This window comes from Oryctolagus cuniculus, chromosome 7 (genome assembly GCF_051225735.1).
Source record: "Oryctolagus cuniculus isolate XC-2025 breed Fujian yellow rabbit chromosome 7, ASM5122573v1, whole genome shotgun sequence".
NCBI lineage: Eukaryota > Metazoa > Chordata > Mammalia > Lagomorpha > Leporidae > Oryctolagus > Oryctolagus cuniculus.
This window is the reverse complement of record NC_142873.1, coordinates 113184435-113434526: the sequence shown is the minus strand read 5'-3', so window position 1 is coordinate 113434526 and position 250092 is coordinate 113184435. Positions and strand designations below refer to the sequence as shown.

Here is a 250092-nt window from a genome sequence, read left to right as displayed (position 1 = left end):
AAATGACAGCTCAGGGACAAGGAGACTTTTCAAGCAAATGCTTTAAGACAGTGTTTTAGTTTGCCGGCACTAGCCAATGTTAATTAAATTATATAAACAATGACTCATGGTATAAATACAGCACATAGAGGCTTGAAAGAAAGAAAGACAGTGCAATAACTTTAAAACAATTTATTGTTTCAAAGGAAAATAAAAGGCAGCTTTTATTCTTTGGGCTTTATGTTTATCTTCGTAAATATTCAGTTGTTGTCAACATGCATTGTCTCTGAAAGTCTTGTTTCTAAGATTAGCAGAGGAAGAGAATAGACATTTCTTTATTCTGGATTAGAGATACATTTCCTTTCAAAGGGAGAAAAATAAACTCTTTTAGAAGTCGCAGCACTATGTATCAAGCCCTTATCCATTCCTGAAGTGGGAAACCAATCCCAGCAGATGGGTTTATAACCTAATATTAGTGTCAGTGCCAATATTCATCCAATACACATTATTGTTAAATGTAACCACCAATGTTTTTTTAAATAGATATCACTCTTTTCTGATGCGTGTTTGGGGAGTTTTAGAGCGTTATCAATTGTTGACATTTTTATACATAAGGCGAATAACAATCTCAGAGTCAGTGGCATATAAATATAAAAAAAAGTGTGGGATCATTATCTCCCATCCATTGTTCATCTTCTCTACTATGAGGGAAAATATCTTATAGGCTACCATGCCCTTTAATTTGTTTTAATGTGAACAGTTTATCAGCTTCTTCAAAATTCAGAGTTTTAGAATGCTGAACAAATATCTATTAAAAGGAAAGAAGCTTACCCTCTACTGATTTCCATTTGTCTTTTTGCCATACTTAGTTGAATTATGGGAAAAATTAATGCTGCACACACCTTTCGTGACCTTTATGATATGAACATATCCTGGAAATTTGGAGAATTTGGGTAAAGTACCTCGCAAGCTCCTTGAGATCAGAGACCACATTTTATTCATCTTGGAAGTCCAAGAGTGCCTGAAACCTACTCCACGTGTCCTCAGGGGGAATGGCAGCTATAGCAGCTTCCGTGGCTTGAACTTCAGCAGGGCTCCAAGCACATGAAGGAGTGATGAAGACAGTGCTTACAAGGGTGTAATTTTTGAGGACCCAAGAAACTTAGAAAGACCACATTCTGAAGGAAGAGAAATTAAGGACCTTGTTTTAGAGAAAGCATAGTGGGTCGGGGGGAGAGAGAGACTGACTTGACTCATACCACTATGAAGGCTGAGACACCCCACAATCTGTTATCTGATGACTGGAGACCTGGAAAATCTTGTAAGCCAGAACCACATTAGTTGGGGAAAAATTGATGTCTCATCTCCAAAAGCCAGGCGAAATGCAAAGTCAGCCTCCTTTTCCCTTGTTGTTCTAGTAACATTCTCAATGGCCTGAAAATAGATATACCTCCCCACACTCAGAAATAATGTTTAACAAGATATATTGGCATCCCGTTGCCCCAACCAGTGACATAAAGTAAGTAATCACAGGCCTACCCTTTGTGAACTTGGTACCTATGTGCATCTCCTTGAATGGTATTTAATCTCTAAATAATGACAACAAAAAAATCTTAATTCTGCCTAACATGATGTAATTATCCTGCATACAACTGAAACCACAGTAATCCTGTTCTCAGAAGGAGAAGTAAAGTCATTGTGTGACGTTAACTTTTCTACTTGAAATCCAATAACCTAAATACTGTGAATTCAGAGTACTTAGATGCCATGACAGAAAGTCAATATTATCTTCTGTGACATGATACGAGGATAATAGAGGGATGAAAACAAGCATATTTGACACACACACAAATATATGCATAACAAACTAAGGAGGAAATTCTTATGGGTATCTATGGTCCTTGAGGCTGGCATATGTAACTTCCTTCTTTTAACACCCATTCTTACTTCTTTTGCCTTCAACAAGCACCACAGTTAGTCATGATTCTTTGTCTGGTGGGGTGACCCAAATTTTCACTCCTGAGGGTCTGGATCATTTGTAGTCCTGTCTGGATGGAGTTGTTGTAGTTTTCCATCAACCTTAATCACAGGGCATGGTAATACCAAAGGAAACCCTATGGAATCTTTTGTGTTCCAGATATATTCCTTTTTTCTCCATTGTGTGACTTTCCCTTGGTTGTAAAGATAAATTCCCTTCTTTGACTGAGAATTTAGAGGCATGAGAAGCTCAGAGAGGCCAGGGGCAATCTTAACTTGAGTTCAGTGGGATGCTGGTTATGTCTCTTGGTGAAAACATTCCTATTTTTGGAACTAAGACGTCTAGGCCAGAAGAGCACACATTCACAGAAACAGGAAGCAAAAATTTGCTAGGGACTTACTATGTGTCACTGTGAGTGGGGACTATTCTTACTTAAACCATTTATTCCTGGACTACTGAATCCTGCCTTTGTGAGATACAGCACTATATACTGGACGATGATTCTGAGCATTTACAGCCTATTCCGTCTTTTAGAGAAATTTGCCCCATCACTGCAGCTAGCTGGAACCCTAACTGAGTCTTCAAAAGGAAATTCCACCAATCTCTCAAAGAAGCTGTTTCATGATGATGGTTAAAATCATTAGACCGGTAAGTATGAGGCCACTGCCATACTTCTTTTGCTGTGAAATGAGTTCCTCAGACAGAGAAATGTATGGAATACATGGTGGTGGATAAGATATCCAGCAAATCCATGGATGGTATTTTTGGCAGTATTGTGTGCAGTAAGGAAAATCCATACCTAGGGTAGCTATTTTAATAAGGAAAAAGTGCTGTCTATTTTATTATGGAAATGGACCATTGTAATCAATCTACCAATAGGTAGCTACATGATCACTCTGGGGCATGATGCCATGTCAGGGGCACAATGTTCATTTGGTTGGCAGAATGATCACTCAACTGCGACCATAGTCAAATCATCCTTGGTAAACAGAACTCCATGTTCCTGAGTACAAGCATAACCTCCATATTTGCCCCAGGGCTCATTGGTAAATGACAAGGATGGTCATGGAAAGAGGTTGATTGCTATCTTTAGAATAGTTAATTCAATCTTATTGATTAAAATCCTCTGCTTAGGTGACCCTTGGGTTGAGCGCTCACAGGAGAGTATACATTGAGAAAGCGAGAAAAATATTTATTACAATTGTTGGCTCAAGTGATTATGGGTGATGAGAATCCTACAGTCAGTTCTTTTCAAGCTGAAGATCTAGATTGTGGTTTGAATGCCTGAGAATTGGAGTAAAATCTGCCTGATTCTGATAGCTTCAGAACTAGAAGTGCTGAGGGCAAAAGGGATTGAAGCCTTACATATCCAGAAAACAAACTCAAACTTTTTATGCCTTTTGTTCCAAGATTTATTTATTTATTCAAAAGTCAGAGTTACACAGAGAGTGGAGAGGCAGAGAGAGAGAGAGGTCTTCCATCTGATGGTTCACTCCTCAATTGAGTGCAATGGCTGGAGCCAGGAACTTCTTCTGGGTCTCCCATACGGGTGCAGGGGCTCAAGGACTTGGGTCATCTTCTACTGCTTTCCCAGGCTGTAGCAAAGAACGGGATCAGAAGTGGAGCAGCCGGGTCTTGAACCTGCACCCATAAGGGATACTGGCACTTCAGGCCAGGGCGTTAACCTGCTGCACCACAGCTCCAGCCCCTCTTCTGCCTTTTTTGTTCCTGATATCCTAAATGGCTTGGTTGATGTCCACCCACATTAGGGGGAGCATCTGCTTTACTTGGTCCACCAATTCAAATCCCAATCTCTTTTGGAAGCACTGTTACAGATACATACAGAAATAATGTCTAACCAGATATTTGGGCATCATGTGGTCTACTTATGTGCTAATTTACACATAAAATTAACTATCAAATTGGGTTGATGCATAGCATTTGATAAAAATAATGATTAAGTTTAATTTCACATCTTTCATTCAGACTTTCCATGGATCCAATCTGTGTAAGTTCATTACTGAATCTCATTTTTTTAGAATTGCAATAAAATATTGAGCAATAAACAACTAAATGCAGACAAAAATAATTATAGAGTAGTAGGTGAGCAGCAATTGCCGCAGTGAGAGGAAATCATATCATTGGATGTTCTGAAAGGTAGAGAGTTTGATGTAAAATTCAGTTTGTCAGCAAACTTAGCATGATAATCAGTGGGTAGAGCCAGCAGTGGGAGCACTTTTGTAGATGGTAACAGATTGCTTGCTGGTGTAACAAACATTAAATATCAAATTTGGGCAATGTTCTTGATTAAACAAAGTGTTGATCAGCTCACTAGGGGCATGACATATGGAAACCATTGCCTCACTCTATCTCTATCAGCTCCTCCGCTGCCTTAAGGAGAACAGTATCTGAAAGGTCAGCCTTACCACTTTTTCTTATTGTGCTAGCATTGTTAAACAAAGGAAATGCCATGAATTGGTGTATCCAGATTTTAGATCTCAGATTTTGCTACTTATATTTTGAAGCTCTATTATTCAATGCATATACATTAAGGCTATTGTGTGCTTGTGATGAGTGGACAGCACATCTATAACTATTAAATGTTCTTTATTTCTGGTAATATTCCTTGTCCTAAAACAACATTTCTAATAATTACATAGCTATTTCAGATTTCTTGGGATTATTGCATGTTATGTCTTGTACATCTAATCTATTTCTGTATATTTAACATGAGTCTCTTAAATATATACATATATAGGCTTGCATTATTATGCATTATTGTGGCCTCTGCCTTTTAATTAAAGGTTTTATGTTATTTACATTTATTGTAAGGGTTGGTAACATTTCATTTCAGTTGATCTTCTTGCTATTTAATTTATTTTTGTTTCATTTATTTTTGTTACTTTTTTCCAAGCAAAATTTATTAAATCTTCTTGTATTTTTTATGTGTACAATGTACATTTCCTATCTCCTTCCTGGCTGTTTTGATTTTCCTTAATCGCCGCTTTTCAACAATTTAATTATGATATGTCTTGATGTGATTTGTCTCTCCTAATTTGTTGTGCGTGTATGTGTGGTGGTTTTAAAAATATTACTGCATGCAACTGTGACTTTGATTATTTTACCAGCCTCTTTTTGTGCTTCATTTTTGATAAGTTCTATTGTCATGTTTCTAAGTTCACTGCTGTTTTCTTTTGCAATGTATACTCTGTTGTTAATCTCATCCCTGAGGTTGTTTTTTTAATTTTTTAAAAGATTTTATTTATATACTTGAGAGGTAGTGTTATAGACACAGAGAGGGAGAAACAGAGAGAGAAGTCTTCTATTCACCCATTCACTCCTCAGTTGGTCACAATGGCTGGAACCAGGCCAATCTGAAGCCAGGAGGTTTTTCTGGGTCTCCCATGTGGGTGCACGGACCCAAACATTTGTGCCATCTTCCACTGGCTTTTCTAGGCCATTAGCAGAGAGATGGATCTGAAGAGAGGCAGCTGGGACACGAACTGGTGCCCATATGGAATATTGGCACTGCAGGTGGAGGGTTAGCCTACTAAGCCACAGTGCTGGCTCCAAGGTTTTTGTTTTTAAATTCAGACTGCAGTATTTAATGGTAGAGTTCTCTATATATTCAATCTCTATATTATGTCAGGTTCAAGTTTTCTTTTAAAAACTATTTAAAATTATCAAGTTCTCTTTTAAATATATGGCCCTATTTATAATAACTGTTTCAAAGATTTATGTATTTATTTGACAGACAGAACAAGAGATGGAGAGACAGACAGACACACGCACACACACGCACACACACACACAGATCTTCTACTCAATGTTTCACTTCCAGATGGCTGCAATTGCTGAGCCTGTGTTAGGCCAAAATCAGGAGTCCCTGACTCCACCAAGATTTTTCACATAGGTAGTAGGGGTTGCAGTACTTGGACCACCATCTGCTGCATTCCCAGGTGCAGTAACAGGAATCTGGATCAGAAGCAGGGTAGCATATAGAATACTGGTGTCACAAGCAGCAGTTTAACCAGCTGCACCACAACCTTAGCCCCAGTAATTGATTGTTTTAAAGTCCCCATTTGGCAGTTTCATCAGTTCTTAACGTTTCCAGGTCTGTCTCAATTGGTTTTTTCCCCTCTGTGTTGTTAGGCAGCTTCCCCTACTTCTTTACATGCTCTGTAATTTTTCATTAAATGTGGAATTTGATTACATAACATTGTTCAATGTGTGTTATGTTTTTATCCTTTAGAGATTGCTGAATTTGGTTTCAGTAGGTGATTAAGTTCCCTTAGATTAACTTGATTCTTTTGATGCCTATTTTAACGACGACCTAAATTAACCTTTATTCTAGGACTAGTTTGGATTTACCACATAGGCATGGCCTCTCTGGAATTCAACGAGGCTCCATCACTTTTGGGTGGGTGGAACCTGAAAATATCCCAGCCCTGTGAGAGGTCTGAAAACTACTTGCCTTGCATCCTTGTGGTGATTGTCCCTTGTATGACAGATGTCCTCTTTTGGTCTCATGGATCTCACACTATTCAGGAGGGTGCCATACTGATTTCTTGAGCTTTCTCTGGCATTACTCCTTCCTTTCTATTATTTTACCTTGATAATTACACATTTTAGTACAGAATTTTAAAAATATTTTATAATTAATTTATAAAACAAAAATTATGAATTAATTATATGGGTTTTCATATAATCTTCACCCAGTTGGCCCAGTGAGTTAACGCCCTGGCCTGCAGTGCCAGCATCCCATATGGGCGCTGGTTCAAGTCCTGGCTGCTCCACTTCCAATCCAGTTCTCTTCTATGATCTGGGAGGGCAGTAGAAGATGGCCCAAGTCCTTGGGCCCCTTACCCGCGTGGGAGACCTAGAGAAAGCTCCTGGCTCCTGGCTTCGGACTGGTGCAATTCCGGCCATTGCAGCCATCTGGGGAGTGAACCAGCAGATGGAAGTGTCTCTGCCTCTCTGTAACTTTGTCATTCAAATAAATGAAATAAATCCTTTAAAAAAAAAGCTCCGATTATCTCTTATTAGTATGTTTGTCAGTTAATGAGCAACACCTCATTCCCTTATTTTGTTTTTCAGACTCCTTCGATCCCTTCCAACTCTCCCAGCATCTAACAATCATCGACATTCTGTGGTCCAATTGAGGGCTTTTTTTGTTTGTTTGCTTTGGAAAATTGTCCCCCACAAGTAAAAGAGAACAGGCAATGTTTCTCTTTCTGCATCTGGTTTTCACTCAGTTATGATGTCTTCCATACATTTTGCTACAAATGAGAGGATTTTATTCTTTTATAAGGAACAGTAATCAATCACATATATATACCAAATTTTCTTTATCCATTAATCTGCTAATGGATTCCTTGGTTGATTCCCTATCTTGGCTATAGTGAATAGTGCTGCAGTAACATGGTGTATCAGGTATGTCTTTGATAAAATGAGCTTATGTTTTTTGGGTATTGTACCAGTAGTTCAATTGCTAAATCATATGGTGGTTCCATTTATAGTTTTTAAAGAAATCTCCATAGTGTTTTCCACAATAGCAGAGCTAATTTTTATTTCACCAACAGTGTACATGAGTTTCCCTTTCTGCCCATCATCACCAGCATTTCTAACACTTTATTTTTTGATCATAGATATCCAAACAAGGGTATGCTGTATCTCATTGTGGATTTGATTTGCATTTCTGTGATGGCTGGTGATATTGAGCACTTTTTCACATATTTCTTATCAATTTATATTTCTTCCTTTGAGAAATGTCTATTCAGGTTCTTTGCCCACTTTTTAAAAATGAGATTGCTTTTTGTTGTTATTGTTGCTCAGCTTTTAAATATATTTTGGATATTAATCCTTGGTCAAATGAGTAGCTTACACATATTTTCACACATCCCATCATATGTCTCAAGTATCTTGATTGTTTCCTTTGCTGTGCAGAAGTTTCTGAGTTTGATATAATTTGCTTTTGATCTCTGTACTTTGGGGTCTTTCACATAAAGTCATCACTTACAGCCATGTCTTGAAGTGTTTCCCCTATGTTTTCTTCTAGCTGTTTTGTAGTTTCTGATTTGATATTTAGCTCTTCTGTGCATCTTTTTCTTTTTTTTTTTTTTTGAAGATTTGTATTTATTTGTTTGAAAGGCAGAGTCACAGAAAGACAGAGGCAGAGAGAGAGAGAGAGAGAGAATGAAAGAGAGAGAGAGAGAGAGAAGTCTTCCATCTGCTGGTTCACTCCCCAAACAGCCACAATGGTTCCAGCTGTGCCAATCCTAAGCCAGGAGCCAGGAGATTCCTCCAGGTCTCCCATGTGGGTGCAGGGGCCCAAGGACTTGGACCATTTTCCACTGCTTCACCAGGCCATAGCAGAGAGCCGGATTAGAAGTGGAACAGCTGGGACTCATATCGGTGCTCATATGGGATGCCGGCACCACAGGCAGCAGCTTTAACCACTAAGCCAAAATAGCCCCCCGCCTTTTTTTTTTTTTTTTTACAGGCAGAGTGGATAGTGAGAGAGAGAGAGACAGAGAGAAAGGTCTTCCTTTTGCCGTTGGTTCACACTCCAGTGGCCGCCACGGCCAGTGCGCTGCAGCCAGCTCACCGCGCTGATCCGATGGCAGGAGCCAGGTGCTTCTCCTGGTCTCCCATGCGGTGCAGGGCCCAAGCACTTGGGCCATCCTCCACTGCCTTCCCGGGCCACAGCAGAGAGCTGGCCTGGAAGAGGGGCAACCGGGACAGAATCCGGTGCCCCGACCGGGACTAGAACCCGGTGTGCCGGCACCACTAGGTGGAGGATTAGCCTATTGAGCCGCAGCGCTGGCCTTCTATGCATCTTAAATTGATTTTTGTATATGGCAAGAGTTGCAGGTCTACTTTCCTTCTTCTACATATATATGCTCAGTTTTGCCAGCACCATTTATTGAAAAAATCGTGCTTTCTCTAATGTATGTTCTTGGCACTTTTGACAAAAATCAGTTGGCTGTACATTAACTGGATCAATTTCTGGATTCGCTATTCTGTTCCGTTGATCTAAGTTCCAGTTTGTATGCCAGATTCATGCTGTTTTAGTTACTGTAGCTTTGTAGTATTCTTTGAAATCAGGTGTTGTGATGCTTACTGTTTGATTTATTTTGTTCATGATCACTTTGGCTATTCTGGGTCTTTTGTGATTCAATGTGAATTTTAGGATAATTTTTATAATTATGTAAAGAATGTCGACGGTATTTTGCTAGACATTGCATTTAATGTATAGAACGCTTTAGATAATATAGACAATTTAATACTAATAGTTCTTCTAATTCATAAGCAATGGATATCTTTCCATTTTTGCTGTCTATGATGATTTCCTTCATCAATGTTTGATAATATTTGTTGTAAATGTCTTTTACTTCTAAGGTTAAATTTGTTTTTAAATATTTGATTTTTTGTGGTTATTGTGAATGGTGTTTCTTGATTTCTTTTTCAGGGAGACCATTATTGGTATATAAAAATACAGCTGCTTTTCTATATTGGTTTTGTTTGCTGTGACTTTGCTAAATTGGTTTATCAGTTCTAACAGGTTTGTGTGTATGTGTGTGTGTGTGGAGAGTTAAGGTTTTTCCAAGTACAGCATCACATCATCTATAAACATAGATATTTTCAATTTTGTATTTCTCATTTCAGTGCAATTTATTTCTTTATATTCCCCAACTGTTCTTGCTAATTCTTCCAATGATATTTTGAACAAGAATGATAAAGTGGATACACTTGTCTTGTTTCATATCTGAGGAGAAATGCTTTCAGGTTTTTTTTCCTTTTCAGTATGATATTGGCTCTTGTGTTGTCATATATAGTCTTTGTAATTTTGAGATTCTATCTATCTATATATCCAATTTTTTGAGATTTTTATCATGAAGAGAATTTGAATCTTATCAAATGCATTCTATGCATCTGTTGAGATGATTATATTTTTGTTCGTTTTGTTGTGATTTATGAAGTTTGTTGATTTGCAAATGTTGAGCCTCCTTTTCATCTTGAGATAAATCTCACTTTTTATGATGTATGATATTTTTTATTTCATGATAAACTCATTTTGCTAATATTTTACAGAGAATTTTTGCATTTATGTTCATCAAAGATACTGGTCTGTGGTTTTCTTTGTGTGGTTTCTTTGTTGGGTTTTGGTATTGGAGTGATGTTGGCCTCGTAGAAAGAGTTTGGCAGAGTTCCATCCTGTTCAATATTTTGGAATAGTTTGCAAATTATTCAGGGTAGTTACTCTTATAATGTTTTACAGAATTCAGCAATAAAGACATCATTTCCTGGATTTTTCTTTGATGGGAGACATTTAATTACTGCTTCAATCTCATTACTTATTGTCGGTCTATTTAATTTTGCATATCTTCTTGATTTAATCTTGGCAAATTATATGTATGCAGGGATTTATTTCTTTCTTCAAGGTCTTCCAGTTCCTTAGTATATGGTTAAACATAGTAGTTTTTATTATCCTTTGTATTTCTCTGGTATTAGTTATAATGCCTTCTTTTTTCAGTTCTAGCTTCATTCACTTGAGTTTTTAATCTTTGTTATTCTGGTCAAAATATTGTGTATTCATTTATCTTTTCACAAAAAAGGTTTTGTACTGTGTTGATCTATTGTATCATTATATTTAGTTTCAATTGCATTTATTTCTGTTGTGATTCTCATGATTTCTTGCCTCCTACTAATTTTGGGTTTGGTTTGTTTTTGTTTTTCTAACTCTTTGAGCTACATGATTAGAGTGTTTGAAATCTTTTTTTTTAAATGTAAGTACTTATCCCTATAAATTTCCCTCTTAATAAATTCTACATTTTTTGTATTCTATCAGTTTTTACATGTGGTGTATTCATTTTCATTTGTTTCAAGATTTTTAAAAAATTCCTTTCTAATTTCTCCAAATTGTTTAATTTCCATTGATTGGTACATTTTCTATTGTTCTTGTTTTGATTTCTAGTTAAATCCCTTGTGGTCTGAGAAGATATGTGTTATGATGTCAATCTTTGTAAACAGAATGTTACTTGATCTAGGGCCTAATGTATTATCTATCCTAGAAACTGTTCCATGTGCTGATGAGAAAAATGTGTACTATCTAACTGTTGGTGAAATGCTTAGTAAATGGATTTTAGGTCCATTTGCTCAATATTATGGTTATCTCTGATTACCTTTGTTTATATATCGTCTGGATGATCTGTTCATCAATGACAGTGAAGTCCCCCACATTTATTGTACTGTTGTCTCTCTCTTTAGTTCTAATAATACTTCCTGTATCAGCTTATCTGGCCTTAGTTGGGTGCACATATATTTACATTTTTTTTGTCTTCTCGCTAATTCAATTCTTTCATCAATATATATTGCTGTTTGTTTTCATTTTTACAGTTTTTCATTTATTCTTTCTTTTCAACTTTTATTTAATAAATATAAATTTTCAAAGTACAACTTTTGAATTATAGCAGCTTTTCCCCTCATAACCTCCCTCCCATCTGCAACCATCACATCTCCCACTCCCTCTCCCATCCCATTCTTCATCACGATTCATTTTCAATTATCTTTATATACAGAAGATCAACTTAGAATATGCTAAGATTTCAACAGACTACATCTACAAAGATACACAAAGTATAGAGTACTGTTTCAGTAGTAGTTTTACCATTAATTCTCATAGTACAACATATTAAGGGCAGAGGTCCTACATGGAGGGTAAGTGCACAGTGACTCCTGTTGTTAACAATTGTCACTCTTTTTTGTGACGTCAGTAATCACCTGAGGCTCTTGTCATGAGCTGCCAAGGCTCTGGAAGCCTCTTGAGTTCACCAGCTCTGAAATTATTTAGACAAGGCCATATTCAAAGCGGAAGTTCTTTCCTCCCTTTGGAGAAAGATATTGCCTTCTTTGATGGCCCGTTCTTTCCGCTGGGATCTCACTCACAGAGATCTTTCATTTAGGTCATTTTTTTTCCAGCCATGTCTTGGCTTTCCATGCCTGTGAAACTCTCATGGGCTTTTTAGCCATATCCGAATGGCTTAAGGGCTGACTCTGAGGTCAGAGTCCTTTTTAGGGCTTTTACCATTCTATGAGTCTGTTGTGTATCCTGCAGAATCATTCTCTCCTTTTTAATTCTTTTTTTTTAACTTTTATTTAAGAAATATAAATTTCCAAAGTACAGCTAATGGATTACAATGGCTTTTTCTCCCACATAACTTCTCTCCTGCCCGCAACCCTCCCCTCTCCTACTCCCTCTCCCATTCCATTCACAAGATTCTATGAGCCTGCTGTGTATCCCACTTTCTATGTTGGATCATTCTCTTTCTTTTTTATTCTATCAGTTAGTATTTGCAGACACTAGTCTTATTTATGTGATCCCTTTAACTCTTAGTCCTATCATTATGATCAATTGTGAACAGAAATTGATCGCTTGGACTAGTGAGATGGCATTGGTACATGCAACCTTGATGGGATTGGATTGACATCCTCTGGCACGTTTCTAACTCTATCATTTGGGGCAAGACCAACTGAGCATGTCCCAAATTGCATATCTCCTCCCTTTCTTATTCCCACTCTTATATTTAACAGAGATCACTTTTCAGTTAAATTTCAACACCCAAGAATAAATGTGTGTTAATTACAGAGTTCAACCAATAGTATTAAGTAGAACAAAAAAAAATACTAACAGGGATAAAGTATTAAGTTGTTCATCAACAGTCAGGACAAAGGCTGATCAAGTCACCATTTCTCATAGTGTCCATTTCACTTCAACAGTTTTCCTTTTTGGTGCTCAGTTAGTTGTCACTGATCAGGGAGAACATATGATATTTGTCCCGTTGGGACTGGCTTATTTCACTAAGCATGATGTTTGCTAGATTCCTCCATTTTGTTGCAAATGACCAGGTTTCATTGTTTTTTTTTCACTGCTGTATAGTATTCTATAGAGTACATGTCCCAAAATTTCTTTATCCAGTCTACTGTTGACGGGCATTTAAGTTGATCAGTTTTTCATTTAAATTTTGTTTTATATAAGATGAGTATAGCTACTCCTGTTCATTTTGGTTTACATTTACATGGCATATCTGTTTCCAGCCCTTCACTTTCAGTCTATGTGTACCTTAACCTGTGCAATGAGTTTCTTGTAGGCAGCACGTAATTGGAAATCTTGTTTATATCCATATGGCTAGCCTGTATCTTGTGACTGGAGAATTTAATCTATTCAGATTCAAGGTTAGCATTGTTAGATTAAGATTATCTACTGATGGTCTGATTACTGGTTGTTGGTTGTATCTGCTGTATTCAGCATGTGTTACCATGATGTTTACTTCCTTCAGCATTTCATGGAAGACTTGTCTGGTGGTTATTAATTCTCTAATTTGTTCTTTGTCTGGAAAATACTTTACTTTTCTTTCTCTTCAAAAGAATAACTTCAGAGAAATAATATTTTTTGAAAGTTTTTTTTCAAGAACTTGAATATTCCATTTCATTTAATTCTCTTCTTGTTTGTAGGGTTTCTGCTGTAGGCCAGCTGTTAGGCTAACTAGTTTTCCTTTATATGCATCTTGACACATTTCTCTTTTTTTCTTTTAGATTCTCTCCTTTTTCCTAATTTTTATCAATTTGACTATAGTATGCCTTGGAGAATGTCTTTCTTGGTTGAGTCTTGTGGGGAGCTTTGAGCTTCCTGTATCTGGATGTCATCATCTGTTTCATGACTTGGGGAGTTTTCAAATATTATTCCAGTCAATAGGTGCTCAATACCTTTCTTCTTCTCTCCTCCTTCAAGTTTCTCTATAACATAATTCTTTGTTCACTTAATGGTATCCCATAAGTCACAAAGGAAATTGCCATTCTTTTTGATTCTTTTCTCTTTACATTTGTTTGCCTGAGCTATTTCCCCCAGATCAGAAATTCTTTGAACTGCTGGTCTATCCTGCTGTTAAATCTCTCAAGTGCATTTTTTGTTACATTGATGGAAATTTTCAGCTCTAAAATTTGGTCTTTTTAATGCTTCCTTTTTGTTGAATTTATTTTTAAATACATATTTATTTTATTTGAAAGGCACAGTTACAGAGAAATCTGAAGAGACACATAGCAAAGGATCTTCCATCTGCTGGTTTACTCCCCAAATGGCCACAATGGCCAGAGCTGGGCCGTGCTGAAGCTAGGAACCACAAGCTTCTTCCAGGTCTCCCATGTGGGTACATGGTTCCAAGGATGTGGTGGGGCATCTTCTGCTGCTTTCCCAGGTGTGTTAGCATGGAGTTGGATTGGAAGTGGAGCAGCAAGGAATCGAACTGGTGCCTATATGGGGTGCCAGCATTGCAGTTGGTGGCTTAACCCACTAAACCACAGTGCTGGCCCCTTTTTGAATTTCTGTTTCATGTCATCTTTTGTTTTCCTGATATCCTTGAACTGTCTATCTATATTCTCTTGCATGTCATTGAGTTTATTAAGATAATTATTTTGATTGATTTTTCAGGCATTTAATAAAGTTCCTTCAATGAGGATCTATTTCTGGAGAACTATAGTGTTTTTTTTTTGGAAGTATCATGCTTCCTTGCTTCCTCATGTTTGCTGATTCCCTACCTTTATATCTTCGCATCTGGAATAAAAATGCCTTTATAAAATTAGAGTAGGTTACATTGTAAAAGGTTTTTTTGGTTTAGATTTAATGTGAAATGTCGTTTGGGTAGTTGATTTGGCTTTGGCTGTAGCTGTGCCCAGAAATGTAACTTCTTCATGACTTCTTCAGCAGCGAACAGTGTCTGCAGTGTCAACATATGTCACAGTTGTGTAGTCTGCAGCACGTTGTAGAGGTAGTAGTGTGGCTTTGAAGTGGACATGCGCTTCTCAGAGTGTGTGTCTTTAGTCCTCAGAGAATTGAGTACCAATCACACTGGACCTGTTGATAGCTGCAGTCATATTTCTGGTGCTGTGGGACAAAGTGCTGTTGCCTTGTTCCACCATGCAAGTTTGAGTTGTGCTGGAGCTTATGGAATCAAACATTTTGGCCTTTGGACTACATGATGTGGATAGGATCTTCCACAAATTCTCTTGTGTGGGTGTGACTAAGACCGGGGCTTATAGCACCAAGAGTCAAAGGCATGGCTCTGGGACATGGTAAGGAGATCTTGCTCCAGTTCCACGGTGTGAGTAAAGGCTTCACTGAGGATCGTGCATTGGTAGATGAGGGTCTGGAGCATAGAATGCAGGTAGGCTCTTCGCTAGGTCCTAGGGTATGTTTCAGTGACTCTCTCCCCAGCAAGGCGGTGTCTCCTGGCAGGAGAGCTGGTTAAGGAGTGGTGGGTGGAGGCAGAGGGTGGTGTACTTTGTTTCTCTCTACTGGGCTTCAGAGCCTGCAGTTTTTACAACTCACTGCTTTCTTGCCAGAGTTTTTCCTTCGATCAGTCTCCTCAGTGCTAACACCTTGTATATAAGAGTCTTTTCCTGGAAAGATGTCATCCCCCAGCCAAGGAGTCAGGAAAGAAGTGGTGGGCACTGGCAGCAGGCAGTGGTAGCAGCATGCTTGTTTTTTGTCTCTCTTTGCTGGTTTTTGCAGTGTCTGTACTATTTGCAGTTCTCATCACTTCTTTATTGAAGTGTTCCTTCAGTCAGTTTCCTCAGTTCTATAGAACCCTTTCCTTGGCAAAATAGTGTACCCTTGCCAGGTCTAATATGGATGCAAAAAAATCAAAATATTATACAAGTGCATCCAATAATTTATGAAAATGATTGTGTACCACAAATTATTAATCATAAATATGCTAGGCAAGTTTCACATCTAAAAAGCCAATTAATTTAATCCATCACATCAATAATGTAAGAAAAGGAAAAACACGTGATCATATCAATAGTTGCAGAAAAAGAATTTGGCAAAATTCAACACTACTGCATAATAAAAACTCTCAATAGGCTGGTGCCACGCTCACTAGGCTAATCCTCGACCTGTGGCACTGGTACCCCAGGTTCTAGTCCCAGTTGGGACACCCGTTCTGTTCCGGTTGCTCCTCTTCCAGTCCAGCTCTCAGCTGTGGCCTGGGAAGGCAGTGGAGGATGGCCCAAGTCCTTGAGCCCTGCATCCACATGGGAGAGCAGGAGGAAGCACCTGGCTCCCGGCTTCAGATCAGCGCAGCGCACCAGCCGTGGCGGCTATTTGGGGGGTGAACCAACAGAAGGAAGACCTTTCTCTCTGTCTCTCTCTCTCACTGTCTAACTGCCTTTAAAAAAAAAACTCTCAGCTGACTTGCCCCAAATGGTAGAGTTAGAAACATACCAGGGGCAATGCCATCTCACTATTCCAAGTGATCAATTTCAGTTCACAATTGATCATAATGAAAGGACTAAGAGTCAAAGGGAGCACATAAACAAGTCTAGTACCTGCTAACACTAACCGATAGAATAAATAAAGGGGAGAGTGATCCAACATGGGAAGTGAGATACTCAGCAGACTCATAGAATGGCAGATGTCCTAAATAGCACTCTGGCCTCAGAATCAGCCCTAAAGGCATTCCGATCTGGCTGAAAAGCCCATGAGAGTATTTCAGGCATGGAAAGCCAAGACACTCTGGCAAAAGATCTCTGTGAGTGAGATCCCAGTGGAAAGAACAGGTCTTCAAAGAAGGAGGTACCTTTCTCTGAAGGGAAGAGGGAACTTTACTTTGACTATGACCTTGTCTAAACAAGATAAGAATCGGAGAACTCAGAGGGCTTCCATAGCCTTGGAAACTCATGACTGGAGCATAGGGAGATTACTGATGCCATAAACAGGAGTGTCAATTGGTAAAGTCAACAACAGGAGTCGCTGTGCACTTACTCCTCATGTAGGATCTCTGTCCTTAATGTGCTATGCATTGAGATTTAATGCTATAACGAGTACTCAAACAATATATTTCACTTTGTGTTTCTATGGGGGTGCAAACTGTTGAAATCTTTACTTAATGCACACTAAACTGATCCTCTGTAAAAAAAAAAAAAAAAAAAGAAATTATCAACTCCCAACTTGACTCTCACTGGGATTAAACATGACAATAGGTCTGATCTGATTTCATCATCATTTAAAGAAGATCATCTATTATTTTTCACTTTATGTTTCTGTGTGGGAGCAAACTGTTGAAATCCTTACTTAATGTATACTAAGCTGATCTTCTGTATATTAAGATAATCGAAAATGAATCTTGATGTGAATGGAAGGGGAGAGGGAGTGGGAAAGGGGAGGGTTGTGAGTGGGAGGGACGGTATGGGGGGGAAGCCATTGTAATCCATAAATCGTACTTTGGAAATTTATATTCATTAAATAAAAGTTAAAAAAAAAGAAAAAAACTCTCAATAAACTAGGAATAGCAGAATCTTCTTCACGTTTATAAAAATAAATACAAAATGCCTATAATGAACACTTGACTAACCTCAAGGCTTTCCCACTCAGTCAAGAACAAAACAACTATGTTCCCTTGCACCACTGCTTCTAAACATTACACTAGAGGTCCCAGATCTTGCAATGATACAAGAAAAATAAATACAGGCTATACAGATTGAGAAGGAAGAAATAAACCACATTCACAGCTGACATGATAATCTATGCAGAAAATCCAAAAGAATTTACAAAGAATCCTGTGGCTAATAAGCAATTATAGAAAGATTTCAGGTTATAAGGGTAATAAAAAATTCAGTTGTTTTTCTACATGCCTGCAATGAGCTCTGTAAGTTGAAATTGAATACACAGCACCACTTATATTAACATGAAAAAAGAAATATTTAGATAAATGTATAACATTTATGCACAAGGTCTACAATGGAACAGCACAAAGTTCTAATTAATGGGATCACTGAAGAACTAAGTAAATGGATATTCCGTATTCATAGATAGGAAGAGTCGATATTGTCAAGATGTCAGTTCTATCCAATTTGATTTAAAGATTCAGTGTAATTTCAATCAAGTTCCCAGGAAGCTCTTTTATAGATAATGTCAATTTGATTTCAAAATTTATTTTACTTTTTTATTTGAAAGGCAGAGTGACAGAAACAAGCAGATGCAGAAAGACAAAGAGAGCTTCCATCTTGAGGTTCACTCTCCAAATGGCTACAATAGCATGGGGTGGATCAGGCTAAGGCCAGGATCCTGGAACTCCCTTTGGATCTTCTACAGGGTGGCAGGGGCCCAAATACTTGAGCCATCCTCCACTGCTTTCCCAGGCACATTATTGGGAAGCTGGATAAGAAGTGGAACAGCAAGGACTTGAACTGGTGCTCCAATATGGGATGCCTACATTGTAGGCATCTGCTTAACCTGCTGACCACAATACCATCACTGAGCCAGATGATTTTATAGATTATATGGGGATGCAAAAGACCCAGAATAACCAACAGATATTGAAGTGGAGGAATAAAGTTGGAGTACAGGCTCTATTCAACTACAAGGCATATTATAGGCCTCCGCTGGCTTAATAGGCTAATCCTCCACCTGTGGCGCCAGCGCAAGGGGTTCTAGTCCTGGTCAGGGCGCCGGATTCTGTCCCGGTTGCCCTTCTTCCAGACCAGCTCTCTGCTGTGGCCCGGGAAGGCAGTGGAGGATGGCCCATGTGCTTGGGCCCTGCACCCCGTGGGAGACCAGGAGAAGCACCTGGCTCCTGCCTTCGGATCAGCACGTTGCGCCAGCCACAGCGCGCTGGCCGTGGCAGCCATTGGAGGGTGAACCAACGGCAAAGGAAGACCTTTCTCTCTGTCTCTCTCTCTCACTGTCCACTCTGCCTGTCAAAAAAAAATAAATAAATAAAAAAAAAGAAAGAAAAGAAAAAAAGACATATTATAAATTATGGTCATCAAAAGAGTGAGATATTAATGAAAATATCAGGCAAATAGATCAACAGAACAGAAAACAGAACCCAAAATAGACCTGCATAAATACAGTCAATGACTCTTTGGCTGAGGAGCAAAGGCAATACAGTGGAGAAAAAAAAGTTTTTCGACAAATGGATCTGAAACAACTGAACATGTAAAGAAATGATTCCAGCACACATTGCAGATCTTTCACAAAATTTCACTCAAAAATGCATTCCAGAGCTCAAGTAAAATGAAAATTATAAACTATCAGAAGATAACAAGAAGGTAATCAAGATGCCCTTGGATCTGGTGATGACTTTTCAGCTGCAACACTGCTTTGGTTTCACTGTGTCCCCAAAAAGGATGAATTGGAGCTTCAGTCCCTCGGTAACAGTGTTAAGAACTGGGCCCTTCAAGCGGTAATTAGGCCATGAGGAGTCTGCCCTCATGAATGGATTAATGCATTATCAGGGGAGAAGTTTCCTTATAAAAGAACAGTCTTGAGTTCCTTTTGATGTCTCTCTCACCTTTTTTGATATATTCTAATGCATTGTGTTATGATACAGCAAAAAGACTCACAGATTCTGACACCTTGGTCTTGCATCCTAGCCTCTAGAAATCTGAGGAAATAAACATAAAATTACTCGTTCTCAGGTATTCTGTTAGAGCACCACAAAACAAACTAACAGAGAGAGTGAAACAACAGCCCATGAAAGAAATAATTGATAAAGTAGACTCCATTATGAAAACAATTCTGCTCTGCAAGTGGTACTATCAATAATAAAAAGTCGGGACTGGCATTGTGGCACAGCAGGTTAAACTACTGCCTGCAACACTAGCATCCCAAATGGGTGCCCATTCAAGTCCTCGCTGCTCCATTTCCAATCCAGTTCCCTGCTAACATGCTTGGAAAATCCATGAAGACTGGGTCCCTGCTATCCATGTAGGAGACCCAGAGTTCCATGTTCCTGACTTTGGCCTGGTCCAGCCTGGCCATTGTAGCCATTCTTGAAGTAAACCAATGGGTGGAAGATTTCTCTCTCTCTCTGTCTCTCTTTTGCTTCCGCTCTATATTTCTTTCTGTCTCTATAACTCTGCCTTTCAAATAAATACAATAAAAAATAATAGCAAAAAGAATAATGACAAGTTACATATGGGGGGGGAAATATTTGCAAAAAATATTAAAGTATTATATTTAAATTACATAAAATTTATATGTTGTATGTATAACAACTCCTTAAAGTGGAACAATTAGAACACAAATGATCTGATTAGAAAATGGAAAGAAGACCTTAACAGTCACCTCACAAAGCAGATATTCAGATGGCAAATAAGCAAATAAAAAGATGTACCACATAATAAATTTTCAGGGAGTACAAATTAAAATGACAACAAGATATCATTTCACTCCTATTAGAATGGCCACAATTCAGGACACTGTGAACACCAATCTTGGAGAGGATGTGGAGTAAACAGGGTAAGTTATAGCCAAATGTTACAGCCACTATTGAAGCAGTTTGACAGGTTTTTTTTTTTTCTTGACAATACTAGACTAGTTTTTTTAAAAAAGATTATTTATTTGAAAGGCAGAGTTACCAAGAGGCAGAGGCAGAGGCAGAGAGAGAGAAAGAGAGAGAGAGAGAGAGAGAGAGAGGTGTTCTATCTGCTGGTTCACTCCCCAAATGCCCACAACAGCTGGAGCTGGCCCAATTTGAAGCCAGGAGCCAGGAGATTCCTCTAAGTCTCCCATGTGGGTGCAGGGGCCCAAGGACTTGGGCCATCTTCTACTGCTTTCCGAGGCCATAGCAGAGAGCTGGATCAGAAGTGGAGCAGCCTGGACTCAAACCAGTGACCAAATGGGATGCCGGCACTGTAGGCGGTGGCTTTACCTGTTACACCACAGTGAGGGCCCCACTAAACATACTCTTACCATATACCATAGCAGTTTCATTCCTTGGTATTTTCTCAAAGACATTGAAAGTTTATTTCCACACAAACACTTGCATATGGATAGTTAAGGCAACTTTACTTGTAATTGTCACAATTGGAAGCAAGTAAGACGTCCTTCAGTGGATGGATAAATAAACTGTGGTACATGTAAACAATGGAATATAATTATTCAGTACTGAAAGAAATGAACTTTGAAGCCATGAAAAGATATGGAAGAAACGTGATGCTTATTGTTAAATGAAAGATGCCAAGCTAAAAGGACTTTGTAAAGCTTGATTTTAACTATATGGCATTCTGGAAAGTAAAACTAGAGAGAATAAAATGACCAGTGGTTTCCAGGAATTGTGAGGAGGGAAGAAGAGCAAAGATTTACAGCAGTGAAACTACTCTCTCTGATACCTTGATGGTGGATACATTTCATTATTAATACATCTATCCAAACTTATAGAATGGACAACACCGAGAATGAACCATAATGTAAATTTGTACTCTGGGTGATAATGATGTGTCATTGTAGGTTCACCAGTTGTAGCAAATGCGGTGGTGTTGATAATACAGGCAGCTATGAGTGTGAGGTGGGAAGCATATGAGAAATCTCTGTACTTTCCTGTTTTTCTGAACTTTCCTGTTTTGTTGTGTGGCTAAAACTTCTCTAGAAAATAAAATCTATAAAATAGTGAATGTAGCTTATTCCATGCACTTTTTTTATTTTTTATTTTTTGACAGGCAGAGTGGACAATGAGAGACAGAGAGAGAGAGAAAGGTCTTCCTTTGCCGTTGGTTCACCCCCCAATGGCCGCTGCAGCCAGTAAACTGCGCTGATCTAAAGCTAGGAGCCAGGTACTTATCCTGGTCTCCCAGGTGCGTGCAGGGCCCAAGGACTTGGGCCATCCTCCACTGCAATCCCGGGCCACAGCAGAGAGCTGGCCTGGAAGAGGGGCAACCGGGACAGAACCGGTGCCCCGACTGGGACTAGAACCCGGGGTGCCTGGGCCGCAGGCAGATGATTAGCCTATTGAGCCATGGCGCCAGCCTTATTCCATGCACTTTTGACATTTCTATTATGTATGCTATGTTTAAAAGCTATGCAAACTAAAATAAGTTCTTGAACATTGCTAAGACTTATTTTCCTTAGTTATATCATAGATATAATGATACTAAGAGTATTACTGTTTATATATTTAATTATATATGTGTATATATATATATGTAGAATTTTTTTAAAGAATACAACTTCATGCATTTAATATATACAGATTTGGGTACGGGGTGATCTTCCTTGCTTACCTCCCTCCTACCCATACTCCTGTCTTTCTTCATCCTCATCCTTTCATTCCCATTCTTATTTTTTACAGTGATCAATTTTCAGTCAATTTTTCTATTCATTTTACACAAAAATATACTCAAAATGGATCAGAGACTGAAATATATGACATGATATCATCAAATTACTATACATCTTTATAAAACCTGTTCATTAGGAGTAAGTGCACAGTGACTCCTGTTGTTGACTTTACCAATTGACACTCCTGTCTATGGCATCAGTAATCTCCCTATGCTCCAGTCATGAGTTTCCAAGGCTATGGAAGCCCTCTGAGTTCTCTGACTCTTATCTTGTTTAGACAAGGTCATAGTCAAAGTGGAGGTTCTCTCCTCCCTTCAGAGAAAGGTACCTCCTTCTTTGAAGACCTGTTCTTTCCACTGGGATCTCACTCGCAGAGATCTTTTGCCAGAGTGTCTTGGCTTTCCATGCCTGAAATACTCTCATGAGCTTTTCAGCCAGCTCCGAATGCCTTTAGGGCTGATTCTGAGGCCAGAGTGCTATTTAGGACATCTGCCATTCTATGAGTCTGCTGAGTATCTCACTTCCCATGTTGGATCACTCTCCCCATTATTTACTCCATCGGTTAGTGTTAGCAGGTACTAGACTTGTTTATGTGCTCCCTTTGACTCCCAGTCCCTCCATCATGACCAACTGTGAACTGAAACTGATCACCTGGAACATGTAGGATCTCTATCCTTAATGTGCTGTACATTGAGATTTAATGCTATAACGAGTACTCAAACAATATATTTCACTTTGTGTTTCTATGGGGGTGCAAACTGTTGAAATCCTTACTTAATGCATACTTAATGCATACTAAACTTACTTAATGCATACTAAACTGATCCTCTGTAAAAAAAAAAAAAAAAAAGAAATTATCAATTCCCAACCTGACTCTCACTGCGATTAAACATGACAATAGGTCTGCTCTGATTTCATCATCATTTAAAAAAAATCATCTATTATTTTTCACTTTATGTTTCTGTGTGGGAGCAAACTGTTGAAATCCATACTTGATGTATACTAAGCTGATCTTCTGTATATTAAGATAATCAAAAATGAATCTTGATGTGAATGGAAGGGGAGAGGGAGTGGGAAAGGGGAGGGTTGTGGGTGGGAGGGACGGTATGGAGGGGAAGCCATTGTAATCCATAAGTCGTACTTTGGAAATTTATATGCATTAAATAAAAGTTAAAAAAAAATCAGAAAACACTGAAAAAAAAAAAAAAAACCCTGTTCATTAGAAGAAGACTGGTAAGTAATTTTATCATATAATTAAAAGTCTTAGAAAATTTTGTTTAAAGAGACAGAATTCTATGGTTAGTTTTATAGCTGTCACCTGTCCACTGTAAAATAATCTTCCCTCTCCTATAAGTCAAACAACCAACTAGATTAAAGATAAAAGCAGGGGGCCGGCACTGTGGTGCAATAGGTTAATCATCCGCTTGCGGCGCCAGCATCCCATATAGGCGCCAGTTCTAGTCCTGGCTGTTCTCTTCCAATCCAGCTCTCTGCTATGGCCTGGGAAAGCAGTAGAAGATGGCCCAAGTGTTTGGGCCCCTGCACCCGCGTGGGAGACTGGGAAGAAGCGCCTGTCTCCTGGCTTCAGATTGGTACAGCTCTGGCCATTGTGGCCATCTGGGGAGTGAACCAATGGAAGGAAGACCTCTCTTTCTGTCTCTCCCTCTCGCTGTCTGTAACTCTACCTCTCAAATTAAATAAATAAATAAAATCTTAAAAAAAAGATAAAAGCAATAATATCTTATTATATTTTACTTATTCAACCATATCTCCAAAGGACACACTAGTGTTCCCTTTCTGCCAACATTTATTTGACTGCTCAGGCCCATTATAAATTTATCTAGCACTTTTTACAAACCACAAAGAATTAAGTTACAAATACAGGATCACTTAAGTTTCTTCTACCTCTGGCTCCTAGCCACCACTATACACCTTTATCTCACATGAATTGAGAATGCTATTCCAATTCCAAAGGCAAACTGTATGTGTAATTCTTTTTCTTCATTAATATGCAAATCCCAATGAACCAGCCAACCCACATTTTAAATACCATTGCAAAACTTCCAGAGTAACTGACTGCCACACCCTGTTAAGTGGGCTTGCAAAAATCAAACCCAATAAGAGTAGGGGGCATGAGAAAAAGCCTGAGAAAGGATTCAGCTGTGAGGAAGACATCAGTTCAATTTACTATGTAAATAATCCAAAAGTCTTTGAACTGTCTGGAATCTTACAGATCAGCTAGTTGTATAGTTTTCAAACTGTGCTTCAAGCACAGGAGGGGTGGAAATGGGACAGTGGGAAAAGCAGACTAAATTGGCAGAATAAAGAGTCTTCTTTTTCATGCAAAATAGCCTTGATGTTCTATTTTGGCTTTATATTAGTACATTAAAATAATAATGTCATTACTTACCAAAATTTTGATCAATAATGAACCAGCCAAATAACTTCATTTTCCAAGATATAGAATGACACCCAAAAAATGACCTGGTGCACATTTACACAGCCAGTTAGTGGCATTACTATAACTCAAATTCAAGTTCATGTCTCATGGGTTTCTGTTTCGTACAAAGAAACTGTATGTGTCTAAAAGTCACTTCCCAATTGTTGCTTATTTGTTTTTCCTGCTTTGCTCAAAATCATGTACTGGGTGCTAAGAAACAAAAATGAGATTATTGTCACATGGGAAAATCAGATCAGCAAACCCATGATAACACTACAGTGTTAGAAAGACCTGGAAGTACGCATGTGGTGCCCCAGAAGGAGGAAAGGGGATCCAGGTATCCGCCTGGGGGTGAGAGTGCAGGTGACAGCAGAGCAGAATCTTGGAGGATATTTAAATATGTGACAAAAAAGAGGGGTTTCCTTCCTGGATGTGGAACAACATTTGCAAAGATACTGCAGTGAAAGAAGGAATGTGTTCTACAAATGGCAAGCAGATTGATGTATAGGAAAGTAGGCTACAAGGGAGGAAGTTTCATGAGGGGTCAGGGGAGCGAGGCAACTAGAGGCCAGGTCACAGATGCCTAGGAAAGGCCCAGAGAAGCCAGGAGGGAGCCTCAAACCCCATCAGTGTGCTATTCAGCCCCTCTAGACTCCAGAGTGAAGGCCAGCCTTTGCTTTCGTCACATGATCTGACCACTCATCCCCTAAGGAATACACTGTGTTTCCAAGCCATTGTCTAACTAATTATCTGCAACATTTCCTCTGCTGTGCCATCCATAAGGTGGCATTTCTCAAGTTGACATCTTATGACAACTAATTAGTGATCTAGGGAAAGAGACCTAAGAAAAGTATGTAAGTCAGGTACTGGTTTCTATGTGTTCTCTCTACTCAACCTGTAAAATTATTCCAAGGAACAGAAAAAAATCAAGGCATTGTCTTGAGGATGTTGCAGGCAGTGGACACCCCAGCTAGACTTATTCCATACTGTTCCCTCTGTGCATGAAAGAATTCAAAGTGGAGGAATAAAGGTGTACAAGAAAACAGGATTTATTTGAAGCAAATGAAGGGGCCGGTGCTGTGGGGTGGTGGGTTAAAGCCTGGGTCTGCAGTGCTGGCATCCCATTTGGGCACCAGTTTGCATCCTGGCTGTTCCACTTCCAATCCAGCCCTCTGCTATGGCCTGGGAAAGCAGTAGAAGATGGCCCAAGTCCTTGGGCCCTTGCACCCATATGGGAGACCCAGAAGAAGTTCCTGGCTTCAGATGGGCTCAGCTCCAGCTGTTGCAGCCATCTGGGAGTAAACCAGCAAATGGAAGACCTTTCTCTCTCTCTCTCTGCCTCTGCTTCTCTGTAGTTACTCTGCCTTTCAAATAAATAAAATAAATGTGGCTGTGGAGCTGACTTAACTGATACATTAAACCTAACAGGCCCAGGGAAGCAGTTGAATGAATGCTAGAGACCAGTATCATTGAAGGTACAGCACTATAATTTAGTAATAACTGTTTGACTTGGGCAGGCAGCAGAGGGAAGCGACACATGCATTATGGAATTTGAATCATCTGCCTTAAAAAATAAGACTAATTAGCTGTTCACTGTCACATAAAACTTAAGCAGCACAGACCTCAGGATTGTAAAAAAATCAAATAAATTTCATTTAAAACCAGGGGAAAATAATGGAAGCTATTTGTAGGGCTCTTAGAGTGCTTTTCATCAGACCAGTCTAGCAGGACTGTCAAGATCATATCTCGAATCTTGTTAATGTGAACATGTATCATTCAAACCTCATCACTACATGAGCTAATTGAAATGAAGCAATAGGAACATTTAGGCTAGACTTGGGGCTTAAGACTTGTCTATTCAGTGAAGTTTAAAATAACTCTTCAGACTCCCTTACTCCAATTAGAGCAAAAAATCTTTGTGTTGGAAGGAATCTAAAGGTGTCGGCTAGCTCAATCTGCCACCCATACAGAAACCTCACTATAATACTCCTCAGTGTTCTTTTCCAGAATTTTCTTGAGTACTTTTGCCAACACACAACTCACAGATCGTAAGTTTCTGTCAGTTCTAATTGTTAGAAAGATTTTTTTTTCTGTGTGTTTACATGAAATGTCTTCCTTTTGACTTGGGGCCCTTTATTTTAGTTTTGATTCTGGAGCACAAAACACTGCTCCTTCCACGTAAGTGCCCTTTGGTTGCCTGAAGTCATGTCTCCTATCTGCCTTGGATCCTCTCTATGTTAAACATCACAGTTTCCTTTAATGCACTCCATTATATATATACAAGTTAATCTTCTACTTATCTGATGGTTATTATAATTCAGTTTGTCAGTGTTTTTTCTTAAAAATGGTCACATAATGGAATACATTTTTGATATATTATCTCATACATAATTGCAAACACACAAACACACACATTCAGTTTTTCTTTTTTCTCTTTTTTAGTTTTTCCTTTCTTTTATATTTAGTTCATATATTGACCTATTGGAGTATCCACATTTGTAAATAGATTAAGAACACAACTCTTAGGTGACAATTATGGTGCTAACACTAGATAAAAATCTTTAAAAAACAATACAGAATTCTTCTGAGTCAACAACCTTGTGAGCAGAAGGCAAACACATAAACATACATCAATGTAAAAAAATAAGAAGGGTCTGATCCGGGTGCTTAGATGTTCTATTTGATACTTTCCCTCTTTTTTTATAGAAGGATTTCTAATGTGATTTTCTTCTCAGCACTGTTGTAATCATGTCACAGACATTTTCATATGTTTTGTTTTCATTTTTATTCAGCTCATTATATTTTTGCTACCTTTTCTACCACCTGTTTAACCCATGATTATTTAGAAATGTGCTGTTTAGGTATCAAGTATTTGAGGATTTTTCTGTTATCAGTCTGTTAGTGTTTTTAACTTGATTATACTGTGGTCAGAGAACAAACTGTTTCACTTAAATTTCTTTAAATTTGCTTAGGTTCCATTTCTGACCCAGGATATGGTTTACTTTGCTTCATATTCTATGGATATTTGCAAAGAACATGTATTCTACTATTTTGGGGTTGAGTATTTTGTCTATTTTTATTACATCCTATTGGTTGTTGATGTTGAGTTCTATATTGCTAATTCTCTTTCAACTTGGTCAAACAATTGCTGAGAGAAGAGTGTTGGAGTCCCTATTACAACTATGCATTTTTCTCTATTTTCAATTCTATCAGTTTTGTTTTATATAAAACTACTACATATCTCTGCTTGTTTGGTGCATTCAAATTTAGCTTTACCCTGTCTTCTAGGTGAATTGATCCTTTTTATCAAAATGTAATATTTTAGCTTATCCCTAATAAATTCCTTTGCTTTAAAGTCTGCTTTATCTGAAAATAACACATCCATTCCTGTTTTCTTTATGTTCACAAGAACATCTTTTTCCATCCTATGATTTTCCAAGCCACCTAAGTGGCTAAATTTGAAGTAAATTCCTTAGACATGTATAATGAAATGATTTTTAAACCCACAATCTGCAATCTTTGTCTTTCAGTTATGTGCTTTAGCCATTTACATTTAATTATTGATGTAATCAGATTTTTAGCCTGCCATTTTATTTTCCATTTATTGTCTTTGTTCTTGGTTATTTTTTTCACAACTTCCTAGAGTTACTTGAACTTTTCTTAGAATTCTATCTTATTGATTTTGATAACTTTTTAGTACAAAATTTGTATATGTTTTTAAGCTATTACAATAAATGTGTCACATACAGACACATCAACATTTAATGCTGATATTTTATATGTTCAAGCTGAGGGTAAGACAACTTCGCTCCTTTTATATTTCTTAATCTTAGTGATTAAATAATTATTTGAAGTCTTTCCTCATATACTTTTCAAACTATATTGTTTTACATATATATGTATGTATGTCAGATATAGTTAAGAAAACTCAACAGAAGAAAGAAAGTATATTTACTTATGATATTTTTACTCTTTAAGGCGTTCATACTGCCTTCCAGATATTCCTCATTTTATCATTTCTTTTTCTGTTTATAGAACTGCTGAAGATAGTTTGTGAGCATAGGTCTGCTGGCAACAAGTTTCTTAATTTTCTTCTGAGAATGCACTAATTTCCACTCCTGAAATTTGGTGGTTCTTTTAAGCATTTGGAAAAATATATATATATATATATATATATTAAAGATTTGTTTATTTATTTGAAAGTCAGAGTTTCATAGAGAGAGGAGAGGCAGAGAGAGAGAGAGAGAGAGAGAGAGAGAGGTCTTCCATCCGATGGTTCACTCCCCAGTTGACTTCAATGGTTGGAGCTGCGCTGATCTGAAGCCAGGAGCCAGGAGCTTCTTCCGGGTCTCTCACGTGGGTGCAGGGGCCCAAGGACTTGGGCCATCATCTACTGCTTTCCCAGGCCATAGCAGAGAGTTGAATCGGAAATGGAGCAGCCAGGGCCTGAACCGGCGCCCATATGGGATGCCGGTGCTTCAGGCCAGGGCGTTAACCCACTGTGCCACAGCGCCAGCCTTGGAAAAAATATATGATGCTACTTTTTTTCTGGAATCGGTGACTTCCCAGGAAAAAACCAGCATAATTCAAGCCATTTTTTTCTCTCTCTAATTTTCTCTCCCCCTGCTTTAAACTTTTATCCTTTGCTTTTAGTTTTCAGAAGTTTGAATATGAGATGTCATGAATTTCTTTGAGTTTTTCCCATTTTCTCTTTACTCAGTTTCTTGAATCTGCAGATTTATGCCCCTGTCAAATTTAGGAAAATTTCTGCCATTATTTCTTTAAGTTCTAGTCCTACCTTCTTACTTCACTTCTTTGAGACATTGATTAAACAATTATTGTATTTTTTTGTTTTAGAACTCACTCCAGTTCTTCAGGCTCTGGTTTTGTTTTTCTCTGTTAAGATTAACTAATTTATGTCATTATATGTTCAAATTCACTGATTCTTTTTCTGCTTCCGCCCTTATGATTTTGACTCTATCCATTGAGTTTTGAAATTACAGAAAATTTAGAAAGACTAAACAGTCGTGGGGCTGGTGATGTGGTGTGGCAGGTAAAGCTGCCATCTGCAACCCAGCATCCTATATGGGCACTGGTTCGTGTTGTGGCTGCTCCACTTCTAATATGGTGCCCTGCAAATGGTCTGGGAGAAAGCAACAGGTGATAGCCCAATTGCTTGTGCCCCTGCCAACCACGTAGGAGACCCAACGAAGCTCCTAGCTCCTGCCTTCAGCCTGGCTCAGGCTGGAACTTCGTGGCCACTTTTGGAGTAAACCAGTGGATGGAAGACCTCTCTCTCTCTGTCTCTCTCTTTCTCTCTAACTCTTTCACATAAATAGAAATAAACTCTTCAAAAAGAAAAGAAAGGACTCAATATTAGGAGACATATCCCATGATCCTAGACTAAGCATATCCAAATTGTTATCATCTCAGCAGTTAATACAATGTAATATTAATTATAATCCCAAAAGCCTTTTGACAAGAAGATGCTAAAATGTACTTGGAACTGTCTACAATCTAGAATAGCTGAAACAAGTTTGAAAATAACTAAATTAGAAGGCTTATGCTACCTGATTTCAAGACTTTCATTAAAAACTACAGAAACCTCCCTTACTCCTACCTTCCTCCTTTCTTATTTTTCTTTTACTTTTGACAATGAAATACTTTCAGTTTATAATCACAGGTATGCCCTCCATTGGGTAGAGAATTCAACAAGTGGTAAATAGAAAAGCTACTGTTCTTCAAGAGTGTACAAAAGGGCCATAAACATTAATAAAATCTCAAAATGTCAATTTCGGATTACTTAAACACCCTACCAAACCTCAATGTATTCCATTCATACATTTTAATCCTCATGCAAATTGTGTATTACTAATTATTCTAGATTTATACTGCATCAACATCATGTTAGAACAACTCAAGTTTCTTAAAAAATCTCTCAATATTGTTTTGACTATTATTGATCATTTTGTCTTGTTATTAATTTAAAGATAGATTTATCAAGTTCTGTAAGAAATTTAATGGAGAATTATCTTTAGAATTTTATTAAATTTATAAACAAATTGAAGAGAATTGGTGTCATTACAATATTGACTCACAATCCACAGACATGCTTTGCAGTATTAGCTTTTTTATCTTTATGTTTACAAAGGCCCTGTAAATATTTGGTAAATTTATAGTTATATGCCGTCATTTTTTCCTACAATTACAAGTGGTGTTTTTGGTGTCCCTGTGATCTGATTTGGCAATAAAAGTTTACTAGCTTCATTAAAAAAAGCTACAGTAATCAGGACACCATAGTAATAGAAACTAATATCAATCAATGTAATGCAAAATAGAGTCCAGAAATAAAATTATACATAGATACATGAATACATGCACACAAACACACACACACTCAGAGAGCCAGTCAATATTAACAAGGGCATATACGATCAATAGAGTTTAACAAGGCAATGTGAAAGGGAAGTGAAAGTAATTTCAGTAAGCATTCTTGAAATCACCGGTTCTCAAAAAATGACCAAGATCTTTACCTCATACTATATTCAGAACTTAATTCAGAATTTATCATATACATCAATACAAAAGGCAAAAACTATAAACTTGCTGAAAGAAGAGATACAAAAAAAATCTTTGTGACTTTGAAACAGGTAAAATTCCTTAGATAAGATGAAAAAATACAATTTATATTCTCTTGGGTACAAGGTGGGGAGAGGTACAACCTTGTGTGTGTCTGACAGCTATCGCCAATAGTAGACTGAATAAAATTAAATTGGAATATTTGATTGACAAGCTGACAAGTTACTTGGGGTGTTTACACTGAATTCATTATTTTTGTGGAGATTTAGGTCTGATTTAAAGATTTGTCATAAGAAAAACCTGAGAAATGAAAATCTAAGTCAAACATTAACTCCAAGAAAAAATTTTAATTTACACATTATAGAAAACATAATTTTAATAGTATCTGAATTGTGATGGTATGGTCCTATAAATACTAACAATTCATTTGAATCTCTTCAAGATTCTGCATTTTAGGAGAATGCAAATAGAAAAAGAATGATGGATGAGACAGATTGTAAAAGGTAAAACATGATCTTCAGTAGTAGAAAATCAATAAATAGTTTCCAAGTTAGAAACAATAAAGAAAAAGCAAATAAGAGGTCAAATACCAAAATGAAGAAACTGTCGAAACAATTTACAGGTAAGCGGTAAGTTAATCTTTTTTTTTTTTTTTTGACAGGCAGAGTGGACAGTGAGAGAGAGAGACAGATAGAAAGGTCTTCCTTTTGCCATTGGTTCACCCTCCAGTGGCCGCCACGGCCGGCGCGCTGCGGCGGGCGCACCACGCTGATCAGATGGCAGGAGCCAGGTACTTTTCCTGATTTCCCATGGGGTGCAGGGCCCAAGTACTTGGGCCATCCTCCACTGCACTCCCTGGCCACAGCAGAGAGCTGGCCTGGAAGAGGGGCAACCGGGACAGAATCCGGTGCCCCGACTGGGACTAGAACCCGGTGTGCCGGCGCCGCAAGGCGGAGGATTAGCCTATTGAGCCACGGCGCCGGCAAGAGATAGTTCTTACACTGATAGCAAAAAGCAGTACACTTTTTTTTTTTAGATTTTATTTTATTTGAAAGGCAGAGGCAGACATACACACACAGAGATAGAGAGAGAGAGAGAGAGAGGTCTTCCATCCACTGGTTCACTCCCCAGATGGCCACAACAGCTGGAGGTGCAAGGATCCGAAGCCAGGAGCCAGGAGCTTCTTCCAGGTCTCCCACATGAGTGCAGAGGCCCAAGCACTTGGGCCATCTTCTACTGCTTTCTGAGGCCATAGCAGAGAGCTTGATTGGAAGTGGAGCAGCCAGGACTAAAACCAACGCCCATATGGAATGCCTGCACTGAAGGCGGTGGTTTTGCCCGCTATGCCACAGAGCTGACCCTAAAATAGTACACTTTTAAAATGGAAAGAAAGTTGGGTAAGAAAAGAGAAGAAAGAGAAATTAGAGTAAGTTGCTTCATTGTGCTGATAATGAACATAACCTTGAACGATAATTGAAGTAAAACTAGATGAATATTGTACAAATGGATATTTATTGCTTGGAATAAAAATTGCAGTGACAATGTCTTAGAGTTGTAAAAGAATCTCAAATGATTTAGACAAAAATGAAGGCATTTTTCAGATGATTTTGTATGTGTCACTATTGATAATTTTGTGTTTAATAAGACATTAGCATGTAAGTGCAGGTATAGACAGTAATCACAGCAGCTTACATTTATTTGGCACTTACTATATGCCAGGCAGTTGTCTTAAGCACTTAAAATAAAAATTAAGTCCCACCTAACCCTAGGAGGTAGTACATATAATCATAAATTTATCTAAGGTCAGAATTATTAAGAGACAGCACTTAATTCAGACAGTCCATGACTATCAAGTAGAACAAAGCCATATTTCTGATGTAGCATATTATTTTGCACGGCATATCATAATAAATATGATTAACCAAATTAATACATAAAATTCTGGAAGACATTTGATAGTTTCATTTCTTTCATTACACATTTATATATTCAAGTAATTTAAAACATTTTAGATGCTGAATGTAGATATTCTTATTATTGGGAAAATCAAAAATATTTTATTACATTCCTAAATTATGTGTGTCACAATGATAGGTGTCCTACATTTTTTCTCTGATATGTTCCTAGTATTCATCACAGTGGATGTCACATGATATGTTGCAGGATACTTGAATATGTTCATTGAAAAATAGAATTAAAAGTCAATACATATTTTTCTGAAAACTTTGAAGACCCCTTGTGTTGAATATTTATAAAATAAATGAATGAAAAATTATCCACTATGTGAATGCAGTGACATATAAGGGAATTCTATGTGGTATTTAAATCATTTCCATTTTGTTTTATGCTATCATAAATCATGACTGAATGACGATACTTATATGCATATGTATAATTAACTTATTATTTGTTTGTGATCCACCTTTTTTTTTTGCTTCAAAAACTCTTTATAAGGAATACAAACTTCGTGCACTTCATAAGTACAACTTTAAAAACATAGTGATTCGTCCCACCATACCCACACTCCCACTTGGCCTCATCCTCCTTCTCCTACTCCCATTCTTATTTTTTACTAAGATATGACCAATTGTTATATGTGAAATTCTTGGATAAAATGGTGTGCACATTGCCAGACTGCCTTTTGTAGTTATTATGAATTTATCTTTCCATACATAGCCTCTGTATGTGTAAAGGCAAGATAAACTGTGTAAATTGATAGGACCAAATCTCAATGACTTAACAAAAGGGAAATTTATTTCTTCTTCATATAAAATTTTTTCAGTGGTGAATTTCATGGTGAGAATCCATGCATGAATTCATGCAGTCATTGATAGGCAGGTTGATAGGGTCTACCAACTTCAGCATACAGCTCCCCAAGTCTCCCTGAGCTTATGAATCCAGCAAGCATTTGGGGACGGGAAAGAGTGGATGTATTTGGAGATGATTATATAGGTGGGAGGAGAAGGGACGAAAGGAAGGAAAGGCTGGAAGGTGTAGGCCTGGCCTAGAAGTGGCATTGTTCACTTGTGGCATATGTTATTATCCAGAATTTAATGCCATCGCAATATCTCTCTGCAGATGGAGAAACATAGCCCAACTGTTTACCTGGGAAGAAAGAATCATCTGTAGTGACAGCTAGTTGCAATCTGCCAGTGTGTGAGTGTGCCCACCCTGTGCCTTGCCAAAACAGAATAGAAGCAATCATTTAAACTTTTACTAATGTGAGAGTGTAATACAGTTTATCTTGTTTCAAGTTATGGTTTTAAATATCTCTGAGACTGAACAATTTTTCTGTATTTGGGTCTTTGTATATCAACTTTTGCAGACACCTCTTAATGTGGTTTTTTCTATATTTCTATTGGACATATGACTCATTTCTCCCTTTGAATTCAAACTTAAATTAGTCTGATTCCAAAGGCCATTCCTTTTAGAATTATGATGATACAAAGACATTGAATACTTATTTCCAGTCCCTAATGACCTTGAGTATTTTTTGCTGAAAACCTGAACTCTACAAATAAAAAATTGCAGATCTTGACCATCAGTGGTTGAACCATAGACAAGACAGCAAAGTTGAATGTTGAGTGCAGAGAGTACATTCAAAAGAAATCAGAAAGTTCAAAGTTAAATAAAAATTGGGTACAGAAATAAGGGAAGAGGTCGTGGACATAGTTGGTAACAAAATGAAATAAATTCAGAAGAAAAATGAGAAGAGTTCTGGACAATAATAAATTAGGCTGATTCGTCTTTGTTGTTTTTATTGGCAGAGTAACATAATTTGTGAACTTAATTATATACATATTTAAAGTTATGCTGCATAAAACAGTAGTATAATTTAAATATATTGCTTTTAATGCTTATTACAATTGTTTAATAAATAAAATATAATAAAGTAAAATAAAATTGTTTAATACAATAAAATTTTATTAGGACTCTTTACATGTATATTTGAACTGATGTCTTTATAATTGTAAGGTCTTTTTTCTCTTTTCCTAATTTTCTTTCTTTTTTCATTTTTTAAAAATTTATTTATTTGACAGGTAGAGTTGTAGACAGAGAGAGAGAGACAGAGAGAAAGGTCTTCCTTCTGTTGGTTCACTCCCTTAATGGCCTCCACGGCTGGCACTGTGCTGATACAAAGCCAGGTGCTTCTTCCTGGTCTCCCATGCGGGTACAGGGGACCAAGCGCTTGGGCCATCCTCCACTCCCCTCCCGGGCCACAGCAGAGAGCTGGACTGGAAGAGGAGCAACTGGGAGTAGAACCCGGTGCCCATATGGGATTCTGGTGCCGCAGTCAGAGGATTAACCAAGCGAGCCATGACGCCGGCCCCCCTAATTTTTCTTTAAATAAGCACATGTTTTAATATTCTAAGCACACCCTGTCATAACACTTTCATATCAATTATGGTTTAGAAGTTTTACACATTCTTTCCACTCTTTTAGTTGTTTTCAGTAAACAGGTACATTTAGAATTCAAAGGCTAAATTATTTCTTTTCCTCCTTTAAGCATCTGTCAAGTTTATATTTGGGTGCATATAAGAGGAAACCCCAAATAGCAGTAGTTTAAACAATGTAAGAGTTTATACAGAAAAAAAGATTTAAGAAATGGATGTTATAAGGCGAATGTGGCAAATTCAAGGTTATTGGATACCCAGAACATGTTCTATCTTCTTAGGGTGTGATTTCCACCTTTAAGATCAGTGTTATGCAACATGGTTGAACTTGATGTATTACACCCACATTCCATGAACAAGGAGGAGAAAGTAAAGGCAAAAGCAATTTTCCACCTAGCTGTATCACATTTTCTCAAGGAACCTTGATGAATATCTCACACGCAATATTTACTTCTCATTGATAAGAAATGAATGCATAAGTGTTATTCAATTGCTGCTAGAAGCATCCTGGAAACATGAAACTTTAGATACGTTGTCAGCCTCAATATATTTTTTATCATATGAAAAGGGAAAAATTGATATGAAGTAGGGAACTAGTGATTTCTACTGCTGTATTCTCCCAAATAAGAGGAGGAAGTCAGGTTTATTATCTGTCTATTAAAATGTTCCTCTCTGGGCCGGCGCCGCGGCTCACTTGGCTAATCCTCCGCCTGTGGCGCCGGAAACCCCAAGTTCTAGTCCTGGTTGGGGCGCCACATTCTGGCCTGGTTGCTCCTCTTCCAGTCCAGCTCTCTGCTGTGGCCTGGGAAGGCAGAGGAGGATGGCCCAAGTGCTTGGGCCCTGCACCCACATGGGAGACCAGGAGGAAGCACCTGGCTCCTGGCTTCGGATCTGCACAGCATGCTGGCCATAGCGGCCATTGTGGGGGTGAACCAATGGAAGGAAGACCTTCCTCTCTGTCTCTCTCTCTCACTGTCTAGCTATGCCTGTCGGAAAAAAAATGTACTTCCCACAAATTTATAGGTTGAAATCCTAATCCCTAGTATGACTATATTTGTAATGATGCCTTATGAAAATTAATTCTGTGTATCAATCCAACAGGATCATAAGATGCCCTTTAAAGGGATAGTTAAGATAATCTTTTTAAATAAGTTCATAAATGTGATATTTCAAATTTTACATTACTGCTGTCCTTACAAGAAAAGGAAGAGTTTTCAGGGAGGCACACTCTCGCACAAAGGAATGTGTGAGGATACAGCAAGAAGGTGACAGTCTGTAAGAGAAGGAGAACCCACATTTGCTGACATCTTGATGTTGGCGGTTAGTGAGAAAATAAAAGTCTACTTTTTGAAAACACCCATTCTAGGTAGGAGTCTGGCACAGCACTTAAGGCTCTGCTTGAGAGGCCTGGAACCACATCGGAATTGGCATTTCTGCTCCTGATTTCAGGTCCCTTATAATGTTCACCCTGAGAAGCTACAGCTGATGGCTCAAATAATGGTTCACTGACCTGGACTGAGTTCTGGGATCCTGGCTTTGATCTTGCATAGCCTCAGCTAGTGGGCATAATGAAAGTGCACCAGTGGATGGAAGATCTTTCTTGGTCTATCTCTGTGTCTCTCTCTGCCTTTCAAATAAATAAATAAATTTAAACCCAAATAATAAATAAATAAGAAAATATTTTTCCAAGCGAGGCCTAGCAGAGCAATATAATTAGGTATAGAATTCTGTACATTTGTTGTTTGTTTTCATCAGTTAATTATTTTTCTTCTAGCATCAGCTATTACTGTTTAAGAATCTTGTTACTTTGTAGACCACCTGTCATTTAGAATTTAGTAGAATCTTTTCTCTTTTTTCCTTGATATTTTGTTTTGAAACATATATCTAGATGAAGATTCATATATTTCTTAAATTATTAAATACCCTCAGCCACTAACCATTCATCTATTCCTTTTCTCCCTTTTTCTTTATTTCTGTTTCTGGAATTCCTTAATAATTAATCTATGTTATAATTTCTTTTTCTTCCCTCCATGTTTCTTCAAATCTCCTTCATATTTTCTACATTTCTATTATATGTGATGGTGTCTAGATACTTTTCTCAGATATATTTTAAGATTGATCGTTTCAACTGTGTAATCAACAATTTAACAAATTTTACATTTCAATTACTTTATTTTTCATTTATAGAATTTTAATTTTGTTTTTCTGTCTATTTTATGCTTCCATTTCCATAAAGCATTGCTTTATTCTTGTCTTAAGGACTTAGATCACTGTTTGCTAAAAACTTGCAGCTATAAAATAGTCTTAAATTTAGAAAAAAGTTACCAAATGAGTTCAAAGAATTCCTCTATACCCCTAAATCATTCTTCCCTATGGATAACACATTTCATTCTTAGTATACTTGAATATAATTGAATTATTTGCTTTAAGATCCCTCTTTTCATTGAGAATTTGCTACTTTTTCTCCATCTGTGTCTGTCTGTCTTTCTTTCTTTCTTTCTTTCTTTCTTTCTTTCTTTCTTTCTTTCTTTCACAGGCAGAGGGGACAGTGAGAGAAAGAGACAGAGAGAAAGGTCTTCCTTTGCCGTTGGTTCACCCTCCAATGGCAGCCACGGCTAGTGCGCTGCAGCCGGCGCATGGCGCTGATCCGATGGCAGGAGCCAGGTACTTATCCTGGTCTCCCATGGGGTGCAGGGCCCAAGGACCTGGGCCATCCTCCACTGCACTCCCGGGCCACAGCAGAGAGCTGGCCTGGAAGAGGGGCAACGGGGACAGAATCCGGCGCCCCAACCGGGACTAGAACCTGGGGTGCCGGTGCCGCAAGGCGGAGGATTAGCCTAGTGAGCCGCAGTGCCGGCCCTGTGTCTTTATTTCTTTCTATAGCTATTCCTTTGTAGGCATTAGCTTTGGATTCTTTCTACAAGTCATTCTTGAATTTTCCATCAGCAATGCTGTTCCATTCAGCCTACAAGTTCTAGTTCTTCAAGATGTCCTCAGGGATCCATTTTTTCTTCTGGTGTATCCTCTCTGGGTAAACATGCATTCATGATTGAGACAAACATAGATTCAAAACTACAGAAACCAGAAGGATGCCTTCCTTTCACATTAAAATAAAATGGGACCCACAGCACGAGACCATATTCTGATTTAACCACTGTAGGAAGATTAGAAATATCTGGGTCTCTTGACTAGGGATACATGTGAAAACAATACTAGATTTTCTAATTTCTGTGGTTCAGTTGCAAACAACAGATATTACTATCAACTAATTTAAACAAAAATGATTCAATAATCAAAGTAAGAGCTTAGAACATTGTTGAGGGGGCAGACCTACTGGAATGAGTCTCTGGAACCACCATGACATTGTCTTTCCATGAGAACTGCTATCTCCTCTATTACCCAGAAACTAGAACAACTGGAAACCAGAAGGTCAACTGCTGGTTGTAGGATCTCAAGTATTTATTTTGACCAGGCCTCTGAGAGCTGTTGTCACAAATGTTGACTCCCAAAACATAGGGCCTAAGCCATGATCTGCAAATTCAAAAGCTGCAGCCTGTTGACTTCTAAGTCACACTGTCTGCTTGTCCCATACCTTGGAATAAGAGAGATTCAGGTTGCAGTGCAAATTTTCTTATACAAATATACCAGCTATATACAGATAGCTGTATCAGTTAATATTTTTAAGTCTCTGTTTCTTCATTTGTAAAATGTTCATGATAACAGTGCATAGGTTTATTCTGAAAATAAATGACCTCCTAAGAATAGTGATGATATGGAATTGATCCACCCCAAATACTAATTACCAAATACTAATTACTAATTTGTTTCTACATTTAGCTTGCTGTGTGACCTTGACTCAGTCAGGCTACATGTGCTTATACTAATTTATAATAATATATGAATGTTGTATTATTTATATTAATTTTTCTATAAAATACAATTGGTTGTAATTTTCTTGCTCTCCCTAGAACACTTTCGTGAGAATCTGGTAACTTGTTGTGTATAAAACATACAGAGAACAGTGGATTGTTGAGCAATATATTTCTTTCATAGGTTGATTGAGCTGTTATGTTAGATTTAAACAACCAGTTCATCGGAAGATATAGTCAAGTCCTGTACAAAATCACTTCCTATTTGCTTTTCTTATGCTGACAATGTATAAAAGTCAGTCAATATTGTTAATGAACATATGCATCTATGTATATTTGCATTTAGAATGACACATGATAAAATAGTTAGAAAATGATATCTATGAGTGAGGAAGGCTTAAAGGAACACAGATTATTCAGCCTGTAAAGATGATTTATGATGGGTCTTCAAGCATAGAGACAGGCTTTGCTTTAAGAAAACTTAATATCTGAACGTTGGTATTTACAAAATCCAAATGAAGGGATAATCAATCACTCTACTAGAGGATTCCTCTCACCCCTCAAATAGGTTCTCTTTTACACAGGGAATATCCCAAATAGGAATCAATTGAATTTAAAAATTTAATTTGCCCATAACATTTCATTAAAAGGAGATCCATCTGTCTAAATGTCTCTTATAGCAAGAATGCTCACCATCTGTTTTCTAATCCTTATGGGGCAGCTCACAAGAGATTGCATTCTAAAATGTGGATTTAAGTTGACCTAAGATAGAATTTCATATCCAGGTAGGCTTGTTAATCACAGCACTGGTTAGTGAGGCAAACTGTGGACATTATCGTACGTTTTTAAAACAAGATGGCCTTCTCTGTGTTCTCCAGGAATGTGGATGGGGGAGGGCTTGTCTTAACACTGAATTTGATAAGGAGACCTCTAAGCCCCTGCAGTCCCTAAGAGGCCTAGGCTTTATCACAGTGCACACAGTATTCACAGCTATTTGTGAAAATCATTAGGACAGATCTTGTTATATGGAATACACTCACAACTTGAAATTATGTGTAGAATATAGAGTAAATTTAGAGGCAATGGAAGGGTTGGAAGATATCTCTACAGCAGTGTCTTTTCTGAAATCCAAGACCCTTGTTTTGCCAAATTGGGTAGGAATCTTGCAGGGAATACAATTTCTTGTAAAGACTTCCCTCTTGATTTCCACAATTTCCTGTCTTCATGTTTAGTACATCCCAACATACATACAGAAGTACAGAGACAAAAGAGTAGGTTTCTTTAAAGAATATTTTATGAATCATTAATATTAATAATTCAAATTTGACTCTGTTATTTTGTGATTCGGCTTAATGATGAAACAGTATGTTTAAGAAAATTGACTATTTCTGGGGCTGGCACTGTGGCATAGTGCGCTATGCCTCTGCCTGCAGCACCAGCATCCCATATGGGCACTGGTTCTAGTCCTGGCTGCTCCTCCTTCAATCCAACTCTCTGATATGGCCCAGAAAAGCAGTGGAAGATGGCCCAGGTGGTTGGGTCCTTGCACTTGCTTGAAGCCTCAGAAAAAGTTTCTGGCTCCTGGCTTTGGATTGGCCCAGCTCCCGCCATTGCAGCCATTTGGGGAGTGAACCAGAGGATGGAAAACCTTTCTCTCTGTCTCTTCCTCTCACTGTCTGTGACTCTACCTTTCAAATAAATAAAATAAAAATCCTCTTTTTTTTTTAAAGAAACTTGGTTGGTTGTTCCCAAAAGCCACGTCCTTGGCACTATATCCTGGTCTCTAGTAGGATGCTGGTAAGTATTCATCAACTAGCTCTCAGAGAGGAAAAAATTATTAAAGCCCTGATTATAGTTGTTATCCATTTCTATGGTGTAAATTCTTCTAATGTGGACAATTTCAAAGTTCTGCTAGGATGACAGGAAAGGCAGAACTGTGAAGCGTTGTAGGTATTTGGTCTCATGACCAAGCCCTAGCACATAACTGCACCTTCTCTATGACCCTGGCCACTCTCATTACTGAATGCAGACACACATATACCTTATCTTTTCCAATTCATCCTTCGGTCTCCAGTTCTTCTATATAGGTGCTGTTTTCCATTCTCTTTTCATTTCTTTCTTTCACACTACTCTTATAACAATGCCTGGCAGTTATCCAGTGCTTGACTGATCTCTATTAAAGTGATCAGTTTGAGGGCAGACATTTTTATTTTTTAATCTCAGAAATGTAAGGTTTTTATTTTTTTAATTGGTTTAATTTCAAGCGTATTTTTAAAACCATAAATGAAGTTCTATAGCCCAAAGTTGAAATATGTTTTTAAAAAATTTTATTTTATTGGAGAGACAAAGAGAGATAGAAATCTCCCACCCCACCTGCTGATTCACTCCCCCAAAGGCTTACAACAGCTAGCGCTGCATAAGGCTGAGGCCGTAAGCCAGGAACTCAATCTGGAACCCCCAAGTGGGTGACAGGGATGGAAATACTCGAGCCGTCACCTGTTGCCTCCGAAGCAGGGTATACATTAACAAAAAGCTGGAACCTGGAACAGGGACTCCAACCCAGGCACTCTGATGTGAAATTTGGGCCTCCCAAGTGATGTATTAATCACTCAAATTGGAAAAACTGCCACAAATTGGGGGCAGACATTTGATTTGTCAGTTAAGATGCCTGCATTCCACAGTAGAGTGCTTGGGTTTGATTCCCTATGCCAAGTTCTAATTCCTGTTTACTGCCTGTGCAGACCCTGAGAGGCAGCACATCATGGTTATGTGGTTGGGTCCCTGCCCCCAACAGAGGAGGTCCTGCCTCCAGCACCAGCGTTGCAGACATTTGGGTAGTGAACCAGAGGAGAATTCTCTCTCTGTGTTTCTCTTCCTCTGTCTTTGTCTCTTTTTCTACATCTCTTTGTTTCTCAAATAGACAGACATTTTAAAAAACCCTGAAAAGTAACTCATGTGGTCTAAAGGCCTGGATGGCTGTCCGAAAGATTCCAGATGTTGTTAGACTCTCAGGGCATGAGTGCTACCATGGGTGAGGGAGAGAAATCCATTAATGACTAAGATTGAGGTAGTATGGATGCAGATTAAATGATTCTACAGAAACTTAAAATACGATATGATTTATATTCCAGATTCCTTAGTACACTAGTAATATAGCAATGGTGGGGGCATCAGGTAGACTACAGCATACACAGGCTTATTTTGTCTTTTTGCTTCAAATGAGCCTTTATTTACTGGTTTAACTGTGACCTTAAGAACATATAGCCACCAGGTTATAATTCCCACTTTTAAGAACTAAAGGATATATTCCCTTTTCCTTTTTTTTTTTTTTTTAACTTTTATTTAATGCATATAAATTTCCAAAGTACGACTTATGGATTACAATGGATTTCCCCCCGTACCGTCCCTCCCACCCACAACCCTCCCCTTTCCCACTCCCTCTCCCCTTCCATTCACATCAAGATTCATTTTCGATTATCTTAATATACAGAAGATCAGCTTAGTATACATTAAGTATGGATTTCAACAGTTTGCTCCCACACAGAAACATAAAGTGAAAAATAATAGATGATTTTTTTAAATGATGATGAAATCAGAGCAGACCTATTGTCATGTTTAATCCCAGTGAGAGTCAAGTTGGGAATTGATAATTTCTTTCTTTTTTTTTTTTTTTACAGAGGATCAGTTTAGTATGCATTAAGTAAGGATTTCAACAGTTTGCACCCCCATAGAAACACAAAGTGAAATATATTGTTTGAGTACTCGTTATAGCATTAAATCTCAATGTACAGCACATTAAGGATAGAGATCCTACATGAGGAGTAAGTGCACAGTGACTCCTGTTGTTGACTTTACCAATTGACACTCCTGTCTATGGCATCAGTAATCTCCCTATGCTCCAGTCATGAGTTTCCAAGGCTATGGAAGCCCTCTGAGTTCTCCGATTCTTATCTTGTTTAGACAAGGTTATAGTCAAAGTGGAGGTTCTCTCCTCCCTTCAGAGAAAGGTACCTCCTTCTTTGATGGCCTGTTCTTTCCACTGGGATCTCACTCGCAGAGATCTTTTGCCAGAGTGTCTTGGCTTTCCATGCCTGAAATACTCTCATGAGCTTTTCAGCCAGCTCCGAATGCCTTTAGGGCTGATTCTGAGGCCAGAGTGCTATTTAGGACATCTGCCATTCTATGAGTCTGCTGAGATTCTCACTTCCCATGTTGGATCACTCTCCCCTTTATTTACTCCATCAGTTAGCGTTAGCAGGTACTAGACTTGTCTATGTGCTCCCTTTGACTCCCAGTCCCTTCACCATGACCAACTGTGAACTGAAACTGATCACCTGGAACAGTGAGATGGCATTGGTACATGCCACCTCGATGGGATTGAATTGGAATCCCCTGGTATGCTTCCAACTCCACCACTTGGGGCAAGTCAGCCTGAGCATGTCCCAAATTATACATCTCTTCCCTCTCCCTTTCCCACCACCATGTTCAACAGGGATCACATTTCAGTTAATTTTCAACACTTAAGAATAACTGTGCATCAATTACAGATCTAAACCAGTCATATTAAGTAGAACAGATAAAAAAAACTACTAAGAGGGATAATGTATTTAGTTGTTCATTAACAGTCAGGGCTATGCTGATCAAGCCACCATTTCCCATAGTGTCCACCTCACTCCAACAGGTTTCCCTCTTGGTGTTCAGTCAGTCGTCACCGATCAGGGAGAACATATGGTATTTGTCCCTTTGGGACTGGCTTATTTCACTCAGCATGATGTGTTCCAGATTCCTCCATTTTGTTGCAAATGACTGGATTTCGTTGTTTCTTACTGCGGTATAGTATTCTAAAGAGTACATATCCCATAATTTCTTTATCCAGTCTATCGTTGATGGGCATTTAGGTTGGTTCCAGGTCTTAGCTATTGTGAATTGAGCTGCAATAAACATTAGGGTGCAGACCTCTTTTTTGTTTGACAATTTAAATTCCTTTGGGTAAATTCCAAGGAGTGGGATGGCTGGGTCGAACGGTAGGGTTATCTTCAGGTTTCTGAGGAATCTCCAGACTGACTTCCATAGTGGCTTGACCAGTTTGCATTCCCACCAACAGTGGGTTAGTGTCCCTTTTACCCCACATCCTCACCAGCATCTGTTGTTGGTAGATTTCTGCATGTGAGCCATTCTAACCGGGGTGAGGTGAAACCTCATTGTGGTTTTGATTTGCATTTCCCTGATTGCTAATGACCTTGAACATTTTTTCATGTGCCTGTTGGCCATTTGGATTTCCTCTTTTGAAAAATGTCTATTGAGGTCCTTGGCCCATCTCTTAAGTGGGTTGTTGGTTTTGTTTTTGTGGAGTTTCTTGATCTCTTTGTAGATTCTGGTTATTAACCCTTTGTCTGTTGCATAGTTTGCAAATATTTTTTCCCATTCTGTCGGTTGTCTTTTCACTCTCCTCACTCTTTCTTTTGCAGTACAGAAACTTCTCAATTTGATGCAATCCCAATAGTTGATTTTGGCTTTGACTGCCTGTGCCTCCCGGGTCTTTTCCAGAAATTCTTTGCCTGTGCCAATATCTTGAAGGGTTTCTCCAATGTTCTCTAGTAACTTGATGGTGTCAGGTCGTAGATTTAGGTCTTTAATCCATGTTGAGTGGATTTTTGTGTAAGGTGTAATGTAGGGGTCTTGCTTCATGATTCTGCATGTCGAAATCCAATTTTCCCAGCACCATTTATTGAATAGACTGTCCTTGCTCCAGGAATTAGTTTTAGATCCTTGATCAAATATAAGTTGGCTGTAGATGTTTGGGTTGATTTCTGGTGTTTCAATTCTGTTCCATTGGTCTATCCATCTGTTTCTGTACCAGTACCATGCTGTTTTAATTACAACTGCCCTGTAGTATGTCCTGAAATCTGGTATTGTGATGCCTCCGGCTTTGTTTTTGTTGTACAAGATTGCTTTAGCTATTCGAGGTCTCTTGTGCCTCCATATAAATTTCAGCACCATTTTTTCCAGATCTGAGAAGAAGGTCTTCGGTATCTTGATTGGTATTGCATTGAATCTGTAAATTGCTTTTGGGAGAATGGACATTTTGATGATATTGATTCTTCCAATCCATGAGCATGGAAGATTTTTCCATTTCTTGGTATCCTCTTCTATTTCTTTCTTTAAGGTTTTGTAATTTTCATCATAGAGATCTTTAACGTCTTTGGTTAAGTTTATTCCAAGGTATTTGATTGTTTTTGTTGCTATTGTGAATGGGATTGATCTTAGAAGTTCTTCCTCAGCCATGGCATTGTCTGTGTATACAAAGGCTGCTGATTTTTGTGCATTGATTTTATACCCTGCTACTTTGCCAAACTCTTCTATGAGTTCCAATAGTCTCTTAGTAGAGTTCTTTGGGTCCTCTAAATAAAGAATCATGTCATCTGCAAAGAGGGATAGTTTGAGCTCTTCCTTCCCAATTTGTATCCCTTTAATTTCTTTTTCTTGCCTAATAGCTCTGGCTAGAACCTCCAGAACTGTATTGAATAGCAGTGGTGAGAGTGGGCATCCCTGTCTGGTTCCAGATCTCAGTGGAAATGCTTCCAACTTTTCCCCATTCAATAGGATGTTGGCTGTGGGTTTTTCATAGATTGCTTTGATTGTATTGAGGAATGTTCCTTCCAAACCCAGTTTGCTTAGAGTTTTCATCATGAACGGGTGTTGTATTTTATCAAATGCTTTCTCGGCATCTATTGAGATAATCATATGGTTTTTCTTCTGCAGTCTATTAATGTGGTGTATCACATTGATTGTCTTGCGCACATTAAACCATCCCTGCATACCAGGGATGAATCCCACTTGGTCTGGGTGGATGATCTTTCTGATGTGTTGTTGCATTCTATTGGCGAGAATTTTATTGAGGATTTTTGCATCTATGTTCATCAGGGATATTGGTCTGTAATTCTCTTTCAGTGCTGCATCTTTTTCCGGCTTAGGAATTAAGGTGATGCTGGCTTCATAGAAAGAATTTGGGAGGACTCCCTCTTCTTCGATTGTTCTGAATAGTTTGAGAAGAATTGGAGTTAGTTCTTCTTTAAACGTCTGGTAGAATTCAGCAGTGAATCCATCTGGTCCTGGGCTTTTCTTTGTTGGGAGGGCCTTTATTACTGTTTCAATTTCTGTCTCAGTTATGGGTCTGTTTAGGTTTTCGATGTCTTCCTGGTTCAATTTAGGCAGGTTGCATGTGTCCAGGAATCTATCCATTTCTGATAGGTTTCCCTGTTTGCTGGCATACAAGTCCTTGTAGTAATTTCTGATGATTCTTTTTATTTCTGTGGTGTCTGTTGTTACATTTCCTTTTTCATCTCTGATTTTATTGATTTGGGTCTTTTCTCTTCTTTTTTTAGTTAGTTGGGCCAATGGGGTGTCAATTTTGTTTATTTTTTCAAAAAACCAGCTCCTCGTTTGGCTGATTTTTTGGAATGTTTTTCTTGATTCAATCCTGTTGATTTCTTCTCTGATTTTAATTATTTCTCTTCTCCTACTAGATTTGGGTCTGGTTTGCTGCAGGTTTTCTAGATCCTTGAGGTGAATTGAAAGGTCATCTATTTGGTGTCTTTCCAATTTCTTGATGTAGGCACCTATTGATATAAACTTTCCTCTTAACACTGCTTTTGCTGTGTCCCATAAGTTTTGGTATGTTGTGCTGTTATCCTCATTTACTTCCAGAAAGTTTTTGATTTCTCTTTTGATTTCTTCTATGACCCATTGTTCATTCAGGAGCATGTTGTTCAATCTCCATGTGTTTGCGTATGCTCTAGGGATTCCTGAGTTGGTAATTTCCAACTTCATTCCTTTATGGTCTGAGAAGCTGCATGGTATGATTCTAATTCTTTTGAATTTGCTGAGACTCGCTTTATGGCCTAGTATGTGGTCAATCCTAGAGAAGCTTCCATGTACTGCTGAGAAGAATGTAAAATCTTTAGCTGTAGGATTGAAAGTTCTGTATATATCTGTTAGATCCATTTGGGCTATAGTGTCATTCAAATCTACTGTCTCCTTGTTGATCTTCTGTCCTGTTGATCTGTCTATTTCTGAGAGTGGAGTATTGAAGTCCCCCAGTACTACTGTATTGGGGTCTAAGTCTTCCTTTAAGTCCGTTAATAAATCTTTTAGATAAACTGGTGCCCTGTAGTTAGGTGCATATACATTGATAATTGTTATATCTTCCTGTTGAATTGATCCCTTAATCATGATATAGTGTCCCTCTTTGTCTCTCTTAACAGTTTTTGTGGTAAAGTTTATGTTGTCCGATATTAAGATGGCTACGCCCGCTCTTTTTTCATTTCTGTTGGCATGGTATATCTTTTTCCAGCCTTTCACTTTCAGTCTGTATGGATCTTTGTTGGAAAGATGTGTTTCTTGTAAGCAGCAAATAGATGGGTTTTGTTCCTTAACCCAATCAGCCAATCGGTGTCTTTTAACTGGACAGTTCAGGCCATTCACGTTCAAAGTGACTAATGATAAGTGGTAACTTTGCCCTGCCATTTGCCAAAGACAAGTTCTAATATATGCTTTGAATTCCCTGTGATCTTTTGCTGTGAGGTTTCCTTCCTTGGTTTCCTTCCTTTACCTTCTTTCATATTGATGACCGTGTTTCTGTGTTTCTGTGTGTAACACATCTTTAAGCATCTTTTGCAGGGCTGGACGAGTGGAGACAAATTCTTTCAATTTCTGTTTGCAATGAAAAGTCTTTATTTCACCTTCATTCACAAATGATAGCTTTGCAGGATATAATATTCTGGGCTGGCAGTTGTTCTCTCTTAGTACCTGGGCTATATCTCGCCATTCCCTCCTAGCTTTTAGAGTTTCTGATGAGAAGTCAGCTGTGAGTCTGATTGGAGATCCTCTGAGAGTAATCTGACGTTTCTCTCTTGCACATTTTAGGATCTTTTCTTTATGTTTCACTGTGGAGAGTTTAATTACAACGTGTCGTGGTGAGGATCTCTTTTGGTCGGTTTATTAGGGGTTCTGTGGGCTTCCTGTACTAGGATTTCTCTGTCCTTCTCCAAACCTGGGAAATTTTCTGCTAATATCTCACTAAAAAGGCCTTCTAATCCTTTCTCCCTCTCCATGCCTTCAGGAACTCCTAGAACCCGAATGTTGGGTTTTTTAATAGTATCCTGAAGATTCCCGACAATATGTTTCAGATTTCTAATTTCCTCTTCTTTTCTTTGGTCTGACTGTATCCTTTCCTGTTCTCTGTCTTCTAAGTCCGATATTCTCTCTTCTGCTTCACCCATTCTGTTTGTAAGGCTCTCTATTGTGTTTTTCATTTGATCTATTGAATTCTTCACTTCAGTCACTATCACAGTTTCCTGTTGTACTAGTTGTTTCGTTTCATTTTGATTCCTCCTTAATATTTCATTTTCACGAGAGAGATTTTCTATCTTGTCCATTAAGGATTTGTGTAGTTCCAGAATTTGTTTTTGAGAACTTCTTAATGTTCTTATCAATTTTTTGAGATCTGCTTCTTGCATTTCTTCTATGTCATCATCTTCATAATCTTGAATTGGGGTGTCTTTTTCATTTGAGGGCGTCATGGTGACTTCCTTGTTTTTATTACCTCGGTTTTTGCGTTTGTTATTTGGCATATTGGAGATATTTGGTTTCTTCACTGTGGTGCTTTTTCTTGTTATACTATGACTCTAGATTAAGTGGACTATCTGTTTTTGATGGAGCCTTAGGGCTTGAGATGGGTGTGGCCTGAGAGCTCTGTTTGGTGTGCCAAAGGTGACACTCCCAGGTTAGGCGTGGTAAATCTCTCTCTCTTTTTTTTTTGATTCAAAAGGGAAGTAATTCCGCACAGCTGAACGAAGTTGGAGGTAGTTAGCAGGCAAATGATATACCCACAGGAGCCAGAGATCGGAAGCTCTTTCCCAAGATCCCCACAGGGAATCTGTTCGGCCCTCAGAGTGGGCTCAAATTCTCCTTCAGCCTCCCACTGGGTTGCCAAAGTTACAGAATTGTAGCGTCTCTGGAGAGTGCTCACGTGAATTCCGTGAGTTCTCTCCCCCACCGTCTCTTTTTTCACAGTCTCAGTTCAGTAGCACCACAAATTTACTAGCTCCTAATCTCCTGTTAATTCGCCCCACCCAGAGTCGGGTTTTTCTGCTAGGCTCAGGGCCGGTGCAGACCTGAGGTCGCTCTGCTTATGACGTATGTCCAAGATGGCGCCTGCTCTTTGTCTTGCTCGCCCTTGAGAGGTGAGCGGAGAGAGAGAAACCCGTGTCCGTACTAGTCACCCTTTTTTCTCTCTCTCTCTCTCTTCCAGTTAGCCTTGTGAACTTCCCCCCCCGGGGGTCGTTCCCTCTAGTCTCCTCTCTCCACTTGCCTGCCGGTGTCTCGGGCTATTGAGGTTCGGCTCACCTCGCGTTCCAGCGCTGGTGTGTTGAGTCTGCCGCTGATGTCCCGAACTGTGGGCTCCCACGCTCTCCACGCAGGTCCGCTGTGAGTCACGCGTTCCGGAAGAGTTTCTTCTGCTGTTTCCTCCCCTACTCTTCCTTGAACCTGCAGTATCTCCACTTTTATTAAACTATCTCTCCCCAGACTATCAGTGTGCTCCCTTTTCCTTAAAAAGTCTCATTCCTGTCTGAATTTCCTTATCCACAAAGAAAAGCAAACACAAAAGCACAGAATTGTGTGAAAGTGTCAAGCAAGGGTAGAGGGATGGAGGACATTGGTATTTATTCTGAACCAACTCTAAACCTGACACTTGAAATGCAAATCCAAAAAGGATTCTGACCTGTGGCTATGCGTTATTAGACCCATGCATGAAAAACTGGAGGCACAGAACGAGAAATTTCTATCAGAGCCACTTGCCTAGTAGGTGGTAGTGATCAATTTCTTGCAGAGGCTGGTGGATATATTCTTCCCACACAGCAAGAAAAATGGAAGCAAAAATTAAAAGAAGAAAACACTCCACTGTGCATTAGAGAGTCTGAAACTCTAGGAGAAGGCTGAGTGGGATGCCCTCTGCAAGGAAACGAGGGAGGTTTGCATTCATTGAACTTCACTCACTGTTCTAGAATCTCATAGGATGCCATTTCTGATGGATTCAACACACATGGGTCTAATAGTCCTTTCAATCTCTTGTGCACCAAGTCTTCAAAAATGGGGTTACAAATTTCTTCTGCAAAATGTGAGTGCATGCACTTATGTGTAATGTTAACAAGGGAGATAACATTCAGTTTGCCTCAGGCATTTAATCCTAAACAGACTTAGTCCTACTTGGAAACCAATTCAAATGCAGTAAAATCTATCTAAACATGCTTTTAAAAACACAGTGCAATAGTCTACTGAAAACAATTTGAAAAAATTAAGAAAACCTACAAGTAGGAAAGTAGTAATCCTCTTTGTCAAGCAATTTCAATAACTCTAAAAGAGCAGACAGCTCTCAACTCAATAGGCCCATACATATAATGGTGAACCCTTCCCAAGTGACTAAGAAATGTGCACGTAAAAGAATTTTATGCAATTATGTTCAGGGAGTATTAAACCTTAATTAATGTATTGGTGATTTCAATAATAAAATGCTCAGTGTTGTCTAAGAACAAATGGAAAGCATTAAACCAATGGTTAGATTTATGACTGAATAAATCAGGCATGTTGTCAAATTCATCAGAGAAATCTCTCCACCTATATGTGTCCTTGGTTCTAGAAGGCTCCGTCTCAGAACGCCAGACGTTTTGTCAATGACGCTCTGCACTCATGAATTGTGACTATTGCAACACATTTAAATTATGGATGGGGCACTTTCTGGTGAGCTGGGTGCCTGTAAAGTGACCGGAGGTACAGAATCCCCTGGTTTGCCTAATCTACTCACATGTGTACATCTGTGCATGTGTTTCAAGGGACTGAGACTGGAGGTGGGGTGAGAATACAGAGGCTGGGGATGCTGAGGTTAGTGGAGGAGAGAAGCAGCTGCATTGAAACAGAAGAAAAAACAGAGCTCCTCCCTCCCCCCCAAAAAAGATTTTTTTTCTTGTGAATATATTTAACGTGTTAAACAGATTCTGGCAATTTCCTGATGGCTTCAAAAGAAGCACAAGCCGAGTTTTTCACAGAGAGTATTCCAGGCTCTGAATACTGTACCTCGTGTATTGAATCACATCTGCTACAGAGAGGAAGCAATGAATAATTAACTCGGCCTCCACATTACTGCCATAGATTACACTCATCTTGACTGCTGGACTGCCTTGCACAACATAAACCACTTAGAAAACTCGGTTACTCTCTTTCCGTTTAAATTTGTCTTGCTATCACTTACCGCTTAAAAGGGTAAATCTTTCTCTAGTTTTAATTAAAGCATTTAAAATAATTTACATTGAAATCATATGTGCTTGGGTCTGTCAGAATTGATGCTTTAATAACATGCCATCCCTTTCTCCATTGCCCTGAAATCTGTTAAAATTACCACTAATCTAATTGGGAACAAAGTTGTCAAATGCATGCAGCTCTGACAGTTTGTCTTTCTGCAAACTGCCGACAGATTGCAAGTTACGCATGTGTTGAGCAGATGGGTAAGTTAAAAGGAACACCAAAAAAAAAAAAAGCAATTTATTAAATCACCTGGAACCAGCAGCTCTGGTCCAAAAATAGTGAGAATGAAATATAGCAGGAGTAGGGCGTGCTGGCACTAGAATATACCAGAAGGTACCGGTTACAAAACAAGATAAACATTTGGAGATGCCTCAGCTGTGTTACAGAATAATGAGGAGTTATTTAACCCGATATAGATTACCAGCCAAAATTAATTTAGGGTGCAGCTTTTTTGGAAAATGGTTTGCAAAGTGATTGCTTTAACCCTTGCTTTTCTGTCTTCTCCTTATCACAGGCAGACAGGCATGTTTTACTCTTTCTCTTATTCTCATCAAGGCACATTCACATACATATTTCACAAACAACATGTTAGCCTACATACACACATAAACTCACATTCATTTACATATGAACACATGTACATCTCTGTACCTACATACTAACTTGAATCCACACATACACACTGATGGATGTATACTTATACAATCTTGTATATGAGATATAATTGCATACTTCAAAAAGTTCATGGAAAATAGGGTTAAAATCTGATGCAAAAAAAGTTAGAAATTCATGCATAGTTATTTCACAATATAAATTTTTAAACAATGATTTGAAGGTCCCTCATATGCATGAATTTCATTACTTTACACCAAAATAAGCTTGTCTTTTTTTTTTTTTTTTTTTTTTTTTGACAGGCAGAGTTAGACAGTGAGAGAGAGAGACAGAGAGAAAAGTCTTCCTTTTTCCATTGGTTCACTCCCTCAAGTGGCAGCTACAGCCGGCGCGTTGCGGCCGGCGCACTGCACAGATCCGAAGCCAGGAGCCAGGTGCTTCCTCCTGGTCTCCCATGCGGGTGCAGGGCCCAAGGACCTGGGGCATCCTCCACTGCACTCCTGGGCCACAGCAGAGAGCTGGACTGGAAGAGTAGCAACCGGGACAGAATTCGGAGCCCCAACCAGGACTAGAACACGGGGTGATGGCGCCACAGGTGGAGGATTAGCCTAGTGAGCATGGGCTCCCGCCAGCCTCTCTTTTAATTCCATTTTCTACAAGCTCTTTGAAATATCCTCACATATGTATGTACATGCACCCTAGTCTGTATCTCATCTATCTATAGCTACCTGTGTATGATTATATCCACGAGAGAGTGCTTGTTTCCACGAACAGGGCACCCAGTCTGTATCCGCTGTTACCCTAACTGCTTTCATGTGTTCCAGGGGGAAATCATCCAGGCAGGAGGCGAGGAAGCACTGAGATGAGCACCAGAAATGAGAAACGTGGGGACAGCACAGCTACTTAGTATGACCAGAAATTTCAAGGGTGTTCTTTGCAGACTTAAGCGAAATAATCCAGTCAGCCCTAAGAGCCCAAAAGAGGACACACTTTTTTGTCTTTTTAAAATTAACACAAAGAGAACACATTTCATGTATTTCATAGGTACAGTTCTAAGATAACCAGAGTTCTCTCCACGTCCTTTCCCCTCCCTCAATCCCTGTTCTTCCTTCTTTCCTTTTTTTTTTGATTTTTGCAAGGACATGCTTTCAACCTACTGTATAATCACAGGCCTAATTTGTGGTGCAGTGCATTAAGCTGCCACCAGCAGCTCCAGCATCCTATATGGGTGCCGGTTCGTATTGCAGCTGCTCCACTTCTGATCCAGCTTGCTGCTAATACACCTGGGAAGGCAGTAGAAGATGGCCCCAGTCCTTGGGCCCTGCACTCATGTAGGAGAGCCAAAAGAAGCTCCTGATTACCACCAGGCCCAGCCCTTGTTGTTGTCACCATTTCAGGAGTGAACCAGCAAATGGAAGATCTCTGTGTCTCTGCTCTCTCTCTCAATAATTGCCTTTGAGATAAATACATAAATATTTAAAAAATTGCATCAGCAGACACTAAGTAAATTATGTTTTCTAATGTGCATAAGCCTCACTCAATAGGTTGAGAGATGACATTTTTACTTGTATTTGTCTCATTTAGATAATCTGAGCCTGCACGAAATCATCAATTCAGTTTTTAAATGGCAATGCATCTAAAATAAAGATGTAATCTGCTTCTACTAGGAAATCTTGACAAGCCCGGAGGCCCAGGAAATTAACTCTCTTTTGTTTCTGGAACAAGCCAATACAATTACTTCAAAGAATTGCTCCTGTTGGAAATTTAGGTAATCATTAGTGAGCAGCCAAGAAAGGAGAGGGTGCCCATGTCCTATTGAGCAGTGCAGTGGAATTCAGATATGGAAATTGGTGGTCTTCTTGGCTCCTTGTCTTACCACTTATCCTGTTGTTCTGAGAACATCATCCACTCCCATAGTTTTGGTTACCATTCTGATGGTTAGCAAGTCTGTTTCCAGGCCTGGTTGATCTCACTTGCGATCAGAGTCTTATATCCACACACCTGTGACAAATCAACACTCTAATATTCCTTGGATCTCTCAAACTCCAGGGATGCAAAATGGAGCTCCTCTACTCTTCCACAGAGTCATTTCTTGTCCTTAATTCACTATGCTAGATGTCCAGATCATGCGATACTTTATTATCTGAGCTGGAAATACGGGAATGAGTCTTAAGTCACCTGTTTTAGCCACGAGCCATAGCCAGCCAGCAATGTTGGCATTCAAATATTCCCATAAATGTATCCTTTAGGTTCTGTGTCTAATAGATTATGTCTAGTAAATGCTTTTTTCATCCCTTTCATGAATGCAAACTTAGGTCTTCCTTTTTGGAGTTCCATGTCTCTTCTGAGTCACTGGACACATGGTTGCTAAGGTGACTTGTCTGAAATTCAAATCACACTGTGCCCCTTTCAAGCTCCCTGTGCTGGACATTATCTGCTGACCCCAGCAGAGCTGCTGTCTACCTCCCTTTATCGCCACTGGAAACACCGGTTTCCGTGAACTGAACTTGCCAGGCCACAGATGGGCAGTGGCTGCATTCTTCCTTTGAAAGCCAAATTTTCTTCACCTACAGCTTCAACTGGAGTTTTCTCTATGGTCTGCTAAGTACTGCCTCTCTTTGCTCTTGAAAGCCTAGGGTGGTGCTGTCTCCCCTCTGTGGCTAACTGGGATACATTCCCTGGCCTTGTTCCTTTCCTTTTAACCTGATCCATACCTTTGTAAACAATTCCTTCATTAAGCTTTCATCACCGCCTTCTTTGTAGAACACATCTCATTTCTCCTCGGATCCCAACTGATCCATCCCCCACTTGCAATAAGATGAAAATATTGAATTTATCACATGACAGACAACCCTGTTTAAAATCTCACTCTCAGCTTGGCCCTTGCCCTCACTAGCTAATATATTTAGGCTCCCCATACTGCCTTACACCTCTCCTTCATGCCCTTCACATGAAATGTCCCCTCAGTCCCCAGTCCCTACCCCACTCTCACCTCCATACGCGCTCAGGCTCTCACTTTTCCCTGAAAGATGCAACTCAGACTTCTTTTTTCCAGAAAGTCTTCCTCGAGCCATTGAAGTCCCTATATCCAGTGATGGCCAAAATGTTTTGTAGTGGTGGGTGCTGTGGTGCAGCAAGTTACGGTGCCACCTGAGATGCTGGCATCCCATAGCTGAGTGTGACGACTCTGATTTTGATACAGTTTCCAGTTAACTCACCCAGGAGGCAGCAGATGATAGCTTAAGCACTTGCTTCCTGTCACCTGTGTGGGAGACCCTAATGGAGTTTCTGCTTCCTGGCTTTGGCCTGACACAATCCTGACTATTGCAGGCACTTGAGAAGTGAACCACAGGATGGATTACTTTTCTCTCTCTCTCTCTCTTCCCTTTCCTAATATCAAATAAATAAATCTTTTAAAGTATTTTGTAGACTCACAACAAATATTGTTAAAAGCTCAGGAAAATTGCTCAGGGCCGGCGCTGTGGCTCACTTGGTTAATCCTCCACCTGTGGTGCCGGCATCCCATATGGGCGCCAAGTTCTAGTCTCGGTTGCTCCTCTTCCAGTCTAGCTATCTGCTGTGGGCCTGGAGGGCAGTGGAGGATGGCCCAGGTGCTTGGGCCCCTGCACTTGCATGGGAGACCAGAAAGAAGCACCTGGCTTCTGGCTTCAGATCGGTGCAGTGCGAGCCGTAGCGGCCATTTGGGGAGTGGGCCAGCGGAGGGAGGGCCTTTCTCTCTGTCTCTGTCTCTCACTGTCTATAACTCTACCTGTCAAATAAATTTAAAAAAAAAGCTCCTGTTTTTTGTATGTTGATTTAAAAAAAAAAAAGGAAAATTGCTCAGTAAGGACCTTGATCCTGTAAATTAATTTTCAAATGCTTCTTCCTTCCTTCCTTTCTTTCTCCTTTTCTTTCTCCTTTTCTTTCCTGCCCTCCCTCGTTCCCTCCTCTTTCCTTTCATCTTCTCCCTCTGGTTTTGTTTCTTTGCCACACAGTTTATTGGTGATCTCATTTAACCCTGACAATTACTTTATAAGGCAACTACTTTTTCATGTGCATTTGTTATTATGTCCATTTTTAAACTGAAGGCAGTGATACCTAAGTTATATGGAAGAGAAGGAACCAGATTTCAATGGTAATAGTTTTACATCTAGAGTCTGGATGCTTAGCAATCATATTAAAGGCAGGATTTTGTTACATCTAAAAGTTATGTATTACAGCATATGTGAGAATAAATATATATAATCTTCATATATAAATAGAATCAATTATATAAGGTATTTATCAAAAGTAAAAAGCCACTCTGTATGCTTTCCAAAGATTTATTTATTTATTTATTTGAAAGGTAGAATTATGGACAGTGAGAGGGAGAGACACAGAAAAATGTCTTCCATGTGCTGGTTCACTCCCCAAATGGCTGCAATGGCTAGAGTTGGGCTGATCTGAAGCCAGGAACCAGGAGCTTTTTCCAGGTCTCCCATGTGGGTGCAGGGGCCCAAGGACTTGGGAAATCTACTGCTTTCTCAGGCCATACCAGAGAGCTGGATCAGAAGTAGAGCAACTGGACTAGAACCAGTGCCCATATGGGATCCAGGCGCTGCAGGTGGATGATTAACCTACTGCACCACAGCGCTGGCCACTGATATGTTTTTTCATATATCAAATTAAATATAAATTCTTCTTGCAAGCTAGGGTTAAATTCAGGAGCCCTTGTTCTGGTCTTCAAAAAAGCACAATAATAATCCTTCAAATGTTCCTTTTTCAAGATGTCAATTCCTCATACACAATTTAGGAGTAAAAGAAATACTATAATCCTGAAATAAATATTAGAGGTTATCAGAAGTAGTACCTACATATACTTCAACAAAACTCAAAATATTTTGAGCAGTATGTCCAAGCCGGGAAGCTTTATTTGTCCATGAACAAAAAGACAAACTCACAGTCAGGAAGACAAATATTCTGAGACCCCTGCTGGGGAAAGATCTTCCACCACTGTGAAAATCATCATCATCAACTGAGCAGATAATTTTTGAGAGAACTCACAGTGTGCAGTGAAGAAGGCAAGGACCAGCCGGCGCCGCGGCTCACTAGGCTAATCCTCCGCCTTGCGGCGCCGGCACACGGGGTTCTAGTCCCGGTCGGGGCGCCGGATTCTGTCCCCGTTGCCCCTCTTCCAGGCCAGCTCTCTGCTGTGGCCCGGGAGTGCAGTGGAGGATGGCCCAAGTGCTTGGGCTCTGCACCCGCATGCGAGACTGGGAGAAGTACCTGGCTCCTGCCATCGGATCAGCGCCATGCGCCGGCTGCAGCGCACTAGCCGTGGCGGCCATTGGAGGGTGAACCAACAGCAAAGGAAGACCTTTCTCTCTGTCTCTCTCTCTCACTGTCCACTCTGCCTGTCAAAAAAAAAAAAAAAAAAAAGGGGGGGGGGCAAGGACCTAAGGACCTTCCCATTAAGTCAGATTTGTGATTCGGATTCGGATTCTAAATACGTTGTTAGGTGACATGGTCTTGCACTGTAATCTACTGATGGCTCAACTCCCAAATCATAGGAGTGCTAATATAAAGTGAAATGCAATACACAGTTGTAAGGTTTTATTATGCTTATCCATTATCCATTAGGGTATTATGCAGTTAAAAGTCTATGTCAAAGCCATTTCCTTAGTCATGTGTCCACTTACACATGGAATTCCCACTGGCTCCTAAGTAAAGGATAAATCAGTATCACCTTTAAAAAAGGCTACACATCTGGAGAATAAGAGTTTGGCCCAGCAGTTAAGATGCCCATGTCCCTCTTTGGAGTACTGAGATTCAGTTCCCAGTTCTAGTTCCTTACTCTAGCTTCCTGCCAATGCAGATCCAGGAAAGCAGTGAAGCCAAGTGGTTGGATTCCTTGCCAGCAGGTGGGTTCCTGTCTTTCATTTTAAATTCTGACCCAACTTCAGTCCCCCAGCCATTGTGAGCACTTGGGGAGTGGACCAGTAGATGGAACTATATTTACTCTCTCTTATTGTATGTGTGTGTGTCCCTGCCTCTCCAATAAATAAAGACATAAATAAATAAGTACATAATTTAAAACTCCACAAATCTGTAATTCACACCAGAAATTTGTAATTTAGTGATTCCAGATAGGTACTAGTTTCTATATACTGGAAGATCTCTAGATGAATCTCATATCCATCCATCTGTTATGTAGATGGGCCACGTCATGTGCAGTAACAAAAACAAATACACCAACATTTCAATGGCTTCCCATAACAAAAGTGTATTTCATGCTCACGCCATATGGCAAGCATAGGTTATCAGGAGAAGGACTCATCCTGGCCACTCACAGATTCCCCCTGACATATGCTTCACCTGATTATATGTCGTATAGGGACCACAGTAGCAGTGGGAAGAGCATGGGGCAAATCACGCACTGAATCTTAGAGCTTCTGTCTGGAAATACTGCTTCTCATATTCCATTGGCCAAAGGTAGTCATGTGACCACATTTAACTTCAAAGAAGAGAGGTGGTTAATCTCACCATCTGCCTGGAATAGAGGAGACCTGGAAATATTTGTGAAAAACACCAGTGGTTGCCAAAATGTCTGATTAAGAACCATGAGTGCAGTCTCTGTAGCTTACAAAGAGGGAGAGAAATCACAGAGAAATTAAGTGAATTTCCAAAATCACAGCTAATTAGAAGACCATAAATTAATGTAATGATTTCCTGTCTGTACAACTAGTTTCTCAAAGAATTCTAGCTAATTTAACCTATTTCTTCTGCTACACATTCTTCTTTGTATCCTTTTATCAGAAATTTTTAAAATTAGAAAAATGTCTTCTCTTAACAATAACTTAGCATTTGTGATTTATTTGATGGCAGTTTTAAATAAGATGTTTTTAACCCCACTTAGAAACAGTCTTCTTTCATGATTTATTACAACTTTCTTCCCTGGTTAATTAAACTCATTTCTTAGGAAATGACTCATGGCTAATCACACTAAGAATAAAATTAGTTATATTGCCCTCTTTGTTATAAAATGAGTGTAAATAACTTTTAAGGCAATTTTTCTAAAATCAGAAAAGCATGTAATAGTCGCCCAATTTAGCAACATTATGTAAAATAGCAGACTCAGGGAGTAGTAAATCCAGATGCTGTCCTATTATTGCATGAAACAAGGCAGAAATTTATGTTCTTTCATTATTAAAACAAGCTCTGTCAGTTGAATTTCTTTTTGGAAATATTGTATTTTGGAGGGTTAAAGTATCATTAAAAAATTCCTAGACTAAAACCTGTTGTACAGTTTCTTTGCCCACAGGAGAGATATAAAACCATTACATTTAAGTATCATAATAGCTAGCATATGCTATTTCTTAGAAATGACACCACCATCTGGATTAAGGTCTACTGATGATTTCATACAATACTCCTGCTTTCTTCGGGTAGAGAGAGGCCAAACTGTTCTGACTTTAGCTACTCTGTTGTAGTCGTGAAAAATAATAAAAGGTCACTTACATTTGACCTACTTATGGGAGACCACATACTGCTTTATTAATAAATTATATAATTATCATAGTAGTTGGGAATGCAGAAGGCAAGCCAGATGCCCGTATTAAGGACATGAGTTGGTGGGATTGGCATGGTGGCACAGCATGTTAAAACAGCCACTTGACTGCTGACATCCCCTATCAGAGTGCCAGTTTGAGTCTTGGTTGCTGGACTTCTGATCTTGCTGCCTGCTAATGCACCTGGGAAGGCAGGGAAAGATGCTTCAAATGCTTGGGACGCTGCCACATGTGAGAGACCCAGGTGAATTTCTTGGCTTCCAGGCTTTCAGTCTGGCCCAGACCTGGCTGTTGCAGCCACTTGAAGAGTGAACCACCATCTCTCATCTTAATCCTGTCTGTTGTTCGACCTTGCAAATAAATCTGAGAGAGAAAAAGAGAGAGGGAGAACAAGAGAGAAAATGTTGAAGTCAAACCTATTTCCCAATATTATTCATTCCAACCAAGATCAAGAGATGTTCCTGGTTTCTAGGAGTGCAGTTCTACAATGGAAAACTTGCTTGCCTAGCATTTAAAATCTGACTCTCCTGTTTGCTGTGTAAATTTGGTATGTGACTGAATTCTTTTGGACCTCAATTTCCTCAACTATAAAATGAGAATAATTTTATGTATGCACTTTTGTTGAGAAACTTAAGAATTGTGACCGTAAAATCTCTAGTAAACTACATCGTTCACATACTAATAGTCTAGAAAATCATAATCATTGTTATTAATTTTTCTTCTTTCTATGAATTTCTTGCAACCAGGGCACAGAGAAACAAAGTAAGAGATTTTAAGCAAGGATTTGCTCTGGATGTTGAAGACATCAAATTGAAAATATGAGTATGTAAATATGATAAAAATACAAGGAGTATGCAGATATGAAAAGTATTAAAATATAAGTAAGTAAAGACTATACTGTACACTAAATACCTATTCCTCAATAGCTTTCTAATATGATAGAATCATTAGATAATAAAAATATTCTTCTATGTATATGACAGCAGCTATTGGTTTATTTTCATATAAGCCATCCTCTAGGCTGGCTAATTTTAGAGGTCATTTCGTGGCCTCTCTCTGATAACAACCAGTTTCATCTCTCTGAGTCACTGAAGCCATTACATGTATGCATATGTGGGGGGTGGGGAGTTGTGGTGGGGAACCGGCAGAGTTCACCTGACTGCTTCCTCCCTGGCCCCTTGGCTATTGTCATGCACACAGCAAACCCTCTGGGCCAATCCATCTGACTGGCTGTGCAGGGAATGGGGCAGCCTGGATAATTGATGGGCTCAATCTGACCAGGCACAGGTGGCACGGAGACGGCATACAGCAGCTTCTCGGGTTTGCCAGTGCCATCTGTTGCCATAAGAACATCTGTCGTCAAGGTCACCCTGTCACCCTCTGTTAAAGTTACAGGTTTGGTGAGTAGGATAATGTCACCTAAAAAGAAGGGGTATATCTGTTGGGGGCTGGCGGGAAGAAAACGGAAGATCAAGACACACAAAGGCAGTAGGAAATATCCCTTTTTTAAGATATGAAGGATGAATAATAAATTGGGTAAGAAAAATTAGAAAAAAGAAAGTGCACATGATTTTAAAGGAGAACTTCCTTGTAAAAGGTTGCCAAAAGATTATTGTCCTTGCACTCTCTAGCTAAAACATTAGCTGATTTTATAGAGTAAAAGCATTTTTCCAGAGGCATGACACACATTTGAAAAAGAAATATGATATGCAATTACAGTAGGATTTACTTGTAAGGGCATGCACTTTCCTTTCTGCTTGCTAACTTTAAAAAACAATTTTTGATATAAGTATAAGTACGTGTGATTGAGCATCTCTCTGTGTATACGTATGCATGCGCACCCGTGTGTATTCACAGCATGTTCAGGGAGGGAGCAGGATGGAAGGGGGCGTTGCATTTATCAAAGTATTTAACTGGCATTTGAGCTTTGCTCTGCTGCCAGAGAGAATGACCCATTTGTTAATAAAGAACAATTAAGTTAATAGACTCAAATGAGCTGATGGACAAAGTACTGTAATGAAGCAAATGCAATATTGGATTTTTAAGCAGTATTACGTGGCTGGACTTCCAGCAGTATCAGTTCATCTTTTTCTGTTTGTTGATGACGCTTTTTAAAGCAATTTTACCCAGTGGCAAAGAAACATCATTCCCATCTGTTTAGGAAGCACAGCTTTACTTATTGGACCAATATTGCTGTCACTGTGGGTTTTCAGGGACTTAATGATAATCATTGAATGGTGAGAGGAGGGGGGTATAATCTGCTGGATTTTATAAAACACGCTCACATCTGTCCCATCAAACCTAAAGGATAGTAGATGAGGACAATATGGTTTCTCAGCAGAAGGGAGGGTTGAGGAAGAAGTAGACAAAAGAGCAGATGAACACTCTTGGTTATTCTTTGTACCTGTAGTGTGCTCACCAAACATGCTGTGGAGCATTGAAATGGGGCTCTAGGACAGAATCAAAATTTTTATGGCCAACTGCAATTTTAGGGTTAGTGAACAAGTGGCCGATATATAGAATTCAGTTTGTTTCCTGACTCTGTTGTTTCATGTTTTAATAGTAAAAATGGAATGACTATTACGCAGTAAGAGTAGTTCCACCTGTATTTTTCCCTTTGGTTTGTGCCACCGGTGGGTTGTCTTTTGATCCTCCATTTCAAATCTGGTAAGACAGATGATATGGGTGTAGGTCAAAATTTAACTCAATCAAGAGGGGAATAAACATTGATTTCTGTGCTCTGGATTTCAAAATTATATAGTAACATAAACTGGAATATATATATATATATTCCAAATATATAATTTATTCCAAATAATATATTCCAAATAGAACAAAAGATTATTTTTAATGCTTAGCTTAAACATTGATTTCTGTGCTCTGGACTTCAAAATTATATGGTAATATAAACAGGAATATATATATTCCTAATATATATATATTTATATATAGTCCAAATATATAATTTATTCCAAATAATATATTCCAAATAGAACAAAAGATTATTTTAAGTGCTTAGCTTCATATGGTTCATGAAAATTAATTTTCCTTTTTTTTAAAGATTTATTTATTTATTTGAAAGTCAGAGTTACGCAGAGAGAGAAGGAGAGACAGAGACAGAGAGAGAGGTCTTCCATCCGCTGGTTCACTCCCTAGATGGCTGCGACGGCCAGAGCTGTGCCGATCCAAAGCCGGGAGTCAGGAGCGTCTTCCAGGTGCAGGGGCCCAAGGGCTTGGGGCATCTTCTACTGCTATCCCAGGCCATAGCAGAGAGAGCTGCATCGGAAATGGAGCAACCGGTCTCAAACCAGTGCCCATGTGGGATGCTGGCACTGCAGGCGACAGCTTTACCCACTACATCATAGCACCGGCCCCCTAATTTTCCTTTTAAGTCAAGTCTTTTTGGTGCCAATCATCACATTAATATCATCACTTGATTTCAAGGTAACTTTCCTAAATTATGAATCAGTTGATAAACAACTAGACTTGGACTTCTCACTGGACTGTGCGGTTCTAGGAAAACCACTTCATATCTCAGGGAAATTCACACTGCCCATGGAAATATGGATCTCCTCATTGTGATAAATTCATATATGGGTCTTTCTCTTTTGAATCCATAAAAGCAAGTCATCTTCCTAACTTCCTCATTTGATCCTGATGTTTTAACCCTATCTTGTCTTGCCATCTTTATGCCATAGTTCTCTCCTGTAATTTCTTTAGTTGTCTCTGATTCCTCCACTTCTCTCATTCTTAGCAATTCCTTTTAAAGGTTTTGCCTCTTGGTAATGTAACACAGTGGGGGAAACTTACTAAGTGAGTTGGCCACTCACTGAATGAGTGCTTTTAGAGACTTTTTTTTTAAAGATTTATTTATTTATTTGAAAGGTAGAGTTACAGAAAGGCAGAATCAGAGAGAAAAAGAGAAAGAAGTCTTCCATCTACTGGTTCATTCTCCAGATGGCCACAACAGCTGGAGCTATGCCGAGCCGAAGCCAGGAGCCAGGAACTTTTTCCCAGTCTCTCATGCAGGTGCCAGGGCCCAAGGACTTGGGCCATCTTCTACTACTTTGCCAGGCCATAGCAGAGATCTGGACCACAAATGGAGCAGTCAGGACTTGAATCAGTGCCCATATGGGATGCTGGTGCCACAAGCGGAGGCTTCACCTACTATCTCACAGTGCCAGCCCCAGGGAAAATTCTTAACCTTCCCAAACCTTGTATTTTTGTCTTTAAGATGGAATTTAAAATGATAACCATTGCATGGAATACTTCAGGATAAAAGGACTGATATGATGGCTGCCATATCAAGTGACAAATCAATGATAGATATTAATATCAGTCAATAGCTTAAACTATATTCAAAGCTCAATGCCAGTATTTCTTGGACGTTAATATTACCAATTACTGGCTTACCTCTGGAATCTCATTTCATGTAATTCTTTCCCCAGAATGAGAGCTGGGCTAAATTTGGTTCACTTATCCATTGCAGTAGATTTAAGTAAGCACCTATTCTCATCCAAAGCCTGGAAAATGTGTGCGTATGTGGGGTGTGTGTGTGTGTGTGTGTGTGTGTATGTGGGGTGCTTCTCAGTCTCTACTTGAAGTACCCAAAGGAACATGCATCATCATGAAAGAGCAAGAACACAAAAACAACGACACCTTCCCAGAATGGGACCATCAAAGAAGGCAGTACCTTTCTCTGAAGGGAGGAGTGAACTTCCACTTTGACTATGGCTTTGTCTAAATTAGATCAGAGCTGGTGAACTCAAGAGGCTTCCATAGCCTTAGCAGCTCATGACAAGATCCTCGTGTGATTACTGATGTCATAAATAAGAGTGTCAATTGTTAAATCAACAACGTGAGTCACTGTGCACCTGCTCCCATGTCCTTAATGTGTTGTACTGTGCGAATTAACGGTAAAACTACTACCCAAAAAGTACTTTATACTTTGTGTGTCTGTGTTTGTGCAGTCTGTTGAAATCTTTACTTAGTATATACTAAGTTGATCTTCTGTATGTAAAGATAATTGAAAATGAATTGTGATGAAGAATTGGATGGGAGAGGGAGTGGTAGATGGGATGGCTGCGGGTGGGAGGGAGGTTATGAGGGGAAAAGCTGCTATAATTCAAAAGTTGTACTTTGGAAATCTATATTTATTAAATAAAAGTTGAAAAAAAAAGAAAAACAGAAAAAAAGACACTTTCCCAACCAGAGCTGCCTTCCCTTCACTGTTTTGCTTCTGGTGATAGATAGAATATCTGAGATACTGTCCTGTAGCTAGTACATTTGAAACCTGCTGGATTTGATGGTCCCCAAGATCCCACTCAACATTCATAGTCTAGATTATGACTGATCGAAATACACAATAATTTATCAAAGGAAGCAATAGAATCAAAACGCAATTTGTTATTTTCTTTGATGAGTCCATGAGTTCTTTATGAACACAGGAGTTTGGAAATGCCAGAGCAGAGAACTTGAGGCTGTGCTTGGCTTTGTTTTTTCCTAGAGCCAACAGCTTCAGACTGTGTATGTCTTTGGATATTCCAGTCAGTCACATTTTTGCTTCTCTTTTGCAGGCTGTCTTGCCTCTGGATTTGCTGCCTTTAATGTGCTATGAAACAAGATACTAAATAATGAAACCCGTTAGCTGTATGAGCATATTGGGAGTAATAAAGCTATGAGTGAGGACATCGGGTTCTATCCTTAGTAAAACACCTGCGTGGATTTTATCAATTGGCTGCTCAGTGATTTGACTTAACAGGCTCATTTTGTTTGGATCTGGGTCTTGTTCTTTACAGAGAGGATGAGCAGAAAATGTTTAATGCCAATTTGGAGTAGAAGATCCCCAAGTCTGCAGCATTTGCTGATTTTCAATGTGTAAATAATCCCCCCATGGCTTATTTCAAACTTATATTGTGTTGTCATTGAGAAAAGATTTTGTTGAACATGGACTTGGACAAGATGAACACAAACTGGCCCATGCCAGCACATTAGTTGGAGTCACTGTCCGCTAAGAGACTCATGTAAATCAACCCACTATTCTGTTATCATTGGCATTCACTGAAATACCTTGTCAGAAACATGTGACCTCAGGCAAAATGAGCGATTCTTAAGTGTTCATTCTTTTTTCTACAGGTATTTGCCTCTTTTTAAACATGTATTGATCAAGCTTATGTATGTATCAGATATCACACTGGACACTTGATTTGATTCACTTCATTCAATCCTTAGAATGACCCCTTCCAATAGGACCTTGGATTAGCCACATTTTAAAAATGAAGAAACTAAGTTTACAAATGGTTAAGTAACTTACCCAATGTATTGAACAAATAGCTGAACCCCGGGGAGGTCTGGATCAAAGCCTCACATTCATAACCACTGTGAACCAACTTGTAAACAACATAGCACATTTGACTTGTGGCTATATTCTAACAAGTAAACATGTGGATATCTAGTTGGTGGTTATCCTAACAGACATGATTTTAGCATGTAACTTTTAATGATCATATCAGTATGATCCATAAAGAGGTTATATATAAATTTATTTTTATAGAAAAGGAAAAAAGAAGTAAAATTGAAAAATTTTATACATTGTATTTTGATCTTTTCAATTGTCTCCTCTTTTCATAGTTCCTCCTCAATTTTTTGTTGAAAATTTGAACTGTCAATTGATATGTGACTTACATATTCTGCTCGGCCTAAGCCAACAACTGGGAAAAATAAAACAAAAGAGCAAATGCAAGTCTGGTTATTTTCATCAATATCTGTTAATTAAAAAACACTGTAATAGAATGCTGGTTTACAAATAATATACCAATGGCCATCAGATAGCTACATAATTTAAGCAACTAAAAATGAAATGTCACATTATAGAGGGTTTCTAATTTAATTGAGTTTAAAGTAGTCCAAAGTCAATCATGTATACTTCTCTGAATGGATTATACTTAAAATTACCTCCCAGAAAATAAAAACAAAACCTACACTCAGAAGGGTGGTCAGGCCTTTCTAGAGATGAGACTGTTTTCCCCGATGACCTATTTCAATATGAATCCTTTGGGGTAGAACAATGAGATTTAACAGTGCTTCTGTTATCAGTGGATATAGATGAGTTTCAGTTGATACTTAATGCCTCCATTCCCTTTAAATGTGGTTCAGCAAAATGCTTAATTTTGTTGAATGCAACTCTTTTTCCTGGCAGTGATTCTCGATGAGCTAGATATCAAAGAAACTTAAGCAAAATTTGGGTTAGACTGGATCTTATCTTCATGTACCACAGCCTTTTCAAAGGAAATGAAGCCTCTCTCTCTCTCTCTCTCTCCCCTCTGTGTGTGAGTGTGTGTGTGTGTGTGTATGTGTGTGTGTGTGTGTGTGTGTTCACTGGAATAAGCTTTGCCAAAATGGTAGAACTCTAACCTCAGAACCACATACCAGTTAGCACGGTCTACAGAAGTTCAGGTGGTGAGGGAACACACCTTCTTCCTCTCGTCCCACCTCCTCCCAGACCCAATTAAAAACAAATAACCCTATAATCTGCTTCTGGTAGTCTCGAGCTAATTAGGCTTTGACAAGAACATAAGCAAAGCTCAATTGCAGAAAATTAACACACACATTTCTCTACATGTACATAGGGGAAAGGGAAAAATAAAGCCACATGCAAAAATCCTTCCAAATACTCAGCCAGACTTCATTCGAATCCACATACTTCACGTCACATTAACTCACCCAGCCTGACACCCAGAGCTACACCCTCCAGCTGACTGGCAAGGTTAGGCGTTAGTTTTTTAATAACCTTCTTATACATATAGACCTACATATCTCGGATCTATGAAGTACACAGATAATTATTTAGGATTAATGGATCATCCAAAGTGCCAGTTGGCACGTTCTTGAGTAAAAAGTGTAACAAATGCAGCTGTTTACTAATAAATAAAGCCTCAGCTGTAAGAGAAATAAATTAGATGCATTTAATTGGTAGGCTGCAAACCTCCCCTCTTTATTACAATGCGGCTTCTTGTTATTTGATGATGTCAGGGTAGATGGCAGACTGACAGAGTGTTTATGAATCACAGTTTGCAGATGGCACTCTTGGTTTTCGGCAGCTATGAGCACAAGTAGCATGAGGCCTCAATAGCAGATTTTGCCAAAGACGACCCCCTGAGAATTAGCTGTCTCCATTTCTCTTGTGCCAATCTCTCCCTGGCAGAATCCTACTTCACAAACCCACCTTCAATAAATTGTGGCTGCCTGGCAGGGAATCAAAGAGAGCTCACACCCAGAGAATGCCTTCCTCTCCTCTCCTCTCCTCTCTGTCACTGCTAGGGAGGCCTGTGTGCTGATTCTCACAACACGCAGTCCACAATCTCTTAGAAAGGAAAGATGACCAAGGGTCAGGCAGGACAGAAACCCTCCCCCTTCGCACTCACTTGGCTCCCTATGCCCATACTCCCTGCGGCTGACAAGAGTGATTTGCCATCTCTCAAAACACAGCATAAGGTCCTTGCACTTGGGATTTAGAGCTCCTCTAACTAATGACAGCTTTGTCATCATACAGCTGGGGATGGGGTGTGGAGGAGTCCTGGGAGCCCAGGGAGAAAAGGCTTTGCAGCCTCTGTACTTGCTACATTCCCCTGGTCACAATTCACTTTTGTGGTGGGGAGCAGCATGCAGGAGACATGCAGTCATGATTGTCAACAAATGTGTCCAATGTTGTCATGGGGTAAGTTCACCATGGAATTTTATTCTAATAGGCTGTTTTGATTCTAAAAATCGCAAATGGAAGTCCCTTTGCAGAGAACAAATTGTATTCTGAACACATAATGGTAATTATAAAATTAATGGTAACACTGGTGATAATATTGATATCTGCAGCTACCCTGTAAGTGTTACTATGAGACAGGTCCTACTCACTTCCTACAGATAATAGATGTTCTCTCATGGTACTTTAAAACCCATCATCGCCTCCTTCTTTTGTTGTCCTTGACCTACCTTGCATTTTTAGTCACCTGAGCACTGGCCACACATCTAGGAGAGTACCCAGAGAATTCCTGAGTTTATTGCTCCTTACTTCCACTTTTCCTACTTTGTCTGATGGGAACCTAATGAGTGAGAGGTGATGTCTCCAGGTGTTTTAGGAAGCTTGAACTACAATGGCTTCTGGAGGTCAAGCTTCAGTAGGTAGTAAAAGTACACACAACAATGAATTGTGTGTTGGTTGGTGTCAAAAACAGCTGTGAAAACTTAAGGTGGGAAAGGAATAAAATTTAAGATGAGAACTCTTTTCAAATATATATTTGTTTAAAAGGAGCAGAATGTCATTTCTGTTATACAAAATATGTGGACCTTCTTCCAAATACTTAGAATAACTAAACCAAAATAATTTGAGCAAGAACAAAGATGAAATGCTTACATTTTTTTAAATTTTAAACACATTATTAATTTCTTTGAAAGAATTACAGAAAGTTTGGGAGAGAGCTCTTCCATCCACTGGTTTAACCTCAAACAGCTGCAATGGTTGTGGCTGGGTCATTGGTCCTCTGTCATTGCTGAGGTGGCCTGTATGCTGATTCTCACAATAAGCTATCTACAATCTCTTATAAGGGAGAAGATGATCAAGGATCATCTCCACTCAAGTCTCCCATGTAGGTGGCAGAGGCCCAAGCAGTTGGACCATCTTCTGCTGCTTTCCCAGGTGAGTCAGCAGGGAGCTGAATCGGAAGTGGAGTAGCCAGATCTCTAACAGGCACTCATATGGGGTGCTGGTGTCACAGGCATCAGCTAAACCCACTGCACTACGAGGCTGGTCCCCATACTTTCCAATTATAAAATGTACTTTAAAGCTACAGAATTAGAGGTAGTGTAGGACTGGAGTGTGGTTAGACATATAAATCACCGGGACAGATTTAAAGTTCAGAATTATATGCTCACATTTAGAGTTAATTAACTTTTGACAAAGATGAAAAGGTGATTCTGTAGTGTTTTCAGCAAATGATACTGAATCCCTTGGATTTCCACACTCAAAGGACAAATTTAGTAGCCTACCTCATTCAATATAAAAATTAAGGCAAAATATGCCATTAACCTAAAATGCAAGAGCTGACTCCCATAAAACTTCTAGAAGTAAACATAGGAAAAATAGAGTAGAGTGATGCCAGAGGGACAAAGTTTCCCGAGGAGATAAAGTGAACAGGAAGCAAATTGAAATGAGCTTATGCACATATCTGGGGAAGAGTTTTCTAGGATAAGATTGGCAGAAGCCCCTAGATGAGAGCAAAATAACCATTTTCAAGGAGCAAGAAAACCAGTATGGTTTGTTCCATTTTGAAAGTGGACTAATCAAAATTCTCCTAGGACAAACAAGGGTTACCTGCTTTTTTTAAAAAAAAAAAATCGATATGTTGCACATGTTCAAAAGTTATCATTCCTGACCTTAAAGGAATAGATTGAAAGAATGAAGTATTTAACTGCAGATTAAGAGAAAACATTTCAAATATTATATTTGGCAAGGCTCTTTTAATTGGATTATGATGAGTTCCTTCAGCAAAACAATCAAAAGAAAAATATTGTTTCAAAAATGGGCAATATATTTAAATAGACACATCACAGGTAGGAATATATGATTGACAAAAGGTCATAAAAGATGCTGAAATCATTAGGGAAATGCAAATTAAATTCACATTGAAATGTCATTACAGATCCACTCAAATGACCCAATCTAAGCAAAAGACAAAACTAACTAGAGAAATTGGAACTTCTATGGATTGCTCTTGATTGTAAAATGATGTAAAGACTACAGAGGAAAAAAATGGTGATGTTTTATAAAGTTAAATATACACTATTACTTGTCCAAATAATTCTACTTCTAAGCAGTTTCTAAAATTAAAAAAATTAAATCAAAACATCTTGCAAACATTCACTTGTACACAAATGACAGTTCATAATAACATCAAGTTAAAATATGCCAAATATCTTCAGGCAAATAAATTGTGGTGTACTCATATACTGGAATATTACTCAGCAATGAAAGGAATAGATTATGGAACCATGCAAGAGCATAAATGATTTTCTAAAATAATAATTCTTCAAAATATTTTGCTGATCAGATGAATCTAGAGTCAGTACATGGTGATTCCATTTCTGTTAAATTCAGAATAAATAAAACTAATTTATAGGAAGAAAATTTAGGACTGTGGTTGCCTAGGGCTGTTGATGGGAGAATTGACTCAAGAGCATCTTGAGGGCTCTAACTAGAATATGTAAATATTCTGTATCTTGATAGGGAAGTAGTTGCAGAGACCTCACATTTTTCAATGTTTATAAACTTGTACTCTTAAAACAATTTACTGTATTTAAACTGTACATCAATAATGTTGATTGAAAGTAAAATTTTAAATTACATACACTGAAATAAAAGGTGGTAAACCTTGAATAAATACAAATCTTTAAAAACTTACTCCTAAAACAGCAATTATCTTAGTCATTTCAAGCTGCTATAACAGAACACCAAAATCTGAGTGTGTTCCCCAAAGTTCCTGTTTTATAAAGTTAATCCCCATTGCAACAGTATTGAGAGGTGGTTCCTTTAAGAGGTGGAGCTTGCAGCAATGTAAATAAGACATGCTGGTGCTGCCCATGAAACAGTAATGTGGTTTTCATGGGATCCTGGTTGATTCTTGTGATTTTTAACGAAGACCGAAACTTGCTCTCATCCCCCTCTCCATTGCTGCTTGCATCACTGTGAGATGACTCCCTCTCTCACAGGCTCTCCCCATATGTCATCTGCTCCCTCTCACACAGGCTCTCTCTGTGATGTCATCCGCACACTCTCACACAGGCTCTCCCATTGTGATGTCATCTGCTCCCTCTTTCACAGGCTCTCCCATTGTGATGTCATCCGCACACTCTCACACAGGCTCTCCCATTGTGATCTCATTTGCTCCCTCTCTCACAGGCTCTCCCTGTGATGTCACCTGGGGATATCTTTAAGGATATCTCAGAAAGCATTTAATAAAATTTAAGGGGCAGATGTTGTGTCATAGTGTGTAAAGCTGCTTTCTACAATGCTGGCATCCCATATGGGCATTATTTTGTGTCTGAGTTGTTCTACTTCCTTTTTTTTTTTCTTTTGTTTTATTTCTTACACATAGAGTTATAAACAGTGAGAGAGAATGACAGAGAAAAAGGTCTTCTTTCCGTTGTTTCATTCCCCAAATATGCGTCAGGGCTGGGTCTGTGCTGATCTGAAGCCAGGAGCCAGGTGCCTCTTCCCTGTCTCCCATGCGGGTGCAGGGGCCCAAGCTCTCAGGCCATCCTACACTTCCCTCCCAGGCCACAGCAGAGAGCTGGACTGGAAGAGGAGCATCTGGGACTAGAACCTGGTGCCCACATGAGATTCCAGCGCTGCAGGTGGAGGACAAACCAAGGGAGCCACGGCGCCGGCCCCCAGTTGCTCTACTTCTGATCCAGCTCGCTGCTAATGGCCCAAGGAAAAACAGCAAAAATAGCCCAGGCTCTCCCATTGTGATGTCATCTGCTCCCTCTCTCACAGGCTCTCCTGTGATGTCATCTGCTCCCTCTCTCACAGGCTCTCCTGTGATGTCATCTGCTCCCTGTCTCACAGGCTCTCCTGTGATGTCATCTGCTCCCTCTCTCACAGGCTCTCCCCGTGATGTCATCTGCTCTACCTCTCTCATGGCTACCCATGTGGGAGACCTGGAAGAAGCTACTGGCTCCAGGACCTCAGCCTGGACAAGCCCTAGCTGTTGTGTCCATCTAGGGAGTGAACCAGTGAATGGAAGATCTCTCTCTCCCTGTGTGTGTGTGTGTGTGTGTGTCTCCCTATCTATGTAACTCTGACTTTCAGACAAATAAATATTTTACAAAATAAAATTTAACACAATCTTAATAAATTATCAGCATGCTTTGCCTTTCATCCTTGAAATAATGTAATAAAACAAAAAAGTATAAAAAATCATAAGTAAGGGATGTGATTTTTACCAGTTGTAGATAATATTATTTATACATCAAAATTTATGACAGTCAACTGAAAATCTGAATTAATAAGGACTTCTGTAAGTTAGTTAGTCAATGGTTAATATATCAAGATCATAGCTTTCTTATAACTAATAAAACATTTTGAAATAATTTAGAGTTAGGCATTTGGTGCAAAAGTTGAGATGCTGCTTGGGATACCTGTATCCCATATCAGAGGCCTGGGTTTGAATCCCGACTCTGCTCCCAATTCTTGCTTCCTGCTAATGTGCATTCTGGGAGGTGGCTGGTAATGGCCAAAATACTTTAGATTCTCCCACCTATATGTGAGAGCTGAGTTGAGTTCCTGGCTCTTGGTTTTCCTTTTTCCAGCTATTGTGAGCATTTGGGTGATGAACCAGCAGATGAGAGCTCTCTGTCTGTGTCTCTGTGTGTGTCTCACTCTCTCTGCCTGTAGAATAAGCAAAATAAATAAAAATTTAGATTAAGAGATTACTTTAAAATCTACAATATTCACGAAATCTAAAATATCTAGGAATCAACCCGGCAAAAAAAAATGTGAGCACCAGCTGAAACAAATTACAAAATTTTAATAATTCTGTTGTTCGAGTAGAGCTGAATAAATGGAGAGGCATTTATCCAATTTTGTATAGCTATTTATTAATGAATGAATTAATCAAACTCTCATTGTTTACATTTCACTTGAAAGAATATTAGACAAAATACCAGGAAAAAATTTTAAAGTGAAGTTAAATTAAGATTCACTACCAGATTTAGTATACAGAGGATACTTGAGAAAGTTAATAGAAAATAGAATGAAGATAAATTTATTTTGGTGCAAAAAAATTGAAATACATATATAATCGTTTATACTCTGCATTTTCCACAAACTTTTTCAAGATTCCATGTATGCATGGATTTCAAAAAAGTTTACAATAAATATAATGTCCTGTTATATTTTATATAAAATATAAAAGGCTTCACTCCATTTTCCATGAACTTTTTGTAGTACTCTTGTGAATTTAGGCAGATGTTAATAGTTATCTGATGAAAACAAATTTTCTCTTCCTTTGACTAAGGTTCCCTCTGCCTTCCTCAAAGCAATGTGCTAAGATAATAAAGCACATTTCCCAACCTGGCTTGTCATTCAGAATGGCCGTAGATCACTGTTCATACTAAAATCACTGTCAGGACTTCTGGGGAAGCACCAGAAAGAAGACACACTCAGCTCTTACACATATTATCCATTCTTTGCCTTCCTGCTTATTCTTGCCTGGAACAAAATGTGATGCTGGGAGCGAAACAGTAATTTTGGAATCATAAAGTAATGACATGAGGATGAAACCACACTCAGAATAGTTGAGCAGAACATGTTAAGTTTGTTCCTAATGTCAGTGCAGGCTAAAGCGTCTGTGGCTAACTTTCGGCTTCCTGTTACATGAGCATGTGAGCTGCTTAATTCAATAAGCTACTATTGTTACTTTTCTTTGTTCCATTACATAGAGAGGAATACAATCTCTGACAAAATGTTAAAAAGCTGCAGTAACTAAAATACTATGCATTGTGATATTAATGCTAGGATGGACAAATACATTAATGGACAGTCCAGAATATGCATTTGTAAATATATTTCCACCTATCTATAGACATTTATCATGCATCATCTATGTATATATGTATGTATGTATGTATGTATGTATCTATATGTCTATCTAAATAATCTATTTATCAGGTATCTTCTGTCTTTCTAGTACTTTTCTATAAAGTAGGCATTTACTATCAGCATCATGCATAGGGCAGCTCATTTAAAATAGTCAGTAGAAGAAGGAAGATTTCATCAGGACTGATCTGACCATCTTTGGAAGCATTCTCTATCCTGATAGCAAACTCCTTTCCACCTGCACAGCCCCACCGTGGTCCCCATGCCTTTCATGTCAAAGAACTTCCTTAGCACATAGCCCTCCATAACTTAATCTTCTCTTCCCAGTTTTCATCACTAACTGCCCCTGTGAGTCTTTGTCCTCCCTTGCCTGGCCTCAAGCTGGGGCCACACAATCCCTAACACTCAGGCCTTTAATAATTGGTAAATTCTTGCTGCTGGATTCCTTAATTCAAAAGTCAACTTTCTTGATAGTGTTCAGTATTTTCTCCTCTTCATCTTTTCTGCTATCCATTTATGTTGATTGATTAGGTCAAAAAGACCAAGCTTTTCATTTAGTTCTTCTTAACACCCTTGTCATTTAAGTCCATTAGTATTTGAATAGTGGATTTTAAAATATTATATTAAATTTTATTGCTTTTTGACAAAGGCAGTTCAAGAATAATTTCTGAATATCTTATGGAAACCATAAAATTCCAGAGCTACAAGGGCCCTTAGAGATCATCTGTTATTACCTTTCATTTTAAAGATGGAGAAACTACAGCCTGGAGAGAGGAGTGATTTTCCCGTTGTTGCACATCTCATTAGTAAAGGTGCTAAAGATAAAACTGGCGAACTTTCTTGATTTCCATCTTAATCTCCAGATGTCCAGATTTTCTTCCTTGTTACTGGAGGGGTCACCCTTATTTGTTTATCTTTGTACCTTTAGGATATCCCTGCTCTTGCTCATCAGGAGATGGGAAGCTTAAGAATAATTCCAGTTTCGCTTTCCACCATTTAACTTGCTCTTACCAGGATAAAAGGAATGATCTCTCTAATTGGAGAGGTGTCAAGAACCAGCCATCTCTGTTAGTGGCAACATCTTTGCCATAGCACATAAGCAGTTAGTTCATCTCTCCCACATTTTTTTGGACACCTGGTCACACACAAGCCAGGTTCCTGTGATTCTAGTCTGCATACTAGAGAAGCAGCCAGCAGAGATCACTTTATCCTTCATCACTGTCAGCTATAAACAGGTCAGAAATCCAATCTCCTGTGGGTTCAGTATGCAGGTAGGAGGCCTCACCACACTCTTCAATTCAACTTCATTGATAATAAAACTAATGCTATCTATTAACCCCTATTTTACTTCTTGCACTTTTTCTTTTTAATTATATATATATATATATATATAGAGAGAGAGAGAGAGAGAGAGAGAGATGGGGGCCGATGCTTTTTTTTTTTTTTTTTTTTTTTGACAGGCAGAGAGAGAGAGAGACAGAGAGAAAGGTCTTCCTTTTCTATTGATTCACCCCCCAAATTGCCGCTACAGCCGGCACACTGCGCGGATCCGAATCCTGGAGCCAGGTACTTCTTCCTGTTCTCCCGTGTGGGTGCAGGGGCCAAGGACCTGGGTCATCCTCCACTGCACTCCCAGGCCACAGCAGAGAGCTTTACTGGAAGTAGAGCAATTGGGACAGAATCTGGCACCCCAACTGGGACTAGAACGCGGGGTGCTGGCGCCACAGGCCGCTTGCACTTTTTCATAAAAGACTAACTGTCTGGAAAGGAGGAAAAGTGATATGCTAGGTGTATCCTAGCTAACATTCAATTCCATGTTTTGCGTACCTATTACATATTAGGCATAGGGTAAGATAGGGCAAGGTGCCAATCAGGGGAATTCAGGAGTACTACCCTAAGTTGGATGACCTGGTCAGTTATAACAGCATCCTTAAACTCAAATAAGGAGCTATGATTCTGCTACTTTAAATGCTTCTGTGGCTTCCCACATCCTGCAGTAGTGTTTTGAAATAGGTCTGAAAACCCAAAGGGTATATGTACTCATTGAAGAAAAGAAAATATTATAATATTTGTTTCTACTGATGTTTATAATATGCTTTCTACTTTATTTTTTGACATATTTTCCAATTGATCAATAGAGCAAAAACATGAAAATTTGTATATTACTAAATGATCATATATTGGGAAAGGACACTTAAAAATATTGATTCACTAGGGTAGTGATAAAACAAAAGTTTGTAGACCACTGGTATTGAATTTCAATTCTGTGTGAAATGTTAGCCTATTTCTTATCAGATACATGCTCCACACTCATCCTCTTGTCTTTCCAGTCCTTATCCTTGCAATCATTCTTTCAGTAAGTGTTTGTTACAGGCATTTCTGGGTGACTGACAGCAAAACAGCCATTCTCATGCAGCTGGTTAGGCTAGGATCATATCCAAATACATGAAGATGACTTCAATTCTCAGCTTTTTGGCTTCTAAGAAAGGAAGGGAGAACATGGACAAGAGCAGGCTCCTGGTAGCACATGACCCAGCTTCTGTCTGTCTTTGGCACTTTGTCCATGAAAGATTTTCTTTCCAAACCAACACATCCCCCTGTGACTTCACATCAAGAGTCACTCTTCTCCAGAGCAATAACAAGGTTCCTGATGCTCTCATGGCTGTCAATTTTGTAACCAAAGACACATGGGAAAGGCAAATGGATCATGGAAAACATGTGCTGTTATTTTCTTGGCTGTGGACAATAGATGAGTGAGGTTCTGCGATGTTTCCTTGTCAGCTTGTGAGCTTGATCCATAGTGATGAAACTAGCAAATAAATAATAGTGAGCATTCACATAAGAGTGTGCAGAGAGAGAAAAGCTCTTAAAAAAGGGAAATCCAGCTGTATCTTATTTTGTTCATTACATACATCTTAGATTCAAGTGCATTTATTTATTTATTAGGTTCCTATTGTACTATATGCATGTGTACAGACAGAAGTTATGTGTAGTCCCCAGGGACATGGTATTTTACAGAAACTTTATTTCAGTGAGTTATTGTGAAAACTTGGATACAGCATCTCATTGCACTGTAAGAATAATAAATAGTCCAATGTGGCTACAGGAAAGGGGACAAGAGGACAGTGGCAAGAGATAAGATCCAAAAAGGTGGTTAATTAGAGAAGAACCATTGTACTTACAGCTTCTTAGTCCAGGCCATGGAAGAGCCCGGGAAAGTTACTGAGCAGGAGGGGAATGACTTGACTTTTGTACCTAAATGAGCATTCTAGTTGGGAGTAGAGAATAGGCCTTGGGAAATGGAGAGTAGAAACAAGCAGATAAGACAGGAAGAAATGAAACATCACACCAGTACCCCATTAATATGTATGTAATTATTATTTATTAATGTAAAATTAAATGTAAAAATAAATTTAATTTGAAGTTAAGAACCTATTGCTTCTTTAAAGGAAAGAGATATTGATTTGGACTACATGATGGAATTAGAGCTAGATGATAATAAGTGGCAGTATTCAGAATACATCCTGAAGGTCAAGACTAAAGAATTTGTCAATATACTATATACAGAGTGTGAGAGTAAAGAGAATTGAATAACTGCGAAGTTTTGAATGTCGAAGTATAGTAAGCTAGGGAACAGTGTGTGGAAGGAGTGAATGTGGCTTGAAGTAGTGAATCAAGATTTCTCTCTCAACTTCTTAAATAGGAGTTCTTATTAGCTATCTCAGGGGATATTGAGTAGGAAGCTAAATTTTTAAGTCTATAATTTATTCTGAGCCAAAGACAAAAATTTTTGCAGGTAGCTTCATCTATTTCACGTGGTAGAAGTGGATGATGTCACCTAGGAAATAAATGCAAGTAGAGATGAGAAACCCTGAAAGAGGGACTCATCCCTGGGGAAGCCCAATAACTCACTAACCACAATAATATTGACCCCAGATAATTCAATTTATCCTTCAGTGGGGCACTTGCTATGGCATATTAAGCATTCTCAAATGTGTAAGGCCTGTGCCCTCATGGAAGAGAGGTGTATGATAAAGAACATTGCCATGAGCATGAATCTTGTCCCTTCATCTGACTGGTTGTATGTCCTTTAACAAATTACTGAATATTTCTGAATTTTAGTTTTCTGTCTTACAAATGGAGTCCTATCCATTTTATGAGAATTAAACTACATCTTAAGTATATGACACTGCATAAATTCCAGCTTCTTTCTCTTCAAAGAATGCTCATTCAGGGAACTTTCTCTCCTCACCTACACATTGTCCAGTCTAGACAACTCAAATATCTTATCTGTACAATAAAGGAACAATAGTCTCCATTTTATTGGGTAGTTATGGGAATTAACTTAGATAGTATCTATATAATTATACAATTTTGATTTAAGCAAAAAGCAGAGGAGAAAACTGAGATATTTTCTTCCATGGAAAGGAGATGGGTCCATGTCAAGCCCGGAACATACGTGGGTGACAATGATGACCAAGACATCAGGATAAGCACAGAGAGTGTGATGAGGATTTGGTGGGCACATGGTTAATGGTTCTAAGAGACCTTTAACTATATTTCATACCAAATTGTGAGTTATGGGAAGTATTCTTCTTATTTATAAGTAAATGGATAAAGAAAAAAAGCTTCTAACTAACTTGGTACATATTTTCTAAACCATTTATTTTTACCCCTAAACGTTAGGAATTTTTTTCTTTCAAGAAGTGGATAAAATGCCCTTGCTGAGTTGGGAAAAATCTCAAAATCAAGCAGCCAGATCCTTCCTTTTGCCCTGAGAAGGTCTGAGGAAGAAAATAGGTCAGCATAAACTATAGCAGTATTTTCAACCTGACAAATTGGTCTCTTTGTGTTCTTTGGCTGGACTCAATAGAAATTTAAGAACAGTGTTCAAATGAAGGCAGTAACAATCTTCCCATGTCCAGTTTGGGACTTGGCTTGGTTTTTTATTGTATTTAAAGAGTGACATTGGCATAGCAAGACATATTTGGAATTTGATTGACTCAGATAGGAAATGGCTGGAAACCATAATACATATGAATGGTGGAGGAAATTGAAAAGAGGGCTAAAATCCAAATTAAAAAGGGGGATAAAAACCAAGGACTACTTCTTTCTACATATTACAAAAATGTCATGTGTAGGAAGGAGGGGACTGTGTCAATAGGTCTCTACATAGGCAGTTGTGGGGTGCAAGGAAATTTGAGGAGGTAGATTTGGGCTCATAACAAAGAAAAACACTGAGGGAGCTGCTCTGCAGTGTTTCTACAAGTCAGAAGAGAGTTCTGATTGATATTCAATATGCTTCTTATATTTCTCTGCATTCCTAGCTTTTTACCCAAGGAGTTATAATTTATGTTATAATCTGAGAATAAAATAAATATAACATACAGGTAAGATAGAACTACCATGTATTCAGAATATATGATATTTCCAGTATTTGATGTACATTAATGGATAAACCAGTAAGAGAGTTAATTGTCATGACAAATGTTTCTTTCCAATCGCTGCCTCAGATTACCAAACTGAATTTTCTTTTATCATGTTTTTATTGGAGAGACAGATACACCATCTTCCATACACTAGTTCACTCCCCCAATGTCCACAATAGCCAGAGCTGGGCCAGGTCAAAACCAGTAGCTAGGAACTCAGTCCAGTTTTCCCAAACAGGTGACAGGGATGCCACCAACTGAGCCATCACCTGATGCCTCCCTGGATGTACATTAGCAGCAAACAGAGATGGGATTTTTTAAAAATAATTTGATTTAAAGTATGCATATTTCATGTAATTTATGTATACAGATTTAGGAACATATTGACACTTCCCAGATTTGAAACCAGGCACTCTAATATGGGATATGGATATTCAAAGCTACATCTTAACCACTGTGCCTTAATCTGCCCCTCATTTTTTTAAAAAAAGATTTATTTATTTATATTTATTTATTTATTTAAAAGTCAGAGTTACAGAGAGAGAGAGGGAGAGAGAGAGGCAGAGAGAGAGGCAGAGAGTGAGGTCTTCAATAGGCTGGTTCACTCCCCAGTTGGTGCAATGGCTGGAGCTGCACTGAACCAAAGGCAGGAGCCAGGAGCTTCTGCCGGGTCTCACATGTGGGTGCAGGGGCCCAATGACTTGGCCATTTTCTACTGCTTTCCCAGGCCATAGCAGAGAGCTGGATCTGAAATGGAGCAGCAGGGACTCAAACCAGCACCCATATGGAAGGCTGACACTGCAGGTGGTGGCCTTACCTGTTACACCACAACATCAGGCCCCTGCCCCTGATTTTTATTGCTTTTTGTTAACTTTTGAAGTGACTGCTGTGACATTCTGGTCACTTTAAGTTATTAAACATCTATTTTAGTATATCATTAAAATTTAAATTTATTTGCCACTCCCTCCTCCTCCTAAGTTCAGATGTGACCCATGGCTCTAGGGCAATACAGGCCTGTGTGGGTGGGGTGTGCTCCATACTTGCACACTTTCGCTTCTCATGCTTCTCTCTCTCCTTGTTTCTCCACCTTCATGAGAGGTTTTATCTTCTTTTGGGTGTTACTGCTCCTCCTCAGGTCTTTGTGATGGTGTTCAAACCCAGATTTTTCATAGAATTCATCTGTAATGCTTTAATGCTTTTGCTGTTTTATGATTGGGATATTCCATTCCTAACCTTGTGTTTTCCACCATGAAATATGGTCCTAGCAATAGCATCAGCAATGCACCTCATCCAGTGGCAGCCAGGGTCCCCATGCCCATGTAGAATTGCTCATTTAAGTCACATTGGCAAGATGACTCCATCCAAGTCACTCTCAGAAGTCTCTTGATCCACACCAAGGTATGGGCATGAACTTGTTCAAAATCTTTTAATGTCTCCCTTAAATCATCTTTTTTCCTTACTTGAAGAGGCACTGGATGCACACATGCACACACACACACACAACAACAACAACAACAGATACTGCATAAGCTGTTGTCTAGCAAGGAAATGAGATGCAAATCTCTCCTTCTTGAAAGCACTAGAATTATTTAGCACTGGTCCTCCTGGGGCCTCACTCATTGACTCTAGGGTGAGTGAAGAAAAACAACAGTTTTCATGACTTGCCCTCCAGCATTTTTCTTCTTAAATCCTGGGGATATGAGTAGCTTGCTGACCATAAATGTAGTGAAGATGTCTTTGCACTTCTTACTGAACCCTGAGAGAGGTTCAATTGTGGGTAGTTCTTTGGTTGATTTTGCTTTATACCATTTTTAGATTCCAACTCTTCAGTTTTATGACAACAGGAAAAAAAATGTCACTTTCTGTCATGGTCTCTTTTAAACCTCATGAGAAAATTCTGAAGAAATTGTAAAGAAATATTATTGTCACGTTATTGACAGAAACTTTGAGAGTCCAAGAGGCTAAGAAAGTATCTAATGTCACTCATACTTAGGGGAAAAGCTAAGGGGTGAATCCAGGCATGGCTGATTTCAAAGGTTATCCTTTATGCCTAGACCAATGGCAGCCACCTATGTAGCAGAGTTTTAGAGCATAGCCATGCTAGAAGCATAGTTTTTTTTTTTTCATAGTTAGTCATCTTCTCTAAAACAGATTACTCCTTTTCAAATTGAGGAAAAATATAGTACACATATTCAATATCTTCTAAATGTTCATGAAAAGTGTGCATTATGAAAAATCATGTGTGGATTTCAAAACTATTACACCAAAATAAACTTTTCTTAATTCCATTTTTTGTGAAATTTTGTATTGTCATTGTCAATATAAGTGTAGTCCTCAGAAGACTATTGGGAGCACTCAATGTGATAATAAATCAAAAATGCTTAGTTTGAAGCGTATACTTGACAAAAGTGCTTAATAACTGTTAGTGATTGTACCATGCAAAAGAACCCTATGTATATACTCCATTTGTACCAACCTAAAGTAGAGTTTATAGGGGAAAAACTTATAAATGAAGGGGGAGGTAAATGCAAAGCCCTTATCACACCAAAAGTTGACTCAGCAGACATCACTACCAGAGGTTCCACAAAAAGTATTCTAATATTCTAATAACCCCCTTGATATTCTTCCAATGTAAAGGGAAGAGAGACAAAGATCATCAGAGTGACTTCCTGCCTATAACGGGAGAACCCTTATAATTCAGCCTCTGATATGGAACTATTTCTGTAGAGTTCAAGAATGCAGAGGTGCCTCTTGCTAAGCTACTAACAAGAATAAAGAAATGAGCTTCCACAGCCTTTCCAGAGCTGTCTTTCCTTGACAATGATAACTAGTGCTGAAGTGTTGTTAAGAGTAGTAACGATGCACATGGTAATGACCATGATAATAAACAGAGTGGATTAGATCCAGAGATATTCACAAATAATGAGCTCCCTGTGCCCTGGAAAAGGCTCAATTGAAGACTGGGTGGCCATCTTTCAGCCATATGAGAATGAATTCCAGAGGGGTTAAAGGTTGAAGAGATGTCTTATAAGTCTCAATTCAATTCTGAATTTCCCTTAGTCTGTGACTGACCTGAATTGGTTGCATGAATCCAAGCCTTCTTTCTTGGCTTACACTGTGCCACGTTATTTTCATTTTCAGCTAGCAATGTGTCCCATCCTCAAGGGTGTCCAGTCTGTCTGCACCACTGAATGATAGTGCTGACAAAGAAGAAAAACAGAGCTCATTCTCTGAGCCAAACATACATTTGCTTTTCCCTTCCCCAAATATGCAGACAGTTTATTTAGAGAGTCCAACGTCTCAGCTTTTGTTATATATTATTCCTAGTAGACATGTGTGTTCCTATCCATAAGACTGCTTTGTGGGGGAACTTTGAGATTATTTCCTCATTTTTCTGGATCTTGTTTAATACAGATGCATGCCAGATTTTTGATAGCACAGCATAATCTCATCAGAACAATCAATTCCTCTGTCCCAGAACCAATGGGCAATCATCCTTGCCTAACAGAAGTGCTTGTTGGAAACCTCTAGATTTCCCTATCATTATTTGTAACCAAAAGAAATACTATTAGGGCAGAACCACATAGCTTCATTTCTTTGGATGTACAAAGACATTTCAGGTTGGTTTAGCATAAACCGCTGGTGAACAGCTACACCAGTGAAAGTTAATGTCCTGTACCTTAGCCCAGATGAATAAATCCATTTCTCTATTGGCACCATGAAGACTTTCCATTTTTTGAACATTTAAGTTAGTTTTTATGCATTGGAAGATTTTTTTTCAGCCAAGACCACCTGATTTCTGAAACAGTTTTTTTAGTGCTCTCAGTAAAATATAAATGGCAAAGATGGAAAATTAAAATAACAAAAAGAAAAAAGAGAGAAAGCCAACCAACTCCTTTGAATTTAAATTCATTTCTTTATGGACAAATTTTCCTCAGACACACACACAAGCATACACACACAAAGTCAAGAAGTTGGGGACTTGGATTTTTTTTTCTTTTTAAAATATCACTTTCTTTCAATTTGTTTTTATATTGGTAGATGATGTGAGACTCATTACATTTTACAGGCATGAACAAAATCTTACAATTTCTTACTAATATTATGCAATGACATAATGCCATTTGTAGAGGTGTCACATAAAGCAATTGACTTTTACTGGCTTCTGGTGGCAGGCTTTGCCATTTTATATTCTGTTTTATGTAAGCATTCTCCATATTTATCGACCTCACAGGATTTCTCAAGTTGCTTAATTATGGTAGGAAGAAGGTACCTCTGTGACCTGACCCAAGAGCCTAGTAAAGCTCTTTTTAAAAAGGGAGTGCAAGATGTGGGAAGGTAAATTCAGCTAACGTTTAGTGCATGAGCACTATGAGCTGAATGCTGAATGGAGAGATAAAAGAAAGGGAATTTACGATATCCCTGAGACTTCCTTGATAACACCCTGCTAGATATGTTTATTTTTCTAATTTCACAGATGAGAAAACTGAGACCTAGTTGTTACACTCAAGGTCATAGTAGCTATTAAGTAAATACTGGGACACTTGCTCAGGTTTGATTTTTAAATCCATGATAAAGAATAGCAAATAACAAAAGTACAATCACCGTGGTGTATCAGTCTCTGAGGTAAGCACTCTCAAAATGGGGAAGTTCTCATTTTGAGAATTCCTATCCAGTAAAAGAAGGCTCAGGAAGATCTACAAATTGATTAAAAAACATGTCACATTTTGTTGATCCCCATGACTCTATTAATTCAGTTCTAAAGTTTAATTAAAAGATTTCTGGATCACACCAAGGAAATGAGACTATACTTTGCAGAACATTGTTTTTAAATGATGTGCAAAAAGGTGAGATTTCACTGCAGCTTCCTGAATTCTGGTATTCCATTTACATCTTATTGAGTTTGTCCTCTGGGGAACCTGTCTATTTTCTTTTCACCTAATACTGTCACCTCCACGTCTGGATCGATAAGGAATTCTTAAGAAAAAGTGAAACGTACAGCAGGGGTATTTGCAGGAGAAGGGATCCAAGTCATACTGAATAATAGAAAATGTTCTCTCAGACTTAAGAGACTTCCTAATCAAGTACTTACATTTATTCCAGAGGAACTTGAGTCTCTGAAAGGGGAAATGAGCATTTATTTGAAACTTTGGATTATAATCTTTCCTAATCCATCTCTGTCAGTTGGGACAAGCACTTGGCCATGGGGGGAAAACACTGATGGTCATGTTGCTACCTGCCTCTTCTTTGGAACGACCACAGTCCCTTAGCAACCTGGACTTCACACCTGGCATCGCTGACCTCAAAGGTGTCCAGGTTTTGTGTGTTCTCAGTGAAATAGAAATGGTGAGGAAGAAAAAAATAATAGGAAAGAAAAAAGAGAGAAAGCCAACCAACCATACTGAAAGTCATCTAAATCCAAACTGAAGCAAAAATATTCACAGAAACTGACTGTGTGAGAGGAAGATTGTAGATGACTGCAGGCCAAGGGAGTCTCTGCTGAGAGCTTCAGGAAGGAAAGAGGAAAGGTGGCTGTGATGTCGAGGGAGAGGTACAGGTGGGAGGGTTTGGGCATGGATTCCTGTAGCTGGGAAGCAGAGGAGCAACTTTCATTATGAGATAGGGAACAAGCAGTAGAAATTCAGAACAAGCTATCCTTGAGTGTGCATATCCACCAGCTATATAACCTGACTGTTGACATTAATAGACATTGGTTAATCCCAGTCAATGTGAATTGATGAGACAGAGAGAGCAAGGCTGTTCTCCTTGATGGACATGGGGAAATGAAGGAAGAATCCAGCCATCTAGCTAGTCAATATGGAACAAACAGAACTGTTTGTGACAGACATTTTGACATCTTCTATATTGGAGTACCTGGGCTGAAGTTCCAGTTTCAGCTCCTGATTCTAGCTTCCTACTGATGAAGACCCTGGGAGGTAGCAGTGATGGCAAGCAGTTAGATTCTTGCCATCCTCATGGGAGGCTTGGATTGAGTTCCCAGCTCCCAGCTTTGGCCCAGTGCAGCACCAATGGTTGTAGGCATTTGGGGGAGTAAATCAGTAGTTAGGTGTGCTCTCCCTCCCTTTCGCTTTGTTTACATTTCAAATAATAATAATAATAATTCAAATAGATTCTAATTTTCCTGCAAAGGATACATCAATGGCATACCAACACAACCACACAAGATATGGGCTTAACTCTCTTTTTTCCTTCTTCTCTACTGTGAGCAACTAGTAGGGAGCTATATTATTCCCTGTGCTTTCTCAGCCAGCAATTAGAATTTCTCATGTACAGCAGACACTTGGAAAAAGTTTGTTGAATGAGTGAGCCAATATGTGAAGTAATTTGTCCAAATTAACACAGTGAATTTAATGACCTGACTAGGATCCAAAGCCAGGACTCCAGATCCAAGTCCAGTGGTTCTTCCAAACATTTTCTAGCTTTTCATAAGCACAGAAGGATAGATAAATAAAACAAAGTACCCAGCTTCTCTGATTGATGGCGGGGTTACATGGAGCACAATTTAAAATGTATTTTTCTATTCTAAGCACTGATTCTGCCCAAGGAACAAAGCAACTCCTTTAAATCAGTAACTCTGGCTTCCAGGAAGTGTAACTTCTTGAGCACAGAGTATCTTTATTCAATTTACATTGACCAAGCACAGACTGCATTATAATATTGAAGAAAAAGAGTGCTTATGACTCTGAGGCTGATCATCGGAGTTTTTCTCTATGCATGCAATGGTTGTTGCTTCACAAGCAGGGCAGTGGTCAGAACTAAGTATCTCCTATATCCGCCACGAGAAGCAAACTTCCCCTGGTGTTCTAGCAATGCCAGCTAATCATAAAGTTTGATTCTTAGAGAAGGAAGAGACAGTAAAGTACATCTACTACTTTGGTATTCAACTGAAGGTGATATTTTTCTCTCCAGTCATCATTAGGCTAACTCTGGTGATCTTTTTTTTTTTTTTTATGAAATAGTTGAGAGGCAGAGAGAAAAAGAGAGAAGCAAAGAGATCTCCCATCTGCTAGTTCACTCCACAAATTCTCACAATGGTGGGGGCTGGGCCAGGCTGAAGTCAGGATTTCAGAATTCAGTCCAGGTTTACCACATGGGCAGCAGGGGACCAACTATTTAAGCTGTCACCTGCTATCTCCCAGAGTCTGTATTAGCAGGAAATGGCAATAAGTACTGGAGCTGGGATATGGAGCCAGGTCTCTATCTCAAGTTCATTTATATGGGATGCAAGCATTTTCATAGGTGTTTTAACTGCCAGATCAATCATCCACTCCTTGAAAAATTTTTGATTAACAGTATGTCTTAATTTGAAATATTATAACAAATTTCCATAGACTGAGTGGCTTAAATAACAAAAAAATACTTTTCAATTTTGGAGAAGTCAGCATGATTGGGTTCTGGGAAGGGCCTTCCTCCTGGTTTGCAGATGCCAATCTTCTTGCTGTATTTTCACACAGCAGAGAGTAGAGAGAGAGGAAGCAGGATCTCTGCTATCTCTTCTTTGGACACTAATCCCATCACCAGGGCTTCACCCTATGTGGCCCAACTATTTCCTAAATGTCCTATTTCCCAACCCCCATCACACTGAAGATGAGTTTCAACATGTGTATTTTGGGAGACACAAACATTCAGTCCATATAGCTCAGAGGCTATTCATGGCACTTAAAGGGTAGACCAGGGATACTGCTCCATATCTCACCATTTACAGAAAAAGTCCTTTCATCAACAGAATATATCCAACCCAAAATGTCAGTGTTGTTGCTACTATTCATCCCTGATCTAACCCAGGCAGTGCCCAAAGTAGAATTATTCTTATGTGGCTCTAATGAGGAATTTTTCAGCCTCTGATTGGATGTGACCAGAGAGGTGGCTACACTGAATCACAGGCAACCCAGTTTACTACTGGACAAATGCTGGCTAGAATGCTAGCTCTTGGTGCCCCTAGAATACTAAATCCATGTTACCACATTATTTCATGATTATTTGCTGTGTGTATCTCATCCATGAAAAAATAAGGGACTGAGACTAGTTCATGTTCGCCTTTGCGTTGTCAACTTCCATGTAATACCTCCAATGAGAAAAATAAATTACTTAGTAATGATTCAGTGAACAAACAAATGAAAGATTAGAGGTCTTCAATTACAAGTTACACCCTGTTTCAACACTGGAAATCTCGTGCATATATTTCTTATGTTTTACCCAGTGGAAATTTTCTCTTGGATTAGAGGCAAAAGAGAGAGGCCATTGGGTGCATTAGGCTCCACCTTGCCCTTTGTCTTGAGACTGTCCTTGTGAGTTTGGGAAACTACACATCCTCTTACTTTGCACTTTTCCTTCGTTGCAAGTAAAATTTCCTATAAAAATGCCAACACTGGGGGCAAATGGAAAATATTTTATAATCAACAAGTTTAATTTGCTGAGTGCTTTGAAGTAAAATCATTGAAGTGAGTTGGGCTGGCCAATTCCCAAACTCCAATGCCAAACTAAGAAACAATTTCTCAATCTTGCTTTATGTGGCAATGAGCCATTGGACCACTGAGCTTGGACCAATATTGAAGGAAGAATAGAGAATGGAAACCAAATTTCCTGTGGAGGTGAGAAGGCAAGAGTAACTGACCACACTTTTTAAGTTTCAGCTTAAAAGCCTGTAATAATCATGTAATTCATATTTTTAAAACCTTATATAGGCTAACACATCTGTCCCATCAATTTTAAAGATTTATTTATTTGGAAAGCAGAGAGAAAGAGAGAGAGAGAGAGAGAGAGAGAGAGAGAGAGAGAGAGAAAGAGCCAGAAGAGAGACATTTTATCAGCAGATTCATTTCTCAAATGGTTGTGGCAGCTGAGTCCAGGATCAGGGAACTCCATCCTAGTCTCCCACTTGGGTCCTAGAGTCCCAAGTATTTGGACCATCCTCCACTGGCTTCCCAGCTGCATTAGTAGGAAGCTGGATCAGAATCAGAATAGTTAGGACTCAGAATGGCACTCCACTGTTGGATGCTGGTGTCCCAGGTAGCAACTTAACACACAATGCCACAATGCCAGCCTCTGTGCCATCTTTTGGAAAGAAAAAGTGAAACAGTTTGTTACACTAGAATACACTAATATAGCATGAAGTATAATGCAATCTTGGCGTGATATTTTGAGATACACCTATCTTCAATGAAACTTCACATTCATGATGAGGTGCTTAGAACTATATTTCTTAACCATTATTTCACTTAATATTTGTAAACAAAATTAGTAAAAAAATTAACATGATCACATACACATTATCTCATGTTACAATTCATTCTTTCCCTTTTCCTGGAATCTTCTTCCACTCTCATTCTTTTTTAAATATAGAATTTGAAAATTTTATTACATCTCTTATTTTGTTGCAGGGCTGTTTCTTCCTATATAAAAGAACACCAGCAAATGCAGTACATTGCGAAATTAAGATAGCCTTGTTCTTCTTCAAACTTGTTCTTCTTTGACTGCAAGCAATAGCTCCTGTCTTCATTTTCCACATTCTCATAACCAGTTACTTCTCAGTCTTGTAAACAGGTATTCATACGTCCTCTTCCCGATAACCAGAGAGGGGACCATGTTTTATTCTCTATTTCCTGCATGTCTTCACTTCTACGGAAACAAACTACAACAACTTAACTCATAATTGGAGAATACTGGGAAACTTCTTTCCAAATGTTTCCAAGAGACCTTGATCATATTTATTTGTTGTTTCTTGATTAATCAGCTTTTATTTATTTGACATATTATTATTGAGATTCTAGTATGAGTAGGCCCTATCTTTTTGTTATATAATTAATACAAAAAGTGCAGAAAAGGACTGAAATATGTGGAGTACCAACATTATGTCCAGAACTATGCTGGCATTTGATAGTCAGTGTCATTTCATCCTTTTGCACCCTGTGAAGACTGTTGATTATGTTTTGTACATCAGGAAACTAGGTTCTTACATTTAAATTACCTTCTCAAGGCCATGCAAGGTGATCCTTATATTTTATGGAAAGTTTTAACCTAATTGAGACAATATAATAAGTTCATACCTACACATAATATGTTTTTGACAAAGAGCTATTTCTCATGTATCAAAGCCTTAACCTAGTCGAAAGAACAGAAATTTTGCATCCTGGCCCATTAGTAGTGTGCCCATAAATGCTGGATAACATTTGTCTTTTAGATTGTTTGTTTTCCCCTCTATATCCCTTCTCCCTCTCCTACTCCATCCCTGTGCTTCTGCCTAGGTTCTGTGAGGCTGATCTCCAAGAACTGCATCTTTTAGGCTCTCATATTGTCTTCCTTCTGGTTGGGCATAGGGATTGGGAAGCATCAGAGGGAGGGAAATAATTCAAGGCATTTCTTCACTTTCTCCCACTCATTTAATGCTAAGCTAGGACTTGGGAACTCTCTGTCCTTGATAGCTGGGTGAGGGAATGCATGTCTCTTACAGATAGAGCATTTTTCAGGTTCCTTTTCTTTTTCTTTTTTTTTTTTTTTTCTGGACTAGGAGTGGCTTTATATATTTATTTGTTCACATAAAAGGAGTAGATTTTATGTACTTCATATATACAGTTTTATGCACATAATGTTACTTCCCTCCTCCCTCCTCATCCTTGTCTTATTTTTCTTTGAAATTTTGCAATGGCATACTTTAAATTTACTTTATAATCACAAACTTAATCTTACGCTAAATAAGGTATTCAACATGCAATAAGCAGAAAGACCACTGTTCCTTAGGAGTGTAGACCATCATGTTCTTCTAACAACTTCCTCTCCTTTTCCCTTCAGGCATATGAGTGGTAATGCACTTCTTTTATAATCAGAAAGCCCCAGGGATTCTACTATCACTTCCCACAACTCTACACAGAGTATCTTCATTCAAGTCTCTTGAAATAGCCCTTTGAGTGCACCATTTCTCTTGGTACAAGGACTGAAACACTTGGTGTAGTTCCTTTTACCTGTCTGAGCCTCAACTGTCTCAGCTGTTTTAATAGGGATAGCAAAATGGAACTCAGGGGAACTTTGTAAGAATGTCATATTGATAGGCCGGCGCCGCGGCTCACTAGGCTAATCCTCCGCCTAGTGGCGCCGGCACACCAGGTTCTAGTCCCGGTTGGGGCTCCGGATTCTGTCCCGGTTGCCCCTCTTCCAGGCCAGCTCTCTGCTGTGGCCAGGGAGTGCAGTGGAGGATGGCCTAGGTGCTTCCGCCCTGCACCCCATGGGAGACCAGGAAAAGCACCTGGCTCCTGGCTCCTGCCATTGGGTCAGCGCGGTGCGCCGGCCGCAGCGTGCTGGCCGCGGCGGCCATTGGAGGGTGAACCAATGGCAAAGGAAGACCTTTCTCTTTGTCTCTCTCTCTCACTGTCCACTCTGCCTGTCAAAAAAAAAAAAAAAGAATGTCATATTGACAGTACTTCATAAACATGAAAGTACTGCCAAAGATTTGTAATCCAACACTGCTTTTTCAGTTCTATTAGAGTTTGTGCTCTCACTTACTGAATGTCTAGTAAGGATCTATCAGGAGTCAAATTCTATGCTAAATGATGAGGGGACTCATCTGAGCAAAGATTTAGACAAGAAAGACTTCTTTTGGCTAAGTGAGGGATAAGAGATCTTAATAGAAAAATACATATGGACTGACCCTTAAAGAATAGTAGGTGAAGTGGGGAAGGTGAGGATACAAATTATTAAGGGAAGAAAACATGTAAAGTGATGTTCAGAGCAGGGAGAGAAAAAGACATATTCAATGTGAGTGACATTTCGTGGGAGATTGGACTGGGTATTCAGGGATTTTCAAGGACTTTGTAAAGAGTAATTATGTCCTCTAGAAGCTTGCGTGAATGAGGGGGATAAATTCCAATATATCTTAATATCTTTATTCTACTGTGGCATCTGTTCTGTGAAAAGCTCTGCTTTTAAAAATAAGTGATCCAGTGGGACTGGGACGTCTTCACAACATGATTCAATTGATTGTCCTAATGGATTTTGCTGCAGATTGGATATCAAAATGACCAAGAAAGGATTTTATTGTCAATAGCTTATTTAGAATAACTGGAAAACATTATGCTGAGTGAAATAAGCCAATCCCAAAGGGACAAATACCACTTGTTCTCCCTGATAGGTAACAACTAACTGATCACCAAAAAGGAAACCTGTTAAAGTGAAATGAACACTATGAGAAACGGTGACTTGATCAGCCCTCGCCCTGACTGTTGATGAACAACTTAATATGTTATCCCTCTTAGTATTTTTTTTGTTTTTTCTACTTAATACTTTTGGTTGAATACTGTAATCAATACACAATTATTCTTAAGTGCTGAAACTTGACTGAAAAGTGATCGCTGTTAAATATAAGAGTGGGAGTAAGAGAGGGAAGAGATGTGCAATTCGGGACATGCTCAAGCTGACTTACCTCAAACGGTAGAGTTAGAAACATACCAGGAGATTCCAATTCAATCCCATCAAGGTGGCATGTACCATTGCCATCTCACTAGTCCAAGTGATCAATTTCTGTTCACAATTGATCATAATGATAGGACTAAGAACCAAAGGGATCACATAAACAAGAATAGTGTCTGCAAATACTAGCTGATAGAATAAAAAAGGGAGAGAATGATCCAACATGGGAAGTGAGATACACAGCAGACCCATAGAATGGCAGATGTCCTAAACAGCACTCTGGCCTCATAAACAGCCCTTAAGGCATGCGGATCCGGCTGAAAAGCCCATGAGAGTATTTCAGGCGTGGAAAGCCAAGACACTCTGGGGAAAAAAAAAACCTAAATGAAAGATCTCCTTGAGTGAGATCCCAGTGGAAAGAATGGGTCATCAAAGAAGGAGGTACCTTTCTCTGAAGGGAGGAGAGAACTTCCACTTTGACCATGGCCTTGTCTAAATATGATCAGAGTTGGTGAACTCAGGGGGCTTCCATAGCCTTGGCAGCTCATGACAAGAGCCTAGGGTGATTACTGATGCCATAAACAAGAGTGTCAATTTGTTAAGTCAACAACAGGAGTCACTGTGCACTTACTCCTCATGTAGGATCTCTGTCCTTAGTGTGCTGTACATTGTGATTTAATGCTATAACTAGTACTCAAACAGTATTTTTCACTTTACGTTCCTGTGTGGGAGCAAACTGTTGAAATCTTTACTTAATGTATGCTAAACTGATCTTCTGTATATAAAGAGAATCGAAAATGAATCTTGATGTGAATGGAAGGGGAGAGGGAGCGGGAAAGGGGAGGGTTGCGGGTGGGAGGGACATTATGGGGGGGAAGCCATTGTAATCCATAAGCTGTACTTTGGAAATTTATATACATTAAATAAAAGTTAAAAAAATAATAAAAAAAGAATAACTGGTACTTTTCTCAACAAACATTTCTTGAACTTCAATGTGATATGCTCTTGCAACTCATGGGCAGAAAATATAAAACTACACCATTCATTTATGTGAGTTCTTTTGCTATTTCCTGATACTTGCTTATCTGACCCATTATAGGGCCTGGAACACACTTGCTAGGTACACAATATAAGTATGTAATGTTCCATTTGACTAAACAAACAAAAATGTGTAACTTAGGATAGTATCTGCAGCAGAATTCCCCAATCATCACTCTTTGTGATAATAAAAATATTTCATATTGCTGTCCAACATGGGAGCCACTAGCTACATGTGACTATGCAGAATTTGAAACAAAAAAATTGAGTAAGAGACTGTATTTTAAATTATATTTAACACATTTAATACAAATATAAATTTAAGTAGCTACATTTTGTTAGTGGCTACTATGTTGGACAGCACAGGTCCAGAAATATGTGTTCCATAGGTAGTAGATCCAGATAAAAACCATTCATTCTGGCTCCACAATATTCCACAGGTGATGAAGTACTTTTCCACACAGCCTAATTACTACAATATTTGAGCTGTCATTTGGAGTGAGGCTCTAGCCACTCCCAAGAATTTCTACCCTGTTGTTCCACTTTTAAAGTACTGTTTAATTCATGTTTATTTACTTCTGTCCTAAAATGGGGAAATGAGAGTAGAAGGAGACGATTTTCCAGATGCAACCATGGTGATTTATTGAATGTGTTTTTACCTACTGTGCTTAAAATAGCTCAGCTTTAATTTAGTAGCACCTGTAGTCATTTTAACTAATTAGAAAAAGGCTTGGCTGGCCTGTGAGTGTGCTGAGAGATAGCTGCTGTGTGAGTAGCCAAATGACCAACCTGCCAGGAATTTCTCAACAGATCAGTAAGCATGAAGACTTCTTTTATTGTTGAAAAATCATGTTCATATATGCAAGACAGAATATATGGACAATTCAAGCTGTGTAATTACAGAGTCAAGGAAGACTTCCTAATTAAGCATCATATTATGCAACTTCAAATTACACGTGTTCCAGGGGTCAGAGTCCACAATACCGTAATGTAAGCCTAGGAAAATCTAGGGAAAGGCAAATACATAACCCACTTTACTAACCAGAGTGAAAGTTAATAAAAAAAAAGTCAGCATTGCCTGCATCTTTACTATCTTCCTTTCTTTAAAGTCAGCATCCCACTTAACTAACCATATAACACTACTGCTGCCCATGATATGGCCTGGGTCCCTTGTGATGTCTGTACTCCTTTTAGATCAAATATTCTTCTCTCTCAGCACTCCATGCAACAGCCATCACACAACTGCCCTCATACAATATCACTCTGCTCCCAGAAGGTAGCTGTCCATCCCACTGCTGACTTCCTCTAGCCATCCATCTCTGGGATTCTTCACCATGTAAATTCTTTCCATTACACAGGGCCAGCTCATTCCATGGAGTTTCTGTAACAGAGCCCATATGCCCCAGCAATACTGTTCCTCTCTTCACATTTCTTTTCCCAAAATACACAGATGACTCAGGGAGAATGGTGCCAAGAAAGTTCTGCATGAGAGAATGTGCAAATGAGATCTGTAGTGTAATTGCAGCCATAGCTTTCTCAAACAGTGAGGCCCATTCTATCACAGTCCTTCTTAGTGTGATTTTTCTCTCAGGAGAGTTAATTTCTTCTCCTTGATCTCTGGCCTCTCCATGAAGCTCCTTATCTCTAGACTTGTATTTATTATGTTTACTTTTGTGAGACCCTTGAGCACATGCACATAAATATGTGGTTGGATGTCTGTTGTGTGTTGTGTTCTCTCCAAGTGTGGTCTTTCTAGAGAATTCATGTTAGCCCATGTATGGCTCATGGAGCAGAAGAGTAAAATGGGGTATATTTGAACATCTTTGTTGTAAGGAGAACAGTAAGAAAATCATTGTCATTAAGGAAGTCCTTATTTGGGCTGAGGTCGGAATGGGAGTGGCATAGGATCCTTTATGGTCTCCATTGTACTTTTTCTTTTCCTTTTAAAAATTATTTATTATTTATTTTGAAAGAACTACAGAGAAAGAGAGATGGAGAGACAGACAGATCTTCTATCCACTGGTTCATTTCCCAGATGGCCACAATAGCCAGTGCTGGGCCAGGCTAAAGCCAAGAGCCAGGAGTTTCATCTAGGTCTTCCACATGGGTGGCAGGGGCCAAAACACTTGGACTATAATCCATTGCTTTTTCCAGGACATTAGCAGGGTCATTAGAAGGGAATTGGATCATAAGTGGAACAACTGGGACACAAATCAGCACCCACACGGAATGCTGGTATCATAGATGGTGGCTTTACCTACTATGCCACAATTCTAACCCTTCTTTTTTCCCCCTTTTTAAAAAGAGATTTATGTACTTATTTGAAAGGCAGAGTGAAAGAGAGAGGGAGAAAAAAAGGGAGATTTTCCATCAACTTGTTCACTTTCCAAATGGCTTTCATGGCTGGAACTGGGACAAGCTGAAGCCAGGAGCCTGGAACTCCATTCAGGTGACAGGGACCAAATTCTTGGGCCATCTTCTGTTACTTTTTGCAGGCACTGCAGCAGAGAGCTGGAACCAGTGCTCCCATATGGGATGCTGGCATCCCAAGCTATGGCTTAATCTACTGCACCATAACACCACACCTTCCTCCCATTACAGTTTTTCATAAACAAAAGACCATGAGTTAAGATGTCTCCAGGGCTTACTGAGAAAATTAATCTTAAATGCTACCACACCTGCCCAGTTGGGAAACTTTGAATTAGGGAGCGTGCAACCAATTCAAACCTGTCATTTAGTATCAGATCTGAATAAGGCCATGTTAGCTTCTCAAATCTATATTTCCACAGTGATATGTTCTTAAAATGAATGGAAAGTAGTAATCATATCTTCTGCCTCAGTTCACCTCTAGTAACTAATTTTGTGTCTGATATGTAATAAATTCTAGGGGAAAGTTTGATAAATTATGAGTCAAATAGTGGATATTATTACATATATGAGTTATATTCACACCAATTATTTGTAGGATAAGATAAGACAGTGCAAACCAAGAATTTTATGGTTCAACACTCATCCCATAATCTTTAGGGGTATCCCCAGATAGTACTCCCCCTCAAGTTCTTAATTAATAAGTCAGTAGATGGGTGCCAAAATATAGTGGCTAACATCTTTATTATTTTTTCTTTAATTCGACAGATAGAGTTAGACAGTGAGAGAGAGACAAAGAGAAAGGTCTTCCTTCTGTTCGTTCGTTCACCCCCGAAATGGCCGCTGCGGCTGGTGCGCAGCCAGGAAGCCGAAGCCAGGAGCCAGGGGCTTCCTCCTGGTCTCCCATGCGAGTGCAGGAGTCCAAGCACTTGGGCCATCCTCCACTGCTGTCCCAGGCCACAGCAGAGAGCTGGACTGGAAAAGAGCCACCAGGACTAGAACCCGGCACCCATATGGGATGCTGGAGCAGCAGGCAGAGAATTAATCAAGTGAGCCACGACGCTGGCCCCTACCATCTTTATTTTGATATGACTAAGTGAGAGGATATAGATTTTATGTGGGATAGTAAACCTCTAATATTGATCCAGATTTTAAATTCACCCATTGAGCTACAGTTATGTCCAGATATCCACAGGCCTCAAATGGAGTGACCTCCCACAAATTTATGTCATGTAGGAGTGAGCAGGGGAACATGTATGCTTCCTAAAAGTTACACACCCTAAGAGAAAAGTGGAGGAGCTGCACTGGACCTGTCTGTTATTCCTAGATGTGCCTATCACATATACAAATATGTCATTCTACTTCCCCTCAGTCATAGTTTGTAAAGAGGGGGACAAGTTCAGGAGGATTTGAGAAATTGGGCCAATCAATATACTTACTATCAATATATTTAATAAAATAAATTTTAATGAATGAAGAAAAGGTAATTAGAAAGACTCCACTAGAAAAAAAAGTATGTATCACTTTGAAAAACTTTGGAATTACTAGGTATCACTCTGAGAATACTGTTTTATGTGTGGATGAAAATCTTATCAAAGGATTCTCAGAAAATTTGCCTTTAGAGATTTATTTTATTTATTTGAAAGGCAGAGTTACAGAGAAAGTTGTGTGGAGAGGGGTGGGGAGATAGAAACTGCTGGTTCACTCCCCAAATGGCTGCAATGGCCAGGGCTGGGCCAAACCAAAGCCAAGAGCCAGGAGTTTCTTCTCGGACTCCCACGTGGGTGCAGGGCCAAAGCACTTGGGCCATCTTCCAGTGGTTCCCCAGATGCATGAGTAGGGAACTGTATCAGAAAAGGAGCAGTAGGATCTCAAATTGGTGCCCATATGGGATGCCCATGTTGCAGGCAGTGGCTTTACCTACTATGCCACAACTCTGAACCCTAAATTTCCATTTTTAACACCTCTGTTAAGATCCAAGTCTTTGCCTTATGTCATCTCTATGCAATTGTACCAAGCGGTACCCAAATAATTTTAAATTTAAAAGTTCCCAATGAGGTACCCTGCTACTACAAGAATAGTGACAACATGGGGCTAACATTTATCAGCGTTTCCTGTGCCACGCATGTGCTACATGCTGAACATATTGCCTTATTTGGCCCTCAAAATACCCTATGCATTAGATCTCAGTATTCTCATTTTGTAACTAGGGAAAACAAGGTTAAGTAACATATCAAAACTCAAAGCTGAAAGTCCCAAATTCGGGATTTGACCCCAGATTGACTGACTATAAACTCTGTATTCTTTTGAGTAAGCCAAAGTAAACACATCTGTAAATATTATGGGACTGGATTATGGGAACCCCAGGACCTGTCTGCCTTTCCATGTTTCTATGACCTGACAGTGTGAAAAGCTCCTGCTAGTTAAATGCTACCCCAGATCATCGTTTTCCTTTTCTCCTTTTTTCATTTCTTCTCCATTTGAGAGCTCCAATGGACTAATTGGAAAGAACTTGCATAAATACAGTAAAAGTCATTATGAGGTTATCCAAAGGACAACATGGGGGAGACAGGGTGTGCTACAAGTGGGAAGCTGTGGCAAACTTGAATTTCAACCTGACTGGACCTGTTCAGGGCTTAGCAGAGGCATTGTATATTTGGGCATTGTGACATAGGTTTTACTTTAAATTATAAGATACAGTAAAGGTTTTAACTTAAAATGGGAGATAAATATTCCATGAATATATTCTTACATCTCAAGTTTTGAAAGATTAATCTCAGAAGAATTATGGAGAATTCTCATATATATCAACATAGGAAATACTTCAGACAGCTCTGAAAAAATATATATCTATTTTGCCAATTTTACTGTGCTGGCAATTTAATTGTGCTGGAAAGTGCCCTGGGCTTTGAAAATAGAAATTTGGATCTTAGATAGGCATTGGTTAAATCACTGCTTGGGACACGGTGCAGAGTGCCTGGTTCTGAGTCTCACTTCTGCTTCTGGTTCCAGGCACCCTCTGTGCACCCTGGCAGGCAGCAGTGATGGCCCAAGGTGGTCCCTGCAGCCCATGTGGGAGACCTGGACTGAGTTCCAGGTTCCTGATTTTGGCCTGGCCCAGGCCTGGCTTTTGCTGGCGTTTGGGGGAGTCAATCAGAAAATATAAGATCTTTCTGTCTCTCTCTCTCTGCCTTTCAAACAAAATTTAAAAAAAAAATAAAATAAAAAATTAGCACTGTGTTTTTCTTTTATTTTTTAAAGGTAAGCTGGGAACCTAGAGTTTCACTTGGGTCTCCCACTTGGGTGATAGGAGTACTTGAGCCATCTTCCACTGTCTTCCCAGGCATATTAGCAGGGAGCTGGTTATGAAACAGAACAGCTGGGACTTGAACCAGTACCCTGATATGGGATGCCAATGTTGCATATGGTGGTTTAGCTTGCTATGGTACAATGCCAGCCCACAAAACAAAATTTAATAAAAATAAACAAAAATACCTGGATCTGAGTGGATGATGTTGTGTGAATGTGTGTGTGTTTGTGTGTGTGTAAACTTAAAGTGGGTGATCAAGGGAGTTAGTATATATTAAAGTGTCTATTTCAGTGACTAGCCTTTGGCTGTTTTTAATTAATAATAGATCATATTTAAATCACTGGAGGTATAGCATCAATTTTCTTCAGAATTCCAGATTATTTACTTGGCAATTACTCTAATATTATCAAAAACTGAATTTCCATTTCACTCATTCCCTTTACTATATTTTGGTGCCTACAGGACACGAGGAACTGGGTTAGGATCTGTGTATGTGTGAATGGGGAGATTAAAGGAATGTTTTCAGATTGCTTAGTAATATTTCAGTTTGCCTATGATTGAATGGAGGATATAATAAAATACTTTAGATAATTACAAAGCAACGTGAAATAATGTAAGGCAGAAGAAATCCTCCACAAAAAATTTCTAACCTGAAAAATAAGCCTAAATCTAACCAGATTGCTAAATGGGATCCTTTTTGGCAAATCAGTAACTTTCTACTTTTGGACAAATCGATTTGCTCTGATATGTGACTTTGATTATATAAATTTAAGGTATTTTTCTATAGTATTGAAATAACACACTGGACTAGGAAAGGAGAGAACTGACTTTTAGGTCTGGGTTTGTCATTTAGCAGTTGCCTGATTGGGCCAGACAGGACACATCTGTGAATCTCAGTTTTCCCATCAATGAAACAGATATCTTTAAATTATAGGGTGTGGGTGTCTGTGTGAATTAAATAAAAGGGTTTTTAATTTATGTAAAATAAAAAAAATTAAATGATTAGTTCCAGGTGGTCAATAGTAATATTATGGTTTAATAATTGTTTGAAGGACATGAAAAATCCAGAAGTTTGCTCTTAAGTTGGCAGTGAGTTGAATGGACATTAACTCTTTAATTCCCAAGGTTTCAGTTTTGCAGATATTTCAACAAGATATTTCAACAAGACAATATTCAAAGTTACTATAAGTGCTATTCTTATTGTTCAGTTGAAATCTTTATAGGTATCCTATATACAAGATGATGGGGCATAATGGGTTAAATTAATTTTATGAAGCATTATTTAAAGCCAAATGAAGACTTGCTTCTTCTTTTGTTATATTTATTTATTTATTTATTTAATTTATTTTGACAGGCAGAGTGGACAGTGAGAGAGAGAGAGACAAAGGTCTTCCTTTGCCATTGGTTCACCCTCCAATGCCGCCGTGGCCGGCGCACTGCGGCCAGCGCACCGCACTGATCCGATGGCAGGAGCCAGGTACTTATCCTGGTCTCCCATGTGGTGCAGGGCCCAAGTGCTTGGGCCATCCTCCACTGCACTCCCTGGCCACAGCAAAGAGCTGGCCTGGAAGAGGGGCAACTGGGACAGAATCCGACGCCCCAACCAGGACTAGAACCCGGTGTGCCGGCGCCGCAAAGTGGAGGATTAGCCTAGTGAGCCGCAGCGCCGGCCTTGCTTCTTCTTTTGAATCCAGTGAAATTTCAAGGCTTGGATGGCTATACAAGACAAGCGTATTGACACCCTGCCTCCAGTAAGCATAGCTCTCTGACTGGAATCCTTTCTCCTACTGACTTGAGATAAAATCTCAAGATCCTATTTTTACCACTTTTGCTTCAAATATTCACTACTAATCCATCAGAGTTACCCCTCAAGTTGAAACTTATTTACAAGTCCAGATTCAGAACTGGACTCTGACACATTCTCTCTTGGCCATAGCTTCTAATGCAACTGTATTCTTTCTTTTTTTTTAAAATTAATCACTGTGGGACTGGCACTGCACAATATCTGATAAAGCCACTGCCTGTGATGCCAGCACCCCATAGTGGTACCGGTTCGAGTCCTTGCTGCTCCACCTCTGATCCAATTCCCTGCTAATGACCTGGGAAAAGTAGTGGAATGTGACCCAGGTGCTTCGGCCCCTGCCACCAACATGGGAGACCCAGATGAAGCTTCTGGCTACTGGCTTTGCTCTGGTTCACTCTTGGCCATTTCTGCCACTTGGGGAGTGAACCAGAGGATGGAAGGCTTCTCTCTCTCTCTTTTCTCTCTCTGTCTTTCCCTCTCTCTTTCTCTCTGTAACTCCACCTTACAAATAAATAAACAAATCTTTAAAAAATAAACACTGCTTGTATTGTTGCATTCAGCTAGAGGAGATATCGGAATGAGAGAATTTCCCATATTAATTCTGAACCCACTCAGAAATTTGTGCAGTTAAATGCATACTATGATTAAAGTACTATGTCCTTAGAAGAGCCGAGCTGCATTCACAAACTTCCTTATCTCCTTGTGAGTTTTCATGTGACTACTTAAAGTATTATGCCTAATACCTATCTAATATACAGGGGTAAAAGCCACTCTTAATATCATATGATTGAAACTATCTGCATACATATATTATGTATGAATATGTATTTCTATATTATATATAGTTTATAAAATTTATATATTGGCTTTGTGGATTTGTGTATATATAAATATGCATACAAATATACAAGGATATATATATATATATATGTATATACGTACCTACATATAACACACACAAACTCACACAAATGTCACATTTATTTATGGGTATTTCACAATGCTGATGCTACTGTAATTATATTATTTTTCTTTCAGTTTCTATTATTCATGGCTAGTGCATTATTTGACTCAGTATGTCAAAATAAGATACTGCATACTGGGTGCTGTCAACAATAAAAATTTATTTTCTCACAGTACTGCAAGTTAATGTCCAAGAAGAAGGTACCAAGCAGTGTTACTGTCTGGTGAGATCTTTCTTTCTGCCTTCAAGTGGCCACCTTCATGTTATGTCCTCACATGGCCTCTTCTCTCTGTGTTCTCATAGAAAGAGCAGGAGAGAATGATTTCTCTGATATCACTTGCATTTTTTTAAGGGCAATAGTTTTATTAGATTAAGGCCTTATCTTATGTCCTGACTTAATCAACCCCTAGAGGCCCTATCTCTAAATGTAGTCACATTGAAGGTTATAGCTTCAACACATGACTTTTTAGGAGAAACAGGCATCCTCAGCTAATATAGAAAATATATAACTTTTTAAAAGTTTATTTACTTATTTTCATCTAGGCAAAGCAACAGAGAGAAAGAAAGAGAGAGAGAGAGACAGAGACAGAGAGACAGAGAGAGGGAGAAATATCCTTCATCTGCTGGTTCACTCCTCAAATGCCCATGTCAGGTTCTCTCATGTGAGTGGCAGGAACCCACGCAATTCAACCATTATCTGCTGTCTCACAGAGTGCATTAACAGGAAGAAATATTAGAAGCAGAGGAGTCAGAACTTGAACTGGCACTTTGATATGGCATACAGGCATCCTGTGTGATTTAACACACTGCACCACAACACCCACATTATAAATCTAACAGTTCAAAAAAGGTGAGTTTACTTATTTGAAAAGCAGAGACAGAAACAAACTTAGACACAGAGAGATTTCTTATCTGCTCTTTCACTCCTCAAATGCATACAACAGGCAGGTAAATAAAAATGCTGACAATGGACCAGGCTGAAATAAGGAGCTTGGATGCAGTCCAGGTTCCCAACATAGATAATGGGGCCCCAAGTACTTGAGCCATTACCTGCTACCTCCCATGGTATGCATTAGTAGGAAGCCAGAATGGGAAATAGAGCCAGGACTCAAACCCAGGGACTCCAACATGGGTTGCAGGCATACCAAGGAACAACTTCTTTTTTTAATTAATTAATTTATTTGAAACTCAGAGTCACAGAGAGGCAAAGGCAGATGATGAGAGAGAGAGAGAGAGAGAGAGAGAGAGAGACCTTCCATACTCTGTTTTACTCCCTAAATGGCTGCAATGGACGTAGCTGGGCAGATACGAAGCCAGGAGCCTGAAGCTTCTTCCAGGTCTCCCACATGGGGGCAGGGGCCCAAGGACTTGGGCCATCTTCGCTGCTTTCCCAGGCCACATTAGCAGGGATCTGGTTCACAAGTGGAGCAGACAGGACTTGAACCTGTGCCCATATGGGTGCTGGCACTACAGGCAGTGGCTTTACCCCCTTTGCCACATCACTGGGCCCCTTAAGCAACAACTTAACTGTCCCAGTTTCACTTCTTTCAGTGCAATTTGAGTGGTTTTTGGTTTTATCTGGCCTTCTTGCATTGGTTGTTCCTCCATATGATGCTGAAGTGGTGAAAATGGACATCCTTATTTTGTTCCTGAATTTTAGGAGAAAGACTTTAGTAGTTCCCCACAAAATGCAATACTAGCAGTAAGGTTTTCATAAATAGTCTTACCATGTTGCTGACAGTTTTTATATTGCATGACTTTTGAATTTTAGCAAGTGTTTTTTTCTGTATATGCTGAGATGACCATATAGGTTTCCATTTTGTTCCAATAATAACATGAATTAAATTGATATTTCCATGTTAAATCAACTTACATCCCTGTGATAAGTTCTACATGATTGAGAGATTATCTTCTTTATATATTGATGGAATATGTTTAATTAAATTCTGTTAAAGATTATGAGAGATATTTTTTCATTTTCTTGTAATGCCTTTGTTTTAAGCATCTGGATAACGTTTTCTTCATAGCTTGAGTTAGGAAGCTTTCTACAACTTCAGATTTCTAGAGACATTTATAACAAATTGATTAATTGGGACCTGGTGTTGTGGTATAGTGGCTAAAGCTGCCTATAATATGTCAAGATCACATATGTGTTCTGGTTCATGTCCTGGATGCTCCACTTCCAGCCTAATGGCCTAGGCAAAGAAATGAAAGATGTCCCAAGTGTTTGTTCTCTTCCTACGAATGTGGTAGACCTGGATTAGGCACCTGGCTTTGGCCTGGCACAGCCCTGGCCAATGCAGCCATCTTGGGAGTAAACCAGCAGATAGAAGATCTGTCTCTGTCTCTGTCTCTGTCTCTCTCTCTGTGTATGTGTGTGTGTGTGTCTCCCTCTTTCTGTAATTCTACCTTTCAATAAATAAATACATCTTTAAAAAAATCAGGTGATATTATTTGTCCTTTAAATGGTTGATAACACTAGTGAGGCCATTTGGGATATTATATTCTCTTCAGCAGATCTCAGTAGATAGAGTAATTCAAGCTATCTATTTTTCCTTGAGTGACTTTTGGTAGCTGTGTCTTTCAAATAATTTTTCAACACAACTAAATTTTAAAATTCATTGAAAAAATGTTCATAAAATTCCCTTTTGAATACTGTAGGCTCTATGGAGTTGTTTCTTCTTTAATTTTTTTGATATTGGCAATTATTTATATGATCTCTTTTATCTCTAATTAGCCAGGTAAAGTTTTGTCAGTTTTTTTGAAATGTCATTGACGTAATTTTGGGTTTTTTTTTTCCCATTATTTTCACTTTTATTGTTTATGTTCATCTTTATTATTACCTGTCTTCTGTTTAATTGCCTTTCATTTTTCTTTTTAAATATTTATTTGTTTCAAAGCAGTTACAGAGCAAGAGAAGGATAGACAGAGAGAGAGGTCTTTCATCTGCTGGCTCACTCCCAAAATATCCACAATGACCAGAGCTGGTCCGGTTTGAAGCCAGGAGAAAGGAGCTTCTTCTGGGTCTTAGACCTAAGTGCAGGAACCAAGGACTTGGGCATCTGCTGCTCCTTTCTCAAGCACATTAGCAGGGAGCTGGTTCAGAAGTGGAGCAGTCAGGACTACAACTGTCGCCCATATGGGATGCCAGCACTACAGGCCATGACCTAACCCACTGGACCATAGCACTGGCCCCTATTTTTCTATTTTAAAATAAATATTACAGATTTTTTTCTAGTATGAAGCACTCTGCTATAAATTTTCCTCTTAGCAATGCTTTAGCTAAGCACACTTGGATGTTCTTTTTTCATTTTTGTCCAATTAAAATATTTTCCAAATATGTTGTGCTTTACTTTTCAGATGATATATTATTTAAAGGTTGTTTATCTTTAATATTTGAGGAAGCATTCAGATATTGTTCTGTTATTTTAAGAGAATTCTATTGCAGTAAAAACCAGGCCTGATATGATTTTAATCCCTTCAGTTTATGATAATTTGTTTTATTAACCAGCAAATGACCTGAATGAAAATTCTGCATTCCTCTGAAATATGTATACTGTTGTTTGATTAAGTATTCAATAAATATCAATAAAGTCAAGCTGGCTGATGATTTTTTTTTTTGGACAGGCAGAGTTAGACAGTGAGAGAGAGAGAGAGACAGAGAGAAAGGTCTTCCTTTTTCTGTTGGTTCACTCTCCAAATGGCCGCTGCAGCCAGCGTGCTGCGCCGATCCGAAGCCAGGAGCCAGGTGCCTCCTCATGGTCTCCCATGCAGGTACAGGGCCCAAGCACTTGGGCCATCCTCCACTGCCTTCCCGGGCCACAGCAGAGTGCTGGACTGGAAGAGGAGCAACCGGGACAGAATCTGGTGCCCCAACTGGGACTAGAACCCGGGGTGCCTGCGCCGCAGGCGGATGATTAGCCAAGTGAGCCGCGGTGCCGGCAATGATGTTGAAGTCTCCTATGTTCTTACTGGATTTTGTTTATTTGTTTTATCAGCTATTTATAGAAGACTGTTGAACTCTCTAACAATAAGCATAGGATGGTCTATTTCACCTTTCTATCAGTTTGACCTCATCTTGAATTTCTGTTATGATGCATACAAATATAGGACTGTGTTCTCTCTACTAATGTATCATTTTATTGATATGATATATCATTCGTTAGCATTAATTTCTTGATCATATTTACCACTTAATGGGCTCAAGTCAATAATTTATTACTTTTAATGGAAGCATAGAATCATGATCAGCCTTCTTCAATTACTAGAGAAGAAATCCTACAGTTAGGTCAAAGAGTTTTAAGCATGAAAGCATAGACATTTCAGAGGATAGAAGAATTATTGTTTCTTTCTAAATTTCACTTCATGTCTCTGGAGCATAATTTTGTCATTTGTGATTTGAGGAAATTATCTTAGAATGCAGACCCTTTCCTGCTGAAGAAAGTTTTGTGGAACCACTTTTTCAACAGGGTGCTGTTAAAGCTTTCCACTAGAATGTCTTCCCATGGCATTGAGACTTGGTCTCTGTTCATCATGGAATGGTCAGCACTTCGCAGAATTCCTGGCACAGGGTAAGTGTTCACTATTTGATGGATGAATGGCATGGAATCTCTGCACTTTAGGGAGGCCTGCGAGTCCTTTTACAACTGACTTTAGGCTCTCTTAGCTATCACGCCTGCGTTGTGAATCTGATTAAGCCATACGGTCAGAAAGAATTGGAATAAGTTGTCTATTATAGAATCTTCGAAGGCAGAGCCTTAATCAACAATGGTTTGAAGAACAGCACGCCAAGAAAACACAGAACAAAGACATGATGTTAGGCACTTATTTTAAAGACACATTTAGAAAAATGTCAATGTTGGATCAGTGCAGTGAAGTGCACATGGAATATGCTAGGGATCCAAAAATAAAGGAAAATATTAGTGTAGACTGTAGTTGTCATGTGGAAATGACCGATAATGTCCTTTGACGTTGGTTGTGGGCAACACAATCTATTGAAGATTCAATCTATTGAAGATTCAATAAACTTGATCCATCCACTCTAAAGTCTTAACAATCTAGCCTTGGAGACCCCACAGTTGAATCATGAAGTGCTTCTTGTCATTTCTTTAGCAAAATACACATTCATGTTTTAGCTTGCTATCCCTTTGTCTGGAATAAAGTCTGTCCTCCCTGACCAACTAGCTGAGTGAGATCTGTTTTTTTTTTTTTTTAATTTTTCAGGCAAATTATAACCTTGTGAAAATTTCCCCATCCTTTCCAAGAAAAAAAAACATACTTTCTGTATTCTCTGGTTTCCAAATCCTTTGTATTTGGCACTATTATAGCAATTATCTTCTATTACAATTGTTACATACCATATCCTAAATATACTGTAACTATTTTTGAATAGAAAACTTATCTTTATACATCACAGTTTCTATTCTCTCTGAGTCTCCAGTATCCATAGTAATGTCAACTTTATAAATCAATAAATATTTTCTCATGGTTGATTAAGTGAACATTAAATAATCATAAAATACCCTTCCAACTCAAGCACTGCTGAGTCTATGGCATTGTTGAGTATTTTGTTCTTTTTTTTATAATTGTTCTCTGCATGAGCTCTATCTCTTTTTTTATTTATCTATTTGAAAGTGAGAGCTACACAGAGAAAGGAGAGGCAGAGAGAGAGAAAAAGAGAAAGAGAGAGAGAGGGGGAAAGAGAGAGAGAGAGAGGTCGTCCATCCACTGATTCACTCCCCAATTGGCCGCAATGGCTGGAGTTGCGCTAATCCGAAGCCAGGAGCCTGGAGCCTCCTCTGGATCCCCCACATTGGTGCAGGGGCCCAAGGACTTGAGCCATCCTCCACTGCTTTCCTGGGCCACAGCAGAGAGCTAGATTGCAAGTGGAGCAGCCAGGGTCGAATTGGTACACATATGGGATGCTGGCACCACAGGCCAGGGTGTTAACCCACTGCACCACTGCTCTGGCCCCTCTGCTCTTCATTTATTTCATGACTATCCTGGAACTCAGAAATTTTTTCTTTCAACAAAAAATTTGGTGAGGGTGACTGGCACAGTGGTTGTGACACTGCTTAGATCAGCTTTACCCTATATGAGAGTGCCCGGGTTCAAATCCCAGCTCTCCTTCCATTTCCAGCTTTCTGCTAATGTGCACCGTGGGGAGCAGCTGGTGATGGCTCAAGTGCTTGGGCCCCTAAAACCCACATAGGACATCCAGACTGAGTTCCTGGCTCCTACCTTTGGCCTGGTTCAGCCTCAGCTCTTGTAGGCATTTGGGAGATAAACCTATGGATAGAAGACTTCTGTCTCTCTCTTTCTTCTGAATAAGTAAAAATCATATTTTTAAAAATTGTATAAGAGGTATACAATGAACCTAGTGAAAAGCTATTTTTCTCCAGGTTGCAATATCCGAATTAGCAATCCACTGAAAAACAAACCAAGAGGTCAATAAACTTGAGAAAATTCAATTTCAGAGATAATTAGAAAAATGTAAAAGAAATGAATAATTGGAAACCTCTTCTCTTCCATTAAATTGACAAGAATTAAAAAATAGTTGGATTGTGGCTGGTGCTGTGGTATAGCTGGTAACGCTGCCACCTGCAGTTCCAGCATCCCATATAGGTGGTGGTTCGAGTCCTGGCTGCTCTGCTTCTGAACCAGCTCTCTGCTGTGGCCTGGGAAAGCAGCAGAGGATGGCCCAAGTCCTTGGGCCCCTGTACCTATGTGGAAGACCTGAAAAAAGCTTCTAGCTTAGGATTGGTGCAGCTCTGGCTGTTGTGGCCATCTGGGGAATGAACCATTAGATGGAAAACCTCTCTCTCTCTCTGCCTCTGCCTCTCTGTAACTCCACCTTTCAAATAAATAAATAAAATCTTAAAAAAAAAGAGTTGGAGCAGGTGTTGTGGTACAGTTGGTAATCTAAGTCTCATTATCAGAGAGCTGATTTGAGTTCCAGTTTCAATGCTTCCAATCCACCTCCCTACTGATGCATCTGGGAAGCAGCAGGTGATGACTCAAGTCTCTCTCTCTCTCTCTCTCTCTCCATTTGCCCATGTCTCTGTCACTCTGCCTTTCATATAATCAAATTAATTTTTAAAACAGAGTTATAATAACCAGTGCTGGTGGAGAACACGTGGGAAAAACATTCTGGTACTTTTGTTACACAATTTTGAAATGTAATTAATAATATCTATGCAATACAATTTATATACATCTTTTTTTATTTATTTATTTGAAAGACAGAGTTACCGAGAGAGGTAGAGACAGAGAGAGGTTTTCCATCCGCTGATTCACTCCCTAGTGATGGCCGCAAGGGCTGGAGCTGGGCCAATCTGAACCCAGGAGCCCGGAGCTTCCTCCAGGTCTCCCACGTGGGTGTAGGGGCCAGGGACCTGGGCCATCCTCCATTGCTTTCCCAGGCTACAGCAGAGAGCTGGATCAGAAGTGGAGCAGCCAGGACTAGATCCTGCCCTCATGTGGGATGCTTGCGCTTCAGGCCAGAGCGTTAACCCATTGAGCCACAGTGCTGGCCCCAATTTATATACATCTTCCATTTAATACAATTTCATAATAATGTACATAATGATCTTTTCAGTATTAATCTTGTTGTAAAACAACATTGGAAAAGTAATAATGGAATGGTTAGTAAAGGCATATAAAAGGTTAATGGACAAATATATAGTAACATCTTTATTTGACAAAAATACAAAGTTTAAAGACTACTGTTGGTCTAAGACTCCTTACTCAAGTATGTGGAAAGACAATATTCCATTGACCTTCGATTTTCTGGGGTTGAAGGTGAGGGTGCAAAGCTGAAAAGGTTAAGACAAAGAAAAAAGGAGGAAATGGCAGAAGAGTATGGAGTAAGGCCTTGCATTAGAGTAACCAAAACCCCAGAAAATTCTATCATGTCTATGATATTGTAACACTGCATAATAGCAAGCATTAGAAAGTACAGTGGAGAAATGATAGCATTGATCTGAGAATGGCATGTTGCTGTGCATAACTTTCTCATTTTTGTTGTTTTATATATCCATAAAATATATGAAAGTAAATAATGCAGATTAAATAATCAGATTATTTGGGGAAAAACTATTGACCTGTTATAAACCTACCTGTTAGCGTACATTATTTTTCTTTTTGGAAAATCAACAAAGTGAGAAAGGAAAAATACACACACAGAAGCACACACTCACACACACATACGTCTTATTGAAAAGTATAAACTTTAGCCTTTATCATAGAGAAAGGTGCCCTCAATTTTGGGTACTACTCTTCTGCCAATATCTCTCCATACCTATATCTCCAAATGATCTCCCATTCCCAAGTTGAAAACATTTTCTCTCTTCATCTTCATAATCTTCACACATAGCAATATCATAAACTTAGCAGGCATTCACCAAATATAAGTGGGTTGAAAGAAAAAAATGGAATTGAATGAATATCACTCAGAGAATCTAAATAAAAAAGATTTTTGAAAAGCAAAATACTTATGACTCAACACATACAGTCATTTATTGTCTCAAAATGAAATAATACATTAGGTTTTATTTTCTATTTTAGGAAGAACTGGAAAACCCAAAATGTATGTGTGTGTATTCATGTGTGTATGTATGTATGTATGTATGTATGCTCTTGTGTGTAGGTCTCAATGTAATACAAACTGCCTGGATAAATACACTTGCACTGAATAAATTTCATATAGAGTATTGCAATCTAGGACTGCCAAATAGTAGCAATATCTTTCCAACAAAATAATGGTGCTTGGAGTAGGCATTTGATCCAGTGTTAGGATGGAACAATTGCCTCTGATATCAGAGTACCTGGATTTGAGTTTTGTCTCTTTCAGCCTCCTTCTAATCTGTACCCTGGGAGGCAACAGACAACAGCTCAAGTGTTTGGGTCCTTACCACTTACATGGGAGACCTGAACTGAGTTCCTATCTCCTAGCTGTGGCCTTGCTCAAATTCAGCAGAGGATGGGGATGGGACCTCTCTCTCTCTTTCCTCACCCTTTCTATCTGTATGTCAAATAAAATACACAAATAAATACATCTATTAATTAAAACTAAAACAAAGAAGTAGTGGCAAAGATCACAAAATATAGTTGACCTATTTATGTTCTGGCCTTTAAGAATAGTAACCAACATATAATCCACCCATATTTAATCTGGTCCTTCCAGAATTGGAAATATCCTCTAGACTGTCTTTTTTTCCAGTGTAACAAGAAATGTGCATGATTTGCTCTGCTTGCTATCCCTCCACCATCCCCGCCCTCAGCACTGTGCATCCCAGCCCTTCTCTCAGCTGGCAAGCACAGGCCCCAGATGCCAGACTGTGGAAGATATTTATCTGCTACATCTGGTTCCTTAGCAGATTCGACAGGCCTCTGTGCTGGCAGCTTCAGAAATGCCTTTGGGCTTGTCACATGCTGAAAACTCCCTACTGGCTGTCGGAATTGGCAACTGTGCTTTGGCTCAATGAAAAGATGGGAGAAACACTCTTTTGTCCACCTACTGATAACCTCTCATGTAAGTGATCAGCGGCTTCAGATAGGAAAAGCCTGTGCCTGAAGGGTGGCTGGATTTGGAGCTGAATTCCTTTCTCTTGATACAAATGCACAAATAACACACGGCTGAGTTTTGTTTCCTTGGCCAGAGAGGAAATCCCCAGCAGTTTGGACCTCAGCATGTCTATTCTGAAATTAAATTCAGAAAGCATCAGCATTTTATAGTTAGAAGGAAAATTAGGAGTCAGCTAATCCATCTCCTTAATTTATCTGACGAAGAAACTCAAGCTCTGAAAGGGAAAAGGATTTGGCCAAAGCATGCAGTAAGTAGGACAAAGAAGGGATCCACCCTGGGTGATTGCTAAGAGTAAGTACGAAAGCAAATTGGACAGGAAATTGTGCTTATGGACAGAAAAACTGTGGATAGTGAGCCGTTGGAAACTGTGTGGAGGCGGTAGCATGGTGTGCTTCTGTAGACAGAGCGATCCCTGTTGCGAAGCTGGTGCTGCCACATTTAAGCCTAAGTGACCTTGAGTTACTTAACCTCTAGGCCAGAGTTCCTACATCAGAAAAGAGAGAGAGAGAAAGGGAACAGGGATTATAGCTCCTAATTTACTTGCTTGTTTTTGAGAGTTAAATGAGATAATGTGCAAAGCACCTACCAAGGAACTCTTTTCTTTCTTTTTTTTTTCAATTAATAATTATCAAGAGCTTGCCATGTGATGGACACTATGCTAAACACTTGATAAATAGTGATGATCATTAATTTCGAGATGAAATCAGTAAATGAGGGCAGACTTGTAAAAGTAGGAGAAGAAGGTGAATTTTCCAAGTGGTTTCCTGTTGAGAGGCATGCAGGCAGCCAGTGAGAGTGATCTTACACATATACACAAGTGCATCTATTGCTACAGCATTTGTTCTCTCAGCTGCAGTGAGCTCTGGTTTCCAGCAGGGGACATCCACAGCTCAGACAAGGGAAATTGGGGCCAGCTCAGCTTTAAAGATGATGAATGAAAATGATAAAGCACCCAGATAGGAGCCTGAAACTGGCCTGTTATAGCAGTCATTCGACAAAGACAAAAGTTCTGAAAGGGATGACCCCACAAACGTTTTGGGCTCTGAGTTCATAGGAATTCCAACTTCTATTAATCCTTTATTTGCATTATAGGATCGGACAAAGTTTTACTCATGCAAGTGGGGCATAATTCCTGCTGGGACAGATAAGAGAAAACAAGGCTTTATGACTCACAACTTACACAGGTCATCCTGGAAAACAGGTTGTGAGAAAGACCACAGGGTTTGGGATATGTATTGGCTGGGGTCTGGATCCCAAGGTTTAAATATGATCTGCTCAGTGGTGTGCTGATAAATATTTAATAACTAGCTCTCTAGGGGAAAATGTGTACATGTATAAATGTGCATAAATTGCAGGACAAACAATATATACTTCACAAATCATAATAAAGATGTAATAATATTTATTATAATTTCCATATAGCCAATTGAATCTCAATGTATACTTTAGTTGATTTTTGCTGAGCCCTTGTATTCATAGCTAACCTATTATGGCAGTTCAACAATTGGACACAACTGGACTACAACTAAGTGCTTGATCATGATCTGGATCAAGAAAGGAGTCACTACTCACATCATTGATCAATAAATGCGATTGTGATGTGAATGTTGCCTGATTTTCATTTATGATTACCGGGAGTACAAAACTGAAACTACAATGCTGCTCATTAAAACTTCATTTGCTAATGATATGTGCCAAGTCTTTGCTGATCCTCTAATACTGTTTGATTACCAAAAAAAATTCCCTCTATTATTTGTATATTTTATAATATAATTGTCACAGACATAGTACAACCTTCACTGATCAATTCTAATATAAGAAAACCAACAAAATAATAAATCACATTCTAATTTATAATATTTACCAGTTTTCATTGTATAAATATTCCCAACATGGATGATTTCAAACTTGTTGTCACTTAAAACAGTATTGTAAAGCAATGCACACTAGCATGCTATTATACAGTGTTTCTGCCATTCATCTGTAGTGGATCTAACTAATGTCCATTACAAGAGCATAAACAACAATAAAATATAGTAAGGTGATTAGGAGGTAATGGATTTTAAATGTTTATATTTTGGTTCATAGAATCATAGAATAATGCCTATCTTGTGCATTCTTTTTAAAGATTAGTCTACTTTGCATGCTGTTCAATACATGGTTACACCCAACAGATAATAATCCTAATTATAAAGGAGGGAGAAAACCAAGAAAAAGATAGGCACTTCAAAGAGTAATATGTCTAAAAAATTACTAAACAATCATAATATGTAAATACCATGTTCAAGTCTTTCTATGGATTAAATCCTCCAATCCTCACAGCACTTACAAAGGTATATATTATTTCCACCAGTAAGAATCTTGGGGCCAGTGCTGTGATATAGTGGGTAAAGCTGCCTCCTGGAGTGCCAGAATCCCATATGGGCACCGGTTCTAGACCTGGCTGCTTCACTTCCAATCCAGCTCTGCTATGGCCTGGGAAAGCAGTAGTAGATGGCCCAAATCCTTGGGCCCCTTCATCCACATGGGAGACCCAGAAGAAACTTCTGGCTCCTGGCTTTGGATCGGCGCAGCACCAGCCATTGCAGCCATCTGGAGAGTGAACCAGTAGCTAGAAGACCTCTCTCTCTCTCTTTCTGGCTCTACTTCCCTGTGTAACTCTGATTTTCAAATAAATAAATGAATCTTAAAAAAAATAAAAAAAGGAATCTAAGAGATGAGAATTTGAGGCTCAGAGAAGTTAAGTGGCTTGTGCAAGTTCACCCAGGTATCAAATAGCTGGGCTGAAGTTAAAAAACAGTCTGGCTTTAAGAAGTATGCAATAAAAAAGGCAATGAAAATGAACCAAACATAGTCCGAAAAGAAAAATGATCATAGTGATTGGTCTGGGAGGAAGCCTGAACTTGAAATCAAAATCTAGCCTTGGCCGTGCTGTGTGGATTTGAGCAAATTGTTTCACTTTTCAAAGTCTGCTACACAAAGGAGGCTGAATTTCTTGCAGAATATGAAATACCCCCCATTCCATTTTAAAGCTAAGATGCTAGAGGCAGGTCAGATTGCTAAAGAAAATGATGTAACTTAGCACTACCATTTTGGTTTCTAGCAATACCACAACTAACAATGGCTAATCTGATGGACTAATATTTGGAATTACCTACTGTATCCAATTCTTACTCTACTTCCTGTATTTCTCATCCCAGGTGTAGTTCTCAGATCAGAACAAGAATACAAAGAGGTCAAATTCTTTGTTGTTCAGGTTAGAGATCTGTGGCCTGTTTGTCCTCAGACTTTCTGAAAATTCCACAGTCAAGGAGACAGGCAGGCAGAAGTAGATTCTGCAAGGGGCAAATACTGAATTTCTGGGAGTAAATATTCCATGGCTGCTGATGCTGAGGAGCAGCACAAAGTCATGGGAAGGTTTTGTGGGATGGCCTTTTCTGTTTGAGAGCACATTGACCTCATTTGGAAGATGAATTGCCTCCTCTCAGCATGACATGATGAACGTGGCCTGCTGATGTCTACATCATTGTCTGTTTTCCAGCAACATGTCAGCTTTCCTGTTTGTCCATTGCATTGAGACAAACTTTTCGATCAGTTTAAAATGTTCCAAAGTACTTACAGGGCTCCAGCATCTATTGTGGGGACTGGAATATAGAAGGATGAGCCTGGATTGGATGGAGCAGATTAGTCAGTAGCAACTTAAACTGTGATAGCAGCCAAGATGTTGCTGTGGACTCGTTCTGAGAGGAGGAGCGTGGTGGGGGCAAGAGGCTTGGAGTCATCACACAGACCCCAGGAGTTGGGTGAAAGTGGACCAGAAGTGAGCAGCCCGCAGACTTGTTTATTTCAGTTGGTACAACAGCTTAAATAGCCAAGGCAGCCAATCCGGTCAAGGGGTGGTTTATGCCCTAACCCATGACAGCCTGTTGCCAGGCAGTATCCGAAGTCATCCAATCACAGCCTGTTGCCAGGCAGGCTTGGTTGCCAGGTGGGTTTCGAAGCCATTCCTGAGTAACTGATGCTCGCTTGCCAGCGGCCACCTTGGCATGGCCTTCTCATTCTACCACATTTCCGCCTTTTCTTTCATTTTTGAGCAACAGGAGGCATTATTCTTGGCCATACCTTTGTTGACCCCATTTCCATGTGGTCTCCATACGTGGCTGTGTCTGTCTTAGGTTGTCCCCCAGGGGATCTTACCCGTCATTGACTAACCAGCACTCAAAATGGGAGACCACAGGAGTGCTTGCTCAGATAGGGGTAGGAATGAGGAACAATAGTAATCAGGAATGGCATGACTGCACACAGGCTACGGGCCGTTTGAGTGGCTGACCAGAGCTAGTGGGGTATAAAACAGTAACGGATGTGGCTATGGGCCATTTCTCAGGGTAGGATGATAGGGCAGGTGGGTCTGCTAACAAGGCAGGCTCTCAGTCTTGTTCAGCTGGTTCTGCTTGACTGTCAGTTGCAGGCTTGTTGTTTCTGGCTAGTACCCAAATGGGCTGTCTTGCATTTTCTGGAAAGACACAAGCATATCCTCAACCCTTGGTTAGCAGATGGTGTGGCCTCTTCCATTCTCCTGTCAGGGGGTCTGGGATGGAAAGGATCCCCAGTGTTTATAAGCTGGGCTGATCTCTTGGGAATCAAAAGTAAGAAAATTGATAGTGAAAAGGACCTCAGTCAAAGAAAGCTGTGGGTCTAGGGGAATGTGATTTGTTTTTCTGTCTTTGTAAGAGATCTTTAATTGTCCTACGAGTTCTTTCAATGATTGCCTGTCCCTGTGGGTTGTATGGGATACCTGTGGCAGACTGTATGTTCCAGGATTTCAGGAAGGAATTAAATTCCTGTGATGTATTGCTGGCCTGTTATCAATCTTTATGGTCCAGGGGACACCAAGGACCAGCATGGCTGACTTAACTGCCTTTATCACATTACTAGCCTTTTCTCCAGATTGGGCTGTCGCAAATACAGCCTTTGAATAAATATCTACAACCCCATGGACAAACTTAAATTTACCAAAGGAGTTAATGTGGGTGACGTCCACTTGCCAGAGCTTATTAGGAGCAAGGCCTCGCGGGTTCACTCCTGCTTGTTGCAGTGGGCCTAACAGGGCGAGGGGTGCACAATTCTTGCAAGAGTGCCCTAGGTGTTTGCATTGGCTCATTGTTAGCTCTGGGAAAAGCAATTTTATGTTGCTTGCTGACATAGGAAATTTTTGGTGTAGAATATGGGTTTGTCCTAGGTGTGGAATGGAAGCCGTGTTGCAGGAGATAAGACGATCAACCTTTTTGTTGCCTTGGAAAATAAAGCCAGTTAACCCAGTATGTGATCTTATGTGTGAGATATACCATGGGTGTTTTCTGTTCTCAGTTAGCTCTTTAAGTGTTGTGAACATCTGGTCAATTGGCTTATTGCTCAGGTTAAAGACTGCAAAAGGGATCGTCTTTGCTACCTGTACTGAATATTTGCTGTCTGAAAATATATTTACCGGCCCATCCTTGCTAAGGAGTAGAACCTTGACTATTGCCCTTATTTCTCCCAACTGTACTGATCCCCCATGGGGTTCTACATGGATCTTATCTTTTACTGTGGAGGATTTGATCACTATTTCAAACAGTGACTTGTTGGCGTCTGTAAATGCACACGGTGCCATGGGTATAGGTTGATTAGCAGGGAAAGAATGTTTTGGATGTCTATTTCTAAGGTTTGTAATGTCTGGAGTAGCCAGTCTGCTGGCAGGTGATTGTCAATCTGTCCTGGGAAAATTATCATTAAAGTTTGATAGAGTGTGCTATTCTGCATCAATGTGTACAGTTCTAACTGTGATAGTGGTAGTCTGGCTCTGTGTTAAGTATCTTATTGGCATAATATCTTAATTTAAGTCCCATAATAGGATGGCATCTACTTTGTTAACTATTTTATGACACTTGCTCCAGGCTATGTGCACCCAAAAAAGTGTTCCCATCTTTTTTATGATTTTGTTACTGTTTGGAATAGTGATCAAATAGTTATTTGTTGCCAAATAACTCCTAAGGGGGCCTTGAGGGTAGATATGGTTATGGCAAATAGAGGCACCTGAGGGTCATATCTAAAGGTTTTTAAATTTGACAACTGGGTGTTGGTCTTTTCTATAGTGGATCTGGCTACCGGTGTCAATGTGATTTTTGAAGAAGGGCTGTTCCCCTTAGTAAATCAAATAGCGGTCTAAGCTCTGCAGGTGTTAGGGGAAGGAAGGGCTTCGGTCAATTGACTTGGCTGCATAGTAGCTGAAGTTCATTAAGTGAATATTTATGCTTGGGTTTGAGCCCATTGAAGATATATGGGAGGAGATTTGATAACCCAAGAATTGAAAGGGAGGAAAACCTTGTACCTTTTCTGTGTCAATAGACAAAACCAGGAGTTGTAAATTTCTTACTGTCTCACTTAGACAGGCCTTCAGAGTTGCCACATTCTCATGAGCAAGTAAGATATCATCCACATAATGTATGACCAAGCACTGATCTTTAAGTGTGCTAGTCTCATGAGAAACATATCTTTGGAAAATGGCAGGGCTGTTTTTCATGACTTGTGGGAGTACTGTTCACTGAAATCTTTTTGTGGGGAGCTGGAAATTGGGCTCCCATACTGTAAAGGTAAAGCAGGTCTTATCCTCCTCCGTGATGGGAATGGAAAAGAAGCAATCTGTGATATCAATGGTAACTATGTGGTATCTGTTAGGAATGGCCTCTGGATGGGGAATGCCAGCCTGGAATGTTCCCACCTTTTTGTTGTTGTTGTTTTCGTTTTTGACAGGTAGACAATGAGAGAGAGAGAGACAGAGAGAAAGGTTTTCCTTTTCCATTGGTTCACCCCGCAAGTGGCCTCTATGGCTGGTGCGTTGTGGCCAGCACGCTGTGCTGATCTGAAGCCAGGAGCTAGGTGCTTTCTCCTGGTCTCCCATGCAAATGCAGGGCCCAAGGACCTGGGCCATCCTCCACTGCACTCCGGGGCCACAACAGAGAGCTGGACTGGAAGAGGAGCAACCGGGACAGAATCCGATACCCCAACCGGGACTAGAACCTGGGGTGCCAGTGCCACAGGCGGAGGATTAGCCTAGTGAGCCAGGGCGCCGGCCTGTTCCCATCTTTTTTATGATTTTGTTAATGGCTCTCAAATCCTGTAGTAGCCTATATTTTCCCTGTTTCTTTGGTATCACAACAATGGGTGTGTTGTGAGGGCTAGTAGAGGGCTCTATGTGTCCTTTTTCCAATTGTTCCTGTACCAATTCTCTAAGGATGCCATGTTTGGGTTGTAACATTGGCCACTGCTCTACCCAGATGCTTACTGTTTTTTCCCATTCAATGGGGATTGGGTCTGGCTTTCGTATGAGGTGAGCAGTGGCCTCTAGGATTGGGGGTGAATCTTACTTGTAGGCTCTCCATTAAAGCTGCTGGCTTGTGGAGATTCGTGATCCATAGTAAAGACTGCTTGCAGTTGTGAGAGCACATCTCTCCCCCATAAGGTCATGGAAACCTCAGCAATTAGTGGAAAGATGGTTCCCATATCTCCATTGTCATCTCACCACATTACAGGCGTGAAGACCTGATCAGCCAATTTTAATCCTCCAATGCCTTGGAGGTCAGACCCAGGCACCGTCTTCCAATGTTGCATTTTTATTGTATCCTTAGCTTTTAAGACAGTGGCATCTGCCCCCATAGCAATTAAACCCACAAAGGCAATGTCATCAAAACATAGGGTCAATTTTGGCCTCAGATTGAAGATAGGCATCAACCGGTTAATGTTGGTAGGACTTCCTCTTACTTGCTGGGCTGAGGGCCACCCCGCTGAGAGTTTAAAGGCTTGGTCTTGCAATCTTTTGCCCAATGAAAGCCTTTTTTTACATCTGGGACACTGAATTTTGGGCTTGCCCCATCTTTCAGTGTTTTGGCAGTTTTGTTGTGGGTGTCCTGTTTCCTGACATCCCCATAAACCAGAAGATCATTAGACTTCCTTGTGTTCAGTTTGTTAATGGCTACAGTTAGGGCTTGTATGGGTGTATCAGCAGGATTTATCTCCTTTGTAGCTACTATCCATTTAGAAATGTCTTCATTACAGACTGGGGCAATTGCAGCTTTTGCCTCTTTGGTAGCACCTTCCCAAGCTAATTGTTTGACCAAATTGTCATTATCAGGGCCAAGCAGTAATCTTTTCTCTACTGCCTCCAAGACTCTGGCAAGGAAATTGGGGAACCATTCGCCTAGGCATTGAACTAGGTTTCAAAAGAGTTGACTATACTTAGGACGATTTATATTTTTTAAGGCTCTAAGTGCCAAATCTTTGACCTGATCAAAATACGCAACTACTCCAATGCGAGCCTGTTCATGAGGATATATGTAGGTGCCATGGCTTGTAAGCATATCAAAGTTTACTGCCATTCCATAGGCAGCATTATTCCTTGCCACAGTTTCAGCCTCTTCCTCATAGGATGCTTTCTGTGTAAGAACTGTGGTCTCTGCCGGCGCCAAGGCTCACTTGGCTAATCCTCTGCCTGTGGTGCCAGCTCCCCTGGTTCTAGTTCCTGTTGGGGTGCAGGATTCTGTCCCAGTTGCTCCTCTTGCAGTCCAGCTTTCTGCTGTGGTCCTGGAAGGCAGTGGAGGATGGCCCAGGTGCTTGGGCCCTGCATTTGCATGGGAGACTGGGAGGAAGCACCTGGCTCCTGGCTTCGGATGGATGCAGCACACTGGCCACAGCATGCTGGCTGTAGTGGCCATTTGGGGAGTGAACCAATGGAAAAGGAAGACCTTTCTCTCTGTCTCTCTCTCTCATTGTCTAAAAAAAAAAAAAAAAAAAAAGAACTGTGGTCTTGACAAACATTCTTTGAGCAGTGTAACCCAGTCAAGTGAGTCTGAAGGTTCGATGTCCACTGTATGAGCACCTGTTCAAAGTAGGGAGAGTCAGGGCCTGACTCTTGAGAAACCTTTTTTAGCATAGTAAGGTCATTTATGAGCATTGGAATCCAGGGCCTGAATTCTGCATTTGCTCCTACATTAACGGCAAACATGTGGGTGGGATGGGGACTAGTGGCTGCCCTGAGAGCCTAGGGTGCCCAAGGACTGCCAGAAATGTGGAGATCCTCATTGGGTGTGGATGGGATGACCTCGCACTGGTATTTGTCTTGAGGTTGTCTAAGTTCATCCCACGGATATTTGGGGGGGTGGCTGACTAGGCATTGCTAAAAGGTTTGCTGTCATGTCATTTTCACTGTCGGAGCTCTCTCTCCCTAAATCAACTCTTACCTGTGAGGCAGAGACCTGGAGTGACAGGCTCTTATCACTCACAGATTCATTGTGTTTCGTAATCTGTGTGCGCTTCTGAGAAGGGGGTATCTTTCCTATGTTTGAGCACTTAAGAGTGACACGCCACGCCAATGCTAGCCAAAGGAAAGACACCCACAGCACTGCAGCCGTAACAAAACAAATTCCAAGCACCTCAGCGGCTGTTGGCATTCTGCAGGGGGTTCCCTACATTAGATGAACAGAGAGTGGTGTATCAGATCATAAGCATGTCCTGTGCTTAGTGGGAGATTTCCTTGATGTGTTAGGTCAAGGCCATATGCCCACACAGTGTTTCTGGAGTGTCACCTATCTCAAGTGAGGGAAGATGACTTGGTTCTGGATTCTGGGATGATCAGTTCCTTATGTGAATTTGCCAGGTGAAGTGAAAGTAAAAGGAGGAGCTGAGAAGTGGTGTTATACTTCTGGGCAGTGTGTACAAACCTGGGGTCACTTCGACGGAGGACAAGGACAAGGACAAGGAAAGGGGCACAGGAGGGGGTCCTGTGCGCACCCTCACAGAACCAATCAGCACACACTGAGGGGCCTACTTGCCGAAATCAAGGGGGATCTCACCAAGTCCGTCATGCTCTCTCTCCGCCACACTGGGTGGCAGATGTTGCTGTGGATTCGTTCTGTGAGGCGAAGTGTGGTTGGGGCAAGAGGCAAGGAGTCACGACACAGACACTGGGAGTCAGGTGAAAGCGGGCCAGAGGCGAGCAGCCCTCAGACTCATTTATTTCAGTTGGTGTAGCAGCTTATATAGCTGAGGCAGCCAATCTGGTCAACGGGTGGTTTATGCTGTAACCAATCACTGCCTGTTACCAGGCAGGCTCCTTTGCCAGGCGGGTTCTGAAGCCATTTCCTGAGGAACTGATGCTCACTTGCCAGTGCCATCTTGGTACTGCCTTCTCATTCTACCACATTCAATTGTACTTTGTTAATAAATGGTGAAATTATCTCTGTCTCTCTCTCTCTCACTGTCCACTCTGCCTGTCAAAAATAAATTTTAACTGAAAAATGATCCCTGTTAGGAATTTGGAAAACATTATGTTGAGTGAAATAAGCCAATCCCAAAGGGACAAATACCACTTGTTCTCCCTGATAGGTGACAACTAACTGAGCACCAAAAAGGAAACCTGTTAAAGTGAAATGAACACTATGAGAAACAGTGACTTGATCAGCCCTCGCCCTGACTGTTGATGAACAACTTAATATGTTATCCCTCTTAGTATTTTTTTTGTTTGTTCTACTTAATACTTTTGGTTGAATACTGTAATCAATACACAATTCTTCTTAAGTGCTGAAACTTAACTGAAAAGTGATCGCTGTTAAATGTAAGAGTGGGAATAAGAGAGGGAAGAGATGTGCAATTCAGGACATGCTCAAGCTGACTTACCTCAAACGGTAGAGTTAGAAACATACCAGGGGATTCCAATTCAATCCCATCAAGGTGGCATGTACCAATGCCATCTCACTAGTCCAAGTGATCAATTTCTGTTCACAATTGATCATAATGATAGGACTAAGAACCAAAGGGATCACATAAATAAGACTAGTGTCTGCAAATACTAGCTGATAGAATCAAAAAGGGAGAGAATGATCCAACATGGGAAGTGAGATACACAGCAGACCCATAGAATGGCAGATGTCCTAAACAGCACTCTGGCCTCAGAATCAGCCCTTAAGGCATGCGGATCCGGCTGAAATGCCCATGAGAGTATATCAGGCATGGAAAGCCAAGACACTCTGGAAAAAAAAAAAAAAAAACAAACTAAATGAAAGATCTCCACGAGTTAGATCCCAGTGGAAAGAATGGGTCATCAAAGGAGGTACCTTTCTCTGAAGGGAGGAGAGAACTTCCACTTTGACCATGGCCTTGTCTAAATATGATCAGAGTCAGTGAACTCAGGGGGCTTCCATAGCCTTGGCAGCTCGTGACAAGAGCCTAGGGTGATTACTGATGCCATAAACAAGAGTGTCAATTTGTTAAGTCAACAACAGGAGTCACTGTGCACTTACTCCTCATGTAGGATCTTTGTCCTTAGTGTGCTGTACATTGAGATTTAATGCTATAAAGAGTACTCAAACAGTATATTTCACTTTGTGTTTCTATGGGGGTGCAAACTGTTGAAATCTTTACTTAATGTATACTAAACTGATCTTCTGAAAAAAAAAAAAAGAAAAGAAAAAGAAAGAAAGAAATTATCAATTCCCAACTTGACTCTCACTGGGATTAAACATGACAATAGGTCTGATCTGATTTCATCATCATTTAAAAAATCATCTATTATTTTTCACTTTATGTTTCTGTGTGGGAGCAAACTGTTGAAATCTTTACTTAATGTATACTAAACTGATCTTCTGTATATTAAGAGAATCGAAAATGAATCTTGATGTGAATGGAAGGGGAGAGGGAGTGGGAAAGGGGAGGGTTGCGAGTGGGAGGGACGTTTTGGGGGGGAAGCCATTGTAATCCATAAGCTGTACTTTAGAAATTTATATTCATTAAATAAAAGTTTAAAAAAAATTAAATAAATAAATAAATGGAGAAATTAAAACCCAGAGAAAATGTGAGTTGCCCAAGAATGATTGGTTAGATTCAAAGAATGTCCAACATCCCAAGTATAAGAATCCCACTCACATATTCATTTTCCTACATTCTATTAACTGGATAATTTGATGTTGGTTAAGTTGGTACAATTAATACTCAAGTTTGTCAGCTGAAATATTATAGGATTTCTTTTTTTTAACCCCAGAATTTTCAGACAAGGATTTTGAAAACTGATGTAGAAAGCTACCTGAAAACAAGGATAAAAAACTTCAGAGAAAGTTTCCAGTCTTCCTGCCAAGAGCATGTGTGGGTGGTTTGAGGATGAGATTTCAATTGTGAGCACATAGGGCTTGTGCAGATTCACGTGTGTGTGTGTGTGTGTGTGTGTATACACCTTGGATTATTCAGAAATAATAATTCAGAAATAATGGTGCTTAGCTCTTCCATTCTCTCAGCCTAGTGGAAAATATTTTGAGAGAGATAAAAGGCTCCAGTTATTAGGCTTTCATGCTCAATAAGCAGGAGCCTCCATCCAAATTTTAAATTATAATATGTCTATTATGAATATAAACTCTTGTTCTTAGATTTGCAGATACACTTGAGTTTGTTTACCATCTTTATCTTTCAAAAAAGACTGATGTTAACTCTTCTGGAAAGAGGATAAAAAGTGTTATGTGAAATTACTTACAAGGACAGGCCCATGAAAAAAAACAGTTTCACCAAATTTCTTGCAGCTCAATATTTATAACCATGCCAAGTAATTATCTTCTATTTGTAAAGATGCTAGCTGAAGGCCTGTGTAGCAGAATGTGGCATTGAAGAGAGCTTGGGATTTGTCTGGTGTTGGGAGACCAGACAGCATATCTCATTCAGCTCAGTCACTTATTCAGCTATATTAAACCTTGAATCTGATGTTTCCATCCTTTGATGGAAATTCATACTTGAATGAAAACAATAATAATAATAGCTAACATTTACTGAGTGCCTTCTTGTCTTTAGTGTTATGGTACATTTTATTTAATCCCCATTCGAAGACTGTGAAATCATTACTATTGTCAGTATTTTAAAGGTGAAAAAAAAATTGAAATTTAAAGGGTTTAAGCCATTTACCCTATGTCACACATATTATGCTTCAAAATGGGGCCTTTCTCTGTAGATTGCCGTCAACTAGTATTCCCATGTTTTGATACTAATCTTGAAAGTCAGCCTACAGCCTCTAAGCACCATGTAGAAATATGCTGAAAAATATGGCCTATATGCATTAAAATGGGAAACTTGGAATTAACTACCTGTGTGGCTTAGACAATTAGGTTAAATATTTGAATATTAAACTCCTTATATGCAGAATATTTAATGAAATCTGTCTCACAAATCTGAATGATCAAATGAGAAAATAGTTAAATGCTTAGGTTGTAAATGTTTTGTAATGTATAACTCCCTTTCACAGTCCAAGTATCAAATATACTGTTTGGGTATATTTCTTTTTATTCCATTTCAAATAAAACTAGAGAAAAAATGATATTTGCAAGCTAAGGCCATTTTCTCCATCTCCTTTTCACCTCCCCTTGTGCCCTCTCCGGAACATACAGAACTCTCCATGACCTGCTTCCAAGACCTTCACCTAGACTTTTTACTTGCCATGTACAGCATTTTAGACTTTCTCTAAAAAAGAAATGCTGCAGAAGAAAGGCATTTTGATTATGGAAAAATAATATTCAGGACAATAGTCTTGAAAATAAAAAAATATCATTTCCCTCATTAACCAACTAAGAATTTTGGGGTTTTCCAAACAAGAATGGAGAACAGAAAAGGATAGATGGACTAACAAGTATGAGGAAAAAATGTAACAGATACAGATAAAAATGTAACAGATACAGATAAAGCCAAATTTCAGAGGTAGAGTGTTAAGGATGAAACATAACCAGTGAGAAATTTCCAGTTTGGGAAAGGTAGAAGGACTTCTTCCCATTCAAGATGATGGGGTGGGCTAAACAGTTGCTTTGATTGTATATAAAGATAATTGAAAATGAATTGTGATGAAGAATGGGATGGGAGAGGAACTGGGAGATGGGATGGTTGCAGGTGGGAGGGAGGTTATGGGGGAAAAAGCTGCTATAATTCAAAAGGTGTACTTTGGAAATTTATATTTATTAAATAAAAGTTGAAAAAAATCCAAACTGAAAACACTTAGATTAAAATGCAAAATTTGCAAAGGAGCAATCTCATTAAAAGAAAGCAAAGTGAAACAAAGCATTTCAGCAAGATTTTTAAAGGTAAAAAATTTAAGAGAAGTTTGGTGAATATAGCAAATAGAGATAGTTCTGCTCATAATATTGTCATCAGAGACCATAAATTAAAGTGTGTAACTGGACTGGTCAGGCAACCACCAATGAGAGCTCTACTTCCTGAAGTATGGCCCTTTTGGTTGGGTTTGGATTGTTGATGGGGTTCTGGCCAAGAGAATGCAGGCAGAAGTGATGTTTGCCACTTCTCATCCTAGCTCTGAAGAATCATGAGCAAGTCACTTTGTCTTTCTTGCCAACTTTCTGAGTGCAGAATGTCTTCCAAGAGGTGCCAAGGGGGTCCTGAGAATAGTGGAGCCACAAGATGGAAGGAGAATGGATCCAGTGACTGAGAGAAGAGCTATAGGTTTGGTTTGGATTGTGAGGTGAACAAGCTCTAATTTTCATTTTCTTAAGTCACTGAGATTTTGAAAATAGCTGGCATTAAGTATGATTTCAAAATGCAGGGGTTGTCTATCCAGATAGGCTCTGCCTAGAACACAGGGGAGGCTGGGGGTGAGAGGCACGGCTGAGGATGGATGCAGTTAACGTCTTCACACAGCAGAAGGAAGCATGATGGTGCAGTAAGATAACTGTGCTCTCCCTGTCCCCCTCTTCTCTGGGAGAGCCCAGATAGCCACACTTCCACCTGTTGAAATGCCAGAGTGCAGTCCTCCAAGAAAATGGAGCAAAATATTTGGAGAAAGCTTTGTGTCTTACTAGCTGAGTATAAAGCTTTCCTTGCTGAGGTGTTTGCTGTTGTTGAAAGGCAGAGTGGGCTCCACAGGCCAAAGCAAGCGCCACATCATTTGAGAGAGAAGCTGTCCACCTGAAACCCCCAGCTGCCTCACAGAGAATGGTAGATTCTTAAGCTCTACTCAGTGTACAAATCTAATCAAGCAGATGTAGGTGAGAACCCCAAAAGAAACCCATACATGTTGTTTAGAACTTTAAGTTTAAATGTCAGTGGATAATGAGTGACCAAAAGCTAATAATCAACAAAACAGAAAAGGCCCATCAGAATGAATAATGTGCTTAGTAGCATATCCATGTGAGTTTAAGATGATTATCCTTTACTTATCTTTGATTTAACAATATGTAATGAATACTTACTATGTGTCAGGTTGTTCTAGATGGTGGCATTGATGAAAAAGATAGATGTGTACCGGTCCTTATGGAGCTGACTTTTCAATAGGTCAGGTAAAACAAACAAGCAAACAAAGCATTCAAATGTAAAAAAAAAATTATCATTTTCAATATTCATAAGTTCTCCCCCAAAATAAAATAGGATAATTGTCCAAGATTTGTGAATGGGGGCTACTTAGATTAGGTGGTGATGGAAATGTTTCTGATTAGATGATGGTTAAGATGGGAGTGTAATGATGAAAAGGAAACAGCCTTGGGATACTGGATTTTGGGAGAGAGGCCAAGTAGTATGAAGTTCAGAGAGCAAAGATGTTGATATGCTCAGGAATTAGAAAGACAATCTCTGCACTGGAGATATGATAAGGGAGCATAAGTTTGAAGAAAGATGTCCCTTGGGGGCCTACTTCCAAGACTGCAGCATGGTGTCTGCCTTGTCTTATTGGAGAAAGTAAAATAAAACAAACATTGGTCCCTGATTTACCATCAGAACATCTTGGATCCAAAAGTGTGAAGAGTCCTCAAGAAATATCTGATTTAATCTACTCAATGTACAGAGGAAGCTGAGGACCAGGAAGGGACGAGGAATCACCTGCAGTCATCTGGCCTGTTAGGAGCAGAACAAACTAGAACCTAAGACCTTGGGCAGAGTGTAGGGGTCCTCCTGCGTCCCACACTCCTCTGTGTGGATACTCTGCATTGTGTCAAAGGCAAGTGCAGGAGAGTTTCTTGCAGCAGTAGGTAAGTCTGCAGCAGAAATTCTCCAGCTCTGGTTCTTAGACTGACTAATTACCCAAAGAACTGGATTAACAACCAGATACATCCTCCTTAAAGAGATGCTGATTCAGAGGCTTAGACACTCTTATGATCAGTTATGTTAATGTAACAATGCTGGTGGACAGAGTCCTGATCTTGTAGTCAGGGAAACAGATCCTTATTCCAGCTCCCGAAGTTACCAACCTTGTGTGACAACACCAATAAATCTCGTTTCCTCTTCTAAATAACAGCAATAACATGTATGTCATGGTACTGATAGTAGAGCTATCATCCTCCAATACCACTTAATTTTGATAAAGAGAGTTTAATAACTAATAGTGATAACTGTGATAAACGTTTGTGTACAGTATATAAGATGCTTTTTGTTTGATCCTAACTTTTTCTCTTTATTCAGAGGAACAAAGCAGACTCCTTTCCTAGTGTAAATACCGTGGTTTCTTCTGCACTTTCTAGTCCCTTGCTGTCACATTGATCTGCCTCTCCATTCATAAGACTTTATCAGCTAATTAGATTATTTTTCACATAAAACTTATGCTTCAGAAGTGCCATTTGTCAGTGATGAAAGCAGTTAAAAGTACTGTTCAGACGGAGAGATGTAACATGCAGTTATTTCTTTATATTATACTTAAAAAGGTTCAAAATAGAACCTCAGGAAACACAAATCTTATGTTTACAGTTTATGTTTTAGGAGAGAACTTTGCTCCCCTTAATGGGAAATTATCCTAGAATGTGCTTTTCTGCTTGCCCTCCCCTGCCCTTTCCCAGATTTCCCTCAGGATATATGAAATATTGCCTAATAGCTAAAGGTCTCTTCATTGTTTCATAGATTCTAGCAAAACTCCAAGCTGCTAAGAGTGGTACAAAGTTGTGCTGATCAATCTGGTTCCATTATCCAAACAAAGTGAAAGGGGCAAAACTGTTAACCTGGCTTTAAATTTTGGAAGAATCTTTTTTTAAAGATTTTTTTATAAGAATCATAATCTAAGGCAAAAATAAACAGTTTCCATTAACTATAACACCTGCAATCATATGACTACAGCTGCCTATAGACTGCTTCCAAAAGAAACCAGAGGCTGAGTCTGGGCTTAGCACTGAAGAGGACCCTGACTAAAGAGAATTTCCTACCATGGACCCTGTAGGAGAGAGTGCGCTTGTGATATGTCAAAGACTTGTGGGAAGAGGGCTGAGCTAGACAGAAGTTCTGTTCTTTAGGGCCTCAAAAGTCTTGATTCTTGATTTGGTTCTAACAAATTTTAAGCTTGTGGCCTTGGACAAAATAATGTATCTCTTGATTTCCAAAATGAACTATTTGGTGCCTTGCATGTTGTAAATGAATGGACAATGTAAGTTATGCTATAAAAGTAATTGAAGACATAATAAACAAGATTGCTATTTCACTTACACTTGGTTATCACTGGTGAAACTGATTTTTTTCCTTATAAATCATTCTTTATTTGACCTCTAAGGCTTGGTCTTTCACATATACATATTAGGACAAGTGTGAAGCATGCTCTGGTTTTTGTTCTGTACCACAATGTCCATCCTTATTAGTTGGGACCCAGACTGCTGCAGCTAAAATTGTTCAAATTCCCTCTTTTAGTAACTCAAAACTTTTCGTGCCGTCTGACCAAAGTTACATCAGATATATCTCTTGTGCATAATATATTCAACCTTTCCATTTCCATTTAAGAAAAAAAATGCTAATATAATTATAGTATAGAAAATTTTGTTTTTTTGTGCATCTAAATAAATTTAAATCTTACATTTTAGACATAAGTATAAAACACTGCTAAACCTGACAATAAGCAAGAATCATTGAATTCACTTGCTAATATTCCTTACTTCTGAGTTCACTGATACCGATTCCACCCATTTTCCCTGTGACTATAGACATGAAACTAACTTAGCCTGCTTGTTTTTGAGCTTTCCAAATATATGGAACTTTCTAAAGATGGGTCAAAGAAATTGCAATTCCCCAAATATCTGGGTGACGCTACTTTGCATGATGTCAAGTGACTCCTATCCCACTTTTCATTAACATACACCCATATATTCCTTCCCCCATCTAATGGGCTAAAAATCAATATCTATCCCAAGGTTCAGGATAGAGAGAATAATTGTTACAACAATTTCCTTGTTTAAAAGCTCCTGCAGAAATTGACATTAAAAATATACCCAGTGTGTGGCTGCTATTCTCTGTGGACTGTAACTCACTCTCAAGTCAATTAGTATGAGACCAGGAGGAAAAAGGGTCATCTTAAATCATTCAGCTACAGGCTTTAACTGGTGTTAAGAGCACTAAATTCACCCAGAACAAGGCAGCATTTCCGATGGGCACAAAAGTGAGAGTTAACACCCACCTAGTTCCACCCAAATAGTTGAGGCTGAATATTAAGGCATCCTTTTTATGGCTTTTTCACTCTCTTTTCATTTTTTGTCCTTGCTCATTTATTATGCATTATTCCTGTGCTTGATCATAATGTCACTGGGGGTCCTCCGGAGCATACCATATCAATGTGGATGCTGTCTGCTTTCCAGAGTTCCTTAATGGCTGGCGGAGTCTACTTGGTTGCAACTTTTCCTTTCAAGTTGGGCCACCATGTGTGTAGCATTAATTTCTCTGGCTGCATGTAATTCATTCAGGGACTCACACCAGCTGAGAACCACATATGGGAGTCCAGATTTACAGAGCTTTTTTATTTTGTGCCTTGCCAGCCTAGAGGAAACAATTTTCTATTTGAATTTTGAGTGGATGCCCTCATACAGTCCACTAGAGATGGCTGATTAAGTAGCCACATTCAAAAGAGACCCATCCGGCTGTGGGCTGAGCTGCTCACTAATCCTCCACAGCCTCTGTGTCCTGGCTTGAAGCATCGCTCTCATGGCTCTTTGTCCACTCCCGTTCAGGCTTCAGCTGTTGTCATCCTGGTATCATTGGCCCAGCTTGAGGGCACACTTTTGTATTCTGCACAGAAGTTTTCTTTCCTCCAATCTTCCCAACTCTACCTTCTAACTGTGCTACCTGGCAAATAATTCTCTCCTTTTGAGTTTCAGTTTTTTTCACCTGTGAAATGAAAAGTTGGATTAAATGAGGACCTTGTCTAAAATTCTTTGATTTCAAAAAGAAGCCAAGACCACACTCCAATCTTGTGGAACACAGTTCCTCCCCCAGGAGTTTTGAATGGCAAAAAAAAAAATGGAGTCCAGAGAACAAAAAGAATCTCAGAGCTGGAGCTGGTCATCGTTGATATTTGGTTACCCCCTATCTCTGGCTCCCTAATAATCTGCTTTCACCTCAGCTTAGAACTCTGACATTCTTCTCTTTATCATAATTCATTGCTAAAAGAAGAAAAGATGAGGATTGTTTTTGAAGGACATGGGCAACATCTGGAACAGAATGCCTTGCCAAAGATCTCCACACAGAAAGGTCTTTTGCAATCCTCAGTACAAGGTATGCAGCTTTATACAGATTTTATATTTCTGCAATTAAAATCTGATCTTCCTTTCTATGCTGTATTTCTATCGCGGCTACTCAAAAAGCTTTATTTATTCTCTCTTGTCTCAACTTTCTTTGTTTCCCTTGAAAATAAGATATATCTGCAAGTTCATAAATTTGTGATGGATTTGGAATGGGGGCAACTCTTTTTATTAAAGATATTCACATTTGTCATCCATCATGAGTGCAGGGGAGTAAAAAAATGTAAAATTGTGATACAGAAGATTGTGATGTCTCTGGTCTAAAATTAAGGAACTAATTGGGCAAATGTGACCATGTTGAACAGCATGGGTAAGGGGTGCAATTAAAGAAATAATAAGCTAGAGAGGTGCTTGAGAAGTAGAACATGGCCATCAAATTGCAAGGGGTGGAGGAATTAGCAGTAAATCAAGAGCTCTGGATCATGTAAAATGGGGACAATAGATAGCTCAAGCAAGTTCCCAGCTTCACAGCAAAAGCAAGACTCACTTCAATTAAGCAAGGTAAGAATTGTGAGTGCAGACACACCCTATTTTGCTTAAGATTCTAATTGAGATCTACATCCTAGCTCCAAAGCTGCTGCTTTAAAGTCCTCATGTAGGTTAAAATAATTCATTAGACTTCTGTTAGTCATTGACCTACAAATGCATTTACATGGTCATTGTTCCTGGTCCACTTAACTTAATCATTTGGTGGTGTCTCTATGCTTCAGAAAATTGCACCTACTGGGTTATGACTTTCACCATCTCTTAAGGAAGACACTTTTTGCTGCATAACTGTAAATCTTTAAAGTATAGGATTGATACATATTGACACCTGCATATAACTGTGAAAACATGACAACAATAAAGATATTGAAGATACCCTTACCTTCTGAAGTTTCCTTATGTCCCTTGGGAATCCTTCTCTCCTGTCCTTCCCCAACCTCACCGCCAGTAATCTCTAATCACTTCTTTTCACTATCAATTAGTTTCTATTTTCTACAAGCTTTTAGAAATGGAATCCTATAATAAATATTCCTTTTTTTGGTCTGGATCTTTTTAGCATAATTATTTTGAGTATCATCCACTTATTATACAGATTAATAGTTTCTTCATTTTTATTGATGAGTAGTGTTTCATTGTATAGATGTGAATTGAAATTTGATTACCCTTATGCCTATCATTGGACATTTATGTTGTTTTTAGCTTGCAGCAATTATAAAAAATAACAATGAATATTTGTGTATGAAGCTTTATATGGATACATATTTCTTTTCCTTTTGAACTAATATCTAGGAATAAAAAGGATGATAAGATGGTGGGTCTAAGATTGCCTTTTAGAAACCTCCAGAATAATTGTCCTAAGTAGTTATACAACTTAACATTCCCAATAGTAGCGTATGAGAATTCTCATCTATCTATGTCTTTATCAGCTCCTGTTTATTGCCTTTCTTTTCTTTCCTAAAGAATGGCTTTAATCATTTTAAGTATACGATGATGAAAACTTTGCTTTAATTAAATATGCATACCAATGGAAGGAAGGGGGAAATAGGGTGAAGAACAGTGCCACCGCCACCACCGCTTCTGTGCTCCTGGCCTGCAAAGGAGCTGTGAGTTCAGGAACCAGATGGCACTGTGAATTCTGTAGTGAGACGGTGGTGGCACCACTGCTGGAGGGAAGGTGATGGTGGATGCAGACTCAGCATCAATGGAATTATCCAATGGCTGTTGGAATTGAGAGTTGCCAAGCGTGGTAAGAATATTCAGATACAGAAGAATGAAATCACAAGACTGTGCCTAAAGTGTTGAGAGCTCTTTCTCCATTAGCCTATCCTACTAGACCTTGAAGCACCACTCAACGTATGTGGGGACATCCATGGACAATACTATGATTTGTTTTCACTTTTTGAGTATGGTGGTTTCCTGTTAGAAAACAGCTACCTGTTTCTTGGGGACTACGAAGACAGAGAAAAGCAGTCATTGGAAATGAGCTGCCTCTTGCCGGCAGATGAAATATCCCAGGACTTTTTTTCTTCTCAAATGAAAGAGTTAATGTGCCAGCATCAATAGGATTTATGGATGTAAAAAGATAACAGTATTAAACCTGGGACACTTTTACAGACTGTTTTAACTATTGAAGGATAGCAGCCATTGTGGAGGAGAAAAATCTGCCGTCATGGAAGTTTATCGGCAGCTCTTCAATCTATGTAGTATATTATACAAACTATGCAACCAACTGATGTTGGTCTTTTTGTGATCGTTTGCGGTCTGACCCACATAAAGATGTCTTAGGCTGGGGTGAAAATGACAGAGTGTCCTTCACATTGGGTGCAGAAGTGGTTGCAAAGTTTCTCGGTAAGCATGATTTGACTCTTGTATGTAGAGGTCATCAGGTGGTTAATGATGGATATGAGTTTTTTCAAAGAGGCAGTGGGTCACTCTGTTCTCTGCACCAAACTATTGCAGATATTTTGACAATGCAAGTGCCATGATTAGTGTGGAAGAAACACTAATGTGTTCCTTTCGATTTTAAAATCTTCAGAGAAAAACAAGACCAATGTCACAAAACCTATAACTCCTCAGAGGAGTGTGATCACAAAGCAAGCAATGAAACAGGTGTCATTTTGACACTGCGTAGTCAGAACTTGTAACATAGAGTATATATAACCTTCATTTTAAAAGATGTAATGTGGGCCGACACTGTGGCTCACTAGGCTAATCCTCTGCCTGCAGCACCGGCACCCCGGGTTCTAGTCCTGGTTGGGGCGCCAGATTCTGACCTGGTTGCCCCTCTTCCAGTCCAGCTCTGTGCTGTGGCCCGGGAGTGCAGTGGAGGATGGCCCAAGTGCTTGGGTCCCTGCACCCGCATGGGAGACCAGGAGGAAGCACCTGGCTCCTGGCCTCGGATCTGCATAGCACACCGGCCATACCGGCCATTTGGGAGGTGAACCAATGGAAAAAGGAAAACCTTTCTCTCTCTCTCTCTCTCTCTCACTGTCCACTCTGCCTGTAAAAAAAAAAAAAAAAGAAAAAAAAAGCTGTAATGTGTATAGTTAGCTTGCCCAGCTAGATTTGTGTTTGTGGGGGCCCCTCCTTCTATTTGCTTTCTTTCTTACTTGTTGAGGGCCTATTACTCATAAATGACAGAGTGACCGGGTCCATAGGATTTCTTGACAATGCTGGTAAGTAGGGAGAATCAGTTCTGCAAACTGGAAAAGCAGATCTTCCTGCTGGGAACACAGGGAAAAAGAAAAAAAAAAAAAAAAGAACATGGAACTAGGGGCAGAATTTGAGCCCTTGGTCTGAAAAGCCAAATTTCTATGATACATTTGATTTTCAGAACAGCTGTGATAGGAAAAAGGCAAATGCTCTTAAACATATCACCTAGAATCAATGTGAATCCATAGTGAGGAAAAATTTATAATAATTCAGTTACAAACCTTGGTGCTTATATATATATATCCTATGTGCTTTAAAGCTCACCATAAGCTTATGACACTAAGGTTTTTATTTAATTGTTCATATAGACAGGGAAACAGAGGGTGAGCAAGCTTAAAGTACTTGCCCTTAAGTTTCCATTGCTGGTAAGGAGATGTATAAGTACATTAATAACTCAAATTTATACTTCTAGAATATTATTATGTGTTACAGATTTGGGATTTGTAATCCAGGTTACTTTATATTTCCATATACACATCAGCTTCATTTTTCTATGTATACAATAAAATTGATAAACATTGACGTGATGATAAAGCACCTACCCAATTCCTATTAAACAGGACACGTCACAGACCCAAGAGAGGGGAATGTGGTTGACAACACACCAGATCCACCTCAATAGGCTTTCTCCAGTTTCCTCCTGTCTGGTAGATTCTGTTTTCTTTCAGAGACATTGAAAATGACATGGACTTCCTTTCCCAGAATTTATTGAGCTGAAGCATGGCATGTTACCCAATTGACCATGGGATCCAAATAAAAAATATGCTGGGGCTTCTGGAAAATATATTCCTCCTCACTAATATTAAAAAAAAGTAGCACAAGAAGGAAAGACCCTCCTATTAGCTGGATGTGGCTGTCTCTGTAAGCTGTGTCTGCAAGCCCATGCAAAAAAGTCACCATCACAGGAGGCAGCTGGAGCAAAAATGGTACAAAGCACAACAAGGAGAATTTTTGAGTTATAGAAATTTCTAACCTTGAAACTGCCCTAATATAAATGGGACCCTCACAATATGAGATATGTTTTTAATACCATTTAGCCCTTTTTTAGTTTGACTTACTGTTCCATGTTCTAAAGCATCTTAATGGATTTGAGTCAAAAACTAGAGGCCAAACACCAGAGTATGCATCTTCAAATATGTGATCCCATTTTATCTGGAAGATATGGTGATGGGATAATTGTCACTATGTTCATTTTTAAGACCAGGAAATAGAAGCTCAGAGAGGTTAGGTGACCCTCCCAACTTTAGATAGATAACAAGTGGAGGAAAGTCAAATCAAAGACTCCTTGAATCTAAAAGTCCACACACTTTTTTTTGCACTGTGAAGACTCATTGGAACGACTGTGTTACAAATGCAAATTTAATTAGAAGATATAGTTAGTTAATTAATTATGAAGACAGCAACATGCTGGTTATTTTATTAAGGTGACACAGTTCAACTATATATATTCATATATTTTGATATCAGGTCTTATCACAGATATATTAAAATATTAAAGACATCTAGGTAATCCCTTTCTGTCAGATATGGTTTTAAAAATATATAGATGGCTGGCGCCTTGGCTCACTAGGCTAATCCTCTGCCTGTGGCGCCAGCACCCTGGGTTCTAGTCCTGGTTGGGGCGCCGGATTCTGTCCTGCTTGCTCCTCTTCCAGTCCAGCTCTCTGCTGTGACCCGGGAGGGCAGTGGAGGATGGCCCAAGTGCTTGGGCCCTGCATTTGCAAGGGAGACCAGGAGGAAGCACCTGGTTTCTGGCTTCGGATCAGCGCAGCACGCCGGCTGTAGCGGTCATTTGGGGGGTGAACCAATGAAAAAGGAAGACCTTTCTCTCTCTCTCTCTCTCTCTCACTGTCTAACTCTGCCTGTCCTATATATATATATATATATTATATATATTATATTGTATATTATATATATTATATTATATATATAATATTATATATTATATATATATATCTTAAGTCCCTGCTACATGTCAAACACAAAGCCAGATTCTGTGATCAACAAAACTTGAGACACAAGGAAGTAGAAGACACTCTTACCTACCGTATTTGAATTGGATATAGTAATAATAATACACGACAAATGCTTGAGTAACACTATTGTATTAAACATTATTACAAAGGGTCTCATGGTTCTGTGTATTCACATTATATCTAAAAGTTCAAAACCCTTATCACACTAACACTTTGTGTTTCTGAGTAGCAGGAGGAAGGTTATGGTAGAGATCAGCTCTTAGAATGGAAGTAGGGGAACCACTGAATGGATTAGCTAGAAGGATGCCCCCAGGTATTGGTTGAAATCATTCCTGATGGCAACTGTGTATCTCTTCCCAGGGGGTTTCACCCCAGGATCCTGGGACTAGATGAAATCGAAGTAGCAGACCCTGATATCCACAAGTCTGATTGAAACTTCATGAAAACAGATTCACAATGAAATGAATAGGAAAAGAAACCAGCATGTGGTAACCTAATTCTTCCCAATATAGCAGGTTCTTGGTAGAAAATAACAAAACAAATAAATCTTAAAAGCAAATTTTCCTTCCAAACCAACCAATTCAAAACAGCGATGTGTATCAGACCGAAGAATACTCTCCCCCAATGGAAGTTGTAAAAATCCCCTCCACCTGAAACATTTAAGAGTAGCCTGGTTAAAATAATTGGAAATTTGCTCCAGGGAACAATCCGTTAGTAGCCAAGGATGTACAAGATGAATTGATAGGTCCTTAAAGTCCTACTTTCTATAGCACAACTTTGTGAGGATTAGGTTTGTGCTGTTGCCTTCTTTAAAAAATTGTTGTTAGTTTTGTTTTCTTCAAGGCACTGCTACTCGCTGTATATTAATACAGAAAGTATTTTCTAGAATGAAAATTGCTCTCTTCAGGGTCAGAGAACTACACTGCTCTGCTCTCTTGCCAATCACCAGAGTCTGTGTAGGGTGGGGTGAGGATTCCATACATCTTCACCAAGTCTCCTTGAGAAGCCTTTAAATGAAGGAGATAGGGCTGACTGGCTCCAGTCATTAATTCATAGAACTGGCCAGATGCGTCTGGCTTATCTGTATCCTGATACAACTTTTTTCACCAACTGGAGGGAAACATGTTTGTGGGTAGCACATGGCCTTGTCCCTGATATTCAGGGGGTTTGGAATAATGCCTACTATAGGACTTTTAAAAACTAATTGCAAACATTTCCTTCTGGAAAATAAGATTGAAATTCAGGATCAGCCCAACAATCAGGAACCTCTAGGAGAAGCCTGGGGAATCCCTCAACAGCAAAAGTCAGGATAACTGATTCTGTAGACTCTAATGTTGCAGAGAAAGATAAAAGGTCCTGGAAAATATTCCCCTAAAAGTAACTTTAGTTTTCATTAGCTGGTAATTTGGCTCTTTTGCTTTCTACACATCATTTCCTCTTCTTCACTTTGCCATTTATTCCCTCTCCCATGTTTATATTTATTGAGCAGCACTTCATTGAATTAATCATGCCCCAGACTCAGTGCCTGACTCAGAGAATGCCAAGACAGTGCTATGCTGGGAATGTTTGTGTCCCCTCAAAATCCATAGGTTGATTCTTAACCCTGAGGTGATGGTGTGAGAAAGAGAAGCTTTTGGAAAATTATTAGGTCCTAAGAGCTGCACCCTCATGAAAGTGACTAGTGCTCCTATGCAAAACACCCCAGAGGGCTGCCTTTCCCTTTCTACCATGTGAGGACAGAGGGATAACACACTGTGGGGGAAATTCCTCAGTAAACACCAATTCTACTGGTGCCTTCATCTTGGAATTCTCAGCTTCAAGAATTATCAGAAATAAATGCTTACTAAATAACATTTTTAAAAAACTTTATTTATTTGAAAGGGAGAGAGGAGGAGGCCGGAAAAGAGAAAGATTTTCTATCCACTGGTTCACCCCACAAATACACACAACAGCCAGGTCTAGGAATCTGAAACTCCATCTGGGTCTCCCACATGGCTAACAAGAAACCAAGCATTTGGGCCATCATACACTGCATCACAGGCACATTACCAGGAAGCTGGATCAGCAGCTCAGAGCAGCTGGGACTCAAACCAGGCACTCAGAAATGGGATTCAGGTGTTCTACGAGCAGCTTACCCTATTGCACCACAATGCCTGCACCAAATATTTATCATTTATAAGGCATTTAATTTGTTGTCTTTCATCTAGCAATCAGAACAAAGACATATAGATAGAATACATTCTCTGTCCCCAGGAAAATCTTTGATATTTATGCTTCTTAGTTATTGTACCAGAAGATCCCCACACCTTATGGAAGAGAGAAGGTGTTTGTTTGCTTGTTTTTTTGCTTCAGGCCTTAGTTTGGAGATGAGCAGTTCAGAGTTGTTGGGGAATCTGCCTCACAAAATTATGCAGAAATGCAGATTGCTTTTCTAACTATGATTTGTCATTCCCTGGGGATTTTTTCTTTCTCATGATAGTTCAAGGTGACTACATTGACAACACTGGAAGGCAGACAATCTCCTTTTAAGGGGAAGATGCTTAAGCTATATACATCCCAGCTCCTATACTGGGAAATAAAATCTCTTTAATGATAGGTTACGTGACTTATCATAGACAAAATACACACACACACACACACACATGGTGGGAGAGAAAGAGGGAGGGAAGGAGGAAGGGAGAGAGAAAGAGAGAGAGAGAGAGAGCGAGAGAGAGAGAGAGATACTCTTCCCAATTGTAAAGTGGGAAAAAAAATGAATGCTGGAGATGGTTTCTTCATTTGTAAGCATGAAGTTGAAGGAACACTCCAAGGTCCTTTTCACCTTTGTTTTATGTGTGTCAGTTTCTCTTTCCACATCCTTACCTCTGACTCTGATTTTCACAATTTAAATGGAATAAGTGAACTTGAATTTTCCTACAAACAATGAGCTGTGCTTCGTTCCCCTTGTTATTATTATTTTACTTTTTTTAATTTTACTTTTAAAAACAGAAAACCAAGATTTGTTGCTTAGCCTTTATAAATTGTAGAATGTGTCTTCATCATTTCCCTTGATCTCAGCCTTCTTCATCTTAGCAGATGAACTGGCTGATCCCATGAATCATTTCAGAGAATGTTCTTTAAGGTAAAGCAAATTAAGGAGTTTTAAAAGTAATTAGATACTACTACCTTGTCTTGCTTATTATATAAGCAAGTAGAGCTGTATGACATACAGAAGAGCCAAAAAAGAATGTAATAGTGGAGATGAGTTGAGTTGAAATGTGCAGTGGAGTACAATGGACACTTCGATTGATGAAAAATGTCAGAGATAACTCTGGAAGAGGAAAATAAAACTCATCCAAAAGAAATCTATTGTGATTGCTCCAAAAGATTTAGAGAAACATTAAATTTTATATCAACTCATTCTACATTTCATATATAATTTCTTTTAAAATTTTGTGACAAAAGAATAAATTTTTTTCTTCTACTTCTTTACTAAAACTTTATTGAGATATAACTCACACGTTATAAAACTCAAGTTTTTTAAGTAAAAATTCAGTATTACCTATATATCTGCAGAGTTGTACAGCCATCACGACTATTTAATTTCAGAACATTATCATACCCCTCAGGAGAAATCCAAAACCCAGTAGTAATCACTGCACACCATTTCTCTCCAATTTGTAGACCTTAGCCCTTTCTTTTATCTTTAATATTTATTTATTTATTTGAAAGGCAATCTTGCAAAGAGGCACAGGCAGAGAGAGAGAGAGAGCGAGAGAGAGAGAGAGAGAAGTCTTCCAACCGCTGGTTCACTTCCCAGTTGGCAGCAATGGACAGAGCTGTGCTGATCTGAAGCGAGGAGCCAGGAGCTTCTTCTAGGTCTCCAAAGTGGGAGCAGGGGCCCAAGCACACGGGCCACCTTGTACTGCTTTTCCAGGCCATAGCAGAGAGCTGTATTGGAAGTGGAGCAGCTGGGAATCAAACCAGTGCCTATATGGGATTCTGGCACTGCAAGTGGCAGGTTTACCTGCTTCACCACAGTACCAGCCCCAAGCCACTTTCTTTCTCCATAAATTTGCTTATTCGGTACAATTGATACAAATGATAGTGTACACTGAGTCCACAAAATGTTGATGGGAAATGTATTTCATGAAAAAGTGTTCATGGAGTTCAAAAATTTTAGACCAAATCCAATTTAAATCTTTTTTTTTTTTTAAGATTTATTTATTTATTTGAAAGTCAGAGTTACACAGAGAGAGGAGAGAAGAGGCAGAAAGAGAGAGGTCTTCCATCTGCTGGTTCACTCCCCAGTTGGCCACAGCTGCCAGAGCTGTGCTGATCCGAAGCCAGGAGCCAGGAGCTTTCTCTGGGTCGTCCCATGCAGGTACAGGGACCCAAGGACTTGGGCCATCTTTTACTGCTTTCCCAGGCCATAGCAGAGAGTTGGATCAGAAGTGGAGCAGCCAGATCTTGAACCAGCTAGCACTGTAAGTGGCGGTTTTACCAGCTACACCACAGCACTGGTCCCCGCCATCATAAAAATGATGAGCTATATTCATAAATGCTAATTCAGCAATATACAGGTAGGTAAGAAAGTGTGCAAATTAGTGAATCATATACTTTTATATATGTGTGTCATTTTCTCAGCTTAAGAAAATGAGAATCAATTTGTAGTGTGGGTTACTATAATCTATGGATCTGTTGTTATACTGTTTTTTTTTTTAAACTTTTATTTAATGAATATAAATTTCCAAAGTACGACTTATGGATTACAATGGCTTCCCCCCCATACCGTCCCTCCCACCCACAACCCTCCCCTTTCCCACTCCCTCTCCCCTTCCATTCACATCAAGATTCATTTTCGATTATCTTAATATACAGAAGATCAGCTTAGTATACATTAAGTATGGATTTCAACAGTTTGCTCCCACACAGAAACATAAAGTGAAAAATAATAGATGATTTTTTTTAAATGATGATGAAATCAGAGCAGACCTATTGTCATGTTTAATCCCAGTGAGAGTCAAGTTGGGAATTGATAATTTCTTTTTTTTTTTTTTTTTACAGAGGATCAGTTTAGTATGCATTAAGTAAGGATTTCAACAGTTTGCACCCCTATAGAAACACAAAGTGAAATATATTGTTTGAGTACTCGTTATAGCATTAAATCTCAATGCACAGCACATTAAGGACAGAGATCCTACATGAGGAGTAAGTGCACAGTGACTCCTGTTGTTGACTTTACCAATTGACACTCCTGTCTATGGCATCAGTAATCTCCATATGCTCCAGTCATGAGTTTCCAAGGCTATGGAAGCCCTCTGAGTTCTCCGACTCTTATCTTGTTTAGACAAGGTCATAGTCAAAGTGGAGGTTCTCTCCTCCCTTCAGAGAAAGGTACCTCCTTCTTTGAAGACCTGTTCTTTCCACTGGGATCTCACTCACAGAGATCTTTTGCCAGAGTGTCTTGGCTTTCCATGCCTGAAATACTCTCATGGGCTTTTCAGCCAGATCCGAATGCCTTTAGGGCTGATTCTGAGGCCAGAGTGCTATTTAGGACATCTGCCATTCTATGAGTCTGCTGAGTATCTCACTTCCCATGTTGGATCACTCTCCCCTTTATTTACTCCATCAGTTAGCGTTAGCAGGTACTAGACTTGTCTATGTGCTCCCTTTGACTCCCAGTCCCTCCACCATGTCCAACTGTGAACTGAAATTGATCACCTGGAACAGTGAGATGGCATTGGTACATGCCACCTCGATGGGATTGAATTGGAATCCCCTGGTATGCTTCCAACTCCACCACTTGGGGCAAGTCAGCCTGAGCATGTCCCAAATTATACATCTCTTCCCTCTCCCATTCCCACTCCCATGCAATTTAAATCTTTTAATTCACTTTTATTTGAAAGGCAGAGTTTATAGAGAGGTAGAGGGAGAGAGAGAGAGAGAGAGAGGCAGAGACAGAGAGAGACAGAGATATCCTCTATCCACTGGTTCACTTCTAAAATGGCCAAAACAGACAGGAGCCTGGAACTCCTGGTTCTCCCATATCAGTGGTAGGAACCCAAATACTTGGACCATCTTTCATTGCTTTTCCCTGCACATTCAAAGGGGGCTGGGTCAGATGCAGAGCAGGTGGGACTTGAACCAGCCCTCAGGTGGAATTCCAGTCTCAGGTGGCTTATTCTGCTGTGCCATAACCCTAGCCCCTTAGTTTTATTTTGTTTCCTCTTTTTTGTAAATTTCAAATATTTTACTTACCACAGGTTTTCTTCTTTTTCCAGTTTTTAAAAATTTCACTTCGTTTAGCCGGCGCCACGGCTCACTAGGCTAATCCTCCGCCTAGCGGCGCCGGCACACAGGGTTCTAGTCCCGGTCGGGGCGCCGGATTCTGTCCCGGTTGCCCCTCTTCCAGGCCAGCCCTCTGCTGTGGCCAGGGAGTGCAGTGGAGGATGGCCCAGGTGCTTGGGCCCTGCACCCCATGGGAGACCAGGAGAAGCACCTGGCTCCTGGCTTTGGATCAGCGCGGTGCGCCGGCCGCAGCAGCCATTGGAGGGTGAACCAACGGCAAAGGAAGACCTTTCTCTCTGTCTCTCTCTCTCACTGTCCACTCTGCCGGTCAAAAAAAAAATTCACTTCATTTTTAAAAAGTTCAATATAGTCTGTACATACTATTTTAAGACTACAGTGATATTTTCTTCCTCCCTCTTTCTTTCTCCCATACTTCCTTCTTTCGTTCTTTCATGCGTTCCTTCCTTCCTTTCCTCCATTCTTCCTTCCTTTCCTTCTTTAGTTTTTGAGAGACTATATTTTAAATTTACATTACAGTTAAAGGCTTAATGTTTCACCAAGTAATTTTAACAAGTAGAAAGCAATAAAAGTTTAGTTTAGTGGGAATATAAGCAATAATTGTATGGAAAGATGACTATTTCATCCATATACCGTAAATTTTGAAGAAACCACAAATCATTAAACACTATAGCAGTATAACACTTTTAACCATTGATTTTACAAAGTAATAAAACAAAGATTTATAAAATTCTATTTGCAACAGTACTGAAATATACACAGACATCTTTATTTTTCAATTTTTTTCAAATTTTAGCCCTCACATATAATGGAGAACATGCGGTATTTGTCTTCTGTGTCCAGCTTATGGCACTTAACATTATGTACCCCAACTGCATCCATTTTGAAGCTCATTGTAGAATTTCATTCTTTTTTATTATAACTGACTAATACATCATTGTGTTTATAAGCCACATTTTCTTTGTCCATTTGTCTGATTATGAACACTTGTCTTATCCCATATTTAGGCTACTATGAGCAGTGATGTTATAAACATGGTGGTCCAGGTATCTCTTTGCTACAGCCTGTTCACGTCTTCTGGGTATACACCAAGTAGTGGGACTGATGCATTATAAGGCAAGTCTATTTCTAGTTTTTAAGAAATCTCCATAGTGCTTTCCACAGTGGCTGCACTAATTTACATTACTACCAACAGTGTGTAAGTGTTCCCCTTTCTCCACATCTTCACCAATGTTTGTTGCTTTCTGTGCTTTGAACTTCAGTCATTTTGACAGTGGTGAGATGATACATCCTTGTGATTTTGATTTGCATTTCTGTGATGGCTAGTGATGTTGATCATTTTTTCATATATTTGTTGGCTCTTCATATTTACTCTTTTAAGAACTGTCTATAGAATTTCTTTACCTATTTCTCAACTATATTGATTGGGTTTTTTCATTGTTGTTGAGTTTTTTAGTTGCTGCTATACCTGGGGTATTGATCCTTTGTCTGATGGGTGGTTTACAAATATTTCTTTTTCCATTCTGTTGGATGTCACTTCACTCTGTTCATCATTTCTTTTGCTGTGTGAAAGCTTCTGAGTTTGATATAGTCCTATTTGTTCAGTTTTACTTTTGTTACCTGTGCTTTGAGCATCTTGTTCAAGATGTCATATGCTACACTAATGTCTTGGAGTGTTTCCCCTACATTTTCTTCAAGCAACTTCATAATCTCAGGTTTTAAATTTAGGTCTTTGATCCATCTTGAGTTGATTTTTGTATAGGGTAAGAGGTATGGATCTAGTTTAATTCTTCTATAGCTTGTTTTTCCAGCATCATTCTTGAAGAGATTATCATTACTCCAGTGTATGGTTTGAACACTTTTGTCAAAAATCAATTAACTGTATGAACACTGATTAATTTCTGGGCTCTCTACTCTGTTCTTTTGATCTATATGTTGGTTTTTATGCCAGTAGCATGATGTTTTAATTGCAATAGCTTTGTAATATGCTTTGAAGTCTTTTATTGTGATGGCTCCTGCTTGAATATTTTTTCCTTCGAGATCCTTTTGGCTATTCAGGGTTTTCGTGATTCCATATGAATGTTTTTCTAATTCTGTGAAGAATATCATTGGTATTTTGTTAGGGATTACATTGTAATTGTAGATTGCTTTAGATAGTATAGACACTTTAATGATACTATGTCTTTCAATCCATTAGCAAGGAATGCTTTACTATTTGTGTGTGTGTAGGTCTTCAATGTTGTATAATTTTTGTTGAAGACATATTAATTTCTTTGATTAATTTTTTCCTAAATATTTGCTTTTGTTTTTGTGGCTGTTGTGAATAGGATTTCTTCCTTGATTTATCTTTCAATGAGTTCATTATTAGCAAATAATGAAGATGCTGGTTTTTGAATGCTTATTTTGTAACCTGCAACTTAACTGAACTAACTGAATTGATTTATCAGTTCTAGTATTCTTTTGGTGGAGTGTTTAGGTTTTTCCATGTACAGTATTGCATCACCTGCAAATATGGATATTTTCACTTCATCTTTTTCAATTTTGATCCCATTGCTTTTATTTCTGCTCCCTAATTGCTCTTGTTAAACCTCCAGTACTACATTGCATAAAAGTAGAAAACCTTATCTTATTCCGGATCTGAGGGGAAATGTTTTCAGGTTTTCCCATTCAGCATATCAGCTGTTGGTTTGTCATATACAGCCTTTGTAAGTTTGTGGCATATTAATTCTATACCTAATTTGTGAATGGTTTTATCATGAAGAGTTGTTGGTTGAATCTTATCAACTACTTTCTCTGCAACACAATATGGTTTTTATGCTTCATTTTGTTCATGTGCTTCATGAAATTTATTGATTAACAAACATGAAACCACCCTTGCATCTCTGGGATAAATCCCATTTGATTGTGATGTATCATATTTTTGGTGTGATTTTAGATTTGAATTGCTAGTATTTTGTTGAGAATCTTTGTATCTATGTTCATTAAGTTGATAGGTCTGTAGTTTTCTTTTCATGTCGTGCCTTTGGTTTCAGTATCAAAGTGAGGATGGTCTCATAAAAACAGCTTCGTAGAGTTCCATCCTGGTCAATATTTTGGAAGTTTGCAAAGTATTGGATTTAATTTTTCTTTAATTGTTTCATAGAATCTAGTAATAAAGCCATCAGGTCCTGGATTTTTCCTTTATGTAAAACTTAAATTTCTTCAATCTAATTACATTATGAGTCTTATTAGATGCCTTTATCTTCTTGATTTAATCTTGTTAGGTTATAGGTATTCAGAAAGTTATCCCTTTTTTTTTGAGGTTTTCCAAATTATTAGCACATGCTTTTAATAGTTTTTTATAATCCTTTGTATTTCTGTGGTTTCAGTTGTAATATCTCCTTTTTGATTTCTAATTTAATTTGTTTATAGTTTTTTTGTGAGTCTCTATAGAGGTTTATATCTTTTATTTATACTCTCAAAAAATTAGCTTTTGTTTTCTTGATTTTTGTAAATTTTTGGTTTCTATTTCATGTATATCTGTTGTGACCCTTATTATTTCTTGCTGCCTGCTGATTTAGATCTTTGTCTTTTCTTATTTTTCAACACCTTCAAGATACATCCTTAGATTTTTAATTTGAGACATTTTTCTTTTTTAATGTAAGCCCTTAAAGCTGTAATCGTCCCTTTTAATACTGTTTTTTTCTGTATTCCTCAGGTTTATTTTTAAGATCTATTTATTTATTTGAAAGTCAGAGTTACATAAAAAGAAGGAGAGGCAGAGAGAGAGAGAGAGAGAGAGAGAGAGAGAGAAAGGTCTTCCATCCCCACTTGGCACAATGAACAGAACTGTACCAATCAGAACCCAGGGACCAGAAGCTTCTTCCTGGTGTCCCATGCTGGTGCAGGGAACCATGGACTTGGGCCAAATTCTGGGCCAACTTCTACTGCTCTCCCAGGCCATACCAGAGAGCTGGATTGGAAGTGGAGCAGCTTGGACTAGAACCAATATGCAAATGGGATGCCGGCACTGCAGGTGGTAGCTTTACCTACTATGCCACAGATTTTTTTTTTTTTTTTTTTTTGACAGGCAGAGTGGACAGTGAGAGAGAGAGAGAGAGAGAGAGGTCTTCCTTTTGCCGTTGGTTCACCCTCCAATGGCCGCTGTGGCTGGCGCGCTGCGGCCGGCACACCGCGCCTATCCGAAGGCAGGAGCCAGGAGCCAGGTGCTTGTCCTGCTCTCCCATGGGGTGCAGGGCCCAAGCACTTGAGCCATCCTTCACTGCACTCCCTGGCCACAGCAGAGAGCTGGCCTGGAGGATGGGCAACCGGGACAGAATCTGGTGCCCCGACCGGGACTAGAACCCGGTGTACCGGCGCCGCTAGGTGGAGGGTTAGCCTATTGAGCCATGGCGCCGGCTGCCACAGATTTTTATAATGAAAAATTACAAAGTATTAAAAGAAAAAAAATAAAAGAAGACACCGAAAAGTGGAAAAAAATCTTCTGTATTCATGAATTGGAAGAATTAATATCATCAAAATGTCCGTGCTACCCATGGCAACTTACAGATCCAATGCTATCCCAATCAAAATACCAATGAACACTCTGGCAAAAAGATCTCTGTGAGTGAGATCCCAGTGGAAAGAACAGGTCTTCAAAGAGGGAGGTGCCTTTCTCTGAAGGGAGGAGAGAACCTCCACTTTGACTATGACCGTGTCTAAACAAGATAAGAGTCGGAGAACTCAAGGGGCTTCCATAGCCTTGGAAACTCATGACTGGTGCATAGGGAGATTACTGATGCCATAAACAGGAGTGTCAATTTGTAAAGTCAACAACAGGAGTCACTGTGCACTTACTCCTCATGTAGGATCTCTGTCCTTAATGTGCTGTACACTGAGGCTTAATGCTATAACGAGTACTCAAACAGTATATTTCACTTTGTGTTTCTATGGGGGTGCAAACGATTGAAATCTTTACTTAATGTACACTAAACTGATCTTCTGTAAAAAAAAAAAAAAAAAAGAAATTATCAATTCCCAACTTGACTCTCACTGGGATTAAACATGACAATAGGTCTGATCTGATTTCATCATGATTTAAAAAAAAATCATCTATTATTTTTCACTTTATGTTTCTGTGTGGAAGCAAACTGTTGAAATCCTTACTTAAGGTATACTAAGCTGATCTTCTGTATATTAAGATAATCGAAAATGAATCTTGATGTGAATGGAAGGGGAGAGGGAGTGGGAAAGGGGAGGGTTGTGGGTGGGAGGGACGGTATTGGGGGGAAGCCATTGTAACCCATGAGTTGTACTTTGGAAATTTATATTCATTAAATAAAAGATAAAAAAAATACCAATGATAATCTTCTTGGATATAGGAAGAATGAAACTGAAATTCATATGGAAGCACAAGAAAACCTGAATAGCTAAAACAATCTAAACTACAAAACAAGAGTCAGAAGCATCACAATACCGGATATAAAGACATAGTACAGGGCAGTTATATTCAAAACAGCTTGATTGTGGCACACAAATAGACATGTAGACCAACAGAATATAACTGAAATCCCAGAAATTAATCTACACAGCTACAACCTACTAATTTTTGACAAAGGACCCGAAATCAATTTCTGGAGAAAGGACAATCTACTCAACAAATAGTTGTGAGCAAATTGGACCTCAGCATGTGGAAATAAGAATCAAGAACTTTACCTTACATCTTATACAAAAAAATATCAACACAAAATGGGTTAAGGATCTAAATCTACAACCTTATACTATCAAATTATTAGAATTGGACATTGAGGAAACTCTGCAAGACATTGGCATGGGGAAGGTTTTCTTAGGAAGGACACCAGAAGCACAGGCAATCAAAACCAGAATAGACACATGGGATTACATCAAGCTAAGAAGTTTCATCCCTGCAAAGGAAATGCTCAACAAAGTGAAAAGGCAACCAAAAAAAAAAAAAATGGGAGAAAATATTTGTTAACTATGCAAATATTAAAGGATTAATATCGAGTATCTATAGAGAGCTTAAGAAAGACAGCAGCAGCAACAACAACAACAACAAAAAATCCAGTTAAGAAATAGGCAAAGGACATGAACAGGCAATTTTCAGAGGATGAAATACAAATGGCCAACAGACACATAAAAAAAAATACTCAGGATCGCTAGCCAACAGGGAAAGTCACATAAAAACCACAGTGAGGTTTCACCTTGCCCCAGTTAGAAGTGCTATTGTCAAATAAAAAAAAATAAATTCTGGTGAGGATGTGGGGGAAAAGGTACCCTAATCCACTGTTTGTGGGAATGTAAGCTTGTACAACCATTATAGTAGATAATATGGAGATTTCTCAGAGACCTGAAAGTAGATCTGCCTGGGAATTTACCCAAATGAAAGAGTTATTTGTGCCCCCATGTTTATTGCAGCTCAATTCACAAAAAAATTCAATTTAGTTGTCCATCAACTGATGACTGGATAACGAAAACACACACACATATATATATATATACACACACACATTATGGAATACAACTCAGCCATAAAATGAATGAAATCCTTTCACAGAAAAATGGATGCAGCTAAAACCATTATGTTATTCAAACAATCCAGTCTCAAAAAGACAAATATCATGTTTTTTCCAAAATGTGGTAGTTAATACTAAATTCCACAAAATGTATATGAATGAAATGGTCATTTTTGGATATGATTGTCATGATTAGCCCTTGTTTATACTCTCGTGGAACTGTGGTCTTCCTACTTTTTATTTGTTGAATATCATGATTAGTTATGAATTAAAACCATAAATATACAGTGGGTCAAAATTATGTCCTTGCAAATACTGATGAAGAGAGAGGAGGGAGAAAGGAGGTCCGGGAACGGAGTAAGGGAGTGAGGGAAGTGTGGTTGTATTCTTGGAACTGTACCTATGGAATGCATCACATCTTTTTTCTTTATATTAATACATTTTTAAAAGAAGAAACTGGACAGATGATAAGTAATGACACATTATTACTTTAGCACTATAAATCAACTAGATTGAATTGGAATATAAAAAATTCTCTATCCCATAAAGTTATAATAAGCATTAGTCTCAAGTGCTCATGGGACATTATCCATAATACACAATTTGGAAAATCATTAGATATGAATAAAATGAGACCACAGCATATCAAATCTTACAGGAATCAGTGGAAGCAACGCCAAGGAAGAAGTTTCTTTTTATAAATGTTTACATTAAAAAAAAAAAAAAACAGGGCCAGGTATTTGATTTAGTGGTTAAGTCGCTGAGTAAAATATCCATGACCCATACTGTAGTACCTGGATTTGCTTCTTGGCTCTGATGCGTGCATTCCAGCTTCCTGACAGTGGGGACCACAGGCAGGAGGAGGTGATAGCTCAAGTAATTGGACACCTGACACCCATGTTGGAGATCTGGGTTGATTTTCCAGATACTAGTCCTACCCTTGCTTAGCTCCTGCTGTTTTAAACATTCAAGAGTGAGTCAGCAGATGGGAGCTCTGTTTCTCTTTCTCATTCTCTGCCTATCAAATAAAGATCATCAGAATTGACAAGCTTTTACTTATACTGTTTAAAACTGTATATATGAAATGAATGAAATTTGTTCCATTTTTATAAAGAAAAAAGAGAGAAGTTCCAAATTAGTAAAGCAATAATTGAAGCCAAGTACATTATTGCTTACCCCTCAGTAACATAAAGGATTATAAGAGCATAATCTAAGGCACTGTATGCCAACAATTTGAATACCCTAAATGAAATGGAAAATTTTCTAGAAACACAAAATTTGTCATATTCCATCAAAAGGAAATATAAAATCTGAATGTTGATAACTCATAAGATTGAATTAGTAATGGAAATCTTCCATGAATATCATGCCCTGATGTTGGTAATTTCACTGCTGAATTCTATGAAACATTCAAACACTTAAAGTAGGGCTAACACCAGTCCTTCTCTCTCCTCTCTCTCTCTCTTTCCCTCTCTCTCTCTCTCTCTCTCTCTCATTTCCTCCTTCTCTCTATCTCCCTCTCTTTACCTTGCTGTACCATTGCACGCAGTTGAGTGAAATCTTGGGACGTGAATTTCTGCACAAGAGGGGACTAGTATATATGAAAATCACAGTGACTATTATACTTAACCAGGTAATACTGAAAGCTTTTCCTTTAAGGTCAGGAATTATTCAAACATGAAACATTCACTATGTCTATTCAGCATGTTGCTAGAAGCTCTAGTCAGGGAAATTAGGTAGAAAAGGATTTTGTAGCTATCAAATTGTAAAAAAAGAGTAAAATTATATTTTTATAAATTTTTAATAAAAATTTAATAAAAAATCTTATATTTTTAGAACCCTGTGAAGTTCACATCAAAGCTACTATAATTAATAAGTTAATTCAGTAAGGAAGCAGAATAAAATGTCAACAAACAAAAATCATACACATATTTCTACACTAATAATGAGCAATCTGAAAAGGAAATTAGAAAAACAATTTTGTTTACAATAGCATTAAAATAAAAAAAAATCCTAGGAATTAACTTACAAGGTGGTTAAAGGCTTGTATACTAAAACCTAAAAAAAGTATTGTTGTAAGAAATTAAATAAAATGCAAATAAATAGAAAGCCATTTCATATCTGTTAACTAAAAGGCAATATTTTATGTGGCCATACTATACAAAACAATCTAGAAATTCAGTGAAATTCCAATCAAAATCACAATATTTATTTATTTTTGCAGAAGAAGAAAAATCTATCCTAAAATTCACATGAAATAGCAATGAACATTAAATAGGCAAAAAAATCTTTAATAAAACAAATAAGACTAGAGGAATAACTCTTCCTGATTTCAAAATTTGTTACAAATCTTTAAAATTCAAAGTATAGTTGCATTGGCATAAAGGTATAATACACACCAAATGAATAATAAATATAGCTCAGAAATAAACCCTCACATTTCAGTCAAGTGATTTTTGACAAGGTGTCAAAATTATGCATTGGATAATGGACAATATTTTCAACAAATTATGCTGCTTAGCCTAAATATCATTATGCTCTTAAATCTGTATATGTGAAATACCTGAAATTTGTTCACCTTATATAAATAAATAATTGATGGGCCGGCGCCGTGGCTCAATAGGCTAATCCTCTGCCTTGCGGCGCTGGCACGCCGGGTTCTAGTCCCGGTCGGGGTGCCGGATTCTGTCCCAGTTGCCCCTCTTCCAGGCCAGCTCTCTGCTGTGGCCAGGGAGTGCAGTGGAGGATGGCCCAAGTACTTGGGCCCTGCACCCGCATGGGAGACCAGGAGAAGCACCTGGCTCCTGCCTTCGGATCAGCGCAATGCGCCAGCCGCAGCATACCGGCCGCGGCGGCCATTGGAGGGTGAACCAACGGCAAAAAAGGAAGACCTTTCTCTCTGTCTCTCTCTCTCTCACTGTCCACTCTGCCTGTAAAAAAAAAAAATAAATAAAATTGATAAATGTTATAGTCCTTATAGAAAATTTGACATTGCCTCAAAAAAATAAAAATAGCTAACCATACGTCCCATCAATTATATTTCTGGATATATACCCAAAAGAATTAAATCCCAGGAATCAAACATAAATTTGAATTTACATTCATGGCAATGTTATTCACAATAGCTAAAATGTGAAAGCAACCCAAGTGTCCATAAACAGATGAATGTATGGGCAAAATGTAGTGTAGACATAAAATGGAATGCTATTCAGTTTTAAAAAGGAAAATTTGGCATATGTTGCATATGGACTAAAGTTGATGGTATGCCAGTCCCAAAATCTGAGCATAAAAAAGACAATGCAGTATGATTAGAGTTACATTAAGTAACTAGGATAGTCAAAGTCATGCTTTGGCTTTTCAAATGTGCAATCTAGGGAAGTTACTTTACAGAGGGTAGAATGGTGGTTTCCAGGGATTTGGCTGGGGAGGAGGGAAAAGGACCTCATTATTTAATATATATAGCATTTCAATTCTGCAATATGTAAAGAGTTCTGGAAATAGATAGCAATGATGGTTGCACAACAATAGGAATGCATCCCTGAACTGTACACTTAAAATAGTTAAGATAGTAAATTTCATGTAATGTGTATTTTAATGAAAATTTTTAAATGGGAAAAATATGTACTGTATTATTAAATGAAATACTAGTTGACATCTTTCAGGAATGCCTCCTCACTAGTTTCCCATCAGCCTGCTTCTTTCCAATTTGGAGGCATTTAGTGTGAACTTCAAGTGTTCTGTTTGCTAAACTCTTTCTTTGGTACAGCTGATGTTGGGGTAGATAAGGTACTGCACCATTTAGACTCCTGTACTACTGAATCTTTTATACCTATGCTTTGACCTCACATTTGAATTTTAGTTTAACTTTCTTATCCTTCTTACTGCTGGATGTTGCTACTGCTGTTGCTAATTTCTTTGACTATTTTAAAATTGCTTCTTCTTTGCATGGTTATTATTTTAAATTCAATTCATCAGCTCTTCTGGGAAGAAAAATTCCTGATGTAGTTTTATGCTACCTTCTTAACCAAGAAATGTCTCTTAATATTAATATTAAAATGCTTTCATTAAAATAAATCCATAATCCTCTTTACTTCCTTCCTTGTGTATCTTAAAGACATATATATATATATATATATATATATATGAGTAGTATGAGTGTTTGTTACTAAATAAATCATTATATAAGCATTAAATCAGCTCAAAAATATTGCATTAAAATGGTTTGGTCCATGCTTTGGTTTTTCAAATATGCAATACTTGAAAACAGAATTTTTACTCAAATTCATTTTTAAAAAATACCTGTTTTACTCCTCTCCTATATTTTTGAGAGCATCAGGTGAGATACTGTAAATGGAGCTGCTTTGTAGATTCTCAAACATTGTTGATTGCAGGAATTGTGATGACGGTAAGATGATGATGATGAATGTGATGATGGATTGTTTTCCAGTAAAAAAGAAATAAAAAAGCTTATGGGATAGCATCAAATTGTCCCTTGATGATCTGCCTTTTGGACATTTATGGTGACAGTTATGATTTCACAGATTTCCAGAGGGAAATCTTCAGGGTTGAGGGCGTTCCTCTCATCAGCACAGTAGAAATGCCTTGGTACAAATATTAGAAAGTAATGCAAACACCAAGTTGCCTGCACTTGCAAAAAGGAAAGCCACAGTTCAGATTCAATTAAATTATTCTCTGTCATATGCAATTACCAAATGCAGTCAGATCATTCATTATAGAGAGAAGAAAAATGCAGCATCGCTGTGTTATTTTTAGTGGTAGTGGAACAGTTGAATACAAAGCTCCAAATTACTTTTCTCCTAGTTTTTACTCCTGAGTTGATTTTCACAGAAGAAAATAAATGGTGCTCTATTCCTGATAGAATTTTATATTTTCCTCAAGTTTCTGGGCTAGTGCAGGATCACGATTCTACACATCTTCCATGACATCCCAGCATGACTACTTTTCTCATAGCATTGTCTAGAAAACTCTGTAAAGTATTGAAGACAATTTGCCTGGAAAATGAAACTAGCTTTTTATAAAATTGTTTAAAAATCAAAGAGCTGTGGATAAGTGTCAACTTTCTGATACAGGAGACAAAATTTTCCACTTATGCTTCTGAGTACCAATTCACAAATCCTCCACTAACTGAGTGGCTTCAGAAAACTGGAGTTTCCACATCTACATAATGGAAATATAGTAGGACCCACATAAAGTTACTGTGAATATTCATGTGTTAAAAGGATAGTAATGAGATTGTGATAACAGTGTTTAGACTTTATTAAATTTTACAATCCATTCATTATTAAAAATGTTTTTTTGAGTGACTTCTGTATGTCAAGTATGAGATTATATCTTGAGGAAGTGGACATCATCCCCCTTCTCAGTCTCCTATCACCACATCCAATATATGTCAGTTCTAATCTTATGTATTTTGAGATTCTAGTCCTCTCATTTTAGTTATTCCAACCTCTTATTCTTTATATTGTTATATTCTTTCCAGAGACTGTGAAATGGCCTTTTTGACTCTGGTCTGACTCTCCTGTACACTCTCCACTGATGCAGAAGATCATGCTAAAACTTAAGTCTCATTCTGTTTCTCTCCTACTGGTATTTCAGTGGATCTACCTCATCTAGGTTAAAACATGAGCTCTGAGGATCATATCTCTATATTTCCAAGACCTAACGATTGTCTTGCTCTTGTCTTGTTTTAGAGCACATGTCTTATACTGTCAGTGCTACTGAAATACTTACACCTTTTGAAATGTACTGTGTACCCTATTCCCTTGGGTTTATGAGGCCTAACCTTCCTGCCTGGAAAACCCTTTCTTGAATACAATATATCTTCAGACTAGGGCAGCTTTCTCTCCTGTGTGATCCGTGTATCAGCTACCTCCACTGTGAACATTTGTGTTGGTTCTGTTTTGTTTTCAGCTACCCCCATGTTTTGCAAGTAATTTCAAGTCTGTAACTCTCCTTGACACAGAAAAGTTGACAATTAAAGTTTTGAAAAAAATTAATGAGTAAGTAAATAAATAAATAAAAATATAATTTTGCCCATCCAGAATTTATAATATTGTTTGCATTATCTATATACAATATATTAGCATTAAGTACATTAAGGCACTAATGTTAAATGTAAAAAAGAAAACAAAGAGAGAATGCTTTTTTTAAAAGCTAGTCTTAGCAATTGAAAATCTGGGACAAAAATTAGCAAGTGTCTGATTTCATATCATAATATCTGACACTTTGCTCCTCTCAACTCTCCCATTAGAACCCATTTCATTTCCTCATCTTTTCTGGTTGGCTTGTGAATCACAATTCTTGGAATGTAACAGCATGATATGCTTGCTGTTACTCCCAAGGGAATTAATTGTGCTTGAGACCTCAAATTATACAATTCTATTGGACAAGTGTCACTAACAAGAATATTTAATTCAAATGTGAAGCTTCTCTGTCTCTATATTATTAACAATGTTACGTGGTTATCCTGATGCCATGAAGATATCACTAAAGACAGATCAATGTGTAATACAGAAATAAATGTATAGAAATATGCATGATTTAAATGGTTTTATTTGTCTAAAGAGTAATTGGTCTAAAATAAAATAATGCTTAGATAATTTTGGTAAGATTTTTAGCTCCCTGCCAAATTGTTCATAAATTCTTACTAGAATGAATTACTCATTACACTACTTTCAATCAACTACACAGCTCTATTCTTTTCCAAATGTTTGATGCCTTTTTTTCCTAACCCTAATCTTTCAAAAAAAGAAAAGTTTGAGGTCTTATTAGGTCAAGTGTGGCTCACATATATCTTAATAATAACTATCTAAATTTACATTAGGACTCAACATGCTACAAAGTCCTTTAACCTTAAACCTCCCTTGATTTTCACAGGGGCAGACACCTTGTCTCATCAGATTGGGAAGTCTTAATGGATAGAAAAAACTTAATGGCTGAAGTGTTTTATCAAACTGGTTGCAATAATCCATTTATTATGTAGCATCAAAAGGATATTTTCTATCAGTTACTCTACCATTTTCTTAGTCTATGCCTCTGAAATCTTACACATAAAAGAATATGTATCCTAAAAGTGTTTGTCTGATGAATGTCTGTCTCTTCTGACTCCATTTAACAAGTCTGGGGTGGTATAATTTATCTTAATAAAAACTTTGGATTACTAGGTGTATATCAGCAACAAGTTATGTAATCTTTGCTAAGGCTCAGTTCTTCCATTTGCAAAATGAGTATGTAAATGCTATAAAGAATGAAGTTTTAATTTTAAAGATTTAATAAAATGACTCAGTGAAATGCTAAGCACAGAGATAACTAGGATTAAGAAAAATAAAAGAATATGGCAAGCGCAAAGAAAAAGAGTGCTGACTGGTGTTCGCTTTAAAGAAATAGGTTGATTTTAATCATTTCAGCTAATTTGCAATTTACTTATAATTAATTGTGTAAATAAAAAGCAGACACTTGCATTTACATTTACATCTCAAAATTAAAAAGGTGGGTATATACAAGGAGACAGTCTAGTGATTACACAGTTTGTAACTTCATCTCCAAAAAGGCTGCCTATTGACCTGGGAGCCCAATAATAAAAAACAAACAAACAAACAAACAAACCTGTGTGTCAAGAGATCCAAAGGCAAGTACATGGGCATCCTGTGTCACTAGCAAACTGAAAACAGTATATGTAAAGAGTCTTGAATACAGCAGTCATTCTAACTACCATCTCTGACCTTCTTTCTTGGTTTGTTCTGTCTGTAGATTTGCATTTAGATATCAAAATAGTATTGTTTGATCCACAAAATAGATCATAAGCCTAACTCAGGAGTAGGTGCAATTGGACTGATTGGTGAAGGGATTCAATGCAAAGTGGAGTTTTCACTTAAAATAGTGCATGTTGATAGACTAAGTCAGTTAGTTTCACATGTGGAATAGTCTGAAGCTTTGACAGTGCACTGAAAAACAAATGCAAAAGTCCACTCTTTTGTTTTAAATGTCAAATTGAATTGTTTAGACAGATAAAGTGTTTACATTACCCAGAGAGCAGCCCTGGCTGTGAAGCTTCTATTAGTTGCATTAGATGACATCAGACTTCCAAGTCTTGGTTTAATATGCATCTAAGTCCAGTGGCTTTGAAGGACAGACAAGTGTTGTGATTAAAAATGTGTGTTTTTCAATACACAAATACTTTATTCCTAATCTTGGGGATGCAAGCTTTTAAAACTTGTTTATTCATCCATATATTAAGTATATTTCTAGAGTGATTGCTTTGTGTTAAACTCTATAGTAGACCTTGTGCTCCAAAGATGAAGATAGTCTTTGCCCTGAAGGATTCCAAAGTCTTTTCATGGTGTCAACTTATAGACATATAAATGGAGTACAAGGAAGTGAGTTCAATGATTAAAACATGTTTACATGTTTTGAAAATAAAAGGAATAAATTCTTGGTTCATCCCCTGAGAGTTAGAGGTTTCAGAACTAAATTTTATAAAATTTTTATTCATTTACTTGTTTTATTATTATTATTGAAAGGAGAGAAGGAGAGAGAGAGAGAGAGAGAGAGAGAGAGAGAGAGAGAGAGAGAGAAACTTCTCATCCACTGGCTCACTCTCCAAATGCCTGCAATAAGGAAAAGGCCATCCCAAAGCTAGTAGCTGGAAACTTACTTCAAGTATCCCATATAGGTGGCAGGGATCCAAGTATTTGCCTGTTGCCTGCCAGTGTGTACATTACAGGAAGGTGAAATCCAGAGTGGAGTGAGAACTTAAACCCATGCCCCCAACATGGGATGCAGTTGTCCCAAGCAATGTCTTAAATGTTATGCTGAATGCCTGTCCCCTGCTAGGTGATATAATCTGAATGAATTTAATGATTTATTAGATGTTAGAAATGAAAACAAGACAGTAATGTGTGTGACTATCTGTAACTATAGTAACCACTCACTTGTGTAATTGCTTATTCTATGCCTTTTTGTTCTAGTAGGCCAGGAGCTTCTTGGGAATAGAAATTGGATCCACTCATCTCTTGTATATTTGCATCTTGTACAGTTTCCAGCACATTTGGATGCTCAATGAATGTTTGTTGTGTTAACAAATAATAGAAAATGAAGAACTATTTGATGGTTTAATGAAAGAAAGTTGATAAAATGAATAATAGATATGGAATAGGTAGAGGTGTGTGTGTGTGTGTATGTGTGTGTGTGAGAGAGAGAGAGAGAGAGAGAGAGAGAAAGAGAGAGAGAGAAATCAGAGGGAGGACCAACTTGGAAATCTCTGAAATTTGCTGGCTAATGAATAGGTATTTTTTACATAGGTAAGTGCCTTATTGATTGAGTCGGCTGGATTGTTCAATTAATCTTTTATATTTGAACAGAAATAACCTCTTTAGCACATTGCTAGAAGCTATTTACAACTATATTGCATTAGGCTCCTACTCCATTGAAAAAATATGGCAATAAATATGAGTTCCAGAGGTTTGTACGTGCATTTTAATACTGTTTAGGAAAGACCTAGGTTACTTAGGAAAAGGGAAAAAAGAGATATTCTCCCCAAAGATGTGAGGAATAATAAGTTGAAAAGTAGAATAACTCTCAGGACTAATTACTTAAAAGTGAATGTTAACCTGAGTTCTACCCAGGTTAATCTAAATAAATATAGAGATATTTGAGGATGCAGTAACCTGGAAAATAGTACCAACTATGTTGGTAGACCTTAATTTAGAAAAAGTTTGGCTACAAAACATGTGAACTAAGTTTGAAGTTAAGATAATGTAAGTTTTATCAGTAGTGCTAATTCCACTCTAATGGCAGTGGCTTTAATTAATTTTGATGTCTGCCACAGGTGTGGGAGATACACCGAAAAAGAGCTCAAGAAACTCAACAACAACAAAACAATCTAGGTAAGAAATGGGCAAAAGACTTGAACAGACATTTATCAAAAGAGGAAATTAAAATGGCCAACAGCACATGATAACATGCTCAGCATCTCTAGCAATCAAGGAAATACAAATCAAAACCACAATGAGGTTTTACCTTGCCCCAGTTAGAATGGCTTTCACAAAGAATTCAACAAACAATAAATACTGGCAAGGATATGGTCAAAAAGGTATCCTAATCCATTGTTGGTGGAAATGTAAACAGGTTCAAGCACTGTGGAAGAAAGTACGGTGATACCTCAGAAACCTGAAAATAAATCTGCCTTATGACCCAGCCATCTGACTCTTGGGAATTTATCCAAGGGAAATGAATTTAGCATATGACACAGTTATCTGTACCCCCATGCTCACTGTAGCTCAATTCACAATAGCTAAGATATAAAATCAGCCCAGATGTACACCATTTGCTGACTGGATAAAGAAATTATGGTATATAAATACTATGGAATACTATGCAGCCATAAAAATAATGTGATCCAGTCTTTTGCAACAAAATGGATGCAACTCGAAATTGTTACACTTAGTGAAATCAGGCAGTCCCAAAAAGACAGATAATTTATGTTTTCCTTGCTCCATGGTAAATAATAGAGTACCTAAAATCTAATGAATTGGGTGAAATTGGCACTTTGACATTCAATGATCATTTACATCCCTTGTCTCTACTGTTCAGGAACAGTGTTTTGTTCTTTTTTCTTCTTACCATTTGTTGAACTCTTTTCTTAGTGTAGAGTCAATCTTATATGAATATAAAGTAAACTGAAAATAGATCTTTCTGAAAATTAGGAGTGGGAACAGAACAGGGAGGAGGAAGAAAGCTGGGAACATGGGCAGGAGGGAGGGTAGAGTAGGAAGTATCACTATGTTCTTAAACCTGTATACATGAAACACATGAAATTTGTATATCTTAAATAATTTTTTAAAAAACACAAAAATGAAAGTACTCAGGCCAGATATTTGCCATTAATGTTCCAGACAAAAGCCACACAAATATGGAGAATAATAAAATGAATTATTAAAGCTCAAGAAAGATGTCTGCCTTGTGGATGTCTGGCAAAGGGAGAAACTCTACTCTTAAAATACAGATTTCATCTTTGAAAACCTCTGGTCATTAGAAAGTCAATTTTTTTTGACAGGCAGAGTGGACAGTGAGAGAGAGAGAGACAGAGAGAAAGGTCTTCCTTTGCTGTTGGTTCACCCTCCAGTGGCCGCTGCGGCTGGCGCACCGCGCCGATCCGATGGCAGGAGCCAGGTACTTATCCTGGTCTCCCATGCAAATGCAGGGCCCAAGCACTTGGGCCATCCTCCACTGCACTCCCTGGCCACAGCAGAGAGCTGGCCTGGAAGAGGGGCAACCGGGACAGAATCCGGCGCCCCAACCGGGACTAGAACCTGGTGTGCCGGTGCCGCAAGGCGGAGGATTAGCCTAGTGAGCCGCGGCGCTGGCGTTAGAAAGTCATCTTTAAAATTAGAGTGGAAGCCTGCTACCTTAACCTCTGTCATCTGTCTTAAGTTCTACATTTCAGGATGATATAGAATAAGCTTTATCATTAAGATAAAAGAGTATTCACAAGAATATATCTAAAGATAACTAAATTGTATGATACTTCCCTCTTTATAAAAACAAAAGATAATTAATCAATATAATGCTATGCTGACTATGAGTTGCCATATAGTCATCATTCCTTTTTTCTAGTTTGCCAACATTAATACTTTCTGGGAAAAAATGCATTCCTATTTCCTGAAATGCCAATTTAAGACAATTTTGGGAATTCCCTCAGTTGTGAATTTAAAGGGTTTATGCCGATTTACAAACACTTGTGTGAAATTTACTCTGTTTATTATTAAGCTTACTTCTTAATTTTTAAATTGATTTTATTTATTTTAGAGGGAGGAGGAAAGGGAGAGTAAGAGAGAAAGAGAGAGGGGGAGGGATAAATGAATCTTACCCACTGGTTTATTCCTCAAATGCCTGGGAGCTGGAATCTGAATCCAGGTCTCCCACATAGGTAGCAGGGGTCTACCAGTTGAAACATTACCTGCTGCCTTCCTGAAGCTGGAATCAGGAGCAGAATTTAGACTTGAATGAAAGCACTCTGATACGATATGCAGGCATCCAAATGGTGGTTTAACTGCTGCACCAAATCCCGAGTCTTTGGCTAAGTTCTTATGGAAATGTGCATAGTTACCGTTGCTTTCTTGAAGCTTTTCCTGTATCACCAAAAAGCATCATCTACTCTTCCCCGACCTGCTGCATTCTATAGCATCTCACAACTAATGCATTCCTAAACCACAAGACCTTAGGGCTTTAACCAGGAAAAGCTCTTGAAGAACTGTCATATTCCTATTTATTCTTTTTTTTTTTTTATTTGACAGATAGAGTTAGACAGTGAGAGAGAGAGACAGAGAGAAAAGTCTTCCTTCCATTGGTTCACCCTCCAAATGGCAGTTACAGCTAGAGCTACGCCGATCCAAAGCCAGGAGCCAGGTGCTTCCTCCTGGTCTCCCATGTGGGTGAAGCAAAGAGCTGGACTGGAAGAGGAGCAACTGCGACTAGAACCCAGCGTCCATATGGGATGACGGCACCGCAGGCGGAGGAATAACCAAGTGAGCCACGGCGCCGCCCCCTCCTATGTACTCTTATTAAGTTGATCCAAGTATATACCTCATTCCCTTCTCCCACTCACTTTCCTTTGATTTATAATTCCTCTTTAAAGCCACAATAAACAGAGCTTTTGATAACATGGTAACCATGTGTATTTTTTTAACTTTTATTTAGCAAATATAAATTTCCAAAGTATAGCTTATGGATTATAATGGCTTTTTCCACCCTATAACTTCCCTCCCGAACAAACCTCTCCCATCTCTCGCTCCCTCTCCCATTCCATTCACAACAAGATTCATTTCCAATTCTCTTTATATACAGAAGATTGATTTAGTATATATTAAGTACAGATTTCAACAGTTTGCACCCACACAGAACATAAAGTGTAAAATACTGTTTGAATACTAGTTATAGCATTAATTCACATTGAACAACACATTAAGGAAAGAGATCCTACATGAGGAGTAAGTGCACAGTGACTCCTGTTGTTGACTTAACAAATTGACACTCTTGTTTATGGTGTCAGTAATCACCCTAGGCTCTTGTCATGAGTTGCCAAGGCTATAGAAGCCTTTTGAGTTTGCTGACTTTGATCTTACTTAGACAAGGTCATAGTCAAAGTGGAGGTTCACTCCTCCCTTCAGAGAAAGGTACCTCCTTCTTTGATGACCCGTTCTTTCTACTGGGATCTCACTTGCAGAGATCTTTCATTTAGGTTTTTTTTTTTTGTTTGTTTGTTTGTTTGTTTTTTTTTGCCAGAGTGTCTTGGCTTTCCATGCCAGAAATACTCTCATGGACTCTTCAGCCAGATCTGAATGACTTAAGGGCTGATTCTGAGGCCAGAGTGCTATTTAGGACATCCGCCATTCTATGAGTCTGCTGTGTATCTTCCTTCCCATGTTGGATTGTTCTCTCCCTTTTTTATTATATCAGTTAGTATTAGCAGACATTAGTCTTGTTTATGTGATCCCTTTGATTCTTAGACCTATCATTTTGATCAATTATGAACTGAAATTGATCACTTTGACTAGTGAGATGGCATTGGTACATGCCACCTTGATGGAATTGAAGTGGAATTCCCTGTCACATTTTTAACTCTACCATTTGGGGCCAGTCAGCTTGAGCATGTCGCAAATTGTACATTTATTAAGAGGTAGCCATGATTTTGTAATGTGTCCCAACTCTCTTGACTATTCTTGATTGACCTGTGGTGGCCACCTCACCCAGAAAGAAAAGTAATCTATAGGCTTCACTAGTGTGTAGTGAATATACATAGTATATACATAGAATACATGGTATGAAAATTATGCTGGGGGAGAATATTGTGGAACAGCAATTAAGCTGCCACTCGGGATTCCCACATCACTCATCAGAGTGCTGGTTGGAGTCCTGGCTACCCTACCTCCAATACAGCTTCTTGATAATATGCTGAAAGGCAGTATTTTATTGCCAACGTACCTGAGTTCCTGCAACCTATATGGAACACCCAGATGCAGTTTTTGGCACTTGGTGTTGTTCTGGCTCAGCTCTGGCTATTGAAAGCATTTAGGGAGTGAAAGAGTGGATGAAAGATTTCTCTCTATCTCTCTCTCCATCCTTCCCTCACTCTCTTTCCTTCTCTCCCCCTCTCTTTTCTGTCTCCCATCATATCTCTCCTTTTCTTTCTGTCCCTCCACATTTCAATTTAAAAAAAAATCTCTTCCAAAAGAGAATGAGAATTTCAATGACTGAAAGACTTGTTTGGGAATTTTAACTGCAGATTTAAGAATTGTTCAGTTGATTCTAGTAGAAAGAGAATAAGGAGATGCATTATGAAAAGTGGGCAGACAAAACTAATTGATAATTGAATCATGTATGGCAGAGAGCACCAAAGTCAGAGTGGATTGGTGTAGGATTCTCAATGGAGAATTAAGGGGCCAGTTTTGTTATCAAAGGTGTCATATGGCTATTGAAGTTATTGTTTTGTCTTAAAGATGGTTCAGTTTTTATGATTTTCAGACATGTGTCTGATATTCCTGTATCTATATTCTATTTACTTACTCTAAAATGTATCTACTTGCACATCACATTTTAAAACAAGTGAATAAATCTATTTCACATTCAACCACAAAAATTTATCTGAGGCACATTGAATAATGCCCATGTATGGCAAACATGAGGAGTAACTCATCTAGCAGCATATTATGGAATTCCAGTAATAGAAGATTCACACATGAAGCATTATGTCCTAAAGACTGACAGTGACAAATAACTGTGTCCAGATAAGAGCAATAAAAACTGATCCATCTCATATAAAGACTATCTGGAGACTTTTGACATGATACACTTAAGAAAATAAAAAAGCTTAGTAGTGATGACAGCTGACTTCAAATATGTGAAGAGCAAATATGAAAGAGGGATCTCAGATTTGTTCTATGGGAACAAAAGGAGCAGAAATAAAATGAGTGTGTGGAGGCACATGGAGATGGATTTTGCTTAAGCATTAGTATTGTGACACTTAACCCCTTTTCAACATTAAGACCTACCTCAATACCCCAACAAGTTTCCCCAAAAAGCAATGGTCTGGATGCTGGATTTAGTACATTTCAAATCTGTAGAAGAGATCTAAAGAGATCATATTTCTACTTCTCTCCCACAGAAGAGAGTTTATTTCTGCCCAAGAGAGTGTGATTGAGGTAAATGATAAGGTTACTTCCAACCACCAACCCATATCAAGTGTGTCTTGTTTTTAAAAATAAAAATTGACTTTAGAAAGCATTTGCACTTTTTTTTCTTTTTTTTTTAAATTTTATTTAGTAAATATAAATTTCCATAGTACAGTTTATGGATTACAATGGCTTCCCCCCCATAACTTCCCTCCCACTTGCACCCCTCCCATCTCCTGCTCCCTCTCCCATTCCATTCACATCAAGATTCATTTCCAATTCTCTTTATATACAGAAGATTGATTTAGTATATATTAAGTACAGATTTCAACAGTTTGCACCCACACAGAACATAAAGTGTAAAATACTGTTTGAGTACTAGTTATAGCATTAATTCACATTGGACAACACATTAAGGACAGAGATCCCACATGAGGAGTAAGTGCATAGTGACTTCTGTTGTTGACTTAACAAATTGACACTCTTGTTTATGGCATCAGTAATCTCCCTAGGCTCTAGTCATGAGTTGCCAAGGCTATAGAAGCCTTTTGAGTTCGCTGACTTCGATCTTACTCTGACAGGGTCATAGTCAAAGTGGAGGTTCACTCCTCCCTTCAGAGAAAGGTACCTCCTTCTTTGATGACCCGTTCTTTCCATTGAGATCTCACTCGCAGAGATCTTTCATTTAGTTTTTTTATATTTTTTTATTTTATTTATTTATTTATTTTTTGCCAGAGTGTCTTGGCTTTCCATGCCTAAAATATCCTCATGGGCACCTTGACCTTAACTTAGATATTCTAATATTTGAAGAGCTGTGAAAATTAAAAATATATGTGAAAATCATAGACTTGGTGAGAAATCATTTTGTGTCAGTGAATCATTTTATTTAGGTGATATTAGGTTTTCTTACCAGCTGTTGGTTTCCAACTTTTCTGGCCCAATCACCACTTTCATCTACCTTAGCTTTAAAAGTGGAAATGCATTTGACAAAATACAACATCCTTTCATGATGAAAGCTCGAAGCAAATTGGGAAGGCACATTCCTCAATACAATCAAAGCAGTTTATGAAAAACCCATGGCCAACTTCCTATGGAAAAAGGAAAAGTTGAAAGCATTTCAACTGAGATCCAGAACCAGAAAAGGAAGCCCACTCTCACCATTGCTATTCAATATAGTCCTGCAAGTTTTAGCCAGAGACATTAGGTAAGAATATAAATCAAAGGGATTCAAATCAGGAAGGAGTAAGTCAAATTATCCCTATGTACTATGAAAATTAACTATAAAACTTGTTCTCAGTTTTTTTTTTTTTAATTTTTGTGTGTTTGCGGGTGTGCATTGTTGATTTTTTTACTTAGTATAGAGTTGGTCTTCTGTTTATAAAGTTAATTAAAAAAAGAATCTTAACAGAGAATTGGAATGGGAATGGGAGAGGGAGTAGGAAGTGGGATGCAGGGCAGGGAAGAACCATTATATGCTCAAAGTTGTACTTATGAAATGTGTACTCATTAAATACATGAGGAAGACCTCCATCTCCTTCTCTTTCTGTGTAACTCTGACTTTCTAATAAATAGATAAATCTTTAAAAAACAAAGTTTCAGCAATAGCCATTAGGAAAGAAAAAAAATCTAATGGATGCAAATTGGAAATGAAGAAGTCAAATTATTCCTATTTGCAGATGATTTGATCCTATATACAGTGGAACTGAAAAACTCCCCTTAGAGACTATTGGAACTCGTAAAAGAGCTCAGTAAAATGGCAAAATATAAAATTAACACACAAAAATCAGTAGCCTTTGTATATACAGACAATGCAATGACTGAGAAAGAACTTCTAAGATCAATTAGATTCACAATACCTAGAGAAAAAAATCAAATATCTTGGAATACATTTAGCTAAGGAGGTTCAAGTTCTCTGTGACAAAAATTAAAAAAACATTAAATAAAGAAATAGAAGACACAAATAAATGGAAAAATCTTCCATGTTCATGGAATGGAAAAATTAAAATCATCAAAATGTCCATACTACTGAAAGTAATTTACAGATTTAATGTGATCCAAATGAATATACCAATGACATTCTTCTGAGATATAGTAAGATGATACTAAAATTTATATAGAAACACAAGATTCCCCAAATAGCTAAGGCAATCTTATACAACAAAAACAAACCCAGAGGCATCACAATACCAGATTTGAAGAAATTCTACAGTATAGCTGTAATTACAAAAGCCAGATACTGCCACAAAATAGATATGTAGACCAATGGAACAGAATAGGAACTCCAGAAATAAATATGGAACCAACTAAACTTTGACACAGGAGGTAAAATCAATCCCTGGAGAAAGGAAGGTCTCTTCAATAAATGGTTCTAGGAAAACTGGATCCACAGGTGCAGAATTATGAAACAAGACCCCTACTTTACCCCTCATACAAAAATCAATTCAAAATTGGTCAAGGATCAAATTTATGAAATGATATCATCAATTACTAGAAGAGAACATTGGGGAAACTCTAAAAGACATTCGCATACGCAGAGACTTCTTGGAAAAGACCCCAGAAACCTAGGCAATAAAAGCAAAATAGACAAATGGGATTACATCAAATTAAGAAGATTCTGCACAACAAAGGAAACATTCCACAAAGTGAAGAGGTAACCAACAGAATGGGAGAAGTTATTTGCAAACTATGAAGCCTATAAAACATTAATATTTAGAACTTATAAAGAGTTTAAGAAATTTAACTAACACAAAACAAAAAATCCAGTTAATAAATGGGCAAAGGACTTGAACAGGCATTTTATTTTCATTTTTTAAAGGTTTAGTTTATTTGATTTGAAAGGCAGAGTTTCAGAGAGAGAGAGAGAAAGAGAGAGAGAGAGAGAGAGAGAGAGAGAGAGAGAAATCTTCCATTAGTGGGTTCACTTGGGTATAATGGCCACTCTGAAGCCAGGAGCTTGATTCTGGTCTCCCATGTCTGTGCAGGGGCTTAAGTATGTTGGCTCTCTTCTGCTGTTTTCCCAGGCCATTAGCAGAGAGAAGGATTATGGAAGTGGAACAGCCAGGACTCAAACTGGTGCTTATATGAGATGCTGGCACTGCAGGTGAAAGCTTTACCTTCTATACCACAGTGCCAGATAGGAACAGGCATTTATCAAAAGAGGAAATTCAAAGCCAACACACACATGATAAAGTACCCAGGATTACTAGCTTCAGGGAAATTCAAATCAAAACCATAATGAGGTTTCACCTCACCCCAGTTAGAATTGCAAGCATCACAAAATAAAAAAAGGCAATAAATGCTGGTGAGGATGTGGGGGAAAAGGTACCCTAATCTATTGTTGGTGGGAATGTGAACTAGTATAGCCATTGTGGAAGACAGTATGGAGATACCTCACGAAGCTGAAAATAGATCCATTATATGACCCACCAATCCCATTCCTTGGAATTTTCCCAAATGAAATAAAATCTGTATATGAAGAGTTATCAGTAACCCATGTTAACTCCAGCTCAATTCACAATAGCTAAGATACGGAGTCAACTCAGATGTCCATCAACTGGTAACTTGATAAACAAATCATGGTATATACACATTATGGAATGCTAATCAGTAATTTAAAAAAATGAAATCCTATCTTTTGCAACAAAATGAATGCAACTACAAACTATTGTTTTTAGTGAAATAAAAAAGTCCCCAAAAGACAAATACCCCATAGGCTTTTCCCAATCTGTGGTAACTAATAGAGTACTGAAAATATAATGTATAGGAATGAAATTGACATTTTGAGGTTCAATAATTGTCATATCTCTTGTCTACCGTGGAGGAACCATGTTTTTTTGTTATCTATTTTGGTGACACTCATTAGATGCTTGCTAGACACTAAAGCTGAACAAAGCTAAGACATGATTTGAGTAGATAAAATGACACGAAATTTCGCTCATAATTGTTGGTAGAAAAGTCTTCTTAATCACATAATTCCAGACTGTTCTAAGTAAGTACAGGAGTGAAGAAGTAATATTTCTAGGTCCTAGGGTCCCTTGTTATGAATGAATACAGTCCCCACAGAGATCATGACTGTATAGGGAATTTACCAAGTTATTTGGATAGAGCACTACACCTCCTCAAGTGCGGGCTGGCTAATCTCAATATTTATCCATGAAGTAATTTTTAAATAACTTTCAAAGTCAGACACCTTTTAACGTAGAGGAAAAGCATTAGAATGAACTTGAGAAGTTTATGTCTTTATCCTAGGTCTGCTACAGATAAACAGTGTGAACTTGGTCATATTACTGAACCTCATTACAAATCAGCTTCCTAAAGTAGAAAAATTAGTACATTGCATCACTGAAACTCTATGGCTTCTCAGTGCTGTGATTGTCTGACTACCTGATTTGGGGTTGAGTCCTCAGACTGATTTTAACAGCTTGAAACAGGTGTTTAATATTTTTGATCTTCCATGCCTTTGTGAGAATAACAAATCTTACTATCCTAAATAAAGGGACAGAACACTTTATCTCTGGCATTCTCTATTTCACATTGTGTCAGAAAGGAATGGCAGTGGCAGACTAGCATTAATAAACAGCAGTTTGGGCTTGCATGCAGAGTAGTAGGTGACGTAGCTTGGAGTTGTTGCCGGAGAGAAAAGGGTAGTTGCTGATGTTATTGGATATTTTCTTTGCTCCCAGCACAGTTTTAAGACCTCTAGTATAGTAAATCATCTAATCCTCAAATGTCTGTATTAGTACTTTTATCATGATGTGGATGAGGAAATGGGGATGCATAGGTTACATAGCGGCAAACTGGCAGAACTGAGGTTCAAACTCTGACTATTTCTAGACCTTTTTGTTAACCACTAGAATCAACTTTTATCCCTAAAATACATGGGACATTCATCTGGAATATTGCTCTTTGTCCCCTGGATGTTTATGTGCCAGAAGCTTGGTCCTTAGTGCAATGTTGTTGAGATGGAACAATCTTTAAAAGGCAGGGCCTAGTGGACAGTGACTAGATAACAGGGACTCCACTTTCATAAATGGATTCGTGTTGGATTCCTGAAGTGGATTTTGTCTTTCAGGAGTGAGTTCATTTTCCCAAGACTTTGTAGTTATAAAGCAAGCTTACCCCGCATACTTGGCCTCTTATGCATGCACCTGGTTGTTGTTCTACTTTTCTGCAGTCTTGTGAAACAGCCAGGGGGCCACTGCAAGAAAACCATAGGCAAAATCTCATTTCCCCATACATCAATCAGCTTTAGATCTTTTGTTACAGGAGCAGAAAACTATAGGATGAAGACAGGGACTTACAGCTTGTTTTTTCCTGTAAATAATGGTTGACATTTGGGAGCTTTATTTAAGAGACTTAATAAAGGTAAATATATCTTTATTGTTTACTAGCATTCCTGTTTTGTAAAAAAAAAATAAGAAATTTATTTACCTCATGGAAGACTTACAGGTAACATGAGCTCAGCAATTCATAGCTGACAATACATGAAAGTAATAATCTTTCCCAGAGCACAGAAAACATAGAAAGTCCCAGTCAATAATATAAATATACTCACATCATCATTAATTTCTCAGCCAATATGTTTTGTAAATCAAAATGTCTTTCATGTCTAAGCTTCCTTGTATTAGAAATATTGCAGAAGATCACAAGGTCTGCAGATTTCAGGACTGAAATGTCAAAATTTGATTTCTTTACTGCTTGGTGTTCAAACCATTTTCGTTATGCCTCTGTCTCAAAGGCACCTATTAGCAGAGGCAATTTGAAGGAGAGGTGATTAACTTGATGTATTAGGTGTACTTATCCCCAACTCCACAAGTGGTGGTGATATGGCAAAAAATTGGTGGGAGCTAAGAAGGTGGCATGTACCAATGCCATCTCACTAGTCCCAGTGATCAATTTCTGTTCACAATTGATAGTAATGATAGGACCAAGAACCAAAGGGAGCACATAAACAAGACTAGTGTCTGCAAATACTAGCTGATAGAATAAAAAAGGGAGAGAATGATCCAACATGGGAAGTGAGATACACAGCAGACCCATAGAATGGCAGATGTCCTAAACAGCACTCTGGTCTCAGAATCAGCCCTTAAGGCACATGGATCTGGCTGAAAAGCCCATGAGAGTATAACAGGCATGGAAAGCCAAAACACTCTGGCAAAAAAAAAAAAAACAAAACAAAACAAAAACAAAAACAAACCCAAAAACAAACCCTACATGAAAGATCTCCGCAAGTGAGATCCCAGTGAAAAGAACAGGTCATCAAAGAAGCAGAGAAGCAGGTACCTTTCTCTGAAGAGAGGAGAGAACTTCCACTTTGACTATGACCTTGTCTAAATATGATCAGAGTTGGTGAACTCAAAAGGCTTCCATAGCCTTGGCAACTCATGACAAGAGCCTAGGGTGATTACTAATGCCATAAACAAGAGTGTCAATTTGTTAAGTCAACAACAGAAGTTACTGTGCACTTACTCCTCATGTAGGATCTCTGTCCTTAATGTGCTGTACAGTGTGATTTAATGCTATAACTAGTACTCAAACAGTATTTTTCACTTTATGTTTCTATGTGGGTGCAAACTGTTGAAATCTTTACTTAATATATGCTAAACTGATCTTCTGTATATAAAGAGAATTGAAAATGAATCTTGATGTGAATGGAAGGGGAGAGGGAGAGGGAAAGGGGAGGGTTGCGGGTGGGAGGGAAGTTATGGGGCTGAAGCCATTGTAATCCATAAGCTGTACTTTGGAAATTTATATTCATTAAATAAAAGTTAAAAAAAAAAATTGGTGGGAGCTAGCTAAGACCTCAACTTAAATCCCAGTACCACCATTCCTTCACTGTGTTCGTACCTGAGTCAGTGCAAAACATTTTGGGAGATCATTCTCACACATACCCCTTTCATTCCTCCAGCCTTTACTTTAAACAAAGGTTGATCAAGTGGAGACTCATGAAACCGTATGATCTTGAATTGAGAGGAAAGCAGAGTTGTGTTTTCTCCTGGCCAGTCATAGATGGATGTGCTATAACTTGTCAACAATATAAGAGAAGACACCACCGTTTTGAAAGAAGGGGTTGTTTTGGGAGAGTTGATGGTTTGATCTGGTGTAGCTGAGTCTAAGACCTTGCTTGGAGGTAGTGACAGATAAGGGCCTAGCATATGAACAGTGACAATTTTCTCTAAAGCAGCATTTTGTTGCCTGCAACTGATCTTGACCATGGGCTCATTAGAGACATACTGGTTTAGAAAAGCAGGCAGTTCTCCCTCAATTAAAGTAGATTTCCAAACCTTAAGCCAGAGTATAACAGAAAAGTTTCACAATGAGTTTAGCAGGATTATGGGTGATTTAGGTTTCCTTGATTATCTGGTCTGTCTCCAAAAATGATTTTAGTGAACATTACATATTTCTTAAGACACTCATGAACTAAAATTCCTGGTTTCAGTAACAATCATACTTAACCTAAGCAATGCTGTCTCAAGCCCCGATACACTTTCTGACACATAATATATACTTGATAAAAACTTACCAATGATCAAGAGAATAAATGTTCTTGGTTTCCCAGTTTATAAATAAGACAGATTGGAGTGAAAAAGGCTGCATGTGAAAAGGTTGTTTGAGAGTAACTTGCCTGTATCTTTTCTCATTTTCTCATTTTGCTTTCCATGTCAAGTGGCTCACCAAGCCTTCAAATTATTGTTTGCTAAATTTTTCTCATTTTCTCCTAAAATCTCGACCTCATAATTGCTTATGTAATCTTCTTGACGTGTTTTCTTTCACTCATGCCTCTGTCCCTCTATATCCACCCTGCCCAGAGCTGCCACAGTGATCTCATTAAGCCACTCTGCCAGTGTCAAATCATTCTGTGGTTTCCAAAAAGGAAGACAGGATCTTATATTTGTATCTGGAGTCTTTGGTGTATCCAAATGCAAAGAAGTCAGCCATTCACAAAAGGTTGCCTCTTGTAAGTGGCCTCAATGCGACAGGGCCACCCTATGTTATTGGCTGACCCCTACTCACTGTCATAGGGAAGGGAGCATCCCTTCCCATACCCCTACACCTTCCCATACCCCATTTTCTCATCATTGTGTAGCTGGACCCAAGCTCTCTCCAACTGAGATTATGGTCTTACTAACTGACAGGAAAACTCAAATGTCATTTCCAGTTTCTCTAAGAAGCACTGCATAAAACATAGAGCTGAGGTGACTGATTCTACTTTACATTTGCTTCTAGAAAAAAAGATATGATCTGAGTTTTAAACGTTGATGGCCCCATAAGCCCTCAAATTCATTTACCTAGGTATTTTTCCCTTCAATTTTTCTAACCTGTTACTATCATGGGGGAAATTTAATCCATATGTTTCTGGCTCATTTACACTTAACTCATCAAAATGTTGCACTGTAAGAGTGATTCGATGTCAAAAAAGCCTTGTGGGCCTCATTTATACATGTCTTTTCTTTGAACCAGGAAGTTAAGGTTTGCCAGAAAAAGCAGAACTCAACCCTGTAAAGGCTCCTTCTTTTTCTAAAGTGAAACTTTAGAACTTCTTACCATGTGAGAACTTCTAAACCCCAAACACCAGGGTTTTATTTCTTAGACAGCAGTGTGCCCTCTAATCCTTTTTCCTTTCTCTGCTTACCCACTGCCAGACAGTGTGCCGCCATTCTTAAAGAAATGCTTGAGAAAGAGAGAGTTAACTGAGGAAATGGGAGTAGAGCAGGGGCCAAGAAGTAGTGACATGCAAGTAATTGACTACGGAAGACTCTATGTCATTCAAGATAAACACATTTTCTTCCGAGTTACTGAGCTAATGTGAATGAATGTACCCTAGCCGACTTACCCTGAAGACATCAATTCAGTCTGTTGTATTTGAGATATTTTTTGCTAGTAACCCTAGATCACTGCTGTTTAATGAAATAGTAATGACAGAAATGTTCTGTAACTGTGCCATCGATACAGCAGGCAAATGAGTCTGCAGAGCACTCTAAATGTGACTACTGTGATTGAAAAAAAACTGGATTTTTAACCATTAATGTAAATGTAAATTTAAATAGATACATTTGACTGGTGGCTACCATACTAGATGAATCAACTTTGGACTCAATAGAGATGAAATGGTCCTAGAATCCTCTGTCTTTCAACCAACTCTGAAAGATATATGAGTTCTTTATGATGCAGCATGAAGAAATTATAAATTAAAAGGTTAGCTACTAATAAGACTTTCTTAATAAGGATAGGAAAAATTCAATTGAATAAAATTATATTAAAATCCAATAGCAGAAAACAATTCAAGCTTTCAGCTGTCTTCACATAATAATAAGATATTCTGTTAGAAGATATTCCTGTTGTATGAAAAACAGTTAGACCTCTGTGGTTTTATGATTAGAGTGGTTCAACTTAAAGGAAAATACTGTTCTTTGGGAGTATCACCCATAGATCACCTAAATTGTAGTTTGATAGTTCCTTCTTTTAATCATTTTTGGTGCATTGGTGAGACAGATATGAAACACTACTAGACACATGAACTTTGCTTACAGATATAATGGCCTTTGCTTTTCCTAATGGACAGTTTTGAGATGTTCTTCCAAGTGCTTGAAGGTAGCTGAAAGGTTCATGACCATTTCTATTAGCTAAGAAAATGCCATACCTTAAGGATGGTTAAAGATCTGTACTATGAAGCTTCAATCTACAAAACAACTGAAAACCAAAAAGAGAAAGAGTAAAGAGTGAAAAAAACCATTGGTTGATTTCAAATAAGGATGATTTTCTTAGAGGCTTAGAAATACAAAAGAATTGGAGTAGTCCCTGTCCTTGGCACTGATTGGTGCAGGAAAATGTCTTCTTTCCTAGAGGAAGGAGGAGAGCCTTGCTTTTTTGTTTTCCTCCCCAAGGTGAAAAATTTCAGGCTGAATGACAATTAGCACTAATCTGGCAGTTTATAAATTGTGACATAGCCTCACTAGTCAAGCTGTGAATGTATATTGTTTGCACTTAATCCTTAACTGTATTAACGTTCAGCTTACTAAACTGGCTGCCTCCAGTACAGGCAGGTTATAACGCCTGTTGTGCCTCAATAAAAAGGTTACCTGAAAAAAAAATTAGGAATACTAATATGGATAGTGACTAGAGTAAGAACTAAAAAATAAATACCTATATTTTCAAACTCAAACTTTCATTACATCAATCACTAATTATCATGAAATGTGGAGGCAATCCATTCTCCCACAGGGAACTTCTCACACTCAACTTTAAATATTAGCCTGCTCTTCTCTCTGCACATTGTAATTCCAGCCAACTTGTGAAAAATTTGCTGACTTTTTTTTGGCCAGTAAGTATTTGGAAAAAGCTCAAAATTGTTCATTAGGAAAAGCAAAGGCTATTTGAGCAATAGTTTGTGATGCTAAAGAAAAAATACAATTATCCCTGAGTCACTGGGGCTCATGAGTCACTTACTCCTGACTATCTTCTAATTAATTAACTAGTTAATTAATTAGCCTTTGAGCTCCTATCTTATGCAAGACATATGATGAGGACAGCTTTTGTCAAATATCTTCAGACTTTATTATACTTTCATCTACCTATTAATTGAACAGCGACTTTGAGCCTTGTGTTCTGCTATGCTGAGCTGAAGAAATACATACTCAAGTATTACTTTGGGACTTGATCATTAGTCTCACTAGATTAGAAACCTAGACTATTCACCGTCAGTGTTCCACATGGTTATGTCAAAGAGCTTAACTAGGCATCTTTTTTCATGTATGCTTGGGAAATCTTTCCTTTTTTTCACAACAGTTCAGTTTTCATTCCTTTCTCAGTCAGCAATGGCCATGGAGGTCAGTTGCACACAAGGCTGAGCTGTGCTACCTCATTTTCCCCCTGAGTGTCACTATTATCGAGGCGATGAATGAAAAAAATGCTTCAAAGAGGTCATCTTTTGGACTATAGATGTACTTTGCTGCACATCTTCCAAAAGGCATTTCTGCATAGCACTGTTAAGTGATGGAAGCTTTTTGAAATGACAGAGTAAATGAGAGTGAAGACTTCCGTTAGACCTTCACTTTTGTTGTTGCTGTTCCCATTTTGTCCATTGCTCTGGTACTAGATTTTAAATTTTCAGGTCACATCTGCAATTGAGAAGATGACTTGCATTCATTAAATGCTAACTGTGGCATATAATATTTAAGTGTTCTACCTGGCTTGAATTTTTTTACAAATATTTATTTATTTACATGAAAAAGGGAAGGAAAGAGGGAGGGAAGGGAAGAGAGAGAGAAATAGAGAGAAATTTTCCATCTGCTGGTTCATTTCCAAAATGGCTGTAATAGCCAAGTTTGGGTCAGGATGAAGTCAGAAGCCAAAACCTCCATCCTCGTATTCCATATAAGTGTCAGGGATGCAAGCATTTGGGCCATCTTCTGCTGCCTCCCCAGGCACATTAGCAGGAAGCTGGATCAGAAATGGAGTAGCCAGGACTTGAACTTGCACAGCAGCCCCCTATATTCACTTTTAAATCAGCTCTCACAAACTTCAAACAAAGTAGGTATGTTCTATTGTTTCCATTTTGAAAAAGTTAGTAAGGTAAGTTGGCCCAAATTCCCACAGCAAGTAATTAAATAAGTCAAAGAATAACCATTCTTCTCATCTTGCTGTATTCTAAACTCATGCTTTCAGTCTCCCCTCTATACTGCTACAACTTGGGTTTGATACAAAGTTCTATTAGAAAATAATTAAGGTAACATACTTTTTCAGATAGTATGTCTAGAGAAGTCATTAACAAGAAACATATTTAAGAGAAAAATACACAAGTCATAACAAAATACAATAAAAATTTGTTAAAATCTCAATATATAAATATTATTGGAAATTGTGAGATGATCTTTACACAAATCTCACCTTTTTATAATGTTGAAATAGAGACATGCATTGAGGATACATGTACTATTAGTAATTATCTTAAAAGAATGAAGCTATTGAGAAAGTGACTCAAAGTGTCTAATAAAACTATAGAAATAATTGAAATGTACTGAATTTTTACTATGTGCTCTGTATCACATTTTGTCACACAAATGCACAAAGAATGCATCCCTTAAGGACAGGCATTTAGTTTGGCGTTAGTTGGAATCAAACCCCGTTCTGTCTAGCTATGGGAACTGGCTCTCAACATTCTATTGCACCACCTGGAGAATGTGAGTGAAGAATTTTGTAGGAGGTCAAGAATTAGAGTAATAGGAGCATTGTTGAATTGAGAACCTAAATATTTTATTCTCTAACTAATAGCTAAATCGGCATTTCAACCATCATTTGGAAGTAGTCTCTTCCTGTAAGGATTTCTTAACAAAATTCATCACCTAACTGAAACCCCAAATCACTACTCCCAGAAGGAAAAAGAATAAAAAATATGCAGCTATAGAGTGAGTTCCTGACTCAGCAAAGAATAAATACCTGCTTGACAGAACCTTAACTTCTTTACAGCAGCAGAACATGACACTGAAAAAGAAAAGAAACTTAAGGGGAGTAGGAGAAACTACAACCTGATTTAGCATCACCATTTGTATTCCTTGTAAAGATTTCAGAGGCTGGGACACCCATCAGAAGGGCCAAGGGTCTTCATCATCTATGGCTTGAAGTTTAATGCTGTTGCCAAGAAACAACTTGCACCAGTAACCATTACCTACACAACTCTGAAGCAAAGTGTGTACTGAAGTGCATTCATCCAGTCAGCAGGACCATAATTTTGTGAGAAGCAGTTAGCATTGGCAGGTGAGCCATAATATATCTGACCTTCAATTGTGAATAAAACAGCAGGTGGAAAAACCACTGGACAATATATATCTGCCACCAGGTTGCTCATAAAATACAGCACACTTCCCTGGGCAATCACAGATGGATAAAACAGTGTGCTGTTTAGATCATTCCAGAGCCTCTGGGTTAGGCTAAAATGAAAAGCTTTGGTTATCTTCCCACTCAAAAAAGGTTTGCTCCTTGGACATCCTGACAGATCAGCATCTGTTTTAATGCCACAGCTGCAGTCCAACGTCTGAAACTACTGACTGCCCTGAAAAATCGAAGGTAGCTTTCAATAGAAACAGCTTCTCCAAAGCCCCAGATGAAATGGTCCAAGTTTAATGATCCAAAGAGAGACTGATTTGTTTCTTACTATTTCAAAGGCAAAAAGAGCTTTTACAACTTGTGGTTTTGCTCCCTCATTCATCAAAGCTACACATCTCTGTGCCAGAGTTCATAATTTGTAAAGATAGACCTCATTTCTTCAATAAAATGTTGTTGGCCATGTACTCTGTGCAGGTGCTGAGGATTCAAAGAAAAGTAAGACTACACATATTTAGTCATTTAAAGGCTCACAAGCAAGAAAATGAATGTTTGAGTTAGAGGTTTTTCAGTCTGCACAGCATATTGGAGGGCCTAAAAGGAGTAGTAAGTTCTTCCTTTGGGTAGGGAAGGCGAAATGTTCACAGACGGCCTTCTCTGTGAAATGCTGTGCAATGTATGTGGGATCAAGCAGAAGAGTGAGACGTGAAAGTCATTCCAGCAGAGGAAGCTATGCGAACAAGGACAGACACGTAGCACATTAGAAGCGCTGTCAGCAGTTGCTAGTGCCTGTGACCTGAAGGGAGGGGAGATAATGCTGGGGTCAGATCATGGAGAGGTTGAACTAATGAGTGTAAACTCTGATTCACAGGGGAACTAAATGAAATTTCAGATAACAAGCATCATGCTGGGGGATTACACTGTCCTCTGTCTGAGTTCAGAGCAGAGAAACTGTATTTTGAACAACATCCTCCCCACTAGCAACAACAGCTAATGCCCATGCTGCAGGCTTTGAAGAATTTTCACAAGAAAGAAACATGATCCGACTTAAGCTTTAGAAAGATCATTCTAGGAATATACCAGAATATGAAGTTTAATGGGTAAATACTGGTGCCTAGGAGAACTTATAATCATATTGCCATGTTTTAGAGACAAAAAAAAACTTGTGCTAAGAGATGATAAATAGTCTTCTAAACCTATATAGTCCATAACAGAGGCAGAACTTGAAACCAGACCTTTATGATTCAAAAACCTTGGCTCTTCCATTGATATCACCATATCCCATACCCCATATAGTTACATACCACCATATCCCACTGCTGCAAGTGTGTGCTTTCAGAGAGCTAAGTATTAAGGAAAGGGGTTGGGAGCAAAGAAAATAAACTCTGGCCAATGGAAGTTCTCCAGATAAGAAGCACAGGCTGCTCCACATCACAGACAAGTTAAACTTAGTTAAACTTAGGTGATTTTGCTGATTATAATACAATCCCCATCCCTCCTATTATTCTAGTGCAACATAATTAAAACTCAATTAATTGGCATCACATTCCAGCAGAAAACTAGAAAAGTGTTAGCATAATACTTTATGTGCATTGTCCTCTTTAGGATGCACATGATGTAAAGAATGAATCAAGCAAACAATGACTACTGATAGAAATCACTAATAATTTAGCTGTTCAAATCAGTAAGACTCAATTTGCATGATCTCAAGTAACTATCACAATTTTATAACATATATAGTATTAAATTTATTTCTGTACTCAAGAAAGAAAACAAAGCCCAGAATGATTTAGCAACTCGTCTAGACAACAAACCAACAGTTGAAAGCAACCTTGTCTTACCTAATTCTAAATCCCCTTTCTCTCCATTTTCTCACCATCATTTCATTTTCCAACATCAGTCACAGGCCACTACCTCTGTAGCCTGGTCTCCCTGCCTCTGTGGAAAGTGTCATGGATACAGCAGGGCCAGTAGATTGAACCTCTATTCACTTTCTTCCCTATATCATGATTTGAAATCCACCAAGGGCAAGAGTGTAAACTAGGTCCTCCAGAAAGCAGACTCTGGGACAGACAGAAGGTATAGGAAGGTTATTAGAGAGTGCTTGGGACATCACATGTGCAGAAATGAAAAGAATATTTGACAGAGTGGGTAGCTAAGGTAGACATAGTAAGAGCAAGGGCTTTACCAAACCTATGGGGAATGCTGACACTTGGATGGTCTGTGTTGTTCCAAGTCGGGGTGATACATCCCCTCTCCCATCAACCCTTTATTGGATACAGGCTGACCCTGTGAAGTGGCATGGTCTCAACTAAGACAGCTCTCCTCAGCAACAGAAGAAGGTCGACAGCATATGGGAGAAGATCTTCTGTCCTGCAGGCAGTCTGGCAGGCTCAGCACACTGTCCACAAGGTATATGTCTCTCTTGCTCTGTTACAGTGGGAACTTCTTCAGCTGGGGAGGGGATTTCAATTCTTTAGGACAGAGAAGTGTCATCCAGTGACGGCACATTGCCCATATGACAGAAGCTGAAGGACTGAAGGAAATGGAATGAACAAGACATTTTTATGTTTTACATATGAGCATAAATATGAGAAACAATTTAAGTATCTACTTAATGATCACAAAAATTTCCAGGTACTCATCCTCATTCATAAACACGAATACAAACAGGAAGTCTATAGCACTTTGGCTATCTGATGGCAGGTGGGGTGGACAGAGAGTAATGTTATGCTGTATATCACTGATGGTGTGTCACTGCTTTCAAAGTCATTTCCATTGCTAAGTTCTCTGAACTGATGGGTAGAAGAATCCCCAAAGTAGTCCCTTCCTTGGAACTCATAGACATAGGCCACATCACACCATAGTTATTGGATTAGGTGGATTGATGGTAAGAGGAGATGCAAATACACAGAATACAAGGCATATGCAATGAAGAGCATGTGCAATGACACTGTAGCCCAGCTGCAAGAACCATAGCAATAGGGCACAAGAGTCATTATTGAGGGTTTTAACATAAGAGTGGAGGCCTGCCCACAAGGGAAGTCAGAGCAGCAAGCAATATGCACCAAATTTTTAGAATTTAAGGCTATTGAATCTCTTTGCCACTTTATTGATCACTCAGTGACTATTCATATTAAGTCCTAGACTACTTTTATCTAATGTTATCTGAGCCTTTACGTTTGTCACACCTTGAGTTAGTTTTTTTGTTGGTTTATTTTAATTTTCTATTAATATGAGCAATAAAGAATGGGCAGTACCATATACTACCTGTAATATATAACATATATATTCCTAAGGGAGGAAGTTGTGAGGGATATGACCATAGCAACTAATTATGTAAATGATTCCATTGGCAAGATTTACCTTCATTATAAATCCAGTGAGTAAGCTCTGCTTTCCTTGGGTGAGCCAGTAATTTCTATGCTCATAATTTTAACTTCCCCAAAGTCAGTGAATTCTTATAAATCATTCTCTTTTACCAACTGTGTTTAATTCCTTCATTCAACAATGTTAATGGAACACCTATTTTGACTAATTCTGGGGAATGACACAATGAACTAAATCAGAAAACTGTTAGAGAGTTTTATTCTAGTGAATTCTTAGCCTAAGCAGAATAGGAATAAGGTAAAAAACCAGTTATTTTTCATCATGAGTGTGGTTAAGAAGGACACAAGGACATATGTTTACTACTGTTATTGAACATTATGGTCTCATTGAAGTGAGAGAATTGAAATCATTGGATTTTCCATTCCTAGCACCCAACAGAGTCATGTACCCAGAAGTTATTTAACAAATACTTGTTGAATGAATGACTGGCCCAGAGGGATAATTGCATATTTTTGTCATTTAGCATGACTGCCTCTGCTTCCAAACAACATACCAATTTTCAAGAGATCTTTTTTAAAGGAGGATTTGGTTAGTATATGGAATTTCTGTAGGGAAATATATGAAGTTATTTCAGATAAGGGCCTACCTTTCCCTGAAGGCCTTTCTAGCCAGGGCCTTCCACAACCCAGTGACTCTATTTTCAAACAAATGTAGAAGACCTCTTGGGTATGGAGCACATATTCAGAATCTAGTCAAAACCTTCAAAACACAAGTATTTGAAGGCTCTACTGATCGTCTGGTATATGTCATGCATGGTGCTGGGCAGTGAGCAATCCACAACAGTTTGCTCTTGGAGACCTCATAAAGTAGTGAAAGAGAAATAATCATGAAGACTAACATGAGTACTTTGCATCTGTACTTGCACTAAATCTCTAAGAACTGTATAAAACAGATGATATTATCTATACCATGTTATTGATGAATAAACACAAGTAGATTGGACAATTTACTAAAAGTCACACACAATTGTTTTTAACAGCAGCATTACAACATGTGGACTTCCAACATCATAAGACTTCTAATCAACACCGCTGACCATCTGTAGATATATTCGGACACATGATTTAAAGGGTCATTATGGCCAACTTGTCAAGAACCATACCTCCTGGGTTCAAGTCTTGTCTTGGCTCTTTAACAACATGCTTAATCTGTGTCTGTTTTTTATCCATAAACATGGATAATACTAGAATGAACTTCAGAGAATTGTTAAGGATCCTGCATGCTAAATGAGATGTTCAATGTATACACAGATGTTCACATAGTGTTAAATAAATGTCATTATTTCAAAGATTTTTCATTCCTCTACAGCTGTTTTTGTTGATAGCCCTTTATTCAGGAGTGAAAAAGCAGAAAAGAAAAGATCATTTCTCTCCTGCACGTTCATGGGACTGAACTTGGAAAGTAGCATCAGACCAGGCCATCCTCATTCATGGAAGCAGTCAGGGAAGAGAGGAAATTGAGTGCCATCCCTACTATTTGTGCTGTCAGCCTGGCTTTCCAATCTGGAAACAATGTAAAAACAGACCTTCCCCCAAAATCCTCTCCTCCTGTGGTTTTTTTTCTCTCAGTGATGTGGCTGCAAAGAGCGGAAAGCACACTCAGGGCAGATACACACTCTCAGAGGAAAGGTCAAGGTTTTTAATCATGTCACCAGCTCAAATGCTTTTACAGAAAACAAGAGAACATTCAGTTCACATGAGGGCTTTTCAGTTCCCAGAAACCTCCTACCAATTTTAAAGAATTCTAATTTAGCTAATTTTTAGAGTATTGCATAAGAATGCTTTTTAAAAATTCTAGGTCTTTGTTTCTTGGTGTAATATACTGTTTTCACTCCTCTGTGAGACTGCGCAATAAAAAGAAACCACCTAAAGTAGGTACCAGGAAAACAAATGGACAGACTTGTTTCAGGAAGCTGAATGAAGACTTTTAAGTATAGGCAGAAATTACAGAATTGTTAGAACCCTCAGACTAAATAAATTAAAGTACACTTCATATTGAATTACCTGACCAAAAAAATGTATGAATGCATGCTGTGCACATGCAAAGCACATATTTGTGTGTCAACATACATGTGAGCTCCTGTGTTATGTTTATGTGTATCTGTGCAATCATGAGCATGTGTACAGTTGGATCTCTACACTGGAGGCAGACTTGGTCAGAAAGTCCTCTGTTTATCTGGAGAAAGGAGACAAGCCAAATCACGCAGTAGTTCTTGTGAGTAATGAGGTCATCAGAGAATCTGGACTGGTGAATTACATGGACTCTCTTGGGCTCATAATCATTTCTGCTATCTTTTATTAGATAATTACTAGATTATCTTCATTGTATGCAGATCATTTTAAGCCCTTTCTAAATTGCTATTAGAGGAATATTAACTTTCCCATTTTACAGATGAGGGAAATGACTCTCAGGATGACTGATGCCAGAATTTGAACCTACAATTCAATGGCTTCAAAGCTTTACTCTTTCTACAAAACCCCACTGCTGAGGGCAGTCCCTGTATCTTTATCAACTACATCACTTACAGTCCCTGGAATCTGTTCTGGCAATGGTCATTCATAGGTTTAATATGTGGGAGAGAAAACATATTTTTTTTAAAAATTAAATGTGCTATATCTGATAAAACAGCAGCTAAATACTTACAGGTGGACACAAAAATCAAACATGCTTTGTAAAGTCAGCAGTTTTCATGAAAGCTGTTATAATAAACCTATGATCTACAACTTGCCTTGAGCACTACCTTCCAATTACCCAGTATGGTATTTCTATCTATTTTTTTAAAAATATATCTTCACTAGTCCCTCTCTTCTAACCAAGGTGCTCAATAAATATTTGTTGAATGAATGCTGAATGAAGATAGAAAAAATAATTCAAGGGTCATGGAATAGTCTCATGAGTTTTATAGTTTCATTTCATTGATTTTTCTGAAAAACACCCTCATAAAGATGACATAAATGGCACTGGATTCAAATGAATTAGATTTGATATTCCATGAAGAAACAAAACCATGAACTCCAGGATATTATAATTTGTGTTTTCTAAATGAGATCTCAAGAATAGGTCTCACTGCATGCTATATTAGTTAGGGTAATTCTAGCTGCTGTAATTAACACATGCTGGACTTTTATTCCTCATTGTATAAGATTTTAGTGCTACTGCTCCTTTTTGGCCTGCAATTTTTACCTATGTGGAAATTCAGGGATGTTGTTACTACCATCTGGTAACTCTGGCATCCCAAGGAATGTAGAACCAGCTAAGATTGAAAAGAAAAATATACATTTTCTTCCTCAAAACCCTGGCCCACATTGATCTACATCCCTTATATTCACACTCCATTAAAGAGTTCATAGCCAGTTCATGACGAGTTCACATAAGGGAAACTGCAGAACACATTCCCTGGGAGTATCACCTCCCAGCTACAACTCCACACTATTAAGGGGGAAAGACTACTTCCTGGTAGACCCTGCCAGTCGTACCTTCCCTAGATGTTCTTGGACGTCCAGTGTGGGGGAGGAGGAATTTATCATCTATTACAGATACTTTATTCGATTCTTTTCATGCTATATTTAATCTTCCCCCAAAGCTGTGTGAAGTATTATCTCATCAGAGAAAGAATTGAGCCTCAAAGAAGGGATGTGATGAGTCCAAGATGATGTACCTGTTTGGTGACAAAACATGAAATTAAATCTGGCACGGGTTCCAGAGTCTGTCCTCTACCTGCTGAACCAAAAGTAGGGATCACATTACCAGTGATTTGCAATGTTCATTGAAAGAATCTGAGCAGTAGCTGAACTGATGTTTTGCATCATTGCGTTGAACTAAGCTGTAAACGGTGTTATGCAGTTTCTCCCCAATTAGAGGGTGAGAAGTGAAGGAGGATGTTGAAAGTATTTTTAGACAAAATAATTTTATCTGCTCATCTAACTTAAATGGGTTAATCTTGTGCTCTCCAATGTATTCAAAGAAAATCTTGAACAATAACATTATGGAAATGATTGGAACTCAACTAGATTTCAGAACAAACAAAATAAAGGATACAAATGCTTTTTAGAGTATCTCTCTGTGTCTCTCTCTACACATCCACACCCACATACAAGCACACAAGTTCACGGAAAAGTGAATTAAAAGACAAATTTATTTTGGTGAAAAATTTTTGGAAATCCATGCATAACTTCTTCATATTACAAATTTTCCATGAACTTCCAAAACATCCTCAAATACACGGATTTCAAAAAATTTTCTTGTACCAAATAAGCTTATCATTTAATTCCATTGTTCATGAATTTTTTTAGTAGCCTCATATATGTTGCCTTTTACTTTTTTGTTTAATTATTTATTTAGTAGAGCCAGTAGGCCTTTGACTATAATGTATTTTTTAAAAATGTTATCTCAAAATAAGAAAAAAAGAAAAGAAAATGGTATAGTGCTTACATATTGCATACCCACATCCTTCTATACATTTTAAATTATCACTAGGTTACTTAGAGTACTTAATGCCAGCTATATGATCTCTCAATAGCTGTTATATTATAACATTTAAGGAATCAAAAATGAAAAATTATAAAATACAAAAAATTAGAGTATACAATTTAAAAGAAATCATTTTATTTCCAACTCTACCAATTGGGGCAAGTCAGCCCGAGCATAACCCAAATTATACATCTCTTCCCTCTCTTATTCCCACTTTTATGTTTAACAGGGTTCACATTTCAGTTAATTTTCAACACTTAAGAATAACTGTGTGATAATTACAGAATTAAACCAGTCATATTAAGTAGAACAGACAAAAAAAAAATACTATGAGGGATAATATATTAAGTTGTCCATTAGCAGTCAGGGCTATGCTGATCAAGTCACCATTTCCCATAGTGTCCAAGTGATCAATTTCAGTTCACAATTGATCATAATGAAAGGACTAAGAGTCAAAGGGAGCACATAAACAAGTCTAGTATCTGCTAACACTAACCGATAGAATAAATAAAGGGGAGAGTGATCCAACATGGGAAGCGAGATACTCAGCAGACTCATAGAATGGCGGATGTCCTAAATAGCACTCTGGCCTCAGAATCAGCCCTAAAGGCACTCGGATCTGGCTGAAAAGCCCATGAGAGTATTTCAGGCATGGAAAGCCAAGGCACTCTGGCAAAAAGATCTCTGTGAGTGAGATCCCAGTGGAAAGAACAGGTCTTCAAAGAGGGAGGTGCCTTTCTCTGAAGGGAGGAGAGAACCTCCACTTTGACTATGACCTTGTCTAAACAAGATAAGAGTCGGAGAACTCAAGGGGCTTCCATAGCCTTGGAAACTCATGACTGGTGCATAGGGAGATTATTGATGCCATAAACAGGAGTGTCAATTTGTAAAGTCAACAACAGGAGTCACTGTGCACTTACTCCTCATGTAGGATCTCTGTCCTTAATGTGCTGTACACTGAGGCTTAATGCTATAACGAGTACTCAAACAGTATATTTCACTTTGTGTTTCTATGGGGGTGCAAACGATTGAAATCTTTACTTAATGTACACTAAACTGATCTTCTGTTAAAAAAAAAAAAAAAAGAAATTATCAATTCCCAACTTGACTCTCACTGGGATTAAACATGACAATAGGTCTGATCTGATTTCATCATGATTTAAAAAAAAATCATCTATTATTTTTCACTTTATGTTTCTGTGTGGGAACAAACTGTTGAAATCCTTACTTAAGGTATACTAAGCTGATCTTCTGTATATTAAGATAATCGAAAATGAATCTTGATGTGAATGGAAGGGGAGAGGGAGTGGGAAAGGGGAGGGTTGTGGGTGGGAGGGACGGTATGGGGGGGAAAGCCATTGTAACCCATGAGTCGTACTTTGGAAATTTATATTCATTAAATAAAAGATAAAAAAAAAAAGGGGGGGGAGATGGGATACAAAGAAAAAAAAAAAAAGAAATCATTTTATTTGTTTAAAAGGCTGAGAAACACAGACAAGCAAACAGACAAAGCTTCCAGAGCCTGGTTCACTCCTCGAATGTCCTCAATAACTAGGGCTTGGCTGAAGTCAGAGTCAGGAGCTCAATCCAGGTGAGTGGTGGGGACTAAACTTCTTAGGCCATTCCCTACCATCTCCCAGAGTGTGCATTAGCATTGGAAAAACAGTGGAACTTTAGCCTGGGAACTCTGACAAGGGACACAGGCATCCATTGTGGTGTCTTAAGTACTGTGCCAAATGCCTGCCCTTCAGATATATTATTTTGATTTTTCCCCAAGTGTGGATTTTAGTCATTTCTACTAAATAACAACTTCCTCTTATGATTCCATTTATAAGAAATGTCTAAAATAGGCCAAACCATAGAGACAGAGTGTAGGTTAGTGGTTTCCAGAGGCTAGGAGAAAGGGGTAAATGAAATGGGCTATAAGGTTTAATTTTGGGGTGATGAAAATATTCAAAAATTACTGGTGATAGTTGTGCAACTCTGAATGTAATAAAAAAAAAACACTGACTTGTCTCTTGAAAATGGTGGATTTTACAACACTTCAATTATATCTCAATAAAACTACTATTGAATAAGAGGATGGTTTCCTTCTTATGTAAAATCAATGGTTTCTAGAAAATTCCAAGTGTCATACATTGTGGCTTTCACCACCAGAGGCTGAGTCTCCTCAGACCCAGTTTTAACTAGTAAAGCAAAACACATCTAAATGCAGAAAAAATTATTACTTTTGTCCCCTAGGACTAGGCAAGGGGGTATTATCACATTATAATATAATATAAAATATGGGATCGTTTCAGATGTGCGTGTGTGTGCACCTGTCCGTGTGTGAACACTTTCAAAGGCACCTAATATCCTAAACCAAAGCTTTGAACACCTACAAATCAGCAAAATATGGAAGCTGCAAGAGCATCGGGCTTAGACAAATTAAATTTGTAATGCTACAAATAATGAAGTCTACAGAAATCCACGCATATAAGGAATCTTCAAACAGTTTATGAAAAATATGTATTATGAAAAAACTATGCATGAATTTCTAAAATGTATTTATCTATTTGAAAGGTTGAGCAATGGGGAGAGACAGAGACACACAGAGAGTTTTTTTTTTTATAATTTTTTTTAACTTTTATTTAATGAACATAAATTTCCAAAGTACAGCTTATGGATTACAATGGCTTCCCCCCCATAAGGTCCCTCCAACCCGCAACCCTCCCCTTTCCCACTCCCTCTCCCCTTCCATTCACATCAAGATTCATTTTCGATTCTCTTTATATATAGAAGATCAGTTTAGCATACATTAAGTAAAGATTTCAACAGTTTGCTCCCACACAGAAACATAAAGTGAAAAATACTGTTTGAGTACTAGTTATAGCATTAAATCTCAATGTACATACAGCACACTAAGGACAAAGATCCTACATGAGGAGTAAGTACACAGTGACTCCTGTTGTTGACTTAACAAATTGACACTCTTGTTTATGGCATCAGTAATCATCCTAGGCTCTTGTCATGAGCTGCCAAGGTTATGGAAGCCCCCTGAGTTCACTGACTCTGATCATTTTTAGACAAGGCCATGGTCAAAGTGGAAGTTCTCTCCTCCCTTCAGAGAAAGGTACCTCCTTCTTTGATGACCCATTCTTCTTTCCACTGGGATCTCACTCACGGAGATCTTTCATTTAGTTTTTTTTTTTTTTTTTTTTTTTTTTTTTTTTTTTTCCTCCCCAGAGTGTCTTGGCTTTCCATGCCTGAAATACTCTCATGGGCATTTCAGCCGGATCTGCATGCCTTAAGGGCTGATTCTGAGGCCAGAGTGCTGTTAGGACATTTGCCATTCTATGGGTCTGCTGTGTATCTCACTTCCCATGTTGGATCATTCTCTCCCTTTTTTATTCTATCAGCTAGTATTTGCAGACACTAGTCTTGTTTATGTGCTCCCTTTGGTTCTTAGTCCTATCATTACGATCGATTGTGAACAGAAATTGATCACTTGGACTAGTGAGATGGCATTGGTACATGCCACCTCGATGGGATTGAATTGGAATCCCCTGGTATGTTTCTAACTCTATCGTTTGAGGTAAGTCAGCTTGAGCATGTCCTGAATTGCACATCTCTTCCCTCTCTTATTCCCACTCTTATATTTAACAGTGATCACTTTTCAGTTAAGTTTCAGCACTTAAGAAGAATTGTGTATTGATTACAGTATTCAACCAAAAGTATTAAGTAGAACAAACCAAAAAAATACTAAAAGGGATAACATATTAAGCTGCTCGTCAACAGTCAGGGTGAGGGCTGATCAAGTCACCGTTTCTCATAGTGTTCATTTCACTTTAAGAGGTTTCCTTTTTGGTGCTCAGTTAGTTGTCACCTATCAAGGAGAACAAGTGGTTCTACCTGCTGATTTAGTCCCAAATGACTGCATCTGTTGTACCTGGCCCAGGCTGAACCAGAAGTCAGAAATTCCACCCTGGTCTTCCACATAGGTAGCAAGGGCCAGGTACTTGTGCCATATTCCACTGCCTTCCCAGGCAAGTTTGTGGGGAGCTGGATTAAAAGTGGAGCAGTCGTGGCTCCAACTGGCACTCAGCTAAACGATGGAAGTATGGCAAGCACTGACATACCCTGGTGCAGCACAGCACTGGTGCTGAAGAAACCATATAAATTTCAAAATGTCTTATGCCCAAATAAATCTACATTTTAATTCCATTTTTCACAAGCTTGTTAAGTATCAAGAACATTGAATATCCACATCTCTTGCACCATATTTAACATATCAGTAGACCTCAAAGCCCACCCTCCATTGTTGTGAATCACTATAACAGTATTCTAGCCTCTAGCATTTCATTTGACAACTGGTGGATGTTCAAGAACTATATTTTGAGCATAAAAATAAAAAAGAATTGCACAAGAAACAAGACCTAGCATTCAGTAAGTAACAGCACAAGAATATTTTGTAAGTATAAATAATTCAGTTATGGTGAAGTACATAAATTAGCTAGGGCAGGAAACTTACTTTCATTTTTTAAAAGCGAGAGAAAATGATAGAAATATTAAATGTCTTGCATAAAGAAATATGTTAAGGAAATCATATAGCTGAAATCAGCCAGGAAATGTTCCTTCTGATTTCTAATTTAGTGTTTTTTCTGTTTTATTTCTCAAAAAGGTTTTTTAAAGCAAAAAATAGAAGCCCTCATGGCCTTTGCCTCTCTCTTCTGGTTTCTCCATCTTAAGAGTTTCTGGGGCCAGCGCCGCTGCTCACTAGGATAATCCTCCACCTTGTGGCACCGGCACACCGGGTTCTAGTCCTGGTCGGGGCCCCGGATTCTGTCCCGGTTGCCCCTCTTCCAGGCCAGCTCTCTGCTGTGGCCAGGAAGTGCAGTGGAGGATGGCCCAAGTACTTGGGCCCTGCACCCCATGGGAGACCAGGATAAGTACCTGGCTCCTGCCAGTGGATCAGTGTGGTGCGCCGACTACAGCGGCCATTGGAGGGTGAACCAACGGTAAAGGAAGACCTTTCTCTCTGTCTCTCTCTCTCTCACTTTCCACTCTGCCTGGCCAAAAAAAAAAAAAAAAAGAGAGAGAGTTTCTGGAACATCCTAGGTAAGGATTGGTATTCCTTGGACAAAACCTTATGGCTTTTGGGGAAAAAAGCTACCCTGGATTCTTGCTGGCCTTTATATTGTTGCTATGACTTGATCATGGTACAGAGCTAATCAGGATAGGCCAAGACCTAGAACTCATTCCCCCTGCCTAACACAATGACAGACATTATCAGCTGCAGATAACATGCATATAACTAACTGCAATCTTTTCTTTTGTAAGAACTGAAGAGGAAATAGGCCCATTTCAAGCACAGTGATTCAATTTTTACTTCTGCTTTATGATGGGTAAAAATACCTATAGCTGTAGTGATCTTGTAACAATTTGTTTTAATTGTGGGAGACCAGGATAGGTTTACTAGTTTTCAGAATCAGCCTGAACTAGACCAGGCTGTTGTGACCATTTGAGGAGTGAACCAGCAGGTGGTAGATCTCTCTCTCTCTCTCTCTCCTGCAACCCTTCCCTCTGTTACTCTGCCTTTCAAATAAATAACTTTTAAAAATCTCCAGCCATTGACCCAAAGCACTAACACTTTGGAAAATTTTTATACTCTTGGCAGTCCTGGACATTTTTTTTTTTTTGACAGGCAGAGTGAACAGTGAGAGAGAGAGACAGAGAGAAAGGTCTTCCTTTACCGTTGGTTCACCCTCCAATGGCCGCTGCAGCCAGTGCACCGTGCTGATCCGAAGCCAGGAGCCAGGTGCCTCTCCTGGTCTCCCATGGGGTGCAGGGCCCAAGTACTTGGGCCATCCTCCACTGCACTACCGGGCCACAGCAGAGAGCTGGACTGGAAGAGGAGCAAGCGGGACAGAATCCGGCACCCCGACTGGGACTAGAACCCGGTGTGCCGGTGCCTCAGGCGGAGGATTAGCCTATTGAGCCGCAGCGCCGGCCTAAGTCATGGGCATCTTAATGTTGGCATTTTTCAAAGTGAAAAATTTCATTAAAATTCTCAGAGAAATTGAGAACAAAATCATCACCAGGTTATTCATAACTACTGTCTCCTTTTAACCATGAAGAACTGAAAAGCATTAGAAATATGTCTGCATTTTGCTGTCACTTGAAGAAAGGTATTAAAATCTTTACAGTCACTACTATGCAGCTAGTATCTCTTTCTTTGAATGAAAAATATATAATTGATGTAATAGTTGTATATATATATATGGATATAGTGTGACATTTTAACACTTACATTCATTGTAGAATGAGTAACTGATATATAAATCACTCTTAACATTTACCATTTATTTGTTTTGGGAACATTCAAAATCCTTTCTAGTAGCTATTTTGAAATATATAATTAATTATTGGGGCCAGCACTGTGGCCTAGCGAGTAAAGCCACCGCCTATAGTGCCATCATCACAGTGGGCACTGCTTAAAGTCCCAGCTGCTCTACTTCTGATCCAGCTCTCTGCTGTGGCCTGGGAAAGCAGTGGAAGATGGTCCAAGTCCTTGGGCCCCTGCACCCATGTGGGAGACCCAGAAGAATCTCCTGGCTCCTGGCTTTGAATCGCCACAGCTCTGGCCATTGCAGTCATTTGGGGACTGAACCAGCAGATGTAGGACCTCTCTCTCTCTCTCTCTCTCTCTCAATAAATTCTTTAAAAAATAATAAATTTTTGTCAACCAAAGTTATCTTAATGTGCTGGAGAGTGTTAGATGCCATTCTTCCTATCCAACAGCACCCCTGTAGATATTAACCATTCTCTTCCATCTGTCTTTCCTTTCTAGATTCTGTCACCACTATTCTGTTCTACTGCTATTCCAACACAAGTGCATCATTTAATCTGCATTTCAACGTAAGATGAATAATTATACTTATTTTACCAATGTGAAACTTGGGCTCATAGAACATAAAGGGCTTTCACAACCTTGTATGTCCAAAAGGTTAGAGCCCAGGGAAATCTCTATTTATTCTGCAGTTCCAACTTTCCAGTGTTTTCCTAGTAGTGAACTTTATTAACAGCAAAAATTCATCTAATTGCTTGCCCTATATCATTCATTCACTATTTAATCAAACATTGTCTTACTTCCTGCCTACACCATAGAGAGAGACAACTTTTTAAAAATTAAATGCATCATGCAATGAAAGAATTCTTCTTATATGAATCCATTACTACATGCTATCAGAGATGTTGGGTTTTTGGCCCAGTAGTTAGGCTGTTGCTTGAGACATCTGCATCCCCTATTCAGAGTGTTGGTTCAAGTCTAGGCTGCCCAACTTCTGATACAGCTACCTCTAATGCAACCTGAGAGGTAGATATCGTGGGCATTTGGGGAGTGGATAAATGGATGGAAAATCTCTCTCTTTCTCTCATTCTCTCTCTCTCTCCCTCTCCCTGCCCACCCTGCCTTCAAGCAGATGAAAATAAATATTTTTTTAAAAAAGGAAATCCTAGGGAAAACATGTATCCAACCTATTTCCTCTGCAAAAGTCATGCTGGGGTGGGCATTTCGAACAGCAGTTGGGATGCCACTTGGGATGTCTACACCCCATATTGGAGCTTGGATTTGGGTCCTGGCTCTGCTTCTGATTCCAGCTTCCTGCTGATGTGCATTCCGAGCAGCAGCAAGTGCAGGCTCAAGTGTTTGTGTCACTACCACCCTCATGAAAGACTCAGATTCTCAGATTGAATTTTCTGTTCTTGGTTTGGGCCTGGTCCAGCCCCAGCTGATGTGAGCATTTGGGGGGAGTGAATTGGCAGATGTGGAATTTCTCTCTCCTCCTCTCCAGATCTCTAAGTGAGTCTCTCTGGGTTTGTACATTTCAAATAAATTTAAATAATGAACAAATAAATAAGTCATAACAGAATATTGATTCTGATCAACTCTGTATTATCATTTGTGACAAAACAAATTTGACATAGTCCTTGATTTAAAGACACCTCAGCTGTCTAATGGATTTTTAAAAGACTCACATTTTCTTAATGATAGCATCTGGTAGCTTACTGCCAAATTGAACTTAAATGCTATCTTCATTCTTCTCCTTAGCCCACCAACCATCACTCAGTCGTTTAACTGTGGATAACAACAGCAAGTGCCTTTGCTGAAGTTTTCTAGGTACCTGTCATTGTTCCAAATGCTTAAATGTATTAACTCATGGAATCTCCACAAGAAGTCCCTGGGGAAAGTACTTTTGTTATCTCCATTTCAGAGACAATTCCATCTTACAGGCTGGTACCAAAGATCAGATGTTGGCAGAAATGGAAGTTCTAAACCACTGTACTCCTCTGCCCTTTGTATGTTTATTGATATGTCCTCTGCATCAGGCACAGTGCTAGCGTACAGGGAAACTGCCCTGAGAAGGACGCACATGTACTTATTATCCCCCAAAGAAGATGGAGAATCTTTGAAAAATCTCCTTCAATTTGGCAAGTGTGATGAGAAAGGAACTGTGATGTAGAATACAGGCATACACTGAGGAGCAAGTTGTTGTCAACAAAGACCTAGGCAAGGACATGTGAGTATTATGTAAATTGCACGACAGCCTGTACACAATGATATAAGAGTGCAGGAAGAAAAGAAATCAGAGAGTTTTTAGGCTCATCCCTGGGGCCAGGCTGTGCAGGGCCAGTTCTAGCTATGAAGAACAGGGTGACACACTTTCCAAATGGTAGGGCAGGACTTCATTTCAGCATTGCCATGGAAAACGGTGTTGTGAGGTGGGGAATAAAAGGTGAGGGGTAGGGGCTTGTGGAGGAGACAAGCCTGTAGTTGCAGAAATGAAAGAATGGAGCTAGAGAACAGGAGGCAGAAGATAATAGGCAATGGGTGAACAGAGTTAAACTATAGTAGAAAGAGCAGGTGCTTTGCCATTAAAATTGCTAATGCCAGTGTCTGCTGGCCTGTTTCTTGTGTGCATCCCCAAATAGGGCTTCTTTACAGCACTGGGGAAAACATAGCGAAAGTGACAATGAGACTTTCACAGAGGTTAGTTTGGATGTTCTTTTACTCCAATATTTTGCTTTAAGTGAAGCCACCATCTCTCTCCAATTTCATTGCTATTTCTTAATAACAATAATTTAATATTTTTTAAGCACGAGCTTTTTAAAAATTTTTAAAGATTTATTTTATTTTAAATACAGAGTTACACAGAGAAAGAGAGATAGAAAGAGAGAGAGAGAGAAAGATCTTCCATTCACTGGTTCACTCCCCAGATGGCCGCAACTGCTGGAGCTGTGCCAATCCGAAGCCAGGAGCCAGGAACATCTTCTGAGTCTCCCACACAGGTGCAGGGGTCCAAGGACTTGGGCCATCTTCCACTGCTTTCTCAGGCCATAGCATAGAGCTGGATTGGGGAGGCGCAGCAGGGACTAGACCTGGTGCCCATTTGGGATACCAGCGCTTCAGGCCAGGGCTTTAACCTGCTACACCACAGTGCTGGACCCCATAAATTTTTAAAGATTTATTTATTTGTTTGAAAGTGATAGAAAGAGTGAGAGAGAGACAGACTTTCTAACTGCTGGTTCACTCCCAGATGGCCACAATGGCCAAGGAACCAGGATCTTCTACCGGATCTCCCACGTGGGTAGCAGGGGATCAAACACTGGGCCATCTTCCACTGCTTTTTCCAGGACACTAACGGAGAGCTGGAACAGAAGTGGAGCAGCTGGGACACAAACCGGCATCCATATGGGATGCCAGCCCTGCAGGTGATGGCTTTATAGCTGTGACCCAATGCCAGTCCCAAAATAATTCAATCTTACAGCCACAAAATAGAAGAGTTGGAAGAGAGCATGTGACCTAATTCCTCTAGTTTATAAATGCTGAAAATTGACAGCCAAAAGTTCTGCACAAAACCAGAAATACTGAAATACGATGTGGGAAGAAAATAAAAATATGTTATTTTTATGGACTGAAATATGTCCCCTAAACCCTAATAACTCAGAAATGACTGTATTTGGACATAGGCCATTTCAAAAAGTGAATGGGTTAAAACTAGACCTATGGTTGGGCTACAATCCAGTTTGACAGGTGTTCTTCTACGGAGAAGATGTTTACAAGAGGAGAATCCAGGATGGGGTGCACAGGGGAGAGAACACAGAAGAGCAGCATCTATGAGTCCAGGTTAGCGACCTTAGCCAGCACCTTCCAGCCTCCAGGATTGCGAGAAAAGAAGCACCTGATGTTTCAGCCACCCAGTCTGTAGTACTTCCATATGGCAGCCCAGAAAACTAACACAAACCCACACCATTTTATGATCATGCCCAAATGTATCCTTTATCTCTCTCTCCCCCACTTTAAGAAGCACTTCCGTGTATGTTTCTGTATTTGAACTTTATTGTTTTTTGTTATAAAAGCAGAGCAACTGAGGCTCTGAGTTCATAAATTACTCACAAATACTCCTAGAAATAAGTTGGCTAGAATTTGAAAACAAATTTTCTCATTTCAAGCCTGACAGCTTCTAAATGTGTGTGGGGCAGCACAAGTACTTGTATGTGCTGAATGAATGGCATAAACCTGAGAAACAAAGGAGGAATGAATAGCAAATTGATGAGAAAAGTGAACAAAAAATCAATAAATAAAATATAATAATAACTATAGAATGCAAGTGAAATAATACCAAAATTCCAAAGCTCATTAATCATAAACATTGGCAATCTTATTTTGATTGCCAGGGCTGGCTGACTTTGTCTTCTAGGCCCAACTGCTTGTCTTTAAAGCCAGTTATAAAGAGTATATTCCAATACCAACGTATTCTTGCTCCTCCCAGATTTCTGTGACTTATTTGGACCACTGTGAAACAGAACCACTGTGAAATATGGTGACCCTGACACTTTGAAAATGTGGTTCTTGCTGGAGTCCACATCTGAGATGGTGTTGGTGTCTGTTTGATAATTAGAAAGATCTAGTTCTTCAGGAGGCCTATTGGCCTTCCCTCTTTTGGAAAGAAGGTGGCAGTGTATGTGTGCCAGGGAATGTGCTTCTCATTGCAGATGCCAAGACAGCCACACGCTAGGTCATTTCCTGTGGCTCCATCATTAATGCTTCTAACTGTGAATATGGCGCTTGCCTCCTGTATGTAAATCCACGATGAAAAAGACCATATGCTGTTACACATCAACATAAATTTCCCAAACAAATGTTCATATCCTTGCAGACACAAGACTTCTGTTCCCGCATCCACAGTAGGCAAATAATATTTTTATGCAGGCATACGGTAATAAGACCTAGTTACCTTCAAATTCTTACACTTGTAGCTCACTGCCAACTGTTTCCTGTTCCACCACCAACAGGTGCCAGAACATAAACCATTTGGGTGAAGAGACATGCACCTAAAATACTGGGAGCTGGTAATCTCAGAAAGCAACTCTTGTTTAGGAGAAAGAACAGATTCTCATAAATATCCCAGCTCTTTAATGATATGCTGGAAAGGTTGTGAAAGAAGACCCCTGTTGTGGTGAATTATGGAAGGCAGAAAATAGCTTCAGACACAGTTTATTGCTCAGCTCTGTCTCAAGTTAGACCTAACCGAAGCACATGCAGGCCAATTTGGCCAAATCTGGAACATAATATTGAAATCATATATTTTGTGGCCCCCAGATTGTTCCATGAATTTAAGGGAGAGGGATGGGGGGGGGGGACAGAAGCAATATGGTAGAGCTAAAAAAGAATTGCTTGACCTTAAAAGCCATGGTTCTAGTTATTTACCAGTCACAGCAGCCTTGAGTAAGTCATAATCTCCTAGATCGCCAGTTTTCTCTTGCTTAGTCCATAAGTGGTAATAGTTCTTCTATTTGTTTCATAAATCCTAAATACTTTCTCGTTCATGTTAACATCTCATCTTAGAAACAAAGAGAACCAAGTTATTTTATAACTAACTGTTTCTCATAATCATCCTAACCACATGATATTTGATGAGTGTTTGAGGATCAAGAACTCCTACAGTGAAGATGCAAGGTACGTTTTTGGTTCTAAGTACCTCTATAGACATGGAAATGTCCTGGAAGGATTCTATCTGAGATGTGGATTGACAGAAATGAGTGAATGATTTTTTAATAGAATGTCCTTTTACATATGCTGTACTGTTATGAGCAAACTATCAGTCATAATGTAACTAAGAAAATTGTTTGTACCTGAGTTTAGGGAATAGGAAGGCAGAGGCTGCAAGGTAGTTCTGTTTGATAGGCTCAAGTAATGAGAAAGAAGAGAATTACTCCTGGTAATTCCTGAAGTTTTGTTTCCTTAAACTCATTGATCTTAATACTTAAGCCCAAGTCAACCCCCAGGAGACTGAATATTTCAGAGGCAAAGGTTGACATGTGAGCAAGACAATAATATTCTTTTTTTTTTTTTTGACAGGCAGAGTTTGACAGTGAGAGAGAACAAGAACGAGAGAGAGAGAGAGAGAGAGAGAGAGAGAGAGAGAGAGAGAAAGGTCTTCCTTTTCCATTGGTTCACCCCCTAAGTGGCCACTACAGCCAGTGTGCTGTGGCCAGCGCGCTGCGCCAATCCGAAGCTAGGAGCCAGGTGCTTCCTCCTGGTCTCCCATGTGGGTGCAGGGCCAAAGCACCTGGGCCATCCCCCACTGCACTCCTGGGCCACAGCAGAGAGCTGGACTGGAAGAGGAGCAACAAGGACAGAATCCTGCGCCCCAACCGGGACTAGAACCTGGGGTGCCGGCACCGCAGGTGGAGGATTAGCCTAGTGAGCCGCGGCACCAGCCCAACAATAATATTCTTAAAGCACTTTCTCCACCAAGGACAACCTCTGCTCCAGGGATGTTGGAAATGCAGGTCTTATCCCCAGAAGCAGGACTGGCCATTATGGTTTTCCTCCAGTGGATATCATTCTGCTGATAGTCTATGTGAACAGAACTCTCCACCCCTAGTCTGTATAGCACACGCTGAGGCTCTCTGACCAGAAGGATCACAGATGTGGAGCAGTAAGTACCGCAGTTATGCTGATTCAGGGCTGGACGTTTATTCTCCCTCCTGAATCAAACCAGGTACAATGTGTTGTCCCATGCAGTGCACCTGAGGTTATGCAATGCGCCGAATGACAGCAGAAGAATACCTAATTAATGCATTGCCTGTAATACAGAGGCCTCCAATTAGAACAATATGAATCGATCTTTAAACTCTGAGGGTGAAAGGAAATGGCCAAATTTAAATTGGCATTTTAATCAGTGTTCAAAAGAATTCAAGTCAAAATGTTTCCTAACTACTTTTCTGTTCAGTCGCAGCAAAAACAGAGCTCAATCAACTTGGGCTGAATCATTGTTTCTTCAGTAGCTCCAGTTTCCAAAGCTTTGAAGTTGTGTCATGTGTCCCCAAGTTTCTCATGGGTTTCACCTGTCAGATTGAAAGCATTAATAAGCACTAGCAGTCCCTACACAGGTGTGCCAAGCATAATGATGCTGACAGAACCAGGTACACAGTACATTTTAGAACCATATTATTTCAACAGCTAGACCATGGCAGAGATTTGGTTTTATTACATTGAAGACAGGAAACTGCAAGTAGCTCATGGAGTGGGGATTGGTGGGGGTAAGGGTTGAAAAAGAAGGGAGAGAAACACACAGAGAGTATTATTTTTATAAGACTGAAACAAAACAAAAACTGCTTTTAACATGTGGATTTAAACTTACTAGGAAGTGATGTCTTACGTAATACCAAAATGGTTTATAAATTGTGAAACTGGAAATTTTGGTAGAATTATATTTTTTGTGCTATAATATGTATATTTACATATACATGTACATATTTTATGTTTGTATGCATGCATATGTGAGGATATATATTAGGGCAGATTTCACCTGAGTTACATCAGAAGAGAATGGAGAAGCAAACAACCTATTGATTCACAATACATGTGTATCCTATTTTTTTTTTTTGCTTTCAAACTTTTATTTAATGAATATAAATTTCCAAAGTACAGCTTATGGATTACAATGTCTTCCCCCCCATAACGTCCCTCCCACCCGCAACCCTCCCCTTTCCCACTCCCTCTCCCCTTCCATTCACCTCAAGATTCATTTTCGATTCTCTTTATATACAGAAGATCAGTTTAGCATACATTAAGTAAAGATTTCAACAGTTTGCTCCCACACAGAAACATAAAGTGAAAAATACTGTTTGAGTACTAGTTATAGCATTAAATCTCAATGTACAGCACACTAAAGACAGAGATCCTACATGAGGAGTAAGTGCACAGTGACTCCTGTTGTTGACTTAACAAATTGACACTTTTGTTTATGGCCTCAGTAATCACCCTAGGCTCTTGTCATGAGCTGCCAAGGCTATGGAAGCCCCCTGAGTTCACCGACTGATCATATTTAGACAAGGCCATGGTCAAAGTGGAAGTTCTCTCCTCCCTTCAGAGAAAGGCACCTCCTTCTTTGATGACCCATTCTTTCCACTGGGATCTCACTCCTGGAGATCTTTCATTTAGGTTTTTTTTTTTTTTTTTCCCCAGAGTGTTTTGGCTTTCCATGCCTGAAATACTCTCATGGGCTTTTCAGCCGGATCCGCATGCCTTAAGGGATGATTCTGAGGCCAGAGTGCTGTTTAGGACATCTGCCATTCTATGGGTCTACTGTGTATGCTGCGTATCTCACTTCCCATGTTGGATCATTCTCTCCCTTTTTGATTCTATTAGCTAGTATTTGCAGACACTATTGTTTCTGTGCTCCCTTTGGTTCTTAGTCCTATCATTACGATCAATTGTGAACAGAAATTGATCACTGGGACTAGTGAGATGGCATTGGTACATGCCACCTCGATGGGATTGAATTCAAATCCCCTGGTATGTTTCTAACTCTACCGTTTGAGGTAAGTCAGCTTGAGCATGTCCCGAATTGCACATCTCTTCCCTCTCTTATTCCCACTCTTACATTTAACAGTGATCACTTTTCAGTTAAGTTTGAGCACTTAAGAAGAATTGTGTATTGATTACAATATTCAACCAAAGGTATTAAGTAGAAGAAACCAAAAAAAAATACTAAGAGGGTTAACATATCAAGATGCTCATCAACAGTCAGGGTGAGAGCTGATCAAGTCACCGTTTCTCATAGTGTTCATTTCACTTTAACAGGTTTCCTTTTTGGTGCTCAGTTAGTTGTCACCTATCAAGGAGAACAAGTGGTATTTGTCCCTTTGGGATTGGCTTATTACACTCAGCATAATGTTTTCCAAATTCCTAACAGGGATCACTTTTCAGTTAAAATTTAAACACCTAAGAATAATTGTGTGTTAATTAGAGAGTTCAACAAATGGTACTAGAACAAAAAAAATACTAAAATGGATAAAGTATTACATTGTACATCAACCGTCAGGACAAGAGCTGATCAAGTCACTGTTTCTCACTAGGCTAATCCTCCACCTTGCGGTGCCGGCACACTGGGTTCTAGTCCTGGTCGGGGCACGGGATTCTGTCCCAGTTGCCTCTCTTCCAGGCCAGCTCTCTGCTGTGGCTAGGGAGTGCAGTGGAGGATGGCCCAAGTCCTTGGGCCCTGCATCCCATGGGAGACTAGGAGAAGCACTTGGCTCCTGCCATCGGATCAGCGCGGTGCGCCGGCCGTGGCGGCCATTGGAGGGTGAACCAACGGCAAAGGAAGACCTTTCTCTCTGTCTCTCTCTCTCTCTCTCTCTCTCACTGTCCACTCTGCCTGTCAAAAAAAAAAATACAACTATACAGGAGTCAAAACCAACGAAACCCAGTCATTTGCAACAAGATGGAGGAGTTTGGAAAACATCATGCTGATTGAATTGAGCCAGTCCCAAAGGGACAAATATCATATGTTCTCCCTGATCGGCGACTACTAACTGAGCACCAAGGGGGAAACTTGTTGAAATGAAATGGACACTATGAGAAACAGTGACTTGATCAGCTCTTGTCCTGACGGTAGAATTATATTTTAGACAACTCAAAAGCAGATTCCCTGGCTGATGGTTTCTTTCAAAATGCACAGTGCTTAGAAAAGTGTCACCACACACAGTAGATGCCCTTACATTTAAAAAAAATTTTTTATTCATTTTAAAGGCGGAGAAACAAGGAGAGAGTGAGAGAGACAGAAAGAGAGAAAGTGATTTCTCATCTGCTAGTTCATTCTCCAAATGCTTATGATATCTTGACTAGGTCAGGCCAAATCCAGGAACCTGGAACTCACTCCAGGTCTCTCACATAAGTGGCAGGAACCCAAGCAACTGAGCCATCACCTGCTGCCTCCAAGGGCACACATGAGTCAGAAGCTGGCATCTGGAGCAGAGCTGGGACTCAAACCAGGCATTCCAATTGTGGACATGGGCAACCAAGTGACATCTTAACCAATTATCTTAGCTGTGCCCAATGGCTGCCCTGATTCTTTTTAAATACCACTGCAAAAACCTTGTATAAGAAGGACGGTGCCGGCACCCCGGGTTCTAGCCCTCGTTGGGGCGCCGGTTCTGTCCCGGTTGCTCCTCTTCCAGTCCAGCTCTCTGCTGTGGCCCAGTAGTGCAGTGGAGGATGGCCCAAGTACTTGGGCCCTGCACCCCATGGGAGACCAGGAGAGGCACCTGGCTCCTGGCTTCGGATCGGTGCAGCACGCTGGCGGTAGCGGCCATTTGTGGGGTGAACCAATGGAAGGAAGACCTTTCCTTCTGTCTCTCTCTCTCTCTCACTGTCTAATTCTATCTGTCAAAAATAAATAAATAAATAAATAAGAATGTGTCGCATCTCAACAGCTTCCTCATGCCCTTAGGAGCACATTCAAAGTCTTTAATGTGCTTATGATTTGGCCATTTCAAACCCTTCCAGGTGGGAATCTGGAACATGATTAGTGTCTATGTAGGCTTTCACTGTTCCTACTCTTCATATACTGTGCTCACCACTAGGCCTTGCCATCTGACCCCAAAATATCATTACATGTCAGGCATGTTAACAATTTCCTACATGTATTATTCTGCTTAAACTTGGTGCTTAGTCTCCCTTTACCAATGAGTAAACAAACTCTGAGATGAAGGCAGCAAGCTCAGATCACACAGCTGGTAAGGAAAGATGTGAGAGTTTGAACTCAAAGTCTCAATGACTTGAAAGCTGAGTCTACTAACCAGTGTGCCACCTGGCATCGGACTTCAGTTTCTGGGGTTTGCCACCAAAATCTCTGTACTTTCTAAAATGTCAGTATGCCTCTCAGTTCATACAGCATACATGGTAATTATGCTTAGTTCCATAGTGCTTCACTGTGTAGAATGAAGAGGGGCCACATAGAGAGTCCTGGTACTGTACTGGAGGGAACACATAAGCAGAAAACACTGCGACTCTAGAATACCTGATAGTAATTTTAGTAAGGGACAAGAAGATACCTGAAATTCATTAGTCTTGCAATAATATGAAGATAAATTGGAGTACTGTCAAATGGGATCACAAACGTTCTTCTAGCAAAGTATGTTTTGTTTTCTAGTAATATAGATTTAAAATCTCCCAAACTTTTCTGGTAACCTGACAGTCAGAAAACAGTTCACGTAAATGTACACATGTGTACGTGTGTGCACCTGCAGCTTACCTTTTAAGAAAAGGAGTTTGGTGGGAGGGGGAAAATAATGAAATGCCTGTTATCTCACCTTTCCACTTTGTGTCCCATCTCCCAGCTTCTCTCTTCCCTTTTCAAATTCTAATGCAAGTGCATCCCACAGGAGGCTAGGTAAAGGCCAATATATGCAACCATGAAAAACATATAGAAGAAAATGTACCACCTCTAACTGCTAATCAGTGTAATACATGATGTTCTACTTTAGATCCTTCAGTGAGGAGTCATTTGGGTCAGTCTACACATTGGCTGGAGAGTGTATTATTTCTGCCAAATCATCCAGTTGAGATGGGAACACTAATTTATTTGAGCAGACATGTGTCTATGTAGCTTTAACAAAATAGCCATATGCTTCTCTAGTGAATAACACAACAAAGAAAACACAATTAATGCCAGAACCTACCCTAGAACTTTTGACAAGGACATGCAGCATGTTCCTTGACTTTATCTCGTAAGGCCATTTCATTTGTTCCATAGACCTTCTAGACCAATCTGGTCCACACATAATGTCCTAATCCAGTGTGAGTTCTGTGGAGCTTTATCTTAGCTGTCGGATTTCTTCCTCCCTCTCATGAATTTTGACTGGAGGTTGCAGAATACAGTCCTAATTCCTTGTGCATGGAGTCCCCTCCCCTTATCAAGACTATGTGTGTTCGGGGAGGGGAGCCTCTTCTGGGATCACGGCAAAGTGGGGGCCAGGTATTGTAGAATTCCTTGGGCCAAACCCTGTCTGACACTGCAGAATGACTGCCTCCCTCATCTTCTGACAACAATGGTTTCAGCAAGCTTTTCATCTTTTTCACTCACGGGATAAAAGAAGTTGTCCTGCTTTAGTTTGCACTACCCTAATTATGTGTGTGTGGTTGACCATCCATGCAAAGATTTTAAAGCCATTTAGAATTATTTTTGAATTTTTTTCTCAAAAGTACAGAGTCATGTCGTTTGATCATTGTCCAGAATTGGCTTGTTCTGTTTCTATCTGTAAGAGTATGCTATGAATAGAGTAATTAGTGTTTTGTCCCAGGTGTTGAAAAAAATTCCTCAGTTAATAATTTCCTTTTAACTTTGTTTGTGATGCTTATTTCTAAGTACAATTTTTTTTATCTATATAGGCTGATTCACCACCATTTTAAATCATCAGAGTATCACAATTAAAATAGCTTTCCTCTCTCTAAGATTACTAGTTGTACTGAATAATCTAAGATTACAAATAAGAGTGTTCCTCAGAGGGTCATCTTGTGTGTGAGTGTGTGTGTGTATGTATGTAATTATATATGTATTTATCTAGAATCCCTTTTAGTAAAGTGAAATGCAGTTTTTTTTAAAAGATTTATTTTATTCATTTGAAAGACAGTTACAGAGAGAGGTAGAGATAGAAAGAGAGGTATTCCATCTGATGGTTCACTCCCCAGATGGCCACAATGGCCAGAGCTGTGCCCATCCAAAGCAAGGAGCCCGGAGCTTCTTCTGGGTCTCCCACACGGGTGCAGGGGCCCAAGTACTTGGACCATCTTCCACTGCTATCCCAGGCCATAGCATAGAGCTGGATTGGAAGAGGAGCAGCTGGGACTAGAACTGATGCCCATATGGATGCCAGCACTTCAGGCCAGGATTTTAATCTGCTGTGCCACAGTGCCAGCCCCAATATGAAGTTTTAAATGTGCATTTCTCCAAAATTTTTTGTTGTTCCTGTTTGGGATTGTCGTCCTTATCAAATGAAAATACTTGCATAGTCAGGTATTTAGAGCCTTTCTGGATTCTCTATAGTTTTTAATTATTTTCTTGTTGTTCCAAATTAAAAAATTATTAAGCCTTTACCTCTAATAAGATTTTTTAAAATCACCTCTGTGTTATTCTGCAGTTTATTTATATTACATAAGTACAGTCAAAATTTATGTTAAAAATATAAGATCTCCTAGGCCTTCCTCTTATTAATGTTCAGGCCCCCATCATTATTCCTGTAGAGGGGAAGAGTACCATATCTAGCAAATATTCTTCTTCCTTAGAGTTTTCCTAGTAACATGCATTTACCAGATTTCTTAACAGTTTTTTTTTTTTTTTGTGCATGATCAGTGCTTAATCTTTGTTTTCAATTTTAACATGTTTTTCCTGTTATACTGGTTATGTGCATGGGGAGGGTCTTTGTGATAACCAGGATGGAGGTGGAGGGCTCCAGGCTTTATAGCATTTTTCTGCTTAGAATTCTGACTAGGGACATTTTGAGCAATTTATTCTCTTTAACGAAATAGTTAAATGTGAAACAAACTCACCATATATTACATACATTAGTACATTGAGATATAAAATAGTGTTTTATTTTACTCTATGCATATTATTACATATGTTTATATATTATATTTGTATTTTTATTTTATTTGTATCATTTTATTATATTCATATGAATCACATTATATATGGACCAAGCTTCAGAGTTATTCATTTATAAAGAATATATTTATTCAATAAAACATGACTGGGTGCTCTTGAAATATTTCCCAGAAAATATTGCTCTTTTTTCTAAGATTTACTTTATTTATTTGAAAGGCAGAGTAACAGTGAGAGAGAGGGAGATAGAGAGAGGTTGTCTATCTGTTGGTTCACTCCCCAAATGGCCACAGCGGGCTGTGTGCCATACTGATGCCAGGAGCCAGGAGATTCTTCCAGTATCCCCCTAGGGTACAGGGGCCTAAGGACCTTGACCACCCTCTGTTGCTTTCTCAGGCACACTAGCAGGGAGCTGGACAAAAAGTGGTGCAACCAGGACTTGAACCAGTGCCCATATGGGATGCTGGCATTGCAGGCAGCAGCTTAACCTGTTGTACCACAACACCAGGCCCAAAATATTACTCTTTAATCCAAGGAATATCCAAGCCCAGATTCTTAAAAAGAACACCTGCTGCCCTGAGAGGTGCTGGTGCCATAGAATGACACAAACACATTGATACTCATTGTCTCTACTTTGCCTTGGCATCCTGCAATCCAGTGTTTCAGTCACAACATCATTCCTTGTAGGAGTCAATTCACTGTACCAGTGAATATATCAAAATGCCTTTGGTTCCCGTTTATTTGGATTGGCCTTACATGCTACTGGAACCAAGAACATGCTGCATGTGGCAGTCACCAATTCACTTACTGGCTTAAAGGGAAGTATGGTCAAACATCTCCCATGCCAGAATCTGGGGTTGGGAGAGAGGAGGACCTGAGGGAGAAGGCAGGTTAACTGGGGTCCCAGAGTTGCTGAAAGTGCTCTCTGAGTTTGCTGGCAGTTCACTGGAAGGTGCATGGATAGCTGCTTGTTTAATTGTTGTAAATATTGTTTTGAAGTTATTTAATCTTTACCAAACAAAATTAAAAATAAATCCCTGCACCAGGTGCTTATCTCAGAGAGAAATAGTGATACTGCTGCTTGGGCAAATGCTTTCTGAATTATTAAAACAGAATGGAAATAGAGACAGATTAGTATCTATCACTGTTCTTTACCATTTTATAACTGGAAGATCCACATGTGCAATGATTTCCACCAGGTACAGAGAACAGAGCACGGTAAGAGGATGGAAACTGCTAGCTGACACCCATAAAACAGAAGAGGAGAACTGGGGGAAAAGCAGCAAGCAAGAAAGAAGGCTGTGCATGTGGCAGCAGAGCCACGTGGAAGTCCTGAAGGGTGACCAGCTGTTGCATCTCTGAGGTTTGACAGAAAAGATGGAGGAAGCGAGTCAGTTGACAGGAAGCTGTCGCACAGGGCTGGGAGAGGGATGTGACAGTGACATCCTCTGGGCTGGAGTGGGGAGCAGTCTACTATACTGGGAAAGAGCCCCAGGCAGATGCGGCACTTGAAGCAGTCCCCGGCGCTGCGCAGGCTGTCTGTGTACAGAGAGCGGGAATTGGCAGCAGGAGCAAGCATTTGGCAGAGTCAAGGCGGCTTCTTTTTCTGGCTCTGCCGCTCTCCCACCTTACCATCTTCAGTAACTGGCTGGAGGCGGAAGAGCTGAACTCTCGGCAGTTTGTTTCTTTCTCCTCTAAGAAGGGGTGAAGAGAGAGCTGACGTGTGCCTGGCCCTGTCAGAGGAGCAGAGAGCTGCGTAGTTTCCAGATGGGCCCATTCCACAAGCCATGTCAGCATCTGCGTGTGGATAGGTGCAGAAGCCAAAATCAGGGTCTGGGTCCTCCCCAAGTCTTCCCAAAATTCCTGCTGCGGGTATTCACAAGGGAGTGAAAAGCGGCGCCACATTGGAAGCCCACATGTTCATGTAACTGCTAACGCTGCAGAAATTAGAGTAGAATTTTGTTCGAGTTGGAGTTTGAGGCAACTCTGGCAGCCATGCTAAAAGAGAATGAAAATACTTCTTTGCCATTGCTCTTCCCTCCTGCACTCACATGACTGAGGTCCGGGAACCTGTGCAAAGGTGTCAGCAGATAGGGGCAGGGCTTGCTGGGAATGCTCACCTGGAACATTGGCCAAGCATCCACCTTTCTGATGGGTTCCAGGTCCACACTGGGACGCGGCTGAGTACTCGGCCCTCTGCTAGTTCACATGTTCCATGCCTTCTGCATCCTGGTGCTCCTCACAGGGTCCAGGAAAGCAACGGGAGCATGGCAGACACCAAACAAGTTGCTAAGACTCCTACACAAGCAGAGCACAAGGACGCTGTCCCCCCGCATATTTGCCAAGTCCCACTGTGTACCACTTGGAAAGGCACTTTATACACATGCTGTCACCCAGCCTGCACAATGCACCTGAGATTGACAGATTGTTTTCTGCATTTTACAGAAAAGGAGATGGAGAGGAGTCCCTCACCCCCAATAACTCGTTGAGCTAGGAATTGGATTCTTTTTAATCTATCAGATTTCAAAGTTCATGCTCGCTCCACGGACTCATGGTCTCTAACCTTATGGAGCATGAACTTAGTACAGGTGTTTTACATATACCTAATTTAATCTTTACAGCTACTTTGAAAGAAATGTGCTTGTAATATCCTTATTTAATTAGAAAGACAATGGGGACGAGGGGTAATCTTTTTAAAAGTAAGTTTCTTACAGAGGCAAAGACAATTACTTAAGAAGAATGCACTTACTGAAGTGCTACACTGTGGCAGCCAAGGTTTTAGCTACTTGAGCAAGCAGGTACACCTGCACTCTCAGAACGACTTTTTAAAATAGGTGCAATTATTATTTTCACTTCTAAAATAAGGAAAGAGTAGTACTAAAAGGTTAAGTTATTTATTGGACATCATCCAGCCAGTGTAGAGTAGGGCTGGAAATAAAACATGTACAGCTGGGCTCCAGTAGCCCAAATCCAAACCACTGTGCCATACCTTTATGTGTGCCAAATAGTTCCAAATGAAGGAGTAATACATGATGATTATGTTTCAGAAAGAGAACTGAATCAATTCATACTCCTTCTGCATTGATACTACTTCCTTCGATCCTTCTCTGTACAATGGCAGGATAACTGAGAGAGGAAAGGTGAGTCAGGCCCATGAACATGACCATTTGTATCCATTTCTTCCCAGATGGTTTGTCTAAGACCATCATGGCAGTTATAATTCTAAATGATGGAATGAAAGGGAAAATCTCTTGGGGGGATCTCTGGGAAACGACTCTGAGCTTGCAAGGAAAAGGTACTCTTTTCGTTTATATGTGATCGATCTGAATGTGGTAGGTGCTACTGCAGTGGGTATCTTGTCACCAGCCTGAGAGGATGATTGGAAAAAATCTAGATCCTGATGGCATCACTGTGCAGCTGAAATCACTAACTCAAGAACCAGCCTTGGTGCAGTACTTCTTTTATGGGAACAACAATCATCTTTATTGTCTAAGCTATTCTGAGAAAGACCTCCTGACTGAAACAGAGTCCATTCTCAACTAGAGTCTGGAAAGATCAACAAAACTTTAGAAAGAGGATCAGCTGTAATGTGTAGGGAGCCCTCTGCCTCAGGCGGTAGCTACCTCCCTCTCCTGCAAGTGCAGAAGCAGGGACTTGGTTACCACCTGCAAAGGGAATGTGTTAATCAATACAGGAAGTGGAACTAAAGTGTCTTCAAGCTTTCTGACAACTCTAAGTCATCATTCTTGCATAAGCAGCACAAAGTCAATTTACAAATTTTAGTAAGTTAGAAGCATCAGAAGGAAGTATCTTACCCATGTTTAGAAATTAACAAGACATGTGTCATATGTCATAACTTCTTAAGAAGATAATTTTATATTCCTATACTGACAGATAACCTCTGACTTCCTACTCTGATAAGTCACTGAAGTATCCTATTAAACTAATCTGGGAGCATCAGGATTTATTGGGTCAATTAGCTTTCTTTCCTCCCAGTGCCTCCATCATAACCCTCCATTAAAATCCTTTGTTTACATGAATGTTGTTTTCTAATCCTTTCTTTTTTTTTCTAGTTGGCAAAGCAGAGCCAAACTCCAGACACTTTTCCTCCGCCAACTTAAGCATCATTCTAGCTTTTGCATGTGAACACGTGCACACATACACAAAAGGTTACTATCTAGAATAATACTAGATTGCTTTCTATTCTAGAATAATAGCCTCAGGTCTGAAAGGGCACATAAATTTGGCCTTATCTCATCACATATCTGATATTCAGATCATCCTATAGCCTCCAAACATGGGGACACCTATTTAATTATCTGGGAGACTAGCCTATTTTGAGATTTCTATGACTATGCGAAAGTGTCCCCCAGTAAAGCAAAAATCTATAGTTCTGTTTCTTCACTTCATTGCTACTAGTTCTTTTATCTGTAAGACCATATAGAAGATCACATTGTTCACATGACAGCCTTGAGAAGGATAAAAAAAGTAAGAGAAGCTCTTTTCTGTCTTAACTATTCAGTCATTCCAGCAGAATATTACCAGTCTCTTCAAGCACATCTCAGAGTATATTACTTGGAAAATTTTCATTTTTATGATCATAGCCTACTTTATATCAACACCCCTCAGAAAGTATAGTGTCTAAGGTTGAATGTGAAGACTGTATAGCACTCAATTTCTTGATATTTGGGACAAATTTTGTGTTAGTATTTGCAGGATTGGGAGGCAAAGCCTTTCTAATCAGCTGACTGACTGCAATTCAGTTCAAGCAAAAATGGGCTGAGACAGAAATCAAAATGTAGATAGATGCTGTGGTTGCCCATAGCAGATGGTACTGTGAGATCAGAGTGCCCCCTGAGCTGCCAGTGACTCAACATTGCCCTTTTCTCCAGAGCATAGTCCTTGGTCACATGCAGAGTCATCTAATACATGAGGTTCCATTCCTCCCCATTGGTTACCCCACATTCAATGGATAACTTGCATGGCAGCCTTGTATCACAGATTGGAATGGGCTCTCATTGCAGATCTCTCTGTGGGATCAGAGGGGAAGTCAGGCTCAGCTGAAACTGTTTTCTTTCTTAAGTCTTCCCCAGATTCCTTCTCCTTCCATACTCCATTTCTCCTGTAAGCTTGCCTTCAATAGAGCAAGAGTATCCTATCCTGATCGCTGCATTAGTCTGGGCTTTTAAGAAAAAGCAACACAAAACAGCATTTCTTCTCTGCATAACCCTGTCTTGGTATCATCTCTTGGACAAAAATGATATCTCTGCAGAACTCCAGATCATACTAGATTGAGTAACTCCCTTTCTGCCCTTGTCCCTTCAGCCCTAGAGGTGGTAATGACTTCTAGTTGTCCCCTCATCACTCCTTGTTTTTTCTTTAACTCTGTGTACATTTCTGTGAGTAGTCTTTCCAGGAGACTCTCTTTATTGGAACCAACTGTGATGAACAGACTTCCAGGTGGGATTCTGACAGCAATGGATGGCCTGTGTACCTATATGGTAACAAATCCTTTTGTGATATTTTGCAAAAAAAAAAAAAAAGTCATAGTGGTTCTCCTTTAATTATGAGATAAATCTGTCTTCCCACTCATTGAATCAACATTGGCATTGAGACACTCTCTGATGGATAGCAGATTAACAAACATGATGCAAACAGGGACTTGGAAAGTACTTGCACACTGAGACTTCCCTGCACTGTTCCTGAGACTCTGTGACCACTGCCATGTGGCCAAGTCTAGACTACCTTGCTGGGCGACAAAAGACACATTGCTCAGTCACCCCCATTACTCTGTCCTTTAGCCTGCCAATTTCTACACATGACAATATAGCTCTACTGGACCTTGGAGCTGCCAGAACACCATGAATGATGGCAGATGCACAGGCAAACCCAACAGAAATGAGCCAAGCCTGGCCCAGCCAAGAGGAATCACCCATGGATTCAGAATCTTAAAAAAACGTGATGATGGTTTAATATTATGTTGATTTTAATATTTTGGGGGTTTGAGTATAAGGCAGTTAGAGCTTATTGTTATACCTTTGGCTAACCCAAATGAAGCTTATAGCTGAGCAAAATATGCAAGTCTTTATTCTTAGTATTGTATTTATTTAGCTAGCAATTGTCTAAAAATCTCAGCACCAAACACTTCTTTATATAGTACCTTATCCAATTCTCTTAACTGTGCTTAAAACAATAGATTGCACTAAGATTTTGTCAGTTTCTCTAATCCCTTCCTCAGCTTCAGATTCACTGCACCCAAGGTCACAGTCTTCCCAGTATTTTCCATGTGTAGTTGCTGGGGTTAGGAATATACAGGCCAGACCATCTTGGACCCACAAGGGACAACTCAAACAAGCTATACTCATTCCAGAGTTCCTACTGGGTAAGCCGAGGCCTTTCATCATTTCAACAGAATATTTACTGTCATGAGAAAATGCTTAACACGGTGTTGTGTACATGTAAAAACAAAGACTGGAAGAATAATCCCCAAAATGTTAAACTGACACACAACATTTAAGTATGCTCCCCAAGACACGATACTCCAGACAGTTTGGCCAGGAAGGTTATGTCTGGGACTTTTTGTGAATGCCTCATTCCGCCCTTTAGATTTCAGTCAAGAGTCAACTTAAAAAGCCCATACTGGAGCAAGCGTCTGACCACAGCGGTAAAGACACTGCTTGGAATGCCCACATCTCATATCAGAATGCTTAGTTGAATTCCTGACTCCTCTACTTCTGATCTGTTTTCCTTCTAATCCACACCTGGGGAGGTAGCTGGTAATGGCTCAAGTACAAGAGCCCTTGCTATCCACATGGGAGAGTCAGCCTGTCCTAGTTCTGGCTGTTGCAGACACTTGAGGAGTGAATTAGTGGATGGATGATCTCTCTTTGTCTGTCTCCGACTCTCTTCTCTATGTCTCTATGATTTTTAATAAAAGAATTTAAGTAAATAATTTTATTTAAAAAAGAAATCCATCCTGCTCATTTTCTTTAATGTGCTGCTACTTTCTAAAACACCATCTTTATTCTTTTCACAACTTTTATAACAATTCAAAATTGATTTGTTTCTTTATTTACAGATTTTCTTTTTCCCTCAAAGAGCATAATTTCTGTGAATGCAGCAACCTCCTCTGTCTAGTTGGATCAACCAATGTCCAGTGCCTAGCAAACTGTGGGTGCAGAGTAACTACCCAGTGAACATGCTTGCAACAAATGACCATTTATGTGATAGAATTTTTGTTAATTCTATTATTTGGGGGGTTATTATATATTCTTTAAATGTTTTAGAATGAGTGTTAGGTTTTTTTTGTTGTTGTTGTTGTTTTTTTGACAGGCAGAGTGGACAGTGAGAATGAGTGTTAGTTTTTATCATCTGAAACAATAGCATTTTAAATTGCATTGAATGTGTGAAAACATCATGTAATCATATCCTTCAAAAAAATGTTTCTTGAATGTTACTTAAGGAGAAGTCTGTATACTTGGAAGGAAACAAAGCCACTGTGCCCTACAGTTTGTGTTGTGCTAAATTGAAGTGACAGGGACAGGTACAACCTGTCTACCAATTTCTCAATTGTGTTTCAGTTTGTTTGGTTTGGGTGGGGTCAGGGAAGCAAACACTTGGGATAAGTAAAAATTGCATTGTTTAATATTATCTTTCTTGTTTTGGCAAAAAAGAGCTTCCTAGAGTGGGAAAGCCACTGGCAGTCAAAGGGGCTTGTCTTGTTTTATTGAATCAATCAAGAAGAGTTAATATGTGTCCATTCTCAAAGATAGATTCAAGAATCAACTTAAACCTTAAATATAATGTAGTTGGTTTTTAGCTATGGCCCACAAAACAGATTACCATTTACTGAGTGCCTGCTCCATGACATTTTTCTAAGCATTTAGAATATACTTCCACACTTTACAGACAAGAATATATTCCTTAAAACATTGCAGGTAACGTATCCACAATAACACAGCCTGTAACAAGGACTGGAGTACCACACTCCCTTAGAGTTTGTTCAGTGCAGTTTTTTGTCCACTGCATTTTCCTCCTCTTTGGAAGGAAACTCAATCAATTGTATATGATTCTTAAAGGTTTTATAAGATACTTTAGAATCTTCTTCTCGTTTTGAAATCTTTATCTGAGTTTTCTAAAGTAGACCTCAACATATGGACATATGGACACATTTGAGGTGTTACACATTTGATCATTATTCTATTCCTTAATTTCATCCTTTTAAAAATATTTCTGTAATTAATTGTGTTCATGTGCCATGGCATAGCCTGCAAGCGTTTTAACCATCACGGAGTATTTATAGATGCTCATTAATTAAATTTTTCCTCAGATGAGATTCCATGTACTCATCATGATCCACATTTCCCTGTGAGCTATGTTTTCAGCTTTTTGTCTTAAAAAATAGAAAATTGAGAGTTCTTTTCAAAGGCAGCATCAGTGACTCAATGTTCCAATTAGCAGAAGAGAAACAAAGGAACACGATTCACATGTCATTTTAAAGACTCTGGTGAGGGATGATGTGTTTACCAGTGATGAGGGAAACTTCCTGATTAGACAGAAGATGCAATTCGTCCACCAGTTCATCTCTCCAGTTGAAATCTGTTGAGTGAAATTTAGCCCAAGCATAATGGGTATTGGTATAAACCCAAATTAAATTGAGAAAGTAAGTTTAGAGGGACAGATTTTGTCTGAAATCTCATAGGCAACACTAGAACAGATCTATAGCTCAGCACTTGGGTTTTCATTTAAGAAACTACCAGTGAGTCAGAAATCTACTGAACTCCAAGCAAAATGGAATCAGAAATCAGGAGTAGGCAAGAAGTGAAGGCAAAAACCAGGGATATGGAAAAGGTAATGTCTGGTGAATTTTTCTCCATAGTTTCAAAAGTTTCCTTCAGAGTTTAACCAAATTCCATTGGCCTGGTCACCTGGTAGAGTCAGAGAGAGAGCTGTGTTGCTAGAGGCACCACATTGCCTTTGAAATGCATGTGGTAGGAAACCTTCAGAACACCAGATCTGGCTTCCCTTGGCTTGTAGTTGAAAGAAAAAGACTTTGCTTAGTCTGGCCATTTCTCACCTCTCCAGGTTCATCCTGAACTATACTCTCCCCTTCACTCTGTCCACTTCAAAAGTAATGCTTCCAACATCTTCAACACCCTTCTGCCCTCACACTTGCCTCCTTCACAGTCTTCTGTGTAGAAGACAACTCCTTGTCTATTCTTTGGATTTTGGCTCAAGTATCAAATTATATTCAATACAGTAAGAGGGTTTGGTCCAGGAAACATTTGTTTCTGTTTGAAGCACATGAAAGTATGCTGAATAAATTAATATGGTTATTTTTAAAACACCTGCCTAACCTTGAACTGCTTACTCCAGCTACAGGAAAAAAGGAAAAAATTCAAAGCTAGACAGTGGGTAGGAGCTAAGGCCCAATATCTTACAAGCAAATCAGAAATCTGTATTCATCTAAAGGGCTGAGGCTGCTTCCACCTCCTTCTCTCTTCCTCTTTGCTAGTCTTCCTTTTTTCACAATAAGTAAGCCATGTAATTATAATATGGGAGCCTGGAATGTTAGGTGAGCATACTTGGTAAAGTGAAAGAGAGCCTGGTGCCTAAGAAAGGGACTTTGAGCCCAGATAGAGTGAGGAGTCAATCTTTAAACACCTAAGAGAGAGAAGTGGGTATCAGTCGGAGGAATCCCTGAGGAGGGCTGATTGGTGTGGGGTATGAAAGTCCAAGTAGGCTGGAGAAGGTATATGTATAGAAAACAGTGCAGCATAAGGAACTGGAAGTGTGCTGAAGACAGAACCCAGGTATAAAGGATGTTCAATAAAGTGAGAGCTCAAGTTTGATGAGGAGGCTATTTCTTTACAGTCAGCTTTGCATGGAGTGTGAAAACCTATGGGGTAATCCTTCTACCCAGAGTATTAGAGACTAAAGGGGAATGAGTGTGAAATTCATGTAAGAAGTATAGTACAGAGAGCTTTGTCCAAAAAGTGGAAGGTGGGACAGCCCAGGAAATGAATGGAATCTGTGCATAGGGAGAAGTGATTCTATGTATCTGGGCAGGATGATTCTGTCAGGGTATGGGGAAAGAGAGAATTCAAGTGAGAGGGAAATGATGGAGACCCAGCCCAGAGTGTTGAATTTCCTGTGGGGTGAAGAAGCCTCTTCATGGAGCAGTTGGTGATACAGAATTGGAGACTGGTAGCACGCAAGTGAATCAGTAATATAAGGAATTATATGAAAGACACTGGAAGCCACATAACTCACTGCTAGAGAAGAGAGTTTTAAATGCAGATGGGAAGAAAATGGCATGAGTCATTTTTTGTTAGCTTGGACTTGAATATATCAGTTTTAATTCAAAGTTTTCAATATATACAAAGAATAAAAGAAGGTAAAATTTTTCGTTTTAAGACATTTGGGTCAGTAAAGCAAATGAGGAAAGACAAAAATCAGTCAATAAAGAAAAAGCTGTGGTATTATGACATAGATGAAATTAATGTTGAGAATCAGAGAGCTGGTAGTGAGCTTACTGCCTAATGTCGGCAGCCAGGAAGGTTTGTCAAATCCATTAAATAGGAATTAGATACATCTCAACCCTAACAGAGTTGTGGCTCCAAATGAAGCAAACCACCCTAACCCATGGGAAGAAAATTATCTGTGAGAGGATTGACCGTAAGCCTGTGGTGTTCCTTCACATAGTCAGTTGTGTACATTCAAGCAACATGTGCACATGAGGAAATTCAAAAGCAGAAATTGTTCGCTTTAACCCCTTTCTTGGAAAGCTTCCATCAATTCCCATTCAGCACAGTCACCACTGAATCTATCTATCCATGCTTCCTGTGGTTACTAAATTTTTCCTCCCTTGACAAGACTTTCTGTCTACAGCCATATTTACTCAAATGCTATCACATTCAAATGCTCCCCTATTCGCGGAGGAACAACACTAAACCCTGCGCCGTTCTTTCGTCTGCTCGGCCCTTCCCGGGTTTGCTGCTGGTCCTTCCCGGGTTGGCTGCTGACCCCTCCACCTCCGTGGAGGGGGCAGCTCCCCCTGCCACTTTCCCCACTTCCGCGGGGGAGCGGCACAATGCCGGCCGGCTCTCTTGGGGGCTGCTCATATGTTATCCAGATGTTCCCCTTAGATGTTCCTGGTGCATGTTGTCTCTCTCCTCCTTTATAGCCCTCTTCCACCAATCCCAACTCTGCTACCCACACGCCGAGCACGCTGCTGTCCTCCAATCAGGAGCAGGATCAGCTCCTGCAGCTTGTCAATCAAATTGGCGAGAGGCAGCTGTGTAGAAGTTGTTTACTCCTCTCCCAGCGCCATATTGTGGGAGAGCAGATGCATAGAATAAGTCTTAATTCCAGTAACTTAGTCTAGTCCGAGATGCTCCCCACACAAACCAGTTCACAAGGAGTTACTATTAGGTTCTAGTCATTATAAACCTAAATATCTGAGAATTTAACTCCAATTATCAAATTTCTGAAGGAACAATTAAGCTTAAAATTAAGTACCTGGATCAAAGATTTTGTTGGAAATGTCAAGGATCTTCTATTGACAGATGGAGAGATGAATAGTGGCCAAGGCTAGGGCTACAGGTTGTGTCAACATTCTAGAAATAAAAACCAGTGGAGGTGGTGGTGGTGATGATGGCGATGATCATGAATGGCTTCCATTGTCCTCTTTATATTTTCTTATTTAATTGATTCACTTAACAATGAGGATAAGGATGATGACATTTATAATGATAATGGTAAATATTTTATGCTGGTCATGTGCAAGCTACTGTGCTATGTGCTTTATGTGTACTATTTCTTTGAACTCTGACATTAGTGTGACAAAGAAAGCACATCCATTTTTGTAGACTTGGAAATGGAAGGAATGAGAATTTATTAAGGTTCTTCACTCTTTAAGGTCAATGAATGATAGACCAATATTTGAACAATCTTATTATAGTCCTATTCATATATTTAGATTCATACCCTTAACCATTTTGTGCTGCAATATCTTTATAGGCCATGCAGAGAAGAAATATATAATTGCTCAAAAAACAGATTTATGGAGGAAGAAAAGACAGAAGAACTAGCAAAAGAGACAAAGGGTCAACCAGGTCACAGGAGAAGGCGCTTATTACCATGCCTGCAAAATAAAGAACAAAAGGCTGAACAAAAGTAAAAAGCAGTGCTGTATAACATTTTAGAGAAAGCCTATATTTTGGATAATTGGGATGTCACATAATCTCTGATATGATAATTTCAGCATACAGTTTTTATATTTCTAAACAAGTATCTACAACCTTTTCAATTTTTCTTCATTCTGCTCCCCTAAAAATGTTCTTCAAGTTCATATTTTAAATGTACTTTGACCTAAAACTAAAATCTGCACGTTTATTCTACAAGGAAGGAAGTTGTACTTATCTGACTTGGTTATTTCAACAGGTTCAAGTTGCAATGAGCTCATCATTACTAAATACCCTTACCTTTAGCAGGATATTTGAAGTGCTTTCTGAATCTAAGCAAAATTAGGCTTGACTATGCCTTCTTCTGTGATTATTTTAGCTTTCATTACACACACTGCAAGGAGGAAGGGGGAGAAGGTAAATGAGACTCACATATAAGTCAACCCAGGATGATTTGATGAATCAATTACCTTCTAGAAGATGTCATATTGTCTAAGAAATATAACCTGAAATTGGAGACAAAACTGTAGGAGTCTGGGCTTTCCTGACCTGTGAGTCCATATCCGTCTACTGGGTCAATTCATGTGCTATTATATGAATATTTATTAAGTTTCTGTCTTCTCCCAAAGAATGAATTCTATGATGCCCTCAGCAATGACTGTTTCTATCCTCAGAGCAGCATACCCAGCTCTGATTTAGAATTCTGGGCTTCTTTAAAATACAAAACAAATAGTCCTTGAAGGACTGTCCCTAAAAGGCCTGAAATAACATTAACCAATTGCATAACTATTGCCAAGAAGTTTTATTTCTCTGCTTATAATTTTTTCTTCAAAAGAGGTCAATAGTGTGGGCCTGATCTATTTCAAAGGGTTCTGGTCAAATTCAAATGATTCAGTGTAAGTCAAGGAAAAGTAGATAGCCAGATAGATGTGCAAATGAGACTCCTTTCCCCCATAAATCTTTTTTTAAAGATTTATTTATGATTTGAGAGGCAGAGTTACAGAGAAAAAAGAGAGAGAGAAAGAGAGGGAGAGAGAGAGAGAGGTCTTCCATCTACTGGTTCACTCTCCCAATGGTTGCAATGGTTGGAGCTGGGCCTATCTGAAGCCATTAGCCTGGAGCTTCTTCCAGGTCTCTCACATGGATGCAGGGGCCCAAGTACTTGGGCCATCCTCTACTGTTTTCTCAGGACATAGGAGAGAGCTGTAGTGTAAATGGAGCAGCATTAATTCGAACTGGCACCCATATGGGATGATGGCACTGCAGGTGGAGGCTTTACCTGTTACACTACAGCACTGGCCCCGCCCCATAAATCTTTTATCTGGAACGCCTGATAGAAGATATAGGCATATACCAAATAACTGCATCTAGCATCATTTAAAGTCCATTACAACTGTGGAATCTTGTGATTCTCTATCTAACAGTCACTTGAATATATTTGGAGTATACCTGCCTAGGTGCCCTCTTTTAAATATAATCAGGAAATATTGGAAAACGTTTCTTTGGAGGAACTAAAATCTCTCTGAAATGCATGTTTATGCCAACAATTTTTCAGAGTCTCTTTAACCTACAGCTAGTTAGATTGTTAATATTGAGCATTTCAGTAACTCTAAGCTAAAATATATAATAATGACAGACTTTAATGTCTGTATCAATTTGTCAACAATTTTAACTTATATAATCTCATATAGCTCTATCATATTCATTATTATTGTTCTAAAGGACATGTGGTATTATATGCAATGTTAGTTTACCTAAAGTGTCTTAGAAGCTGAGAGAAGATACAGTATCTTAAAAAGGCTTTCCAAATATGTTATTAAATATCTCAAGTCTTGCACCACAGAAATATCCTCCGGAAGAACTCCTATCCCTGAATAGCTACTAGAAGAACTGGGATGGAGAAAAATTACACCAAGCATAAGGGGGTTTCTTCCATCTTTGCGCTCTGTGTGATCCCTTATTTTTCTCCCCTGAGTTGCTTTATTTGTGTCTGCAGATGATAATGTCCCTCTATTGTGGCTGTGTGGACCAATTAGCTCCAGTCTATGCATGCATTCAAATTGGCACCTTGCTGGCTTTTAATACCCCTGAGCAATCAAAGCCTCTCTATTTCAATTAACATTTCTTTTAACATTTAGAAAAAAAAAAGATTCAATCCTCTATAATATATTATCTCAAGAAGTAATGTAAATATTTGCTTATTTTTCATTTCTAAATTAGGATATCACTGAGACAACACTAATAACAGTCAAACACTATTGCTTCATGAGAATAAAAAGGGCAATGAATAGTGGGCTATGGACACAGACTTAAATGACAAGCAACTGAAATGCTTGCAGAATTAGAGCATACCCATATTTTACTTTCATGTACCCATATTTTAGCCCCTTTTCATTCCACTACATGGAATGCTTTTCTTCAGTTCAAATTCCATGACTTATACCAATTATCCACTTGTGATTTATTATCTAAAATCTTATGTCAATGATAAAGGATTAATATCTATATTTATTTTACTCTAAAGACAATCATAAGGTTTGTTGTTCAAAGACCAGAGTTATTATTACTTGCAATACCAATTTTGCTGGTTCCTATGCCTCATTCTGGCCCCCAAGAGCAATATGCTAAGGAGAGAGGAGATGTTGTACGTACAGAAAGAGGAATCCAAAATCTGGATTGTGTAGCAACCATTGTACAGCTACTTCCTCTGTTTTTAGGGAGAAAGATTAACCTTTCTTTAATAAACAAGCCATTTCTGGTAAAGACTCCTGCTTTTATCTTCCTTTGAAATTTAAACACCTAGTTGAATTGAGTTAACACCAAGGTTGCTTTTCAATCTCCCTTTAACCCAAGCCACCAATAATTGTTGATTAAAAAGTGTGTATGATCTTGCAGAAATATGAAAATACACTGTTTCACACAACTATCTTTCCCACATCCCCCAAGCCTAGTTTGTCTCACTCCCTCAGCATCACTACCATGTGGTATATACGACCCCCATAGCCTTTGTTGATCTGCAAATGACTGTATATCCAGCCCAATCATGCTTCCTGGCATAAAATGGATGTTAATAAAGGTTTATGAAATAAACCATGAACTAGCACATATGCAATTATGTAGGGCAGTATGTTGGAAAGCTTTGAAAATCAAGCAGTTTTCAGATTTATCTCTCACAACAGTATTTTGAGGTATGACCACCTATCTTACTTTTGCCCATGAAGAAATTGATAGAGAGTTAAAGAAATACTGCTGTGATCACAGAATCAGTCAATGGTGATGGTTGGTTCTACTCCTACATGTCACAGCTTGTGCTCTTAATGAAAATTCTTTGATGTCTGTCATGGCATCACAGATGCCTTCCTAGTTTTCATAAAACTATTCAATGTTTTAAATGTGTTTAGGCTCCCTAGAAGCAGAATCCAAGATAGAGATTCTTGTGCAAATGGCTTTTTGAAAAGCACATTATCAGGAGAGAGGGAGTGTGAGAACCAGGACAGACAAGAGGGAGAAAAGCTAAGGATGTGGTTTCAATTGGAGGCTAGCTTTAGCCTGACCCTAGAGCTACTGCTAGACCATTAAATTCACCACACAGTAAGCCTCACCCTCAGGTAAAAGGCCTCCCTCTGTATGTCAAGCATTCTTTTTTTTTTTTTTTAAATTATTTTTCAGTGTCTACCCAGAGCAAGAGGAAGTACAAGTTAATGGGTACTGAGGGCTTTTCTCCAGTGTAGCAACCAATACTCATAAAGCCAAAGATTGAGTACACTGGCCTCATAAAGAGGATACAGGTAATGCTCTAGGAGAAAGAGCTAGGCTGCTGTGGCTGATACCCTTTGCAGATGGGGCATTAGCCTTCTGGCTGCAAGAGGCCATGTGTGCCAGTTGCCAAGCAAGCATTGGCTGCATTTCCTCTGGGTCAGTGCAGCCTCCAGCTTTATGCTAAATTGGTTGTTACTGTGAAAAGGCTCTGGCTCTGAATCTTGCTGAAAATGTTGATCCACTTTAGGCTCAGAATTGCAAAACATGTTCTTGGCACCACTAGGCAAGGAGTTTTAGGAGAGGCTCCACTTGTAGTGTCAGGAACCTGCTAGAGCAGACTGCTCCTGGGAGAATGTTCCTTGGGTAGGAAATGGAAATCAAGACACCTGGGGCCAGCATTGTGGTGCAGCAGAATAAGACACTGCCTATGATGCTCGCATCCTTTATTAGCACTGGTGCAAGTCCCAGTTACTTCATTTCTAGTCCAACTCCCCTGCTAATGCACCTGGGAAAGCAGCAGATGAAGGTGAGAACTGGATGGAGTTCCAGGTTCCTGGCTTTGGCATGGCCAAGCCTCAGCTGTTGTGTTCATGTGAGGACTGAAACAGTGGAAAGAATCTCAACCTTTCTCTTTCTGCCTTTCAAATAAATAAATGTCATTTTTGCAAAAAATGATGCATGTTAGCATATAATAACATCTGTGATTCAATTCAATGAGCAACTGTTTGTTTATTCAAGGGGAGAAAGAGAGAGAGACTGATAAAGGTAGAGAGATAGAGGATTTTCACCCACTGATTCACTTCCCCAAATATCTGCAACAGTTGGAATTGACATAGGACTAGAACTGGGAGCCACAAACGAAATCCAGGTCTCCCATATGGACAGTAAAAACCCAGTTACATGAGCCATTACCTGATGCACCCAGGGTGTTCATTGGGAAATGGGAGTCAGGAGGAGCCAGAACTTGAACTCAAGCACTCTGATATGGGACACAGGTGTCTTCACCAGACTCTTAATTGCTAGAACAAACTTCATCCCTTATTAGCAATTTTCAATAATTTATTCTGCTTTCTTGTTTAAACATCTGAGTAGCTGGTAGCCTATAGTTCATTTATAAACTAAACAATTATCAACTCAGAACCTAAAATTTAAATTGCATATAAATTCTTAATATTTATTAAATTAATATTGTGCCGTTAATCTTAATCTTTTAAAAAGTTTTACATTATAAAATATATGTAAGGCAGGTACTGTTATCTATATTTTTCAAATGAGGAAACTATGGGACAGAGAAATGAAATAGTTTAGTACAATATAGCCAATGGACCCACATTTAAAGTAAAATCTATTTTTTCAATTATATTTACACATATGTCAAATTTTCAAGTGCTAAAATGTCTACTCTTATTACACTTTCAGTCAGTCTTAGAGTAGATTCTGTTTGTTTTCAAAAGTCTGTCTGCTGAATTCTTTAATTTAATGTTGTTATTTATTTATTTGAAAGTCATAGTGATAAGAGAGAAAAAGAGGGAGGGGGGGAGAGAGAGAGAGAGAGAGAGAGAGAGAGAGAGAGAGAGAGATCCTCCATTTTGTGGCTTACTTCCCAGCTCCTGCATCAGTTAGTGTTGTGCCAGGCCAAAGCGAGGAGGTCAGAACTCCATCTAAGTCTCCCAATGTCCCAAGTGGCTGATAGGAAACCAAGTATTCAAGACATCACCTAGTGCCTCCCAGGATACACATTGGCAGGAAGCTGGATTGGAAGAAGAGCAAGTTCTTGAACCCAGGCATTCCGATATGGGATGCAGACATCCTAGCAACATCTTAACCACTGCTCCAAATCATGCCCTTGTCTGGTGATTTCTAATAATTCTAACAGCAGGAAGATCCAGAATATTTCAGATTTGTGGCCCATTATCCACACAAGAGCCAAGGTAATCTTTTTAAAGCTCTGATCCTCTCAAGCCTGTGTACAATTCTGCCTTTTTTGGTTCCCCACGGTACCCAGCATAAAATCAAGACCATTTATACAGACTTTAAGTCACTCAACAGCTTGTATCCTCATTGCCCCCTGAGATCTATCTCATGCCATCTGCTCTTGGTTCTCTCCAGTCCCACCACACTCGTCTCCTTCCCCATTTTTTTTTTTTTTTTTTGCTATTCCCTCTCATTGCTCCACTTTTCCTTTAATTGTTGATTAATTTATCCTCTTCCTTCATAGACTGACTCAAATGCCCCCTGCTCAGGGAAGATTTTTCTGATTTCATGAACTTGTTTAGGTTCTCTGTATGTTCATTGAAAAAGTATGCTTTGGGGTCAATGGTGTGGCATAGCAGGTTTAGTTGCCTCCTGCAACACTGGCATCCCACATGGGCACCAGTTGAAGTCCTGATTGCTCCGCTTCTGATCCAGCTCCCTGCTAATGTGCCTGAGAAATCAGCAGAGGATGACTCAAGTACTTGGGCCCATGCACCCACTTGGGAGATCCAGATAGAGTTCCAGACATCTGACTTTGCCGTTGCTGCTGCCATTTAGCGAATGAATCAGCAGATGGAAGATCTCTCTAAATCTACCTTTCAAATAAATAATAATAATATTTTCAAAAATGAAACAATATGTTCTCTTATTAGCATTTATCAGAATGCTTCAAAAATTTCACAATTTATATCTTTGATTAATGTTTATTTCTACCCCTGGACTTCAGAGGATGGGGATCATGCTTCTTGTGCCTGTTTCTGCACTGCCAGCACCTAGCATACAGTATCTAACACATAGTGAATGAAATGAAGAAGAGAATTCGTTGTTGAGTGAATGAATGAATGGTTTCCTCCATCTCTTCTTCCCTACTCCCTTATAGCTATATGATGCAGACATGATATAAGGGCAAAATATTTTTTCTAGTTAATTCAAATTTAATAACTGCAATTACATTATTAAGCTAGCTGGTATGCCAAGCAGCACAATTAGTGATAACACAGACAGCCCTTTTCTTCAAAGAGCAGGAAGGGTGAGCTGACCAACTCCAGAAGGTCTCTAAGATTACAGCACAACAAGCCTACTATGCAGGAGTTCCTTTAGGAGACAGGAAATTTCAGATTAGTTGGAAAGCATCTTCAAGCAGTGTAAAGAGACCATGTATAGGAGACATTTTGTGTTGATTCAATAATATTGGAGAACTGCTTAACTTATCATAACTTCAGCTTCCTTACCTGTAACATGAAATGATGGAGTTAAAAGCAATATACAAGCTGGTCAAAGAATAGCTGTGACCAGAAATGCACAATATTGGATCAGGAAGATGTAGTCCAAAGGGTTGCATGCTATATTTGCAGAATCCTGAGTCTCACTGGTGCCTACGTGACCACTAAGAGAAAAATGGGGTAATTGAGCAGGGAGCAGAGAGACCTGTTCTGGAGTCCCTGCTGCCTTTTCTACCAAAACAAATCCATTGAAGTCTGTTTTAGACATCAAAGTACTAAAGAGTGTTTCATTTGAAAATATGTTTCAACTGTTAAAACAAGTTTGAAATCACTGATTTCATCTTGTACTTTCATTCAATAGATGAGAAAACTAAGCCCAGTGGAATCTTACATAGTCAGTTGAATCAGTTGATTTCTTTTCCTACCATTCTCATCATATGCTTCAGCTTTATAGTTAATTCTCTCAAAGATTATAGGTAATTATTCCAAGTTCCCTCTGCTATTCACACTCAGATCAGTGAAGAAGGGGGCCTACCTGGGTCGTGACTATATACCCAACTACTTATAGGTTCTGGTATAAATGTTTATAAGTGTTTTCTGCCAAAATTCACATATGGAAAACCAAATTACCCATTGAAATGGTATGAGGAGGTGGGGCCTACAGGAGGTCTGTGTGCTGGTTCATGGTATTAGTACCCTTACAAAAGGCTCAGAAAAGTCTCTTGCCCTGTTCACCATGTTGACACACCATGAGGACACAGCCAGCAGGTGCTGCCTGTCAAGTGGTTCACCATACACTAATCTGCTGGCACTTTGATCTTGAACCTCCCGACCTCCAGAACAGTGAGAAATAATTTTCTGCTATTGAAACTTACACCTAACGTAGAGTATTTTGTTCTAGTAACCTGAATGTCCTATACCTTTATGCAAAATACATCTATAAGACCAAGCTCTCTGTCTCATACATGAAGATAATAACATCTTGTCTGCCTTGTGGAAAGTGATTGTGAGAATGTGATAAGAACCAAATGCAAAATTGCTTTGACTACTATAAAATGTCACCATTCTATCCCTGAGGCCTAGAAAAGTGGTCTATAATCTACATGTAATAAATATTTGTGGAAGGAATGAAAGTGAAAGGAGGGAGATAAGAGGAAAGAAGCCAAGACAATTGGTTTACTTCTATTTTTCTCTCATCAGTGTTAGATTTCTAATCTCATAAAAATGGAAGCACTAATAAAACATTGCCATGTCTCTGTTTTAAGAAGGGAGACTACTAATCCCTGACTTTGGTCTTGTGGGTCCAAGATCACACAAGACTGGTTCCAGAACTTAAATGCTTTATTTCCCATCTTGGCTGAACAAATGGAATGCCCAGGCCCTACATTAGGAAACACAAACTGTGAGTCATTAAAACCTAAAATGTATTTTCCCCCAGACATTTTCTTTTAATCATGCAAAACCATGTAATTTAATGGAACTTGATGAAGTGGGGAACAGATTGTACTATTTCCCCATATCTCTATCTACTGTATTCGTTAAGAGCAATTTAGCCAAGAAACAAGTAAATTTGGGCATATAAAGGGATACAATGCTGTGATTCATTGAGGGCTAGGGGTGGGAAGATGGGTAATGTCCAAATTCTTTGGCTACCAAAGTTATAACTTATGGTACACTTTTTTTTTTTATTGAATTTGTCTTGTTTAGAGTGACTATCAGAAGATGTCATTTACTCTTACATCTTCAAGTACACTGTTAATGCCTCCTATGCTTGGCCCACTTCTCTGAGCATTTCTAGATATGTCCATCAAACTTCATTATTATTCGCTTTGCATATCTTAAACCAAATCATTTACCTCCCCTTTCCCTCACAACTAATCACATCCATACAACTTATTACTAGTAACAATACTACTACTTTTCTTGTCAATCAGACTATGATTCTTAAATTTGTTTTGGATTCTTCTTCTTCATTGTGGCCTCCATTTTCACTGAATTCAATCAATGAAGGCATTTGCTTTCTTATTGTTTTATTATTATCTTATTTTCACTCTCATATCTTTGTTCTTCCAAGTGATGTTGCTATAATTGTATCTCCCATTCTGTTAACTTCCATAGGAATGCTTATAGTAGCATAATGGCTAATCTTCATTTAGACCAAAGCTCTTATGTATTTGAATGATTAATATTTCAAAACAAAATATTACTTTTATAGTGGAGGAGAATCTGTGCTTTGCAGGATGTTTAACATAACTCCTAGTTTCTACCTAGTAGATTCCAGTAGCCTCCCCCCATGATAACTACCAAAAATTTTTCCATATATTGCCAAATGTCCCCTGAGGGTGGAGTCATCCTGGCTATAATCACTGCTTTGAACCAGGCAAGGCAGATTCTCACTATGTATGCCACCATTTCTCCATCTTAAGATTATGGAGTTATGCTATGACGAGTCAAGATATTTTTTAAAGATGTATTTTTATTTATTAGAAAGTCAAAGTTACAGAGAGAGGGGGAGATACCCCCACCACACACACACACACACACACACACAAACACACACACACACAGATCAGTCTTCCATCTGTTGGTTCACTCTCCAAATGGCTGCAATGGCTGGATCTATGCCAGGCTGAAGCCAGAAGCCTGTAACACCATCTGAGTCTCTCACATGGGTGGCAGGGGTGCAAGTACATGAGCCATATTCCACTGGTTTCCCAGTGTGGGAAATTTTCCCACCTTATACCACCTGCCCACAAAAGGATGGGCTCACACACATGAAGAAGACAGAAAGTATCTCGAGAATGGTGACTAGCTGGTGGAAGCAGGCACCATCCTCACAAATGCAACTCCTTTTATCTCTTCCATTCAGAGGCTACTTTCCCCAGTCTCTCATTGGTTGAGAAACTTTGAAGGTACAATCTAAATCACACGTGGCACCTAAGGTAGGATGAGGGAGGGGTAACACAGGCAGGAATTGCTAGGTAGATTTAGGACAGGGGAAGTGGAGTTGCATAGTAGTATCACCAAGACTCCAGGAACTGTGACATGAAAGCATTGGATAACAGATATCTGGGGATTACAGATTACAGAATTGCTGAAAGTTACAGATAACAAGTGGGGCACAATCTGTAGAACCAGCTCAGCAGTTGACCTACTCTGGAATTTTTGCAACCCTTTATTCTACATGCTACTGAGACCTAGTATCATACCCACATTAAAGCTGAGCTAAATCTCTTATGAAGATACACAATGGTCATTTCTTACTCCCAGCTGGATTAGCAGGGAGCTGGATCAGAAATAGAATAGCTATGACTCCAACTGGCAATGATATGAGTTGTGAGCATGTCAGTTGGTAGCTCAACCACAATGCCTACCTCAAATCAAGATATTTTAACCTACAAACAAGGTTCAAACTCAGGCTCCTTTTAAACATAGCACAGCTAGTAGCTAATACTAACTTTTCAGAATGTTCAAATCCCTATTTACCCACCCTTATTTAGTCTGTCTGCTTATTTATCAGTATAGGGAAATGTCTTTTGAATCTCTGTATTCACTGCCTAACTGTGGGGAGCAATCCGGACTGGACTGAGTTACTGGAATTAAGACTTATTCTATGCATCTGCTCTCCCACAATATGGCGCTGGGAGAGAAGAAAACAGCTTCTACACAGGTGCCTCCAGTTCAGCCAATAAACTGTAGGACTCGCTCCTGATTGGAGGAGAGCAGCGTACTCGGCGTGTGGGCAGCCGAGTTGGGATTGGCGGAGGAGGACTATAAAGGAGGAGAGAGACGGCATGCAGGAGGAACATCTATGGGAAACATCTAGCTGAAGGAACACCCGTGCAGCCCCCGAGAGAACCGGCCGGCAGTGTGCCGCTCCCCTGCGGAAGTGGGGAATGCGGCCAGGGGGAACTGCCCTTCCACGGAGGTGGAAGGGATAGTAGCCAACCCGGGAAGAACCAGCAGCAAACCCGGTGAGGGCCGAGCAGACGAAAGAACAGCGCAGGGTCCTGTGTCGTTCCTCCACGAAGAGGGGGAGCGACATAATGGTGCCGTGACTCGGATATGAAGCCTAGGCAGGGCTTAGTGTCGTTCCCCCATGAAGACAGGGAGCGACACCTAACATCCAGTCTGGTACTTCAGGGGCACTTGGGATATATTCCTTGAAAGAAAGAACAGGTGAATCCATTAGTTCTTGCTCCACTCTACAGCTGACAGTCATGAATTCTGCAAGCTAAAGACTGTGTCTCCTGCAACTTTTCAGGCCATTGCACAAGGGTTTCCCATATCAAAAGAGCACAACTCACATAATAAACACCTAGGATTGTAAATTTTTCAATCAAACTTATGACTGATGGAAGAAGCATATAGAGAAAGATACACTTTTTTTTCTGATTTCCACAAAAGTATTTGCAAAAAGTTGACTGGAGGATACGCTGCAGTCTCCACACCATGATATTCAAGATTCCATTACTTCTTCGCTTCTGAAAGAACTAGCATAAAGCTCAGTTTTCCACTTTTAGATCCACAGCCCTCTGAGACATGACCCCCCATATCATTATATGCTTCTTTATTATCTCCCTTCTTCACAAAACTGCAATTTCCATTTGGTTAGTCATTGAGTGTATCTTTTTTTCCCACCTCTACAATTTTGTTCACCCGTTTGTCACCACCTAAAATGATCATGCAAACAACAGCATACATCAGTTGGCTTGCCTTTAAGGACACAGAAAACAAAGATGTTTTAACCCCTTGTGAAACACCTGCCTTATATATTATTCAATGAATCATGTGGGTGGGTTTGTTTTCAATTTACAGATGAGTAAATCAAGTTTTGTTTTTAACTTTTATTTAATGAATATAAATTTCCAAAGTACAGCTTATGGATTATGGCTTTCCCCCATAATGTCCCTCCCACCCGCAACCCTCCCCTTTCCCACTCCCTCTCCCCTTCCATTCACATCAAGATTCATTTTCGTTTCTCTTTATATACAGAAGATCAGTTTAGCATACATTAAGTAAAGATTTCAACAGTTTGCACCCACACAGAAACATAAAGTGAAAAATACTGTTTGAGTACTAGTTATAGCATTAAATCTCAATGTACAGCACATTAAGGACAGAGATCCTACATGAGGAATAAGTGCACAGTGACTCCTGTTGTTGACTTAACAAATTGACACTCTTGTTTATGGCATCAGTAATCACTCTAGGCTCTTGTCATGAGCTGCCAAGGCTATGGAAGCCCCCTGAGTTCACCGACTCCGATCATATTTAGACATGGCCATGTCAAAGTGGAAGTTCTCTCCTCCCTTCAGAGAAAGGTACCTCCTTCTTTGATGACCCGTTCTTTCCACTTGGATCTCACTCACGGAGATCTTTCATTTAGGTCATTTTTTTTCCCCCAGAGTGTCTTGGCTTTCCATGCCTGAAATACTCTCATGGGCTTTTCAGCCAGGTCCTCATGCCTTAAGGGCTGATTCTGAGGCCACAGTGCTGTTTAGTACATCTGCCATTCTAGGGGTCTGCTGTGTATCTCACTTCCCATGTTGGATCATTCTCTCCCTTTTTGATTCTATCAGCTAGTATTTGCAGACACTAGTCTTGTTTATGTGCTCCCTTTGGTTCTTAGTCCTATCATTACGATCAATTGTGAACAGAAATTGATCACTGGGACTAGTGAGATGGCATTGGTACATGCCACCTTGATGGGGTTGAATTGGAATCCCCTGGTATGTTTCTAACTCTACCGTTTGAGGTAAGTCAGCTTGAGCATGTCCCGATTTGCACATCTCTTCCCTTTCTTACTCTCACTCTTATATTTAACAGCAATCACTTTTCAGTTAAGTTTCAGCACTTAAGAAGAATTGTGTATTGATTACAGTATTCAACCAAAAGTATTAAGTAGAAAAAACAAAAAAAAATACTAAGAGGGATAACATATTAAGTTGCTTATCAACAGTCAGGGTGAGGGCTGATCAAGTCACCATTTCTCATAGTGTTCATTTCGCTTTAACAGGTTTCCTTTTTGGTGCTCAGTTAGTTGTCACCTATCAGGGAGAACAAGTGCTATTTGTCCCTTTGGGGTTGGCTTATTTCACTCAGCATAATGTTTTCCAAATTCCTAACAGGGATCACTTTTCAGTTAAAATTTAAACACCTAAGAATAATTGTGTGTTAATTACAGAGTTCAACCAATGGTACTAGAACAAAAAAATACTAAAATGGATAAAGTATTACATGTACATCAACCATCAGGAAAAGAGCTGATCAAGTCCAACCCAAATGCCCATCAACAGTAGACTGGATAAAGAAATTATGGGACATGTACTCTATCGAATACTATACAGCAGTCAAAAACAACGAAACCCAGTCATTTGCAACAAGATGGAGGAATTTGGAAAACATCATGCTGAGTGAAATAAGCCAGTCCCTAAGGGACAAATATCATATATTCTCCCTGATCAGCGACAACTAACTGAGCACCAAAGGGGAAACTTGTTGAAGTGAAATGGACACTATGAGAAACAGTGACTTGATCAGCTCTTGTCCTGACGGTAAATCAAGTTTTTTAGATTTACCCAATCGAGGCAAAAGTGGGTTGGAATTTCGGGCCCTTAGTAGCATGTATCTCTTGAGAGTTACTTCTCTATTCTCCTCTTTCTTATGTTTCTACTCATTGTTGTGGGGTTGTTAGAAAGGAAACTGTCTTAAAACCAAGTTCTTTCCAGTGAAAATCTGTGATGGGTTAACAGGCATTCTTGGTCATTGACTGGTATCCTTTGCTATAGCCAATTACAGCATAGTGTTCTGTGGGAGAAAAGCAAAGTTTGATTTCTGAGTGCATTTCTACAACTTCTTCAACTAGCACAATTTAATCAAAATATTAGAACTTAAAATCCAAGCTAAAGAACAATGTGTATGTGCTGGGCAGGGGGGCATGAAGCAAATTTTCATTCATAGAAATGTATAACACTCCTTTTAAAAGCTTCCTTTTTATTCAAAAGGTAGAGTTAAAGAAAGGGGAAAAGACAGAGACAGATCCTCGATCTGCTGGTTCACTCCCCATATGGCTGCAGAAGCTGGGACTGGGCCAGACTGAAATTGGGAGCCTGGAACTCCATCTGGGTTTCTGACATGGGCTGCAAGGGCTCAATACTTGGGCCATCCTCCACTTAATTCCCAGGCACATCAACAGGAAGCTGGATTAGAAGTGGAACATCCAGACCTCGAACTGGTGCCTATATGGGATGCCAGTGTCACAGGTAGCAGTGCAACTTGCTATCCTACACTCCCTGCTCCAACACAAGAGAATACTAACAGTGGGAACCCAACTTCCAAATATCAGACAGCAATGTGTACATACATATAAGAACACATTTAATTTTCTTAAGAATAAAAGGGAAAAGTAGAGATTGAAGGCAAAAATTAACTAATGAAAATGTAAAGAAGAGGTTAGGGAAGTTAACACTGGGGATGGTGATGTTTTATAGAGTGCGGAATTAAAATGACCTGTGTTTACTTCCATGTCACTCATCATTATTCATTTTTGACATGGAAAAAATAGTAATCATTGCCAGGGCAGGAGGACTTTTAATGTAACCTTCACAGATGATAAAGTAAAACATTATTCAATCAGAGAGCTAGAGAAAATCAGCAGTCACTTGAACAACTTGCTAAATGCACATATGAGGAAATTGGGGTCTCAGAAAGGGAAATAACCCCCAACAGTCACAGGATAAGTGAAAAAGGCAGCAATTAGAACCTATGTTCCTGGTAGCTCTTAGGACAGTTTTTCTTCATGTCCACCAGACTCTTCTTCTATTGTGGGACCTCCATTCCATAAGTTACCACCAAGTATTTGTCATAGAAATTTCTACAGAGGATGAGGAATGAAAGCTTGGCCACTCTCCTCTCTAGAACATTTATTCTTTTTGTGAATCAGTATAGAAAATGGTTTGCACTTCCTTTATTCATGTACTAATTTAAAATTAAGCTGCACTACATAAATTCTCCTGAAAACTGGTGCAATTAAGCCTGGACTATTTGAGGAAGGACAACAACATGTGGCTGCAATTATAATGGCAAAACATCTTGGTAACACGCTGACTTATTAGTACAGTAATTAGTGTTGGTGCAATGCATACTGAATAGTCCATAAAACAAATAATGCAATGTGAATTCCTGAAAAAAAGAGTCATAATTTTCAAATGAACAATCTTCAGATATTTTGCCTGTGGCATCAACCATTTGGACCAAATTGTTTCAGCCACTACATATAGAAAGCTCTGCCTCCCACTTGAATGGTGTAAATTAGAAAGATCTCCAACTTCTGGCAAAATACAGAATTACTGTATAAAACCTAGAAAATTATAGCAAAATGAATTCTGTTGGGGACCAATTATGTAAATGCTAAAAAGTTACTGAGAATTTGTGGCGTAATCTGGGATTCCAGAATAGGTTAGGCCAACCATGGTTACTAACAAGCACAAAATGTATTTAGCCATTCTACAACCTATACATACTTCAAAGTGTTTTTTCTACAGCACCAAAACATATAATTTTGTCAATTAAGCTAATATTTTTAAAACCACAAAGTCCCATAATACTATACCTTAAAGCTAAATAGAAACTTGAGATGTCATTTTACTGATTTCTTAACTTTATATAGTATTTTTTATTTTTTAAACAATTATACTTTATAAATGAAATAATTTAGTCACAAAAAGCCCTAGTTAGTAGAATAAAAGAAAATGAGATATAAAAAAATGAGAAGGTAACTTAGCTTTCAACCAAACTCCATGATTATCCAAACCATTGATTTACCTTAAAACGTCTCCTTAGACCATAGGTTCATATCTTTCCAATCTTCCCTACATTTCAAAACATATCATCTAAAATGTAGGATAACGAAGTTTCAAAGCTAGAGCTCCAGAAAAAAAAAATTCCTGTAGACTGTCTTCAGCTGGTTCTCAACACAATTTTTAGGCAAATTAGTCAGCTTTTCGCTGACTGCAAGAAGAGTGGACAAGAGTTACTTTCTTGGGGGTTTCCCACAACAGTAGTCAGAAAACTTAACAGGAATGCAAGAGTTATTGCCATTTAAGACCCAAGGGCGAAAGAGTTTTCATATAGGATGTCAGTTTAGAAAGACAACAGAGACAGCATAATATTGATCTCCAGGATGGATGGCACATTATTTATTTGTCTTTTTCCTGAAGAGTCATCACAGGTTATCCACTGGTTCACAGGGTTCCTCGGGGTGGAGATTGGTGGGCTGTGGGCTTTAGAAGTCTTGCTTTAGTCAACAGAAACAGACGTAGGGGGACCTCGTTGAGTTTTACTGCAGGAGGTGAGGCCAACGTTACTCACAATGATCCTTTCCATTCTTCTGGTCAACAGTCTTTGGAAGACCCCTGTGTCAATGTTTTATGTAGAATCTGCTCCACTGGCTGAATACAGGTATAAGAAAATGTCTCCTTATCAGGAATGGGCAAAATTTAGTTTCTGTATTGCAGAAGAGCTCTCAGGATCTGTCACAGATTGATTATATGGTGTAAGATCTGGTTCATTTCCCATCAGTAAGAAAGTCAGTATTAACGAAAAGTCTTAAGGTTGATCATTTCAGGAGGGGACTAAGTTCTAGGCTTCTTCTGGGGACAGTGAAGATCCTGAAGAGTTCTGTGGGGAATATTTTGGTTTGGGGTTCATGGGTTTCTTGGCAGAGCTTTGCTATGACTTTCTTCAGGGTAGATTCATTTTTTTCAAACTTCACTGGAGACTAGGGGCTCTACGAGGCAGTGTAACTTACAGTACATTCCTGTGGAGGACAGGAAGTTCTGAGTAACGTTTGTAAGTAAGGTCTGTTATCATTCTGTATGGATTCAGGGACTGCAAAATGAGGTATTATCTTTTAACAGCAGTGTGCAAACTCCTGTGTGTGGGAAGAGCTTTGGCCCATCTTGTAAAACTATAAATTAATGACAGTAAGTACTTAAGTCCTGATCTATTAAAAACCATTAGAGTAAAATCCATCATGTTGTCTTTCTCTAGGTATGTCCTCTTATGTTGGGTTGGTTTTTATCAATGGGGTCAGTGCTGTGGCATAGAAGGCTAAGCCTCCATCTGAGGTGCCAGCATCCCATATGGGCACCAGTTCTGGTTCTGGCTGCTCCTCTTCCAATCCAGCTCTCTGCTATAGCCTGGGAAAGCAACAGAATAGGGCCCAAGTGCTTGGGCCCCTGCACCCATTTGGGAGACCTAGAGTAAGCTCCCGGTTTCTGTGTTCAGTTGGCCCTGTTCTGGCCATTGTAGCCATTTGAGGATTGAACCAGAGGATGGAAGACCTTTCTCTCTGTTTCTCACATTTTCTGTCTGTAACTCCACCTCTCAAACAAATAAATAAAATCTAAAAAGAAAGTAAGACTGTATGGTTTTGGGGGTTATTACGTGCACATATTTCACAGAAGATGCCTGATGTGTGCCTCTTGTGGGGTCTTTCCCTGCAAAGCCCCTATGCACTATTTCTACAGAATATCTGTCCTATAGTAGGTGGCATCTTGGAGATGTTTAATGACTTTCCATTGGACTGCCATTGAAATAAGATCCTTGATAATGATGATGATTTATCTGGTATTCTTCTCTCAATATTCCACACTTCTATCCTCCCTTTGTTCTTGTTGGGAGTACTGGGAATATCTGGGAATCTTGCAAGGATCTATCATAGGGGTTGACATCTTGTGAGCATCCAGAGTTCAGCCCATCTTTTTAGTGGTCTTGCCTGCCCAACTGCTTCTTTGGTTCGCAGTGAGCCCATCATTTTGGAGGCTCTTACAATAAAAGATTTCCATTCATTAAGGAAGTTGAACTTCTTTTTTTTTTTTATCTGTATTTTCTTTTTTTTATTTAGTAAATATAAATTTCCAAAGTACAGTTTTGGGATTACAATGGTTCCCCCCCCCCCCCATAATTTCCCTCCCACTCGCACCCCTCCCATCTCCTGCTCCCTCTCCCATTCCACTCACATCAAGATTCATTTTCAATTATCTCTATATACAGAAGATCAATTTAGCATATATTAAGTAAAGATTACATCAGTTTGCACCCACACAGAAGCACAAAGTGTAAAAGACTGTTTCAGTACTGGTTATAGCATTACTTCACACTGGACAACACATTAAGGACAGATCCCACATGAGAAGTAAGTACACAGTGACTCCTGTTGTTGACCTAACAATTTGACACTCTTGTTTATGGTGTCAGTAATCTTCCTAGGCTCTTGTCATGAGTTGCCAAGGCTATGGAAACCTTTTGAGTTGGCCGACAGGGTCATAGTCAAAGTCGAAGTTCTCTCCTCCCTTCAGAGAAAGGTACCTCCTTCTTTGATGGCCCAGTTCTTTCCACTGGGATCTCACTCGCAGAGATTTAGGAAGTTGAACTTCTTAAAGAATCAAGAGTAGGTCTTCATGTTTTAAAAGGGAGTCTCTGCCTGTGAGCATTTTCCTTTCCCTCCATATAGTGCCATTGGAATGCAGTTCCAGAAAACCACACATTGAATTAGTGTAGGCCAGTGCCGCAGCTCAATAGGCTAATCCTCTGCCTGCAGCACCGGCACACTGGGTTCTAGTCCCAGTCGGGGTGCCGGATTCTGTGCCAGTTGCTCCTCTTCCAGGCCAGCTCTCTGCTGTGGCCAGGGAGTGCAGTGGAGGATGGCCCAAGTCCCTGGGCCCTGCACCCACATGGGAGACCAGGAGGAAGCACCCAGCTCCTGGCTTCGGATCAGCGCACCGGCTGTAGCAGCCACTGGGGGGGTGAACCAACGGAAAAAAAGAAAGATCTTTCTCTCTGTCTCTCTCTCTCTCTCTCTCACTGTCCTGTCAAAAAAAAAAAAAAAAAAAAAAAAGAAAGAAAAAAAAGAAAAATAAAAAAAGAATTAGTGTAATAAATTAGTGTAATAATTGATTAATACAAATGTTAAGTGCTGAATCATAGCAATCCATTCTGCTTTTTGAGCTGAAATTTGGGATTGGAGCACTCTTATCTCTATGGCATCAGTAAATCTCATTAAATCCTTCCTCTATAAAACAGCTACCACTGGCAGACTATTTCGTATTCAGGTTCTTGAGGGGCTCATCTATGGCTCTTTTCATTTGTGACCACAAGGAAGGTGCCCAAGTTTAGAGTTTGATGGACATTTAAGGCCATTTCATAGGGTATCTAATAGATGAACTTGGTGTTATTTATTTTTCCTGCCATCAGCCAATGATGTCCTTTGACCTCCAACATTGTCTGTATCTGATCAGGGTATTTATATATAACGTATACAGATTGTCCTAACATTTATTGAAGATCCCATTAACCAAAGAGGCAGTGACAATTAATGCTCTTAGGCAACTGGTTGATCCCAGATTCAAAGGGTCCAACTGTTTTGAACAGCAGGCCACTTGTCTCTAGTTAGGCTCTAGCCTTTGAGTCAGATCTCCCAGGGAAATTTCCAGTCTTTCACAGACATAAATAGTGAATGGTTTTCTAAGTTTGTGAGTCCCAGAACAGGCCTGGCCCAGCTCTGTCTTGTGTGTGTGCCTCAATGGCCCACTGGCATTCCTGGTTCCAGTATCAAAGATCTTTCTCTATGTCCTTTCATGCTTTATATAGGGATTTTGCCATTAACCCATAACTTGGGACCCACATTTGGCAGAAACCTACCATTTCAAGAAATTCCTGAAGCTATTTTCTGGTTTGGAGAACTATCAGAGAAATAATTACTTGTTTCCAGTTAATAGCTAGGACGTAAGGCCCCAGTGTCAAAGTAAAACCCAGGCTGGAGTCTGAGTTATGGTTAAGTCACCACTTGTAATGCCAGTATCCCACATAGAAGTTCTGGTTCAAGTCAGGGCTGCTGTACATCTGATCCCGCTTATTGCTAATGTGCTTGAGAAGGCAGCATATGATGGCCCAATCGCTTGGACCACTGCCTTCTACACTGACAACTCAGATGGAGTTCCTGGCTCTTGGTTTCAACCTGCCCAGCCATGGCTGCCATTGCCATTTGGGGAATGAATCAGCAAATAGATTTACTCTCTCTCCCTTATACTCTGGTTTCTCTTCAAATTTTATAAATCTTTCACCTTTTACTATCTCCCTCTCTTTCTTAATGTATTTCCTTTTCTTTTTCTCCGTCTCTTCCTCCCTTTCTCAGTCATTCTGCCTTTCAAATAAATCTCTTAAAAACAAAAAATATTAAATATATAAATATTAAATATATAAATATTTGACTCTTTCTGGAAAAAGCTGGGTTTTGTGGAGGAAGAACTTGTACCCTCATTAAGCTAAGATATTTAAGATTTTTATAGTATTGGAAACAGAATCTCTCCAAAGGACCTGACCATCGACAAATCATCCATATATTACAAGAAAATACCATTTTTAGAGTGAGTTCTCTCTGAAAACTTGAGGAAACACCATCCCAGTATGTTATGTGGCTTCCTGAATATCCAGGTTTCTTGATTTAAAGGCAAGCTGGTATTGAGACTCAGGGTAAAAGGAAATACAAAAGAAAAATGGTATTTTTAAAGTCTAGGTCAGTGTGGTATTGGGTCACTCCAGGCTTTTGAGACAGCGTGGTGTACAGGTATGGAACCATAGAATGGATGAAGACAACTGCAACATTTAATGCTCATAGTTCTATACAAACTGGTACTCTGTTTTTGGCTTATTGACTGACAGGATCAAGGAGTTTCCTGAGTTTGACAAGCCTTAAACAACTCATGCTCCAAGAACTTCTTTTTACATCATCTAGTTTGATGGTAGTACTGTCTCTTCCATGTATATTCCAACTCTGGCCTTAAACTTACCGGGAAAATGGTATAGGTTAGCTATGGCATGAAAATGTCCTATACATATGAGTGTACCTGAAATTTGTCGGACTCTGGGCTCTGGGTATCAAGCAGTGATAAAAGATGGATACCCTGGTACGGGCTCACCATCACCTGGGCATGGTCTTCTTGTAGTGAGACAGTGGCTCTGAGTTTGCTTAGCAGGTCTCTACCCAGAAACAGGGTAGATTGCTCAGGATGTGTAGAAATGAGTGAGTTATGATTTAGACCTAGTCTTACAGGCAAAGGGGAAAGTAACTTGTCTTATCTTAGGTAGACTATCTATCTTCATTACCATACAGTCATTGTTGGAGAGGGGGCTGACAGGACCAGTCAGGACAGAATAGAAAGCTCCAGTGTCTACAAGGAACTCAGTTCCCCTACCTGACATCCCCAGAATGACCCATCTCCACTTGAGTGATAGTGATGGGTCACACTGAAATTAAGACTGGGCAGGAACAAGGCCCCATCAGTTGGTGAGCAACTGCCTCCTCTCCAAGCTGGCCAGTTGGGATCTCTTGCCAGAGTTGTGCAATCTTCCTTGTCCCAGGATATGAGGGTACTCCCTTCAGCAATCCTCTTTCCTATGGTAGGTACACATATCTAAGGCTAATGTGCTTTCTCTCTGGTTGTCTTATTTTGGGGCCTTTGGGTTCCTCCAAAAGTGACTGATTCATTAGAATATCCAAAATCTGTCTTTTTAATCAACCTCCTGTTTTTGCTCACCTCCCATGCTCTATCTCAGTTGGTAAAGATCTTAAAGTCTCTTTTATCAAGGGTTACAGTGGGGGATGAGGTCCTTCCTCTAGTTTTTGTAATCTGGGTCTAAGTAAGAAAATGCATGGCAAGTAAAGTTCAGCACTCAGTGGAGTTGGAGTCTGTGTTACTGTTTTTCCTTAAGGCCTCAGTAAGTCAGCCCATTACAAAATCCACATTTTCTTCCTTTTCCTCAATATTATTATCAGGATTTACCGCAGACTTTTTTCCATCTCTTTTTATACAGGTAATGAGACATGCATAGCTTGGTCTTAATAATCCCAATGAAGTGTTGACTTGGAACTTGTGTGCTCCCACCCCCAGTACACTGGGTGAAAGGCACCAAAACTGAATATCATGGGACTTCTAGAGGAAATGGTCCTTTTCATGGGAAGTATGGCGATTAGTTAAAATAATGACAGTATCTTGACAAGTAAGGGAGATCAAGCTTAACTTGATAAATTCATCCCTAAACCTTCCTGGGTCCTCGGGAAACTGGGCAAATTTTTTTAATTACATAGTCCTACCTCAGTTTTCAAGAAAGGAATACAGATTGTGGTTATTCTACCTTACCTATTTACTACATCGCTTAAAGGAAAGCAATTCAGAATTGAAGGTGGGGTGGAAGAGAAATCAGCCAGTTTCACAGCTGAGTGGCACCCACAGGGGAATGTGCAAAATATGGATGGCTTCTACAGTGATGATTAGAATAGGGCTGAGTACTTAGGGAGGATGGATGTCAGGGTTGGAGTCTGAGATGCTGATGGGAAAGAGGATGAAGACGAGGGTGTAGAAGCCTTTAGGGTTCAGGGGTTTGGGATTAAAGATAGGGTCAATCATAGAGTGAGGTCAGGGTCAGGTTTTTCACACAATATATTTAGGGAATGGGCATGCAGACTAGACTCTAATCACAAAGCTTGTGCTCCAGTTAGAGCTGCATTAAACCCTGAACATAGGGAACATCTCCCAATTTTTCTTCCAAGTTGCAAAATAAATCAACTTCAGAATCATGTGTAATCTCATGACCTGTTCATCAGCCATGTATCCTAATTTATGTTGAGGCCAAATGGCATTATAATAAAAATAATTTTTTTCATATTTAAGATATCCAGCCAAAAAATTTTCCAATTGTTTAAAATGCAACCCAATTGAGAGTCCCTGGGAATACTTGGGATATTTCCAATTACGAGACCTTCAGTGGAATTTTTGTTCTACTATTAAATGTCCTGGTGCCAAGTGCTGCAACTGTGTAGCCATAAAGTATCCAAGCATTTTTGGGTCTGACCCATCTGCAGATGCAAGCAATAGGGGAGAAAGTTGCAGGCAAAATGGGAAAGGGAAAATGCAGAAGTACTGGGTTTATTCAAAGCATTAGTTGAAAAAACCTCAAAGATGCCTATGGAATTGATCCCCACCAGTTCCTCAATGATGGTTGTCAGATGACAGCCAGCAGCATCTGCTCAGCTTGGAAGCAAGCTCCAGCCACCTCTGTAATTAAGGAGAGCCATGACTAGTGACGAGGAGTGAGATTATATCCTAGGAGGCAAGAACACAGAGTACCATGGTGAGTATTAAGAAGGATTCAACCAAAACAAAAACTGCATCTCTAGGAAACAATTGTCTTGACTTAAAACCAGAGGTCGGCAGAGAGGTGTAACCTGTTCACTACCTGCTGGGGTGATCAGTGCTAGGAGCCTGCCATTTCAGTTCTTCCCCAGACCATTCAAGCTAGAAACCAAGCCCCAAACCAGCAAAACAAAACAAAACAGCAACCACAAAAACACTGAGTAAGAGGAATTAGGCCAAGGAGAGGGATCAGGGCGAAGGAGGGGGCTAGGGGAGAGACAGAGACAGAGAGAGAGACAGAGAGAGAGAGAGAGATTGGGTGTGTTGGGTGGGATCAGTAGGCACCCTGAGAGTGTGGTAGAGAAATCACCAGTCATAGCGATGCTAAAGCAAAGGCTCAGGTGCTGCTCATCCACAGTGAGAGGGACTCTGTTCATCCATCTATGTATCTTCATTTATCTTGGGAGAGGGGGGATCCCCTTTAGCAGGTTCCACCAGTGTCACCAGGAATAGGTTACAAGCCCCAGGATCTTTGGCTGACTTGCAAATAGAAACTGACAAGAGGCCAATGTACAACACAGACACAGTTTATTGGAGACTTACACTTGATCACAAGGGAGACAGCATGGCAGGAAGAGGTTCCACTGAGTGGTTCCATGGAGGAGCAGAACATAGGGTTTTTATCAAGTGGGGAGGTTTGCCTCTCCCCACTCAGCCCAGAATACTTTAATTTGCTTCTGTCTTGGTATGCTGCATAGATGTACATCTTTGCTTTCCCCATGACATGATCAAAATAGCAATGTTTCTCATTACCAGCAACCTAGGAAGGCCGTCTATTGATCAAACTTGGTTAGTCTGGGCATTCATGCAATTTGGGGAAGTCCCTAGTGGGTAAGTGATTTGCCCAGCCCACTTACATTTAAAGGAACAAGACCAGTATTTGAATCCATGTAATTAACCAGACAAGGATGCCCCTTTCACCATTGGTATTCAAAACAGTCTTGGATGATTTAGTCAGAGTCAAAAAAAAGGGAAGATCATTCTCTCCCTTTTTTTTCTATCAGCTAGTATTTGCAGACACTATTCTTGTTTATGTGCTCCCTTTGGCTCTTAGTCCTATCATTATGATTAATTGTGAACAGAAATTGATCACCGGGACTAGTGAGATGGCATTGGTACGTGCCACCTTGATGGGATTGAATTGGAATCCCCTGGTATATTTCTAACTCTACCGTTTGAGGTAAGCCAGCTTGAGCATGTCCCGAATTGCACATCTCTTCCCTCTCCTATTCCCACTCTTATATTTAACAGCGATCACTTTTCAGTTAAATTTCAACACTTGAGAATAACTGTGTATTGATTACAGTATTCAACCAAAAGTATTAAGTAGAACAAACAAAAAAAATACTAAGAGGGATAACGAATTAAAAAGGGAGAGAACGATTCAACATGGGAAGCGAGATACACAGCAGACCCATAGAATGGCAGATGTCCTAAACAGCACTCTGGCCTCAGAATCAGCCCTTAAGGCACGCGGATCTGGCTGAAAAGCCCATGAGAGTATTATAGGTATGGAAAGCCAAAACACTCTGGCAAAAAGAAAACAAAACAAAACAAAACACAACAACCTAAATGAAAGATCTCTGGGAGTGAGATCCCAGTGAAAAGAACAGGTCATCAAAGAAGGAGGTACCTTTCTCTGAAGGGAGGAGAGAATTTCCACTTTGACTACGACATTGTCTAAATATGATCAGAGTTGGTGAACTCAAAAGGCTTCCATAGCCTTGGCAACTCATGACAAGAGCCCAGGGTGATTACTGATGCCACAAACAAGAGCGTCAATTTGTTAAGTCAACAACAGGAGTCACTGTGCACTTACTCCTCATGTAGAATCTCTGTCCTTAATGTGCTGTACATTGAGATTTAATGCTATAACTAGTACTCAAACAGTATTTTTCACTTTGTGTTTCTATGTGGGTGCAAACTGTTGAAATCTTTACTTAATATATGCTAAACTGATCTTCTGCATATAAAGAGAATCGAAAATGAATCTTGATGTGAATGGAAGGGGGGATGGAGAGGAAAGGGGAGGGTTGCGGGTGGGAGGGAAGTTATGGTGGGGGGGAAGCCATTGTAATCCATAAGCTGTACTTTGGAAATTTATATTCATTAAATAAAAGTTAAAAAAAAGAAAACTGTTCAAGTCCTTTAAAAAAAAGAAAAAGGGAAGAAAAATAAATCAAAGGTATACAAATAGGAAAGGAGGAAGTCAGACTATTTGTATTTGTACATGACATGATTCTATGTATCAGGGAACGAAAAGATGCCACTAAGAGATTATTGGATCTCATAAGAGAGTTTGGTAAAGTGGCAGAGTATAAAATGAATACACAAAAATCAATAGCCTTTGTATACAAAGTCAACACCAAGGCTGAAGAAGAACTTCTAAGATCAATTCCATCCACAATAGCTATAAAAATAAATATCTTGGAATACATTTAACCAAGGACATTAAAGATCTCTATGCTAAAAATGACAAAACATAAAATAAATAGAATAATACATAAAAATGGAAATATATTCCATGTTTGTGGATTGGAAGAAATAATATCACCAAAATGTCTATACTACCAAAAGCAATTTACAGATTTAATAAATTTTTATAAAGAAAAAATGTTGACTGTATCACATTTTAGTTTTGTGGCCTAGAACTGGAGATTTTACTTCTCTGCCTGTGTTTTCACTTTAGTGGAATAGAAATCATAAAGAAATCATCATATGACAATTTTGAAGATGAAGATGTGCATCTATGTAAAATACTTATAATACTTTACCTTGTATACTTGATTCATGGTAGGTGTTTTAATTATTGTTGTCATTTTGCTGCTAGCATAGTGCTTAATTAATTCCCCTTCTCTTCCCTCGACTTTTCTCCATTAAGCAAGACATTGAGATTAGGCTTGGAATTTGACCTCAGGTTAAATTATGGTAAAACTTCCAGATAGAGCAGTTAGCTCTTCTCAAAATCACTGAATCTTCTATATATCACTCACTTCATAATATATATATATATATATGTGTGTGCATGAATGTACATTAAAAGATGTCCAAGACCGTATACTTCTTTGAAAAGAAAATAAAGCACCTGGAGGCAGCATGTGTGTTTAGAGTACAAGTTCCAACTCTATCACTAAGCTGTTTTTGAATCTTCAGCAAGTTATATACTTACATGACTCTACCTCCCTTGAGAAAAATACAACCTTATATTTAGTATGTTTTCTTTTTTAAATTATTTTATTTGACAGATAGAGTTATAGACAGTGAAACAGAAAGATAGAGAGAAAGGTCTTCCTTCCATTGGTTCACTCCCCAAATGGCCGCCAGGGCCAGTGCTGTGCCAATCCGAAGCCAGGAGCCAGGTGCCTCTTCCTGGTCTCCCATGCAGGTGCATGGGTCAAAGCACTTGGGCCATCCTCCACTCCCCTCCCAGGCCACAGCAGAGAGCTGGACTGGAAGAGGAGCAACCGGGACTAGAACTTGGCGTCCATATGGGATGCTGGCATTCCAGGCGGAGGATTAACGAAGTGAGCCACAGCGCTGGCCCCGTATTTAGTATGTTTTCAAAGTTTCAGACAAATGTGGTCTGAAAATATTAAATAGAAAAATGCAACAAGCAATTTACAAATTTTAAATTAGTCCCTCTACTGAATAGCATGATAAAAAATATCACACACAATCCCACTCTGTCTTATCTGGGACATGAGTCATTCCTTTGACCAACATATCCCCACTATAGATGCTACCCACCTATTTGTCATTTAACAGCTATCTTTGCTATCAGATACATTGTTGAGGTATGACACTGCTTGAGTTTCTGTAACCACAGTCACATAGGTATTATTAAAGCACAATTTTATAAACATTACATTTTATCATTTTTTAATCTTTTACCATTCCTAATTTATAAACTAAACTTTATAATAGGTATATTCTCAATAAAATTATGGCCAATAGAATGCAACGACACATCAGAAAGTTCATCCACCCAGACCAAGTGGGATTTATCCCTGGTATGCAGGGATGGTTCAGTGTTCCCAAATCAATCAATGTGATACACCACATTAACAAACTGCAGAAGAAAAAACACATGACTATCTCAATAGATGCAGAGAAAGCATTTGATAAAATAGAACACCCGTTCATGATGAAAACTCTAAGCAAACTGGGTATGGAAGGAACATTTCTCAATACAATCAAAGCAATCTATGAAAAACCCATGGCCAACATCCTATTGAATGGGGAAAAGTTGGAAGCATTTCCACTGAGATCTGGTACCAGACAGGGATGCCCACTCTCACCACTGCTATTCAATATAGTTCTGGAAGTTCTAGCCAGAGCTATTAGGCAAGAAAAAGAAATTAAAGGGATACAAATTGGGAAGGAAGAACTCAAACTATCCCTCTTTGTAGATGATATGATTCTTTATTTAGGGGACCCAAAGAACTCTACTAAGAGACTATGGGAATTCATAGAAGATTTTGACAAAGCAGCAGGATATAAAATCAATGCACAAAAATCAACAGCCTTTGTATACACAGGCAATGCCACGGCTGAGGAAGAACTTCTAAGATCAATCCCATTCACAATAGCTACAAAAACAATCAAATACCTTGGAATAAACTTAACCAAGGATGTTAAAGATCTCTACAACGAGAATTACAAAATCTTAAAGAAAGAAATAGAAGAGGATACCAAAAAATGGAAAAATCTTCCATGCTCATGGATTGGAAGAATCAATATCATCAAAATGTCCATTCTCCCAAAAGCAATTTATAGATTCAATGCAATACCAATCAAAATACCAAAGACATTCTTCTCAGATCTGGAAAAAATGATGCTGGAACTCATATGGAGACACAGAAGACTTCGAATAGCTAAAGCAATCTTGTACAACAAAAACAAAGCCAGAGGCATCACAATACCAGATTTCAGGACATACTACAGGGCAGTTGTAATCTAAACAGCCTGGTACTGCTACAGAAACAGATGGATAGACCAGTGGAACAGAATAGAACACCAGAAATCAATGAAAACATCTACAGCCAACTTATATATGATCAAGGATCCAGAACCAATCCCTGGAGTAAGTACAGTCTATTCAATAAATTGTGCTGGGAAAACTGGATTTCCACATTCAGAAGCATGAAGCAAGACCCTTACGTTTCACCTTACACAAATATCCACTCAACACTGATTAAAGGCCGAAATCTACAACCCGACACCATCAAATTATTAGAGAACATTTTAGAAACCCTGCAAGATATAGGTACCAGCACAGACTTCTTGGAAAACACCCCAGAAGCACAGGCAGTCGAAGCCAAAATAACATTTGGGATTGCATCAAATTGAGAAGTTTCTGTATTGTACTGCAAAAGCAATAGTCAGGAAAGTGAAGAGGCAACCAACAGAATGGGAAAAAATATTTGCAAACTACGTAACAGATAAAGGGTTAGTAACCAGAATCTACAAAGTGATCAAGAAACTCCACAACATGAAAACGAACAACCCACTTAAAAGATGGGCCAAGGACCTCAATAGACATTTTTCAAAAGAGGAAATCCAAATGGCCAACAGGCACATGAAAAAATGTTAAACATCACTAGCCATCAGGGAAATGCAAATCAAAACCACAATGAGGTTTCACCTCACCCCTGTTAGAATGGCTCACATAAAGAAATCTACCAACAACACATGCTGGAGAGGATGTGGGGAAAAAGGGACACTAACCCACTGTTGGTGGGAATGCAAGCTGGTAAAGCCACTATGGAAGTCAGTCTGGAGATTCCTCAGAAATCTGAATATAACCCTGCAATACAACCCAGCCATCCCACTCCTTGGAATTTACCCAAAGGAAATTAAATTGGCAAACAAAAAGTGGTCTACACCTTAATGTTTATTGCAGCTCAATTCACAATAGCTAAGACCTGGAATCAACCCAAATGCCCATCAACAGTAGACTGGATAAAGAAATTATGGGACATGTACTCTATAGAATAGTATACAGCAATAAAAACAATGAAATCCAGTCATTTGCAACAAAATGGAGGAATCTGGAAAACATCATGCTGAGTGAAATAAGCTAGTCCCAAAAGGACAAATATCATATGTTCTCCCTGATCCGTGACAACTAACCAACCACAAAAAAGAAACCTGTTGAAGTGAAATGGACAGTATGAGAAACAGTGACTTGATGAGCCCTTGTCCTGACTGTTGATGTACAATTTAATACTTTATCCCTTTTAGTATTTTTTGTTCTACTTAATACTATTGGTTGGACTCTATAATTAACACACAATTATTCTTATGTGTTTAAATTGAACTGAAAAGTGATCTCCGTTAAATATAAGAGTGGGAATAAGGGAGGGAAGAGATGTACAATTTGGGACATGCTCAAGCTGACTTGCCCCAAATGGTGGAGTTAGAAATGTGCCAGGAGATTCCAATATAATCCCATCAGGATTGCATGTACTCATGCCATCTCACTAGTCCATTTGATCAATTTCAGGTTATGATTGATCATACTGATAGGTCTAAGAGTCAAAGGGATCACATAAATAAGACTAGTGTCTGCAAATACTAGCTGATAGAATCAAAAAGGGAGAGAACGATCCAACATGGGAAGCAAGATGCACAGCAGACTCATAGAAGGGCAGATATCTTAAATAGCACTCTGGCCTCAGAATCAGCCCTTAAGGCATTTGGAGATGGCTGAAGAGCCCATGAGAGTATTTTAGGCATGGAAAGCCAAGACACTCTCGAAAAAAAAAAAAAAAAAAGAGGACCTTAATGAAAGATCTTTGCGAATGAGATCCCAGTAGAAAGAACGGACCATCAAAGAAGGAGGTACCTTTCTCTGAAGGGAGGAGAGAACTTCCACTTTGACTATGACCCTGTCTAAATAAGATCGAAGATGGTGAACTCAAAAGGCTTTCATAGCCTTGGCAACTCATGACAAGAGCCTAGGGTGATTACTGAGGCCATAAACAAGAGTGTCAATTTGTTAAGTCAACAACAGGAGTCACTGTGCACTTACTCCTCATGTAGGATCTCTGTCCTTAATGTGTTGTTCAATGTGAATTAATACTATAACTGGTACTCAAACAATATTTTGCAGTTTATATTCTCTGTGGATGCAAACTGATGAAATCTTCACTTAATATATACTAAATCAATCTTCTGTATATAAAGATAATGAAAATGAATCTTGTTGTGAATGGAATGGGAGAGGGAGCAGGGGATGGGATGGGTGCAGGTGGGAGGGAGGTTATGGGGGGAAAAGCCATTGTAATCCATAAACTGTACTTTGGAAATTTATATTTGCTAAATAAAAGTTAAAAAAGGAAAAAAAAACTAATTATATATAGGATTCAGTTTCTGTAGTTTCAGGCATTTACTGGTGGTCTTAGATCTTATATTCCATAGATAAAATGAGACTATTCAGTGTCTGCAGTTAAGTCACTCTGCAATAACAATGGAATAGTCCTTTAAATAAGTGATAACTAAATCTAAATCTTAGTTCTGCTATATATTAGCTATGTGATCTTGGGTGTGATACTCATACAAGTTTCAAAACTTCCTTATCTATAAACTGTTGAGATCATTATCTGCTTCAGGTAGACTACTTGATGATTTAGGAAGCTATGGGTTACAGAATATGGTTAACCATGTACTCATTGAAGGGATACAGCATGCTTTCCTACTTTGATATCTTTTCTGCTTTCTGTTTTCTTCTTCTTCCCCATCTCCTACCACTGCGCCTGAACTCAAACAAGGCACACACCCATACACCAAAGTGTGTACGTGTGTGTTTGTGTGTGTGTATAAAATCTATTATATATGTTTCTGTATATATATATATACATATATAAGTATATATGTTTATGTATGTATGTGTATGTATATGTGTATGTGTATGAGTGTATATGAATGTGTATATGTATCCATCATATGTTGCCTTCTCAGGCACATTAGCAGGAAGTTGGGTTAGAAGCACAGTTGCCCTGGCATTCCAATATGGGATGCAGGTGCCCCAAATGTCAGCTTAACCTGCTGCACCACTCAATACTTTGTATTGTGATTTAACATTATGTACTCATTTTTCTCACTTTAAAAGTTGGGGTACATGTATTGGTGAAGGCAGAGTGACAATGACGTTATTCTTAGGAATTTTCCCAGTATTTTTTGGTCTATTTATTCTAGAAATGAATGATTTTTTAAAAGATTTTTATTTGATAGAGTTACCAGCAGTGAGAGAGACAGAGAGAAAGGTCTTCCTTCCACTGGTTCACTCTCCAAATGGCCACAATGGTCAGAACTGCGCCAATCTGAAGCCAGGAGACAGGTGCTTTTTCCTGGTCTCCCATGTGGGTGCAGGGGCCCAAGCACTTGGGCCATCCTCCACTGCTTTCCCAGGCCACAGCAGAGAGTTGGGCTGGAAGAGAAGCAACCGGGACTAGAACCTGGCGCCAATATGAGATGTCGGTGTCACAGGCGGAAGATTAACAGTGTGCCATGATGCTGGTCCCACAATGAATGATCTCGCTCAACAAAGTATCACTCAGCCTTTTTCAACTTTAATCAGAAAACCTTACATTTTGGCTGCTGAGCAGACATATAAAGATTGCTTTTTAAAACTTAACTCTCAGTTTTCAAGTGCTTTAGGTAAAATTAATGCAAAATATCATGAGTTCCAAACAGAAAGCCGTTTGTCAGACTTCTCTGACCACAGCATCAGAACAAAGCTTCTCTCTACTCATACCGTGTCTTTCACTCTCTCTTACATTTTCATGCAGAATTGTCTGCTCACAAATCTGCCTCACCTTCTGAACTGTGAGCTCAATATTTCTAGCATCAATAACAAAGATCAGTGCCTAACACATAGCAGGTGCTTAATAAACAATCAATCAATCAATAGATGACCATAAAGACTCTTCCCTCTTGCCAATCTATTATCAGCACAAATATGTGATCTAGCTCGCATAGATTCAAAACAAGAATATGACTATTATGATTTAGTTAGGGAATTATTGGAAGACACATTTTATAACTCTTGCCATAATTAATGTGACAAGAAATAATAATTGACTTAGTAATGTAATCAAATCAGAATGTGCTTGATTTGATCTGTCAAGCTGTTATTCATATCTCTAATCCTTCTAGTCAGAGCTTTCAACACCTAATTATTTCTGAAAGTAGTGAAGGCAGGAGCATTCCATGTCAGAGTTGGCTAGAAGAAATGAACAGCAGCTGAACCCCTCATCCATTCTGAAAGGCTGGAGAAGGTGGGGAGGTGAGTGTTTTGCCAAATCAAATGGAATATTGCTCACATCCTGCCCATGTAATGTTCTACCCACTTGTGTGGTATTCCTTACCAGGTGATAAGCCCAGTTCTTCAAAGCAATACTCTCCTGAAATGTGGAAATCATTTTCAGGTGTGTTTACCACAATATTCTATGAGGCAGGAAAGATAGAAAGATTTTATCTTTGCGTAGTGTCTAAAATTGCAAACGAAACACCCATGAAAGCTGTTCCTCATTGAGCATTAATGTACACTGGGATCTTCGTACATATTAACTGTCTTCTTCACAAAAATTCTTCCTATAAGCTCCATTTTAAAATGTAATATTAAAGGACCAACATATCAGGACATTGGCCAGATTAACACAATTAGTTTCAGAACTACATTTGAACATGCTTCTTATCAAAGAGTCCATGCTCTACTACTAAGATAAACATTCACATTTGTCTAAACCCCTTGTTTATGTTGGCTAGCCAGAAGCCCAAAGCTCAGTCTAGGTCCCCCTCATGGGTGGGAGGGACCCAGTCACTTGAACCATCACCTGCTGCCTTCTAGAGTGCACTTTAGTAGGAAGCCACCAGAACCAGAACCAGAATTCAAACCCAGGGTCTCTGATCTGGAATACGGGCATCCCTGTTA

The 250092-nt window shown here is 39.1% G+C and overlaps 1 pseudogene; it reads left to right on the top strand.

The window, feature by feature from the left end:
- The first annotated feature begins 15069 nt into the window (after nucleotides 1-15069).
- Nucleotides 15070-133590, top strand: LOC100357916 (serine/threonine-protein phosphatase PP1-gamma catalytic subunit-like; annotated as a pseudogene).
- The last annotated feature ends 116502 nt before the right edge of the window (nucleotides 133591-250092 follow it).